The 288,358-nt window shown below is 40.3% G+C and overlaps 1 protein-coding gene and 2 long non-coding RNA genes across 11 annotated transcripts; 1 reads left to right on the plus strand and 2 right to left on the minus strand.

Annotated features, from left to right (window-relative positions):
- Positions 1–22,769: 22,769 nt before the first annotated feature.
- LOC306651642 lies at positions 22,770–152,269 on the minus strand. Of its 5 annotated transcripts, none has more exons than XR_013761163.1 (7): positions 152,213–152,269; positions 119,588–120,183; positions 77,539–77,708; positions 76,223–76,409; positions 74,574–74,726; positions 74,223–74,445; positions 22,770–24,028 (listed from the first exon to the last, which is right to left on the minus strand). It is a non-coding gene; the product is annotated as an uncharacterized lncRNA (long non-coding RNA). The 5 variants fall into 5 exon arrangements; XR_013761164.1 differs by lacking the exon at positions 22,770–24,028 and adding an exon at positions 63,835–64,909; XR_013761166.1 differs by lacking the exon at positions 22,770–24,028 and having other exon boundaries at positions 72,322–74,445.
- Positions 152,270–154,321: 2,052 nt separating this feature from the next.
- LOC306653229 lies at positions 154,322–173,262 on the minus strand. The gene is made up of 4 exons (XR_013761671.1): positions 173,053–173,262; positions 157,006–157,247; positions 155,455–155,581; positions 154,322–154,441 (listed from the first exon to the last, which is right to left on the minus strand). It is a non-coding gene; the product is annotated as an uncharacterized lncRNA (long non-coding RNA).
- A 719-nt stretch (positions 173,263–173,981) lies between these two features.
- On the plus strand, positions 173,982–185,748 carry NKX2-2 (NK2 homeobox 2). 5 transcript variants are annotated; one of them, XM_079126171.1, is made up of 5 exons: positions 174,020–174,075; positions 174,906–174,951; positions 177,907–178,059; positions 182,654–183,350; positions 184,291–185,748. In XM_079126171.1, the coding sequence occupies exons 4-5, from the start codon at positions 183,092–183,094 to the stop codon at positions 184,851–184,853; spliced, it is 822 nt and encodes a 273-aa protein (XP_078982297.1). In that variant the 5' UTR covers positions 174,020–174,075; positions 174,906–174,951; positions 177,907–178,059; positions 182,654–183,091; the 3' UTR covers positions 184,854–185,748. The 5 variants fall into 5 exon arrangements, with proteins under 5 accessions (XP_078982298.1, XP_078982300.1, XP_078982297.1 ...); XM_079126174.1 differs by lacking the exon at positions 174,906–174,951 and having other exon boundaries at positions 174,012–174,075; positions 183,022–183,350; XM_079126173.1 differs by lacking the exon at positions 174,020–174,075 and having other exon boundaries at positions 174,803–174,951; positions 183,022–183,350.
- The last annotated feature ends 102,610 nt before the right edge of the window (positions 185,749–288,358 follow it).

The raw sequence follows: 288,358 nt of genomic DNA on the forward strand, positions 1-288,358 counted from the left end.
CCCAAAGTGTTAGTTTGAAGGGTCTGAGCCAAAAATCCTGGATTCTCAGGAGATGGTGCGCGAGTCCCAGCGGGGCTGAAACTGAGGCAAGATTTACCCCATGAGAGGGAAGAGGAGATTCCAGAAAATTGACTCCTGAGTTCCAGCACCCTCTGGGAACTCCAGGAAGTTCTCCAGGACAGGGGAGAGGTTTGGGAGTCAGTGCATTAGGAGAAGGATGCAAGATTGGGAGCAGGAAAACTCATTTGGAAGTTAAGACCTGTCAGAACATGGCAGCGCTGGGGTAAGGATCAAAGAAATGGTTTGGATTATGGTGGGCAGATCGGAGACAGGAGTTCTGGGAAGGCACCAAGCAGAGGACACGGACTACACAGGATGCCTTCTGGGTGCTCTGGGACTTTGGGGAGTGGGGCTGACATACCCCTGTTCAGTTCCCTCTAGGTATTTTGGAACCTGTTAAACTCTGAACTGAAAGCTTATTGCCCAGATTTCAAATCAGGCAAGGGATACCAAGAAAGGTGGATTCCTACACGTGAGGTCTTTGAGATGTGAGAAACAGCATCCACACCCCAATCCAGTGCACTCTGGTGACTCGAAAAAGCAGCTAAGGTCGTTTCTTTCCCCCACAGGCACGCTCAAAAAGCAAATAAAGCAATTCGTACTACCTTTTCAGAGGAACATCCAACCTGCCTCTGCCTAGCAGAGCGCGGGGCGCAGGCAACAAATTCCAGACATCACCCCTCTTCCTCCAGGGAAGGCCGCCCCTAGCTGAGAAAGTGCTGGAGAAAGATTTGGGGGGATACACCTGGGGGACTCTCTGGGATAGCACAACTAGCAGGGCCCTCACCTCACCTCACCCCTCCACTCCCTCCCAGCAGCCAGTTTCGCTTAGCCGGGACCACTCAGCAGCGCTCTACAGCCCTCTGCCCAGCCAGCCACCAGGAAAATCTTACAGTTTGTCGCCCCCTGTCGGCCCCAGACTGGGCTCCGCGGGTTCCGGTGCCGCCGGCTAGACCAGGGGAGAGGTGACCCAGAGGTGGGATTGCGAAAGGAAAATAAACACCTCTTCCACTTATGCGGATGCAGCTTGACCCTTTCCAGGGCCTGGGGGCAGCTACTGGTCAGCACTGAAAGCAAAGAGGTAAAGAGCTCGTGGGTTCCGCGTTTTTGCGTAGTTGGGTTTGGCACAGTAGTTTTGCGAGCTGTGGATGGTACTTGCAACAAAGTGAAGTGTGGCTTCCAGCGGCGCGGAAACTACCCAGCAGAGGGTGCATGCAGGAATTAACGACTTGACTCTTTTGCCTGGGGCTGGACGCCTACGGGGGCAGAAGTGATGTGAGGGTCCTTGAGCGACCTCGGGACCTGAGCGAGGTATCCTAAGGCAGAGAAAGGAGAGGCAAGCTGTGTGAAAATTGTGCGAGCCAAAAAGCAAGCGCGAAGTGGGTGTCTGGGGGTAGTGGGTGCTGGCAGAGGAGAGGTTTGTGGGCGAGTACTCTCAGCTGTTTACCACCTGAACCGTGAACTCAGCACCCAAAAGTTGAAGCTGCGGGTTAGCTAGGGGCTCAGTTAACAAGGCCGTCCTTGAAGCTACAGTAGCCCCCAATTCACGCCTCCTGCGTCGCTTTGATTTTGATGAAACTGTTTGGGGGAATTGTTTGGTTGCAAAACGAAAAGTGGAACAGTCTGGAATGTTCCCCGGGGCCCACGCATTTCAGGCTTCCCAAGAGAAAATAAAACCAGCAAATGAAGTCTCATTCGGGTCCCACAGGTGCGCGTTTCGGATCTCCGTGGACTCAACGAGAGCAGAAAACACAGGCGGCATTCCCAGAGAACCCTGGGGAAAGTCCGAATAATCACGCACTCTGGTCCCTCCAGCCGCCCGCGAGGACCCGAGTCTGGGATTCTGGGTCTTCCTTCTTAAAACAGAGTCTCCGGATCGCGGAGTCGGCTTTTGCTCACGCTAGTCCCGGCCTGGCTCTATTTCTGCACATTTTCTGTTTTTAAGAGCACTCGGTGGTGAGGGGTATGGTTCAAAATTGAGGTCAAATAAACCGAGTCTTTTAATTTTCTTTTTAAATTTACCTTTTTTTTAAAAAGCCGGGCGTGGTGGCGCACGCCTGTAATCCCAGTGGCTTGGGAAGCTGAGCCAGGAGAATGAAAAGTTCGAGACCAGCCTCAGCAATTTAGTGAAGCCCTAAGCAACTTAGTGAGACCCTGTATCAAAATTAAAAATTTAAAAAAGGGGGCCTAGGGATGTGATGCATTGGCTAAGCACCCCTGGGTTCAATCCCGGGTACAAAAAAAAAAAAAAAAAAAAAAAATCGGGTTACAGCAGGACAAGCTTTATGTGCAGGGTTATACTGAAACCCCACCCCAGTCCACAGACATATTTGTTGTAGGAGATCCCGCGCACCACACACAAATAACAAAAAAAACAAAAAAAAAAAAAATTGACTAAAAGAGAACTGAGAAGTGATTAGCTGCATGGAAACGTCTGGGGAAAGGAACTGAGCCAGAAAGGGGAACTGCAAAACCTGAGGGAGACTATAAACAGCGAACTAGCAAGCGGGAAACCGAAACGTTCATTAACAAACCCCCCCAGAACAGTGACTGCGACGTGAAGGGAAGGGGTTAGGGGAGGAGGGAATCGGCCTCTGTGAGCGCTGCTCAAGGCGCGGGGCCAGTACGTCCTCCTCACAAGGAGGGATGGGGGATGCGTTGCGCACAGCACCTGCTTTCCAAACCCGAACACACAGACTTCCACAGATCCCAAATGCAAGGTACTGAAGATGGTGCAAATTAACATTCAAACACAGCACCCAAAGGCAAGAAATACCGTCCTGCCTTCGCATGGACCCATTCCCTAGGCCTGCTTTCATATGGCCTCCTTGTGGCCACGGGGGTCACAGTTGGTTCTTTGCCTAGGTCCGCTTTTTGTTTGCTGGGCGGGAAATGTTCATTATTGAAAGCAAGTCCGGTCAGCTGCGGTGAGTTGGATCGCCATTTGCACCTACCCTGACGACTGACGGTGGGTTGTGTCCTTGGAAATGCACGGGGGAAACAAAGGAAAAAAAATATATATATATTTCATTTTCTCAAATGAAATGAATAAATGAGAATAGATGAATGTTTTTCGTGTAATACAACACTGATGGCCAGAGTTCCTTGTTTTCGTTCAGAGGCATAGGGGAAAAAATATATCAGAAAATAGATTTGCTCTGAAACTCCCACTAGAAATAAACTGGGAAAATTAAGTTTCTTTAACAAAAGATCTAAGATACTTTTTACCTTGAGATGTGGGGTCCTGAGTACTACATTTATAACATTGTTTTTAGAGTAGAATCATTTTGAACGTTGCATTTAAGTGCTAAGAACAAACTACAGAAGGCTACTGCCCTTTGTAGTAAGAAATAATTTCTCTGAGTCTTTGAAGGGCTCATGTCCTTAATTGTTCTTTTGTGTATATCCTCACCTGAATAAAACCCAGAGTTCCATTTACTGTATCTCTCCCTCATTTGCCCTGAAAAGGGCATGTCGCATAAATTTCAATTTCCCCTTGTACAAAATCACCCATCCAATAAAATAAGATCTATTTTATTTCATTTCATTAACCGAAAAACCTGCAGAAGGCTCCAGGGCACTGGTCAAAATTCCACTTTTGCAGTGAACTCTCAAAAATGTTTATATGACAGTGCTGAGTCTAAATAGCAACATTAAAATAGAAATGTTTGGGAAGTTACAAATTTCCATGGGGCTTATCTCCTGAATACTTCGAAAAGGGGAGTCCTAAGAGTAGTCATGGGGTCGGGCAGTGTACAAAGGAAAGAAGTAGCATTTACAGAAGGGAACAGAGACAGTGGTGATGTGACTGTTTTGGAAATGATTTGCAAAGGCAGGGGAAGGCAACGGTCTCCTAAAGGATGCCCCTGCTGATCAGATTTGCTTGCCTGCAAATATTGACACGTGTGAGACATCCATACTAGCCTAGCCTAATTGGAACCAGCTTAAAGTGTACTGCACTCAAATGCAAGGGCAATGCTTTAGAAATTTCTGCTTCTACATAGTCATAGAACTTGGAGGGCAGTCATGGTAACCAAAGGACACTTATGGAGTCATTTGTCTTGATTAAAGATAATGTCCTGCCAGTCCTTGTTTACTTGGATTTGTCTGACTTATTAAAGATCAGTCTTCTTCATCCTTCAGCACAAAAAACATAATTTAGCACCTGGAAATAAAGTAGATTTGCAGAACTATTGTTGTAATAATAGTTCTGTCACTGAAGAACACTAAAACCTGCAGGTGGACAGAGCCCAGATTCCCCTCCTGCAAAGGTACAGTGAAGCAAAAGTACTGGCCCCACTTTCAGTTATCCATTTCTTCCATGATTAAAATTATGACACATCATTAGATAGCAATGACTTTGTTTTCATATGCAGCATGTTATTTAGAATTACTAATTTGGAATAAAAAGAGTTTCTGAGTTATGGATTGTTTTGTTTCATGTAAACTCAGAAGCCCTAAGTTCTCTATAATTGCATATTATTATCAAAGTAGGCTCTCCTTCATGTTAATTCAATTATTCATATGCGTATTTCTGTTATTTCTCCCCACAATAACATTTATATCCCTTTCCCTTTTCAGAAATCAAGTGTCTTTTATGATGAGCTTTCTTTAAGGTACAAATGGATTTTTTTTATTTGCAAGCAACTTTTCATTGTTTTCCTACCCCTTTTTTAACTAATTATTGTTGGATATCCTTTTCTCTCAAAATATATGTATGTATCACATATATGTACATATAAAATATGTCCACAGTTCAGTGATGGTTTTAATTTTCTTTTCCCTCCCCCTTGTGTATGGGCTATGGAGTTTTATTGAAGACCCGTAATGCCTCCGGTTTTGATTTAGTGTTTTGGAGTTTGTGATCTCATTGCCCGGTATGGAAAATATTAGACAGGGTCTGCAGATTGTATGCAGAAAGACCCGCATCATCACCGCAGGGAAAAGTACTCGTCCCCAGCACTGCAATAAGGCCAGTGCAGAGACATCTAGAATCAATGTTCAATTCTTATGCCATCAACTAAAGACCAATTCAACCAGTCCTGCTTTTGCCAAAGGGTTTTTTTTTAAAGTACTGATGCTCCACGGTGGCTAGAGGAACCATAGAACATCCTGATGCCTGGGGATCAGTCCTGGAGATTCTGGTTGAATTTGTCTGGGCTGCAGTCTGGACATCAGGACTTTTAAGAACTGTCCAGGTGATTCTTGTGTGCATTAAAATGTGAGAACTTCTCCTTTAGGAGACTCTCTGAAGGGAAGAGATAGGGTAATGTGGTATTTTTGCTTTGCAACTGTTTTTCCACGATGTGAGAGGAAAAGCTTGGGACTGACTGGCCTCACCTCTGTGGACACCCTATGATGATACAGGAAAACATGTTTCAGTCCATGTCTTTCACACTGTACTACTTTGGCCCCTGTTGGAAACAACTGAGAAAGGAGCAGACTACCTTCAAAGTCTCCACTCACTGCAGAGGTTGGCTGTCTTTAAAGATTCCTCTGTCTTCCTGCTCTTGCACAGGTGATCCCAGTCTCCTGGTTAAGTGTAAGGATCTGCACAGTGAACTGGAGGCAGCCTTGGAGTCAGAGTTGACTTAGCCATGCGTGCATTGTGCACTGACAGATTCAACTTCAGAAGTGGCAACGAACAAGTCACAAACACTACCCAATTTGGGGCAATAGGTTGTCAGGATAATCGAATCATCCAAGGAGTTGGGAGCTGAACTTGCCTTTAAACGAGGTTAAAACAAGTAGAGTAGGGGAAAGGGACCTGCTGGAGGGAGGTGGGGAAGAAAAAAGGAAATACTGGGGGAATGTTATTGGTCAAATTATATTGCTATATTATGTGCATATACAAATATGTAACAACAAGTCCCACCATTATGTGCATTTTATGCACCAATAAAAATTACAGGGGAGAAAAAAATGTTAAATAACACAGGTCTCTAGACGTGGAATGGACTTGGGCAAACACAATCCTCACACTTCTGATGGCATCTGAGAAATAATGGAATTGTCCTGAGGGCTCAACATACTTTTGTATTTTTATGATTATTGCTATAGTTAACATTATTTAATTGCCATGAACCTTAGCAGAGGGAAACCTTTTTCACACTGGCTATGGCAATACTACATTGTACAGCTGAACTTTGTTTTTCCCCCATATGGGTACCTGTGATAGGGGTACAATTATCGGTTTAAAAAAGGGAGGGAGGAGGTAAGGGAAAGAAAGAAAAACACCTCACTTATCCTTTGCAGAGCCTCCAAAATTAAAGAAAATTGTGTATTTTCATTAACCTCATTTGGTAATAAATGTTAAGACCCAAATTACTTCATCTGATTTGATTTTTATTGTTTTTTAAGCTTATGTTCCAAAATGCAAACCTTATTTCACTTTTTAACAAGTTGCAAGAAAATCTGGGAGTAACTTTGTAACAGGACCTTAATGTACACAACTTTAAAATATAGGATAGCTTGTAATATTTTTAAAAATCCCTTTTTTGCTATAACATGTTATGCATTTACCTACCACTAAGACTAAAAGAACAGATACAAAAATTCTTATGGGGCTTATAGGTCTTGATTATTTTTAAAACCCTTACACAGACATCTTTTAAGGAGATCTTGAATTGTGTAATTTATAAATCTTATCAGTTTTTTGAAGTATTTTATTAAAAAAATTATGTTCATTTACTTTAATAAATTATAGTTTTTATATGATAGTATCAGAATAATTTAAAAGTACATGCAAATTAATATTTATAACAACAACAAAAAACTAAACACCCTTAAAACTGCTCAGTATTTCTCAGCAGCAGTCAAAAGCTTAAAGGTTATAGGGTGGTTTGAAATGCAGTGACAGATGCTGAACAGGGCTACAAGGCTGTAAACTGTATAAGTGGATACACTGAGAAAATGAGTTTTGACAAGACATCTAGGCATTTAGACATCAGCAGAGTGGATAACAGAATTAATATCTGTCAGACTGGGAAATATTCAGCATTTGGAATATTGCCTCTTGACAGGCCAACAGGGGAAAAGTTTGCTCCCCTCTAACGGGTAGCATCTGAGGGTGCTGTCCATTCCATTTTGCGTAATGACACCTTTAGTTGAACCAAAACCCTGCCTTGGTTTAATCTCTCTTCTGCAATTACGTTACACAAAATATATCCCAGGTCATTTTTCGAGGGGCTGGTGGTTGCATATGTGTGACATGTGTTCATGTTTGCAACGTCAGCCAACTGATTTGGGCAGAACGAATCTGGCACTTTCATCTTAGTTTCTCTTTAAACTGGGGCATAGGTAACTCTGGAAGAGGGGCTATGGAATTGGCTGGGGCTTGGCATATAGCAGAGCCTCAATTTAGACAAACAGACTTAGTGACATTTTAAGAACTCTGGGCTTGAGGTCTTTGGGTTGTTTTAGGCTGTATTCATACTAATATACGTTACAGTGGAATAAGAGGACTTAACTACATGGCCTTCATTGCACCTTTACAGCTTCTCTTTCACTTCCAGCATTTAACTGCTAGAAAGGTTGGAGAAATTTGTGATTAGATGTGACTAGAGCTATTACTCCTAGCAAGAACTTTTGTGCACACATGACTGCGTGTGTGCTTGTGTTTGTTTGTGTGTACATGTGTTTGCATTTCATCATGGAGTTAGCACACAGGGGGTTTACATAATCTCTTTAAAGATAAATATCTATAGGTCCAAAATTGCATACAAACCTTAAACTCAGAATATTGACAAGTCTAAGCCTTTTAATTCACTCAAAAGCCTCAGTTGGGAATGCAGTTTCTGCCACTCACTGAGATGTCACTTCAGTGAGTTTTGATGACCTCATCTATAAGATAGGGTCATTGTAAGGATTAAATTACTTAACTATGAAAAATGAGAGGTGGTGAATCATTGGCTATTATTCTCATTAGATTGTGTGTGTGTGTGTGTGTGTGTGTGTGTGTGTGTGTGTGTGTATACATATTTTTTTTCTTTTTTCTTTTTTGGCACTGCTGGTATCAAACCCAGAGCTTCGCATATGCTAGGCAAGTGCTCTACCACTGAGCCACATCCTTAACTCCAATTTCTTTATATTTTTAAGAAATGAATGCATTTACATTTTTGTCTGATTTATAGAACATCTGCGAGACAGGCAGAGGATGAATTGCTAATAGCAATTTTTATAAATTAAGATATATCTCATTGTATCTTAAGGAGAAAGCAGCTTTGAAGTGTTTTCCTGTATTTTCATTTGCTTGCCACATTTTTTTATGGTTGCCAGGCACTTCATGACAGGTGGCTCAAGACCCTGAAGTGACACTTACTGGGAGGCAGGATCAGCAGCATCTCCTGCCAGGAGAAGGTGAGTGACTAAGGTATCCAGTGACAGCTATCCACTCTCCAGTTTGAGAAAACTGAGGAAGAAGGAAATCCATAGTGGACCCAGAGTCTTCCATTAACACTGGAGAATTGCAGCTCTTACTGAAGCAGTGTCATCTGGAGACACTGGGCCCAGCACTAAATGGGAATTACCATCTGCTCTAACTCTGCCAACTGTAACACTGGGCTCTTCCTTTGTCGGAGAAAAGAAGATCTTATGCTTCTCTATTTACTTTCTTACTTTTTAGTCCTAAGTGGAGTTTTTCCACTTCCTTGTTTGCCTTTTGAACATGTTCTTTCACAGCGAGCCCCCTGAGGTAATGGGCCCAGTCCCGGTGAACCAAACTTGGGCTTGGGGCTCCAGGACCGTGTCTCTAAACAGGCCCCTGCTTGCAACAGGGTGCTCCTAAGAATGAGGTTTCTCTTCCATCCATCAAGAATTATCATTTCCGAAAATATTTACTTCTGTCATTGCCCCACATTTTTAACTTTTCCCATATCCCTGAAGTGCCTCAAATCCAAGATTTTAGTTAAGTGACATCTTCTTTTTTTTTAATTCATTTTTATTGTAAACAAATGGGATACATCTTGTTTCTCTGTTTGTACATGAAGTAGAGGCATACCATTTGTGTAATCATACGTTTACTTACAGTAATAATTTTTGATTCATACTGTTATTTTTTCTTCCCCCCACCCCTCCCACCCCTCTTTTCCCTCTATACAGTCTCTCCTTCCTCCATTCTTGCCCCCACTCCCACCTCTCTTTGTGTCATCATCCACTTATCAGCAAAATCATTCGTCCTTTGTTTTTTTGAGATTGGCTTATCTCACTTAGCATGATATTCTCCAATTTCATCCAATTGCCAGCAAATGCCATAATTTTATTATTTTTTATGGCTGAGTAATATTCCATTGTATATATATACACCACAGTTTCTTTATCCATTCATCAATTGAAGGACATCTAGGTTGGTTCCACAGTCTGGCTGTTGTGAATTGAGCAGATGAACATTTAATTTGTGGCTGCATCACTGTAGTATGCTGATTTTAAGCCCTTTGGGTATAGGCCAAGGAATGGGATAGCTGGGTCAAATGGTGGTTCCATTCCAAGTTTTCTAAGGAATCTCCACACTGCTTTCCAGAGTGGCTGCACTAATTTGCAGCCCCACCAGCAATGTATGAGTGTACCTTTCTCCCCACATTCTCGCCAACACCTATTGTTGCTAAGTGACATCTTCTATTACTCTGGGGACAACTGGACTCCTAGTTACTTCTGCCTTATTAACTGGGTAGAGTGCCATAATAATGGGTATCTTCCATTGATTGTGGAGCCAGGCACTTACGTTCTGTAGTGGACACTGTTAGGTGCTGCCAGGATCTCATTACGCAGGACTAAGATACACAGCACTATATCTTGGAGTTTCAGTATTGATGTAACATCCTTCCCAGGCTGAAAGGAACCATCACACCCAAGGAAATGCTTCCCTTGCTAGCGGCAGCTCACAATCCAGTGACTCCACACCATGGGAGTATTAAAGCCACAGTGGAGGACAGCTCAGAAGGGCCATCCCAATGCCAGGGCTGAGTAGGATCAGCTGCCTTTGCGGTGCCTGTGTCATAGTCCAACTTGACATGCTCAGTCCTGCCCCTAGTCCCTTACAGGTATTGAATCCCAAGAACACAGCCTGCCACAAATCCTCCATTCAGGTATCTTCCCAGGGCTGAGTCCCCAGCCTGTGAACAGTCTCTCCTCTGCCAACCATGTGGGCTGGTTATGGCAGTTTGCTTGCTACAAAGATGCAGGCATAGACATAAATCATTGCCACTGAATCACACAGGAATGGAAGCCCGGGTGGCTCCCAGCCGCCTGCCATCCTCCTGCCCTAGCTGAGGGACTTGTTCTAAGCAGGTGGGAGTTCTCGCTGGAAGGAAATGATTTAGCCTGTGGCGCCCTGAGGGCGAGGAGGAGCCTGGCAGAATTGCAGCGGCCACATCAGATTAGCATTGGGGGTTCTTAGAATCTGAGAAGCAACAGAAATTCAACAAGTAGGGAGGTAGGAGGGCTCCAGGACAGATGCAGTGATTTTAAAATGTGGTCTGGCTCTGTTTCCAACACATGTAAATTTCTGAAATGGAAATACAACAGAACCTCGGAGGGACTCCACAAATTAGAACTTGGGAATGTGAACTGTGTTGGTGGGCTTGTACCAGCTCTACAAAATAGCTTCAATGAGCAAATTAATCAAGTAGTTTCGATTACAAGGGAAACATATCTACTGAGAAATAAATGATTTTCAGACCCTTTTGGAGCCTGTGTTAACATGCAATTTATTTAAGCAAACATGAAGAAAGTTCTTTGTATAATCAACCCATGGTTTATAAGGCAGGGATCAGCACAGTTTTTGCCCTTGAGGACTTCATGTTCTGGTCACCTTCTTCTTAAACTTGCATTTGCAAATCCTCTGAGCACTTGGAGGTCAAGGGAGCAATTCCAATCTCACCTCATGATTATGGAAAATAACACTGTTTTGATATTGAAGCATATATGGGTTCTTCATGGCATAGGATAAAAACTTTTTGTCTATTTGAAGGACAGAATAGAGAGTGCCATGCTGGTTACCTGGAGCCAGTGTTTAATGGCAGGGTGTTTGCCTCTGGGGTGTCAAGAGGAGTGCCATGGAGGAAAACTTTGAGCACTGACATCTCTAAGTAGAGCACATTGAAGGTAAGAACATGGTTCTGAGGTGGAGGAGGTCAAGAATGGTCAGGACCACAGGGCGTTGGAAGGCGGGAGTTTACTTCTAAGATGGTCCTTAAAGAGTGGGTGGATGTTGACAGGTGGAGGCCCAGAGGGCTAAGGAGGGGCATGAAGTGACTTTCAGGAGAGAAAAGGTGGTGATCCAGAAAAGGATCACAGAAAAGCAGGGCTGAAGTGCCAACAACGATTTGGCTTGGCAGGGGAACAGGGCATGATGCCGGAAGCGTCAGCTGAGAAAGCAGGAAACAGGGTGGAGGCCATACTGTGGGAGGCTGGAAAAGCAGGTTAGAGAGAGGAGAGCTGCAAGCTCATGGTCAGGACCTGGGAGCCAGAGCTCTGACCTCAGAACACAGAGGGTGCAGACTGAAGATGACTCCTGACTCAACCCCTCTTGTCCTGGCAGGTCATCCATCTCTGAATGTCAGTTTTTCCATCTGGAAAATGGGATCACAGTAGAACCCCATTACATGAGACATCCAAAGACTAAATGAAGGGATGCTAAGTTGCTTAGAACATGCCCTCTACACAGCACGTGCTGGATAAATGGTTATTGTTCTAATAATAGCTGATTCTAATAGTAATTTAAAGTGTGTTAAAATATATCATTGTATGGTTCTCAAAACTAGTGAAGCAGTGAAAAATCAAGAAGAAGCCAGATGAGCTGGGAGCTGGGAATGCCAAGAAGGGAAAGACGTTCAGACAGGCATTTTGCTTGGCTAATTGTAAATCGATCTCAGTTATTCACTGAGGCAGAATTTCTGCAAGCCGCAGCCTGCTGGCCTCTTGTGTATTTATCCCTGGAGAACAGCAGGACCTCATTTTAATAAATCTCTTCTGAGTTGAGTTGTACTTTCACAATGTTTTTCTCCCTCCCCCTGCCCCCACCCCAAGACACTCAGTCTTGGGAACAGCCACAGGAAAGAAAAATACTGCTTGAGGGACAGGCTTCAGGGGCTGCTGAGGGAAGCAAAACAGGAAGATGTCCCATCCAGGACCCCCCTGTGTATCTACGAACAAGGACTGTGAGCGAAATCACCTCTGCTTGCTTTCTTCAGCTTTGACTTTCTTGGGAGACCGTCTTCTTCCCCCATGGCCAGTCTTCTGGGTCTCTTCCCAGATGCCAGTAACTGGAGGATCCCCAAAGGCAAGATCCAGATTCAGGTCTTTGGCTGCCTATTGACTGTGGGGTCAACCCTGCAGTATGGTCAGCCCCATCTTCAGAACTGCCAGAAGACCTTGACCCTGCTTCCTACAGACCCCTGTTCTGTCCTCTCTCTTCTCAGTTTTCTCTCCCATTTCTGAGGTTCCAGGGGAGGACAGTGCTCTGATTTCCTCCCCTCACCCTCTCCTCCATCCTCCTCTCTTTTTGAGGCCCTCAGGGCCATTGGCTGTATAAGAGTATGCTCAAGGTTTCCCCCTAGCCTTGGTCATCATCCCCCGCTGCGAGCACAGCCATTTCTTCCATCTCTTCTTCCTCTCTTGACCTCAGGTTGAGATTTATTGGTTCTCTTGAGTTTTGAAATCAACTTTCTGCTTCTTCACTCAATCTTCCTTTTGCCCCCTGCACCCTAAAATTCCTAATCTTTCCCTATTTTTCAGATTTTTCTCCTTCCATGATCTCTTCTGTACTTACTGCTTCAAACCATTTTCACTATAATCCCAACTTCACATGCAGCTGCATTTCTGGAGCCCTGATTATGTGTTTCCAATGGTCTGGCCCCACCCACAAAGCTGCATGCTCTCTCAGACTTAGGATGCCTGACCTGTGAATCCCACTTGGATCTAGTACTTTCTTTTCCTCATCTCTCCACCAGCATCATCTTATTAATTTTTACCTTTTTTTTTTTTTTTTTTTTTTTTTTTCTTGATGCCAGGGATTGAACCCAGAGGTGCTTTACCACTGGACTACATCCCTGGGCTTTTTTTTTTTTTTTTTTTTTTTTTTTGTCACAGGGTTTTGCTAAGTTGCTGAGACTGGTCTTGAACTTGTAATCCTTCTGCCTCTGCCTCCCGAGTCACTGGGATTACAGGTGTGTGCCACTGTGCTTGGTCTGTCTGTTCTTTTTGTTTGTTTGTTTGTTTAAATGTGTTCCTTTAACTTGTGCTTTTAAAAAATTTGTTCTAATTAGTTATACATGACAGTAGAATGCATTTTCACACATCAAACATAGAGTATAACTTCTCATTCTTCTGCATGATGCAGTGTCTGTTCTGTTTTGATGGATACTTTTCCTACTGCAGGAACCACTTTTCCAGATGCCTTGATTCACCCGTGCTGACTGGAGTTCCACTCCAGCAACTGCTCCCCTTCCAAATCTTTACAACACTAACTACCCACTTGATGAGCATTTTCTCTTCTTATTTAAGCATTTCAACCTTCCTGGAGATGCTCCATGTCTCTGTCTCAACCTAAAATGGATAAATTCACTCATTTTATTCAAACTTATTTCCTTTTGCCTGGTTCAGACTGATAACAGTGCCCTCAGCACATTGCCCCCCACATTTGTTAATGATCCTTCTCCAGAGAGCAATGCTAGCTGCCAGGTGGGTACTGAGCCCTGGTTTTTTCAGTACCCCTGCAGCTGGCTCAGTGCCCTTGTCATGGGTACACAGAAAATGTTGAATAGAATAACAGAACTGCAGTTCTGATGGGCTTCATTGTGGACTCAGATTCTTAATTGCATCCCACTGCTTCCATTCAGGCAGCTGGGGCCTTCTGAAAGCTGACATCAAATGACCATCTTTGTCCTCAGCTGCCTTCTACTCCCAGATAGAGGAAGTTTTAGCCACTATCCAAATTCATCCAAGACATCACAACTCTGAGCTTTCCTTCCTGCTGTCCTCTGCCTGCCAGCTCCACTTCTGTCAACACTTGTTGAAACCATGCCCCCTCAAAGGCACCACATCCCATGACACAGTTCTTATAAATCCACTCAAAATTGTGGAACCCTTCTACCAAAAGTGCTCTTTGCATAGAGTAGCTTTTCATGCCTCTGATACCTTGGCTTCCAGTTACACCTACTGGTACACAGGCCTTCTCACTGAAGAAATTGTACACTGTGAAGACTATGGACCATTCATGTTTAAAAATTTTATTTTTTGTGTTCTTCTGTGTAGGTCACACATTTATATAATTCAAATGTCCAAAAGCTATAAGAAAGTCTACTTTGTGAAGCCTTGTTCTGATCTAAATCCCTGCCCTGTTTCTTCCCTGAAACATATTCACCAGAGGAGAACCACTTTTATCAGTTTCTTTTGAATCTTTTTATGCAAATATATGCAAATAAGAGCTCATGACCTTTCTCCCCCTCCCTTTCTTACCCCAAAGGCAGCATGCTAAGCACGCTGTTCTGCACTTGGCTGTTTCATTTACTCTAGAGATCTTTCCATATCAGCCCATGAAGAGCCTCATGGTTTTGTTTTGCTTTGTTTAAATAGCTGCATAGTGTTCTACTGACTAAGGTACCAGGGGCTTTTCAGCCTCTGAACTGTGTCCAATTTTTGGCTATTCTGTGGGGACACAGGTATGCATCTATGGCATAGAACTGCCAAAAGGCATTTGCATTTTTAATTTCAATAAATTCCCAAATAGTCCTCTTCAAGGAGTGTTCCATTTTGTATTCTAGCAGTGACTTTTTTTTTTTTTTTTTTTTTTTTTTTTTTAGCCAATCTGGGTAGATGATATATTGTAGCTAGATTTTGCATTTTTTTTCCTTATAAATGAGACCAAGCATCTTCTCACATGTTTGTGGTCTTTTGAAGTTCTTCTTCAGTGGCATATATCTGCTCATTTTTATATTGGATTGTTGGCCCTTTTCTTAAGTTCTAGGATCTCTTCATATATTAAGAGATATTCACACTTTGTGATACCAGATGCAAATATTTTTCTCACTCTTTCATTTGTCTTTGACTTTGCTTATAACAATTTTTTCTCATGTAGAAGGTCTGGACTCTTAGAAGTTAGATTAGTCTTTTTTTTTTTTTTAATTTGGTGGATTCTGGATTTTGTGTCATACCTAGGAAAGCTTTCCTTCCACTATAATAGAAAAAAGTCTTCTTTGTATCCATCTGGTATTTTCATGGCTTCATTTTCAATCAGCAATACATTAGAATTAACTCAAGTATGTGGTGTGAGGTCTAGATCTTTCTTTCTCCAAAGGCCACCTAATAGAGAAACTATTCATACAATTGTCTCTCTGAGTTTGAACAAATACTCCTCAAAATGAGGAGTGTTTAGAAGCCAAATTCTTCCCAACCTGCTCTAGTAGCCTTAAACCCTGCTATTCCATGTTGTTCTTCCCATGTATAAGTGATCACCCCACGTTTCAATCCAATGTCTCTTTCCCATGCTATTCTCCAGCCTGAAACTTTCAGTGTTCCTCCATCCCTACTCTGTAGCACCTATGGCCAAACCCTATAACAAACAGTCCAGGATCAGTACTATAAAAGATGGAGAAAAATTTCCATTTATCAGTTCTAACCAACTGGATCATTCTGCTTCAAAATGAATCCTGCCTTTCACTGGATTACCAGATTCCTTTAGGAGGCAGCAGAATAAACTAACAATAGCAATAATATCATTTGCTCTTTCATTCTGCCATGCACCAGAAACTTAACTAAGTATTTTACATACATACAGGCAAAGCATTTAGTTCAGGGCCTATTGTATGTGTTCATTATTATCTGCTTTTTTAGCTTCATTTTGCCTTGCTTTCCTATATGAAGTCTCTATTTTCTTTATTAGTCTATTAGCTATAACTAGAACATTAACATGTTCAAAATAGTCTTCAAGCCTCCCTAATGGAATCCTGTCCATCATTAAGACTGACAACATCTGAATCCAATGGTCAATCTTAACAAAAAAAAATTTTAAAAAAGAAAGAGGGAAACAACCAGACCTTATGTGCCTCTTCATGATTCAGAAAGAAGCCCCAGACCCAGAGAATAAATTGGAATCTAATCAAAACTCTAATCTAATCACCAGCTTACAGAAAGTATAAAATAAAGTTGGTTATTCAATGACTTCATGGGATGCAGTTAGCTAAATCTAAAATATGGGATAGTCTACAAAACAATGACCCAATTTATTCAATAAATAAATGGAAGTGGAAAAAAAGGAAAGTATGTAATACATAAAACTAAAATGAAATCAAAGAGAACTAAGAGACAGATTAACCAATGAAAAGGATTGACCTTGTTTAAATCCTAATTCAAGCAAATCAACCACAAAACCTCTTTTATTGAACGTTATGGTTTGCATATGATTCATCCTCCAAGGGTTCATGTGTTGGAAGCTTGGTTCCTAGTGAGGTGATGGGTCTAGTGGGAGGCCCTTAGGTCATCATGGGCACTGCCCTTGGAAGGGATTAATTTTGGTCTCAGAGGGTGAGTTGTTCTCACCAGAGAGCTGTTGTAAAATAACAAGACTGGCCCCTTACTAGGCTCTTCACTTCCTGTCTCACCAGGAGATTCCCCTTATACTACTCCACCCATGGTGATGCTATCTGCCACAAGGTCCTGAGTCACACTGATGCTGCTACCATGCCCTTGAACTTCTGAAACTTCTTATCTTTATAAATTAGCCCCAGGTACTCTATAGCAATAATGGAAAGCAGACTACCACATTGAGCAGTCTCAGAAACATGGACACTTGAAATATTAGAAAACACTAAGAAACTATTATTAATTGTTTTAAGTATACTATGCTGTTGTGTTTTGTCTTTAAAAACTCCTTCTCTCATAGTGATACATACTGAAATATCTTCAATGATATGGCCTTCTGAGATTGGCTTTAACATAATTCAGAAAATGTACTCCAGTATGTTTTTTTACCCATACCCACCCACTACATCAGAAGCTATTCAATGTCATGAATCAGGTCCTATATTCTTCCCTGGGACTTAAACATAGATTTTGAAGGAGGTATTTGTTGAATTTCCTGAGCAGAGAGTCACATTAACACAGGAGCATAATTTGGCTTCCAAATACTCCTCATTTTGAGGGCTGCTTCTAGGTTATCACATGAGTATGAAAAGACAATAGTAGTCTGATGAGACAATATTTTCCATTTTAAATATTGTTCAACCTATCTTCCTATCTTTCAGTGACTAGTCTCTTTCTCTCAACAGGAGACTAGAAAATGGTAGTAGGAAGAGCTTTATTATTGTGACATCCAACCCCCTTGTGTGGGCACAGGAAAATAAAACACTATGTAGCCATCTTAAACTTGTTTCTGAGACATTTATTGTTTCATTCCCAAACATGATTGAACTTAAATGGCTCCCCAAGGACCAGACAGTCAATTGTTCTGTTTCTCCTCGAAGATGTGAACTTCCTACTTACATGCAATTTATAGGCCTACAATTCCTCCTCACTTACAACACATTGTTTCAAAGTTTGATGTTAAGTCTATACATATAATATGAAGCACAGTTTTTGAGCCTTGATTTTATCATTAAATCAGCATGGGGGACACTAAAAATACTTGTGCAGCAGTATTCTCTGCATATTATCCCTGGGGAAAATTATTTTTAGACTCCATTCCCAAATTGTCTTTAAAAAAAAAAGATATAATTAAGTCCTTTATTAAATTCACAGCATTACTAATGCATTATATTCTATAAGGATTTAATCACCTCTGATATAAAATATGACAATAATATTCATACCTTGCCCATCTTCAGTATTCAACTGTGATAATTACATTGAATGTAATTACTAGAGTATCCACATCATCCTTTTGTGACATTGTAATTTTACTTTTATTTATATAGAAATTTTATTCCCTTATTATTTTATTTATATAGAAACTTATTGATTAGCCAATAGAAAATAAAACAAATGTTTGGGATCATTAAGGAAGCTTAACATGTGAAGTACCTACCTGATGCTACTGGGTACGATAGTGACAAATGCCTGGTTTAGAGGGTAAAGATGGGTGCTGGCCTGGCATTTGGAGGGAAATCTCACTATTGATAATGGTGTTGCATAAAACACCCTACTGTGACTACATTTTTTTTCAACATTTATTCTCCTTACCTTAGGCTCACAAATTCTTTGTGTACCACTTTGGACAGCAAAGAAATCATTGTTTCATTCCTGATACCTGCAAGCAGATTCTAGTCATTACTGCACAGTAAAAGCAGAAACCACAGAGAGGCGGGGAGTTCAGATGCACCAATGCATGACCATGTCCTTCAATGTTATCAGCTCTGGACTCCTTCTTGATTTTTTTATTCCAATTGCACATTATCTCTGCAGAGGCTTTGGAGATGTCCCTCTTCTGAGCCACATCAACAGCTGGTTCTTGGTAGCTCAAGGATGTCTTAAGTGCCCCATCACCAGTTAATTGTCTTAAGTCCTTTCCATTCCCAAACCTGAGCTTCCCTAAACAAGTGTACCCATAGAGAAATGGCTTCCCATGCCAGCATCTCAACTGTGCGCAGTTAGTAAAGAATAGCCCTCTAATATCCCCTGGAGCATTAAAAAACGTATTTTACTATTTCTAGTTAAGAATAACCTGAAATGCATTATACAGAAAACTCAGATCATAATAGCAGTATAGATGTCATGAATTCAGAAACATCGAAAAGGTCTCCTGCATTAAAAAAAACAAAAACAAAAAAACAAGAGCCAGGCATGATTGTACACACCTGTCATCCCACATACCCAGGTGACTAAGACAGGAGGATTGCAAGTTCAAGGCCAGCCTCAGCAACTTAACAAGACCTTGTCTCAAAATAAAAGAGATAAAAAGGGCCAGAAATGTAGCTCAGCAATAGAGAATTCCTGGGTTCAATTCCCAGTGCAGGAGGAGGGGAAAAAGTGAAGATATGGTGCTTTTAAATTAAAAAAGAAAAAATAGGGAGAACATTCCTTCTACATAGAAATAGAAGCTATTTCTGGTGCTGAAGTTCCAAGATTGGAACAGTTTTATAAACCAAATGTTAAATCCCTGAGTGAGAGGAGAGACAGTTGAAATAGATCACAGCAGCCTCAGGCACAGCAAATAAACAGCCAGAGGAGGTTAAGAAAGAGACAACACAGTCACTTCCGAAGAAAACAGGTCCTTTATTTATTAGACATTCTTTACCTGACCAGTGGTTTGGGGACACATACAAACTGAAACAAGAAAAATTGCCAACTTGGATGTTTAGTCCTTACACAGACTAAACACAGCTGACGAAGGTGCCTCAAGGTCAGGCTAATTGCTGATTACTGATTACTGAAGAAGTTAAGCAGCACTCATCGGCAACAATATTGCCCGAAACGGACATGCTCCTTCTAGGCGTTGACAGTAAAGGATGAAGCTTGCTGAGGACCCTCACTGTGCCAGACATTCATGGTGTTAAGAATTTGCACATATCTTGCTTTAGTGTTCACAACAGCTTTTGGAGGGTAAATTAACATTGAATTTAATGTTAATTCAGTGCACAGATGAGGAAATGGAGGCACATAGACCATAACTTCTCTCTGACCACACAAACCACAATGTTGCTGAGCCAGGAATTTGAACCAGAATCTGGTTCCAGAGCATACATTCAGTTTTAGTGCTAACCAGGGATGAAAATATTGGGGCATAGACACTCTGTCCTCAATTCAGAAACCTTTAATCCTCTCTTAAGATCTAATATGCACACTTAGGATTTTCCAGAACTGATTTCTGGACACTAGGCTATCCAGACTCTGAATGACTAACATCACCTTCTAGCATACCACCTGGGATGGCTTTGAGTGCTCACTAGCGCCCCTACCAGGAGACGGCTATTAGGAAAAGAGGAAATGAACTCTTCAAAAAAACTTGGTAGAGGGGCTGGGAATGTATCTCAGTGATAGAGCGCTTGCCTCCCATGTGTAGAGGTACCAGGTTTGACTCTCAGCTCTGCATATAAATAAATAAATAAAATAAAAATTCATTGACAACTCAAAAATATTTTTAAAATACTTGGTAGAGGGAACTCTTGGAGATAATTTATAAGGGGAGAATCTGATATAATTTAAAGATTTCAATTATCCAACCATTACATTTTTTTTCCAGTGCTGGGGATAGAACCCAGCTCTTTGTGCAAGCTAAATTCTACCACTGAGCAACACCCCCAGCTCCCTGTCCATTACATTTTAACTGCAGGTTTGGGGTCCCATGGATGGGTTATGGGCCCACAAATCCTCTAAAATTAATTGCAAATTTCTGTCTCATATTTTCTAGGGAAAATATCCTTTGTTTTCATCCTTTTTTCAAAGGATCTAACTAAAAAGTTCTAAAATCCTCACTGTCTTTGTTATTCAACCGTGTGCATAAATAAAAGTTGATTGTGAAATAAGCTAATTAGTGGCAAATACAAATCACTTGTACCACGATAAGTTTTACTCGGTTTTCTACCAGGAGTCAATTTAGCATTTTGAAAACCACTTTGAACTTGGAATCAGAAGACCTTGGCTTTTGGGCTGGGGATAGAGCTCAGTTGGTAGAGTGCTTGCCTCATAAGCACAAGGCCATGGGTTCAATCCCCAGCACCACCACAAAAAAAAAAAAAAAAATCCCAGCTGTCAGAAGACCTTGGCTTTTGTACCAGCTGGGCCATTGACCAGCTAACTGTGTGTCCCAAGGAAAGTCCTGCATATCTTCAAAGTCCCAGCAGGCTTAGCTTGTAGAAGAAGTATAATAAGATTTGCCCTGCCTGCTAAATCAATGGTTCAGTTGTGGATTTAAAAAACACAAAATTGTCCTGTGAAAGTTTTTTAAACCTGGGAAGTGTCATTGATATTTATACAATATTTTCCTAACCTTTGGAGAGTAACGTGAAGGACCAATGATCTTCTGGCCTGGCCAAATGCCTAAAGTATCTTTCACTTCTATAAAAGGTAGACTTTAGACTTCATAGAAAGTTGTGTACTTTTCCTTTCTTATGTTGAAAGTAAGGAAATATTGCTACTCTCTCAGGTTGCAAGGACTCTGGATTCCTGAGCAGCTCTAGACACCATGATGAATAGCAGCAGTGAGAAAAGATTTTCATAGTTAATTCAGAGCATCATAGTGAGTGTTGATGGTTTCCATCTCCATTATCCTTTTATAGTTAATTTACTTGGACACAGGTCTATCATGGGTAATGGTTCATATCAACTTTGGAGTAGTAGGGTGGCATCACAATATCTGGACCTAACCTTGTCTAGAAATTGTAAACTAAATATGGCTACTGCCAGAAAATTTAGGCTCCCCTGCTGACAAGACTTGACCCCTTAGATTAACTGCCTGTGTTCATTAACTCTGATGATCCTAAATACCAGTGACTTGTCCAAACCCATGTTGAAGAACAAACCCCCTCTCAAACCCCATACTGCTCTTCAGGGGATTCTATTTGAAATAATTTATATTCTTTGGTCTGGTGGCTTTGTATCACTGAGCCTAATGACTGTTTCTATTTAATTTTCAGATGCTTAATTATAGTGGAACACTTCAACACCATTAAATTAAACCAAGCTACTAGATTCTTCTTGATTGTGGCCTGGCACACTTCCAAATGACGTTTATAGCACTATTATCAGATACATAATTCATACCACACATCTTTCTAACTTTGGGACAAAAATGGGCAAACACTTTGCACAAAATCTGCTTGTGAGCTAAGAACATTTCCACAAGGGAGTTTGGGGAGCATGTCTCATCTGCTAATGAGTTTTTAGTGTTTTGTGGAGACCAGAGTCCCTCATCTTGGGGTATAATGACTTTCCAATTTGGTTTTCATAAGGACTGCTTATATTACATTTTGTGAAAACTAATGAAATTACATATTTCTTGTAATCATGGTCTTGTTTACACTGCCATGTGACCAAGCCTATTATTTGAACTTGGCAAGTGAGCAGACATGCCATTAATCCCTGACTTTTTGGTGCAGAAAGCAAGCTTTTTAGGTGTTATGAAGCCCTGGTACATATGCTTGAAGGGAGTTAAAGGTAACATAAGGCCTCTGTAAGATAATATTCTTTAGGAATGGATGTTAGGAGTTAGTTTGTGTCTTTACAACATCAGTCATATGGGTATTGTTTGCATCTGACAGTTTTTCTTTTAAGATTAATGTGCTTATGAAAACCTTGTGCGTTACTCTACGAGGCAAGCTTGAAATCCATCAGCATTACCATCGGAATGACACAATACTGGGAGAGCAAACCAAATGACAAACAGAATCTGGTTTTCAGAGGCCAGTGTGTGTTGAAGAGAAATGATCTGAAGCCAAATTTGGCCTCCTTCCAGAAATTCCTCCTGCTGCACGGTTGGCACAGCCCACAAAAGGGCGGGGGATGGAGGGATGGGGGAGGGCAGATGAACATGGAAGGGGAGACAGTACCATGGGGAGAAGGGAATTGGAAAGGAAACATGATTGATTGAAAAACTTGGTCTTTATAGTGAACAATAGTCATATGTAAAACCAAGTCATGGAAATTTTAAAAAAATACTTTGTGAAAAATGGGACTTTTTCTGGATCATTTAGAGAAAGTCATTTCTAACATCACCATTTGACATGCAGTTGGTGATGTCCAGTTGAAACTCATGTTGAGAAAGTTCAACATCTGGCTGGATTTCGGAAGTAACAACAGAAGGGGAGGTGGCTTAAAGGAAGAATTGCAAGGAACCTCAACAGTGCAAAGAGGCTTTCTTTAGGGTTTGCAGAGGGATGCTTGAGCTTGTGAGAAGAAGGAAAGAACGTGGCTTGGTCTCTGGGCCCAACTGATATCCAGTTTGAGAAATCAGACTGATGGCTGTGGAAACAGCAGTTATGAAGGTACTTGTAGGGCTCAGAGAGAATAATCATATAAAGATAAGAACTGGATGCCAGGCCTGGCAGACTGGAGGGCAGGAGGGAATGGAGGAGCCCCATCCAGGAGTCTGAGTTCACAGCCAACTAAACTGAGAAGGAAAAGACAATTCTCATCCACCCACCCCCATCACATTGGCTACCATCTTGCTTGATATCAGACAGTTTCACTTCATCTCAACTTGGCCAGATCCCACCTTCTCGGATCAGAAGTTGGGTGGCCAGAAATAGACAATAACAATGCTTGAGAGTTTCCTCCATCAGCAGCCTTTTTGAATCCCAAATCACTTCCAAATGTGGCAGCCCAGCAGAGTGCCAAGAGACCTCATTCCCTGCAGCAACTGCACATTCAAGCCGTGATGAATTGTGGGACCCCAAGGCAACATTTGCCAGTGGAGTGGGCCAAGAGGCTGTCACTGCCTCTGGGAGTTAGGAAATCATGGGGAGACACTGGGTTTTCACACCACCTCAACCCAGGCAGACAATCTGCGGTAGAAGGGTGTTGCCTCCTGTCTGGCTTGGGAGAGACTGCGGAAGACCATGTGTCTGAAATTGACAGTGGATCCAACAGTGAGGAAGATGGAAGTGGCATGTGGAATAACCAGAGAGCAAATTCCACCAGCTGCTTGACATCAGTTCCTAGACATCTGCATCGGGGAGCCCCGTCTCAGCTCCAGGCCTTAGAAAAGTGTGAGTGGAATTCAGACTGACTGGCCCAAAATGGGATTTCTCAATAGGCTGTACACATGCACATCTCTGCAGGATTCAAGGAAGGGAGAGAAATCTGGTGGCTGAGGCTGCTGGGAGTCCACGTGGACTTTGGGCTTCCCTTTCCACCTCCCAGATGCCTCATTTGCAGGATGGATGACAGTCATCCTGTGTGCCTTTGGTGGGTGGGCAACTTTACCTGTCCTGGGGGATATAAATGTAGAAATCCATATAATGAACCTTGGTTTCTCTAGAATCCAGGGCAAATTCCTTCAAGAATGATTTTCCTCTGGAAGTGGTCCTCTTCAAAAACGGTTCTACAGGGAGAAGCACAGTCCAGAATTGAAACCTGTCAGACTCCTTCTGTTTTGATTTACATTTTACTCAGGAGAGAAGCAGCAGGAAGGGGAGTACAGTGCTCCAGTCTCACTCCTTACACCCACTTCCAAGCTGTTCCTGAGCAGGCCGTTAACAACCTGGCACTTTCATTCCCTCATCAGCAAAATGGGAGTAATATAGTGGCCACCCATGCAAAAGATGCTGACAGTGAGGAATTTATGGTTTCCTGGGTTTTAAAATCATTACCCTACACCTAGTCTATTGACAGAACATGGGACTTTTTCCAAGAGTGAAGCTCAAAGACTTGAAAAGTAAATAAATGGAGTGTGTTTAAAAGACTAGAGTATCTGTCTTGTGATAGTGATATGGACATGTGTCGTTTTAATTTGGGGGCCTAAAACTCTTGAGAATGCAATGTTTCTTTCATTTTCAATAAATAAAACTTGTTTCCTCTCCCCCATAAGCCTGCACCATAAATCAACCCATTCGTCTTTTGTGCCATAAGAAGGTCCAGAGAACACAGGTCCTAAAAGTACATCCTGTTTCTTGTCTACTTCCCTGCTAAATGGTTCATTTTGGAAACATTTGGAATCCATATGAATGGATCACCTATCCCATCTTCAAGGCATCTGAGTCTCCACGAACAACTTGAGCATGCTCTGCACATCCAGGATAAGGCACAAAGTCAGCTGTAATCAAGGACAAATTGGGGCACTCTAGGATTTTTCTGGTGGGAAGGTAGATGAAGACAGCCTTTGAGGGAGCAACTAGACAAAATTTTCTTACAAGGACTTTACACTGGCAACACACCACCACCAAATATGTATAGGGGACCACTTGGGTACCCACAAGGAAGTCCATATACTGCTCATAGCAGTGAAAAATGGAGACAGCTTAACTGTCTAAATATAGAAAATTATTTGAACTATAATATGTCCATACAGTGGAATAATAGGCAACCAAAATCATAACAATATCAGAAAACCAATATGTAATGAATATATCAGAGCAGTTCTTGTTTAGTTTTAGAAAAGGAATTGACCAGGAATAAACATGAGAGAAACTTTTGGTTGATGGTAATGCCTATACATTGACAGCAGTTTGCATTAGAAAGGTATCTTCATTTGTCAGAACTCTGAATGGGTCACTCAAGATCTGTACATTTCATTGTGTGGAAATTTTCCTTAAGCAAAAGACCAGCAACAAATATTGAACACTAGTTAATTATATGAATGCTGAAGGATTTCAGTGTGATGTATGTTTGTGTCTACAACTTATATGGTACAATGGTCTGAATGTTTGTGACCCCTAGAATTTATGCATTAAAATCTAATCCCTAATGTAATGGTATTAGAGAGTGGGGGGGGGGGCACACCAGAGGCAATTAGGTCACAGAGACTCTGCTATAATGAATGGGATTGGTGCCCTTGTAGAGGAGACCCTAGTGAGATAGCTAGAACACCCACCATGAGAGGATACAGCAAGAAGTCATCATCTCCAGACCAGTAAGTGGGCCCTCACCAGACATAGAATCTACTGGCACTTTGTCCTTGGACTTCCCAGCCTCTAGAACTGTAAGAATAAATGTCTGTTGTTTATTTGTTATCCAGTCTATGGTATTTTGTTATAGCAGTTCAAATAGACTAAGACCCTTGGAATCTGTTATAAAAGATAAGTCAAGTGATGTATAGAGTGATGGAAAAATGAATAGAGAGCTAATAAAGCAAATGTAGAAAAAAACTAATTACAAAATAGAGGTTGCATATATGCAGGTGTTGTAATTTGTAAGCTGTAAGTTGTCAATTCTTTCAACTTATGTTTAAAATTTTTATTGAAAATATAGGAAATAAAATATTTAATGATGCTCACAATGTTATTAAAATATGTTTGATGCCATTTGTTACTAAAATGTTAAAAAGTTATTTCTGAGTATTGGAATTAGCAATACCTTGCTTATATTCTTTGTGGGACAATGTATGTTTGCAATTATAAGTTTCTTTTTTAAATCTCTCCTCTGCTCAAAGTGAAAACTGAGACCAGTGTAATCCACAAGCAGAGTAGACCAGTTCTATATCACCTGTCATAGGAGGGCCACTCAAAACCTTCATTGACAGAAATCATGCAGATGGATTTTGTGATCATAGTCATAAATAAATCCATATTTTTCATGCATTCCTAAGACCTCTGAGGTGTGTTGCTTAGGTGACACTGTTCCTTTATTTGAGACCAATCTGCAGATGGCTTAAAGATAATTATACCTTCCATATTTGGATTCCAAACAGCTACATGAAGTTCCAAATCACATTCCAGGTTTATTTTTTCTTGCTGCTTCCTATGGGAATGCTAAGGCTTGCTTAACATCAAGGGAGGGGAAGGAGCAGAGCCAGTGTACTGAATGTGTAAGTGAGATTCAGATTTCACAAAGCAGAAAAATAATTTGCACACATCATTTTTTATGAGCTATGGAATATGAACATTTGTATTATTTTCTGGTTTGACACTTTTAAGTAGGCTCTGACAATTTCTCCTATTGAATTATAGGCACAAATACTTGTATCCTCTCATTTTAATTTTTAAAATTTTCTGGTTTATATACAGAGAAATTCAATTTTCTTGGCATAAAGTTCTGTAAGTTTTTTTTTGTTGTTGTTACTGGGACTTGAACCCAGGGATGCTTTACCACTGAGCTACACCCCTAGTCCTTTTTTTTTTTTTTTTTTTTTGAGACAAGGTCTCACTAAGTTGCCGAGGGTCTCATGAAGTTGCTGAGGCCAGCATTTAACTTGTGATCCTCCTGCCTCTGCCTCCTGAATTACTGGAATTACAGATATATGTAGCCACACCCCACCAGCTCTATAAGCTTTGACAAATGCTTAGTCATGTAACCACACTGTAATTAAGATGCATTCTTTTTCCCCAAGAAGTACAAATATAAATATTCAAGTCTGGCTGCATCAAGTTTTTGAAATGTTCTCTTTCTGCTGAGACTGGAGAACTAGGGGCTATATAACTTGAAAATTTCCTGAAAAACAGCATTTGGAGTATTATCTTGGGAATATTTATATTCTTGAAACAAATCAGATTGCAGAAAAAGCAATTGATTAAAGTGGAGGTGGTGGGGATGGGGGTAGAGGAGAGTCTGCATGAGCATGTAAGATGAAATTTTTGCAATATGAGTTCAAAAGCAAAACGTTGAGCACAACTGCATGGCTCAGGGAATCCTAGTGTATCAACAAAGGTGTTTAATTAGAGTATGAATACTGAGGCCAAACTTTCTTTGCCTGAATTTTGCTTGGCCACTTTCTAGCTGTATGACCTTGGGGGGAAAATGCTTCATCTCTGTGCTTTAGTTTTCTCATTTGTAAAATTGGTTATAATAACACCTACTTTCATAAGGGCATTGTAAGGATTAAATAAGAATTTAGGTACATGGTAGGCAATCAATAAACCATTATTATCTTCATTATCACTATATATCATTAAATCCTTTTTTTGTGCATATATGATGTTTCAATTGCATATGCTGATTCAGTCACATGAAAGCAACACTGGAAAGGTCAGGAGATGAAAGTTTGCATCTGGCATCAAGGCAATGTTTCAGTGGAAAATTCTACCAAGAGAAAAGTCTAGTGGGGAAAACCCCCAAAGCTTTGGCTCCAGGGCAAAAAGGAAACTAGTTGGCACACATTCTCTTTAAGACACTTGACAAGCCACACATGCCCACTATGCCTGATGTGGAGCTGGGGTGGACAGAGCAAGTGTTCAAGAATGTCCTACCTAGGAATGCCATTGCCCCACTGCATCAGGTTGGCCTGGTGTTATGATTTGGATATGAGCTGTCCCCCAAAATCTCATATGTGAGACAATGCAAGAAGGCTCAGAGGAGAAATAATTGGGTTATCAGAGTCTTAACCCAATTAGCAAACTAATCCCCTGATTGGGATTAATTGTACAGTAACTGAAGTGCAAGGGTGTGGCTGTAGGGGTGGAAATTGGGATGTAGCTTCAGAGTAGAGACTCTCTCTCTCCCTCTCTGCTTTCTGATCATCATGTGAGATGCTTCCCTCTGCCACATTCTTCCACCATGATTGTCATCTTTACCTTGAGCCCCAAGGAATGGGCCCTTCTGTCTATGGACTGAGACCTCTGAAACTATGAGCCCTCAAACAAACTTCTACTCCTTTAAAATTGTTCTGGTCAGATCTTTGAGTCACAGCAGTGGGAAAAACTGTCTAAAACACCTGGGAAGATGGAGGAGGGGACCTGTTAGGCAGGGATGCTCTGTGCAGCTTAGAAATACTGGCCTTGAACAAGACTGGTTTCTCAGAAGGAAAGAAAGACAGGTCTTCTGTAAACAGACACATTACACCCCAACTCAGGACTGCGGACTTGCTTATCAAAAGACTCAGTGTAGGATTTGAGGGAGAAGCTGTGCTCATTGCTTATCATATTTCTCTAGACGCTAAAATCTCAAATCTCACTGTGACTTCAAAAACAATTCTAGGAAATTGACCTTAGGGAAGAGAAGGCTTCACCACCTGTGTTTGTGGACTTGATGATTGGGCTGGCTTGGGCTTATCAGCACCCCCAACCCTTTCTGTCACTCTCTGAAGCCCAGATCCTATCTACTCCCAGCGACTAGCCTTGCTCCCCACAGTTCCCCACCCTGGAGCCTCCAGACTAGGCACCCCTCCTGTTCCACTCACCTTGCCACCATGCTCCTCTGGCATAGAGGCCCCAGACTCCCATTCTTTCTGAACTTTGTTTCTTCCTGTAAACCACCTGCCTTCTCTTCCTCCCTAGCACTTCCTACTTCTTGTTCCCATCTACAATCCAGTTGTATGCTTGAATTGACAACCTGTCACTCCAGACCCTGTGCCACTGCATCCCTCTACATACTGAAGCACAATGTGGGGAAATGCAGAGTGAGGATTCCAGCCAAGGGCCTGGCACTGAAGGACACCCAAAACAGGGATAGGGGCTGGACTTGGACATAGCAAGGCAAAGAGGCTGTAACAGACAGGCTTCTAATACTGTGTCCCTTCCACCTTGGTTTCTGGCATGTGAAGAGTTTCTCATTGTGGAACGTTGGGCCTCTGTCTTACCTAACTCTAGTTACACTAGGCAAAAATGCTAGATTAGAATTTATGACCTTGGATATATATGGATGCTTGTGTGTTCATGTGTGTGTGTGTCTCTCTCTCTTTGTGTTTATATTTATGTGTGGCCTATTTGGTTTTCTGTGTTTTGGGGGGTATTTGGGTTTCTGTATGGGTAACCATATTTATTTTTAATATAAAGGGAAATTGACCTCCCAGTAAGGCCATCAGAAATTCTTCACAAGGTAGAATTGTGGCTTTTTTTCTTTTTTGTAGCAGGGATTGAACCCAGGAGAGCTTAATCACTGAGCCACATCCCCAGCCATTTTTATTTTTTATTTTGAGACAGAATCTCGCTAAGTTATTTTGGGCCTCACTAAATTGCTGAGGTTAGCTTTGAACTTGCAATCCTCCTGCCTCAGCAGCCCACTAGGATTACTGGTGTGTACCACTTTGCCTAGCTCATTTTTATTTGAATTTGACAAATGCATTCAAATTAGGGGCATCAGACAAAGCAAAAATGAGCCTAGTTAGATAAACATCACTGTTTTTTATGTGTTATGAAAGCAGATAGTCCTAAATTTCCAGCTACACATTGGGCATTTTATGCAATTGAGAATACAGTGGTAAGAAAACTCTATTCTTGCTCTTCTGTTATCTTTTGCTATATAACAAAACACCCCATAACTCAGTGGTGTAACCACTCATTTGAATGTAAATAACCATTTGATTCTGCCCAAGGAATTTGTGTGGGGCAAATGGAAGGTAGCTTGTCTCTGTTCTTCCATGACTAAGGCCTCAACTTGGGACACTTGACTAGGACTGATTCCAGTTACAGGAGGTTGGGGTCATGTGGAGGCATCGTCACTCACACTGAAAGAATGACAGAAGGGTGAGACTTCTGACCAGAACACCTACACAAGGCCTCTCTATGTGGTTTGTGCTTCCTCACAGCATGGTGACCTCAGCATCTCTGCACATTCCACATGTCTCAAGACTCCAATGTCCCAGTGTGCAAATTGAAATTGCATGTCCTATCATGACCCAATCTTGGAAGCTCCATGACAACACAACCCTTTTTTATGTGATGGCAGGTGAAATTAAACAGAATTATTATTAGAAAACAAGAATAAGGTGAAGATGGACACCACTAACAAACATCCTCAAGAAAATCTTTATGATTTAATTCTACATCAATGCAGATATGTTATCCAAGTAATCATGGATGTGCTTTTAAAACCCAAAGTTAGAACAAAGGAAAATTAATCCCCAGGTCTGTGGAGTTTCTCCTTGAACTATAGAAGGCTAGCTACTCAAAAGACATGGCTTCTGGAAGGTCATGTGACCATAAGCATGCCAGTCACAGAAGTACCCTCAGCCCATCTGGATTTGCGCCACACTAACTACACAGCAGCCAAGCCCAGGTCGTACCAGGACCCATGTTCTCAAAGGAAGGTGTATATGTGTGTGTATTTGTGTGTGTGTGTGTGTGTGCTTTTTACAACAGAGCTGAGAATGTAATATCAGTCTTCTGAAAGATGGAGAAAAGGTGATTTTCCAGTTTAAAATCCAGCCTGAGAGTTATAAAGAATACAAGTCACAATAAATGTTGGTGAGGACATGGGGGGGAGGTACTCTTGTACATTACTGGTGGAACTGCAAACTGGTGCAACCACTATGGAAAACAATATGGAGATTCCTTAGAAAACTTGGAATGAAGCCACAATTTGACCCAGTTATCCCACTCCTTGGTCTATACACAAAGGACTTAAAAACGCATACTATAGTGACACAGCCACATCAATGTTTATAGCAGCTCAACTCACAATTGCCATAATGTGGAAACAACATAGGTGTCCCTCAACAGGATGAATGAATAAAGAAAATGTATGTATATACATACACACACACACACACACAACAGAATATTACTCAGCCATAAAAAAGAGTGAAATTATGGCATTTGCCAGTAAATAAATGGAACTGGAAAATATCATTCTAAGTGAAATAAGCCAATCCTCCACCCCAAAAAAAACAAAGGCCAAGTGTTCTCTCTAATTTGTGGATGCTAACCCAAAACAAGGGAGGTCGGGGAGGGAAATAGAGAAATCAATTGGACTAGACAAAGGGAAATGTAGGGAAGGGAGGGAAGAGCGGAATAGGAAAGACAGTAGAATTAATTGGACAAAACTTTTCTAGCCTTGTATTTGTATACATGACCATGGTAACTCCACATCATGTACAACCACAAAAATAGGATCCTAAATAGACTAAGTTATACTTTATGTATATATATTTTTTTCAGCCAAAATACAGTCTACTGTCATGAGTAACTAAAAATAAAAAATAATGATTTTTTTTTAAATCATAAAACCCAGCATGAGTAACTGTTTACTTTTCTGGGGGGTACACTGTATTGTTCATTTGTGTTTTTATTAGTGCATTATAGCTCTGGGTAATTTGGGGGCTTATCCTGGCATGATCATACATTCATGGAGTATAAATTGTTCCATTTTAGTCCCCAGTATTTTCCATTTCCCTCTCTTCCTCCCTGCCTCTGATCTCTTTTCTCTACTCTACTGGTGTTCTTCTATTTATTTGTAGTTTTTTTTTTTTAACTGTATGTGTATAGATACACATAAAGGTAAAATTCACTATGGTATATTCATATAACTTCCACATGTGAAAGAAAACATTCAACCCTTGACTTTCTGGATCTGACTTATTTCATTTAGCATGATGTTCCCCAGTTCCATCCATTTACCAACAAATATAATTTCAGTCTTCTGTATGGCTGAGTGAAACTCCATTGTGTATATATACCACATTTTCTTTATCCATTTGTCTGTTGACTGGTGGTACTTTTGACAGTAGGGTGCTAGTTTGGAGAACCTAGAATATGAACCTGTTGAATGACAGAGGATTCAGGCTGAAGTATTCACCAGGCACTCAGAAATCTGAAACTAGATCTGAAAAAAGTTGGCAGAGCCAGATACAGTAACTCACACTTGGCTCTGAGTTAGCCATCTTGAAATTATTAATATTATTTTTGGATTTGTGTTTTATAAGTGAAATCCCATATAACAAGGGGGGCATGTGCCAGGGACTTGGAGCATCATTTCACACATGGTCCCATGCCCAAAATCTGGACCACTAGTCTCCCTTTGTTGCCTCTGACCCATGACCACTGCCACTCTCCACTTGGGGCAATATCCAAGTCATATCATTATGAGACTCTGAGATCCACCATGGCCTTCTGCTCACAGGGGGCACTTGTATGAGGTAAGGAGAGGCAGAATCAAGTGTATACCCCACACCATCTCAGAGCAGGGTGAAGTACCAACACATTTGGCCTCCTGCTCACTGCTGATTCAGGTACCCTGAGTGTTCAGGTATGGAGATTGTAATCACTTGGAATTTACCCCTCTGCTGTGGGTTAGGGCAGCTGTATTCATGAGATGTGGACATTAACTTCCCTACCCCCACATTTTTTATCTTACCCTACGTGCACAAATTCAGTTGCTGGCCCAGCATGCACTATTGGGTCAGCTTAGAAGTTCATCACAAGTCATCAATTGTTAAAATACTGAGAAACCTGTAATTTTCATGAATCAGAGCAGATCTGAGCTTTCTCAACCTGCTCACTTGCTTTCCATAAGGAGAGGAAGGGGAAAAGTCACAGTCTGTTGTTGACCTTGAAGAAAATCTTGAGGAAGAAGGTCTGGAAGATGCATTCCTGCAGGAGGTAAGAAGTGCAAAGGTTCAAGGGATGGTCTCTCAGCTGCAGCTGATGTCAGAGCTGGCTGGGGGGAGATGGGTCAGGCACTTGGAGGAATATTTTCAGTAGAGTGGAAGGAGAAACCAGATGGGAAGGCTGATGCCAAAGTGGAGTTCCACTTAGAAGCAGAAGGAAGGAAAGAGAACAAGGTGTCAAAGATTTCATGGAGTTGGGGAGAACCTGGACAAAGAAGACCTGGAGGAGAAGGAGGATCTGAGATAGACAAGGGATGCAGGGGACGTTGTGTGGTGACACTCAGCTCCTCCTTCCAGACTCGATAACCTATGGGAGACAGGATGTTATCAGGGAATTTCCACTGTCACTCTTCAGAATCTGGGTAAGAGAACCATCTAGACTACACTCAAATCCCTTCTCAGGCTTTCTCAAGTCCATCAAGTGGTTGCTGAAGAAGTGCAAAGCATGACCATTTGACCAGTACAGGAAATTTGCAAGGGCCATTCTTATCTTTTTTTTTTTTAAATTTAATCCAACATATTTATTTTTCTTATTTTTTTATTATTTTTTTATTTTTTTTAATTGTAAACAAATGGGATACATGTTGTTTCTCTGTTTGTACATGGCGTAAAGGCATACCATTTTTGTAATCATAAATTTACATAGAACAATGTTGTTTGATTCATTCTGTTATTTTTCCATTCCCCCCACCCCTCCCACCCCTCTTTTCCCTCTATACAGTACTTCCTTCCTCCATACTTGCCCCCCTCCCTAACCCTAACACTAACCCTTCCCTCCCCCCATTATGTGTCATCCTCCACTTATTAGCGATATCATACGTCCTTTGGCTTTTTGAGATTGGCTTATCTCACTTAGCATGATATTCTCCAATTTCATCCATTTGCCTGCAAATGCCATAATTTTATCATTCTTTATGGCTGAGTAATATTCCATTGTATATATATACACCACAGTTTCTTTATCCACTCATCAATTGAAGGGCATCTAGGTTGGTTCCACAGTCTGGCTATTGTGAATTGAGCAGCTATGAACATTGATGTGGCTGTATCTCTGTAGTATGCTGATTTTAAGGCCTTTGGGTATAGGCCAAGGAGTGGGATAGCTGGGTTAAATGGAGGGTCCATTCCAAGTTTTCTAAGGAATCTCCACACTGCTTTCCAGAGTGGCTGCACTAATTTGCAGCCCCACCAGCAATGTATGAGTGTACCTTTCTCCCCACATCCTCGCCAACACCTGTTGTTGCTCGTATTCTTGATAATCGCCATTCTAATTGGGGTGAGATGGAATCTTAGGGTGGTTTTGATTTGCATTTCTCTTATTACTAGAGATGTTGAACATTTTTTCATATGTTTGTTGATTGCTTGTAGATCTTCTTCTGTGAAGTGTCTATTCATTTCCTTAGCCCATTTGTCGACTGGATTATTTGAATTCTTGGAGTAGAGTTTTTGAGTTCTTTATAGATTCTGGAGATTAGTGCTCTATCTGAAGTATGATTGGCAAAGATATTCTCCCACTCTGTAGGCTCTTTCTTCGCATTGCTGATAGTTTCCTTTGCTGAGAGAAAGCTTTTTAGTTTGAATCTATCCCAGTGGTTGATTCTAGCTTTTATTTCTTGTGCTATGGGAGTCCTGTTAAGGAAGTCTGGTCCTAGACCAACAAGGTGAAGATTTGGACCTACTTTTTCTTCTATAATCTGCAGGGTCTCTGGTCTGATTCCGAGGTCCTTAATCCATTTTGAGTTTAGTTTTGTGCATGGTGAGAGATATGGGTTTAGTTTCATTCTGTTGCATATGGATTTCCAATTCTCCCAGCACCATTTGTTGAAGAGGCTATCTTTTCTCCATTGCATATTTTGGGCACCTTTGTCTAGTATGAGAAAATTGTATTTATTTGGGTTTCTGTCCGTGTCCTCTATTCTATACCATTGATCTACCTTTCTATTTTGGTACCAATACCATGCCATTTTTGTTACTATTGCTTTGTAGTAGAGTTGAAGATCTGGTATTGCAATACCCCCTGTTTCACTCTTCCTGCTAAGGATTGCTTTAGCTATTCTGGGTTTCTTATTCTTCCAGATGAATTTCATAATTGCTTGCTCTATTTCTGTAAGGTACGTCATTGGGATTTTAATTGGAATTGCATTGAATTTGTATAGCACTTTAGGTAGTATGGCCATTTTGACAATATTAATTCTTCCTATCCAAGAACATGGAAGATCTTTCCATCTTCTAAGGTGTTCTTTAATTTCTTTCTTTAGTGTTGCAAGTTCTCATTGTAGAATCTCACCTCTTTTGTGAGATTGATTCCCAAGTATTTTATTTTTTTCGAGGCTATTGTGAATGGGGTAGTTTTCCTAATTTCTCTTTCTGAAGATTCATCACTTATGTATAAAAATGCGTTGGATTTATGGGCATTGATCTTGTAACCTGCTACTTTACTGAATTCACTTATGAGTTCTAAGAGTTTTCTGGTGGAATTTCCAGGTTCCTCTAAATATATAATCATGTCATCAGCGAACAGGGATAGTTTCAGTTCTTCTTTTCCAATTCGTATCCCTTTAATTTCTTTGGTTTGTCTAATTGCTCTGGCTAGAGTCTCAAGAACAATGTTGAATAGAAGTGGTGAAAGAGGGCATCCCTGCCTTGTTCCAGTTTTTAGGGGGAATGCTTTCAGTTTTTCACCATTTAGAATGATATTAGCCATGGGCTTAGCATAAATGGCCTTCACAATGTTAAGGAATGTTCCCACTATCCCTATTTTTTCTAGAGTTTTGAGCATGAAGGGGTGCTGTATTTTATCAAATGCTTTTTCTGCATCTATTGAAATAATCATGTGATTCTTGACTTTAAGTCTATTGATATGATGAATTACGTTTATTGATTTCCTGATGTTGAACCAACCTTGCATCCCTGGGATGAAACCCACTTGATCATGGTGCACTATCTTTTTAATATGTTTTTGTATGCGATTTGCTAAAATTTTGTTGAGAATTTTTGCGTCGATGTTCATTAAGGATATTGGTCTGAAATTTTCTTTCCTTGATGAGTCTCTGTCTGGTTTAGGTATCAGTGTGATATTGGCTTCATAGAATGAGTTTGGGAGGGTTCCCTCCTCTTCTATTTTATGGAATACTTTGAGGAGTATTGGAATGAGCTCTTCTTTAAAGGTTTTGTAGAACTCGGCTGAGAACCCATCTGGTCCCGGACTTTTCTTTGTTGGTAGGCTTTTGATGACTTCTTCTATTTCAGTACTTGAAATTGGTCTATTTAAATTGTTTATGTCCTCCTCGTTCAGTTTAGGCAATTCATATGTCTCTAGAAACCTGTTGATGTCTTCGAAATTTTCTATTTTGTTGGAGTATAGATTTTCAAAATAGCTTCTAATTATGTTTTGTATTTCAATCCTGTCTGTTGTGATATTTCCTTGTTCATTCCGAATTTTAGTGATTTGGGTTTTCTCTCGTCTTCTCTTTGTTAGTGTGGCTAAAGGTTTATCAATTTTGTTTATTTTTTCAAAGAACCAACTATTTATTTTGTCAATTTTTTGTATTGTTTCTTTTCTTTCAATTTCATTGATTTCAGCTCTGAGTTTCACTATTTCCTGTCTTCTACTACTTTTGGTGCTTGTCTGTTCTTCTTTTTCTAGGGCTTTGAGCTGTAGTGCTAGGTTGTTTATTTGTTGAGTTTTACTTCTTTTATTAAGTGCACTCCATGAAATAATTTTTCTCTAAGTACTGCTTTCATAGTGTCCCAGAGATTTTGATATGATGTTTCTTTGTTCTCATTTACCTCTAAGAATTTTTTAATTTCCTTCCTAATATCTTCTGTTATCCATTCATCATATAATAGCATATTGTTTAATCTCCAGATGTTGGAATAGTTTCTGTGTTTTACTCTTTCATTTATTTCTAACTTCAATCTATTATGATCTGATAGAATACATGCTAGTGTCTCTATCTTCTTGTATTTGCTAACATTAGCTTTGTGGCATAATATATGGTCTATTTTAGAGAAGGATCCATGTGCTGCTGAGAAGAAAGTGTATTCGCTCTTGGTTGGATGGTATATTCTATAAATGTCCGTTAAGTCTAAATTATTGATTGTGTTATTGAGATCTATGGTTTCTTTGTTCAATTTTTGTCTGGAAGATCTGTCCAGTGGTGAGAGAGGCGTGTTAAAATCACCTAGTATTATAGTGTTATCGTCTATTTGGTTTCTGAAATTGAGAAGGATTTGTTTGACATACATGGATGAGCCACTGTTTGGGGCATAGATGTTTATGATTGTTATATCTTGCTGATTTATGCTTCCCTTAAGCAGTATGAAATGACCTTCTTTATCCCTTCTGACTAACTTTGGCTTGAAGTCCACATTATTGAAAATGAGGATGGATACTCCAGCTTTTTTGCTGAGTCCATGTGCATGGTATGTTTTTCCCCATCCTTTCACCTTTAGTCTATGGGTATCTTTTTCTATGAGGTGAGTCTCTTGCAGGCAACATATTGTTGGATCTTTCTTTTTAATCCAGTCTGCCAGTCTATGTCTTTTGATTGATGAATTCAGGCCATTAACATTCAGGATTATTATAGAGATATGATTTGGTTTCCCGGTCATTTGGTTCATTTTTTAAATTTTATTTATTTATTTGTTTGACACAACTTGTTTCCTCCTTTATTTGACAATTCCTTTAGGATAATTCCTCCCTTTGCTGATTTGCTTCTTTGTTTTTCATCTCTTCCTCATGGAATATTTTGTTGAGAATGTTCTGTAATGCTGGCTTTCTTTTTGTAAATTCTTTTAGCTTTTGTTTATCATGGAAGAATTTTATTTCATCGTCAAATTTGAAGGTAAGTTTTGCTGGGTATAAGATTCTTGGTTGGCATCCATTTTCTTTCAGGGCTTGAAAAGTGTTGTTCCAGGCCCTTCTGGCTTTTAGGGTCTGGATTGAAAAATCTGCTGATATCCGTATTGGTTTCCCCCTGAATGTAATTTGGTTCTTTTCCCTCACAGCCTTTAAAATTCTGTCTTTATTTTGTATGATAGGTATTTTCATTATAATGTGCCTTGGTGTGGGTCTGTTGTAATTTTGTGTATTTGGAGTCCCATAAGCCTCTTGAACTTGATTTTCCATTTCATTCTTCAGATCTGGGAAATTTTCTGATATTATTTCATTGAATAAATTGTTCATTCCTTTTGCTTGTTTCTCTAGGCCTTCCTCAATCCCAATAATTCTTAAATTTGGCCTTTTCATGATAACCCATAGTTCTTGTAGATTCTGTTCATGATTTCTTACCATCTTCTCTGTTTGTTCAACTTTGTTTTCAAGGTTAAATATTTTGTCTTCAATGTCTGAGGTTCTGTCTTCCAGGTGTTCTATCCTATTGGATATGCTTTCTATGGAGTTCTTAATTTGGTTTATTGTTTCCTTCATGTCAAGGATTTCTGTTTGTTTTTTTTTTTCAATATCTCTAACTCTTCATTGAAATGATCTTTTGCTTACTGTATTTGCTCTTTTAACTGTCGATTGGTGCGATCATTCAATGCTTGCATTTGCTCTTTCATCTCATCATTCAGTGCATGCATTTGCTCTTTCATCTCCTCGTTTGCTTCTCTGATAATTTTAATTATGTACATTCTGAACTCCTTTTCTGTCATTTCTTCTGCCATGCTGTCATTGGGTTTTATTGATGTAACATCTAGATTTGTTTGCAGCATTTTCTTTCCTTGTTTTCTCATATTGTTCAGGTATCAGTGGACCGCTGAGATATTGCAGATTTCCTCTATTGACTTACAATGTCCTTGAAGATTTCTATATATATCCCCCCTTAGCCTTCAATTGGCTGAAGTCTTGGAGGAAGTTGATAATGCGGTGCTCCACAAGGAAGCTGCCTCTCTAGGAGTGGTGGCCTTCAGGTGGGGTATATTCCCTGCTAGTGGGCAGAGGTGCCTCCACTTGTTGACCAATGGTCATCCAAAGGGGAACTAGGCTGCGGGCTGAGGCAAGGCCTGTTTGGGCCTGAGTCTCTGGTTTTACCTTCCTTGTGGGGAAACCTCACCCGCCAGGGAAGACTCACCCAGTGGGGAGGTCTCGCTGGTCAGTTCCCTCCTAGAGGTTCACCTCAATTTACAGCTACCGCCTGGGCTGGGCTGCCTTCCTCTGCAAAGTTCCCAGGGGCCCGGCCCCACCTCCTGGGCCTGGGAGCCTCACCCTTCGCAGATGAATCTCCTTAGGCTGCCCCTCCTCAGAGAATCTGCCCGCAGTCCTGGAACCTTTGCTCCGCCCCAAAGCCTGTCTCTGTGCGGCTCTTCCACCCAGAAGCCTCCTAGATCCTGGGACCCTGCTCTGCACCTAATCACCTGGCTATGTGGCCCCCTCCTCTGAGCAGCCATCTGGGGCCCCGTACAATCGCTGTGAGTCCCAGAGACCCACCACATGCCTCTTCCTCCAGACAGCCGCCCAGTATTCTAGTGCGGTCACTAGGAGTCCAAGCAACTCACTGCGTGCCTCCTCCTCCCACCAACCACCCGTAGCCCCGGGCAATCAATCACTCCGAGTCGAAGTGACCCTCCCTGTTCCTCCTCCTTCTCCAGATAACCCCCCGGGTGTTCAGGAGCAGTCGCTCTGAATGGCTCTGAATCCACGTGACCCGCTGCTCGCGTCCTCTGGGCAACCGCCCGGAGCTCTGGTGCAGCCACTCGAGACCAAGCGACCCACCGCGCTTCTCCTCCAGGCAGCCCCCCTGTGTTCAGGAGCTGTCACTTTAAGTCCAAACAACTCACCAATCGCCGCCTCCTCTGAGCGGCTGCCTGGAGCTCTAATGCAGTCACTGTGAGTCCAAACGCCCCGCCGTGCTCTTCCTCCTACTCCTCCGGGCAGGCCCCAGTGTTCAGAAGTGGTCTGAGTCCAAACAGCTCGCCACGCAGCCCCTCCTCTGGCAACCACCTGTAGCTCTGGTGTAGTCACTCCGAATCCAAGCGGCCACGCTCCTCCTCCTCTTCGTCCTCAGGGCAGGCCCCAGTGTTCAGAAGCGTTGCTCTAAGTCCAAATAGCTCGCCGCGCAGCTTCTCCTCTGTCAACCGCCTGCAGCTCCGGTACAGTCACTCCGAATCCAAGGGGCCACGCTCCTCCTCCTCCTCCTCAGGGCAGGCCCCGGTGTTCTGAGTCTACACAGCTCTCCTCACCACTCCTCCCCTGGGCAGCAGCCGGAGCCCCAATGGTTGCTCCCAGTCCCAGCGCTGTGCTGAGCGGCCTCCTCTCCGATGCTCCCAGTTGTCCGAGTTCACTGCTCCAGCGGGGGGAGGGGCGTCTCGCCAGCAGCTCTACTTCACAAAGTTCCCTGCATTCCGGGACTACCGTCCCATCCGGGATGCCTCCCCAACGGGAGAGAGTCACCCGGCTGCTTTGAGTTGGTCCCAAGTGTCTCAATATCTCCTCTTTTGAATCCTGAGTCCTGGAGCAACATGAAATGCAGCCACCCTCTAGGCCGCCATCTTGAAACCCTCCAAGGGCCATTCTTTATAGAGTTGCCTGAGGCTCTCCTTGGACTGTGGCTCCACTTCACCTGTAACTACTTTTTGCTTCCTGCCTCACCCTTCTACAGGTGCAGGTTACAAAGGTGCTCCTTAATTAAAAGGTTTGCACATACTACTCCACCTCAGAGTCAGATTCCTGAAGAGGAGCCCTCCTATGACAAATTAGTTCAAGGGCTCTTGTGTGCACAAGATGAACAATGTGGATCTGCGGGATCTCCAGGGCTGGATGGAGGTGCCAGTCTTGTAAGAGAAGCCAGAGTTTCCAGCAGCAGGCCATCGGTCTCAGCCCACTGGCTCTGAACAGCAATATACCTAAAGATCTGCATTCCCAGATTCCCACAGCCCACAGCAGCCACTGGGCCTGCCTGTGCTATCAGTCTCCCCAGTGCTGGCTCCCCAGTGGACTTCAGCACCTAAAAATGAAAGCTGCAAGTAAGCAGTTGTGAGATCTTGAGCTGTTCAAGTTTAATTCTGCTGAAATTACATCTCAGACCTATGGAATTGTCAATGGTGGTGACAAAATCATAACAAAGGGAAATAAACACAAGCAAGTGCAAGATGACACCACATTTGAATCACCCCCAAAAGTCACCCACCAGGCCTGGACCCTCTTGCTCAGTCATGGTTATCAAGAAAAGATGTCATAGGCCTGCCAAAGCTGAATTTCTGATCATGTGGCCCTCTAGGGAGTAAGCGTGGTGCTTTCTCCAACATTTCTTTTTATTTGTTTGTTTGTTTTTGCTTATTATCAATACTGAGGAAGAACAAAAAGCAAGATGCTGTGCAAAAACACAGAATAAATTGACTTTTTATCCAATTTACTTCCTAAATTTATTAATTTTTAAAATAAAAATCATAGGAAGAGCTTTAAAATCTATAATAAAAAAAGCCAAACATCTCAGAAAGAGCTGAGGACATAAGCAAGAAACATACCTGAGGAATACAGGGAATAGGCAATACAAAGTTCTAGCCAAAAAATTAAAACAACATTGTGCCAGAATTTTCTATCATGTTAGCAACAAGTTAAAAAATGGAGGCGACCCAGTGTCATGGGTGAAGAGTACAGGATGCTACTGTATAATTCCATGGGTGTGAGCTGCCTTGGCATTGAGCTAAGAAAGGCAGGCTTTTGAAAGTGTGCTAGGGATAGCATCACCCATGACCTGGAAAGATCTGGCCACAAGGACACTCATCATAACACAGCTTGCAGTAGTGAAAACTGGAACCAAATGTACTTTACAGTACTGGTGAAATCAATCAAAGTACCTCTACAGTACAGATACAAAAAGGATGCAGTGTACTAGCAGAGTAAAGTAGAATTAAGTAAAGGCTCCAAAATTATACTTCCTGGCTTCAAATTCTACTTCTTCCATACACAGGCTGAGTGACCTTGGGAATTGGTTAATTTTTCTTGGTCCCAGTTTGCTCAGGCATTGGATGAAGACAATCATAGTTTTGTGTCAAGGAGTCAAGGAGATAATACTAAAAAATGCTTACCAGAGGATTTACTCAATAACTGTCAAATAGCAATAGTGTTATCACCAATATGTAAAGATACTATAGTTCAGTGTTTGAAAAGATATAAAGTTTACCAACTAGGTTCAACAAATGAGACCTTGTTAAACAGAGGAAAAGAAAAAAGAAAAAGAAAAATATACTTGAGTCTTGCAGGACTATCAAATTATATGGAAAATGTTAGATGTCAAGAGGAACATTTGGGTATAAATAAAATATTTCACCTGAATACCTTCAACTTGGGTTTTATCACTATTTTTCTTGGAAAAAAAAATCATTTTCCTATTCTTTGCCCATGTTGGTGTTTCCTTGTGGTCAGAAGTGCTTAGAGATTCTTAGAAGAACATGATGGTGACTCAGGTGAAATTTTCCAGAAGAGGTGTTATCTTGAACTTTTGATAAGCAAACATCTTTGAAAAAGTTGTGACTCCTGGATGATTAACCTACAAGCAGGTCAGAATATGATCCATGTAAGCAATTTCATCCTCCGTTGGTATCACCAACCATTTGTAGGAGACAGTTTGGGCAAGAAAAAGAAAACAGAGCTTTGGTCTAAAGAGTGTGGAAACACAAGTTCTGCAAGGTTGCCAGTCTGGTTCATGGAGTGAGCATCCAGATCTGAATCAATGAGAACAAATAAGAGCAGTAAGCAAATAGAAGACAGGGTCAGTAAGGAGCATCTCATTTAAAAATGAGTTCCACTAAACTGGAAACCCACATGTAGCAGAATGAAATTGAACCCCTACTTCTCACCCTGCACAAAACTCAATCAAAGTAGATCAAAGACCTAGGCATTAGACCAAAAACCCTGAACCTACTACAAGAAAATGTAAGCCCAACACTCTGACTTGTCAGCTCAGGACTCGACTTCCTCAACAAGACTTCTAAAGCACAAGAAGTAAAATCAAGAATGAATAAATGGGATGGTATCAAACTAAAAAGCTTCTTCACAGCAACAGAAACAAGAGAGAGCCTACAGAACAGGAGAAAATCTTTGCCACCTGCACCTCAGATAGGGCATTAATCTTCAGGATAGACAAAGAAATCAAAAAAATTGACACACACACACAACAAACAACCCAATCAATAAATGGGCAAAGGAACTGAACAGGCACTTCATAGAAGAAGAAATATGAATGTCAACAAATATATGAAAAAATGTTCAGCATCTCTAGATGTATTTCTCTATAAGAGAAATACAAATTAAAACCAGGTGAGATTCCATCTCATTCCAGTCAGAATGGCAATTATCAAGAATACAAGTGACGTTAAATGTTGGTGAAAATGTGGGGGAAAAGTTACACTCATACATTGTAGTGGGACTGCAAATTGGTGAAACCACTCTGGAAAGCAATATGGAGATTCCTCAGAAAACTTGGAATGGAATCACCATTTGACATCATATAGTGATTTGGCCACTTCAAAGTTTATAGCAACTCAATTCATAATATTTAAGCAAAATATTGGAGCCAAATTAGGTGCCCTTCAACAGATGAATGGATAAAGAAAATGTGGTATTCCATTGTGTATATTACTTAGCCATAAAGAAGAACGAAATTTTGGAATTTGCCAGTAAATGAATGGAATAGAAGACCATTATACTAAGTGAAATAACCCAAAACACTAAAGGCTGAATATTCTCTCTGATATGTAGATGCTAACACACAATATCAGCAGTGGGACAAAGATAGAAGTTAATTGGATTAGACAAAGGGGAATGAAGAGAAGGGAATGGGGATGAATGTACAGTACAATGAATCAGACATAACTTTCCTATGTTCACATATGAATATTTGACCAGTAACCCTCTAGTATGTTCAACCATAAGAATGGAATCCTAATTAAAATAAGTTATACTCCATGTATGTATAATATGTTAAAATACAGTTTACTCTCTCATGTGTATCGAAAAAGAACAACAAAAAAATAAATTACCAAAAAAAAAAAAAAAATGAGTTCCACTGTTTGTGGAGGTCGCACAAGAAACACTGTGTTGTATAAAGGGTAGAAACAGATGCTAATCCTACTTATAATTCATAGAAACAATGCACCAATGACAGTTAATTTTGCTCCATAGAGGTAAATAACCAGCAATTTCTTGGGAACCAAGATTGAAAATTTTTTGGTACTTAAAGTTGGCTGCACCTGCATTTTCAATCATACCATTAAGAAGATTATTGTTACACTTATAGAAACTCAAGATGGATTAGATCCCTCTGGGGCACCATATTGGGTGAACACAACTTCAAAGAGACCAGGTCAACAGGAGCATGTCCCGTAGTCACCTATTTGAACCTCATATAGCCACAGATCAAATGCAGAAGCAATTATGAGAATACAGCTATTTTTTGTTATGCTTAACAAAAATAATTTGAAAAAATATAAAAACAATTGCACTCCTTTCACTAATTTTATTTTTGTTTTGGATAGTGGTTATTTGTTATAAATTGACTTATGTGAGCATGAAATGGAATTATTATTCTTATTTTCAGAACATAAGTACATTAAAATTTTTAATTTAAATTTCTAAAACAGTATGTTTATGTAGAGAACACACACACACATAAACACAAATTCTTTAAGACCTTTTATTTTAAGGGTACAATGAGATTCTAAGAACTGCCTATCATGGTCAGTCATTCTGACTCTCCAAGATGATGGTTTTGTTTCTCATTTCCCTGAAAACATAAAATCAATAAAAAGAGAGGAAAACTGCCTCATATTCCTACAACCAAACTTCCTGGCCAGCAACATCCATCCCACATGCCATCCTTCATTCCAGTTTCATGCATAAATTTATCCATCTCCTACCCAAATTTAGTCCCTCTTCTTGTGTCCAGTCTCACTGCAGGTCCCAAGTGGGTAAGGGAAAGGGTTCCTGTTGGAGGGATGGACTGGCTGCGAACTAAACATTGTGAAACTTATTTATTGGAATAACAACAGAAGACAGAATTATCTTAAGAGCAGGGGCATGACCAATTGAGTTGTCCAGAGGGGTCTGACTCTAACAGAGGAAGGAACCCTTGGAGCAATTGGTTTATTTATAGAGGTACAGATCAAAAGGGACCTGAAGGAGCTTCTTCAAGAAAAATAGGATAAGAGGTGCAGGTAAGCAAGCCATTTGGCTCTAGCAGGTCACTCCCACATCCAAGGCTTGTATTTGAATTTCAGTGGTGAGCTAACACAGGATAACCACTTGACTCAGGTGGTCTCCACTAGTTATAATAACTGAGAGTTTCTAAGACCAGATCCTCCTGTTTAATGGCCCATCTACCCTTGGTTCTCATACAAGTCATGGATGACTTCCTGCAGTCCAGATCTGTTTCTTCCAAGCATTTTCCCTCCCTCTCCTCTCTCCCTCCTCTCCCCACTACATCCTGGGTTTCTCTTTCAACTCTCCTCATCAGAATACAAAGGTGTTCCAGCATCTCCCTCTTCAGGAGCTTCTGGGACTCCAAGTTCTTCTCTACCTACTCTCCTAATTCCCCACTCACCTTCAGAGCAAACCTCCTTGACAGCATATATTTGATATCTCCATTTCTTTATCTCTCCTTTGTTCTTTAATCCTCACCACTGTTCACCCTTTTTGATGTTGTAATGGATCTTCATTTTGCCAAATACAGTGGACAATATCATACTCAAACTTCAAGAGGTGTTTGCCATGAGCAGAAACCCCCTACCCCATTGAAACACTTGGTTCACATGCTTCTAACATGCCACACTCTCCTGGTTTCCCCTGCCCTCTGACCCTTCTCATCCTCTTCTACTGGGGTGCAGTACCCTGGCTCTTCCCCTCTCTCTCTACACTGCTTCTCTAGTGATCACTGCCCCTTGATTCTGAACACCATCCCTGATGATGAGCATTCCCACATATGCATCTCTGGCTCTTATGTCATCCCTGAGCTCCATACACAATAGCCACTTGCCTCCTTTAGACAAATGCACTTGTCTAATATGCATTTCAAACTCAATATGTACAAGCAAAACTTTCCATTTACTCCAAATCTCTCCCTCCTATGATCTTGCCCTTCCGGAATATGGCACTGCCATACATCCAACGGCTCAGACAAAAGCCTAGGAGTCATTCTTGATTTCTCTCCTCTTTCCACACCTCATACCTAATCTATGAACAAAGTCTAAATCTGGTCACTTCTTGTCACCTCCACACCTGCCACCTTGGTCCAAACTACCACCGTCTCACACATGGACTACTTACAAGAGCTCCCTACTGGTCTTCCTACATATAGCAATTAGATTTAGATTTTTAAACTATAAATCAGAATGTGTCAATGTACTCAAAACCCGAGAGACTTCCATCTGCACTTAGAATCACAGATCATAGCATAGTCCTAAGGTCTATGTGGTCCATACACCCCTCCCCAGGTCTGACTCTCACTGAGATCATTCTCATTATCTTCACTTTGATGACCTCTCTCTCACCTCTCTCTGCACCAGCCACACTGTCTTTCCTTCTTGCTTTCCTGGAACAGACCAACTTTCTCCTTGTTCCATCTCCCAAGAATATTCTTCCTCATATTTTCACATGGCTCACTTCTTTGCATCATTCAAATGTCACCTGCTCAGAGAGCCTTCCCCAAAGATTCTAATAGAACCTCTTCTATTTGTAAGATTACATTCAGCTGCAATTAACACCTTAATACAGACATTTAATAACTCAACTCATAAGACCCATAAGGGAAATAAAATTTACATCACCTGTGATCACACACTGTAAATATTTTTAGAGAATTTTCTTCCAGTCTTTTTCTTATGCAAATGTAATTTATTTCAAATCCTTTCGGGATTATCCTGGGAATACAATTTTATATCTTGGGTTTTCATTTCATATTAAATTATAAATGCTTTTCTAAGTCTTATGCAATGAAGATCTTTGAGCTGTAGGAAATCTTAGAAATTATTTCATTCTGGCCCGTGATGCAAATTTTACTACATAAGGCACCTGAGGGCTGAATTGCTTGAGTTTCTCCAAAATGTTTTAATACCTCAGTGATTTTTCACTCTGATTAAGCTGGTGAAGAGCTAGAAGGGCTGGGCCCATTGGTTGCTTTGTATACACATCAATTAAAGGCGTGTGTCTCTTTGTCCCACAGAAACTGGGCTGCCAGCAGAGCTCTGCTTACTGCTTTGTGACTTTGCTGACAAATATGTCATCCCTCCCCACCTTTCTGTCAACAGCCCTCCCTCTGAAGAGGTGCAAGAGTTAGATAGGATCTGGGCACCAAAGGAAACCTGTCAGACCAGCATGCATGGGAGAAAAGCTGCCTATGCTGCACTGCTCCTGGGGACCTGGGTGTTTTATTGAACTGGCATGTATGTACTTTGGAGGCAGGAGGTACATACAGCACAAGACAGAGAGCATGTCCAGGAAGAGAGCACAGCCAAGACCAAGACAGAATTCATAAGCAAGTTCTGCCACACAGTAATATATCTATAATCCCAAATGGAACATCCTCACTATTTTGAAAGCAGGGCATGGCATCCTTGACAGAATGTGGGATGGGTTAAGGACCTGTTCTGTGGCTATGGGACTAGAGCAAGTTTCTGCTAGGTCTTTAGTTACCTTCTTGGTAAAGGGGGAATGATGGTCCCTGCCTTTTGGAGTCCTAACAGCCATAGCACTCACATTGTTAATCAACAGTAACTGTTCTTACTAAACTTTCCTTTTTCCCTCTGTGAACAATACAAAATGCATGGTAAGGTCTCAATAAATATTGACAGTCAGTCCTCTTCATCCCTAGGTTTTGCATTCACAGATTCAATCAACCATGAATGGAGAAATATATGGGGAAAGGACTTATGCCTATACTGAACAAATGCATGATTCTAGAAAAGTTAGAAGTCAGATCTCTTGAAATAGAAATGTTCACATTCTCTTATTCTATCCCAATTTCTTTTCTTCCCAAATCCTTTTTTTTTAATTAGAAGATTTCATTGATTTTATTTTCCATCCAGATAAATAATATCCTTTCAGATACCATCAGCCATTGTTCTAGGTCATTTTCTTATTAAACAATACTCTTGGTTAAATTATTTTCCTCATTACAGAAGTACAGCTCATTACAAACACTTTGGGAAGAAATAAAATAGAAAAAATAAAAAATAGCCAAAGTGTCAACACCAAACACCAACAGTTATGAACATACTGGTGTATTTCTGTGTAGTCCATTGTGGTCCTATGCAGTATCCAATTTTATTTTAACATTTTCCCCTAATACAATGAAATATACTTTTCCAAAATATTTCCCTCTTGTTCCTCCTGTTGCCAATTTTCCACAATTTTAAAGAATGCTGAAATGAACATAATTGTTCGTAAAACATTCTCTGCTGTTAGGAAAACATGTCTTAGGCTAAGTTCCTAGAAGTGAAATTACTCTTTTAAAGAACAAGAAGATTCTTTTGGTGCACACCATTCAAAAGGCATTCAAAAATCTGTGGAGAAATTTGCAATCTTTCACCAGTTCTGAATATTTTCATGGTAATTGGTAGGTCATGTTATTTTAAATTTTAATTTATTTTGTTTACCAATGAGAATAAATAGTATTAGTTTATTAAATACCTGTGGTTACTCTTTGGTGAATTATCTATTTTTTTCCTTTCCCTATAAATTTTGGAGGATTTAGTGTGATTTTATTATTAAATTATATGACACTATAGTTTAAGGATTAAACTTTTGTCAAATATGTTATAGATTTTTCAGTGTCTTTCTGTCAGCATTTTCATTTTGTTTATACACCCTTTGGGGGATTAGAGATGTTTTAATTTCTATTTTGATAATCTTATATCCTTTTTATTTATGAGCCTCATTAGATTCATCCTCTGAATAACCTTTTTCCATGTAAAGATCAGACAAATGTTCTCTACCCTTTTATTCCAGATTTTCAATCTTTTCTTGATGGGGCGGAAACTTGTTTTTACAAATAATGTAAAAATGTGGTAAAAATGTACAGAAGTTAACATTTGCCATTTTAACCATTTTTAAGTATACAGTTCAGTGGCACTAACTATACTCACAATATCACAACCAACACCAGTATTTCCAAAACATTTCATCCACCAGAAATTCTGTACACAGTAAAGAATTACTCTTAATTTTCCCTGCTCCAGTCACTGATAACCTCCAGTGCACTCTGCACCTCTATGAATTGCCTATACTATTTATTTCATGTAAGTGGAATCATACAATATTTGTACTTCTGTGTGTTATTTCACTTGGTACAATGAGTTCAAGCTTCATCTATGTTGAAGCATGTGTCATAATTTCTTTCTTTTTACAGGTGAATAATATTCCACCATACATATGTACCATATTTGTTTATTCACTCATCTGTTGATGGTGCTTGGTTTGTTTCTATCTTTTAACTATTGTGAACAGTGTTTCTATGAACATTGTCATAAAAATACCTGTTCAAGACCCTGTTTTTAATTCTTTTTTGAGTATACCCAGAAGTAGAATTGCAGAATCAGATAGTAACTATGTTTATATTTTCTTTAGTAAATGCCATACCGTTTTCCATGGTGGCTCTACCATTTCACACTTATGTCTCATATCACATTACATTTTACATTGCATTTACATTTTCACCATTGTAACTATTTCTTAAAATCTGTTGAGATTTTTTTATAAACTGGCATATGGTATATCCTGGAGAATGTCCCATCTGTGCTTAAGAAAAATGTGTATTCTGTTGTAGCTATATGGAATGATCTGTGTATTGACATCTCCAAGCTGTTATTATATAACTGTCTATTTTTCCCTTCAGTTTTGTCATTTTTTACTTCATATATTTCATGGTCTGTTATTAGTTATTATTATAATTAGTGTATATTATTATAATTAGTATCTTTCTCCTGTGTTCAACTTTTTACTAATGTATAATGTCTTTGTTTCTTATAAACTTTTTTCACTTGAAGTTAATTTTTTTCTGATATTAGTTAGATAGCCATGCTTTCATTTGATTACTATTTGCATAGAATTTCTTTTCCTACCCTTTCACTTTTAAATTTTCTGTGATTTTGGATTTAATGTGAACCTCTTGCAAATAATGTAAGGTTGGATATTGCTTTAAATCCATTCTCTCAGTCTCTGTGTTTTGAATGGAGAATTTAATCTATTTACACTTAAAGTAATTACTGAAAATAAAAGACCAACTTCTGCAATGTTGCTATTTCCCTCCAATATTCCTGGTAGCTTTTTTTCTCATTTCCTACCTCACTGGTTTCTCTTCAGTTTACTTGATTTTGCATTGTCAAATGTTTTCTTTCTCATTTCTCCTTTGTATATTCAATAACTACCTTCTATATCTATATTACGTGGGGGAGTACTGGGGATTAAACCCAGGAAAGCTTTACCACTGAACAATATCCCCAACTCTTTTTATGTTTTAGTTTGAGACAGTGCTTCACTAAGTTGCTGAGCCTGACCAGGAACTTGTGATCCTCCTGTCTCAGCCTCCCAAATCACTAGGATTACTACATTATTGGGAATTCTTTGCGTGTGAGTAATCACCCTTCTTTTACTGTTTTCAAGGTTTTTTTATGACATTGAGCATCTTAACATCATAACACTCTAACTTTATACCAGATTATCTTCAGTATCATAAAAAAAACCCTGCTGACAGCCCTTTTTCTGATCTTTTGCAATTATTGATGCTACAAAATTACATGTTTATCCTTTATGCATTTTGTGTCCAAAAATATATATACTGATAATTTTTATGTATTAGTTTATTAAAACATAAAAAAACCAATATGGAGTTACAAAATGAAGTTACAATAAAACAAGTTTTTGTCATTTCCCATGAGTTTATCTTTAGCAGATATCTTTATTTCTTCATATGCCTTCACATTACTCCTAGTGCCCTTCATTTCAACCTGAGAAGACTCCCTTTGGTGTCTACTGCAAGGAAGCAGTAGTCATAATGAACTCCCTTGTATTTTGAGTACCTGGAAATGCCCTTCCCTCCCTCTCATTTTGGAAGGACAGTTTTAACAGATAGAAGATTCAGTGTTTTTTTTTTTTACTTTCAGCATTTTGAATATATTAATACGCTCTTTTCTTCCCTCTATGGTTTTTAATGAGATACCTCCTAGTAAATATTATTGAGGATCCTTTGTATGTTACTGCGTACTCTCTCAAGATTCCCTTTGTCTTTCAACAGTTTGATTATGATGTGTCTCACTGTTGAACTTTTCAGTTTATCTTACTTAAAATCCATGGGACTCAATTTTATGTTTCATATTTTTGCTCAAATTCAAGAAATGTCACCCATTATTTATTATGTAAAGTTAGTCATTATTTAAATAATATCCCCCCATGTTGGTTCATTAGATAGTGTTCCTTAGGTTCTGTTCTTTTCCCTAGTGGTTTTTTTTTTTTTTTTAACTGTTCCTCAGGCTCAGAATTTTGAATATCGAAGTTCAATTGATTCTTCGACCTATTCAAATCTACTTTGAATCCCCTCTACTGAACTTTTCACTTCAGTTACTATATTTCTTTGATACCAGATTTTCTTTTTTGTTCCTTTTTCTGTTTTTATCTCTTTGTTGATATTCCCATTTTATTGCTGCATCAGTTTTACTTTATCCATATCTTCCTTATCTCTTTGAACATCCTTTTGATGAAAACCAATTTTTATATTTTTTTCTTTCATTGTCTATCCTTAAGACAGCTCTTTTAAAGTCTTTGTCCAGTACGTCTACTGTTTATATGTCCCAGAGATGTTTTCTAAACAGACTTGCCTGTTTCTTTTATGACTCACATTTTTTTACTTAAAAATTAACATTGGAATATTATAATGGGGAAACTTTGAAAATCAGATTCCCCTTCTTCCCCATGTTGTTTCAGTCAGTTTTTTTTTTTTTTTTTTTTTTTTTTGTTTTGTTTTGTTTTTTGCTGCTGTGACTAAAAGGACCCAACCAGAACAACTGTAGAGAAGGAAAGGTTTATTTAAGGGTCACGGTTTCAGAGGTCTTAGTCCGTAGAAAGCAGGCTCCATTCCTTGGGGCTCGAGGTGAAGCTGAACATCATGGTGGAAGAGTGGCAGATGGAAACAGCTCACACAGTGATCAGGTGAAGCTGAACATCATGGTGGAAGAGTGGCAGATGGAAACAGCTCACACAGTGATCAGGTGAAGCTGAACATCATGGTGGAAGAGTTGCAGATGGAAACAGCTCACGCAGTGATCAGGAGGCAGACAGAGAGTTCTCCACTTGCCAGGTACAAATATATACCCAGAGTTACTCCCCCAGTTTCCACCTCCTCCAGTCACCCCCTACCACTTTAGTTACCACTCAGTTAATCCCTATCAGGGGATTAATTCACAGATTGGGTTAAGACTCTCACAACCCTATCTTTCTTCTGAACCTTCTTGCAATGTCTCAAATGTGAGCTTTTGGGGGACACCTTACATCCAAACCATAACAACATGGTTTGCAATTTTGCTTTGTTTTTTTATTGTTTTCAGTTATTCTTGTGCCAGGAATTAGATTTATGTATAAACTGAATGTCCCTTCAGATCCTTTCTGGGCATACATGATTGCCATCTAAATTTCTACATCTACACAGTTGTTTTTAATGTTCTAGACCTTAAATGTCTAACTCTCAAAATAAGGGAAAAGGGACTTTTAAAAATGGACACTGGCCCTTCAAATCCCACGGAAAATGCTTTATCCAGAGCAAGTGGCCAAAACAGTGGTGGTGTTGCAAAAATGACTGCCACCTCCACTTATTAAAAGAAAACCCCTATTGCTACCCTGGTTCTTGTAAGCCACATGCAAGCATTGCCAGGAGCAACTGAATGGTTGCCATGGGCTGAGGCAGGAAGGGCGTATGCTGAAATGAAACTGATCAAAATTAGCTATGCTTTACCTTCCAGTTCTTCCCCTGGAAGTCGCAAGTCATTGAATAGACTTCAGAATTCAAATGCAGTTACATCAGGCAGATTCTGCCAGTGTTTTTGTTTTCTAGGTAGGGAGATGGATTCTTGTAACTTTCTTCTTTTTTCCTGATGTCACTTGATAGTATCTGTCAATGCACAGAAATTTTTAATTTGGTCGAAAACCATTTTTTCTATTTTATCTTTCATTACTTGTGCTTTGGATGCCCTCTTTTAGAAACCATGGCCACACCCAAGGGCATAAAAATGCCCCCCTGTTTTCTTCTAAGAGTTGTACAGATTTAGCTCTTTTTGTTAGGTCTTTGAATTTTTTTTTTTTTTTTTTTTTTTTTAGTTTAGTTTTGTACTTGGTGTTAGGTAAGGGTCCAACTTCACTCTCCTCTCATATGTTCACAGTTTAAGAATGCTATTTGTTGAAGACAGATTGAATGTTCTTAGCATTCTTTTCAATGTAAGAGTTTATTTCTGGGCTCTCAATTCTATTTCATTGGTCCATATGTCTATTCTTAGGTCAGTGCCACACTATTTTGATTACGATAGCTTTATATTAAGATTTGAAGTCATGACATGTGATTTCTCCCACTTTGTTTTTCTTTTTCAAGATTGTTTTCACTATTCTCGGTACCTTGAAATTCTCTATGAATTTTAGGATTTTTTAATTTCTGCAATATCACTGAATTTATAAATCACTTTGGGTGATATTGTCATCTTAACAATGCTATCTTCTGCTCCATGAACATAAAATGTCTTTCCATTTATTTAGATCTTCTTGAATTTCTTTCAGTAACATCTTTTTTTGTTGTTGTTTTCATCACCCCGAGAGAGAATGAGGTAGGGAAGAACAAACGGAAGGCAGAGATTTGTTTTCTGAAAGTAGAGCTCCAAAAAGGTAATATAACTAGTTCACTCATTCATTCATTCAATAAATATTTATGAAATACCTACTCTGTGCCAGGCAATACCAGAGATACAATAGAGAACAAAACAGATGATATTCTTCAATGAAGCATTCATGGAGGGCTGCTTATATGGGGGGCCCCATGCTAAGCCCTGAGGAAAGAGAAACACCTCAGGGTATACCCCCGCCCAAGAAGCGCAGTCAGTTAGGAGGCCAATCATAAAACCAGTGATAATGCTATCGTGACACATAAGTGCCTACCCTAGAGGCACAGAGGCCCAAGCTGTACTGTGTACATGTTGAGCTTGGGATGGGCAGGGTTCAGAGAAGGATTAACAGAAGTGCTATTTGTGCTGAGTGTGTATAAGTAGGATCTTGTCACAAAACAATGGGGAATGGTCATGGATGGGGAGCAGGTACATTCTCAAGAGAGGAGATAATACCTACATAGGAAATGAAGCACGAACTCACGGAGAGCAGGTGTGTATGTTGTCACAAGGGAAGTGTGGCTGGAATAAGTAGGCAAGACTGGTCAGACATTAAAGGGCCTCTTGCCACTCCGAGGCTTTAGAATACTACCCTGAAGGCAGTGGATGCCCACTAAGGGAAGATGAGCTTGTGACAGGTCCAGAGTTTTATTTTAGAAAGAGGATAAATTAGAAAAGCAATGTAGGAAATAGTTATGGGGGTCATAATCCAGGCAAGAGCAATGTAGGCCTGGTCTAGGCATGAGAAAGGGTGAAGGGCCCAGTCAGCAAGACAATAAGTGAGTGTTCATCTTTAGCAGATATTTCGAAGAGGAAAGAGAAGATGATGTCTCCCACCACCTAGAAATCTAAACACCATCACAGTGAACCTCAGAAAAGCAACCCAAGTGGTATTAAGTGGGGCATCACACAAGATTATTCTTGTATTTTCAGGTAACCCAAGTAGAGACCCACAGCATGTATGGGATATGAATACATGTGCACCACATATGCACATGTGGGATATGCATATGCAGTTGTTCTCAGCATCCATGGGGGATTGGTTCCAGGATCCCTCTTAAATTCCAACATCAAGTCCCTTATGTAAAATGGCACAGTATTTGCATATAATGTATGCACATCTTCCTGTATACTTTAAATCATCTCTAGATGACTTGTAATACCTAATAACAATGTGTTATGTAAATATTATTGTATCATTTTGTGAATGACAAGAAAAAAATTGTGCATGTGTTCAGTACAGATGTTATTTTTAAAAAATATTTTCAATCAATCCTGTTGATTGAATCCACAGATACAGACTCTGTGGCTACAGAAGGTTGGGTGTACTGAGTTTTTGCTGATCTCAGGAGTCTTGGAAAGCAACACCAGATTCTCGGTGCTCTGTTAGGTCAAAGGAGTCTCATGTATGGCTTCCCTTGTGATATCTTGCCCCTTCACTCGACCTCCTGTTGTGCCTTTAGGAGACCAGGACTGTTTTCTTCCCAGATTCCTGGGCTGTGCGGGGCTGACTGACAGGGAAACTTCAACAGTCATACACATGAAGCTGAAATTTAAGTTCCTTTTCAGCGCTTACCCAAGCTCCTCCAAAAGACTTGCCCTTGCACGCTCACTGTAGACAAGAGGCTGTTTGGTTTGGCTAACACACACATCAAAAAACAAAAATGCTGATGGAATAAAACATGCAACACCATTTGACAGGTTTAATACCAGAAGTTTTAAGGTCAGTATAAAACTGAGCTGGAGAGGATGAGAAGAAAGAAGGGAAAAAAATGGCATTCTTACAATTTTATGTAGGGGAGGGACCATATCTGGGTATTTCTATATGTATGATGCTCATATGACACAATAGGAGAGTTATTAGAAGAGAAAATGCCACATACAGAGAAATAAAATGCATCAGTATGTTTAATGGTGTGCTTGACATAAACATCTCAAAGCAACTTTTTTTCATGCAATCTGGGTAAAATTATGTTGATTTTTGAAATGTACTGTTTTTTCTTGGTTAGTCTATTTCTGCGTAATTCAAGAAAGTAATAACTTTTAGTAATCTGGAATATAAATGACATTGCTGCTTTGCCAAATTTTTTCTTCAGTGTTGGGGATCAAATTCAGGGCCTCATGCTTGGGAGCTGTATAGCCTCAGCCCACTGGCTAATATTTTTAAAGTGCACATGTTGCACTTCCCTATTTAATTGATACTGAGTTCAATTAAATAACTAATTAAATCAAATAACTATGAGTTATTAACAAGCAGAATTTTAAAAAGTAGGGAGGCGGAGCTGGTCTGAGGCTGTAGCTCAATAGTGGAGCTCTTGCATAGCATGTGCAAGACCCTGGGTTCAATTCCCAGCACTGAAACAAACAAAAAAAAACTTGTGAGAGATCCAGAAAACCAGCCCACTTTTGGAAAGGCCTATCAGAATTTATAAAAAATTTAGATTTATATGTTCTTTCTTTATTATTTTGATTCATTGTACACAAATAGGGTACAACTATCATTTCTCTGGTTGTACACAAAGTAGAGTCATACCATTTGCATATGACTCTAGGGTACATAAGATAGTGATGTTTGTCTCATTTATTATCTTTCCTTTCCCCCTCCCCTCATTTCCCTCTATACAATCCAGTCTTCCTCCATTCTCCCCTTACTTTTTCCCTCGTCCTGTTATGTATAATCACCCAATTATCAGAGAAATCATTCAGCCTTTGATTTTTTTGGGATTGGCTTATTTCACTTTGCATGATATCCTCCAACTCCAACCATTTACCTGCAAATGCCATAATTTTATTCTTCTTTATGGCTGAATAATATTCCATTGTGTGTGTGTGTATATTATATATATATATATATATTCTTTAGAGAAAGAGAATGGATTTATTGCCACTTCCAGTCAAAATATTATGAGAGAGCCTGGAGGAACCCTCTCAGGTGCTAGCAGGTGATTGTTACCTGGTCCCAGGACTGAGCTGAATGCATCTAAAAGCTACTTTATCTGGTGTTCTCAGTAGCTTGCTTATTAGGAGTTCATGGTATTTATACCACATGCCCACTTTTCACTGAGCTGCCTGCTTCTTGAAATTAAGATTTCTGAAATGTAATTAGTGGATGGGGAAAGCCCTCCCCAATATAGCCAGCAAAGGTAATAACTGCCAAATAATTTTTTTTAAAAAGCAAAGAAAAAAAAATCACATTAACTCTACATGAGTAAATAAAGTGCTTTTAAGTTCTCTGATGTTGATTTTGTCACAGGTCCTGTTTGTTCTTTCAATCTGCCTAGATTTTTCTTATAAAGGTTGCAACAATAAATAAACTTCTGTCCCACTTTTTTTCAAATCATAACCAAAAGCAAATTATGGGGTCTCTGAAGCAGTGAGAGCTTCTATTTTTGGAAGATAATCCAGAGGTATCTTTCTGGGAGAGAATACAAACTAAAAAAGAGAATTTCTTGCATCAGCCGATCAATTTAGTATGCCACTTCCAGCATTGTTTTAAATAGAATATGACAAAGTTCATAATTTTTATTTCAGTTATAAATTATGCATTATAATATAATGCATTATAAACTGGGTTACATATAAAATGTATTTTTGTGCATGACCCGTGATCAAAAATCCTTGAAAGATATTATTTAAAAAATATTACTTCTCCCCAGACTGGGATGTCTTTGGTCCTGTCAGTCCAGTGGGGTTTTTCACAGTGTGTTTCTGTGTAAATCACACCCAATAAAAGATTTATAGAGCACACCAAATATTTGCAGAATCACATCAAATAAAGGATTTACAGGGATTGGAGAAGGAGCTACAGAAGACTCCCTAGGGACAATGATATAGCTTTTGTGGTGCCACCTTTGCTAATAAAGATTTTAATCTAGAAAGCTCCAGAAAGCTGAAAGGAACAGGAATGTTGGATAGAACATGTCACACAAGTGAAACCCTGTTAGAACCTCTGAATCTGGCATACCACTGACATTCAGATTATCCATGCTGGCATGGCCAGTACCAAATGCACAGGAGACACTCCACTGGAAGTTTCTCATCTTAAGCTCCTGGTCACCATATCCTATCAGCTAGCTGCACTGGCCCCAAATTTCTCATCTTCTACCTGATCAAAGTGATCAAAGTCCCATCACTCTTAGACCTTGCAATGCTTCCTCCTGCTTCATGATATCTTTTCCCACCACCTCTCCTGTCTTCTTCCAAATTCCCCCCAGATTTCACACCTTCGTCATATCTTTCCTGAGTAGCCCAGCCTCACATCCATCCCTCCTTATCCAATTTCCCAATCATATATCTCATCTTTTCTACCTCCACATTCCCTAACAGTCACCATGTATGGGATTGTTTGTGTCCATACCCTTTTGGCTGTCTGCATGTTTGTGCCTCCTTCTGGGCTTGAACCATATATTAAAGAAACTTCCAGCCCCTACCAGAGCAAAGACCACATCTAGCATATTCTTGGTAAACCCTGAAGATTGCACAATACAGTGAATGCTCAGATGCAGCCTAACTACTCCAACTGTATAGCCCAGATAATAGGTTGATTGAAATCCTAGCTAAAGGGAATGAGCAAGCCATGAAAAATGGCATCCTCACTAAGCCAATTTTGAGCAGTTAGTGTCTACCTCACGGGCCTTTGGACTTACAATTCTTCACTGATGCAGTTTTTGACTCCAATCACAGAGCTGCTCTCATCGCATTGACAAGGAGTCTGAACTCAACTACTAGATGCTTCTTTGCTGGCCCGTTACCACCACCTATTGGATCCTGGAGGAAACAAAAATGAGCAATGTGTTTGAGGGTATGTTCTTCCATCTCATTCTAAGAGGTTTTTGGGGACTAGAAAAATGCTCAAGAAAAGCCATCCGGTAGACAATAGGATGCCTGGGAAATGATTTTGCATTTTGCATCTTGACTCTGTCTTCTCATCCTTCATCAAAGTTGGCTTAGGGACCTCAGACATGGCACCAGCATTTGTGCTAAAAACATAAGAACAGGGTTGACACCCTCCCCTACAAATCAAATGGTCATAGAGAAGTAAGCTACATTCTGAGAAAACCACCACTCTAGGCCCACCTTCCAACGCACCTCATTTCAACAAAATTTTTATCCATGACATAGCTGTTAGATCACCTGTCCTTGTCAGGGTTTAAAATACAACTCCTTGCCAAGCCAAAGTCTCATCTAGACTTTCCTATAATGTCTCCAGCCCACCCTTTCTGTTCACATTGCATCAGCATAAGGACACCACTGCATTAGAACCTCACATGATACACTAAACTATCCCCAGAAAACACAAGTGTTTCTCAAAGTACAAAGCAAACTGTTCCAATCCACCAAAAGCAGAGGACTTGCATGGAAATTTTCCACTCTGAGTTCAAGCCACTACCACTAACCACCTCCCCCCAAAGTCTGGTTAGAACAGTTTGCAGAGACACAAGCGAATACCGGTATTTCTCAGAAGACAAGGATCCTGTCACTGCTCCTAGAAGAACATAACCCAATTGTTTGTTGTTTTGAAAAACTTCAGAGTTGACCATTGGCCACAAGCAGTTAATTTTTAGTGAAAAATGATGGGTAAACTCTAGTCGTTTATCACTGTGCAACTAACTACTCCAAAAATGCTCTGATTTAAAGCAATTGGTTATTGAGTTAAAACACACTATTGAATGTAGACAACAATTTATTATGTCTCACCATTCTGAGGGTTGATCGGGGGATTTTCTACTCCACATTATGTCAGCTATAGTCACTCAGGTATTTAGCTGGGTAGGCCTGGAAGGCAGCCTCACTCTTTATGTGGTGTCTCATCCTCTAAGAACTTGTCTCATGGCTCCTGTCTCTCAGTATCACCTGAACTTCCTTACAACCTGGTAGCCCAGTTCCAGGAAGGCAAAAGCAGAAATTCCCAGATCTCCTAAAAGTTCTGCTTGGCATTGACACAGTGTCATTGCTAACTCATTCCACTGGTCAAAGCAAGTCACAGGCCAGTCGAGATTTAAGGGGGAGAGAGACAGACTCCACCAAGACAGACTCCATTAATGGAATATGAGCCTACATGGCAGGGAGGAATTATAGGTGCCATCTTTAAAGACTACCTGTCACACAGACCATCACAGAGAAGCTTCATTCCTCTTCCTTCTGTGCAAAGGACTGGGAGCAAGTTGCAAACCTCTTTGAGTTCAATGTCCTTATTTGTAGAATGGTGTAACATTTACTACTTGAGGGGGTAAGATTAAATAAGATAAATATAGCTTCAGTAGTCCTGCCTTATCTGTGGAGTGTGCAACCCAAGATTGTAGTGAATGCCTGAAACTGCAGATAGTACAGAACCCTGCATATAATGTATTTTCCCTATACGTCCTGCAGCTTTGCCACACAGCATCACATTTTTATGCCCTGGTGCCTCCTGTGCATCACTACTTTGCCCTTTAAAAGGATTACTGGAACACAGGCACTGTAATACCACAACAGTAGATCTGATAACTGAGATGGTCCAGTGACTGATGAATGGATACAGGGTGAATGCACTAAACAATGGAACAAGTCATGTCCCAGGTGAGTTGGAGCAGCACAGCTGAGATTTCATCATGCTAATTGGAATGGCACACAATTTAAAAGTTATAAATTGCTCATTCCTGGAATTTTCCTTGAAACGTTTTTGGACTGAGATTGACTGAAATCTTGGAAAGCAAACTGTAAATGAGGGCCACTGTAGTACAAGGTACATGATACATGCTTAAAACTCAACCAACATAGTAAATTCACATGAGATGTTGGATCCACAAAATTCACCTATAAGGATGAAATTTGAGAGAAAGTACCATTTTTGGAGACATGGATGGCTCAAGATTGGTTCCAAACAATACCCTGAAGTGAGTTGCTGGGAGATTTTTATGGAAAGTAAAGATGTAATTTTGTTTCTTATCCGAGTCTGCCAGTCCCTTGAATTGTACCTGCAGATTTCTTGAGGGCTCTGAGTAGATCTCAGGATATTAACTTCTGTTATTCTAAGTGTATGTATGATTGTCTGAAGCCATTCTCTTGGGAGTTCTGTGAATATTATCTCAATTTTTCTGCTAAGAAGACCAAAGCTGGAAAAGGTTAAGCCATGGGGCACAGCAGTGAGTGGACCCAGTTCTGGAACTTTTGTCCTTCTGGTCGACCCACATTAGCAAAAAGTTCTTGTGTCTAAGTGGACTCGTCCAGAGGAGCCAATGTCTCAAGCATGGTCTCCAGGAAGTGGAGGATGGAAAGGGGAGCTCATCGTTTTGATGCCAAGGATGCAATAAGGAATTCTGCAGGTCTCTCTCCTCCTTCCCACTTCCCCAACATTCCTTCTGAGATAGATAAAAACAGAGATATAGGCAAGCCCTTTAGTGGGGAAAACGTGGAGAATTCTGCTTGACAAGACCTACAGCTAAATTGTGCCACCTAGTGTGAGACCCTGAGACTTATGAGTTGGGGCCTGGTTCCTATGCCAGAGCTGCCCCCAGGAGAACTGCAGGGCCCGGGACACTTATGGATTAGAAGTAGTACCTCTTGCCTGGGCAGGGCACAAAGGTTTCTGGCTGCTGGGCCTTTGGAAATGAAGCATTAGGCTCAAGTCCTTCCTTCAAACTCCCCACAGCCTTTGAATACAGGAGGTGTAAAACTGCAGTCTCCTGGCCAAGCCTCGGTGCAGGAAATTGCTTTTTGCCTATTGGGATTCCACATGCCTTTTCACTTTGCTGGCCTCTGTCCCAGCAGCTGATGTGGTGAGCATCTGCCAGTCATGGGGCCCAACTTGCTGGCTCCCAGGCCTCATTTTGGTGATTCCTCATGGACGATGCCCTCAGTGAGTCTGCTGGTTTGGGAAGGCACACTGCAGAGATGAATGGGAATAAAGAGTTAACTCAAGCTGTAACAGAGATCTCTGAGTGCCCTGGCAGCTCAATTGAAGTGTCAAACAGACAATTCAGCTACCAGCCTTACTCAGCTTAGCTTAGCTCAAATCTGTTCCAGAGGTGGATTTTCCCATACCAGCTCAATTCCCCTATGCAATAAAGTCCCTGGTGTCAAAGCAAATTGAGAGCAGATTTCATTCAGTGTGAAGCCTTTAAAGGGGCTTTTAAAAGGTGATTTCTTTATTATTCTGAACCTACTCATGAGGAAACCATCAGACAAATCCAAATTGAGGGACATTCTGAAAACAGGCCTGGACTTTTCAAAATTGTCAGTGCATGGGGAAACAAGGCTGAAGAACTGTTCTAGAGTAGTGGAGGCTAAAGAGACAGGAAAAAAGATGGAATATGCAACCCTGACTTGAATCCTGAAACAAGGAAACAGAGAAACAACTACAAAGGACTGCTCTGGGACAACAGGAGGATTTGAATACAGACTATATATTAGATAATAGTGTCACACCATACTGAATTTTCTGATTTTGATGTAGGCGAATGTCCTTCATCTTAAGAGATGTATAGAACACTTACAAATGAAAGGTCATACGTGTGTGACTACAATCTTAAATGGGTTTCAACAAAAACAGATTGATGATGATGTGACATGATATGATATAATATGTTTTGGCAAAGAGAGACAAGTAGTGCTATGGTCTGACTGCCCCCCCCCCCAAATTTGGGGGTGTGGAAACTTAATCCATAATGCAACAGTGTTGAAAAGTGGGGACTTTAGCAGGTGACTATGCCATGAGGACTTTGCCTTCATGAATGGGTTAGTGTCATTATTGTGGAGCACATTTGTTATCACAAAAGTGGGTTTGTTATAAAAGTGAGTTCAGCACCACCCCCTCAGTCTCTGTCTCTCATTCCTGGTCTCCTTCCTTGCCTTCCACCATGGGATGATGTGGCAAGAAGCCCCTAGCCATGTGCAGCTCCTACATCATGAACTTCCCAACCTCCAGAACAATAAGCCAAATGAACATTTTGCTTATGAATTAGACAGTCTGTGGTATGATTTTATAGCATCACAAAATGGACTAAGAAAGATAGACACATAGATACATAGGGTGGATAGATAGGTTAGGATAGATGTGACAGATAGATAAATAGGATAGATGTGATAGATAAATGATAGATACAATTGATGCGATAGATGCGATAGATGTCATAGGATAGATGCGATAGATAAAGGATGGATGGATAGATAGATAAAAAGATAACAAAAAATGGAACAAAATGTTAACAACTGGCAAATCAAGGAAGGGTAAGTGGGTATTTATTGTACTATTTTGCAACTTTTCTAGTAAGTTTAAAATTTTTCAAACCAAAAAATATGGAGGGAAACTCTTTAAAAGGAGAAGGAGCAATTTTAGACTTCTATAAAATTGAGATAGTGGTTCTCTCTCAGGGAAGGTAAGTAAAGGGAAACAGAAGTAGGCACATCCTTAATTTTAACCATTCTGGCAAAATATGACTTCTAAAGTTTTCTATGCTTAATTTTAACATAATGCTTCATAAATTATGTAATGGTTAATTTGAATTATCACCTTGATTGGATTAAGAGATGCCGATGATTAAGAAGCTCCTGGGTGTGTCCATGAGGGTGTGTCTGGGAATGACTGGAATGTGGGATAGTGAACTGAAGTAGAAGAGCCCTCACTCCTAAGCGTGGGCAGCACTGCCCAATGGTATGGTGGCTTGGATGAAATAAAAGTTGGAAGAACAAGGAAGCAGATGTAGATGCAAGTTCAACTCTTCTTGAATGGGCTCTCGATTGCTGCTTCGATTGTCTGAGGATATCAGACTCTTGCTTCTTCACTCTTTCAAAACGGACTCTGCCAGTGATTCTACAGGTAGTTTTCAGAAGCCTTGGTCTTGGAGTAGGGTAGTATTGTTGATCCCTCTTGTTCTGGGGCTTCCGCCTCTTAGACTGTGTGCATCTACTGGTTCTTCCATCTCTCTAGCCTGAAGGTGGCCATTGTGGACTTTCCAGCTTCTGACTGTGTAAGCCAATCTAATAAATCCCCCCTGTTTTGGTTTTTTTTTTTTTTTTTTTTTTGAGATGCTGAGGATCGAACCCAGGGCCTTGTGCTTGTAAGGCAAGCACTCTACCAACTAAGCTGTCTCCCTAGTCCCATAAATCCCCTTTTAATAATCATACTTCCTGCTGATTCTGTTCCTCTAGAGAACCCTGACTAATACAAATTAAGAATAAAATCTATTACACATAGTCATCAGTTATTACATAGGAATACTTTACAAAAATACTGTGCAAAAATGTTTCTTTAGTTTTTAAATTATTTTAGTTATTAAATTCTTTATGTATTTGTTCTCAATAGAAAATGATGAAAGTCTTAGAAGGGGAGGTTCTGAAATTCTGTGCGTCTGTTATTGGCAGGGAAAGCACACCCTGGCAGGTAGAGGATAGAGGGCCCTGGTTTACAGCATGCAGAACTGTTTGGCTGTGGAATAGACCACAGAGTTGACTCTTGCTCTGAGAGATTTTCAAGAAAGGCTTCCTCGGTGATCAACTGCTGCCTGATTTTGATGATCAGTCCAATTGACCAGGAAGAAGGGATTTTGTTCTTATTTTTTTCCTCATAGCCATCCCTATCTTTAAAGCCACCCCAATGCTGAAAGTTGGTGAGAGGAAACAAGATAGTGTATGATATACACAAACAAGATAGTGTGTGATCTGAGAGAACCAGGTTCACATTTTGTCCCACCAGCTCACTGGTTTCCTTCAATGGTTACAAAGCATGACGATGTCTGACAAATGCAAAATTACATAATAATAGCCATATCAGGAGTGGAAGATGGAGTAATTCCTCTGTCTCAAATTCCCAATGCATCTCAAATTCATTTGTCTCCTTGCCTTAAACTTGAAGTTTTACAAATGGCCTGTACACCTCTGTACCCTCATCTTCTGTGTGTTAACTTTTCATCACTGTGACAAAATACCTGAGAAAAACAACTTTAAAAGGGGAAGAATGGGCTGGGAATCTAGCTTAGTTGGTAGAGTGCTTGCCTTGCAAGCACAAGGCCCTGGGTTCTAATCCCCAGCACCACAAAAAAAAAAAAAAGGGGGGGGGGGAGATTGATTCGGGCTGGCAGTTTGAGAGATTTCAGTCCATAGTCAGTTGACTCTATTGCTTTTAGGTCTGTTTTGAGACAGAAACATCATGGCAGGAGGATGTGGCTGGTATCATCATGGCTGTATAGAAGCAGAAGGAAAGGAAGTGGGTAATGGATAAGATATAGTTCCCAAGGGTGCACTCTCAGGGACTCACTCCCTCCACCCAGGTTCTGCTTCCTACAGTTTCCACTACCTCACAATAATCCATTCTGCTATGAATCCCTTGATGGTTTAATCCACTGATGAGGTCAGAGCCCTCAACATCCAATCACTTCTCCAAATACCTCCCTCTGAGCATTGCCCAAATCATAACATCATAACATTCTACATTTCTCTCTCTCTCTCTCTCTCTCTCTCTCTCTCTCTCTCTCTCTCTCTCTCTCTCTCTCTCTCTCTCACACACACACACACACACACACACACACACACACACACACACACACACACACACACACTTTTGCTCAAAATGTTACATTTGTCCTAGTTTTTCTGCTCTGATATACACAAACCTCATGATCCCAGTGGAGATTTTGTACTTGCTCTTCCCATCTCCTGGATGCTTTTCCCTGCAATCTTCACATGATTGGATGCTTCTTGTTTAGATCTCAGTGCAAATGCTTTCTTCAAAAAGTCCTTTTTTGATCCCTCAATTTGAAATGACCCCACCTTTAGGTTCTCTCTGTTTCATCACCCGTTATTTCTTTTTTCATAGCTATTTTACTATAATTATCTGATTTATTCATTAATGTCTTTTTGATTCATTTTGCACCCATGGAATGTAACTCCTTGTTTGTTGAGAAATCCCTATTACCTAAACAGTGACTGTGCCATTGAAACATCTTTATATATTTCTACTCTTGAGTGATTTAGGCAATTGGTCTACCTTCGACCTTCAGCTTCTTTTTCCTTAGAAGAGGCCATAAGTTCTAAACCCCCACATCAATGTGAAGAGGAAAGTATGCTGAAGGCAATTATCACTGTAGCAACTGTGTGCCTGATATTTGGGAGGTGCTCTTTAAATGTTAATTTTTTTCCTTTCCCTTAGTACCTTACCAAGCAGATTTACTACTTTGTCATTTGTCCTGCCAAAATCCTTTGCAGTACCTAGGAAGTGATTAATATCCTCATTCTACAGATGATGAAATAAAGAACAAGAGAGATGAAGTAACTTGCTCAGAATCACACAGACAGGAGGTGCCATGGGTTATTCTTGAATCCAGTATATTCTTTTTCAAATTTTTAAAGCCATGTTGCTTACACTCTCTGAAGATATAATAATGTGGTTAAAGAGACACAAAGATACATATGAGGGGTAATGATGGAGGATTTTATTTTATTTTTTAACCCAGGGCCTAGTACAAGCTAGACAAGCACTCTTGTCACTGAACTACATCCCAACCCTTTTTATTTTTGTTTCAAGACAGAGTCTCATTAAATTTTCCAGGCTAGCCTAGAGTGTGCAATCCACCTGCCTCTGCCTCCCTAGTTGCTTGGGATCACAGGTGTGCACCACCACACTTGCAGATAGATGATGGTAGATATTTACCATGTTTCTCAGGATGGTAGAAGGAAGGAAGAGCAGTGCAGCCCACCTTGAATGTCTGTGGGGTTGGCTCTGTGTAAGTGCCAGGCCTTCGTGTTCCAATTCTTACACCCCCACATTCCGATTAGGCAATGACAAACCTGTCAAGCCATGGCTCATCAAAATCAGAGATACAATCCTCGACACGTCTTCAGAAAACCACATTTCTAAAAGAGCATCCAGAGCCATCTATGCCACTCCAGGCCTCAGTATCAGGAATGGGCTGAGGCAGGTCAATTTTTCCTGCCCTCAGGAGATGCATTGATGGCTAACTGTTTTCAAAATGAAATAACGACCTCCTGGTTCTCAGTGTTCATCCGCAAAGCTGTGTTGAATACTTGGCATCATCACCTCCACACAAGTATTCTGTGATCTTTCTCCAACAGCCAAGCATATGCCTCATCTCCAGGACCAGAAAACTCCTTCCTTTTCCTCAGCCACAGTGCATGGACAGGATTCCGTCAGCCATTACTATAGTTTGAATCCTAAATGTCCTCAAAGGTCTGTAGTGTTTCACTACTGAGAGATGGTAGAAACTTTAATAGGTGTGGCCTAGTGGGACATCTTCAGATCACTGGGGCCATGACCTTGAAGAAGACAATTAGACCCTAGCCCCTTCCTCTTTCTTTCATTTCACCATGCTCTCCCATCATGGCATGCTGCTGCCCTCCTGGCCAGAGCCCTAAAAGCAATGTGTCCATCTGTTCATGACCTGGAATCTCCCAAACTGTGAGCCAAAACAAACTTTTTCTTATTTTAAATCGATTGACTCTGGTATTTGTTATAGTGAAAGATGCTAACTAACAGGGCCATCAAGGATGCCTGGCTGTTAACTTCTGCTCATGTGAGCAATATCAGGGCTACCAAACCTAGAAATAAGAGGGGAGCAAACAGCAACCCCATATCTACACTGGCCTGATCCCATTTGGGCTTGTTATGTGCTGTGCTAGTTTAGGGCTACCATAACAAATTACCCAGGCCTGGGTGGCTGAGAACAATGGAAATTTATTATCTCACAGTTCTGGAGGTAAGAAGTCCAAAATTAAGGTGTTGGCAGAGTTGGTCCCTTCTGGAAATTCTGCCTCTCTCCTGCTTCTTGACTTGTGGACACATCACTTCATTCTCTGTCTCTACTTCCGTGGTTGTTTTTCCTGTGGATTTGTATCTCGGTCTCCCTGTACATACTAGGACGCTGGTTATGAGACTTAGGGCCCTGTGTATTAGGATCCAGTATGACTTCATCCTGCCTTGTTACATCTGCTATCTACTCTATTCCTAAAGAAGCTCACATTCTGAAGTTCTAAGCAGATGTGAATTTTGGGGGAACACTATTCAAGCTGGCGTACTCACATAATTTCATTTAATGCTCAAATAAGAAATATAAGGTTCAGCCAAGCCTGAAATATGCCAAGATCACATCTAGGACCCAGCAGAGTTTTGAATACTTGTGAGTCTGATTCTCAACCCCAGTACTTTTCAGAACTTGTGCTGTGTCCAGTGCTTGGACAATAGTCTATATGCGGGAGGGATAGGTTCTAGAGGAACATCTACACAAATATTTGGTCTCTGACTCCTCTGTGCACAGGAGACTTTCATATTAGTCTAAATCTAAAACTTCAGTCTTAGCAACAGAAACCCAACATCTATGTGCAGGGTGCTAAATGGTGTATGCGAAGGACCCGCTGCTCTGATTCAAACAACAATTCTGTGCACAGTGAGCTTTAAACATCCATCAGCAGAAAGGTCTAGAATACCATGGCAATAAACATTGGGCTCACAGTAATACCAATGATATACGTAACAGTAGCTTTTCCTCTATAACTCTTCACTCTTTAACTCATGTCTCTATCGACATCACACACACACACACACACACACACCTACACAATTTAGGTTTACAGATTAAATGGCTTGCCCAGAGTCAAGAGAATTTTAAAACTTTTAGCAGTTTGTATTTTGAGCAATGTTACAAATGCATACAGTTTAAGGAATCTAACAGGTCAACTGTTTCCTTTCATATTCAGAAGGAAAATAGAGCAAAATAAGGGTGGGGAAAGGCTGAGGGAATCCCTGAAAATAGAAGGGAGATCAGTGAAGTAGAGGAAGAGGATTGAAGGGGAGGGAGAAGAAATGGGAAAAAGGAAGGAACTGCCAAATGAAATTGACCACCTTATGTTATGCATAGATATGAATACACCACAGGGAATATAAAGCACCACTTTTTAAAAACAATAAATAGAAGGAACACCAGTAGAGTAGAAGAAGGGAAACAGGAGGAGGGAAGAGGGGACTGAAATGGAGAAAATTATATTCCATGTATGTATGACTACACGTCAAAATGAACCACACTGCTAGGTATAACTATAATGCACTAGCATAGAAACAAAATGATGCACCCCTTTTGTGAACAATGAATCAAAATGCAGCCTGTAAAAATAAAAAAAAATTTTTAAATAGTCTAACACTTCAAGACTAGTTATAAAATATAATGGCCCCAACTTCTCCACCCCTTCCCAGATACTCACTAATAATTTGGGCATTTACTGCCTTCCCTTAGATAATAATTTTGTATTCTTACTTCTTGATTTTTCACCTCACATCTCTACAGACAGGCACACCACTTTCCCACAACCCCGACCCCACAATGTAAGTATTTCAAAATTTACAGTAGGTTGATGATTACTGCTTAAGTTATTGTGACTTCATAAATACTCCTCAGAACTGAGATATTATGGTTTGAGTTTCATAGTTGTTAGCATCCTAAAGTTAGTATTTCCTTTTGATTTCCTTAGATTTCTGTGTACTTATCATTAATTCACTCACAAATTCTATCAACTGGCTACATCTCTTCCCTTGATTTCAGTTTCCTAAGGACAGCTCTTAGAGAACCATCAGAGGGGCTCTGAATTGGTTTGATTTCCTTCTATGTCTGTGCCACTTACAGAGAAAATAATGATAATGGCACTTCCTGAGCAGCGTACATCCTGCATAGCCAGACGTGACAGCCCTTTTCCCAGGGCTGCTATCACTCGGCGACCTCCTACATGATCTCCTAATTCCCACCTCCTATCCTCCTTTTTCTTGGTTCACTCCCTGATTTTAATGGAACACAAAAGCAGCTTTGGGGACTTTGTTTACATGCTGATGTCTTTCATCTGCTATCACACCTGATTGGCAGTGGTATAGCTCACAGTCGGATTCTAGCTGGAGATCATTTTCCTTCTCTGGTTTGTACACAGGCTCCATTGCCTTCTGGTTGACATTTCAAAGTTCAAGTCCTTTCTAAATCTGGGTTTATATTCTCTATTATCTGTCTACCTACCCATCTATCCACCATCTATCCATTTACTTTTTTTGACCCCAGTGATGATGTGACTCCTCATAGGCCCATTTCTACCCATCATGTTGTAACCTGATGTGTGATAGACTGAATAATGCCCCCCCCCAGAGATATCCGTTCCTTAATCTCCAGAACTGTATGTAACAAAAGGAACTTTTCAGATTAAGTTAAGGATCTTGAGATGAGATTAGCCTGGATTATCCAGGAAAAGGCTTAAATGTAATCATCAGTGTCTTATAAGAGGGAGACAAGAAGGTCAAAAGAGAAAGAAGACACCAGAAACAGAAATTGGAGTGAGGAACTTTGACAAAAAGAGGAAGGGGTTACAAACCCAGAAATACATGCACCTCTAGAAGCCAAAAAAGGCAAAGAAACTTATTCCTTAGACCCTCCAGAAGGAACAAGCCCTTCCAATTCCTTGAATCTGGCTCAATGAAATTGATTTCAGACTCCTATCTTCAGAGGTACAAGGTCTATTATGTCTGGTTGTGCAAGATGTGCACTGCTCAACTCCTGGGCCATTGGAGTTGTCTGTCCCACTATTTTCTCTGTGAGTGGCACACCCATGGGGAGAAATCAGACAAATTTACAGCCCCTGTAAAGACTCCCTGAGAGCATTGTTTTTTCTGATGGAGTTTCAGAAGAAACTAGTTCTGTCAGCAAACTTTTCCTAGAAACTTCCAAAAGCTTTTAAATCACTTACCTGTCTTGTGTCTCATTTGTATCTTAATACTACTTACATGAGATGGGTGATGACCATATTCTCTCACTCCCATTTTAGGAGAACTGAGACTGAAATAATTCATATGCTTTACCCAAAGATATAGTCTGAGCTTCTGAATCTTGGTCTGGGATGCAATGTGTTAAGGAGTACCATTAAACATGTAATGTCACTGTCCCTGAAACTTGCAATACCCCCAAAAGGGCATGGGGAAGTTCAGAAAGAAGTAGAGATTGAGGTGGTAGAAACAGTTGACAATGCCAGGTTGTCCCAGAGGTTCGAGAGAGAGAAAGTGAGAGGAAGGGAGGGAGGAAACAGAGAGGGGAAGAGAAAGAAAGAGGGAGGGAAGGTAGGTGGGTCTGGCATCAATAAGAATTACCCAATGAAAGAGCAAATAGAGACTGGTAATAAATTCTGAAAGAAGGTAAAAGCTTGTTCTTCTATTGAATGCAAAGTTATGCAGTCATTCAAATATATCCAAAGAACAATGCAGTTATTAAGCTCTTGTAGGTTCTAAACCCATTGTTCTATTCTCAGTTTGTGACGCTAGCGTTGAGATTCTGCCTTTAGTTTCTGGTTCAGTCAAGATGCTTTCCACTGGAATCGGCCAACAGGGGTTAAGAGAGGGAAACCAAGGCTGAAGGAGAGAAAAGTTCTCTGTCCCTTCCTGCTCCTGGTATTTCCTCTTTCTGAGCACTTCCTGTACCTGAATACCTCCTATTTCTGAGTACTTCCTGTTCCTGTCTACATCATTTCACAATGACTCTTTGCCCAGGCAGTGGCAGCTCCTTCCTGAAGCAGCAACCTGAGAGGGATGAATCTCAAAGACATCCCGAATGAAGGAAGCCAGATTCAAAAGATGCATGTTGTGTGATTTCATACTTCATAAAATTCTAGGAAAGGTAAAATTATAAAGATAGAAACAAGAGCAGCAGTTGTCAGGAAGAGGGAAGACAGGCACATGGAACAATTTCTGAGCATAACAGGACTGTTGGGTATCTTTTTTTTTTTCTTCCAATTTTATGGAGAAATGCTTAATAATTACAACTTGTATATCTTTGAGGTCTACAATTTGATGATTTGGAGTTGTTCTATATCTCTATTGCAGTGGTAGTTTCATAAATCTACATGTGCTAAAATTCCTGGAAGTATATACCAAAAATGTCAATTGTATTCCAGAACTTGAAAACTAGTAACAGTAAGAGAGATTAAATAAACATATAAACGAAGACAGGTGGGCTCTTGGAGAAATGACTGATTCCAGGCCCGGGTTTTTCCATCTTGAAAGTGCAAGATGAACCTGGAGCATCTCACTATGCCAGTAAGCAAGAAAGTGCTCTGAGGACACAGGTTCAACTCAAAGGTGCTACCACCGGCCAAATTTGGGATTATCTACCTATCAAAGTGAAAAATTAGAGGATAGATGAATCGCCAAGACTTTCTAAATGAAAGGAATCAGATTTCGCTCTACATGAAGCAAAATCACTCCCCTAACATCTAGGAAGCAACAGAGAAAAAGAGGAAGAGACCAAGGTCCCGTAATCCTTTCCAGATGACATACCCAATGACCTAAAGGCCTTCCACTACTCCCCATCTCTTAAAGGTTCCATCACCTCCCACACACCACACAGAGATCACATCTTCAACAGGGACACTTAGGATCCAATCTATAGTACTCTTCAAGCTACCAAGGTCATGAAAGACCACAGAGACTGGAGAATGGATCTGGATTAAAGGAGATAAAGAGACATGACTACAAACCTTGATATGAACCTGAATTCTATTCTGGATTAAAACAGAGCACTATTAAAGATTCTGTAATTTTTTTTTTTTTTTTTTTTTTTTTTTTTTAGTATTGGGAATGGAACCCAGAGGTGCTTTACCACTGAGCTACATCCTCAGTCTTTCTTATTTTTGCTTATGAGACAAGGTTTCACTAAATTGCTGAGAATCTTGCTAAATTGGCCTTGAATTTGCAATCCCCCTAGCCTCAGCCTCTTGAGCAACTAGGACTACAAGCATGCGCCACTGCACCCAGAAAATATTTTGTAATTTGATGTGGATTTTGTGTGGGAAAACTGTAGTTTATCAATGTAATATCTCCCAAGTATAATGGTTATATTATGCTGATACATAAGCATGTCTTTTTTCTTAAGAGGAGTGTGGTGAAATATTTAGGCATTGAATGTAATGATGTCTCTAACTCTGAAGCTTAATAAAAATTAATACAGAATGAGAGAGAAAGCAAATATAGCAAATGGTTAGCAATTGATCATATATAATAAGTAAAGTGTTTAAAGGGGCATGTTGTACTTATTATTTCTACTTTTTCAAAGGCTATTTTTTTTAAAAGGCAGAGAAAAAAAGAAAAAATGATGAAAAAGCTTAGTATTGGCAGGACATGAGGTGCTGGAATTCCTCATATACAGCTGGTGGGGAATATGAGTTGGTAAACCTGTCTGAAGGGATGCTGGACTCGTCAAAGTATAAATGGAGCAAATACTGTGACTCAGACACTGCACTTTTAGATTCACTTAAAGAGGAACATTCACTAGTGTACAAAGATGTATATGCTCTACCATTTCATTGCAGTCTTATGTTTTATGCCCCAAAAATGGAAACAATTTAATGTCCATCAGGAAAACTGGTATGTAAATGATGGAGTATCTCTAGCCAAGTGGTTAAGAACATGGACTCTAAAGTTAGACACCATGGTGGTGCTGATTAATTTCCTCGTGTCTCAGTCTCCTCATCTGTGTAAAGGGCATAATAAAAATCTCTACTTGTAGAGTTACTGTGAGATTATGTAAGATCACTCATGTATTTAATACAGTGCCTAGCACATAGCAGGAATCAAATCAATATTACTTATCATTGGCTATTATGCAATTGTTAAAAAACAATGATGCCAACCTGTATTTACTGACCTGGAAAGATGCCTTTGGCATAGTGTTGAATGAAGAAGCAGGTTACTGAATAGAGTGCAAGGTTTGATTGCACTCATATAAATGTGTATTTTAAGCCAGGCATGGTGGTGTGTGCCTATAATCCCAGCAACTCGGGAGGCTGAGGCAGGAGGATGGTGAGTTCAAAGCCAGCCGCAGCAAAAGCGAGGCACTAAGCAACTCAGTGAGACCTTGTCTCTAAATAAAATACAAAACAGGGCTGGGGATGTGGCTCAGTGGCCAAGTACTCCTGAGTTCAATCCTTTGCCACTCCCCCAAATTAAAAAGTGTCTTTTAATTTCTACTTGTATGCATTCATGGTGAGCTGTCTGAAAGTTTGGCTGACTAAGGGCTAGCAATGGGTGCCTAGGATGTCAAGGCTTCCAATCTTTTATTTTCTTCTTTGTAAATTATATGTTGTTTGATTCCTTTTTTAACATAACATTAATGTTTTTATAATCAGATTTTAATTTTGGAAAAATAAATAAATCACAGATCCCTGGATCTTGCCTGCTCAGGCCTGGCTTTGTCTGAGGGGCTGACTGGACGCCCTGTTAGACAAAAGACCACGGGTCACTTCTGGCCACTTCTGCCCATATAAACTGGCATTCAATGACCCTTGACACAAGTTACCTTCTCCTTTCCTCAGCCTGGGCATTATTCCCCCAACTCTCTGCCATGAACACAGGAAATATTTGGTAATTACATGTTCCTCACCATGGAATTGTATTTTCCCCACAATTCCACCTCATTTTAGTTCAGCCCACAGAACGACAAGGTACAGAATGTTCACTGGAACCTACCTTGGATTGAGGGTACTCATCTATTTCCTGGGTGATTTTTAAAGGTATCCAAACTGTGCAGTAGAAGCATCCAGCATCATTTTCAACCCATGTTCTGGCTTTCTGCAGCCTAGCTGTTGGTTGGGGTGTAGAAAACCAAAATGACCACGAGATGGCAGTCTATCCTCACATGAGCCTTGCTAAAGCCTGCATTCCGGGGCCTGGGCGCTACTGAATCCCGCTTCTGTGTTGCCTGGAGCAATTTCAGGAAAGAGATTCTTTACTAAAGAGACCTTCACTAAAAAAGAGAACAGTAAGATTAAATATTCGGAAACAGAAGAACTCGAAGAAGAAAATACAATTTCCCAACACCACGTGCTCACCCAGCCTTCTCTTCTTCAACAGTCACAACAGTTTTGTGTCCATTTGCAGCCTGGGGTGGAATTAGAATTGCCAAGCATCCCAGCAAGCTCTGAATCCACATTCCTTTATCCCTTTGTGCCACTCAAAGCCAGATATTGATGTCTGAAAACAAGATACATAAGCTTCATTATTTAAGTGACTTTTCCTTAAACAAGACTGCTTTAATACTTAACAAGGTAGGGAAACTACATAATTTAAAATCTATGCGAACAGAAATAAGAAATTATTTGTAGCAGGCTCTACTTTAACACCCACCAACAAAGAAAGACATTCACAATTTTTTGCCTTCCCAGGGCCCCAAAATACAACACAGGCCTGTTCTCCTGCTCCCGGCAGAAGCTGCAGCTGAAGCCGTTCTTTATCAGCTTTTCTTTCTCAATATTTACCAACCAATAAATCTTTTTTCCCCTAAGACAACTGACATTCGAATCCCATTCATGTGGAGGCTTGTTATCCAAATAATATTAAATAAACGGCTTCATGATCTACTGAGAAAGCACTAAGATGGATTTTTTTTTTTTTCCTTGCGGGTCAATATTGAAGATGAGAGGGGGTTATTTCCCCCCCAGTGGGGGGCAGTTGCCTGCCTAGAAAGAGCACATCTCAATCTCCTGTTCTCCTGCGGAGCTGCCTCCCCTCTGTCCTAGGGGCATATATGCCCATCTTTCAGCTCCCCACAGTCTGCCCTGGGGCATTGTCTGTGCCATTATCATGGCAATAACTGATGACTCCAAAGAATGGAAAACGTTGCCCGAGCTGAAAGAATACAGTCATGTGTCACTTAATGACAGGTATGCCATCTGAGAAATTCATAATTAGGCCATTTTGTCATTGTACAAGCATCAAAATGTACTTTCACAACCTAGATGATATAGCCTATTACAAACCTAGGCTTTATGACACTACTGTCTTACCTTGTCTGTCACTGACCAGTGATTTTTTACGCATTTTTCAAAGTAGAATAAGCCAGTCTTTTGATGAAAATTCGAATTCTGTTGTTCCCCTAGCCATTGCCACCTTCCTTGCTTCTGTCAGAGCCATGTGTGATGCCCATGGAGAGGGTGCCCACCAGAGGCATTGGGAGGTGGGAGACTGGCAGCCGTCTCTGCTGCCAACTTCCTAGTGGGAGTAACCACCAGGAAGACTCTCTTCTCTGTGCATAATTTCCTCCAATTGCACAATAAAATGTTCCACTCAGTCCCAATCCTTCCAATGACGCTGCTCATTCCCTTCCATCTAGAAGGGAATCTAGAGCATTGAAAACTTCCAGCCATTGGTGACCACAAATGAGGGCTTGACCTTAGTGGAGGTTAAACATCTCAGTCCCAGGGAATCTTCTGAGAAGGGGGATAAGGTTTCAAATATTAATAGTAATAGATAAAATTTACGTGGAGATTTTTCTGTACCAGGAGCCATTTTAAAGGTTTTGTTGTATGAATCAATTTTATCTTTACCAACCCCCCCATGATATGCTCATTTTACACTCAGGGACACTAAAGCACTGAGAAGTTGAATAATCTCCCCCCAGGGTCACAGAGCTTGTAAGGTGCTGAAGGATCTGAAGCCAGGTGGTTTGGCTCCAGAACCCCTTCTCTTACCTCTTAACTCCTGGTAGGCCACCAGTCCAAGTGACCCCAGAGGCCCATCGCCTCCTGGGCTGGTTGAAGAGCAGAGCTGCAACTAGTTGCTCTGGCTCTTGGAGCATCATGGCCCCTATCTTTGAGCACCACTTTGCAAATGGTCTTGCCACCTTCCCTCCCTTCGTCTTTATTTTGACTCCAAAATCTGAAATGCTCCAAAAGCCAAAATCTTTTGAGAACCCATATGTCACCACAAGTGAAAAAACCCACATCTGAACTCATGCAATGAGTTCCAGTCAAAACACAGGCGCACTAAAAATAGTATATAAAATTACCTATAGGCTGTATATCCAAGGTGTATATGAAGCATAAATTAATTTCATGTTTAGACTTGGTCCCAATCCCAAGATATCTCCTTAGGTACTGCAACTATTCCGAAATCTTTTAAAAATCCAAATTCCAAAGCATTTCTAGTCCCAAACATTTCAGATGAAAGTTATTCAGCATGTACATAAATAAGATATGAGTAACATTTCCCCATTAAAAAAAAAAAAAAAAAAAAAAAACGCAAGCACTGTAGATAAGATTGAAAGTTACTGTTGACCACCTCTACTTCCAATTTTCTCTCCTCCTATCCAGAAGAACTACTGTATTCATTTTGCATGTAGAATTACAAAGTATTTTCTATGAAAAATGTACCATTAGAAAACATGTAGTGGTGCTTTTTACTTTGTGGGGATTTTTGTTTCTTTCAGAAATATTATCATGCTGGATATATCATGCTGGATATATCATGTGGAAATCACCTTGCTCATTTGGCAATGCATCTTGAGATCTTTCTATGTTCCTACTCAGATCTGCCTCACTCCTTTTAACCATTACATGGCATTCTATTGTGTGGGTAAATCCTAGCTTATTTTTCCATTCCACTTTTGATGGATATTTAGGTTGCTTCTAAATGTGTAGTACTACAGACATGATGTAATTTATTTCCTTTCACTTGCTTCCTTGTACATATATGAAAACATTTCTTTAATATAAATAATAAAAGGTATGCATATTTTTTAAACAAATACAAATATCATGCAAGATTCTCACAATGCTCCCCTAAAATATTCAGGGAATCAAAGCTCTACAATAATCCTAAACTGTTATTAGTAGTAGCAAAATATCAGTAAGAGGTGCAGGCACTGAGTTGCAATAATGATAAGAGAGTATAAGGCCAATGCATAGGAATGATAAGACTATGCTTTTTGCTTTCATATAAGAAAGCATATCAGGATGCAAGAGGAGTGAAAAAGAATTCATAATCGAAAAAGTTTAAAGTAGCTTACAAGCAAATATCTTGAGGTCCACTCTGATTAATGTGTAGGTTCTATCTTCCTCACAGCCCAGGCTGTCAAGCAGTGGTTATTCTGTCCCCCAATAAATTCAATGAGGCAGCAACCAGTTAGACACATAAAGGTTCCCTGGGATTCCTGACATGTGTCAGAACAGACACTACCTAAGAAGGAAAGGATATCTGTTGATCACATTACAAGTTAGTTGGCAGACCCTGGGCTGGCACTCGCCACCACACACGCATGCACACATGTGCCCACATACAGACCCTGAAGCATCCTTAGAATTCCTCAACTCCAAGATTCAGATATGGGTCTCTGCATCCACATGATGGAAGGAGGACTGTGTGCTTGGTCACATACCTGGAGGGCATTCCAGTCTCTTTGGAACCTATTTGGCATCTATGGCTTTTAGTTGAGGGAAACGTAATAACAGCCCCTGCCAAGATGTCAAGTGTTGTTGTAAATCATGCTCCTTCTACCCTTTTCCAAGTGGAGTCTCTTGTCTGATCTTAAGACCAACCTCAGGCTAAAATCGAAAAGTGAACAACTGTCATTGCTTGCAGAACCTCAACTTCCCTCTCTTAGAGCTTCCCCTGCTGAAGACTGCCCACTTCTCTTTGCTTTTCACTCCTGGATCTCACAAAGCTTATGTCTTGTTTCTTCACACCTTTGCCTTTCCAAATCTGCCTCCATAAAAATGGCTCCTGTCTGCTCTCCAGACCTGTGTGATTCAGAGTGTGGCCCTGGCACCTATGCTGGGCTGCAAGGACATAAGTGAGATAAGGAAGGCAAACATTTAGAGACTTTGATACAATTTGACAAACATCACTTGAGATCTGTTAAATCTAATAATAAATTTGAGTTTGACTGTTAACACCTATTTTTGTTTCATTTTCCTAGTAATTCATTTTTATTGCATTTTACAAAAATGCCCACTCACTATGGATTGGAGATGGTTTTAAATGTGTATTTTTAAGTCAGCATGTTCTTTGTCTCTCAGCTTTCCCCAGGAACTATAAAGCAGCTCTGTTCATATACAAGACATTTAGTGCATCATGGAGCAGGTAGGACAGGAATTGTTGGCCTAGTTATTTGGTGCATGTTGCCCCCACAACTTCTAGGTATCCCCAGTTGTAAGGGACAATCCACTTTGTTGATGGGAGAAGTCAGCTAGCCTCACAGAATAACCCATGTAGACTCAAAGACTAATCCCAAACATGCCAAGACTGGTCACTTCTCATTTCACTGGACTCTCTGGGTTCAGGAAGCACACTGATTTATGTCTGATGGCTATCCCACACACACCTGGAAGGAAACAAGCCAAGTTTGTAAGGAGGCAAGACAGCAGGTGGCTTGTATGATCATGTGTTTATATAAAGCCACATGCATGTGAACAGGCATTCTGGATCCTTGACATTTTTCTTCTCTTGTGTTTTCAGTAGGAGTACAAATTTTCAAAAGTTCACATATGTTGCCTATCTGAATAACATCTTCAAGACTAGCCAAGATTTTTCAAGGTTTGTCTCAGTCCTTAAGGACAAATGTGACTGAAGATTTCCTTGAACTGATGCCCCAGTTGTTTATTGCTGAACAATAAACCTCTGCAAATCTTCATGACTTAAGCCAACACCAACATTTGTTTTTATTGTTGTTGTTTTGGGTTTTGAATTTGTCATTTTTGGCTCATGAACATGCCCATTTGGATAGATCTCAGTGGGAAGAGCATTTCTTTGCATCTCTGCTCCTCTTAGCATCAGCTGTGCAGCCCAAAGTCTAGGATAGAGTCATCAGCAGACTCTTTCACTCATAGCTGGCACCTGGGCTAGAAAGATGCAAACAGCTGGACTGGGGTAGTAAGGCTTCCCCCAGCCTCCCTCTCTTTCCTTGCTTGGTCTCTCCACATGGTCTCTCCAACATAGCAGCTTTAGGACCACTGGATTTCTTACATGTAAGCACCAGGATCCCAAGACACTTGTCTCAAAAAGAGAGAACCATGAGGAAACCGTACCCTTTCACGAGCACCTCAAAGTCATGCATTCTATCCACAGAGGCAGTCACAAAGCCATTCTCAGTTTCAGGAAAGGATAAGAGACTCTGCATCTTGATAGGGGTGAAGCAAGGAGAATATATGGAACCAGAAATATAATTGCAATACTTTTCAGAAACTACAATCTGTATTGGACTATTTTTCATTGCTATGCTTTACCTGAGGCAGGCTAGCTTTAAAAAGAAAAGAGGTTCATTTAACTTCAATTTTGGAGCCCAAAAGTCCAAAGAGCATGGTTCAGGCTCTTTTCAGGATTCTGCAGCAGGTGGTGGGAGCATGTGTGGAAGGAAACAATCACATCTTCAAACCAAAAAGAGACCAACTGGGACCAGGTCCAGGACTTTGTAACTCTCATGAGAACTCCCTCGCAGGACACCTGTAATCCCTTCTGAAAGCATGCCTCTAGGGACCTAAGGACCTCCCACTAGGCCCTGTATCTTAAAGATTCCATCGCTTCCCACATAGCACACTAAGGACCAAGGCTCTGACACATGAAACTTTGGGGAGACACACTTAAACCACATCTAAGCCACATCACAGTTTATACCCCAGATACATGGGTACAGAAGAAAAATGTGAAGATATTAACTGAGTGCTTTCAGCTCATCTAGGTACAAGATTCTTGGATGCTGTGCTTGGACCCAGGAATGGCTGAGAACCTGCCAGCCCACTGTGACCACAGCAGATGCATGAGATCACGTCAGAGAAGAAAGAATTGGTGGGCCTTCTCCTTGCCACATGTCCCACAAGCCTTTCTAGAGTCAGGCTGCGGCTCTGTGGCTCTGTGGCTATGAACCAAGCTCAGCTAAGTGACTGCACAGTGCTTACTGATACCATGCTGTTCCCAGTGGGACTAACCGGATAAAGAGTGCTCTCCTCCAGGCAGCCTTCCTTGATCTTTCTCCCCAGGAGGGAGACACCATTCCATCTTTTGTGCCTTGAATGAACCCTTCCATAAGCTCTCTACTGCTCTGAGCCATTGACTTGTCTGCGTTCCAGGAACAGCCCCTAAGTCCTTCCAGGTCTGGGACCACATTTGCCACCATGTGCCTGGGAAGTGAGGAGCACATAGGGACCATTGGTTGCTGATTGCTGAATGAGAGAAAAGACTGGGCAAAATTCCAGAGATGTTCTTTTAGGAAGAGAAGTTGAAATTTTGTTTTGTTTATGTTTGTTTCATTGGAAGTCCCATTCGTATGCACAAACTTATGTGTATCCTGTGTGGGGAACATGCTTTTGTGCATGAATGTGTACATCTCTGTTTATGTGCGTTATGTACATATTTTTTGTGTGAGAATAAGTCATGAATGGATAAGCCCATGTATGGAAAAGTGTATATGTTCATATGTGTGTGTTCGTGTGGGTGTGAGGATATTTATGTGTTTCAGAAGGCACATGTTGGCCTGCATTTGCATTTAGACATTTGCATCAATGAATTTGTGAATGCTTGTGTGTGATCATGTCTATGTCCATGTGCACATGAATATTTATGATCATGTCTGAGTACATGTGTGTTTGTGTGTGCCTGCATGTCTGTACGTGTGCACATGTATTTTTTGTAAACACAAGTGAGTGTTTTTGTGTGTAAGAGAATGTGCAAAAAACCATCCCTACGGAAAGCTGGCCACAGGTCTGTGGCTGGGCCTTGAGGCGTCCTCCCTCATTAGGAATTCTGCAGCATCCTCAGGAGGCCATCCTGACTTCCTCTCAGGGATGAGGAGCTAAGCAGAGGTCAAGTGACTTGCTCCAGACCCCACAGCAAGTCGGTGGCAGCTCTGCGAGGGTCTGATTGCCAGGCTCACACTCCCTCTGCGCGGCCGAGCTGCCTCTCTGTGGCATGTTGGCACCTGGCCCAGGCCTTGCTGCCCGGCTCTGAGAGCTCCCATTGTGGGCGAGAAGTGGCTGAGAGCCATCGCCTGGATCCGCAGGTGATGGCTCTGTTCTGAAATGCTGAGGGAGGAGTGACTCCCGAGGGGACAGGAAAAGGGGCACCCCTCATTTTGTGTGGTTAAAGGGCTGGAAATCACAGGCATGTAAAAGGGGGAAAGAGGAGAGAGGAAACCAAAGCCTATGAGGAATAATGAAGATGTCAAGAAGGACAAACACAGAGAATGGTGGGAGCAAGCGATCAAAAGCAGAAAACACACACACACAAATAGCAACAGGAAGCAGAGGGAGCTGGAGGCCACATGGGCTCGGGAAACTTTTTGTTTCCTACTTTAATTGGTGACCCTGCTCGGAGTTGCTGGAACTGGGCACAGCTCAAGAGAGTTGAGTGTGGGTATGAAAACAATGGGCAGCTGAATGACCCAGAAAGGCAGCCAAGAACGGCTTCTAGTCCCAGCACGGGTGGATTTCAGAGCTACTCTTCTGGGCACAGAAGAAAGTTTCCAACACCCTCCCAAATCATGTCTGCAGCTGAGTTCCCCAGGGAAACCCACCTGGCCAGAAGTGCCCGGATGAGAAAGCTGGGGTGCAGGGTGTGCCAGCTGGGCACTGTACTTGAGAGATACTCAGATATCACTGGAAATGGAGTCGCAGGAAGAAAATCGTATCCACAGGAGCTTGTCTTACCAAGTGTGACCCAAAGGGGTGATTTTTAGTGAGTTGCTTGGGGTGGGAATCAGTGTCAGACTTAGTAAAGACAGGCAAACAATGAATTCCTACCTAGAGCAATGTTGCTGTTGAGGAGACGGCTTTTGTGCTGTAGGCTGGAACAGTTATGTGAGGGAGAGGGCCGCAGACACCTGGCACAATGGGAGGCCAAGACCTCCACATCAGTAATCTCCTACCACCTTCCCCACCTCTTCTCCAACGAACAAGTATTTAAAGAGCATCCATTTAAAGGAACACCAAATTATTGTCCATACCTGTTCCTGACTAAGACTGGGAATTGCTCTAAAACCAGGAAAATTAATCCAAACTCATTTCAAAAAATGAGCAAACTGTAAATAGGGTCAGAATATCAGTATTTGTCTTCTCTTTTGCCCCTTTAGAGTGACAGTGAAGAAGTAGAGGAATAGAACTCTCTTCAGAGCAAAAGATAACGGTGGGAAACCAACAAAGGATAAGAGATTTCCTAAGAGGAAAAAAATATGCTGAGGACTGAGCCGATGGAAGCTGTTGACATAGCTGTATCCAGAAAACAGGCTCAAAATGTACAAGAGGGAAAGAGCCAACCTGCCTACAAATTTCAAAGAGACTTCTAGCTCAGGGGTCAGCAGACCCAGGAGTGGGCAAGAAGGGGGCTGCCAAAGCACAGGAGTTGATGATTTATTCCCCAAATCACTGAGCCATACTTTCCTTACACCCCTGTCCTGGTTCTGCCTTGTTCCAATTCTGAGTCCAAAGAGGAAAGGGTACACAGTATGTACCTCTGGTTTCTGTGCAAGGACGAGAGGACAAAACAGCAACATACTGTCTGCTCTAACGCCCTAGGGTTAGAAGTCACCCAGACCCGAGCCCTCTCCATTCTGACAGTTGAGGGCCTAATTTCTCTTGCCCTGCCTCTTCTCTGTCAGTCAATTCTTCTATTCTTCCCCAAGACCCTACCACCAATCTACACAAGTAAAGGCAACTGAACTGTGTAGGTTATTTACCAATAATTTTATACTCAAATTAATGTATATAAGACTTTTATATGCAACCAAGCTATTAATAAATGAGATAAAATAAATACTTTTGTAATCATGCAAGGACTCAGAAAGTAAACCTTTTAGCATCCTTTCTATAGAAATCACCTACAGCTGAAACATTCCAAGAGAAGAATGAAAACAAATTGATACAATAGGGTAGCATGAAAAGAAACCATAGAACTAGCCCTGAAATGCAATGAAAAGGCACACCAGCTACCTAGAGAAATTGATCCATTTCCTTTTTCTTAAAAATTAACAACAGATCATAAGGCATATAGGGAATGCTACCTATATGCAATAGTAGGTACCGAGCAAAACTAACAGGAATAAATGACCCCAGAGAAAATACACATAATTTGCGGAATCAAAAAGACTTTCTGGGGGGAAAAAAAACACAACTTCTAAATACTATCCTTAGAGGGATTTTAGAATATATCATATATATAAAACAAAAATAGAATGCTCTAAAAATAGAACAAAGGAAAAGAATGGACTCTTAGAACTAAAAGTTGTGCTTTATGACTTTAAAAATTAAATAGAAGAGTTGAAAGAGAATGCCAAGATAATTCCTTGGAATATAGAGCAAATATGCAATGACCAAAAACAGAACAAAAAAGGTATGATGAGCAGAGGCAAGCCAGGACAAGGATAAGAGTAATATGAGTTTCAGAGAAAATGAGGGAGGATAGGAATTGTCAAAAGCATTCAGTAAGAGAAGAAAGATTGCCAGATTAAATGTGAATCTTCACATTTAAATGGTCCTCTGGGTGCTAGCAAATGGATGGGGATGATTCAAAACTGCATAGACACAGCCAAAATGCTCAAGATATTAAGAATATAAAGAAAATATAAAATGCTTGTAAACAGGAAAAAAAATAGTAGGTCATACACAAAAGATTTAGATTTATATTAATACCAACAATACTGAGTGTTATTTGTCCATGCTGAAAAGTATTCAAGAGTCCCATTGGGAAATTAGTTTACCAGTAGTTTATACTCAAATAAATGTATATAAGATTTTTTTTTGCAACCAAATATTAATAAGTCTGAGATAAAATAAATTCATTTTTATGAATTTATTCAAGACTTGGAAAGCAAACTTTCCAGCATACTTCCTATGGAAATCATGTAAGGTCACCTTTCTATAGAAATCACCTAAAGCTGCATCATGCCAAAAGAAGAATGAAAACAAATAGAAACTAAAGGATAGTATAAAAAGAAACAGAAGAATCAACCCTGAAGTGCAATGAAAAGAAATGCAAAGATAAGACTTGTAAAATAGGTCTACAGAGCAGTGAGTTCACATTAGAAAATAACTAGGCTCCAAAAGGAACATACTTGAGAAAGAAAGGCTGGAATAGAGAAAGAAGTCAGAAAATATTTGTGTCATGGTGACATATCTCTACAAGAAAAGAAGAAGATAAATCATTAGAAACAACACATACAGGAAAATCTACTTCTTACTATGGAGTAAACTAAGATAGGGCATGATTTTAAGAAGCGAATAAAGTGTAATCAGAAGTTTCCATTTGCCTTTACTGCTAGAAACTACCTTTGGATAAGAGTACGCATTCAGTATATATTTGCTGGTTGGCTGGCTGGCTGGCTGGATGGATGGATGGATGGATGGATGGATGGATGGATGGATGGACAGATGGATGAGCGAGAGTGCTATCGGAGTGGATATAGTCAGATGCTTCAACCTCAAAGCACCCTCTGTGTATTGAAACCAGTTTTCTCTCATGGGGCATATTGTGGAGATTCTTGACTGTGAACTCCTGATGAAGATAAGGCAGCTGCTACTTGGCTCTGTAATTAAAAACAGCTATAGCTGGGCAAGGTGGTGCAACCCTGCAATCCCAGCAAATCAGGAGGCTAAGGCAGAAGGATTGCAAGCTTAAGGCCAGCCTCAGCAACTATCTCAAAATAAAAATTTTAATATGAGCTGAGAATATAGTTCAGTGTTAAAGTGCCCCTGGGTTCAATTCCTGGTACCAAAAATATAATAAAGACAGCTGTAAAGACATAATAATGGATACTTGGTTTATTGGTTTTAAATATGTAGTATTGGCCCTTTGGGGAAAAAATCAGGATTCACATATGGCTATAGAATGCTAAGTTTAATAACATAATCATTGTAAAAATAAAGATATAGCTAAAATATACTTACGGAAAAGTAGAAGAAAAGGCCAAAGATAGGGGAGGGAAAAGTCATATTTCATCTTAGATTGTGAAATATAAAGATCTAGTGCCTAGATTTGATGCAACAAGAAACAGAATTCCATACATCTTGCTTTTAAAACTAACCCTAGACATAAAACTCATTCTTGTTTTGAGTTCACCCAGAGCTGGATCCTAAAATAAGCAACCATCTAGGATTGGTTTATTTGGAAGAAGACAACATTGGAGGAGGAATAGGGAGGTGAGATATGGTGACTATATTGTGGAATAGATGATGTCAGAGCAGAAAATGAAACTTAATGGTTATATAAGGGTATACAGGGAGACAAGCTGAACTGTTCTTGAGGAGCCCAGTTAAGGCTAAGGAATTAGAGGGTTTGGTGATAAATAAGGGGTAGGGAACAAGGTGTGAAAGTCCAATGAAGAAGGTTGAAAATAGAATTGACTGATTTCTGTTCAAGTGGAGAAGGGAATGGATTCAAGTGCTAAGTGCTTGGTGCTTCCTGTTTTCCCAGCAGTGACTCCAAACTCTTATAACTACTTCTGATGCTGAAACCTTTACCTTTGGTTAAGAGTGAGCACTCAGTATATATTTGCTGAATGGATGGATGGATGGATGAATGAAAATGTTCTCAGATTAGAGATAGCCAGATGTTTCAATTGTAAAACACCCTCTATGAACTGAAACTAGTTGCCTCTTGTGGGGCATCTTGTGGAGACATCTTGCTTTACCATAGCCATTCCGATGTTAGTAATAACCACAAATACGTAACAAATGCCTTCATCTTAGATCTGAAACAAGGATTGTGTGTAAGTAGTTACTTGGGAGATTATCTCAAGCACAGATAGGAGATTTGGAAAATAGGATAGGGCAGGGTGTTAATAAGCAGGTTTTATGCAACGGGGACTCAGTCCTGCTAGGGAGTTTTAGAAAATGATTTAGAACCTACCTCAGAGCTGTCTCACAAGAAGGGTGAGGAAAGTGGAATTTTGACCCCTAAGCTCCCATCCATCATTCATTGAGGTTTTGCTCCCAATGATCAACCCTTTCCACTTCCCACCCCACCTCCCCCAATCCTCAACTCCAGGTTTGTTGCACACAGGTAGAGCTTGCCTCACAAACCAGAAACAACCAAGGTAGATGCCTGTTTATATGCATGAGGAGAAGCCATTGCTGGCGAATACAAAGTAGATATGAATGGAGCACAGATGGCATTTGCTACAGATCACTGTACGCCAGGCATATTGAATAATAAGGGGGATGAAATCTACCGCATTTTGTTTTTATCCTATGTCCAGGTCCACGATGAATCCTGTATATAGGTGTGTGTGTGTGTGTGTGTGTGTGTGTGTGTGTATATACACAAATATACATATATCACACTAATTAAAGTAGTAATAGAGGGGAGAGCAATAGAGTAGGACAAGCAGATCAGGGGACAGAGAAGGGGAGGAAAAAGGAAGGCACTGTGGAATGGGACTGATCAAAGTATGTAGATGTGCAAATATGGTATGAAGAATTCCACTAGTATGTATAAAACATGTACATATGTATATTATATATAATGTATATAATATATGTATATGTATAATGGACCAATAAAAAAAGAAATGAGGTATGTTGTCTAAAGAAACTGAGCAAAAAGCAATATAACTAGATATATATATATATATATATATATAAAAATAATGAGCACAAGGGGGAATAATAAAATTTAAAAATCGGCCTGAAAATAGTAGGCAGGAAGAATATCATGAAAGACCTTATACCTGAAAGGTATTAGTTGAGGTGGGCTCCACTGTGATGCAGCAACAACTGGGAGGATTAAAGTTAAACAGTACAGATATCAGGGGGTAAGGAAAAAACTATGGCTCATAGTGGACCCCAAGCTCAATATAAGACAGAAATGTAGCATGTGAGAAAGATGCTTCTGAGAGTGCTTGTTGGGGTCAAGGATCACTCATTTTGTTTGAAGCAGCCTTGGTTGGTCTAACTGGTATTGTGTCTAGATTTAGTCTTCTCAGAGTGTATGAGAGGGAAAAAAGTAGAGGAGAATCAGCAATATCAATGAAGAAAGTTGACATTGCACTGAAGCCCACAAAAAGAAAGACAATAGAGCTGTCTTCAAGTTTTTCAAAGGTTATTGTGAAAGGAACCCTGGCCAGATACTGAGTTTTCAAAGGAGGGGAGGGTGAAAGAACCCTTGGGTATGGTTATCTCCAACCTCCAAATTCCCATGATATCATCCATGCCACGGTATACATCATCTTGAATGTATGTTTCCTTTTGGTCCAGGGAAACTTATTTGACTGACAATTCATTCAAACCTTCTTCAACTCTCTCCATGCATGGAGAACAGCTTTGTAGAGATTTCCCTGTCTCTAGATGAATATGTTACAGCCTCTCTTCTCAAAAAACTCAGATAGTAGGAAGAAGTATCATGATTGGGTGGTTTGAGCATTGATCAATTGAAAGTCCAGGAATGGATAAAACAGGGAGAAGAACCCCTTTCTGGTTATACAATCCTTTGGTCACTAAACTATTGTGATATGCCCAAATCCTACGTTTTTCCATTAAGGGTTTGTGAAAAAGTCTCTAGACAGGTTTGTCTTCTGATCCCTTCTGGCCCGTTTCCAAATATCTGTAGTTGTGGTCAGGAGAAAAAACATGGAGTTTAAACCAAAAGAATAATATTCATAATAATAGTCAATATTAACTTGCATCAAGTTAAGTGTCAGATACCATGCTGTACATCTGTTCCAGTTATCTGCTGCTGCATAAATAAACCACTGCAAAATTTAGTAGCTTTTACAATACATCATTTATTTTGTCCATGAATCTGAAAATTCATCCTGGCTCAGGGTGGAATGTCATCTTTGCTTCATCTGGTATCAGCTACAGCAGCTCAGATGGAGCCTAAGGATTCATTTCCAGGATTGTTGAGGTCCGTGGATGGTGAATGGGTGCTGCTAAGAGTTCAGGAGTAGAAACCAGGACTCTAGTTCCTTCCATGTGGGCCTCTCCATGAGCTGCTAGGACTTTCTCCAATCATGGACAGCTGGCTCCAGAAAAAAGCATGACCAGATGACTAGGTAGGAACTGTACCACCTCTTATGACCTAGCTTAAAAGGCGACATAATGTCATTTCCACATGAGCCCAGGATAGAGCATAGCACTCATCTTTTAATAGGAAGGATATCAAAAACCACATTGTATGATAACCATGGAGATTGGAGATATTGTTGTGGCCATCTTTGGGCAACACCATCTTCCACATAGGCCCTGCCCCCATTTAGATCTCATGGCATCCTTATAAGGCAGATCGTTCACCTACCCTTTCCCAACAAAGAGACCAAGAATTCTTGTGATTTGCCTGTAATAAAAGTACAATCACATGGCAGACTTAAACTCAAGTCTCTGTGGCCCTAACTCCTTCTCTTTGTTTTCTTTTCTTGGTACTAGCGATTGAACCCAGGGTTACTTTACCATTGAGTTACATTCCCAGCCCTTTTTATTTATTTTTTGTCATTGCTGTTTTGAGAAAGGATCTCATTAGATTGCTCAAGCCAACCTCCTACTTGTGATCCTCCTGCCTCAGCCTCCCAAATCATTGGAATTGCAGGCAGGCACCACCAGGCCCAGCTTTAAGTCCTTCATTTTTAAGTGCATACGAGTCCATATACCACAAAATAGCCGTAACTTCTGACTCAGCATGTTGGAATTAGAACTGACTCTGTCATTTATCTTGCTGATTTTGAGTTTAATCCTCTACAACTCTTTGGTTCTTAGTAGTCTTTTATGTAAAATGGGGAACTAAGAATATCCTTGTATTATATCAAACTGCTTCATTGTTAAATGAAATAACATATATTAAAAGTTCTCTGGTGCATAGGCAAGTAGGAAATATTTTAAATATTTGAGCATACTAAATCTCATATAGTCTGTCTTTATTTAATATTCTGTAGTTAACATTCAGTAGTAGTAACATTGGAATGACCTCCATTCTGTTACCCATATATAGCATTTAGGTTTACATTAGGCTGTTGGTCAGAGAACCAAAATAATAATGGGTCAAAGAGAAGCAGTTTGTTTCCTCTGATATTAAAAGTTTGATGATATTCCAAAGCTAGTTTGATGACTTCCATATATCATTAGTTCCTGTCTCTTGCTTATTTTTGTTCTTATCCTGTTGAATAAGCCCTTTGAAGATCTTTTCCAGAAGTTCCACCCATTAACTTTGGCTTTTGTCTCATTGACCAATTTTCTTTACAAGGAAGATGGGAAAATGTTATTTTCTAGACAGGTATGTTATTGTAGAAATTCTATTAATAAAAAAGAGAACATGAGAGTGGATATTGTAGGTGACTTTTGTGCTCTAGCCTATTGCTACTCTATTCTGCTTGAGTGCTGTCCTCTATTCTTTCTACCCTCTATTGTTGCATTAAAAACCACTCCAAAACTTCCTGGCTTAAAACAACAACAACCATTTATTTTGCTCACAAATTTGCATTTGGAGCAGGGTTTGATAGGGATGACTCATCTCTGCTGCACACAGCATCCTCTGGGACACTTGATGGAGCGCTGGAGGATCAACTTCCGGGTGAGCTCACTAACATGACTGCCAGATGGTTGAAAGGCTGAGGTTCTTGTCTCCTCTCCACAGGGAGCTGCTCCATGAGGCCTGGACTTCTTTACAACACCATGCCCGGGTTTCAAGGGCAAGCATCCGAAGAGAGGGAGTCAGACACAAGTTCTATAGCTTTTATGACCAAGCCTTGGAAGTCACGTAGCATCCCCTTCATTATATTCAGTTCCTTGAGGCCATCACAAAAGCAAACCCCAGTGGACAAATATCTCTTCATGGGGTTTGGTATGATTCTTGGAAGAGCATGTGAGATGAAAAATATTATTGGGGCCATTTTTAGAAAATAAAAATTTTCTGTGATAAAATTTATACCAAAATTACAAATATCATTTTCTCTTATTATAGGCCATACTATCTTAAGATTTCAATGAATGAAAACCCATGTCGCTATATAAGACCATCTTGAGATTCATTAAGAGTTGAAGACCACGATTCCATTAGCCTATATGTTTGTCCTTATATAATCTCTAGGTTGAGACTAGCTGTGGTTTGGCTTAGTTTTCAATCAAAATCATGAGACAAGTGTCCTGAGACTGAATTCTCAACAACCACAGACATGTAGTAGTCTTCCAGGTTGGTAAAGTATAGATTTAGAACAGGATAGGAAAGTGAAAGGTTCAGATGGGTGAAGGAAGCTACCTAAGTCCCAAAACACATTTACTTTCTCACTTAACCTACAGAGATTTCCCCAGAGGTCCCTCCCATTAAAGCATACTCTATAACCACTGAATTCAATTTGATTCAATCAATTGTTCAGAAATACAAATATCAAAGATACTCTAACTAGGTTCAGTAAAAGCATGAGTTTCAAACTTTTTGGACATACCTTGTTATAAAAGTTTTATCTATATCACAATCCAATATGCATGTACTTTCAATATGCATATAAAATAATTTTTGGGGCTGGGGAGATAGCTCAGCTGGTAGAGTGCTTGTCTTGCAAGCACAAGGCCCTGAGTTCGATCCCCAGTACCGCAAAAAAACAAAACAAAAAAATAAATAAAAATAATTTTTCATAAGATAATTCTTATAGCCATGTGCAACACATCCTGATGTTCTCTATCCTACTTTATTACGTTCTACTCTATTTAATTTCATTCTTTTATAAAATCAAAACTGACCATAATCCACTAAAATAATTTCATAACCTACTAATAAATTGAGGACTCACTTCAAAAATACTGAACTAGAGGTGCTTCCTAGTCTGCTTTGTTTCTCATTACATGAAACTAAAAATGACTCCCCATTTGGTTTCTTACCAATTCTTCATGAATGGTATGCTGATACAATGAAGACAAGTCAACTAAGTAATGGAATTTTAAAATGCTATAGTTTTCTCTGCCAAAATGGAAAAAAATATATATTGTTTTCTGACCACAAACCACAGGAGATTTAAAGTTAAGCCTAGAAGATTGAACACAAGAGTTTATCACTGCTGCCTCCTCAAACCTTTCTAGAATTTTTTTTAATGTTGTGGGGGGAGTCTTAAAAAAGAGACAAGAAGAATGGGAGAGTAGATAGCCGCAGCAACATAATTCAGGGGAATGGAGAGTCCATGAAGAAATAGGAGTTAACAACAGATCTAGTGACTTATGCCTACCTGAGAAAGATCTATCTAGTTTGACCTTGGAGATGGGGAAGCTAAAAGCAAAAACAGAACCTGTAAAGTCTAAAACTTCAGAGAGTGGGAATCCAATTGGAAAATTGAATAAATGACTATCAAAGAAGAAAATGTGCTCCAAGAGAGCTGCATGGTTCTCACCTTGGCAGAAGACTAGGATTTACTCTCTGGGAGATTCAAGTAGGAGGCCTGTGACCTGTGGAATAGCAGACATAAAGGAAAGCAGGGACCCATACTACAAACAGGTGAAGTTACCATACTGAACATTGGAATCCTCCACCCTATTTACCCCTAGACTCACTAGTCATCACATACACCCTCCAAAATGATTTGAGAAAATTCTTCTCAGGGAAATTTGACCAAAATTTAAAAAGACCTAAAGATTCTGATATTTGGGAATCTCCTAAAATGGCCTAAGAAGATTGCCCGACAGTGGAATGCATAATTTATTTTATTTATTTACTTATTTATTTTACAGGACTGGAGATGGAACCCAGGGCCTCACACAGGCTAAGCAAGTGCTATCTACCATTGAGTTACTTGCCCAGTTCCATCTATATACTAAGCCCCATCTATACATAATCCACAATCAGCTTTCTGGTGCTCAGCTTTTAAATTGGAACAGAAAGCCAAGGATCATGGCCATACGAGAAAACCTCTGACATGAAATAGATCAAAACAAACAAACAAAAGAAGTAAATCAGAGGAAACAGAGTTCAAGGGGGAAAATGAAAATCACCCCAAAAATTATCAGAATATTTTCAGAGAACTCAAGAAAAATTATTACATCAATGAATAAGAACAGTATTCTCAACAAAGGAAATGACAAGAAAGAAAAAACTGAGCTCTTGTGAATTAAAAATGTGATATCAGAAAAGAAAAACGCAGTAGAAGCTTGGAAAGTAATATAGCTAAATGTCTTTTTCTAAAGTAAGAAAAATAAAATTTAATTTAAAAATACCTTTAAAATGAGATCAGCACTAGAAACCCAAAAAATCAACAATGAGAGTTCAAGAATAAAAAAAAAAAAAAAAAAAAAAAAAAGAGGACACTGTTATATTTAAAATTCATAAATAGTAAGCTTACCATAACCAAAAGATACAAGTCTCCAATTAAAAGCACCCATCATCATATGCCCATCAAAATAGGTAAGAATCACTTTTATGCCGTAGGCCTTGATGGTTGCTGTTGAAATGGGCAATTTCATAAAGCCACGGAAGTGGTACTGGTTCCAGCCAGATGCTTCTCCAGACACAAAGCCATCATAGTGAAGGATGTCAATGATGAACCTCAGGGCACCACCCCAACCATGCTCAGGTGGCTGGAATTATCCACTATCCCCTCAATTGACAGCTGCCATGTATAAAAATATCATCAAGAGTTCAAAGATCAAATCTTCAGGAGAGTCCACAACTACAATCACCTCTGTGGATACCCCTTGGACAAAACTACTGTCAGTAAGGATGTCTTCAAAGCCCCTGCTCTTTAATGCAAGGCCCTCCAGAAGGTCAAAGTCAAACTTGAACTTGAGAGGATGAAGAACTCCAGAAAGGATGTTGTGTTAGTCAGCTTTCTGTCACTGTGACCAAAATACCTGACAAGAACAAGTTGGAGGAGGAAATGTTCATTTTGGCTCACTGTTTCAGAGGGTCATTCCATGTTGGACTGAATCCATTTCTCTGGCCCAAGGTGAAGCAGGACATCAGGATAGATGAGAATTGTGGAGAAGTTCTGCTCTGTTCATAGCAACCAAGAAGCAGAAAAAGAGGAAGGGAATGCATAGAAGGTGCTCTCTTCCGGGGCACAACCTCAGTGACCCACGTCCTCCAGCCATGCCCCACCTGCATATGGTTACCTCTCAGTCAGCCCATTCAAACTAGGGTGGACTGATTAAGTTACAGTTCTCACAATCCCATCATTTCACCTGAACACTTCTGAATTGATGCAGGAGCTTTGGGTGGGGGCGGGGACATATAATATCTAAACCACAATAGATGTCATCAAGAAAAGAATTCCTATAATGTTTGAATGTTTTAAGAAGAAACAGGCTTTTGGCAGAAAGTTTGAAAATGAATGAGTAATTAGTAATTTTAAAAGATAGCATTTCTAAAAAGAGACTATTACCAACTCTGGAAGAAAAGTCGTACACAAGAAAAGTTATATACATCACATTTATAGCTTGACTGGAAGGGGCATTGACCTAATGTCATAATAATATCCACATTTCCCTTTGACTAATGATATGACCAATGGGATGAGGGGATGGAAGGTATGAGTGGAAGTATTCTAAATCTTCACCTTCTATAGTAGTAAGTCAATAAACAATATCTACAACTCAGCAATAAAAATATCTGTAAATTCATTTAACTTGAAATAAAGTAAAAAATTACAAATAGCTAAAAAAAAAAAAAAGCTTAAAGAGTTCAAACTAGTTGCCTCCTGCTAATGGTGAGGTGAGAGAGATGACAGTAGAATACTACCATCTTTTTAGCAGCCTTATGGAGCTATGTAACTTTTAAACAATATACCATGTCACTTTATATTAATGTATTTAAATAAATATTAAGATGTATGAAATTAGAATTAAATTTAAAAAATGAAGAAATTCAAATATATGTAAAATAGAGTGAAGATTTTCTGAAACAGCCCCAGAGTCATTATTTAGTGTCTGTTTAATATATGTTCCTTTGTCCTCTTTTCTGGATGCAATTGAACTAAAACAGGACCACATTGAACCACATTGTAAACATCTATTCTTCTCAGAGAACAATGTCTTTTGAATGTCTTTCCTTGTTGATACATGTGAACAATCTCAAAAGCATTGTTGTGAGAACCATATTAATGTCGGCCTAACAGAACTGCTTGGAGGATTAAATGCTTATGAGACACTGAATGTGGAATCACTATGTAAATTATAAAGCAAGATAAGTAGCATTGGTTATAGCTATAATTACAGTTAAAAATACAGAAAATTTGATCCAAAGCCAAAGTGCTTGATTAAGTGGTTGTACGCCATGATCAACAGATATTCTCATTCATCATACCCAGAGATCACAGAAATCACTGTGGGAGCTGCTGGGTTTCCAGGATTACACCTGAAGTACAGCATGCCATGCATTATTAAAGCCAGGAGAAACAGCCTACCAGATGTTCTAGATAATGGCTGTTTGTCACAGATATTATCTCCTTTGTCTGAGAACATGTACTCATGTTTATAGAAGCCCCTCTTGGGTTCCATGTACTGCATAATAATGGAAATTATTCTTTAAAATTCAGCTCCTGGAACACATTGTTTCAACTGAAAAATCTCATGTGAACAAAATACATTTTTGCCAACTTGTCATACTGATAGGTGCAAGGAGCTGGGTGCAACCTGACTTTGCTCCTCCTCAGCTATTACTACATGTCTATGAGCCCCAGTTTTCTGATCCCCGAAATGGTACTAGAAGACTTTCCTTCCAAATTTGTTATGCAAATAAGAAGTAATATACATAATGTGCCCAGTCTATTGAAGGTATCTACTAAATTGAATCTGTTATTACTTTGAATATATTTATGTGGAAGAGACAATAGAAAACAACTTTGTTTGCTTTTATTTCTCATGATTCCATTAATGCATCCTCTTTAGATAAAGCAGTGAAAAGAATGTAGCCCTAAGCCCTTCAAAATGAACTTGAATTTGTCTGATGTTTATTTCACATATGTATACACCTGATGGCAACAAAAATATGTAGTAAGTAGGGCATATACTTTGGTGTCCAATCTAGGTCTAATTCTGGGCTCTGCCAACTTAAAATTGAGAGACACTGAAAAGTTATTTAATATCCTGAAGTTTAATTTCCTTACCTGTAAAATAATATACAATTCAGAGCATTGTTATAAAGATGTAATGAGAGCATACTTGTAAAGTATCTAACACAGTGTCTGCTTCATTTTAAGTGATGGATTGAACACAGCTAATTTTATTATAGGACCCACCCACATCCTCTCAGTGTCTCTCACTAACAAGATACTACTTCATGGATTTTCAAAGTGGAAACATACTCACCAACTAGCAGATAGTAGTTTTATATAGCTGACCTGCTTTTGTAAAGAAAGGATAACAGAGGTTTCATGCCAGCATCAGTACACTGAGGCATTATATTCTGCTGGTACAAAAGATTTTATTTAACTTCCTTTTAAGGCTGTAATAAGTTTAAAATCCAAAGAGTTCCAACAGTGAAGTGTTTTTATGTTAACCAAATTAAGCAAAACAAAAGAAGCAAGAAGGAATGAAGGAAAGAGAAGTTTGTAAACATTAGAATCTAGCCTTGGCTCTGCTGTAATTCATTGAGCGACCTTGGGAAGCCCAAGTCTTTGTTCCCTTGCTTGTAAAATGAAAGTCTTTCTCTCTCTCTGCTGTCATTCAGCATTTTCCTGGAGGTCCTAGCCAATGCAATGAAATGAGGAAAAGAAGTTAAACATGTAAGAATATTGAATGAAAGGTCAACATTGTGGTTATGTGCAGACAATATGATTATCTACATAGAAAATTCTAGAAGAGGTACAGACAATTAGATTTAATCAAAGAGTTCAACAAGATTTTTCAGGTGCAAGATAAACACAAAAAAAATTAATGATGTTCCTCTACACTAACAATGATCCATTAGAGACTGTAATCAAAAAAAGAAGAGGTCATTTTTCTTTTTTTTTTTTATCACAGCAAAAACACTACAAGATGCCCAGGAATAAAATTAACAAAATGCACCCAACCTTCATGGGGAAAATTTTTAAATGTTTTTAAAAGATATGAAATAAAATGTAGAAAATGTAAAGAAATGAAACACCTGTGTGTGTTAGTTGGTTTTCTACCACTGTGACAACATACCTGAGATAAACCACTAAAGGAGAAAAGATTTATTTTGACTCATGGTTTCAGAGGTTCTAGTCCATGGTCAGTTGGCCTGTTACTTTTGGGCCGAGGGTAAGGCACATCATGGCAGGAGAGGAGGCTGTTCATCTCATGATGGCCAGGAAGTGAAAGGAGAAAAGAAAAGGCCAGGGGCCCAATATCCCCTCAAGGCATGCCCGCAACATCCTAACTTTCTCTCACTAGGCGCAGCCTCAAAGGTCCCACCACCTCCCAACAGCACCAAGCTTAGCATTAAGCCTTTAATACACATACCTGTGAGGAGTTTCACAGATTCAAACTACAATACCACATTTGAGAAGATTCAATGTTATAATAATAATGATTCTTCCCAAAACTAATCTATAAATTTGACAGAATTTTACATATATGAACATACCACAGTGAATCTCCACCTCATGAACAACCACAAGACCAGGATCCTAATTATATTAAGAGGTATTCCGTGTTTGTATAAATACATCAAAATATATTCTCCTGTCCTACCTAACTGAAAAGACTAAATAAAATTTTTTTAAATTTTTGACAGGATTTCAATCAACATCAAAACCAAACTTTTTTGGAACTTTATGCAATGAAACTACAATTCATATAGAATCATAGTTTATAACCAGGGATGAATTTTGTCTCCATGTGGACATTTGACCATGACTGGAGTTCTAGCCAGTAGAGACCAGAAGTACTGCTCACTATGCAAAATGCACAGGACACTCCTTACCACAAAGAATAACCTAACACTAAATGTCCATACTGGAGAGACTTCAATATAAAAGAGCAAAGATTCTGGAATAGATATGGCCAGAAAGGTTGCCTTGCCATATATCAAAGATTAACATAAAATTTCAGTAATTAAAGCCATTTGGAAGTGGAACAGGGATAGAAACAGTTATGAATTTGGCAAATAAGAGCCAAACCCACACATAAATGGGATAGGAGAGAGGGGAAAGCCTGGCAGTCACTATCTTTGTGATCTTTGGCAAGTTACTTAACCTCTCTGCACTTCTTTCCCTCAACTGCAAAACGAATACCAACAGTACTTCCCTCATACACTGATGGAAGGATTAGATGAACTAATCCAGGTATGTAAGAACAGAGCCCAGCATGTGGTCAGAACTCTGGGAAGGCTGACTATTATTACGTTCATCTTAAGGAGCATGTTTTGTCCCACTTACCTAAAGAATTACCCAGAATAAAAAGGGGGAAAAAAAGTCAGTTCTCAATTGCCCATACTAATGGAAACAAGCAGTAATGCAAACTGTAAATACCACAAACTATGAACAATCTAAAACTGTACTATCTGATACCAAACCCACTAACCAAGTGAATTTATTTAAGTTTACATTTTAAATAATTAAAGTTAAATAAAATTTAAAATTCAGTTTCTTGATGGCACTGGCCACATTTTGCATGAGCGGAGCCACATGGGGGATAGCAGCTATCATATTGGATAGAGTGACATCAAATATATCTGCCCTTGCAGTGAGTTCAATTGCCCAATAAGACTCTAAAAGCCATGTCGGGGGGGCAGGGTTTGTGCTCAGTGGTAGAGTGTGCTGAGCATGCATGAGGCTCTGGGTTCAATCCCTAGCACCAAAATAAAATAAAAACCATGCGGAAAATGTACCTTCTGACTTCCAATTTTAAAAAAAAGAAACTGCATTCTCTGAAGACAGACAAGCAGGATGATGATGGGAGAGAGGTGATCGTTCTTTGATTACCATTTCACATACTAAACCATATATTTCTGCATAATCCACACTGATTTTTGTTCATTTAAAAATATTTTATTTAGCTAAACATTGTGCTGTATGCCTCTAATCCCAATGACTTGTGAGACTGAGGCAAGAGAATTGCAAGTTTGAGGCCAGCCTGTGCAACTTAGGGAGACCACGTCTCAAAATAAAAAACATAAAAGGGCTAGGGGATTGAACCCAGAGGTGCTCCATGGTAAAGCACCCCTGGGTTCAATCCCCAGTACTGGAAAATAAAAACATTTTATTTACATTGTTAGAACTCACTTCTGTGAATAAAAATGAAATCTTGTTTAGGACATTTTGATAACTCAGCATTACCAATTAAGATGCCATCGTAGGTGGCAACTGTGACCCATTAGAGGGCCCCAGTGCTTGGTCATTTGCACATGAATGTCCGAGTCTGAAGTCATTACACATCCAGTATGTTTGTAGCTCAGTAAGATGTCCTTACTTAGTTTTTCTATTACTGCTATCTTGGTGGATCAAAACAGACAGATGCATTTACTGGTTTCCCTCTAACAATAATAAAAAGAAACAGTTTATAAAATCAGATTATATGAAAAATTGCCTAATGATAATAATTTATAAGCTCATTGTGGAATAATGATGTATTCAAGAGTTGTCGTCGTATGATGAAAGAAAGGTAATATGAAAGATTTTCTCTGTGAAGAATGACTACAGATGAATTGCGCCCAGATACAATTCTCTGATAAGGGACAATAAGAACCTCTAGAACTCTTAATAATAGACTACTCAGGGTGAATTGAGGATTGCAATAAAAGCCCATAAATTAAAAAGTTTCCATATGATTTCTGATAACAGACATGCCAAGGTGAAATAAAGAATCATTGGAATCAACTGTTATCCTGCTATAGCCCAGCAGGTCGTGAAAGGAAAATTCCTAGGAAACTATACAAAAAAATATAGTTTATTAAGCTTGGAATTTTTTAAGTCTAGTTTTCAACTACATCTATTTAGAATTCTATGGCTGGGTAAAAGAACATTTAGAAAAGAAGGAATAAGGTTATGTCTTAACTTTTTTTATCATTACAGCCCAAAGACATAACAAGAGCAACTTTAAAGGTGGGAAAGTCTATTTTGTCTTATGATTTCAGAGGTTCAGTCCATGTCAGCTGACTCCATACCTCTGGGCTTGAGGTGAGGCAGAACATCATGGCAGAAGGGCAGGGCAGAGGAGAGCAGCTCAGGACATAAAAACTAGGAAATAGAGAGAGTGTCACTCATCAGGGACAAAATATAAACCTCAAAGGCACGTTCCTAGTAACCTTTGCCCTCCAGCCACACCTTATCTGCCCACAGTTACCATCCAGTTACCCTAAAGCTCTAATCATTTCACCCCTGAAAATTCTTGCATTGTCTCACACATGAGCTTTTGTGGGGACACTTCATGTCTTAACCATAGTAGGTTGCAAGGGGATTACAACTGCTTTCCCTCTTAGGTCAAGCTCCAGGGAAAACATGGTATCTGGTGGCTACTGTGCAAGCACTTCTTATTAACTTTTTGGAAGAGAATGACTTTAATAATCTCGTGTTTTTTACAGATTGTTTTTTACAGAAAGAACCATGGAGTAAATGAGAAAATCAGGGCATAGGGAAGATAGGCAACACATTCAAGGCTGTAAATGTACTAAGTAAAGCCCAATTTAGACCCAAGCCAGCTTACTAAAGGCTGAAGGTTTGTAGTCTCTATCTACAGTTGCCTAAAAGTGCATGACACATTGGTAACATGTGGACTACACAATATTCAATAGGATGAGGTGAAGCCAGACATTTCCATGTGAAAACTTCCTCAAGACATCAAATGAAAGGAAAATAAAAGGGTAAAGAAAGGAAGTGGCAGAATTGTACATATGATCAAACACAAGAATCAAATAAACCCTAAAGCAAGATATCTCTATATGCTTATTTGTGCATATAAATGCAAAAAAAAATCATAAAGAAACCAAATTTCTAAAATATACACTGAAATGTAACAGCAGGTACCTCTGAAAAGGGCAGGGGAATTTCAAGAAGGGAGAGAAAGAGAATCCAGTGCAATAGTCACTTTTTTTGTCTGCATAGTTATTTATTGTCTGATATCTTCTCTGATGATGATAGTTCTTGAATTCCTTATAAATTAAATAAATAGCTTACATGTGTGCATACATACACAAATAGCTATTTATGTATCTGTACAAAATGACTACCTTAAAGTCACAAAATCTTTCAAAGAAATAGTTTAGATAACTTTTTGGTTTTTGGTTTTATCTTTGCAGTGCTGAAAATCAAATCCAGCATCTCACCTACACTAGGCAACCACTCTACCACCACCAAACTATACCTCCATTCCCTCAATTGGATAAAAAAAAAAAAAATGATAAATGCTGTTGCATTACCTGCCAAATGTAAAAGTCATCCAGTGAAGTTATTAGCCATTTTCCCCAAGTGGAGGTCCTACAAGGGGAGGATGAGGCAATAGTGTGGACCTGGCTTTCTATCAGTCCACTGGTCTCTATATCCTTCTCTGCACAACAGGTAGCAGTAAGGACACCATGGCCTGGGAAGGCATGTGATATCCAGTCCTTAGACTCTGGAGAAGGCACCAGCAGGTGCTTCCTGAAACACACTGAATTGTGTCTTGGCACCTCACCCCAAAAATGTAATGGACCATTCAAGCTCTCTGCTCTCCTGGACATCCTACACACTACCTAAGGTATTTTGAGAAATCCATATATGAGAGTTTATCAACCTCAGTCCTGTAGACGTTTTGGGCTAGAAAATGTATTTGCTATAGGGGACTGTCCCATGGATATAGACTGTTAAATAGCATCTCTGGCCTATATCTACTAGATGCTAATATCACCCTTCCTACTTGTGATGACCAAAAATGTTTACTATACTAGCAAAAGCTGATAAGGGTCCATCTTTGTGAAACCTCCTCATAGAAGATACCAGTTCTGTGTAATCCCACAAATAAATATAAAACTGCTCTGGAAGCAGTTAGACATATGTCATAAGATTTCATATATCTGCCAAAGTTCAGTTCCAGGAAATATAAATGATTACATCTTATAATTGGGGAGGTGTCTGTACTTCAGTTGTGACTAGCTTTTGACATCAAGTTCTGGTGCTGTCCACAGAGTTCTAAGAATATTATCTCAACACAGCTGACTAGAGTGCTGGCTTTCTGGGACTCTAGAGAGATGGTTCTTCATTTTCTCAGGTTTACACTTGAACAAAACATTTCCTCATTTAGCAGAGAATTGCATGGTCTCAGGTCAGTCATGGAACTTTTGGAAGAATTTTGAGAGTACAGATCTTTAACCCAAAACCTACCAGTTCATGCATCCAATTAGCCTTCTCTAACTTGGACATTTCCAAGGTATTTGTTGAAAATATGTACACGTATATTTCCTTTTTTAAGTGTATAAATAATTCCCTGATTCAGAAGTGTCATCAGCAAACTTTGGTGGCTCAGTTTAGATAACTGAAATAATGGTTCTGAGGAACAGCATGACCACTTTTACAGGGCTGCTCACAGTACAAATTCCAATCCTTCTACAACAGAAAGAAAATGAACACTCTTTCAAGTCTATAAAGCAAAGACCAACTTATCTACAAAACTTTAATATGTAACATTGTAAAGGAAACCCCCAAAATTTCTACCCCAAAACAGTCTTCTAATAAGACTTTTACCTCTATAATAATCATAAAGCAAGAGTTGGTTCACATACATGAAATTCTAGAAAAGGCAAAACAATAGTCACAAGAAGCAGATCAATGGTTACCCAGGCTGAAGATGCAGAGGATAGAAGATTGACTACCAAGCAGCACGGGAAATTATGGAGTGATGGACATGTCCCATATCTTGATTATGCCATGACCATGTACATTTCCCAGCTAATCCAGTCATATATAAAAATTCCACAAATTTAACTGCTTATAAATTGTACATTCAATACATATAGCTAATTAAAAGCACATTTTATAATTTATGAGAAACCACTCAGTAATTTTCTGTGATGTATTCCTTTGTGTTGATGTAGAAATATATGTTACTGACAAAATCAATTATCTATGTTAAAGTTAATTGTTTAGCCTACAGCTGCCTCTGTATGCATTGTAAGTTTCCAGCTTACAATTTGGGTTCTGCTCTTAATAGAAAAGAAGAAAACAACTTTCAGTGAGAGGGGAGTGCATCTAGCCATCTCTACCACGGGTACACTTCCTTGAATAGACTTTGGTCTTTGAGCATAACCCCACAAAGAGCAAAGTTCTGATTCTTTCTTTTTTCAAATACCATTCCACACACACGAAGTTCCATTGACTCATGAGGATTGGAAAATGATCACCTTGGGTTCATACAGGAGCCTGTGTGATAGCAGCTTTCTCCCAAGCCACCAGACTGGGACCTGCATACCATGTTAGCAAACAGCAGCAGTGCTGCAGGCCCAGAGGTCACTAATTTGGACAATCTTCCCCTTTATCCTATTTTGTTTCTCTCCTCATCAAGACATGACAAAGCCGTTCTGTGCTGGGCTCAGACACAACCATCAGTATGGTCTCCTTTGGCCCAAACTAAGTCCTTTGGAAATACAACAAGCACCTGCACCACATCCATTTGTGAAAGCAGGAAATGAGACAAAAGAGAGGGAAAGATCCTTTCAACATGAAATAACAGCATGTTATGTATTCTAAATCATCTCTTCACCTAATAGCTTTAATATCAGAATAGCATTTGGGGTGATCCCAGTTCCTTGCCATTTTGTGGGGTTCCTTTGGAAAGATGGAAGGCAGGACAGGGAGGGATAACACAGCGGCAAATCATTAAATATGAGGTGCTAGCAATAGCTAAGTTTGCTCACGGCTAACCAGTCAGGGAAGGAAGATGATTTATTATAAGCTGTTGCAGAATATATTATGCATGGTAGAGGCATGGAAAGGTCTTTGATATGTATCTGAAAGAGCTTCAAACCCATAAAAGAGATAAATTTTGTATGAAGAGTGTCACTGAGAGGCCGGGAAGAATCTCCAACACATCTTCATATCACAGGGAATAATGAAGGACTGCTCTAGGCACAAAATCCGGGCATTAATTTCACTTAAAGAGGCCGTCATTAGCATATCGATGCACGGAATTCCCATTGTAAACTCTCTTTGCTATTGGGAAATGCAACTAAAGACTCCACAGTCAAGTCCTCGATCCGTATTCAAGGCTCAGAGTATGTTTTCTCCGAATGTTCAGCTTGAAAATGCTGATCTGATCTCCAATTCCATCCTTCTAATCATCCAAAATCAAAATTCAGTGTAGTAAATGTTCTTTGCTCATCCTTAAATTCCTAGCTTATCTGTAATTCCCAGATTCTACTCAAGCGTCCTGGAATACAAGCTGTCCTGGCCCATGGATGTGGGTACATATCATTTAGCTTTGACCTCATCTCCCTGTGTGTTCAGAGGGTCCCACCAGCATGGCCCTGGATCCCCAAGGTCTGTCGCCTTCAATTCAGTCTTCCTTCTCTGCTCAGGCTTTAGGTAGAGCAGGAAAAAGCCTTCCTGGAACAACACACAGCTCTCTGGCACATGACCAGTTACTGGGCTGACAACATAATATTTGTCGAGAATGCCTCTTGTTCTTGAATTATGGTTTCTAGCTCCAGGCGGCTGCTACCTTTTGAATTGGACTGCACCTAATTATGGTTTTATTTGCTTTAATAAAGAGATATCCAAGTGTACAGAGAGTTGCACACAAAACAATAAAAACAATGATAATAGTAAAGTGTCTCTCTAAACATCTGCAATTAAAGCATCCCTTGCTAATTGCATTAATTAACCTCCCCCATGAGGCAGCTGGTGAGGTTTCCACAAGAAGAGAAAGAATTCCCAGTAGTGCCTCGGTTAGCAGCTTGCTAGAGAGCCCATCCCTATATTACCAGCTCCCTGTACTTTCAAATACAGGAATATTTCTGCTGAGTTTCTGGCTACCCAGAGACCAGGGACCAAACCCACCTTTCAGGACAAGTGCAGACTCATGACCAAAGCTCAGAAGCCTAGCAGAATGACTAACATTTATTGCGAGCCAGTCCTATGAAGAGGCTAATCATAATAACAATAATAAGAGCAACACTGATTCAGCTCAGGGTTCAAGTCTCCAGAACAAGCAGCATCCAACAGAGTGGCCCCTTCTCACTGTGCTTCAAGGGGTGGTGCCTTGCTCCCTGCAAGACAGAACAGGAGACTTTGTTCTGATTCTAAACATGATTGTCCTTTCCCAGTGGGTCAACGTGATTTTCACATTTTGCAGAGATGCATAAATATTATTGCATCATCACAAGTCCTGGTGACTCCAGGGGTACATGATTGTCCTACTCTGAAATTGAGAACAGCATGACAAGGAGGCATTTGCCTTTTCTAAGAGGTATTTCCCAAGCTGGTTCCAGGCTCCAGGTCTCCTGCCCATACTCTCTAAGCCACTGAGTACATGCCACTGCATCCAAAAAGAAAGATGAGGGAGCCCTGAGTGATTCTTTGTTTTCTGTCCCAGGAACTAGATACCCTACTTTTATTTCAAAATTCCTTTAACCTGAACTAGCAGTTATTATACTAACTCTTCAATTTTGGAAACTTAGCTAGCATTAAGTGCATTTAAAAAAAAAAAAAAAGATGAATGAAATTTCATGTGTTCAGTCCAAAAATATTTGTTGTGTATCTAGTATGTCAGACTTTGCACTAGGTTCCGGAAATCAAAGAAAGCCAAAAAAAAAAAAAAAAAAAAAAAAAAAAGACATAATCAAGATAACATTAATCTAATCAGAGATGCTCCCTAAGAAGTGTAAAAGTGTGGCACAGGATGGCTACATGACTGTGCTAAGTACTGCCTTTTACCCTTTAATCCAGGGTTTCACTTTCTATAGTTTCCATTACCTGAGGTTAACCATAGTCTGAAAATATTAAATAGAAAATTCCATAAATAAAACAATTGTTAAGTTTTAAACCACATGCTGTGCTGGGTAGCATGATAAAATCTTGAACTATACTGTTTCCTCCCACCTGGGATGTGAATCCTCCCTTTGTCCAGGGTATCCACACTATATATGCTACCTGCCCATTAGTCACTTAGTCATCATCTTGGTTATCAGATCTGCTTGGGGTACTTCAGTGCTGTGTTCAAGTAATACTTATGTACGAGCCTCATAGTATGTCACAAGACCTACATCATTCACCTCACTTCATCTCATCATGTAGGCATTGTATTATCTTATGTCATCACAAGAAGAGTTGATACAGCACAATAAAATATTTTGAGGGAAAGAGAGAGAGGGAGAAGACAGACAGCATTCACATAATTTTTACAGCAAATTACTATATTCGTTCATTTCATTATGAGTTGTTAATTTCTTACTGTGTCTAATTTTTAAATTAAACTTAATCATACATATGAATGTATAGGAAAAAACATAGTTTGGGGTATTATCCTCAGTTTTAGATATTTGCTGGCGGTCTTGGAACATATGCCTCGAGCATTAGGGGGACTATTGTATGTGAAGAGAAGTATATGGAATCATGAGGCACATGACTACCGAGAGATATTTACATACAAGTCATATATATGGGAAGGGGCTGAGCAGGAAGAGAGCAGCAAAGTTTATAGCAGAGAGAAAAGCAAAGTCAGTGCTGGGAAGGACCAAGGTGAACCTGCCAGCAAGGTGGGAGAGGAGAGCAGTGATGGAGAGAGGGTAAGAGGTAGGCTGGAGTGGAGGCAAAGCCTGATCCTGCAACCCCCATGCTGGGAACCCATGGGAAGCCATTGAGGGGTGGAGGCAGGGGAGCACCAGGATTCTTAAACACTAACCTTGTCCTTTACTGACTGTAGTGTGCTCAGAGAACAACGAAAGGGCATCCAGAGAGGGTAGGAGCTGAGTTAGGTATGAATCCTGCCCGTGGAAGTGAGGACAGCATATAGTGGCATTTAATGATGAGGTAGAAGACAAAATCAACAGAATTTGGTAGAAAATGAGATCCAATAAAGAGAGGCTGGAGCTGGACCCTGGATGAATGCATTCCTTGTGTTGGGGGTCCTGAAGGAGGACCAGGATACCAAGGAAAGACTGAGTTTGGCTTTGGACGTGACACTTACAGGTGCTTCTGAGTAATCAAGAGGAAATAGTGGGCTGGGTATACAGAGCCAGAGCTCCAGGAGAGATGCTGACCATGACCTGGATTTGAGAGTCACATGTGTTTGTAGAAATTGAAACCATAAATATGGATGAGATCATGTCAGAAGCAAGCAAAGTTAAAGGAAAGGAAGACTCAGGGCAAAGCATTACACAACTCCTACAATTAATTCTAGTGAAGATGGTGGAGGAGACTTCAAATGAAAGAAAGAACAGGTGTCCCAGGCTAGGGGGAAAGTCGAGGTGCATGACCCCCACAAGTCCGCAAGTGAGGGTGTCCAGAAAGAAGGAGACTGAGAGACCATGGAGGATTTTGATGGCTAGAAAACGTCCTTTGGATGTGATTTCACTGGCTACCTCACTTCAGATGAAGGTGGTGGCTAAGGATGTAGCTCAGTGATGGAGCACTTGTCTAGCATGTGGAAGAACCTGGGTTCCATCCCCAGCACCACCAAAAAAACAAAGGTGGGTAGGGGAGGAGCCAGGTAGGTTCAGGGAGAGTGTGGAGGGAAGAAATGGGGACAGTACTGGCAAGAAACCTGGTTGGAAATGAGGAAAGACTGAGCAACAGCTGAAGGGGAGATTGTGAGATGGTTTAATTTTTTAATGGATTTAAGGATGGATAAAAACTATTGTAGAAAACTTGCCCAATGCTATATGTAAGCTGTAAGCATGGTGCATTTTGCTGTAAGTAATTTTTTTTTTTTTTTTGGACAGAAAACTTTCGACCAATATCCCTGATAAGCATAGTTGCAAAAATCCTTAACAAAATTCTGGCAAATCGCATACAAAAATACATTTAAAAGATAGTGCATCATGATCAAGTAATTTTATTTCTTAACAAAAAAATATTGAAATCTGGACAATGATATGCATGCCTAAGTGAAGACAGAGACACACTTGTACTTTTATTATTTTTATTATTTATCTCTTTATTTGAGGGGGGACACTGGAGATTGAATTCAGGGTTGCTCTATCACTGAGCTACATTCCTAGTCCTTTTTTAAAATGCTTTCTTTTGAGACAGGGTCTTGTTAAGTTGCTAAGAGTCTCACTAAGTTTCTGAGACTGGCCTCCAACTTGTGATCCTCCTGCCTCAGTCTCCTGAATTGCTGGGATTATAGGTAAGCCTCACCACACTTGGTTCTGAAATGAATTTTTGTTTTTGTAAACAGGAGATCAAACAAATGCAGGAAGTTCTCTTGTATCTTCCAGGTGGTGAGCATAATGATGGTCTCTGTATAATTTTTTCCATTTTTACAACACTGGTTTAAAAAGGAATAGGATGCGTCTAGTTGTCCAAAAAAGTAAAAAGAAAATGGAGCTTTATAGAAATAAGACAAAAAGAGAAAGGAGAGCAATCACCCTACTCCAGTACTACTAGCCAAGTAGTGCATCTGTAATAACATCACATAGCTTCGGTGATGACCAGCTTTTTTCTTACCACTGATAATGAATTTGCAACCATCTCCACTATTTAAGGCAACTCTGTGTGGTAGTTAGAGTATGTTATTAAACAGGTGAAAGCCCTTTGGTTTTGAGTGGGCAGTTTTTGATTGTTTTGCAGTGCTGGGGATTGAACACCAGAGCTTCACACTTGCCAGGCAAAGGCTCTAGCTCTGAGCTTACACACCCAACTCAAGGGGTTAAAGCCCTTTCCAACCAAGGCTCCATCATCCTGTCTCCTCCTAAGACATAAGAACAGGTCAATGAAATGAGTTTGTGTCATATCCAAGCCACTCTGTCCCCACTGTCAGCTCAATTGTCTCTTGAGCCTCAAGGAGCATAAGCTTTGGGATCAAAAGACTTGGGCTCAAGACCCAGCTGAGCCCTTCACTAACTCAATGATCTCAGTCTCCTCCCCTGTAAAATGGGGGCAAAAGTGGCTCAGAACCCCCACGCCAAGATCAATGAAAGTGTTAAATGTGTAAGGTCTTACAAATATAAAACATCCAGGCCTATACCTGGTCCATAGTAAGTGCAAAACACAGGTTGTTATTTTCCAAAACTGCGAGGTTTAACAAGCATACGCTGGTGTCATTTGGAAGACACTTAATAATGTTTGAGAGAGCCATGGTGCTGATCTTTTGAAATCTCTTTTGCTCTCTACTCACATCTCAAGTTGCATAAATAGTGTCCTTTCTGGTGTCCCTGATGCCTTAGGTCATGTTGCTTGTCCACATAAAAGCCCATTCGAGAATCATTATAAACCCAAGCAGCTATCAAATCGCGGCTCGTGCCTTCTGAAGGGTCCCAAGGCGGTCACGGAGAAGTGCCCGGAAGCCTTATTTTCTTCCTTAGGTCAAAGATTCACCTCACGGTAATTAATAAGATCCATCCTAGACCCGACTGAGCTGGTGTAGCCACAAGACCAAAGGATGCTCTTAGACATGCCACATGAAAAAAAAGTCTCTGATATTTTTCACTCCCTGGTCTGAAAAGCCAACTTTTGTGAGCTCCGAGGAAAACTCCAATTCATTAACTGGTTTCTACAGAAAAAGATGCTCTCAAAAGGCTTGTTGACAACCACTGTCACTGTGGAATAACTGTATCCTCACCCTTCATTACCCAGCTTTTATTAGAAAAAGAAAAAAATGGTGTTTGTTCTCATGGACATAACCTCACAGAAAGCTTTCAGACCCCAGATGCACAATATATGGTACAATCTGTGGTGTTCTTATTGGAAAAGCACTGGACACACTTGAAAGCACTGGTGAAATCTCTACTCTTGTGTTGAAATCATATTGTCCTCATTATTGGCATAAACCAGTCTTCAGTAGCTGTGGGCTAGATTTATGTAGTCCCAGGTATAAAAATGTATATAATGCCACTGACAGGGGCAGAAGTTTTTAACCTACCACAGCTCCAGCCTGCCTTGAGGCAGACAAGATTCATATTGGGCCTTTCTTAAAGTGGAAAAACGTGGCAGATGATGTTAATGGATGCCATCCACAATGAACTGAATGGGCAGGTAATAGGCAGGTAAGTTACCTGAGCCTGCCGCCAGCCTCTCACCTATGTCCAAGGTGACAGTGGCACCTAGGAACATAACAGACTTGTGTCCAGATGGCTCCTATTTAATCAGCTTGCACAATGTTCAGGGTCTTTCATTTTAACTTAACTGACTATAACTTAAAATCCTGGTGTTTCAGTTGAAAAATCTGGATTTTTAGCTTTCTCATCAAAAGTCAGGAACTCTGATGAAATAGAGCCCAAGGATGACATAAAGAGCCCTGGAGCTCTTAATCACCATCGACAGCCCAAACCTGCCCACAAATAAACCTAAGATCTCAGTCTGTAGCCTCATCTTCCCTGGCCACAGTAATACCAATGCTACACTGGGGTCTCTTCTCAAGCAAAAATGTGGGGTCCTACTCCCACAAGGTTTGCAGTCCCAGAACAAGAATCAACCAGAGGGAGAGAGTTGCAGCCTCCCACCGAGCCAATACCAGACCCTTCCATGCCCTGCCTGGTCCCTGGCAACAGTCACTTTTAAGTCCTAAGAACACAGGGACTGGACCAACTGGAAAAGGGAAATGTTTTTTAAACTTTTTTTTTAGCTCAAAATACAGTCAGTCCTCCTTATTTGTAGATTCCATAACTGGGAGTTCAGCTACTCACTAAAATGTGTTTTAACCCCCAAATTGATATACTCAAACTTTCCTAGTGTTCAACTGTGAGGACACATGCAGAGCAGAGGAAGTTTTCAGTGGCCTGATGCACCTGTTCCCAGCTGAGGATGAACATGGTAATCTCTGCCTTCTCCACATCTCAAGCTGCAAATAAGCAGTGCTTTCATGATCTAAATAGTGCCAATCATTTTTTCATTTTCTGTGTGGGGGGTGGTCATTAAAATGGTTCCAAGCATAGCTCTGAAGTGCCACTTCATGCCCCTAAGTACAAGAAAGTTAAAATATGCTTTACAGAGAAAATCTCACATCATATCTATGTTTCTATTGAGAGATGCCTCATGTAACATATGTTATTAATTCATTAACAGGGAACTCATGGTCAACAGTGCTATAACTCATGCCTGAACAGATATGATATATGGTGATATATTGATAGTTTGATAAAATTATGGCCAGAAGCCGACAGGAACCTAACTGCATTTCCCCTAGTGGCACTGGTTCAGTATTTGCTAATTCAGTGTTTTCCAGACTTCAAAGAGCATAGAACCACGAATGTTGAGACTCTGAGCCAGTGCCACCACAGTGAGGCAGCCAGGAGAAAGTTTAGAACGGTCAAGCTTTCTCCCTGGTGTTAAGGGTTCCAAACTGCAGGGATAGTTCAAGGAAAGGATTAGCAGAGGATGAATTGTCTGCCTTTTCCTTCCTTGGGTGCAGAAAAGAGCAGGAGCATCCCCCTGGTTCTAGCCTCAGTGTCAATTTTAAGACTGCCCTGCCCTGCCAGTTGGGCCCTCTTTCCCTCACCTGAGTGTGCCAGGTTCCATTTTCCTTTGTCTGGAGCTCCATATAGAACCTTCTTCCCCTCTACCTTGTGTTTCCTCCTTCTCCCAGATAGTGTCTGAAGAACCAGGTCTTTCCCAGACTAGGACTGTCTGGGAAGTACTCAGACTATCAAGAAGTGGGAGGCACAGTGGTGAATAAATTGTTTTTCTTTCTTAAAGCTTTTCTAGCTTTCTCTCTTTAAAAGATATCAACCTGTTAATAAAGTACAGTATCTTCAGACATCTTGTATCAAATACTCTTCCATGAATGAATTAACCTATCCAGGACTCAAGCATATAATTGCCCAGCCTGGACACTGCACAGTTCCAGGTAGGGGAGAAGCCATTCACTCAGAATCCGTGTGCAACACAGAGCCCTGTCAGAGTGGAACACACTAAGAACCTACAACTTCCTACTGCATAGTGTACTCGATTGGTAACCTAGAGCTGAGCATCCTCTTTCTTCACAGATAATGAGAAGGAAGTGTTTTCCTTTTCCTCCAGAAAGACTTAGCATTGCCAAGTCACTGCTTACTCCAGGGCTTCAAAAACATGGTATTGCTTTTGTTGGTTTCCAAGCAGCAGCTGGAGACATCTCTGGACATCTCAATAGCTGAATGCAAATCTAACCCTGGCAGCTCTCCCCAATGCACACTGCATCTGCCTCCAAAACTAGAGACATGCAGGATCCCTTTGGTTTCCCTGTACCAATCTATCCATCCAAATTTCTGAGCTGCAGGGAAGGAAGGAAGGAAGACAGAGCAAGTAGGAGATGGAGGAAGCAAGGCAGGCAGGTAACACTAAAAGAAAATTCACAATGGGATTTCATTAGATGGCTACTCCTTGAAGTCTTCCTGGAATTCAAACCTCAAATAATTCAAAGCGAAGTAGTGAGAGTGTTTCTGATTTTAGTCAAAGTGTAACCACCTTAAACCTGGGCATGACAGTGTCTACTCCACAATTTATGCAATTTACATTTCTTCCCCCCACAGACTTTATTGTAGGCTGGAGCATAAATACAGCTGCATAAGAAACCACTCCAAGCACAGAGAATAAGACAATAATTCTGTCAAAATGGAGTCGAAGGATCCAGACTTCAGAATAGGTAGAAAAGGGATAGTTTGGCTCTGACAAATGATGGTCAGGGCCCCAGATGGAGAGATGTGAAGGGTTGGGGTCCCAGAACAGCTGGGCACTTGATCCTGGGAAGTCTCCTCCACTCCACATCTGGCATCTGGGTGGAATGATTCTGGAGCCAGGGCTCAGTGATGCTGCTGTCCAGAGCACTGACACTGATCTCTCCAGAAGTCTTGGGCTTCCGCAGCACCGAAGCCGGACTTGAGAGGAGGTCTCCTCAAGGGATGAGAAGGAAGAGGTCCAAGAAATTCAGGAGAAATCTATATTTTACAGTGTTCTCCAGAGACAGAACAGAACAATAGGCTACGGATGATCTGTGAGAGGGAATTTATTTAGGGAAATTGGCTCATGTGATTATGGTGGCTGAGAAGTCTCACCACAGGCCATTTGGAAGCTGGAGGACTTGGGATGTTACCACCATGGTTCAGTTCAAGTCCAAGTTCCGAGAACCCAAAAGCTCCTAATGTTAATTCCTGGAATCCAAAGCCAGAGACCCTGGAGTTCTGGTGACCAAGAAAAAAAGTGTGTGTCCCAGTTCCAGGAGAGAGACCAGACTCCTTACCTCTGTTTTTGTGGTCTCTTGGCCCCCAGTCTCCTGGATGGCACTTGTCCACGCTATAGATGGATCTTTCTCCCTCAACCCACTCAGACTCACATACCAAACATCTCTGGAAACACCCTCAAAAACGCACCCAAAATAATGCTTTAGCCGGTCTGTAGGCACTCCTGAATCCACCATCAAGAAGAATCAGGGCTCCTTCTATCCTGACACCAGAAGTCATGGAGTATCACTTTTACTTTTCATTGGGGACAAACCTGTCACTACAGCTAGACCAGATGGGTTGTCAGCTTTCTATCACTGTGACAAAATACCTGAGAAAAATAAACCTAAAGGAGTAATTTGTGTTTGCTTTGCCCTATGGCTTTGGGCCTGTGGTGAAGCAGAACATTATGTAGGGAGTATGTGATAGAGGAAGACTGCTTACCTCATGGAGGAAAAGAAGTAGAGAGAAAGACAGGAAGGAGATGGAGTCTCAACTTCCTCTCAAGGGCACAGCCCTAGTGAACTAATTGCCTCCCACTAGACCCCACCTCCTAAAGATTTCATCACCTCCCAATAGTACCACAGACTGGTAACCAAGTCTTCAGTATATTGACCTCTATGGGATATTTCAGATATAAACCATAACACCACATTCAAGGGAGGGGAGTGAGACACCACCTCTTGATGGGGATTGGCAAGCTCACATTGAAAAAGAGCAAGAACATGGGAGACACTAAAGCACCATCAATGGAAAATGCAATTTTCCCTAAAATCCTTCTTGGCAATGCAATTCAAAAATGTGATGAAAACTGTCAGAGCTGGTGCTATGTGACAGAGAATTAGTAAGCCAACTATTGGCAAAGCAGATGGTGCCAGGTCAGAATGGGAACCCCAAACCCTACAGCCCAAGGTTAAATTCCAGGCCTCCCAGGGACTTTCACTATCTCATCATTAAAAGAGTGATCATGCCCACTTCAGAGAGACGTTGTAGACATTCAATGATATTTTCCAAACTGTCTCAAGGCGGGTCACTAAGCAAAGTTTTCAATCTGTAACAATTGTGCTCTCAGCACCCTCAAGAGCTTTATCAATTAGATATTTGTCTATGTGCAAAGAGAAATCCTGAATATATACCATTCCAGTAACAGAAAGTCTGTGAAAAACTAACCATCCTCTGTCACTCTCTGCTCACTCCACCTCTTCTTACAAGGAAAGAAGCTCTGAGCTAACTGAATTTTTAACCATCAACCACAGGCTGAACTCAAATGGATGTTCAATTTTATTTTTTTTTCATTTTCCTTCAAATTTTGATGGGTTTTTGACACCAGGATCAATAGAGGAAGTTGGAATTGGGAGATGATGGTGGGATAGGTTGAATATCTCTTATCCAATGCTTGAGACCAGAAGCATTTCAGATTCCAGATTTTTTTTCAGATTTTGGAATACTTGCATAGACACAATGAAATATCTTAGAGATGGAATCCAAGTCTAAACATGAAGTCCATTTATGTTTCATACACATCTACACATTGTTTGAAGGTATTTTATACCATATTTTTAGTGGTACCTATATTTTGACAGTGGCCATCATTGAGGTCAGAAGTGATCTCACCTGAGATTACATGCTAAGCTATTTGTGCTTCATGCCAGCACTCAAAAACTGTTCAGATTTGGAACATTTCGAATTGCGGATAGTCAGATGAGTGATGTTCTATCTATACAAGATGAAGATTCTGGAGAAATAATGTTTAATATGAGCATATAACAGGACTGTGTTTTCCTGATGATCATTATCACCATTTAAGATGTGCTGAGATTTAATGACACAATTTTCAGAGAAATGAGAAACTGGGATGTGTTTCCTGGTGTGGCCAATGGTTATAAAGACCTGCATTTATTGTACAAGAGATGCTGCTATGTTGGGTCCCGACATTACAAAGATTACTTAGACAGAGATTCTACCCTCTCCACAGTTATGGGAGGTGAAGAGAGAAAAAAGCCAGGTTACACAGTAGCAGGTGACAGGTGCCACATGAAAGGTAGAGCATGTGCAGGGGGAGTCCACAGGACTGAGAACTGACCTGCTGGAGAAGGCAGCCACTCATGCATGGCTGGACCTGGGGAGGGCATTACAACAGGAGCAGACAGCATAGGCAAGGACATAAAGCCAGGCAAGTGTGAAGCATGTATAGAGCACGCAGTTCGTGTTGGCCATTTGAGAGTTGCTCATACTACTGAATGAATAGGCCATGCCCATGGGACACAAGAGGATCGTGTGTGGGGCCATACACTGGAAGACAGAGCACCGGAACACCAGGGCCCTTGGAAGGAGAAGCACATCAGCCAGGCTCCCTACAACATTTATTCTAGCCTGGTAAATCCCTCATGTGATTGACTGGTGACAAGAAGTGGGAAGACATGACAGAGGATTGAAACAAGAGGGAAGAGGGAGAATTGGAAGATGGTGATCCTTGGAGGTCACACCCAAAATGAGGCAAACAGACCAAGCAGGTGAAAGAAAAAAGATCTTAAAAGTTTCTTTTTAGAATTCATATAAACAGTCTAAGGCTCACTGCATTAAGTCCCTCAAAGAAGTTGCAGATGGTAAGACCAGCCCACAGAATTCCTCTGAAGACACAGATAAGAACTCCAGGGCCTCATCAGTGTTGGAAAAGATGTCTTACTAGACATGTCACTTTTACTAGAACACATCTCCTAGTAACACACTGAGCATTTTGTACTTATTCAACTGGCAAATCCACAATGCTCAGTGACTCCAGGGTGGGTGAAGTTGAAACACATCATGTAAAGGTACAAACTAGCAAGGCATCCACAGAGGGCAGCTTGCAATTCTTTTTAAAATGCACCTATATCATACTAAGCGAATAAACCAAACCCAGAAAATCAAAGCCCAAGTGTTTTCTCTGCTATGCGGAAGCTAATTCACCATAAGAGTTGGGGGGATAGGGAAGAATAGAGTTACTTTATATTAGGTAGAGGGGAGTGAAGGGAGGGGAAGGGGTATGGGGGAAGGAATGATAGTAGAGTAAAAATGACATTATTACCTCATGTACATATATGACTGCATGACCAATGTGATCTGACAATATATACAATCAGAAAAATGAGAGATTACACTTCATTTATGTATGATTTATCAAAATGTATAAATGCATTCTACAGTCATATAATTAGAACAAATAAAAAATTAAAAAGTTAAAAAAATTAAATGTACCTATTCTTTGAACCAGTAGCTCCACTACTTGGGAATGTATCTTCTATGAACCCTCACTTGCGTGAACAGTGACAATTGTACAAGGCTATTCATTGTAGCAGGATAGAGAATAACTAAGATTGGAATTAATCAAAGTGCCCATCAAGAGCAGATTGGTTAAATATGACAGGTTCACATAATGAATAACACAAAAAAGGGAACAAAAAAATCTGTTTCATTGTAACGGCATAAACTCCCATTATTTGATAGAAAAAAACATAAAGACTGTGTATGATATACAATCATTAATAGGTTTTGTGTTATATGAAGGAAAGCCATATAGATATGCACAGAGAGCGAGAGAGAGAGAGAGATTACTTTTTCTCTCTTTTTTTTTTTTTTTTTTTTTTTGGCTTATGCAAAAAATCTCTGGAAGTATTAGAAAAGACTAATGACCTTGGTTAGCTCTGTGAAGAAAAAGAGCTATGTGGCTGGAAAATAAAAGATAAAAGGAAGAAGACTGTCACACCATTTTGTTGTTTTTAATTTTGAACCAGACAGAAGTATTATCTATTTTTCAAATTAAAAAATTCCATAATCAGAATAAAACTATGGGGGAAAAAAAAAAACCGAATCCACCACTTTCCATGCTTCACCCATATGTAGCCTTTTCCTCTCATTCCAAATTTATAAAACTTCCTGATTTCTAACACTTCTCATTTTTTATTTATTTATTTATTTATTTATTTTCTTTTTTATTGTAAACAAATGTGATACATGTTTTGGACATTTTGAATTCAAGTTTCTGGCTTGAATGACAAGTTGGAAAATTTCTGCAAAACTATTTGCAAAATTATGCTATAGAAAAACACATATGCGCACAAAGTCGCATGTACAAGAGGTTCTCATCATGGGGAATAAACAAAAACAATCAAAATGTCCAGCAGTAGCAAGTAAATCAAATAAGGTTACATACACACTGGACAACATCAGCAGCAGTAAAACAATCGGATTCCTTCTATATTTTGAAGACATGTATTTTAAGACTTTATAGTATATATAAATACATGACAATATTTTGTGTATAGAAATGTGACAATATGTTATTACATGTCAACATTTCCATGTGCGTCTATAGAAATGAATATATATAAAATACGTACATATATATCATCTGTAAATCATAGAAAAAGTATGGGAGAACCCCTGGAGTGTAGTAATATGTGCAAGACAGAAGTAAATGCAAGATAGCTTGAAATTTTAACTGTATAGATCTTTTTATAAACAGAACTTTTATTTGTGTGGGTTTTAAACAATAAAAATTTAAAAACTCTTGGTGTCCGGCATGACAAGAATTCACCACTAGAGGGCACTATAGATTGCTAAATATTTCCCAGACTTCTCTTTCGGGGAGGGGTGCGAAGGTAACCGTGCAAAGGAAGCTCTTCCACCTCTGGTTTTAAGAGACTCTTCACGTGCTCCAGGGCTGGGAACGAACTTACTGGGGTTGGACGTGGGCAAAGCCTACCGCCCTTCTCGCCCCACCACCTTGAACCCACCTCTACGGCTATACTGGGCATGAGAATCAAGCCCCCAGCACTTTTTTGCCCACCAGAGGTGGTCTGCAGGATACTGTTCCCACCTTACATTGTCTTACGAGTAAATTTCCAAGAGTCCATCTTCATTCCTCCATTCCGAGTTCGTGTTCAAAGGAGAACCCTGAGGAATCTGTGGGGGACGCTTGTGGTTACTCAGTACAAAAGGAAGCTAGCGTTTCTGAAAGGTCCTCAAAGTAAGTCTGAAATGCGTGGAGATGAACAATCTGTTGATAGTTCCCTGCGCTAGATCCTGTCGCTATCTACCATGTAATCAGAGTACTATTGCCTGGATTAGTATAAGCTAAATTGTGTAGGAATGTGGGGTAAGTTAAGGCGCTGTGTGTGTCTGGAAATTTACCGACTGTTTTTCCCCAGTTTTGAAAAACAGGGCACTGTGACCACAAAGCTGGTGGCGTCTGAGTCATGGGTACCATCATGCTCCACGCTTGGTCTGGATTTGGGGACTCTTGTCACATTCTCACAGGACACATACCTGGGTACTTTCTTGAATATTCTAGAACATCTGCCCAAACCTTTACCTATGGTGTGTGTGTGTGTGTGTGTGTGTGTGTGTGTGTAATTAACAGAAAGTTACTCTTTTAACTTCCTTTAATTTTTCCTTTATATTACAGACAGAACTTTTTTATGACGTGCATAAGCAATTTATACTATTTATCGATTTCATTTCAAGATTGGAAAGGAATTATTACAAAATACTTGCCATCTAAGAAGTGATTCAGAGCTGATGCCATGGCACCAGCCTGTAGTTCCTGCTACTTTGAAGGCTGAGGCAGGAGGATGGCTCCAGACCCTGGCAGCCTGGGCAATAAGATTCCATTAAAATAATAAATAAATAGAAGAGATTCTGGTGGCCCACTTCAGTTCAATTACCCGAAATGCTTTCCTTCTAGAGCAATGGTTCCTCACTTGGGATACAGTGAACCATGGGAAGCTTTAAAAAATAGTGATGCCTGGAACCCAGGGCCAGAGATTCTGCTGGAATTTATCTGAGGTACAGATATTGAACTGGGATGTTTTTAAAGCTCCCCTGTTGACTCTAATGCAGTCAAACCTGAGAACCATTCTCTACAAAACTGAAAATTAACACCCGCTTCCTCAGTGCTACTCAAAATACTGTTGTACAGATCAGTCACATCAGCATCACCTGGAAGCTTGCTGGAATTTCAGAACATGAATTTCAGAATCCACCTGAACCCAAATCTCTGAGGCCCCGGTATCTCTGTCCTATCCCCAGTGTTTGATGTTTAATTTAGTTTAAACTAAACTTTTGAAATTGTATCAACCAGAAGGCAAACGTGTAGAAGAAATGACTTTTCCAACACTTCTCCTGTAATCTTAATAAGCTTTAGATTCCTTATTTAGAATAACACAGGCCCTCCACTGTTTTCAAGGTTATTTGAGTTGCAAAAATTCTCTTCCCACCCCCATGGTTTTATAATTCCTATATGCCACCACCCCCCCATTCAATGTTGGTGGCCACAATAGGACAGACAGAAATCCTGAGGACACCTTTCTTTTTTAATTTTAGTTGTAGATGGACACAATACATTTATTTACTTATGTGGTGCTGAGGATTGAACACAGTGCCCTACACATGCAAGGCAAGCGCTCTACCACTGAGCCACAACCCCAGCCCCTGAGGACACTTTTTCATGCATCTGTAGCAGAAATCTTAGCAGCAGACAATAACGGATCCAGGTCTGTCAAACAGATGCAGGTGTTTATATTTTTATTGATACATAAGAAGTGTACATATTTATGAGGTACAACATGATACTTTGATTCATGTATACACTACATAATAATCAAATCAAGGTAATTAACATGTTCATCACCTTAAACTTTTATCATTCTTTGTGGTGAACACATTCAAAATCCTCTCTTCTATTTTGAGATATGCTATGCATCATTGTTAACTATATTCACCCTCTTGTGCCACAGAATATCAGAAATTATTCTGCCCATCTAATTATAAAATGATACCCTGGTATCTATCTGTATTTTTAAGGGGCCTGCAAGTATGACTTTTGCAGGTTGAAGTTTTTGCACACCCTAATCCTTTCATGAACACAAATTCATCTGAATCACAGCCTGGACTTATTTTTAACTTACCAGAGAAGTCTTGCCATTTGAAGAGATTTGTTCTTCAGTCACTGTTTTTCATTCTCATACCAAACAAGTGCATTTTTAAGAATCAGACCTAAAAACTTGCAAGACTTTTGCAACTCTTCAGTGGAGAAGCTCATCTCCAAATAAATCCACTTTCAGGAGCACCTCATGCTGCTTTTATATCATTAAAGTTCTGTAAAAGAAAGCTCCTGGGTCTCTCGCCATCAGCTAAATCTTTCTGAACAAGAGCACCAGCCCTGAACTTGGCCGGGACTCTCACAAGATGAAGAAGTTCACCCCTCCTCCAGCCAGTTTCTCCTTGTCCATCCTCCCAGGGAGGCTCGGCCCTTTGGCACAAAAGCAGTGGTGGCCATTCATCCTTCAGTGAAGCCAACTTCCTCTTCATTGATTCCACCCATTGGCATCTGACATCCCCACAATGGCAAACACTGCAGGGGAGAAAAGATGACTGGAACAGGAGGCAGGATGCCAGCTCTTCTCCAGGCGGATCCAAAGATGGTCAACTCCCACTGTCCTGAGGTTTAGATCAACAGCAGGGTCCCTTACTAGCAGGTAACTTGTGAATGGACAACTCCACCCTACCACAAAAAAAATTCTATTGATCTATCAAGGCTCATTTTAGAAAATGGTTTTCCAAACTTCTCTTGCAAAGTCAAATTCTAGATTCCTCTTTTAGATTTTGCAAACAGGACTAACAACTGATTCACCCATAGGAATATAAATACAGTGAATTGCACATAGCAGACACTCAACTGTTTGTCAAAATAGTGAATTAATGTATATATGTGAACATACTCCATGTATGTATACATGTGTGTATAGCTATCTATCCAGAGCTATAGCTCCAACTCTATGTTCATAGATCTATACAAGTGCATATCTATCAATGGACAGACTGGCCCACCCAAACCAACAACTAGTCAAGTAAATAAGCCCATAGTCTATGCTTCCTGCTCTATATCACCACGTTCCTCTCCTGTTTCTTTGAATTCTTACACCAAAGCCCAGAGGCAAGTATTATCCCTGAGTCCTCACTAGATCATCTAAGAAATGGGTACTGAAGAATCAAAGCCATGTATGGGAGGAAATAAATGAGGCATTGGCCCAAAGATTTCTGGGAGGACTGAAGGAGTCACAGACCATTTGAGAATTATTTGTTGCATAAACTCAGATGCATGAGAGACAGAGATAACCTGGTATAGGGACAGATTAGATGTCAGGTCATTAGATTCAATTTCTAGTTTGTCAACCTTTTGTGCACCTATTAACTAGTAAACTCTGTTTGAAGGAAACTTTGTAGAAGGCATAGGTAATAGAAAGTCCTATTTGTATGACCCTTTTTTTTTTATTGTAAACAAATGGGATACATGTTGTTTCTCTGTTTGTACATGGAGTAAAGGCATACCATTTGTGTAATCATAAATTTACATGGGGTAATGTTGTTTGATTCATTCTGTTATTTTTTTCCTTTCCCCCACCCCTCCCACCCCTCTTTTCCCTCTATATAGTCCTTCCTTCCTCCATTCTTGCCACCCTCCTTAACCCTACCCTTTTGACCGTTGTCAAGAAATGCAACCAGAGCTGGGCATAGTGGTGCACACCTGTAATCTAGCAACTTAGAAGGCAGAGGCAGGAGGATCACAAGTTTGAAGCCAGCAGTTTCATAAGACCCTGCCTCAAAATAAAAAAAAAGTAAAAAGGGCTAAAGATGCAGCTCTGTTGAGTGCCTTGCAAGCACTTACCTAACATGCACAATCATCAGTGGAAGGAAGGAAGGAAAGGAGGGACGGAGGGAGGAAGAGAAGAGAAGGACAGGGAAGGGAATGGAAGGGAAGGAAGGGGAAAAAGGAAAGTAAAAGAGAGAGAACTTAGATGGAAAAGCAAGACATTTTCATTCATTCATTTCTTAAAGAAAATGGCCCTTTTATGTAACTATTGATTTCCAAAGAGCTCAATATTAGGCTTTGATTGCCCCATAGCAGAAATAGTTATGTTTATTTACTCCTGACAGCCCAGTACAAAAAAAGTGTGCAAAGGTAGCACCATAAACATCAGCTTCAATTTCATTTCAATGGGTGCAGGCCATCAATCTGTGGGAGCAGCCTCTGAATCCTTGTTCCAGGTGCATTAAAGGACACATTTGATTTTGCTTCCTGTTGTACCCCCACTGCCCAACACATTGCCTGGTCCAAAATAGGTGCTCAACAAATACTGGAAGCCAAGCCACATGGCACATACATGTAATCCCAGCAGCTCAGGAGGCTAGGGCAGGAGGATCACAAGTTCAAAGCCAGCCTCAACAACTTAGTAAGACCCCAAGCAACTTAGTGAGACCCTATATAACAATTAAAAATTAAAAGAGCTGGGATGTTGCTCAATTGTTAAGTGCCCCTAGGTTCAATCCCTGGAAAGAAAGCAAGAGGGGGATGGGGGCTGGGGAGATAGCTCAGTTGATAGAGTGCTTGCCTTGCAAGCACAAGGCCCTGGGTTCAATTCCCCAGCACCCCCAAAAAAGGGGGGGGAGAAAGGGAGAGGAAAAGTGGGGAGGGGAGGGGAGGAGAGGGGAGGAGAGAGGAGGAGAGGGGAGGGGAGGGAGGGAAACAGACTGGAGTGATTAATTAAACTGTTAATATATGATCCTAAAAATCATTACCATGTATGGAACACCTATTACATACCCAGCTCAAGGCTAATTAGTTTCATTAGAGTTGTTGCATTTACTGCTCCTCCTCCTGGCATCTCCAGGAGGTAGAGAAGTCATTAAACAAATTCACATGACTGATAAGGACATGGAGAGCTTATAGAAGTAAAGAGATTGTCAAAGGATTGCATAGCCCATCAGCAGAGTAATGATTCATAGTGGAGAAAGTCTGACTCCAAAGCCTGTCTTGACAGGGAAGATTTTGTCATGTAACTGCCATTCATTATGTAATTTTTGTAAAATTATAATCTATGTGATTTTTAACTATTTGCAATTATAAATATTATAATTATGCAATTGTAATTTAACATTATTAAAACTTTGTAAAATTGAAAACTTATGTAATTATGTAAATTTTAGTGTATTTTGGGAATGGACTTTTTAATGCAGTGAGGTTGTACGTGTGCAAACTTCACAAAATGAATGAATAAATAATGTCAATATTTTAGGATCTCTTTCAGAAAAATGGAAAAGGGTATATTCTTCCACTCACATTATGAGGCTACATAGATTTGATATCAAAACTCATTAGAAAGGAGGAAGATTACAGGTAAAGATCATGCAAGCAAAATACATATCATGAATTCCCAGATGAGTATCATGAATGCAGATGCAAAAATTCTAAGCAAAAGATAATAATAAGCAACCTGAATCCAGTGATATAAAATGGAATGATATCTCCTTATTATATTTAGTTTATCTCAAGAATGCAAAGTTGGTTTAACATTAGAAAAATCAATTAATGTAATTCATCACCATACAAGTATAAAGCTCATGGACAGGCAAAATTAATATTGTCAAAATGGCCATATTACCAAAAGAAATATACAGATTCAATGCAATCCACATCAAAATACCAATGGTATTCTTCACAGAACTAGAAAAAGCAATTCTTAAATTAAGAATTAAGAATAGGACACTAAAAATAGCCAAAGCAATACTAAGCAAGAAAATTGAAGCAGGAGACAGCCCATACCTGACCTGAACTTATACTATAGAGCTATAGTAACAAAAGCAGGAGACAACCCATACCTGACCTGAAATTATACTACAGAGCTATAGTAACAAAAACAGCATGGTATTGACATCAAAACTGGCATGAAGACCAATGGAACTGGATAGAAGACACATATAAATCCACATACCTACAGCCATCTGATATTTGACAAAGGTGCCAAAAATGTACTTTGGACAAAAGACAGCCTTTTTAACAAATAATGCTGGAAAAACTGGATAGCTATATGTAGAAAAATGAAATTAGATCCCTATCTTTCACACTGCACAAAACTCTAATCAAAATGGATCAAAGACTTAGGAATTAGACCAGAAACTTTACAATTGCTAGGAGAAAACGTAGGGTCAACATTTCATCATATAGGTGCTGGCACTGACTTTCTTAACAAGACCTCCAAAGCACAAGAAATAAAACCAAGAATCAGTAAGTGGGATGTCATCAAACTAAAAAGCTTCTGCACAGCAAAGGAAACAATTAAAAGCATGAAGAGAGAGCCTATATAACAGGAGAAAATTTTGGCCAGTTCCTCCTCCAACAAGGGATTAATATCCAGAATATACAAAGAACTTGACACTAAAAAAACACCAAATAACCCAATCAATAAATGGGCAAAAGAACCAAACAGAAACTTAAGAAGAAATACGAATGGTCAACAAAGATATGAAAAAAAATGTTCAACATCTGTAGTAATCAGGGAAATGCAAATCAAAACTACACTATGATTTCATCTCACTCTAATCAGAATGGCAGCTATGAAGAATACAAACAATAACAAATTCTGGTGAGGTTGTGGAGGAAAAGGTACACTTGTACATTGTTGGTGGGACTGCAGATCAGTACCACCACTCTGGAAAACAGTATGCAGATTGCTCAAAACACTAGGGATGGAACCAGCATATGACCTAGCTATCCCACTCCTGATATTTTTCCAAAAGATCTAAAATTGGCATACTGCAGTGACACAGCCATCTCAATGTTTATAGCAGCACAATTCACAATAGCCAAATTATAAAATAAATCCAGATACCCATCAGTAGATGAATGGATTAAGAAATTGTGATATAGAAAGATAGATAGATAGGTAGATAGATAGATAGATAGATAGATAGATAGATAGATAGATAGATAGATAGATACACACACAATGGAGTTTTATTCAACCATAAAAAAGAGAGTGACTTTTTTTGAAGTAGGAAACCAGCATGCTCAAAGAAAAAAAAAAAAAGAGTTAAATTATGGAATTTGCTGGTAAATTGATGGAAATGGATACTATTATGCTAAGTGAAAGAAGCCAAACCCAGAGGTCGAATGTCTTCTCTCATACATGGAAGACAAAGTAAAATAAAGGAAAGAGGGCAAAAAGGGTAGGATAACATAAATGGAAGATCAGTAATATAGAAGAATGAGCTCAAGAGGCAGACTGAAGGGATAGGTAAGGAGAGGCAATGCAGAATGAATTCTTAAAAAATCATGTCATATTTAAATATGACAGAGAACTTCACCTTTATGCATAAGTAGAAAAAAGCCAATCAAATATAAATTAATAGACAAGCTAAAGGAAGTGTAGTAGAGGAAGGAGAACGGGAAAGGGAAGGAAGGAAGACAGGGAAAATGGGGAGGGAAAAGAGGGGGATTATGAATTGAAATCAAATCCCATGCATATATGAGTTTGTTGGGATAAACCCAACTACTATGCGTAACTACAAAGCTCTAATTTTTTTTAATAAGAATATAAAGTTCACAAGTAGAGTATTTACGTACCATGCATAAGACTCTGGCTTTCATCCCTAGAACCAAGGTGAAAGAAAGAGAGAAAGCAAAACTAAAAGTGATTATTTTATAAATGCAAAAAAAAAAAACTAATTGATAAAATGTAACATTCATTTATGATTAAAAATAAACACAATCAACAAGTTAGAAAAAAGGAACTTATTAATATGATAAAGGGTACCTATAATAAACCTTCAGCAAACATCAAAATTAAAATAGTGAAATATTAAATGCTTTGCTTTGGAAATCAAGATGGTGACAAAGATACCCATAATAATCTCTTCCTTTCAACATTTATCATAGAGATTTTAACAAATACATTAAGGAGAGAAAAATAAACAGTCATGTGACCTTTAATTAAAAGAATATGTTCTGAGAAAGGCCTTGTTAGGTAATGTTGCATGAGCATGAAAGAGTGAATTAACACAAACTAAGATGGCTATGATGTCATTAGCTAATTGTTAGGGACCCAATGTCATACATGCAGTCTCTCATTGGCCTGGCAATCATGTGCCAATATCATTTTGTGACACAACTGTATTTAAAACCATAAGAACTTAAAAAGGAAGAAGCAAAACTGTTTTTATTTAGTAGATTTTTTATGTGATTGTGTACATAGAAAACTAAAAGAATTTCTAAAATATTAGAAGTTATAAATTTCACAAGGTTACTCATTACAAAACCAACATGCAAAAATAAATTGCCTATTTTAGTAACAAACATCTCAAACATAAAATTAAAAGAAAAAGATACGTGTTGTATTTGCATCAAGAAGAATACCAAAAGTGATATACAGATTCAATGAGACCCCCATCAAAATACCAATGACATTCTTCACAGAAGTAGAAAAAGAAATCCTAAAATTCATATGGAGGAATAAAAGACCCAGATAGCCAAAGCAATACTGAGCAGTAGAAATGAGTCTGGAAGTGTCACAACACTTCATCTCAAATTATACTACAGAATGAAGTTACAAACAGCATGGTATTGGCATAAAAAAGAGGCATGAAGACCAATGGTACAGAAGACACAAAGCAAACCCACACATCTCCAGTCATCTGATCATTAACAAAGGTGCCAAAAACACGCACTGAAAAAAAGACAGCCTTTTTAACAAATGGTGCTGGAAAAACAAGATGTTCATATGTAGAAAAATGAAACTAGATTCTTATCTCTCACACTACACAAAAATCAGCCCAAAGTGGCTCATGTGCATGTATGAACTTATCACAATGAATTACAATTTTATGTATGACTATATTGCATCAATATTTAAAAAAAAGAATATCAAGTACCTAATAATAAATCTAACAAAATATTTCAAGACTTGTGCAAAACACAAATATAATTTTTAGAGGAAATCTTAAATGAGGAGCAACCCAATATTCATGAACTGAAATGTTCAATGTCATAAAAATGCTAATTCTGCACTAAATTGATATATAGACTAATTGAAATCCCAATTAAGATCTAACAACCAGATCCTAAAGTTTATGTGGAAATGGAAAGGACCAGAAAAGAGTAAATATACTCCCAAAGAAGAAAGAAGAGAGTGAATTTGCTCTATCCACTGACAAGACTTAAAATAATACAACTTTAATTAAAGTGATGTAGTGTTAGTTCAAGGACAGATAACTAGATTAATGGAACAGGATACAGTGTTCTTAAAGAGACTCTGGTACATATGGACACTTGGTTTATGACAAAGATAAAAGTGGAAAACAAAGGGAAAAGAATCATCTTTATGATGTACGTGGCTGGGACAATATAAGTATCCACATGGAAAATGTGAATGGGGCCCCAACCTCACACCATATGCAGAATCAATTCCAAAAGGTTATACGCCAAAATCAAACCAAAAGACAAAAAATAATTATTTTAGAAGGTATGATAAGAGACTCTGTTCTTAATGCTAGAAAACAGAAAATTTTCTTAAGTAAGAAGCATTTAAGAATGCTAAGCATAAGGGAAATAACTGATAAACTTGACTATATTAAAAATAAGCCGGGTGTGGTGACTCATGCCTATAATTCCAGCTACTTGGGAGGCTGGGGCAGGAGGATTACCAACTGGAGGCCAGCCTGGACAACTTAAAGAGAATCTGCCTCAAAAAAGTGCTGGAGGCATAGATCAGTGTTAGAGCAGATGCTTAGCATGCATGAGGCCCTGGATTCAATTCCCAGCAGGAGGAAGAGGAAAAGAGAAGAGGGAGGAGAAAGAGGAGAAAAGGAAGGAGAGGAGGAGGAAGAAGAAAGGTATTATTGTGTTCATTAAAGGACATTAAGAGTGAAAAGGCAAGTGATTCGGTGGGAGAAAATATTGGGGGCACATAAAACTGAAAGTTCTAACTACATAAAAAATGCCTCTAAATCACTAAGAAGGGCCAAAATTTCATAGAAAAATGGACTTCCCCCACCACCAAAACCCTGAATATGCACAAGGGAATCCACACAAGGGAATCCAAATAGTCAACATGTATGTGAAAGATGCCCAATCTATTAGTGATCAAGGAAATGCAACTTAATATAATGTCCATGTCAGCCAAAAACCAGAACAGTCCCCATGTCCATGAATTATAGAGTGGATAAATAAATTCAAGTGAAGTCACACAAGACAATACAAACAGTAAAAATAAATGGACTGTAACCAAAAGACAATAATATGAATGGATCTCAAAATCATAATGTTGATAGAAGAAGAAGAAGAAGAAGAAGAAGAAGAAAGGAGGAGGAGGAGGAGGAGGAGGAGAAACTGATGCAAAATAGTATTTACCATATGGTTTTGAACTTACAGAAAGTTCAAAGTTAGGCAAGTGAAAATTACATGTTTAGTGATTCATACTTAGTTAATAAACCCATGAAAATCAAAGCAAAACAATATTACAATGAGTCGGGACAGTCATTACCTGGTTGGTAGGGGCCAGGTGTTGGGAGAGTTATGGGATTAGTAGATGGAAGGAGGTGTCTTCCAGGGCTGGTGATGATCAATCTTTACCTGTGATAATTACACAGCAGTTACACTTTTTTGTAAATGTGTTATAATTCATAATAAAAACATTTTAAATTATAGAATGATGCAGCTATCATATTCTTGGGCCTGTCTGATGACACAATGTGCAAGAACATATTTGGGGCACATCCTGGGAATGGACTTGCTGGGCCATAGGATATGCAGCTCATTTTTCCAAGAAAGCAGGCAATTATTTTCCAAAGTGGTTGTACCAATTTGTACTCCCAATAGCAGTATTCAATCATTCTCAGCAAATTATATCTTCACCAACACTTTATATCATCATCTTTCATTTTTGTCACTCCAGTGAGTATGAATGGGTGTCTTATGGTCAACTAAATTGCATTTCACTGATTATGACAGTCTTTTTTTTTTTATCTACCCACCTTTTATTTATTGAATTTTTTCTCATATGCCTAGCACTATTTTTGTGCTATGTAACAAAACCTTCCATACCTGAAGTTAGATGTCCTACCATTCTTTGTAAAAGTAAAAGTAAATAATTTTACTGTGGTCATTTTTTCTAATTTTTCTATAATTAGATTGTGAAATAGAGATCTAACTTTTTTTCCAGCATGGATACACAGTCAATCCAGCACTATTTATTGGTAATCCATACTTTTTCTAGGGATCTGTTTCAAATGCTAGTGGTCTTTTTGTGGCCGCTCTGTTCTGTTTTGTTGGTCTGTGTGCCTCTCTTTGTGCTGATGTCATACTTACTGACTGTAGGTTAGTGTTAATTCCCACAAACTACTCTTTTGTAGGAGGATCTTGACTATTTCCATGTTAATATAAGAATTGTTGTGATTTGTGGACAGCCTTGTCAACATACCTGTGGATTCTTATAGAAGTGACCCTGTGTCTTCTAGAAAAGTGACTGGCAGCTCACTTCAAGCCTCTGCTCTGTGCTTTGCTTGATTAGTCCATTTAATGTTCACAATAGCCCAGTGATTGAGTGATATACCAAGGGCAGGGTCTACTCCTATTAGTAATACCAATACTGATGAAGAATCATCTGCTTTTTATTATCATCATGGCCTACAATTCTAAAAAAGATCAGATATAAGATACTCTTCTCTGGAAAAAAAATCTTTCATTGATCAAAGTCTTAAATCATTGTGAATAATTATAAGTTTTAATTTTACATAATTAAGCTTCAAGCTAGCTTATTTTATTATTTTGGGGTACTGGGGATTGAACCCAGGGGCACTTTACTACTGAGCCCCATCCCCAGCACTTTTGAGACGGGATCTCACTAAGTTGCTAAGGGCCTCACTACTTTGCTGAGGGTAACCACGAACTTGTGATCCTCCTGTCTCAGCCTCCCAAGTCACTGGGATTACAGGCATGCATCACCTTTCCTGGTTATCAATCTAGCATATCTTATTAGATATTCTTTAATAAACATTGTGTTCTATATAGCAATTAATTAAGAGAATCCTCAGTTGTACAGTCAGTTCTTGACCACGTGGATCTAAGCTGTTTTGAAAGTGAGTCTCTCATAGGAGTAAGAATACGTGGCATTTCTTTCTCTGCCTGGTTTATTTCTTTACATATTGTCCCCCAAGCCCATGCAAATGATAGGAATTCATCTTTTTATGGCTTAGTAGTATTTTCTCTATCCATTCTTCTCTTGATGGCATTTAGATTGACTCCAGTCATTCATTCTTGGTCACTGTAAACAATGGAATCTAAAAGAAGTTTATCTCAGAAAAAATAAGAGTGGAAGAGTGATTATTTGGAACTGGGAAAGGAAGAGCAAGGGATAAAGGGGAAGTTGGTCAACGGTCACACAGGTAATTAGATAAGAAGAATAAGTTCCAGTGATCTATTACACTGCAGTAATACAATGAATAATAATGCATCACAAATTTTAAAATTGCTTACAAAAAGGATTTTAAATGTCCTCACCACAAAGAAATGAAAACCATATGACATAATAGGCAAATTACTTGGATTTGATCATTACACAATGTACACAGAAATCAAAATTTCACATTGTACCCCATATATGTACAATTATTATGTCCATCAAAGATAAAAATTAAAGCATGATCAAATTATATCATGCACATATACAAGTATGGCATAATAAATCCCACTATCATACATAATTATAACACCAATAAAAATAATAAAAGCAAATTAATAAATTCAAAAATGAGTTTCTGCAGCTGTTTTGTTTTACTTTGCTTCAGGCAAAACCACAAAGTCTCCAGCCCGGGGGGCACCACATATTCACACATTAACAGTAGATTCCCAATAAGCAATGATGCCACAGTGCTTACAGAAGCAGAGAAGCAAAACTTACATTATTTCAGTTCTTTCATTCTATGTGACCGCTTGGGGTTTTTGTTTGTGTTTAAAATTCAAAACCATGAAACAGAAGGCAAACTGTGAGGTGAATTCTTTTAGTTCCGGAAGCGCAAAATTGAGTGTGAATCTGAAATATTGGACTAAGTTTGAATAATGTCTTTAAAATCGAAATGGAGTCTAAAGTTTTAAATGTTTGTTTTAGAACTAGAGAAAAAAATAAAAAGTCTGACTACTTAGGATGATCACCTGGTGATGGCCTGTAATTGTGTCCTAGAGAGGAAGGTGTATCACACGATACAGCAGGTACATTTACCTCCATCAGGGTAAATTCCCTCCTGTTTCACAAGTAAGGACTGCAGTCGAGAGAGGTTAAGACTTCAGACCATGCAGTGCAAGCCAGACCCACATCCTTACCCAGGGACCACATTGCCCCCTTACCCGCTCTTAGCACTTCAGGTTCTGCAGGAGCTTCTGCCTGGGGCAGAGAGTCCCTACACGGCATTCCTGGATGTCCTTGTCCCCTGCAGGTGCCATCCTAGATCCCACTGGGCAAGGTCAGTGTTTGCGTACAGGGCAATGTTTTGCTCCGATGAACTCAAGGGGAAATAACTTATATAAACACTGACCTCGGCTAAAATGCCTCAGTGTGACAACAAGAGGTCAGAGTCCAACAGGACACACAGTGAAGTGCAGTCAGCTGGAAACCCAGTGCAGAGCCTGGAGCTCTGTCTATTTCTGATTCTCAGTCCCTGGAAAGACTCCATTAGATTAAAACCCCTGGAGGACAAAGACCCCATCTTTCTGACACATTGTTGTCCAGTGTCTGCTCAAGTCATGGAGCCATCCTGCCCATGTATCCTCTACCCTGTGTCATGATAGCTGCAGGGAATGCCAGAAGGGCCAGAAAGCTAACACCCCAGAAACAGTCCTCAACCATGATGATGGGATTTGTTCATTGAACAGTCCAGCTTCCTGCCCCTAGTGAGGAATCACACTAACTTCCACTGACCCCCAGATCTTTCCAGAAAAAACGACCTCTGATTACTCACAGCAGTGGCCTGTCCATAAAACAACCTCTGTGACTGTCCCCTCCCCGGCTCAACTCTTCACACCCCTGCTCATGCTGCCTAGCAGCACCTGCAAACTAAACCACTTGGACTTGAATCCTTATCTCACAATCATCTTCCACGTGTCCCCAAACTGAGGCAATGTTTTACAAGTCATTGTACACTCAGAAACTAGTACCCATACATAGTAGTTACTCAATAAACTATTGTGATAAACCTCTCCTTGTAGCCATCACCCATCTATTTGGGATTTAAAGGTGAAAAGTCTGAGCCCTTTCCTATCATACAAATAAGGAAACAGGCTTAGATTCTATGGCTTCTCCAAGGTAACACAGAACTGGGTTTTCTTTTTTCTTTTTTTTTTTTTATTGTAAACAAATGGGATACATCCTGTTTCTCTGTTTGTACGTGAAGTACAGGCATACCATTTGTGTAAGCATACATTTACCTAAGGTAATAGTTTTTGATTCATTCTGTCTTTTTTCCTAGGTTTTCAATCCTAAGTGTTCTGGATCCAAATCCAGTGTTCTTGACACTACAGTAGGGGTATTCAGTGGCATACACAATCATTTTAGCTGGTATCCAAAAACAGTTCTATCTTTTTTTTAGGTGGGGAAGTAACAGAGATTGAACTCAGGGGTAGTCATCCACTGAGCCACATCCCCAGCCCTATTTTGTATTTATTTAGAGACAGGGTCTCACTAAGTTGCTTAGCACCTCACTTTTGCTGAGGCTGACTTTGAATATGTGATCCTCCTTGTCTTAGCTTCCCAAGCCACTAGGAGTACAAGCATGTGCCACCATGCCTGGCTCTATCCTTATTTTAATGTGTATTGGAAAAGCTATAAAGTCACCATGTCCTCAAGTTGCCACCTACCAACTCCTTTCTTCAACAAATGACCAGCAGAGATAGTGTCCACATCCTTGTTTGTGCTACTTCATAAATTTGAAGTCACAGAGGACAAGTTTTATCTCACTGGCTTTCTTAATTCAGAATACCATCCGTAAGAGTCACTTGGGGGTACATTTTAACATTGACAGTGACACCTCATCTCCTCCTTTAACATGACAAAATCAGTTGGGAATGGGGTCCAGGGGGCTTACAAGCTCCCCAGTTAATAAAATTGGCCAAGTTTTGTTATATACCACAATGATTCCCGCTATTATGTATAATTATAATACACCGATAAAAATTAGGTGACGCTAATTGAAGTCAAGGTTGCACTCCACTCTTTTACATCAGTCCTAACCCTTTGCAGTAAGTAGTAAATATTTTGCCTTGTAGTATTTACTTTGCAGTGTACCTGAATCACCTGCAAGAATGGGCTGTCAATATGCATCTCTAACAAGCTGCTTTGTGATGCTGATACTGTCAAGATCCTCCTGGAGAACACACTTAGGTTATGGATGAACCTGAAAGGACTTCTATGGGTTTTTTCCTTCCCAGCATCTATTTCCCTTCAGGTAACAGCTCCTAATGCCTTTGGGGAAGCCCTCACCTCAGCTCTTAGGCCATTAGGTATAAGTAAATCTCACCCTACCAGGAATAGGAAAAAGGCCCAAGTCTGCCCTATCAACAGGATCTAAACCCTAGCTCCTCTCTTGATCAGTTCAACAAATGCGCACACCACTTGATACAGTCCAGGGGTAGTTAGGGCTGGGACTTTCGTTGGAGCCCTTGGGAATAGGTGATAAGCTGGCAAGACTTAAACCTGGAACTGCTGTTGACTGCCTTACCTTTGCGTGGAAAGAACCTGCAAGAGGATGAGCCAGGCAAAGGAAGCAGGAGGCCAGAGGCCAAGTGTAATAACACCCTTCTATTTCAGATCCAGCCATGCCTAAATCTAAACCTAAATTTTTCAGTTACATGAGCCAATAAATTCTCTTTTTAACTTAAACCAGTTTGAAGAGGGCTTCGTTGTGTGCAGCTCAGAGAACACTGATCGAGAGGAATGCGGGAGAGCCTCTCCACCCAGAGAGAACAACCCAGCGTCCCTCCTGCATGTGGCTTCCATCAGGCACCATCTTCAAAAAGACACCAGAATTGTGCAGCAGAACTCTCAGGTCATTTAGTCCCCTCTCTTCTGGTTTATATGGGGAGATGAGGGCATGGGGTAACCCAAGTGGGGCAGAGACTTTCCCTGAGTCACGTGCACCGCAAAGCCAACTGGGATCTCAGTGAGTAATTACATGCACACTGGAGGGTGATGACAGCCAGTGGGCAAGGCCAAAATGCTGACCAAGTCTCTACACCTGCTGCAGGGAGAGGGACTCACTTCTGCTTGAAAAAGGCGATTTCTGTTTTTCTAACTGCAATAAAAAGAAAAAGCACACACTTTTTTAAAAGTCATATCAAAGCCATGATTTCTAGGATACTATTGTTCAGAACAGTAGTTATCAAAATGTGACACCCCCCCCCCCCATAGCAGCATTGACATCACCTAAGAAATTGAAAGAGATGCAAATTCTCAGCCCCTATCCAGACCTACTGACCTCAAGGATGGAACCCAGCAATCTGTCTTTTAGCAAGACCTCTAGGTGATTCTGATACCCCCACAAATTTAAGAACCACTGGCTGAGATTAAGTAAATTAAAAATGGGCTTAAAGTCAATTAAGTAGCAATGCCAAGCAAATATGAGTGATTTGTAAAGTCAGCAAAAATTTAGAGAATGGTACAAGAGTGAGTGAATTTGAGGAAGTGCCATTCTATAGCACCAAACCTTCTAGGAGTTCAATGGTAGGAATATCTATCCCACTCCAGGAAAATTAATCCCACCCCCAAACATTTCAAGAGTCCCCCAGTACTGGCAGGGAAATTTATCATTTTTGTTTTGCTTAGAGACAGAGTTTGCCTACTCTGACCACTTAGCCCTAACGATTTGGAAAACAATGAAATGGAAGGGTCTTCTCTTTCAGAATGATCTACCCAGATGACTTTGGAACTTTGTCCTTATAACTCATAAAGAAATAGCTATTTCCCCTGAGGATTTGAACATTTCTCAGTGAAGGACAATCGCTGCCTATACACAAACCCAGTTCATCTTGAGCACGAGACCCGTGGCTTCCTCACTGTCACATGACAAGGGTGGGCCTGAAAGGGCCTTCACAATCACAGAGCATCCATAATGACCTTGAACGCAGATTCTTAAAGAGGACCAGGGACACACGTGGCTTCCTTAATAAAGAGACAGCGGATTTCAGGCGGGGGGGCCCCTCAGAGTGCTTGAACCCCACCCCACCACGGGTCACTGACCCTGGTGAATCTGATGCATCTGCTCACAATGACCTTGGCCTACATTCGTGAAAATCATTGTCACCACCACTGGACCCACCTTCCCATTGAATAGGTGAATGGAGTGCTTTGTTGAGACTCCCTTCCTTAAGGGTTCAAATATTTTTCTATGTCTAGTTGGGATTCTCTGATACCAGACAGCAGACTTGCATTTAATAAACAATTATATTCTGGCACATATCATGCATATCCCTGGTTCCAAATGCAAAATGTTGCATGGGCATAAAATCTCTAAAGTAACTTTAGTCACTGGGAGGACAGAATAAAATTCAAAGTGCTGTCTCCAGCCAGGGTTCATATGCCCACAGTAGTGATGATATACTGATGCTCTTGCATCAAAAAGCAGTTCATATATTGCATAAAAGATGTGAAAACAATGAACACGCAGTGTTCTCTTGCTTTGTAGTCTGTGTCTCTTTGTTGTTGATGTCATTTTGAATTTTTCATAAACATAGTAAATTATATGTGGGACTTAGCCATGCTGAAGTGTTAGGTCCATGGCACTAAGAACACTCACATTGTGTAGCCACCTCCACCATTCAACTCCAGCACTCCTGAGTACAGTTGAAACTTTGCTTCCATTAAACAACTCTCCAGTTCCCTCTCCCCAGCCCCTGACAACCACCATCCTATTTTTTGTGTCCATGGATTCAACCATAGTCTGTATCTGAGTGTGTCATGACATGACTGGATGACTCTAACAATGGTAAAAATGTCGCTTCCATTCGGTGAGAGATTTTTGGATTCAGTTCTGTCTGGGATACTAAGGATGACAATAAAGCAAAGTTTACAAAATGTGGTCACAGATGGGGACCTTTTTGTTCCATATTGTGTTCCATGTTTATTTGGGTGTCCCTGGTAGAGTGGTGAGCATATTGGATGTGGATTCAGAAGATTTAGGTTGAAAATCCAGTAATGTTGTCCTGGAGGAATCATATAATCTCTCTAGATCTCTTAAACTGGTTCCTATTTCAAAAATTCAGAAAAATTCCATGTAGAAATTTAAATTACTGGATTCCCTTGAAAAATTCAAAAATCAATACAAACACTGATTTTTTAAAAAATGGGGAGCAGCTTTGAAAAGCTTCACCAAAGCAGATTACTATGGTTTGGATAAGTGTTCCCCAAAGGTTCATATATTGAAGTCTTTGGGAGATGGTAGAACTTTTAAGAGATAGGTCCTAATGTAAGAAAGTTAGGTCACTATGGGATGTGCCCTTGAAGGGAATTTGGAGACTTTAGCCCCTTCTCTGTTCCACTTCCTGGCCACCATGAGGTGAACATCTTTCTCTACCACATGGCCCTACCTTAATGCACTGCCTTACCACAGGCCCAAAAACTATGGGCAACTTGACCATAGAATAATGATAATGATAATAATAATGATGATTTAAAAAAAAAACTAAGAAGTCCTAACAAAGATGCTCAACATCACTAGGAAAGGATATGCAAATTAAAACCATGACCAGATACCAGTTGAATACCTAGTGGAATGACTAGATCAAAGTTAAAAATAGTAAGTGCTGGCAAGGATGCAGATGAGTTAGAACTCTCAGAGATATGCAAAATGGCAGCTATTTATAAAGCTAAACATGACCGTCCTGTAGGTTCTCCTTTCCTTGATTTGTTCCTTAGAGAAATAAAAATTATGTTCACACAAAAACATAGAACACACAAACATTAATGGCAACTTTATTCATAACCACCTGGAAACAATGCAAATGTTCTTTAACACATCAATGGAGAAGCCCACAGGTCCATCCATACCATGAAAGACTACCGTATTCAGCATTCTCCAAAAAGATGGAACCAATAGCATAGAGACACCTGAGAGGAAATGCATTAAGGGAATTGGTTCACATAATGATGAAGTCTGAAGTCCCACAATAGACCATCTGCAAAACAGAGATGGTGGCACATCCACAACATGGGGTCAGGGCAAACGTGAAGGCCTGTGAACTCAGGGAAGCCAAATACAATAAGTCTCAGTCTAAGGCCAAAGACTTTAGGACCCCAAAGGACCCTGATGTAAGCCTTGGAGTCCAAAAGCTGGGAAGCCTGGATTTCATTGTTTCAGCTCAGGAGTGTATCCCAGTTCAGAGAGGGACACACCAGCCATTGCTCTAATTGTTCTCTCTGGCCCTGGGTTGATCAGATGGTGCCTGGCCTCATTGAGGATGGATCTTCCCCACATAGTCCACTCAGATCCACAGGCTAATCCTTCTTGGAAACACCCTCACACACAGAAATCATGCACACCCAGAAATAATGCTTGACTACTTTTCAAGGTTTTTCTTAATCCAGTCAAGCTGACAATTTAAATGAACTATCGCAATTACTGAGTAGTAAAAAGGACCACTGACCAGAACAACATGTGCAGATCTCAGATGCCTCAAACTAAGAAAAAGAAGTGTCTGTGATATACTGAAAAAGTCTAAACTGCAGATCAGCAGTCGCCAGGGGCTGGGGTGGGGAAGGGTTTACTTGAAATGAATATGAGGCAATTTGGGAGGTAGGGGCAGTGACAGAACTGCTCTCTGTATTTTGATTTTGGCGGTGGTTACCTGACCACTGTGTTTGCCAAAAATTCATAGAACTGCATGCTAAAAAAGATGAATTATACTCTACACAAAAATGCCTCAATAAATTCGACCTTCTCTCCCTGCTCCCAGCTCCCACCAAAAAAAATAACCCTGGTGCTCTTGGGACACTTGTCTACACAACCACTAATTTAGCTGAGTAGAATAAATCTGAGTCTGGAAGCAAAAGGAACTCACCTTGCTTAACTGATGTTCCCCCAAAGCAGCTTCTGAAACAAGAACTTGGGTGCAGATAGTTTATCTGTTAGAATCCCAGGAACAGGAGTAGGGAATGAGGAAAGCCAGTAAAGGGTACATTAATAATTCAGTTCATCTAGACCTGGAACTCAGTCCCCTTGGGCATGCCCTGAGGAACACTGTAGGACCAGTTTCCTGGTGGTCCATTCATAGAACAGGTTGCTACTCTTATCTGCTCATGTCTCTCATTGGTTTAGAATTGCTCTCCACGCCTGGAAGAGCCCCACACCTATAACCCGCCTCCAAAAGGGAGGCACTGCCACAGTCCAGCAAGGACTGAATGAAGCAAGACATGTGTGGCTGAAATCAGAAGTGGTCGCTGGGGGATGACAGTGGCCAACACTAAGCATGTACTCTACCCCTTGTCCTGTAAGGAATCCTACCCCTCACCCCCTGTGTCCAGGCATCTAAGTTTTTCACTCTCACTAAATATGATGTGCCAAGCATTCGAAAGATTACTTATCAACAACCATCAGGGGGCAGAGGGGAAATTAAGGTTACAAATTAGGAAACCTACTTTCTATTTTTGGTTCTTCCAACCACCAGCTCTGAGACCATGAACAAATCATGACAGCAAAATGGGTCTCAGTTTTCTCATTGGTAAGATGAAGAGAGGGAGAGGTAGGCAAACTCTCAGCTCCTCCCACTGCAAAGAAGGTGCATTCCATCACCTCTCTAAAGAGCGTCTCTCTGTAAATAGGCATTTTGGTGGCTTAGGACACATACTTTTGAGTATCTCCAGTGGTGAGGAGCTCCTGAATTTGGAGGATTAAGGACTGAGGGCTCCTTGCATCAGCATCATCTGGGCACTGTCACAAACCAAATGTGCAGACTGACCCAAATTGAGGGCCAATCTACCAACAATTACCCAGTACTCATCAAAACTGTCAAGGTTGTGAAAGACAAGAAAAGGCTGAGGGAACTACAGAAATAGGATCATCAGCAGAATGCAGGGTCCTGAATTCTGTTCCAGAACAGAAAAATGACTATAGTCAAAAAGTTGTGAAATTCAAATAAAGCCTGGAGTTCAGCAAATAGCACTGTATCCACATCAAGTGCCTAGTTTTGACCCTCATACTGTGACTATATAAAATGTTAACATTGGGATAAACTGGGTCCAGGTAACCAGCACTATTCTTGTGACCCCTCTGTAAATCTACAAATTACTCCAAAATAAAAAGCTTTTGTTTTCAAAAATTGCTGTAATTATTGCTAGAATTACTGCTAAAAGCTAATGTTCATTGACACCTTACAATCTGTTGGGGAAAAGAGATGTCAGGGGACCCCACACCCCAATTCTGTTGAACCAAACTGCCCAGACATTTGCTTAGTAACTCCCTTTTCACAATGATCCACATGATTCTAACACAGACTGAAGTTTGAAAGTCAAGCAGTAAAATAAAAATGGTGTGTGTGTGTGTGTACATGCATGCATGCATGAGCACTCGTGTGTGTGTGAGAAAGAAAGACAGACAGACAGATAGACAGATAAGCAGATACTCTGAACTTACTCTGGAAACAATTTAAAAAATTCAATTTCCAAAATATTTTGAGCTGCTATAGTGTCCCTCCAGGACATGCACAGCCTCCTCTGATGGCTACATGAATAATCAGAAGTCATGAGATAAACCCTTGCATAGCAGGTCTGTTTGCATGGTTAACATTTCCTCTCTCTCTCTCTCTCTCCTCTACCTCTGTTTTTTTCTCCCCTACTTCTTACAACTATTCTTTTCCAATCACCTGAACCAATCTGTGACCACTGTCTCAGCATTTTAGGGCCAGCAAAGGAAGTAAGATTTTCCAGGTTTTTGAGTTTCAAAAGTTTGGCCCTCCAAGGTCTAGCAATGACAATCGATTGTGGAATGATCCTCAAAGACATACTATACTACGGATTCCCTGGATGGAGAAAGGAGAAGCAGCAGAGACTGAGAAGAGTTTAGGCTCCAAGGTGGACCCCCATAAAGGGACCCTGAGCCCTACCCTGTCAGATGGAAACAACAGACCCTCAGAGAACTTTGGGGATACTGTAGCAGAAGGAGGATATGCCCCACTTCCAGGGAGGTCCTCAGGAAGCAGGAATACCTCACTGATAAGTAAGGCCAATGGATGAACTTGAAACAGCCCGCCAGTAAGTGAGCTGTCCATGTCTGTAAGCCATGAGCAGCTGGAAGCAGTGTGGGGTCTGGGATGGCTGCACACAGTGGCCATGACCATGTGCTGAGAGAAGTTGGCAGAATGAGCCTAGGTGCCACGGAGAGCCTAGAGGGACAGTGGTAAAGCATTACTGTCCTGGATCAGTACAGGAAACAATGACCCTGCAGGATCCCAGGCAGGCAGAAAGCAATGCCAACACCAACGTAACTCCTCACACCAGCTCAGTATCCAGGAAGTCCTGATCTTAGCAGCAAACTTTGGGAAAGCAGGAATTCCTCAAGGCTATAAAATGAAGCTACTACCAATGAAATGAGAAAATACAAAGAAAGTATGAAAAAAATATCTATTTCTTTACACACCAAGTTTGCAGAATGAGTTCATAACTGCTGTAAGTCTTGTGTGTTTGCAAAAAGAACATTAGGCTGTGGATTCCCACTGCATTCCTGCATCAAAGCAGTCTGGTGCTTACGATGAGCATATGATACAGAAGCAGGATGTGATGCTGTCACTTGAGTGTAATCTGGTGACTCAGCTCAACACCTTCAAATGACATGTACATGACCTTCTGGTCTAAGAGGCACTGAGCACACACATGAAGGTGAAGTCAAAATGTTTGTGCCATTCTGTTCCTAAGGAGAACTTATATACACTGTTGGTGAGCATGCAAATTAGTACATCCATTGTGGAAAACAGTATGAAGGCGCCTCAAAAAACTAAAAATAGAACTACCATGAGATCCACCTTCCCCACTATTGAGTATTTATCTAATGGAAAGGAAATTAGCGTGTTGAAGAGACATCTGCACTTCCATGTTTATGACAGTACTACTCAAAATAGCCAAGATATGGAGTCAGCCATATGAGTGGTCCATCCGCAAATGAGTGGATAAAGAAAAAGTGGTGCATATACACACTGCAAACCTATTCAGCCTTTACAAAGAAAAGTCTGTCATCTGCAACATGGATGAGCCTGGAGTACAGTATGTTAAGTTAAATATGGTAGGCACAGAAAGACAGATGCCATCTGTTCTTATTCACATTTGGAAGTTAAACAAATTGATCTCATAGATGTAGGGAGTACAATAGGGTGTAGTCTGCAAAGGGTATGAAGGGGGATTCAGAAGGATTGGTTATCAAGATCAAAAATAGAAGAAATAAACTCTAATGTTCTATAACATTGTAGGATGTCTTTAGTTAATTAATTTATATTTCAAAATATCTGTAAGAGAGGATTTTGAATGCTCTCACCAGAAAGAAATGAAAAATGCTTGATAGATATGATAATTACCCTGATTTGGTCACTATTCTTTTTATATATATATATAAAATATATATTTATATTATATATCATATATTTTATATATATAATATATATTTATATTATAATATATATTTATCTTATATATTATGGTTTAGATCTGGAATGTCCCCAAAAAGCTCATGTGTCAGGCCCTGCAGCAATATTCAGAGGTGAAACTATTGGTTTATGAGAGCTGTTAACCTAATCAGTGCATTAATGCATTTGATGGATTAATAATTTGAATGGAGGTAACTAATGGATTAGTAATTTGAATGGGTGGTAACTATAGGCAGGTGGGCTTGGCTGGAAGAAGTAGGTTGGCCACTGGGAGTATGGCCCTGGGGATTTTGTCTTGTCCCTGGTTCCTCCCTCTCTCTGCGTCTCCTGGCTGCCATGACAAGTATGCAGCTTTCCTTCACTATACCCTTCCATGATAATGTTCCACATCATCTCAGATCCAGAGCAATGGAGCGGGCCAAACATGGACTGAGGCCTCTGAAACTATGAGCCCACAATAATCTTTTCCTGATATAAGTTGTTCTTGTGTGTTATTTCGGTCCCAATGACAAAAAGCTGACTAACACAACATGTATCAAATTATCATACCATGTCCCATAAATCTGTACAATCAGTATGTATCAATTTAAATTTTTTAAATGATAATGACAACTTTAAGTATGTTTGTGCATCCTATAGGGAACATAGAAAGATACAAGGCAGTTCCCAGGAGAGAGACAGACAGACAGACAGACAGGGCAGGGGAGAAGGTACAGGGAGGAAGATAGGCAGAAAATCCTAATATCTGACTGGGGAAAGGGAGACATGACATTTTCTTGGGGACAAGAAGAGGTGCCAGGAAGAAGGTGGTGACTCCAAAGGATGTAGAAGATGTCTCAGGTCAAGGTAGCAGGTACCAGGACAAGCCAAGTTCTAGAAGACAGGAAGAACTGAGAGGGATTCAAGTGGAGGACCTGGGAGGATGGTAGAAGAGAAACCTAGGAAAGAAGGCAGAGGCCAGGTCTTGTTGGATTGAGGAACTTGCCTATGTTCTGTTTCTTGCTGACATTGGGAGAACCAGGAAGGGCTCTGTGAGGGGAGGAGCAGAAACAAGCCGAGCTTTAGAAAAGCATTTTTCCATTTTTTCTGAGCACCCCCTCATGGCCCTGCTTTGGCCCTCTTTCCCTCATCTCCTGCCCCAAATCCAACCTAGTTTTCAAGCCTCTGGGCTTCTATCCTTGCTGTGTTAGTCAGCTTTCCATCACTGTCACAAAGTACTTGAGACAACTAACTTATAAAGAGAAAAGGTTTATTTAGCTCAAGTTTTAACGGTTCAAAATCCAAAATCGGGCAGGCCTGTTTCTTTTGCCTCTGGTGAGCACAGTGGATGGCAGTGGCAAGGCATACACTTCAGAGTGAGTGGTCATATCTCAAGCCAGGAAGCAGAAAGAGAAAGAAGGGGTAGCCTATGGCCCTCCCACGAGGTCTCACCTCCTGAAGGTCCACAGCACCTCCTAATAATGCTACTATAGGGACCGAGCCCTTAACATATGGACCTTTGGGAGATACCACCCACATTCCCCTTGCAATCCCCTTACTCCCTTCCTGCACACCCAGGTGTCTAGAATAGTTTCAGAACTGCATCAGCCTCCAGAAATTTCCAGCCTTCAGCTCATCTTGCACACTAAGTGGGATGCCTGAGAAAAGCTGTAGGGAGTCATCTTCACAGGAGGAAAGGGAAGAGGACTAAGGGCAATTTTGGATGTTGCCCTATTTCATGAATCAAGAGTCAGAAGAATAAGTAAGAAAAGGAAAGGAATACAGCTAAGAAAACAAGAATAGGGAAGTCCAACAAAACTTCATATTGAACTGAGAGAAACCAACTTCCTTTTTTGGGTTGAAAACAAGGTATTTTGTAGACATCTATGTAAGGGAGTCCCCAAAGGGTCTAATTCTTGGAATCTGATAAATGGCCTTGTGTAGCTTTATGTCCTATGCCTATTGCCAAAAGCCAACTTAATCTGTACCAACTTTGGGCTCCAAGGACCCAGGGTGAGTGATCCAGAGGGAATGTATACCTACAATATATTTGATTCTGAATTTTCAGTCATTTCCTAAGAGGGCAAGATAGGAACATGGCGAAGTCTCACAAAAACTCAACTGTTGTCTGCTCTTCTCTGTCTTCTAAGCCCACTCCTGTAATCCTGGGGAGAGCGAAACATTCCACGTTGCCATCCTTTCAGTAAGCTCATTCACTCCAAAACCGTTAGCTCAAGGTCAAAATCACTTTAAAGTCTTGAAGTCCTCATTCCCAAAAGGCCCTTCCTATAAGAGCAAGAGACCTGGAGGAGACAGAAAAGAACTCCCAGCCTCCCCTTGGAGTACACAGTCTGCCTCCTGGACTACCTTCCTTGGTGGCCCAGCATGTCCCCAGGCTCAGGAGAGAGCCTGGACATATGCCTGCTCAAGTTGGACCAAAGCCGGAGCAACAGAACAAGTCCTCCTTTGAAGAAAAAAAAAGATGCCTAACAGTACATTGAGCACACACACCACTAGGATTCCTGCATCCGCTTCCTGTGCAAATTATTAGGATATTTGCATCAAAATCACAACAGCTTTTAACCTGAGAGCCAAGGAGGCAGGAAAAACAAATGCAGTGATTCTGATGTTATTTTATTCTGTATTTCTTGTATTTCGGAAACGGAGTAAGTAGCAAGAGAAAAAAGCAGGTCTTCTACATGCAACTTAAACTTTAAAGATCATATTATTCAAGGAACAGCCTTATTGGGAGGGAAGAAAATCAGGGTAAAACCATGCTAGATGAACTTAATGCGAATGAGACGCTTTTAGAGAATCACCGACATTCTCATTGTTCAGCTTGAATTGCCCATATTTTTGTATTCATTGCAGACAATGAGTTCTTGTGACATCCTGGCATACATTATACTGGGGGAAAAAAATTCAACCTGCTTTATTTGTTCCATTTTCTGCTTTTAGACATAATGGAAATGTTAACAAGCTTAACATCCACGGCCTCTCATACAGCCTCGCTTCACTTTTCGTAGTTATCACGAGTCTTGGTGAGGGTAGACTGTGCTTCCAGACAAGAGGCTGTGCAAGCTCTGAGTTGGCCTGTTATGTATCCTTCACCACGCCAACTCTCTCGCTCATTCTTTTCAAGACTTCCACGGCATATAGTCTCCATTATGATTACAATTATCTCAACCGTCCTTCAGAAAAGAATGTGAGGCTTTTACTACGTGAACCAGTTCAAGGAAAAGCTCCCAGGGTCCGGGACATGAATGTCACCTTGTTAACCCCTTTTATATGAATTCAATTACACCTGGTTTTAGAGCCTGCTCACTCCCCTTGCTGGATGGGTTTCCTGTACATTAACTGATAACATGATAAGTGTTTAATTTAGAGTTCTCACCTAAGGTGAGAGCTGTATAAATAAACTATTTCAGCCTCATAGGAGAAAGAGGAGGAGGCAAAATACTTTTATTTCTTTAAACACTGTGCAGGACTAGAATTTGCAACAGAATGGCCATTCTGTTTCCTACTTTTATAAAGAGGTATATATGATTATTTTTAAGTGCCCAAACTGTTTTTTTTTCCTTTTTTCTATGCTGAGGATGGAACCCAGGGCCTCACACATGCTAGGCAGGTGCTCTACCACTGAGCTATACCCCCAGTTATAAATTTTTTCCAAATGGAAAACTTTCACCTGATAATAGATATTTTTCTGTTTGATTACACTTTCCACCTACTTTTGCTATGTCTATGTCATTATAAACCCCACTAACATTCCCCCCAAAAAAGGAAGAACGCATTTTATATAGAAGCCAACTTTGGGCTCCAAGGGCCCCAGGTGAGCAGATACAGGTTTAGCTTCTAATGAAGTTTGGAGGAAGCACGACAACACTTCTCAGCCTACCAAGTCCTTCACAGGTCTCCCTGTCTCCCTTGGATTCATGGGAGGCACAGTTGTACAGGACAGGATGGCCCACAGAGCCCCATGCTGCTGTAGGAAATGGGACAGTTCAATTTCTGGAGTTAGGTTGGTTCCCAACACAATACAGGCACCTTTATGAACTTAGAAGCCTTATAAAGACCCAAAGCAGCCTTTAAAAGTGAAAGGGAAGCTGGAGACAGTGGCACATGCCTGTAATCCCAGCAACTGGGGAGGTCTGAAGCAGGAGGATCAGAATTTAGTGATACCTTGTCTCAAAAAAATTAATTAATTAATTAAAAGGGGGAAGCTTTTCAACACTGCCACTGGGTTCAGCCCATCACTTCCTTTCTCTACTACAGCAAACATGATCACCATGTTAACCTAGAGAATCAGCCTGAGGGGACTGGGAGAAAAAATTGACATAGTGAGTAAGGAACAAATTCTAGCCAGAAACCCATGCTCTGAGGGTCCATCTTTCTTCATCTTTCCATCAGTGGCTTTGGATTGACCCTTCCATCTCCCATGGGGGCAGAATTCTATGAGCACGATTCACTGATCTTTCCCTCAGTTTTACATACTAATAGTAGATAACATTAATCTTGAATCTCTCAGCATTTCTTCCATTAAACTGGAATTGCTTTCTCATAAAAAAGGGGGGGTGGTGATATAGCTCAGTGGTAAGACACCCCTGAGTTCAATGCCAGAAAGAAAAAAGTAAAGGGAAGGAAGGAAGGAAGGGGAGAAGAGAAGGGAAGGAGAGACAGAGAACTAATGCGCCCCATAAACGTTGGTGGAGTAAGTCTTTCTGGAGGACAATTTGATAATATGCATTTAAAGGCCTTAAAAATTTTGCTAGTTGCCATGATTCATACCTATAGTCTCAGCTACTCAGGGGGTTGAGGCAGGAAAATGGCAAGTGCAAGGCCAGCCTCAGCAATTTGACAGGATCTGTCCCAAATGAAAAATAAAGAGCTGGGAATTTGGTTCCATGGTAGAGCATCCCTGGATTCAGTTCCCAGTAGTACACACACACACACACACACACACACACATCTGTATAAAATGTGAGACTTTCAACAGGTAAGTTAGAAGTTTAAAATAGATTGCAAAGGAACCACATCTACTACATTGACTATTGTAGCAGATGTTGTTGATCCAAAGGAAAGCAGATGCATAATTCATCACAGTTTCCAAAGCCAATTCATGTACATCCCCTCCTGTGCCTCTCACAGTAACAAGGTGGATATTACCAGCCCATTTTATAGATGGACAAAGTCAGGCCTCAGAAATATTAACTGGTGAAAGAAATTTTAAATTATGTGTTCATTTAGTCCAAGCCCTGTGTGTTAGTCAGTTTTCCAACAAAATACCTAAGATAATCAATTTGTAAAGAAAAGGTTTATTTCAGCCCCTGGTCAGTTGGCCCCATTGTTGTGGGGGCTGTGGCAAAGGAGCATATTATGGCACAAGAGTGTGGTGGAGGGGGCCCAGTTATCTTATTAGTGGGTGCAAAAGAAAAAGGACCAGGTCAGGGTCCACAGTCCCCTTCAAGGTCACCTCCCCAATAACCTAAGACCTCCCACTAGGCCCCACCTCTTAAAGGTTCCAACACCTCCTAACAGCACAAATCTGGAGATCAAGCCTTTACCACATGGACCTCTGGGGGACATTCAAGATCCAAAACTATTGTACCTCCCCCCAACTTCCCAACAGACTGGGCTGTGGGTTTCCACACCCCTTCCTAAGTCAGTGCCAGCTCTCTAAATTACTGTGATGGATACCCACATTCCAGCAGGGTTTCTTCTGATAGTCACCTGCTTTTAGTGGATGTGAGGTCGGGGTTTGGCTCCCTTGAGCACTATAGCAGTAATGTGCTTCTGTTCCTCTGAATTCCCTTACTCTCTGCATCATGAGTTACTTGGCCTTACTATTCCCCATACTTAATTTGAGAATATTTGTTCAATTTGAGTATGTTTTTGACCTGCCAGGTATCTGTGAAACAAAATAACTCCTACTGATAGCTTCTTATCAACAGTAATTTAAAACATCCATCATCTACTGCTGAATGTCAAAATAAAGGTTGAGAGAAATTCCTTGTTTCCCTAAATATGTTTTCTTTTTCACTCTTGTCAGCATCATTGTCAATCCTGAAATTATAGTGTGCCATGGAAGACCTCAGAAATTGAGGCTTCAGAAATTGTTACAATGAGAACATACAAATCAGCCTGTGGTTCCCAGAGGCAAAAAATCACCCCAGCAAAGCAGACTGGGTTCCGCCCATGCCGGCAGCTCAAGGCTTTAAAGTGTCATTAGGATCCAAGAGCAAGATGAGCATCCTGGAGAGGCAATCGTCCCTCCTTACAATCCTGGTTAGACGTTTAGCACCAAATTAGTCACTCTAGAGCTATGTGGATATGCTGTCTACTCTCCCAAATATATGTTAATAACACACAACTACATGTTAATGACACCTGCTATTTAAACAATCTTGTGATTTTCATCATAGGGAAGTTGAAAGTTGTGGGGTTTGGGGGGTTGGGTTTTTGTTGTTTTTTTTTTTTTTTTTTTTTTTTAGCTCTTTTCATCACTATGTCAACTTCCACATGTCTCTGGGTGCACCTGCCAAAAGATGGCCAGCAAGAAGTGGAAGCTAAAGGGAGAGACATGAGCATAAAATATCCAGCCCAAAAGGGAATTTGTGTGAATGTGATGGCATGCAGTTCTCCATCTGGAAGAAAAGTCAATCATCCCTATGTCCAGCCCAAGAGGAGTCTGGAATTATCTTAAGACCAGAGAGAAATCTGTATTAGTCCACTTTCTCTTACTATAACAAAATGACAAGTGCTGGGTAACTTATAAAGAAAAGAGGTTTATCTAACTCTCAGTTTTGGAGGTTGAAAGTTTAACTACCACTGTGCTGATTCTGGTGAGAACCATCTCAGCTGTGTCATATCATGGCGATGGCATCGCAATGGTGGGAATGCATGCAGATGGAGAGATCACATGTGTTTTAGTCAGCTTTTCTGCTGCTTTGACCAAAATACCTGATAAGAACAATTTTAGAGGAGGAAAAGTTTATCTGGGCTTGTGGTCTCAGTCCATCCACAATTGGCTCCATTCCTCTGGGCCCAAGATGAGGCAGAACATCATGGTGGAAAAGTATAGAAGAAGAAAGCAGCTCAGGACATGGCCACCAGCAAACAGAGAGAGAGCTCCTTTCACCAAGAACAAAATATATGCCCCAGCCAGGCATGGTGGCACATGCCTATAATCTCAGTGGCTTTGGGGGCTGAGGTAGAAGGATCACAAGTTCAAAGCCAGCCTCAGTGACTTAGTGAGGCCCTACACAACTTAGCAAGATGCTATCTCAAAATTAAAAATTAAAGAGAAGGACCTGGGATGTGACTCAGTGGTTAAGTGCCCATGGGTTCACTCCTCAATACACATATATACTCTACCTGCAGTTACCACCCAGTTAATCCCTATCAGGGATTAGTACTCTGGTTCTGTGAAAATTCTCACAACCCAGTCATTTCACCTCTAAACCTTCTTTCACAGACTCACACCTGAGCTTTTGGGTATACCTCATATCTAAAGCATAACAACATGGCAGACAGGAAACCAGAGGACAAGGAAAGGCCCATCTTACTCTTTTATAGTAACTCTCACAAGAGCATACCAGAGTCTCACAAGAACTCTCAATTTCATGAGAGGGCAGCACTCCCAATGACATAATCACTTGCACTAGCCCTTTCCCACCGAAGGTTCCGCTACCTCCACACTGTCCCACTGGGACCAAGTTTCCAATACATGAAACTATGAGGAACACTTTGAACCCATCCAACCATAGCAAAATCCAATTGTTTCTGGACAATCAACTAATATACATTAAGTACAAATGAATTGCAAGGTATGCTGTGCCTGCAGTTAGACAAAGATATGCAAAATATCCTCTGTTCTTAAGTGCCTTATTATTGTAAAGAGGATCGATGGAAACAGGACCTAAGAAGTGAATGGTAGGACATGGAATGGCACTTCAGAGCAGTACCCACAAGTGTTCCCTGTCATGAGGGTAGAAATGGAGCCCCACCCTCCCCACTGTCTCTGGAAGACAGTGGTGTGTGGAGGGTGTGCTGGCTGTGCACTCCTGTAAGCAGCAGGTTTGTCAACTGGCTAAGCCAGTCTATTCCTATTATCCTCCTCTCCTCACAGTCACTTTGCAGCTAGCAGTGGTCATATGACAGGGATCTGCTTTTGGTCAATAAAATATCTGCTAGATAAAGCTTTCAGAAAAGCTTTATATTCCTGATAAATACATAGTCTCAGAGGGTATATTTCTTTGCCATTTGTTCTGTCCCACTTTTTCCCTACCTGGAAAACAAATGTGAGGCCTGCCTGGGAGGCAGCAGCCATTTAGCAACCATGAGGAAATATGGATGAGCTCATATTCCAAAACCCTAGGCATGGTGGAATTGAAACATAGAAAGGTCCTCAATCCAACTTCCACTATTTACAAGGGACTTCTTGTCATACAAAAGGAAAAAAAAAAAAAAGGTCCCCATGAATATGAATTCATTCCTAAATAGATATACCTAGCACCCTTAAGTTATGCAAACAATAAACATAAAAGGAGGTTGTTGAAAGTCATTTTCATTGTCTTAATTTTGAAATGAACTTGAAAAGAATATCACCTATCTCTCCAGCAACAGAAATTTCTGCAAAAAGGAAGAGGATTTGCAAATTCCTGGGGTTAGGGAAAGAGATAACAGGACCAGCAATGGTGAGACTCTGATTTCATGAGTTGAAGGTGGAATGTAGGGCTGTGAACTCAGTTGGTGTCCATGTCACAACATATAGAGTAAGTCCTCAGCCAACATAAGTGGCTCACTAACTGAATCGCTCTAACCAGTGTAGACAAACTGCATTTGGGCTTTCCTAAGATGCTCAAATATCTTCTCAGGATATCATTCTCTCCTCTTTCAAATGATCTCTGGATTCATTCTTAGTAAGGAGCAAGTTTCCCCATGTTAAAGGCACAGAAATAACCCATGGGCATGAACTGGCTCTGCAATAAGCACTCTGAATAAGAACACTACATTTCTTTTCTTAAATTCTTTTGTTTATTTAATTGTGGCTTTAAAACACCCACAACATAAAATTTAAATTCTTAACAATTTTCAGTGTACAATTCACAGTGTTAAGAATAACTACATTGTTTTGAAACAGATCTCCAGATTTCTTGAAGAGCTGTGTACCCATTGAAAAACAACTCCCCAATGGGACCTAGTGGTACATGCCTATAATCTCAGTGACTCAGGAGGCTGAGGCAGGAGGATCACAAGTTTGAGGCTAGCCTCAGCAACTTAGAGAGGCCCTGTCTCAAAATAAAAATTAAAAGGATTAAGGATGTAGCTCACTGGTAAAGCACCCCTGGGTTCAATCCCCAGTGTAAAAAAGGAAGGAAGGAAGGAAGGAAGGAAGGAAGGAAGGAAGGAAGGAAGGAAGGAAGGAAGGAAGGAAGGAAGGAAGGAAGGAAGGAAGGAAAGGGAAAGGAAGGGAGGGAGGGAGGGAGGAAGGAAGGAAGGAAGGAAGGAAGGGAAAGAAAGAAAAAAAGAAGAAAGAAAGAAAGAAAGAAAGAAAGAAAGAAAGAAAGAAAGAAAGAAAGAAAGAAAGAAAGAAAGAAAGAAAGAAAGAAAGAAAGAAAGAAAGAAAGAAAAGAAAGCTAGCTCATGGCAAGTACCATGCTACCTTCTGGTTTTATGAACTTGGCTCCTCTAAGAACCTCATTTAAGTGTGATCACATATCTTTTCTCTTGTTGTGACTGGCTTATTTCACTTAGCATAATTTCCTCAAGCTTCATCCATGTTATAGCATGTGACAGAATAATAATCCATTGTACATACACACCCATTTCTGTATCCATCATCCAGCAATGAACATTTGTGTTGCTTCTTTAACCAAGTTTTTATTTCTTTTCTATTTCAACCATCAACCCCTCCTGAAAATATCATTCAGTGTTCCTTCACTTGGATAAAAACTACTGGCTTCCACCAATTATTTCCACTTGAGCATACGCATTCAAAAGTAAAGTGCCTGCACATTTGAGTGTGTTCGGTGTGATATCTTAATAGCTATCACAGGTTAAAAACATGATATGTATGCAACAGTAAGAACACTATGACTGGAAGCTGTGAACATTCAAAATAAATCATCCCCAGACCCCAAGGAAATTAATCCAACACTTCAAGATACTATTTGAGATCATTAATCCCTAGATTATTCTCTGTCCCTATTCTGTAGTTAAATGCATGTTTGCGATAGATAGTAGGTTCAAAAGCATGGCTGTAATATCTATAGCTTAGGGCTCAAGAAAACATATAGCCTCCACCCTCGCCCACTGTTGGAACTACTTATGCAAAGAAATGGAAGACACCTCCTAGAGGGTGAACCACAAGGAGGAGGACACCCTAGCCAAGAGGCAGCACCAAATGCAGCCATATCAATGAGGTCATTTGGACCTTCCAACCTAGCCAAGCTGAGTACAGCTTCATGGGAGCCCAGCAGAAATCACAACAGGAATCTCCCAACTAATCCACCATCATGAGCTTTGATACATCATTATGGTTTTAAGTCACTCTGTTTTGGGGGTGGTTCATTACACAGGAAGAGTTGATCGCTACTCAATGTGGGCACTAAGCTATCTCAGTGCCTGTAGTATATTTTGAAGTAAAGCTTATTTTGTTCAGTAAATAATATTTATTTTAAAAGGGACAAAAAGAGTAAACCTAATTTTACCAAGAACAGTGAACCAATGTGAACATTTTGTCATTAATATGTCCTTCTTCTCTACATGATTTATTTTTAGTTTGGTGGCAATATAGAAGCCACAAGGAAAATTGTTTCTCAGAAACTAACGTTAACATTTTGTCATTAATATTCCTTTCTTCTGTATGTAATCTATTTTTACTTTGGCTGAAATACACAAGCTACACAAGAAAATTGTTTGTTTTTCAGAAACTATCACGTTTGCTTGGTTCAATTTGTTCAATCAACTAGCATTTATTGGGCATCTGCTAGTTTCAAGTGTGAAGTATAAAGACAAAGGGTGTAGCTTAGTGTACAGCACTTGCCTAGCTTGCATGACACCCTGGGGTCAATCCCCAGTAGCAGAAAAAATAAAATGTGCCACTTACCAGCTTTTGAAACAGATAAGCCTGGATCCATCCATCCATTGCCATTTACTAGAACTTAACTTGACCATGTAAGTCTCCTCATTCTGTAAAAAGGGGACACTATTACCTGATTTTCAGAATACTTAACATGATAAATCTGATTGTGTAGGAAAAGCATGAAGCTGAGTACCTGGAACAGAATAGGCACTGAATAAAGAGCACCTTCCACAACAAGAAGAATCAGGGGAAAAAGTCAAAGCAATTTCTCAAGAGAATCTCAACCAAATGACTCACCAGTCCAAAGCTTAATTTCTCCAGGAACCAGGGACTTCGCATCTACAAGAAGTCTTTGGGCAGCTATTTCTGTTTAGTTTTTTCCTAATACAATCTATCCTGATCAAAATTTCCACACTTTATCTTCATGGTTTCAACCCTCAAATCTAAATGAAACAAGATATGTCCACATGATCGCCATTCCAGCACATTCCAACAGACGTTCCTGTGCTGATAGAAATGTTCCTGTGGCACCCGAAGTAACAGCCACAAGGCACGTGCATTCAATATGTGCTAATGAAATTAGGAAATGGAATACTCCATATTATTGCATTTTAATTCATTTTAATTTAAATAGCCCCATGTAGCTAGTGGATTTCATATTGATCAGCACAGTTTTGACATTATGTAGCAACAGGAAGTAGCCCCACTGTCTTCTTCACCAGGTCCAACATCCTCTGTTCCTTTAAACATCATCCATATGTGATCATCGAAGTCCTTCACATCCCAGTTCTATCCTCTGGGATTCCCTATAATTTCCCAAATATCCATAAAAGCATAGCATGGGAACAGAGCCCCTCTGCAGTTATCAAAGCAGAAATACCACATTCTGAGTAATAGAGAAATTGTAGCATCCCTAGAGCTGGCGGGATGTCATCATTTTCTATTCCTGCTGTCCAACCCAGGAAATATTGCATTAATAACTGATGAATGAATGAATACATTTTCTCAGCATGGCAGAATACAGTGGAAATCTCACTTCCTCTGTTCTACATATGAATTTCCATGAAGAGAATTTAAGAACATATTCACTTTTTAGGGGGGAAGGGGGTCCCTTAACTTCTATCCACCTTCCTGTCAACCAAAGCCCCTCTTTTCTGCATATCATCTCTATCCTGTGATGTGCTATTGAGTTGTGACTATCCAGACATAAGGATTTACATTGAAATCTGAGTAACTTCTTTGCTGTCCCAATTGTGAAAACCTTTGGGGATTCTGATTCATACCAGCACCATGAGTCTCTATGGCCTCTCAACCAGTTGGAGTTGGATCCTTCTCTGACTGGGCAATGCATGACTTCTCAGTGGACAAAGATCTGGGAGGGTGATCTGGAAAAAAACACACACTGTGGGAGAAAGTTGCCCAATAGGGCTGCCAAGTGAATCCCACATCTGTGAAACAAAACAGCCCTACTCTGAATGGATGCTGAGGTCCCAGAGAGCTTGTCTTGGTAATGATATCAGAAAGCAGATCCCAACTCCCTATCTAGCATCTTGTTATTTCAGGTCATCTGATAGTGCACCCAGTATGACAAACATAGCTTCTATGACAGCATTTTGCAAACTATCCCAAGGGGATATAGTCTTTCAATCAGTCTCAGATCAATACTGCTATTCATAATATATAACATAATAATACTTCTGTATATAATATAAATATAATAAATGATCAGAAAAATAAAATGAAAGAAATACAAATTTTTATTTTTAGATTAATTAGACAGAAAATAACCCTTCAATGCATAAAATCCAAACAAGCATAGTAGGAAAAATAAAATAATTATAAAAAATGAACATATCTTTTTGAAAGTATTTATAGTGATTATACAAAATTGCTGTTATTCTCATAATGTGTTTGCAGTCAACACTACAGCACAGTTACTTTGGGTCACACTCTGTTTGGCACCCCAATCCCTTGTAATTGGACAAGCTCTGTGACCATGTTGAACAATGCAGTGTAATCAGCTTCCAGGTTTAAATCTCAAGAGACTAGAATATTCTACTTCTTGTATCTACAAATATTTACCCTTGGAATCCTAAACCCCATGTACACAGTCCAGTTACCTTTTTGAAGTGACCATGAAGAAAGACCCTGAGTCCATCTAGGGTAGAGCACCATTTTCCAGTCATCCCTCCAAGATCACAGGCATGTGAGTGAAAATTTCTTGGATCAGAGCAGCCTCCAGATGAATAGAACCTAGTGATCCATTAATGCAGACAAAGCATAAGAATTGCTCAGGTGAGCCATGCCTGAATTTCTAACACAAAATAACATGAAATATGGTAAAATTGTTGTTTTATTGAAGATATTATTTTAGGGGTAGTTTGTTATACAATAATCAATAACCAAAATAAACACTAAACAAAATATTTACAGTTTTTAATACAACAAAGGAGCCTTCACCTTACTTATTTATATGTGCCCTAAGCAGGGCATGGTGGCACATACCTATAATCCCAGTGGCTTGGGAGGCTGAGGCAGGAGGATGGCAAGTTCAAAACCAGCCTCAGCAAAAGTGAGGTGCTAAGCAACTCAGTGAGACCCTGTCTCTAATAAAATATAAAACAGGGCTGGGAATGTGGCTCAGTGGTTAAGTGCCCCTGAGTTCAATCCCCAGTATTTTAAGAAAAAAAGAAAAAAATAATGTGACCCAGATTAGATGGACAATTTTATTCACAGGGCATGATATATAGTTTGACTGTTTCTAGTCTGACTGAAATGACACAGTAGAACAACCACTCACTCCTCAAAAGCACACTTTGGGGAATGGAAAAAATAATCTTCAAACAGTTTAATACATTCATAATATTTATTTCAATCTTGAATTCTATTCCAAATGAAGCAAGTAAGGCTTCATTTTCAAAATTCACTTTGACCACTCTACAGAAGTTAGTTATAAAACTTTAACCTAAGAAGTTACATGTTATAGCAAAGATAAGGGGACGTCATCTTTGCCAACAAATCCTTAACTCGCTAGATTTAATGAAGCAATTTGCCGTGCTGGAAAGACCCACGTGGTAAGAAGTGGAAACAGAAAACTACTTAGAGATTCCCAAGGCCATGGAGGCGCCCATCACTCTCTCCTGTCGTCCCCAATGGCTCAGGCAAATTCTTCTCTATGCTAAGTGTCCCCTTGAATCTACTCCCTCAGCTCCTAGATGTGTGCTAATCAGCTTTTTGTCACTGTGGTCAAAATACCTATCAAGAACAATGTAGAGGAGGAAGGATTTATTTTGGCTCACAGTTTCAGAGGTTCAGTCCATGATTGGCAGGCTCCAAAGCAAAAATATCTTGGCAGAAGGGCATGGTGGAGGAAAGTTGCTTATCACATGGCAGCTGGGGAACAAAGAGAGGTAAGAGGAAGGGAATTGGGAGAAGATAAACCCTTCATGGGTACACTCCAAATACTAGATTTGATCTCCCAGTAGTTCATCCCACTGTCAGTGGATTAACCCACTGATGAGGCCAGAGCTCTCCTGATGCATAATCACTTTCCAAAAGCCCCACCTCTGAGCACATGAAGCTTTAAGGGACATTCCAGATCTAAACCATAACAGATGGATTTTGTATGCAGTTGATGAAGATTAAACCTTGAGGCCCCTTACTTACACAGAACATTAACATTTATTAAGTGCCTTTAGACAACTCAAGATTCTGTTGAAATTTTTCTTCATTGCTTTATTAACAGTGTAAACTCCATGGGTAGAATTTTGTATCACTCTCCATAAAAATGGATTTTCCTGTAACTTTGAATTTTTTAATTAAATGAATGAAAATTTATCTATATCACCATACATTCTAATAAACCAGTGTCTTCATTTATTTTTTAATATGACTGTTTTCCTGTTTGCTCATTCACTTATTTCTGGTTTTTTTATCTTCTCTAACCCTACCCTTATGCTTTATGTAGGTAAACCTTTGTTGACCTGATTTTTTAAAACTTCTTGAATAAAATTCTAAATTTATTTTTTCATTCTTTCTTGTTTAATGATGAAAATGTTTGCTTTCTATGTCTTAGAATCCATTCACAGAGGTTTTCTTTGTGCCTTAAAATGTGGTGGATTTTTTGTGGTGTCTGAATAAAAGCACAAAGATTTTAAGATAGAAGTATATGTGATCTATCATATTCAGAATAGATCTCTTACTATCAATAGTTTTATATTTTTAAAAAATCAAAACTGCAGGAAAATCATGAGAATGGTGTCAATTAATTCCCATATGCTCTTTACCAGCTACTCAAACTTTACCATTTTGCTTGTGTATGTCTGTGTATATGGCTCGTGTATATTGTGTGTGTGTTATGTGCACTTGTGTGGACATGTGTGGATGTGTGTATGTATGTGTGCCTGTGTGAACCATTTGAGAGCAAACCACATATACAATGACCCTTTGCCCCCTGATTCTTCATCATAAGCCTCATAAGAACAAGAACCACAGGGCAAATGTTTAATTCAGGAAATTGCATATTGATATAATACTGTTATATAATATTAAATATATCCAATATTATTGCTCTTCACATTCCATCAGTTTTCCCAGTACTCTTCTTTAAATCAATATTTTTCCAATGCAGAATCCAGTCCAGGATACTTATTTTTGTTTTCCCCTCATCTGTAGAATTGAGAGCCACTTGGAAGAGCCCTTCTTTATGGATCTGTTTTGGGCATTTCCCTTTACCTTGTGTGCATGCCTTGCTTTCTATACTTGGATGCTATATCAACATGCATGCACTGGAGCACTGTTTTGTAATCAGAACTCACCATCAGAGGCATGTCCCTCTGCCATAAGAATCCTCTTACAGTTGAGGCCAGTTCTACAGTTGACTTCTCTTTTTCTAGAGTTGGCACTGTGGGTTCAAGGAGTCTGTCCTGGAGCAGCTGGGGGTAGGGGGATCATCATACTGCTCTAGGGGACTCCATTTGTTATAAAGCAAATCCCAGGATGTGGAAGTCAGTTTCTGTATCAAGAAGGACTTCTTTTTAAACTCTTATTAAGACATTTTCTGCTCAATAAGGACCAAAAGATCATTTAAAAAGGTCTTAAAAGTAAACTAAAACAGGATCAAATCAAACAGAAACAAATTAACTTAATTATATTTCAAATGAATAAACATAACCACATTGAAGAGAAAACTTTTAAATTAAAATATTTAAAAAAAAAAAAAAAAAAAAAACACTAACCCTAAAGAGACTAAGGCAGGAGGATATCAAGTTCAAGGCCAGTCTCAATGCCCTAAGCAACTTAGTGAAACCCTGTCTCAAAATAAAAAATAAAAAGGGTTAGGATGTAGCCCAGGGTTAGTAAAGGGTCCCTGGCTTCAGTACCCACTTAAGAAAAAAAAAAAACTAACCCAAGTAACTGAATGTTAGTATTCTACCCTTAGTCTAAAACCAAAAAGGGTATGGGGGTTTGCTCAGTATAGAGCATGTGCTTAGCATGTTTGATATCCCTAGCACTGATTTTAAATAAATAAATGAATAAACTCAAAAAGAACTAGAAAAATATTAAACTCTAATATTTGCAATTTGCAAGCTCTGGGTTTGCAATATTGAAGATTTTCTGCATTATTGAGGTTTGAGGAAATGTGCAAATAAAGGGAGGCAGGTTTCCCACTGCCAGAGAAGGGAGTTAAAAATTATAAACTCCATGGTGTCAGAATATTCTAGGAGGTTTCAGGATGAACTCCTGGGTTTTGACATAGGTAGCTGGATATACAAACAAACTGAAAGGAAGGTGGAAAGAGAGAGAAAGAGATGGAGGGAAAGAGGGAAGATGTTTTACAGTTTGAAAAGGCCTCAAACCCATGAGCACCTCTAGTGCCCAGGCTTTGGTTTCTAAATACCATCCCCAACTGAAAAAAAAAAAATTAAACAGGATTTCATATGAAAATAGTTATTTCTAGGGACAGTACAAGATGAGTCTGAATACCTTGTTGACCAGAAAACATAAAAGAAGTGCTCAAAATATAATGGGGAGGGGAGGCATAAGGACTCTGGAGCCAGGTGGAAGAGGCATCCCTGGAAAAATTCAGGACGATCTGAGCATCAAAGTGATAATAAAGCAGTATGCACTGGGGCACAACTCTAATCCCAACAACTCAGGAAGATGAGGCAGGAGGTTTGGAGTCAGCCTGGACAATTGAGCAAGATCCTGTCTCAAAATAAAATGCAAAGATAAAAGGGCTGGGGATGTAGCTCAGTGGTAGAGCACCCTTGGGTTCAATCCCAGGTACCATAAAAAATTTTTAAAAAGTGAAAATAATAGTAGAAGTTTATAATTCTACAAGTAAATTAAGAATTCATGATCTCATATGGACACTAATTAACTACTTATATCTTGGGTAAGTGAAGTCAGTTAAAGAATTTAAAATTCCGAGGGCAACAAAAAAGTCTCTAAGAAAAGCCCTTTAGGTAGCAGATCCAAGTTCTAAGAACTGACAAGCAATGCTGAATTTTTCTCCTCCAAGAAAAATTTTCCTAAAGGACAGGAATATAGAGCAATGTGCCCAGTTTATTGTCTCCAGGAAGAAGGCCAGGGACACAGGGGCTCAGGCTGGCCTGTCACATCTCTGCATGGGATAGGAAGGGTTCATTCCTTGTGATACAAAAGTTAAAAGCAAAATCCAGAGGATTCTAGGCATCTGCCCCTGTTCATGTGATACTAGTTTTCTACTGCTGGGTAACTGATTACCACTAAGTTAGAAACTTAAGACAATCTGGATGCAGGTCAGTGGGGTCCTGTTATGCTGAAATCAAAGTGTCAGTCAGTTGGGGTTGTTATCTCCCCTGAGGATCAGAGTCCTCTTCTAGGCTCACTAGTAGCGGTAGAATTCATTTCTTTGTGGTCATAGGACCAAGATATCCAGCCTTGGACTCCTCTGGACTCTGAGAATATGCTTTCTGTTCCTGGCCATGTGGCCTCTAGGCTGTTCCCCACATGGCTGTATGCTTTTTCCTGAGCAATACCAGAGCATCTCTTAGAAGATTCACCCTCTGTGATTTCATTGATTAGATAAGACCCACCCAGACAATGCCCCTGAATGAACTCAGAGTTGGCCCTATCACAACTCAAAGCAACCCAGTCATGGGAGTAACAATCCATCATGTGCACAGTTCTATCCACACACACACAGGAAGGATCATATGGACATGTGCATTGGAGGCTGGAACCTTCAGGGCCACCCTAGAAGCTGGTGACAGGAGAAATTCAGTCTCATTGTGGAAAATCTACCATGTAAATCATCAGAGTGGCTTATATTATAAAACCCAGGTCTTTTGGTTAAAATGTATGGAGATAAAAATTCCAGTGGAAGCATTTGTGGTCATTTATCCCTAAGAATATAACTGAAAAATATACGCTAACATATATATAAAATAATCCCTACAATATCAATTACATAGGTGGAAAATTCAAAATGAACTAAATGTTTGTCAGTAGAAAAGTAGCGACATAAATTATGGAGCATCTTTTTTAATGCCAGATCTATATCTACTGACATGGAAAGGTGTCCTAAAGATCTACCCAAATGGAAAAACAGCTTATGGCACAACGGATACAGAATAACCATGATTATTTTGTTTATATATATTTACTTATATCTAGACATCTTTAAAATGGAGGAACATATGTGTCAAACTGTTAATAGCTAAAATTTCTATGGGATAAGATTATAGACATCCCTTTATACTTTACATTTCACCACTATTTAAATTACTTTCAACAAGCATTTAATTTTCTCCTAATTAGAGGAAAATGCATTAAGCTACTTCCACTTTCCATCTGGAGATGTAGCTCAATGTTAGAGCATTTACCTCTAGGTTCAATCCCCAGCACTGAAGGGGGAAAAAAAAAAAAAGGAGTAGGGAATCCTAGGAGTGGATACTATTTTCTCTTTCAGTTGCTAAAATTATAATCCAATCCTTTTTCTCTCCACCTTCAATTTTTCACACCACCTTGAAAGGAAAAAAAAATTAAAGAAGAAAATTTTTCACACTACCTTGGAAAACAATACTGAATTGTCTTTTGGGAAAAGAAAATTTGATTTTCTTGCTGATGACTGACAAGTCCTAAAACATATAAAAAGCATACAACTGCAGGATACATGGAATAATAATTTGAACACAGAGTTAAAGGCCATAATATGTATTTCTAGAACAATATGGTGATAATCACAAGCTAAAGTAAAATCATTTATATACTACAAATGTCTTACTTGCTTATCAGTTTCTGATTCATTTACTTTTAAAATTTGCTTATTCCTTCTGTTAAAACATTGCTAAAACCATCAGCCAGTTCATCTTTAAGAAAATGCACACTGGCTCTCGTGTCATATTGATTTCTCAATGTGTCATCACGGTTAAGTTATTCTACACCAAACAATGGTAATACTCTGAAATAATAATAGATTTCAGCCTTGCTAGAGTATTAGCTTCTAACATGTGGCTCTCTTTGCATGTTAAGAATTAATACAACCTGCCAGGAGCCCCTCGTTAACTTGCCTCCCAAGTTCTCACACATAGGCTTATGTGCTTGTCAATCAGATATATTTCATCCAAATAATTTTACAGTGTAGTTGTATTTTGGAAATGTCAAATAAAAAAATATGTGGTCTTCATATGTGCAGACAGCAGCTCTCACTTTGTAAGTAATAGAAAACCAAAATCCAGATGAGCAGTAGCTATCTTCCGGAAACCTCCTAACAGGAAGCCCAAACAGCTTCAGATGATGCCCTGGAAATCATTCATTAAGGGTTATTGTATAAATTGCTTTTTCTGGAAAATCTCTGCTGTCCTCACTTCCCCTGAGAAGAGGAACTACACTTAGCTTCATCAAGTGGATCAAGATGGTGAAGTCCTTGGTTTTGTTGTTGTTGTTTGGTTTTTGGTTTAGGGGTTTTATTTTGGTTTTGTGTTTTGTTTTGTTTTGTTTCAGGGAGGATGCAATCCCCCACTTAACTGCAATGTTCTACACACTGTCCTTGACGGTTCCATCTGCCATTCAGCCAGACTGTAAAATAACAATAGCACTAGGCACCATCTGTGCTGCCCAGGTGTGTGTGTTCTGTGAATTAGATGGGGGTGGGGAGATTAGTGTCTCAGCTTCTATTTGGTTTCTATCTAAAGTGCCTCATGAGTGGCTAGAGAATATGGTTTTGTGCTCTTGAATCATCATGATCCGTTTTGGAATAAGGCAAGTCACCTACATGTTTGTATCTGGAACAAACATAGCATTTTCACTTGAAACAACTTAGTCCAGGTGAGTTCAGACCTGGCAAGTATTGCATGTGCTTCTGGAGAAAGGGCCTCCAAGGCTCAAGAAGTCAAAAATTCATCATGGCACATCTGTCCTTCAGGTTTGTTCTTCACAGAGAGCCACATCTTAGCAGGAATGAGAGTGAATACCTAGCCAACTTTGAGCTGGGTGCAGTGGCATGTGCCTAAAATCTCAGTGACTTTGGAGGCTGAGGCAGGAGAATCCCAAGTTCCACGTCAGCCCCAGCAACTTAATGAGAACTTCTCTCAAAATAAATATTTTTTAAAAGAATTGAGGATATAGCTCAATGGTAGAGTGCCTTTGGGTTCAATACCCAGTACCTCAAAAAGGAAAGAAAGGGAAGGGAAGAGGGGAAAAAGAAAGAAAGAAGCTATTTGAAAGACAGCACATCTCCAGCTTCTCAGTCTGCCTGGTCTCCTGGTTTTCTTTCAATGAAACCTGTCTGGGTCAGCAGATGAATTGCAGTGGGAGTATATAAATTCCATGTAACACACACACACACACACACACACACACACACACACAGATCCTCATCTCATAATAGCAAAGATGAGCCTTTTAGTAATTATGTAGCTGCTAAAGAAAAGGAGTCTTTGTGCCCCACCTAATGTTCCTGATGAAAGAGATGGTGAAAATTGGAATTTAAAGCACATATGACAATAAAAATTTTGGGTTATTTAGCTAGTACAAAGTAACATTTTTATAATAGCTACTGTGTGGCAGGATTTTGATTTTCTGTTGCTTACAGCAGACAAAGTTGCTATCTACACATATGAAGACCACATTGTCTTTATTTGACATAAAAGTATAGTCTGAGGCAGCCAGCAGTGGGTTGGAACTTTCCTTGACCACTCATGTTCTATCATAAAAATCCACATGAAATTTTACCCTCTCCTCCACATTTATCTGCATTGTCCATATCAAAAAAAAAAAAAAAATAGTATTACCAGTATTTTAGCATGAGGGGAAAGAGGGGCATCCCTTATCTGTTTTGTAGCATAACTGGTAAAACACATCTTTGGATTTTGGAAAACTGGCCCTTCATAAGAAGAGTAACCACTGTATACCAGAGCAACAGGCAATTTTTCTTCTGTGTTCTGGTACCACCATGTTTTGAGAATCCAAACTGACTCACAAATCTTGCATTAAAATAACCCTCCAGGCCATGGCATGGTGTGCCATAATCCCAGTGGCTTCAGAGGTTGAGGCAAAAGGATCACAACTTCAAAACCAGCCTCAGCAACTTAGTAAGGCCCTAAGCAACTTAGCAAAATAAATAAATTAAATAAATAAAAAATAAATAAATAAGTGGTTAAGTGCCCCTGAGTTCAATCCCTGATACCAAAAAATAAATAACCCTCCAGGAAAACGCACAAGTAGACAGATTCACACACACACACACACACACACACACACACACACACACACTCATGCTGTATTGCATACCTCAAAGGAGATACTGAAAAGCCTAGCAATAAATGACACCAGAGAGCAGCGTTTGAATTAAGAATAAGGGAACTCAAAGCAAACAGACTGTATTGATTTTAGATCACACCTAATTATGGAAATGCCATCATCCTGTCCTTTGATATTGTCAACTCCTTTGCCTCTTAGCATTGTCTTCTGGTGCCTCCTATCAGCTTGCTTATTTCTTCAATATCACTTTCCAGACTCCCTTCTTTCAAATGAACACACTCTTCATTTGAGTCTGTTACTGTTTCCTGAATCACATATGAAGCCAGGTGCTTTCTTTTCAGGTCTTCTCATGCATAGGCTCCAACCCCACTCTTGGTCCATTCCCCAGTGCCACTTCCATATCCCATGGTCAGAGGATCCCTACCACTGGAACTTTCTTTCCTGAACTGAACTTGAGCCTGGAGGGATATCTGCCCACCACTAACACCCCACGCAAGATCCTCTACTTTTGGGGAGAACACAAAAGAAATGACTTTGTAAGACCAATGAAAGCTTAGTGTAAAAATATGACAGGATTATCTATAAACCAGCCAATGCCAAGAGGTACAGAGAGTGGAAGCAACTGCTTTCCTTTTCCTGCATATATATCCTGTCTACTTGACTATGATTGATAAATGCTGGATCAGGGCTGAAATGGTAATGTGAAAGAGGGAGGGGAGTTCTTTTCAAATGCTGTGAAGAGATGTCTGGAACACTGCAAATTTTAATTATTCATCCCATTGAAAATCTGCTTTCTTCAAGAACTACCTTATGGACCAACAGGTGGATGCATAGGCAAATGCCCTAGATTAGCAGCATGTATAAAAATGCTAGAGAAAGTCTTTTAACCCAGAAATAATTCTTCTAGGAAACTATTCTAAGTGAATACTCTCCTGTGGGTTCTAATATTGAAATATATAAGAATTTTAATTGATGGCAGTGGTGGTAGTGGTACAGTATTTATCAGGGTAAAAATTTGGAAACAACTTAATGTCCGTATTAGGAGGTAAAGAAATTGTGATATGTTGATATTCTGAATATCATGTAGTCATTAAGAAGAACAAGGATGTGCAAAGATTTCCAAGACAAAGACGTGCAAAGACATACAAAGATATTGGCAAATGAAAAAAGATGCTGGGGATTTAAGTCAGTGTTAGAATATTTGTTCAGCATGCAGGAAGCTCTGGGTTTGATCCCCAGCGCACACGCACGTGCGTGCACACACACACACACACACACACACACACACACAAAGACAGACAAAGCAATGCATGCTGCATGCTTCTATTATTTACATGTAATACAACTCATATGTTATATATATATAACGTGTATGAACATCTGTATATTATATATGTATAAATGTATACTCAGTGGAACCCACATGGGTAGAATTTTAAGACAAACTTGAAAAGGCATCCTATATCAAATTGCTTTAGTTTCATTTTTGGGGAAAAAAATGTCACAAATGAACAAACCTTTTTTAAAAATCTAAACAAAAAATGGATTTTCCTCCTACCACCATTTGGGAAGGGATATTCTAAGTAACAGACTTGGCTCCAACAGAACTCTAATTGACTGGCAGAGAACTGATCAGAAACCCCTTTGACATTCCACCTGTTGGAGGTGATAAAGAGCCTTCAAGAGACTCCCATCAAGGACAGAAACTCTGCCTCTCCTGCCCTGTGGGGGAAAACTGCAGGTTCCACCCTAGCACTGGAATTGCCATGCTCCTACCTCCAAAACTGTGAAACAATTCCAGAAATTGCAAGATCCCAGACTGCCTCTTTAAAATACTGTTATCTCTATGTACTATAATCACTTGGTAAGAATGTGGGCAGATATATTCTAGAACTATTTTCAGCAACACAATGAAACAAAATAATTACATTAGTCCTAAATTAAATTTTAAGCATTATCGCCTTAAAAATACTCCTTCCTCAAGCATTTATTAAAATCTGTTTTTGCCTTTTAAAATAGTGTCAACTAGAATGAACATTTGATCCCAAATCCCACTAATTACTTGTAGCATCAATTAAAAAAATAATAATTTTAAGTGCTGACTGTTTCAAACTGTTGTTGATGTTGATGAACTTCACACAGGCTTCCCTCAGAAAGAACAATAAGTAGGTTTTAAAGATTCATCATTCACACGCCATCAGGCAGGGTGCTGTTTCTGCCCCTCATTGTCCTACATTTAGAACAGCTGTGAAGCTTCAGACATTTTCCAAGTCAGCATTACCCACACTAGAAGACAAGTTTGTGGGGATGCTTTTGAATATTTATCACCCTTCCCATTGGAACACCTTGCTGCTTCCATGTCTTTCAAGCTGCCCCCAAATGAGTTTCCTCTCCTATTAATCTCAGAAGCTGAGATCAAGAGCCCCATTCCCTTACTGCTGATGCTCTTTTATATAGTGCTTGAAAACTGTTAGTAAGTTTTCCTTCCTTCCCCTAGGAAAGAAACTACCTACTAGAGAAAAGGGAAGGTGAATACATTTTAAGTTTTCTGGACATCTTCCAAAGTGCAAGATGGAAAGAGTAATCTGCCACCACCCTTCAAAACACAAGTAAAAACAACTGTCATATCTGGCTTCAATGAATAGTACTGGATGTTTACCTGGACAAATGGTCCCTGCAAAATCCCAAGAGACAGTCTGCATATGCATCCTTCTGAGTCTATCAATATGGATGCTGTGTTTATGAAATGAGTCACCTTCCACCAAAGTCCTTCTTTTCCCTTCCAGTCTGCCATATGTAAACACTTCAGTGATTCTAAATGTGAGGTTTCCAGAAAGCAATACTGTGTACCTAATTGTCTCCTCAAACTTAGAAATCATCTGCAAAGGCCTGTGGGAAGTTAAAGACAGTCATGGTGCTTTTTCCATGTGAAAAGATTGGCCCTGCACCTAAACGACCTTCCAGTTCTGCAGACTTGAGCCAAGAGAAAAGGTGTGTTCAACATCTGGCTACAAACAACTCTGTGGCTCTAACAATGAAGTGGTATTTCCCCCAGGATGGAAACACGTGCTCAGGAGAATAAACAAACCTCTGAATGCTATCTGTTACAGCTCCATCTGCTGGTTCCCAGATAATGTTACAGATCTGACAGGTGGCCATCGATCATATTGATCCAATAATAAACAGTGCATTATAATGGAAGTTTTGTCATTTTTCTTCTCAATTCATCCTGAACTGCTCCTACCTCAGACATCAGCCAGCATACACAAACATCTACTGGGGATGCTAAAATAAAGAATAAGGATTGCTTTGGGAGACAATCTAGATAAATAGAGAACTCCCCAGAATAAAGGATATGAGACAGTGTGGACCTTTCTGTTCCTCTTTGTGGCATTAGACAATAAACCTTCCTATTCTTTTCTTTAGGTTTTCCTTCCCCAAGATGAAAATAGTGATACTTTTAACTCAAGCCCAAGTGATGTTAAGAGGATTATAGTAATGAAGACATGCTTGGTATGCTATGATCTCCCAAAAGTCATGAGTTCTATAAAGACAGAAGCTTTATAATTACATCTTAATATTCACTGGAAGTTATTAGTAAGCCTTAAAATCTCCCATTAATGCAGTGAGAATTAGATGTCTATCAGAGACATACAGTTAGATGTTAGTATATCAAAAAAAAGTGGGTTTGATGGCAGAGCTTAAATAGCAAAGTTTATAGTTGCTTCAACAGTAGGAAAACCAGTTCTAGGTAACTTTCTTGTCTTTCCCAATTTATTCAATACACTTATTCTCATTTTCCTGATGGGATCGTGATAGTCAGCTTTCTGTCTCTATAACAAATAACAGAGATAATCAACTTATAAAGAAAAAAGTTTATTTTGGCTCATCATTTTAGAAGTCTTAGTCCATGATGAAGCTTTTAGTCCCTGGTGAGGATGAAGGATAGCAACAGCAGGGAGTACATGAAGGAAACCCTCATGGCTGAGAAGTGAAAGAGAAAGAAACACCTCCAATGAACTGAAGGCCTCCTTCTAGGATGCACCTAAGCTTCCACCACTGTTCAATAGCACCCCTTCTTTAACCCATGGAAATTTGTGGGTCACTTAAGATCTAAACTATAGCCAGATTACTATTCCAAATTATTTTCATCCACTTAAAAATGTTATATACCCTTAATTGCATATGGTCATCAAATAGCACATCCAAACCCAGACCTTAAGTGTGGTGGGCTGAACTGTGTTCTCTAGAAAGAGATTTGTTGGTTAGAGGCCTAACCCCCAGTACCTCAAAATGTGATTTTATTTGGAGATAAGGTTTTTACAGAGCTATTAAAATTAAAAGGTCATTAGGATGGTGCTTAATCTAGTATGACTAGAACGGAAAGGGTTGAAGATATAGCTCAGTGATAGAGCATTTACCTAGCGTGAGTGAAGCCGTGGGTTCAATCCCCAGCACCACAAAAACAAACAAAAAAAGTTCATATACAAGCAATTTTAAGTCTTAAACCACACAAGATTTACAAATTCTCTGATGATCTCTAAATTGACAAGAGGGGTGGGGGTAAGGAAACCTTTTCTTCATTGCCAAGTCCTTTATCAAATTCAACTTCCATGATGCTTCCCATTGAAATTGAAAACTGTCAAAGAATCGCTGAGATTTATGATGAGGTTTCTTTCCCCAACAGCAACATCAGCGCCAGTTAAAATTTGACAACCATAATCTAGATGACAATTTTGTGATTGGGTCCAAATGTAATTTTTTTCTTCCTGTGCTACTGTAATTGCCAGACCTTATCATTTACTTTATTGTGATATCAGCCATGATACCTTTTCCCCAAAAGATCCCTCAGAGAGCTAAACCCACCAATGTCAGATAAACATTAACTTCTTGAAGAAAACCCTAGAGGACTCAAATGTTAACTTGCAATCCAGCCAATGGATTATCCACCACCTGTGGAAAATGCTCAGAATAGGGAAAGTATAATCAAATCTAATTTCCTACCTTCACTCTCCTATTCCTAACTTGTCAAGAGAATCAGTGACTATGAATCCATAATAATTAAGAAAATGGCAATCTACTTAACTCTCCATAACTTTATCTAAGTGTTTCACTTCCAATATGGCAAGTGTGGCCAGATGCTAAGAAACCTATGCTAGTTGTTTCTTTTCTGTTTTGCAAATACCAAAGCAATATGCCTTCCTTAGTGGGGAACTCATAACCCACAAGAGGAAAACTGGACAAAAGAGTGAGTGGGGCACTGACTATGATCCATGCAGCCACAGAGACAAGGAGTGACCTACAGCAAATCCATTGTAATAAAAGATAACCATCCCACCCTCTAGACTACCTTGAGCCTGGGCCCAATCTAACTGCAGAATTTTGCCTTGTGGCTTCTTGTCTATAACAGAAATATGTCATGGAGACAAACTCTCCAACCAGAAACAAAGAATCCAACTGACTTAAAATGCAATAATTCTGGGTCTGTGGATACAGCTCAGTGATAGAGCATGTGCTTAGCATTCATGTGGCTCTGGGTCCAATCCCCAGCACCATAAAAGAAAAAAAAAGTATTCCTCTGAGCCAATGGTACTAAAAAGTGTCATGATTTTCCATTTCAAACTCTCAGAGTCTTCTACACATTTTTACTGGAAAGCAATAAAATGACCCATGAATCAGTCATTTAGTTCCAAATGCCAGCAGCTAAGACAGTGTCCCTCATTATCATCAATAGAATCAACCAAAAAGAAAAAAAGAAACACTATATGAGGAAACAAAATTAAAAGAAGCAGGAATGAAGGCGGGAAAACAAACACAAGTAGAAGGAAAAACAGAATTTAGGCAATGGGGGATATCTACACAGCCATAAAGAAAACTGAAATAATGCCCAGCAGTTGCTCAACCCTCATTTTACTTACCACTCATTCACCAATTCACATAAGTGGCTGGGGCTATAGCTCAGTTGGTAGAGTATTTGCCTCGTAAGCAGAAGGCCCCGGGTTCAAACCCCAGCACCACCAAAAAAAAAAAAGAAAGAAAGAAAGAAAAGAAAAAAGAATATGCACTAATTCACATGGGATGATTTGGTGGTCACTATCTCAACCCAAGTGATCAAAAAAACTTAACCTCACTGATGGAGGGGCATGATTGACCTCCTAATGAAAGGCAATAGGGCACACCACACAAGACCTTCTTAACACAAATGTGTAGCATGATTCCAGATCTGGCATTCAGTTTATGGCTGTGCAGGGGCTTGAGGAGCAAGGCAAATAACAACAGGAAAAAAGTCTGAAAAATTCGGAATGTGGAATATGCTCCAATGCCCTGGGTTCTCCAATGTCAATTCCAGAATGGAAGGAAGGAAGGAGGAAAGAAAAGGAAGAGAGGGAAGATGAGGGAAAAGGAATGAGGGAGGGATAAAAGGAAAGATGGAGGAAGAAAGGAAGAGGGAGGGAGAGAGAAAGGGAAAGAAGAGTGTTATAAAATAAGAGAAATAGGGACATAAAAATCTTTTTAAAAATCAAATATGGTATATGAACTTTGAATAAGTCCTATATCTGTAAACAACAAACTGGCTATAAAAATAAATTTTATTTTTGGTAAAATGTGAGAAATGTGAATAAGGAATTAATATCCAATAATAAGGAATTACTGTTAATTTTCTAAAGTGTGGTGATGGTATTGTGATCATGGTAAAGAATACCTATTCTTGAGGAACACATGCTGAAATATTCCATGGAGAAATACCAAAACACTTGCAACTTTCAATGCAAAAATGTTCAGCAAAAATAAAATGCATTTAGAGTAATAAAGTATATGTGATAATATATAACAAATATTGAAGCCCAAGTGGAAGGTATACAAGAGTTCTACTGTTTTTTTAACTTTTCTAAGTGTTTAAAAATTCTCAGAATAAGGACTGGAAAGATGGAAAACTACTTTCAGTATAATTTGGTTTTCCTCCTCTCCTTCATCCCCTCTTATCTTCTAGTCTACTGCTTTGTAGCCAGATAAAGAAGGGAGACATTGGTCTTGTTTGTTTGTTCATTTTTTTGTTTGTTTTTGATACTGGGGATTTAATCCAGGGGTGCTTAACCACTGAGCAACATCCCCAGGCTTTTTTTGTATTTCATTTAGAGTCAGGGTCTCACTGAGTTGTTTAGCACCTCACTTTCATTGAGGTTGGTTTTGAACTCAATGATCCTCCTGCCTCAGCCACTGGGATTACAGGCAGGCACCACCATGCCTGGCTCTTTTTACTTTTTTGCGACAGGGTCTCACTAAGTTGCTGAGGCTGACCTTAATTTACCATCCTCCTGCCTCAGCCTCTCAAGTCACTGAGATTACAGGTATGTGTCATAGTGCTCAGCTAGCCTTTTAAACATTTTTATTGATGTATAATTCATAAAACATACAATTTGCCCATTTAATATGTACAATACAGTGGGCTTTAATATGATTACAGAGTTATGCAACCATCCATCACCAAAATAAATTTTAGGGATTATTTTTTGAACTGGGCTTGAACCCAGGGGTGCTCTACTATTGAGCTACATCCTCAGACCTTTCTTTCTTTATTTGTTTATTTATTTATTTATTTGTTATTTATTTATTTAGACACAGTTTCTCACTAGGTTCTTGCTAAATTGCTTAGGTTGACCTTGAAATTATGATCCTCCTGCCTCAGCCTCCCTAGTTGGGATTACAAGTGAGCACTGTCATGCCTGCTAATTTTAGGACATTTTCACTACCCCAGAAAAAAACGCCATACCCCTTGGACTTCACTCCTCAGCCTCCCATGCCCCCTATTCTAGGCCACCATTAATCTAGTTTCTGTCTCTACATGTATTTGACTTTTACTTCTTGAAGATTTGACACATATTGCCAAGTTTTCAGCAGCTGTCAACCCTTGAACTAAACAACGTATGTCCTGCTGTGTTTTCTCACTCTGATTCTCTGCAGGAGATAAGGAGTTGATGTCAATCTTGGCTTCTGGAGCCCAAGAGCTTCACAAGACAATGGCTGTGGCCTTCTGCTTTTTAGCTGTGCTAAGGAATACACTGAAGGAAAGAAGCAAGTGTACTTTCAAATAAAGTGGATCAGGAGTCTATGTCATATGAGTACAACGACCCTTTCACTTAAGGATGAAGAAAGGGGCATCATCATCTTCAGCATCCCTTTGTGTATATTTACAGAGCTCCTTGATAAATTCCTCCTCCTGCTCCTCCTCCTCATCATCATCATCAGGGGTGGAAAGTGCCAACTTTTCTCAGAATTCATCTCAGCTCTCACCACAATGGGAGCCTCTCTGGACCTCACATATGATGCCCAGGTAGGCATAAGCAAAACACCTTGCTTCCTCACTTGGATGGCCTATGCTGCAGCCCAAAAGCTATAAGAAGCAAACACTATTCTATGACAGAACCACTGAATATTTGTTTTCAAGACAATTCAATTATATTCTAGCTCAGTTCAAGACATCCTAGAGTACGCATTTGAATTGATGGTTTACTCGTAAGTTCAGAAAACTGCTCATTCTCACAGAGGAACAACATAAGCACTTGTAGCTGATACTTATGGGGAACTTAGTGGAAGGTTTCTTCCAGTGTGAAAAGTCATAAAGTTTGTGTCCATGAGTAGAATAGGAATATTTCTGAAATAATAATAGTATAAAAGACTGTGGGATTGAACCCCGGGCTCACACTTGCTATACAAGCATTCTGCCACTGAACTACATCCCCAGCCCCTCCACATACTGACTTTCTAAACTCCTTATATGTATCTCAGTCCATTGCCTACCAGGTAGTAGTGATTCAGGCAGGGAAGGAATACAAGCTTATTTTCACAGTGCACTTGTTAGACAAAGATACCCATTCCCACAAGGACAACAAAGCTCTGCCTTCAAATTTCCCTTTCTACCTTTGGTTATGCAGCACTATTTTCACCCAAAGAAGCAATTCATCAGTGATCCCAGAGTTTACACTAGGAGATGACGTAAACCCAAAAAGACTATATTTGTTTTATTTTGATTTTTTTTTTTTTTTTTTGCCATAAATAATGACTTTGAAGCCCACGAAAATGGTTAGTGTAGGTAGAGCTCAGTGGTAGAGCACTTGCCAGGTAGTACAAGATCCTGGATTCAAGCCCTAGCACTGCAGGGAGAGAAAGAGAGAGAGGAGAGAGAAATGCGAAGAGAGAGAGAGCAAGAGGGAAATGCAGTAATAATTTTCTAAGATCAACAAATCCTGCAGGCCTGAAGGTAGCCCCAGATTTTCCTACTTTAATAAGAAGTCTGGGAACTCACCTTGGAACTCCAAGGAGTGCAAACTCAGAGAGGTACTATTTGTGCTCAGGACTTAAAGGTTAAGAGGTTGGCTTTATAGCTCTTTTTTACACTTGTTGAATGTTTCTCCTCCCTATCCCCAGCCCACACTCATTCTCCCCTTCTCTCCCACCCTCTTTCAGTAGCATCATTTTCCCATCCTTAACAGCCACCTAAGGACAGTTATCCAGTGAACACAGACCTGGGGTAACTTGTAATAGTAAAGTCAAATGCTTATGTTTTTCCCTGCAGTAGGGTAACATTTTTTCATCTCTTATTTTCCTTGGCCAGAAGGAAGATGCCATTCAGGGAACCCCAGGTGTTTTGAAGATGAAAAGGAAGGTAGGGGGCCTGGCTCAGTGCTTATTAACTACAGAGAGAATTGGGTTCACTTCAAGAAAGAGTGAAATAATAGCAAGGAGAGACAATGACTTAATGAATTCACGTGAGGAAAGTGTGAGGTGATCAGTTTGGGGATATGCAGTCCTCCAGACCGCCTTCTGAAGGGGAAAAACAAAACAATTGTTTTCTATTAAGACATAATATTTACTTGCCTTTCCTGAAGCACATAGGGCTGGCTGGATGTCATATCCAATGCCAGCATTGCCTCTCTCTGAGCACCTTGGATGCCATTTAACTTAAACAAGGCACATGACATGTGTCCATCGGTCAGGTTTGAGGCAGGAATACTCTCAAGGGCTCCCTCAGCCAGGTGAGCTACTCCACTTCTTACCCTGCCCCCCAAAAAACTCTTCCTTTGGGGATCAAGAATTCCCGGCCCTTGAATTCTACCCACCTGGCAGGGTCCAGCAAGTCCAGCGTTTAATTACAATCTTTCCTGTTGTCAGATCTGAGCCCCATGGAACGCCTAGAAAATAAAAGTCTTCCAGACGGGGTGGGGGGTGAGGAGAAGAGCAAGGAAACAAGAAAGCTGGCGGGGAGGAGAGGAGAGAGGTTGCCTCTAATCCTGGACAGGTGGCACCTTGGCACAAGTGCACTGAACCCACTTCCTTCCTAGGCTGCAGAGAGCCGAATCCCTTTCCCAGGAAGACTGACACCCCTCAATCTGGACCTGGGACTTCACTGGAGGGAGGAGTCTCTAGGCGAGGGCCAGAGGTCTGCGACCTCCCGCGAAGTCCTGCTATCTGCTTTGGATCCGCGTATCTAGTGTAAACGCGGTTTCACACATAAATAACGTGCCACATCTGGCCCTTTGGTTTTATGGCGTCTTAGCGACCAAGCAATTTATAGATGGCGACCTTGTTAACCAGCAGCCTGGGCTTGTCAGCAGCTACAGAGTCTGAGGCACTGATGGGGACTGAGGAGGGACGAGGGAGAGAAGAAATTCAGAGTCCCAGATTTTCAGCTCAGAGGGGCGCTAAGGGACATACTTACCCGGCGTTTGGGGGGAAAGGGCCAAGGCGGGGTAGGACCCCCTCCCTCCCAAGCTGGCCATGTGGCAGCTGAAAGAGCCATCGAAGCCCAAGTGTGTTTGCGCTCATACCCAATTTATTGCCGCTGAACATATGGCCAATATTTTGACTCACGTCAGTCGGGCAAGGAAAACAAACAGAGCGCGCGCGGCGCAGGGAGCTGCCCCCTCCGCTGGGGCTGCGCTGCAACCGCGGGGCCCGAGGCGGGAGGGTGGGGCCGCCGGGCCGGGAGCCGGGAGCCGGGAGCCAGGAGGGGAGGGCTCTCCGCCAGCGCAGCCACAGCCGAGCGTCCGCCGTTCGGCAGCCGCCGGCGGCTGGAGATAAAGAGCGGCCGGGAACCTGCGCGCTGACCGAGGCGGGGCTCCCGCGGCGCAGCCGCGCTCCAGGTGAGCCCCCGGCTTGCGCGCGTTTCCGTTGTGTGTGTTCCCCGAGCGCCTGGAACCTCAGTGGAACCGTGTGGAGAAGATGGGGGAACCCGGGCGCCACCTCTCGCTGTCAGGCACCTACTGCCCCTGCCCCAGCCCGGGCACGGGTATCGGCAGCCGCCGGGGACAGGAATGCGCTCAGCGCACCGTCCACGAGGCGGACCATCAGAGAGGAATCTCGGGGCACCGCCGTCCCCGCCGGATTTGTCAGGTTTCGGGGTCCCCTCTGCGACCCTCTGGCCTGACCGTTTCTCTGGCGGCTCCTGACTCGGCTTGGTCCCCAAGCTACGGAGTCAGGAAGCAGCAGGTGGGCAAATGCTAGGCGTCTGAAGTCCTCCCCTGACTTCGCTGGTCCCTGGGGGGAGGGGCCACTCCTAGAGAGAAATTCGCCCCCCACCCCAGTCACACCTACAGTCGGAAAAGTTTTGCTTGTCAGCGAGGCCAGGCTCTCCTGCCGAGAACCTTGCGACCCGGCTGGGGAAAGCCGGACTGCCCCGGGGGGTTGGGCAGGTGCGGAGGACATAGAGGAAGAGGAGGAGGGAAGCGCGCGGCGCCCAGAGCCACCCCCGCCCTCCCGGAGCCCAGCGGACCCTCAAGCCCCGCCCGAGAGGGCACGCAGTGAGGGGAAGGGCGCAGTAGGAGGGGGGTCCGGGTAGGTGGAGGACTAGATAAAGACGCGCCTTGAAATGCGGCGGGGCTGTTGCTGAATCGCCGGGGAGTGGGAGGCAGAGAGGGCGCAACGCGCGCCTTGGCAGCCTCCTCCCCACTACCCGGTGCCGGATGCTCCTCAGTTGCCAGGACCGCTGTAAGGAAGGGCCAGCCTTACACTTCTACCTGGTAAGTTACCCTGTGCGCCGTGGAGGGTTTGGGATTGGGGGTTAAAGCAGAGGCAAAAGTCCTAGGATAATTTGTAGATGGCGCCTAGCGGAGGAAGGGGATTTTCTTCAGGAGGAACAGGAACCGGAGCGGGGTGGGGGGCGTTGAGGAGCTGGAAGACTGGAAGACAAGTGGTAGAGGAGTCTCAGGTCAGAAGGACCAGTGAGGGTTGAGGGTTGGAGCTGTAGGAAGCAGTTACTGGAAAGGAGACCTAAATCTGAGGTTTGCGGAGTGAGTGCCGCCCGGGCCGCGCCCGGTCCTGGACAGTTCTCGTTTGCGACAGTAGAGATCGCCAGAGGATCAAAAATGAACCTATGTGGGGTCTGCTGAAGTCTGGTCTCGGAGGGGCGCCCCCTTGGTTCCAGACCCCACTTCCCGGACACACACACACACACACACACACACACACACACACGCACAAATGTTACAAGAAGGCCCTTCCACGCGCCTCTCGCTCCTTCCCCTCTTTGGTGGCACTTAGGGTGTGTTTAGAGAACAGGTATAGACCTTTGGTACCCAGATTAAAGAAATAAGAGACAGATTCCCCAGGCACCCCCTTTTCTTGTCCTAGGGGAGCCCCAGCGTTCCTTGTCCTTGCGAGCCCCAGCCCTTAGCCCAGGCAGAGAGCGTGGCTTCCTTAGGCCTCGCTTGAATACATAGCATATGAGCCCGTTTGGCCCAGCTTTAAGTGCGGAATGCTAACCGGTTAGGAGAGGCTGCTTGTTTTCCAAAGTCTTGCGGTAATGATTTTGTCACGTGTTAAGAAGTAAATTCAGATAAGAAAGTGCTTTGAGCACTCTGTTTCCCAGAGAAACCCAAATCTCCTGCATTGAAAACGCCTTTATCAGGGGAAGGTCGGGCTTGGCTGGAAGAACGTTCCTGAAGGCAACACTGACGATGCGTAATCTCATTGTAACATATTTAATCATTAGAGCAGCGCGAACGAATAAAGCACAGGGGTTCGCCCCGGGGGACATAGCTTTTGGTTCCCCCAATAAACTAGTGATAATGGATTGCCTGGAACAGGCTCCTTTGGCCCGAGGGGGGCTTAAAGCTACGTTTTAAAAGACAATATTGGAGGGAGGCTGGTTCCATTTTGTAGAACCCCTAGAGCCACATTTCTTGTTCAATTTAACATCCATGAAAGTTAAACGGCTTTTCTTGCCTCTTATTTTATTGGATGAATTTTCAAAGATCTCATTACAGTGCATTTATCAAAGTCCTAACATATGCCCACAGGGTCTTGTGCCCACACAATGAGGCTGATTAATAGAAAGAGAAATCCTAATTTCTATTACAATTTCCGTCCTCAGGAGATATTTTCCTTTGGAGGTGGGGTGCTTCCTTTGGAAGCAGATAATTGGGAAAGTGTTGTATATTTCACTTTGAAAAAGAATATGGAAGAGGCACCTATTTAGATGCCTTCCTCCTGAACCCACAAGTAAATTGCTGCAGGACTCCAGGCTCACAGATCCCAAGATCATTTCTTCTCTCCATGGCTTCACAGGATTCCTGCCACTGTGGAAAAAGTGGAGGGATGAGCTTTTCCTGAGACACATAATCAGAACTCAGTCTCTGGACTTGGAAAACTTATTTAACCAACACCTTCTTGGTGACTTGGGATTATCTGTGTAAGAGGCATTCATTCTTCCCCTCCTGGTATTTAAAAGTTAATACCACAATGTGGACCAAAGGTAGGGCAGGGACTTATCTGGGGCTTTGACCCCAGAATAAATTGAGGTTTTCTTTCCGTTCAGACTAACTTTCTGATTCATCTGACCTGTGGCTAATGAAGAAATGGGGTACTTTCCTGCCAAAGATCTGCCCAGTCATGGCCTGGCCTTTCCAAAGTTGCCATCCACACAGATTTAGCCCCCACCCCCCACCCAGTTATCCCACAGGAGGCAGGATTTCCAGTGACCTCAGTATCCTTCTACCACAGACAGAAGGGAAGACCAAAATTGAAGCTGGCTGGCCAGGGACAAAACTGACTTACAGTTTTCTAAGTCAGGAAAGATCTCTGTGTGGGGTGTTACTCTTAGGTCACATGCTTTGATTTCTTTTACTAGAGCTGACACAGCTCCAGCTGCCCCACATGAAACCAAAGCCACCTTATGCCATTTTGGAGATTGGCATCTTTTAGGTGATCATCTTTATCATGATACTCATGGATCAGAATGGGCAACGTTTTCCTTCCCTGTTGATATCAAGTGCATATCACATTCCCAGTGACAAACCCGAGGTAAAATAAACCTTCCCCCTCCAACAAAACCTTTGTGTCCTCACAGTTAATCCTCACTGAAGCAGGAAGGTGCAACATGCTTTGTTTCCCGGGTGAATGAAGACTCCACCTTGGCACTAACCAGACAATATACTACTCCACTTGAGATGGGATGTGCAGGGAGCCTGAGAGCTCAGCCACATACTATACCAGGAAAGGAGTTTCTTTTCAGTCCTTTTCATTCCAAAAGAAAAAGAACTGAAATGAAGTCAAACACATTAGTTCTTCTGAATAAAAAAAAAAAAAGACCTAGTGTTTTTAATGATTGAAAGTGTTTTGTGTGTGAGGAGGGTGGGGGTGCCACCTAGGGCTGCTAAAGCATTGAACCACTCAAGGTCAACCCCTCCTTCAAACTGGGTCCCCAAGATTCCCCCGCTAGGACTTTTTCTGCTCTTAAATCCCCTGGAGGATGTACCTACCCAGCAAGTTTTCATCAGCCTAAAAGAAGAAGATGTGAGCCCAGTGTCCCAAGAGGCCCTTAAAACCAAGAACAGAGATTGGGGGGAGAGGGTTAGACACCATCCAGAGGATGCCCACTTCAACCATAGGCACACTAAGAGCAGCACCAATTCATGGGCAGAGGCCTCTTCCCAGTTTCCTAAAGTGTCTCTGTTGCCTTGTTTGCTCCTGTTTAGGGTTCAACTCCCCACCTCCACCCCACCCAACAGGGGGCCTAAAGCCTTGGGTGTGGGGAAGTGAAAAGCCCACAAGGCAGGACACATCAGTGCCGTCCCAAGCTCTGATCCCCGAGAAGGCCGTCTGTTTGAGCTACCTGGGAAAGTAAACAGGTAAACACTGGGCTGAGCTAGAGGGCCACTTGTCATGAAGTGGGGCCACTTACCCTGTGTACATTCACCTCCCCTCCCGGGCCCCCTGCAATTGTTCATCTCTTCCTTGCCGGCTCCAGCCTCCAGAGCTGGAGCTTTAGTCTGCCCCAAACCCAGAACAGCAGAAGTGGACCAAGAGCTCCAAGGAGCCTCCAAAGAAGATTCTCCTCTAGCCTCCAGGGAGAATTTCTCTTCCTTCACTCACCAGCCTATGACTCATATTGCACCCATCATAAACTTAGCAAGACTGAACAGAGTTAGTGATATGTACTGAACCTGGGGCCCCAATGCAGAAAATTAAGGCCAGCGATGGGGAGGGCTACAGCAATTGGGGTGACCCCATCAAAAGAGCATGTCGTTCTGGACACAGATGCTGGGAGAATCTCTCTGTAGCTTAGGGCATGCTGGGTTCAGAACATTTGGCACCCACCTCAATTTCCCCAAGTTTGTGGCACAGAAGGCCCACTGCAGAGCTCATGAGTTTCTCCGGAAGATTACAGCTAAGCCCTAACCCAAACCGGATTGAACCCAGGAAATTGTCTTCTCCTGGCCTCCAGATAGAACCTGGAAAGAGTTTACTAAAGAATTCTGAAATGGGGGACAACCACGTAGAATTGAAACTGGTACGAGCGGACGCTGATGTATTTAGGTGAGGCGTTAATAAATAATTTTCTCCCGGCGGGGAAGGGGCGCAGGACTAGGGCCTCTCAAACTGGTTGGTGTGCGGGAGATCCCAGGTTCCAAAAGGCCCGGATGTGGTGCTGGGTGGCGGGGATGGGGCGTGGGAGACGCCTCTTGGTGAGTCTTCAGGGTGCAATCCCCTGTTTAATTTGGGCCGAAGAGATGCGTTTAGCGCCCGGACCTCTGCTCTTCTAGCCGCAATCTCGGCCCACCAAATCCAGGAGACCTTGGAGTAAACTCCGGGCTTGGGACTTGCCCCCGGCCGCCAGCTGGGCCCGCGCTGACGTCCACAGGCTGTTCCAGGGGGACTTGAATTTTATGATCTTCCTCTAACAAGCCCAGTTTCTCCCCTTCAATTATGGGCCTCCCAGTGGTCTCCCTGGGCCTTTTCAATTGCAAATGTTAAAGCTTTGGAAGAGGACGCGGGAACCGCACCGGCGGGATGGGGAAAATGGACTCGCCATGTCCCTGGAGAGACTCGGAGCTGTATGGATTCAGTAGGGCAGGGAGCTGCGACTGCAGGCAAGGCCAGAGCCCTCTCCTGCTCGCTCGCGCTCTCTCTCTCTCTCTCTCTCTCTCTCTCTCTCTCTCTCTCTCTCTCTCTCTCTCTCTCTCTCTCTCTCTCTCTCTCTCTCTCTCGCCTCCCCGTTGCCCCAAGATCCGGAGAAGGGAAAAACGGGTGTACCACCTGGGGCGAGGGTGGAGGGGAAGGAGATACCAACTGACTGCCTGCGCGCGCAGGGAAAAGTGTAGGCCTGCAGGTGCTCGGGAATGGGGACTTTGGGAGCTAAGATGCCTAGGGTTTTGGTTAGCTGAGGCCAAAGGGCAGGCCCTGTTGCAAACCAGACCTTTGTGAACTGACATGGGGACTTCCGTCTCAGGGCACCTATGTCAGCATTCCCTCCCGTGATTAATTCCCAGAAGGCTGGATTCCCGTAGGAAAACAGTTGTCTCTCAGGTGCTCTGCGCACCTTGCAAGCTCCCAGGGGAGAGGGGAGGAGACCTAGTCAACAGCTGCACTGACTGTATCGAAAAGAAAGCCCCGCTATGCTGGGAGAAGGAAGGAAGAAGTTGGAAACTACAGGGAACTAAGTAGTTCCAAGCCCAGGAAATGAGCAGGCCCTGGAAGACAGGGGCAACACCACCACCACCACCACCACCACCACCAAGATGGTTCTGGGCTCTGGAGATTGTGTGTGTGTGTGTGTGTGTGTGTGTGTGTGTGTGTGTGTGTGTGTGTGATATTTTTATAAGGGACACTTCCTGTCAAAGGACCCCTTTCCCACTCAACCCAAGAATTAGCCTGGCCCTACCAGGCTTCATTCTGGCCCCAGACCCCAATCCTGGAGGCAATCCTAGTGCCCAAGAAAGCTTCTCTCCCTTAGGACAGAGGGATAAGAGGAGGGACAAAAGGAGGGTCTTTTCTGCAATGCTTGGGTTGAGGAACTTTTTCTTGCCAGTTATTTATTTAGGAGCCAAGTAACAATGGCCCCAGGCAGGCCCACCCCCTCCCCTGTGTCCAAACTCGGTGGTGCTTCCCCGACTCCAGGAAAACCGATTTCCCTCCTCCAACCGGACAGAGCAGTGAGCTCCCACGTGAAAGGGGGAAGGGAGAGGCAACAGGCAGGGAGGCTGAGAAAGACAGAGACTGGAAAGGGAGGGGGAACACGAAAAGTAAAAGGTTTGAGGAACACGATTCAAACCAGTTTTTAATTCTTGCGGGAGGAAAAAGGGGGCGAAAGGAGAAAAGAAAAAGTAGGAGGAGAAAAAGGAATCGGGGAGCGTCGACATGAAGGGGTTTCCTTAATATTGTGGACGGATTCAGAAATGAATGAAGAGATAGTCCATTGAAAAGGGTTGAATACCATGACAACTAGGAACAACCTTAGATTTATTCCAAACAGTTAGGACACATTGAAAGAGAGCGTCAATCATGTATTATTTCGCCACTGAAATAAATGCAAAAACCGAGCCGGGACAAAGGCTTCCAACGGGAGCGGGACATTTGTCTACATTTCGCTCATTGTCCGCAGCTTAGCAATCGGTTTGTATTTGTGTTTGCCCGGGTCCGACCACCCAGGACGCGCCGACGAGGGGCTCGCTCCAACCTGGGCCATTGTCACCCACGTCACATACTGGGGGCGAGGCAGCGAGGGCTGCAGAAAGCCGAGGAACCGCTCCGAGAGAGGCGCCCTCACCCGGCGCTGGCAACCCGGGGGTGGCGGGGGGCGCCGCGGCGGCCGAAGCAGCTGCGCGGAAGAAGGACCTGGCGTCCGCGCACTCTGCTTCGCCCGTGTTAGCTAAGGCTGCCCAGGCTGCCGGCAGTGGGGGAAGAGAGACCCGGACCCTTGAAAGCAATCGTCACCCCTTCTCGCCCCTAGGTACAGTTCCTTCCAGACGTTCCTGTGGGGAGAACAAGCATATTGTAGCAAACCTCCTCCTCTCCCCCCTCCCCAAATTTAAACTGGAACCAGGGTCACTAAGAGAGGAATGACCTTTTCCACCCTGGCGCGGAGGAGTAGGCTTGTCCTGGGAAAGTTCAGTTCTTAGGTCGGAAAGTTAACACTAACCTAATGCAAACTGGGAACCCAGAGCGCGTCCTCGGAATGCACCCCGCTCCCCGGGACATCCAGAAGAAATTAAAGGACTTTTGTGGGGAATAGAAAACTCCGAAGATAACTCAGCATCATCCGCCCATCCTGGGACCCCTCCCCTGTGGCTTTCTGAGTCTTCACCCAGGTTGAAGCACAAGCTTCCCCCGCCCCCGCCACAATCCCGCCTGCTTCTCTCCTGCAGCTCCACCTTTAGTTGAAGACTGGAGAGGGAGGGGTTCGAAGAGACCAGGATAATAGAGAGCAGGAAAGGAGCGGGTCGTCTGCCCTTTCCCTCTACTCAGAATAAGCAGCCTGCGGAGGCCAAAGGCGGCAGGGCCTGGGTCCGAATCCGGCCAGAGTCAAAGCTCCTAACTCCCACCCCGCCCTTCCCTCGACCGCCCGCAAAGCAGAAAGTGAACTACGTGTCCTCTGCTGCCGCAAAGAAATGAGGAGTGGGGGGAGTGAAGGAAATAAATGAGCCTTTAGCAAATAAAGGGCGGCTGGGGTGGGGGTGGTCCTTGGTGGTGGCTTTGGCCGGCCCTGAGCCTAGCCCTCTGCTGGGTTTTGAGCTCTTTCGCGTTTAACTAGAATCAATTACTTGCCTTGTCATTTCTAGTACTCATCCTTAAGCCTCAACCAAAATATTGACCTAGGAGGCTTACAGAAGTTGGGTTCTTGCCATTTGAACCGGATCTTGTTTAGGGAACCACCAGCAAGGAAAAGGAGAGATTTCCGCGACTCTGCCTTCGCCCCCTCCCCCTTTTCCAAAGACTCCACAAATCTCCAATTTTCCGGCTGGGGGTGTTGCGGGCGGCGGGGAGGTAGGAACTGGGGAATGTTAAAGAGAATATTTTCCCTCCTCTTCCCGGTTTCTGTTTTGGTCCTCCCCCACCCCCCTTCTTTTTTAAGATGCAATTTGTTAAAACGGCCCTTTCAAGTGTGTGGACTCGCGAGCGACGCGGTGGTCCTTTGTATGTAAATACTGAAGGGAAAAAAAAAAAAGGCTCTCCCGGTCTTTGCAATTAATTGACACGTTACACCTCTCATCTTGCTCTAGAGGGCCGTTGGCTGGGAGCGCGGAGCTCCCCAAAACCCACAATTTCACATCTGCAAATACTGTCTTCATCCACTTGACTCCCAAGACCCGCCCACACGTGGCCAACCTTTGCGTTTTTAATGTCTCTTCCCCTTTTTCCACCCTTCTCTCACTCCCTCTCTTACTCCCCCTCCCTCCCTCTGTTTCCCTCCCTCCCTCTTTCTCCCCCTCCCCCCCTCCCCAGGTTCGTGAGTGGAGCCCAGCCTTATATGGACTGATCGCTCGGGCAATGGCCCATTTTTTCCTCGCCACCAGCCGCCACCGCGCGCGGAGCGGCCGCTGGAGCCCAAGCTGACGCCGCCTTGGCACCTCTCCTGGAGTTACAAACTAAGGCCGGGCCGGCGCTCGGCGCGCAGGCAGCCCAGCTCCCTGCGTTCATTTCCGCGTGCTTCCAGAGAAGACAGAGGCTCTGAGTTGGGCTTTCTTTTCCCCCTCCCTTTACCCACTGATTCTTTCTCTTTTTTAAAAAAAATAATAATTACCTCAATAATTAAAGCCCATCCCCCTCCCCTCCCCCAATCCCTCCCCCCAACCCCCTCCCTCGCCCGCCAGGGCTGGGGAGCGCCACGAATTGACCAAGTGAAGCTACAACTTTGCGGCATAAATTGCGGGGTCCTGAACCATGTCGCTGACCAACACAAAGACGGGGTTTTCGGTCAAGGACATCTTGGACCTGCCGGATACCAACGATGAGGAGGGCTCGGTGGCCGAGGGACCGGAAGAGGAGAGCGAGGGGCCCGAGCCCGCCAAGAGGGCTGGGCCCCTGGGGCAGGGCGCCCTGGACGCGGTGCAGAGCCTGCCCCTGAAGAGCCCTTTCTACGACAGCAGCGACAACCCGTATACACGCTGGCTGGCCAGCACTGAGGGCCTCCAGTACTCCCGTAAGTAGTGAAACTTGGCTGCTTCGGCTGTGACAGCCTCCATTCCTGTGGCTGTAGCCCGGGCTGGACGCTGGGAGTAAAGGGGGAAAGAAGCCAAATCTCCGATCCTTCCCCCTGGGTTCCTAGATAGATTTTTTTAACATTTGTTTGGGTTGCCCTCTTTCCTCCTGGTCAAGCCCCCTTAGTCTCTGCAAAAGACTTGCTCTCAATATTTTTTTTTCAACATGAGAAATTAAGGAGGCAGAGGAGAAAGGAAATGCCTCCCAAGGGCTGGTTGCAGATGTCAACCGAGACAGATAGCTTGGGTCCTAGACCCCAGACTCCAACCGCCGGGAGGGACTGGCCTGACATACTGGAACTAGCCAGTGAGCCTGGTCCGGCTGCGGGTAGAGGGTGGGGGAGGCTTGGGGTGGCCTGGGTATAAGTAGCTCACCCTGCCCCCTGTGTGATCATAGAGGACGCTTTGTGCAGTGCAGGGGGTGTCGAGAAAGACCGAAAGCAAAAAAGAGAGAGAGAGAGAGAGAAAGAGAGAAAGAAAGCCCCCAAAACCTGCCTTAAATGGCCGAGACGATCAATGCTGGGATTGTGGGGGGTTTCTCTTAAAAATCTGCCCACGTCTCTACAGAGAGGAAACAGCTCAAGGGGGCCGGAGCCCTTAACCCGCAATGATCTCCCACGCACCCCCCGCGATTCGCACCCACACAGTGCGAATCCCTACAACCGCAAATTCCAAGCCCCTACTCCTACAGATTTTCCCCTTTACCCTGGAAGACCCCGACGGCGTTCTCAGGCGTGGCGCAGGGTGGGGATCACCGCAGAGGCAGCAGCGCTGGGCCGCAGAGAGCCGAGGGCCAAAGGCCCACGGAGGAACAAGGTGCTCTAGCTCTGGCCCAGGCGACGCGCAGCCTCCAGGCGCCTGACTCGCTTCTCTCCCCTCCAGTGCACGGGTTGGCGGCGGGAGCGCCCCCACAAGACTCAAGCTCCAAGTCCCCGGAGCCCTCGGCTGACGAGTCACCGGACAATGACAAGGAGACCCCGGGCGGCGGGGGGGACGCAGGCAAGAAGCGGAAGCGGCGGGTGCTCTTCTCCAAGGCGCAAACCTACGAGTTGGAGCGGCGCTTCCGGCAGCAGCGGTACCTGTCGGCTCCGGAGCGCGAGCACCTGGCCAGTCTCATCCGCCTCACGCCCACGCAGGTAAAGATCTGGTTCCAGAACCACCGCTACAAGATGAAGCGCGCCCGGGCGGAGAAAGGTATGGAGGTGACACCCCTGCCCTCGCCTCGCCGGGTGGCCGTGCCCGTCTTAGTCAGAGACGGCAAGCCGTGCCACGCGCTCAAAGCCCAGGACCTGGCAGCTGCCACCTTCCAGGCAGGCATCCCCTTTTCGGCCTACAGCGCGCAGTCACTGCAGCACATGCAGTACAACGCCCAGTACAGCTCGGCCAGCACCCCCCAGTACCCGACAGCACACCCCCTTGTCCAGGCCCAGCAGTGGACTTGGTGAGCACCGCCCCTCGGAGACTCGCGGCCCTAGGCCCAGGCCCCACCCCGGCGACTGCGGCGGCGGCGGCGAGGAGGACTTGGTCCGTATGGTGGTTATTATTATTATTATAATTATTATTATAGAGTCGAGTTGACTCTCGGCTCCGTTGGGGAGGCGCCGGGAGGTTGCCTGCGACTCCTTGAAGTGGCAGATTCCATCCACCCGACTCTGCCCCCATCTTTCTCTCCTTTGAACCTTGGAGAGGGTTGAACTTTAAGCCGTGTTTACAGAATGTTTGCGCAGCTTCGCTTCTTTGCCTCTCCCTGGGGGGAACCAAACCATCCCAGCGTTAAAGTCATCACTTGAAAATGAGAAAAAGAGCGAACCCCCACCCCGCTTTCGTGAATTTTGTAAAATATGTTTGTGTGAGTAGCGATATTGTCAGCAGTCTTCTAAAGCAAGTGGAGAACACTTTAAAAATATAGAGAATTTTTTATAAGAAAATGCTACATATTTATGGCCATGTAAACGTTCTGACAACTGGTGGCAGATTTCGCTTTTCGTTGTAAATATCGGTGGTGATTGTTGCCAAAATGACTTTCAGGATGGGCTTGCAGGCCCAACTCCTTTCTTGGTGGTTTATTTTGGTTTGGTTATGTTTGGATTACTCCTGTTTTCTTTTTTGCTTTTTAAAAACATTTTGTTCAGTGCAAACATTTTTCAAATATGAAAAAGAAAAAAAATGTGTAGGCGACAAGCCTTCTGCCCCATTTTCCGGGTCCTGAGCCCCGGAAGTTGGAGCTCAGCAGTTCCGCGCGGTTCCCCAAGAGCGCCGGGCGCTGAAAGCTTTCGATTTTTTAAGTAATTTTAATAAAAATCCTGTGTTAAAAAACAAACAAACAAACAAGCCCAGATTTCCCGTTTGTCTGACTTTGTCGCCCTGCACCGGGCCAGAGGCCTTGGACAAGTAACCAGGTCTGGCCGCCCGCAGCGCTTGCTTGCACCGCTTCTGCTTCTCCAGGCTAGGAGGCCAGGGGTGCCAGAGCGCTGATGCTCCCAGGACAGGCCTCATCCGGACTGACCTGCCGGACCAGGCGCCTAGAACTCGGGGCCGAAGTGGGAGCGCTCAGCCTCCAGCCTGCAAAAGGCTGGCCCAAAGTCTGGGGTGGCCCTGCCTCTCTTGGGTCTCTTTCCCGGCTTCTTGCTTGTGTGAACTCCTGCGTCCCGGCCTCGGGAGGAAAAGTGACTTTGAGAAACGCAAAGGCAAGGAGACCAAGCCCCCCTCGCTCGCCCAAATCTACGAGTGGCTCCTTCAGCCTGAGAAGCTGTTGAAGCCACTACACTCGATGACTTTCACTTTGTTGCGTTTGATTTACTTCGCGCTAAGAAGGGAGGGGGGGCTCTGAGGTTGAGACTGGTCGGCTTTCTTTCTACTCCCCACCCCCTTTTCAAAATCTGTGGACGAGTGGAGGCGTAGGAGCCGGCTCTAAGACCTGGACGCAGAAGGAGTTTTGTGGGGGGTTTTGTTTGTTTTTGTTTTTGTTTTGGCAGCGGGGGCGGGGGTGGCTGCAAGCGCTCAAGGCTTTGACTATAAGTAGGGACACGCTGGGTTCCGGGAGCAGGAGAGGGAGGGGTTGCTGCATCCTTCTCAAAGCTTTATGGCCCCCAGGAGCCTGGGAGCGCGAGTCATTGGCAATCCCAGCAACAGCCTTCTTCCTTCTTTCGGCCTCCGTCCTTTCAGGATTCCCAGTCTCTTTCCCTGGGACTGAATCCCTGCCTGGTCCCCTCCCAGCGATGGGCAGCCGTACAGTCTCCCCAGGCTAGTTCTTAGTCATGGAGCTGGGTGAAAGTAAAGACTGGAGGTGGGATGGGGCACTCTGGCTTCCAGGACTAGAGTAGGGACCCAGGAAAGTAGGCAAACAGCCCCTGGCTGGTCCCCGGAAGTTTGCAATCCGTTCTTCCCCAGCAGAGAACTGATTCCATCCCACCCTTGTTACTGGAAGCCTATTTCCTAGGCGGATGCTGGCACACACTTGGCCACGCGGGGGAGCGTCTCAGGGGGCTAGGCGGACGGGAGGGGGGCGGGGGCAATGCACCTTTCTCTTCTATCTCGCGGATTTCTGAAAATACCCGTGGCTCTGTGGCTCAGAGCCCAGCGGGCGCTCTGAGATGCCTGGAGATTGAAAGTCAGCCCATTTGGAAATAGTATCTCTGGTTTTCTCCGGAGCTCCCACCATCAAGACTGTGGAAGGGGAAGGTGAGAAGGCCAGGCAAAGGAAGCGGTCCCAGCTGACTTTCTCGCTCCCTCCAGTTGATGATCAGATTTAATTCAATATCTAAAGCAAACATGATTATCCGTGTGACCAAATCTGCGCGTCAATAGCACTCAGCGCAACACGCCCAGGGACGTGATTACACTTTATTCTCGTGTTGCGCACTGGTCCCAGGATAATTGAGGGCGCCGAGTCTTTCTAATATCCCCGGAAAGGGCCTTTCACTTATCCAGGTTCATCCGTGGGAAAGGGGCAGATTCCCTAAATGCAGAGAAGTCTCCCTTTGTTCTCCTCACAAGCTTGGAAATGTTTGGGGTTTTGTCTTGCTGTTCCTAAAGGCCAGAAATTTTCCCCAAAATCGTTTGTTGTACAATGTCCAACCTGCTCGGTAGCAACCACTGAAAAATCTTCTTGCAACTTCTCTAACCGGGATCCTGGGGCGAGGGAAGTGGGGGCTCAGAGTCTCCTGAAGAAGGGTTGTCAAAAGGCCTGAGGCGCAGCTTGGAAGATTCGAGTTGCTTTTGGTTGTTTCAGGTCCTAGACCTACCGAGGGCCAAGAATAATCACAAGAACCTTCCAGACCCTGCAGGGAAGAAGGGAGAGGCACATAACGCCCAAACTTTGCAGATTTTCACCGAGTATGGGTTGAGGACACATTGGGGTTAGTGACCAGGCCCCCAGACCTGCAATCCGGGTGTACTGCTTACACTGCAAGAGCCTGGAGGTGGGCCTGGCGCCCGCCTCTCTGTCCTCGGGTCCCCATGGAGTCAATAAAAGCTCCCGCGGAGCGCTGTGTGGCCCTAACCCCAGCGCCCTGGGAGCGCACCCGGCGCGGGGTCCGCTTCGGCAGTCTATCTTCGCCCAATCTACAGCGGGCCGCACAAAACCGCACAATGGGAAAGCTGGGAGCCGGAGATGTTAGAGGCGTGCATATTAAAAAGGGACAGAGAAAGGATCTCAGGGGACAGAGAGAGGGGAAGAGGGAGAAGGGGCTCGCCCTCCCCCCGCCCCACCCCGCACCATTCAGCGCGCTTATCGCGGGCAGTGAATCCCGGAGTCAGGCAGAAGTCTCCTTGGGGTTTTGTTGGGCCTGTCACTGGGTCCCTTTGTCATCCTCGGACTCCATGCTGGATTCCATATGGCCAGCTGGGCCGAGGGAGCGCGAGGAGGGACCCGCACAAAACCCAAATTGTGTCCGGCTTTCAAACCCTGTATTGTTGTCTGTGAAAGGAAGACGCATTAAAAATTCGTGCTATATCTATTGGGGAGGAGGTTGGAGGAGGGGAAAAAAGCCACCCTGTCTTTGATGGCTTCAGAGGGCGCTTGCCCCGCCTAGGCCCCGTGACACACTAAGAAGAAAATACCTCTCTCTCTCTCTCTCTCTCTCTCTCTCTCTCTCTCTCTCTCTCTCTCTCTCTCTCTCTCTCTCTCTCCTCCCACTCCTACTACTTCCCTCTCTCCTCCTTCCTCTCTCACTCTCTTCGCCCTCTCTCCGCCTCACTACCAAATTTAGGATCTAAAACTCTGGTCGTGGTCTGTGAGCCATGCGCCTTCAGGGTTTGGACTCGGGTTTTGCGCGCCTTTGCCAAGCTCCTATGTGTTGGAGCTAACAGCCAGTCTTCCCCTGCTTGGGTGCCCGTCGTCGAAGCCATCCGACGGTTCCGGGTCTCCGGAGGCAACCATCAAGGTCTGGTTGTTCCGGTCCCGTGCGGGTTTCGCGGTTGCAGAGCAGATGAAAATTGAGTTTTCTTCCGACACCCAACGCTTCCGACACCCAACGCAGTTCATTCATTGCCCCCTGAGGACCGAGACGCCGTTTGAGTTCCAGCAAGGAAGGTTCTGAGAGGCTGAGGGCCCGACCGCGTGCCCAGCCCGGCTCAGTTTTGGCCACACAGGTCCCAAGGGTACTCGATCTTGGCGGAGCTTGCCAAACCAGCTAAGGGCGCACCTTCATTTGAATTTCGCATGATAATCCTCCTTGCATCTTAGTGCCACCAGGAAACCAGTTCAGAAACTTCCAACAGCCTTCCCTTCCTCCACTTTGGAGGTGGGAGAGCCTTCCGCTTTAATTCTGTCACCTGCCTCTTTTTGTTTGCAAAATTCAGTAATGGGGAGACACAGCAGGGTTCTCGAGGAATTTGCCCATTTTTGCCTTCCCCTAAGCCATCCTAACGCCGGGTAGTGGGAAATAATTTGGGCCATGCTATCTCTCCCATAAAAGTCAGGTCAAAACTCCTGGCTCCCCAGATAAACAATATATGCTAAACAAAAGAGTTCAACGCTGAGCGCTGTGTAAATAAAAATAGAACCCAAATGTGCACCCCTTGGACCTTAATGAGCACTACTGAGTTGGTGGAAATTTCAGCCAATCCAAAACTTGGGTATCCCCCTTTACCCCTTTTAATGCCATTGTAGAATTGGATAACTTGATATGAGTGGGGAACCCCCTTCTCAACACTCCCCACCCCAGCCAAGGAAATAACTTATTTTCCTTACCTATTGACTGTTGGGCTTAGTGGAGACCTGGTGTGGATTTCTCGAGCCTTTTCAAGAGCCCGGTCATTGAAAAGCTAATCCAATATTTACCAAGCATAAGGACAGTTCTCAGACGTATTTATTAAGACCCATCGCTAAGTGATTACTTGGGCAGAAGACAAAGGCCAGGGAGGGAGCATGGAGACACACCAACCCCTGCTCTTCCACCCAGAAGTTGGAAGCCAGGCGCAAACTGGTGAGGTGCTTAAGTGGCGTGTGGATTAGATATTGTGTTGGGTGGTATTTCAGGAAATATGTACTTGTGGCTTCCTGAGAGGCCAGGCGCAGTGACACTCTAAACTGTGTCGATATATCATCTTTTATCCAGGATCTGCAAATAAACCCCTGATCCCCTCGGCGCATTATAGCCACCGCTATCTCGCCAAGGAAGCGATCTGAGTTTTATTGCTTTCGCCAACGCCCCAACACACACACACACACACACACACACACACACACACACACACACTCCCCTCTCCCACCCAATCTGGTTTTTAAAGGCTCCATTTTTTTTCCCTCCTGGGGCACCGTTATTAATAAAGCGAATAGGCCTCAGCGCCGCCATCCGAGCAAGTGGGGAAATGCGGGCCTCCAGCGCGCGGAACCCGAGTCCCCCCTCCACGCGTTTGCCTCCAGCGAGAAACCAGCGCGTTCTGTGCGGCGGCGCCACCAGGAGGCGCCGGAGCGCTGCTCTCCGCTGCGCGCGGGGCCTGGTCCCGGGAGAGCGTCCGGAAAGCATTTCTCCAGGTTCCTGCCTTTTGGTCCACCTCCGGTCGGAGGCTGGTGGGAGAGCGGACAAAGAGTCGGTGGCTCCAAACCAGAATTAGATCAGAGAGTCAGACCGCCGAAGGAGCACCCACCCGTTGCACCCTCAGCTTGCTGGTGAACGTGCGGACCTTCCTTTTCCACTACTGTAACCCGGTCCCCATCTTTCCACCCACAATACACCTGCGGTCCCCACCCCAACTTCCATCACATTTCGGCCTAAACCTCAGCAAACTTCCTATGGGCCACTCGGTGTGGGATGGGGTGTTCCTTGGAGTACCAGGGAGCGCTCTCCGTGATCCTAAACAGTCCCGGCGCGCATAAGACGCCGCATCGGCCCTTGTAGGTGAACGCGAGGTGGGCAGTTCTATGTGATGTGTCCAAGCTGTTAACCAGCGGGGATTCAAGGAGAGAAGGCAGCGATGCCAAAGAGGGATTCTGACGTTAGTCCAGATCTTCTGCGGGGGTGGGTACTAGGGAGGAGACACCCTTGCGGCTACCGCTACTCCTGTTCAGTTAGGCGAAAGTACGACTAACAACCTTTAGAGAAGCCCTCCTGCACCTCACCCCTTCCCCCGGCCAGGGAGAGCGGGGCAGTGGCGCCGCCTAGCCACCAGGGGGAGACGCCGCCCCGACGCCGGACTTTGGGGTCCAGGCGAGGGAAGCAATCAGGCCCCTCACCCCATCTGAGATCACCCTAGGTAACCCCGATTCTGTATTGAAGCCTCTACTGGGGTGCAAGGGATCCAGGAATTAAAAGAGTGCGGATGCCTTCTACCTCCTCCACCCACGCCTTTGGCTTTGTGTTGGGTGTGTGGACTAGTGCCCGAGAGGGTTACATTCCTCAACGTCTGCTCTCCTTCCCCCCCAAAACAGGGCCTGAAACCACAGCTTGTTTCACTGATTGTTCGTTGATTGCCTCGCATCAAAGGCGTTGGTGGTTTCAAACGCTGATCTCTACTTTCTTAAGCCCCCGCCCGCTTCAAAACCAGTCGACGGGTGTCAGGTTGGTGATTATGCAGTGCCAACTCTGTCCGCGGGGTGGCGCGATTGGATAAGAAAAGACAGATCCAGATCGGGCATTCCAGCCCCCCACCCCCACCCCACCCCAACCCCCGGGGCCTCCGAATGCGATTCCCACGCCTGCAGGTTTAAGAGATGTCTCGGTGAGGTCCCTTTACACCAGGGCCGCAGTTCCCAAAGAATTAAAATTCTTGACCTTTGTACTTGGTGCCTGGAGTGTGATGAAGAGGTTAAAATTATCCAACCCACGCCAACCGCTTTCTTCCCTCCCTCCTCAGGCTGCTGCTGTGGGACACCTCGCATTACTGCCACCAGTCAGGACAAAAAACATTTTCATCACCCCAGCATGTCCTCTTCTGTCAGGATAACATGTTTTATTCTAATAAACTAATAGCCTAATATCAATTGGAAAACGTAGATAACTCTCATCTCTTTCCTCGTTACTTGTTTTCACTTGTGGTGTTTTTGCATTTCCTCATAAAGTGGAACAAAGCAAGAGACAGGTCTCTAATGCCAGCCCAGACACCTGAAGACTATGACATCCACCGTCATTTATTATATTCTAAGGCACTTGCTGGACACTTCTCCCACATCCATCTTGTCGAATTATCACACCCCAGTCTGAGCTACAAATAAGAGTAAGTTTCAGAGAAGTTAATTTCTCTGCTCAGGTGAACAAGGCAGAGTCCTTACAAAGGAAAAAGTCTAGGGGAGTCCAGTTGGAGGATGCACCTACCAGGATGTCCTGTCCTATTTCAGGTGAATGTAAGCAGGAATGGAAGAGGACCAATACTCCCTTCTACTCTGGAGAAGGCAGCTGGGTGGTGTCTTCCAGTTCAGGGTTAGCCCACACTCAGGTCCCAGCCCAAAAGTCAGGGATGTGCTAGTGTCTAGACATCACCTAAGAACCTGTATACCAACCCTAATGTGGCCACCCTGGGCTGGCAAGTGATGATGGAAGCCGGGGTGGGATAGGGGAGCACTTTCCTAGTATGTGGGAGCCCTGAGTTCAAGCCTCAACATCAAAAAATAAAGAAAGAAAAAGAAGAGAGAGAAAGAAAACAAAGGAGGAGGAGCTGAGAGGTCCACCTGAGCCCACACCCTGGCCCCCTGTCCTTCCTTGCTTTTGAGGACATAGCAACTCGCCCACTGCACCCCAGGATGATAAAGAATACAAGAAAAAACATTTTGCAGTGATTGATAGATCCTCTCTTTTTAATTGATTGTCTTTTGTCTAATGGGGGGAAAGGGAAATAAGTTAACAAGTTCTTTTGGGTATAGGGCTATGCTCTCTAACCTGAGAGATTTACAAGAATATTAAAAAGAACTTTACTTCAGTATTTCTTTCCAGACCTCTCTTTCTCTAACTCTGCTCACTATGAAGTAAAAGAATTGCCTCATTTATGTCTATAGGAGAAATTGAACATAGAATGAATATAAAAAGGATAGAGGTTAGATTTATAATGTAGATTTTTGTGTCTGTGGTGGAGAAAGATCAAACACCTTCCAACCTAAGGCACCTTTCAGAAATTGCCAACCCTTCTCAACCAGTGAATGCATCACCTCTTCTACGCATGATGAGAGATGACCTAAATTCCTGTTGCTGTGGCCTTCTGTATAGGAGCAAGTGCTTATCACCAGCTGCAGCCCTCTGCCCACATCCTCTTCCACCTGTGCCAACGGCTTCCTGCTTCCAACACCTGCAGGTCTCTGCCTGAAGGAGGAGCAGAGGGTGATAAATCCTGGGACAGAGGGGGCAAGTACCTGGAAGTTCATGATCTTCAGTCAATTCCAGGTGGAGGGTGCTGAATAATAGCCCAGTTTCCTTACCCCAGGTGAACAACTATAGAACATGTTCTACTCCATCTCTCAGAAGTCCTCAGTGGGACTGAGCCCTCAGTGCATCTGCTCAGACCCTATGTGTACTGGCTTTTCCCCCTTCCCTTTCTCACTTCCCCACTTCCTTGGTCCTTTCTGGGATCTTCTCTTTAATGACTTACTTACATGTGACTCCTTGTCTCAGGGTCTGTAACTGGGAGAGCCCAAATGGAGACCCAGATGCTTGAGGTCTCACTTTTGCCTTCATTCTGGATCTGGCACTAGTCTCTCAGCGGTCTCCTGTGATGTGACTGGCCCATCTCTATAAATGCTGCTTGGGAATATCCACCATTGATTTATCTTTTTGTACTGATTAGTTTGAGATGGCGAGGAAACCATGAGCCCAGGAAAGTATAGCTAGGGACATGGAGAGTAATGAGTTGCTGGTTAGTCTCTCTGGATCCTCATGCTCATGCCTGGGACATCCAGTTGCCCTTACAGATCTGGGAACATGGCCCCTCTTCACTCAGGGCCAGTGACTTGTCTTTTCCCACCATAAAGCAGCTCTCAACTTCTCTGAGAGCAACTCACCTTCCTTCCTCCCAAGGAGGAGTGGATTGGGTCAGGGAAGCACCCTCTAGTTTGCAGGGCCTCCATTGTTCAGGATCTAGGTCCAAAACACTTGGTACCAGGTGGCTTCTCTAAAGTCCAGCCTACGTAGTTACTTTTGACTTATACATGTAGGACACAAGAACACATGGCACAGGGTGACAACCATATACAGAAAGAGCTACTCTCATTCCTCAAAAGAGATTATGGAGATGAAGTGTCATGAGCTGCTTTCTATGTTCCAAAGCTTTAATCCTTAGTATCTTAGAATTTGACTACACTTGGAGATAGGGTCTTTTAAGAGGTGATTAGTTAAAATGAGGCCATTAGGCTGGACCTTATCCGACACCAATGTCCTTATATGAAAAGACATTAGAACACAAACGTGTGGAGGAAAGACCATGCAAGAACACTGGGAGAAGACAGCCATCTCCAGAGAGGTCCCTGAAGAAACTAACCCTCCCAACACCACCATCTTGGACTTCCAGCCTCCAGAACCATGAGAAATAAATTTCTGTTATTAAAACAATCCAGTCTATGGTACTTTATCCTGGAAACCCTAGCTGACTAATATGTGGAGACACTTAAAGACCTACCTTGAAGTTTTCTCTGCCTACGGTTTTCTCTCTCTCTCTCTCTCTCTCTCTCTCTCTCTCTCTCTCTCTCTCTCTCTCTCTCTCTCTCACTTAATCTATGGCATTTATTGAAAAGAGTAGGGAAGATAGAACACAGACCCTAGTGACTACACGGGCCAAGACAAGCAGGGAAAACCTGCCTCCTGCACACCATATTCTCTTGTGCCCTGGGGCCATCTTGCCTCTGATGGGCTTCTTGAAAAGCAATCAGGCTGCAGGCAGACAGCTCTTTGCTCCAAAGCACCAACTCAGCACATGAACCCTACAGATCTGGGAACTCATCCAGGTTCATGAGCTGACATACAATTCTGATCTTAGACATCACAGGTGAGAAGTTCTACAAGGTGAGATTTTTTCCTTTGAAGATCATGAGAACTTCCCCAGGAGTAAGGAGGATCATCTCAGTTGCCCAAACAGCTGTACCAAGCCTCAGTTTTTCCTGGTCAATTATCAGGAGGAAATTCATTATTCTGTTCTCCATGATGTCCACTGGAATATGATCTTCTTCAGTCTCACCACAATGAATAAGTGTGCTGGTGAGCAAAATGGCACTGAATGGCATTCTTCTGGGTGATTTTGTTCTGTCTGTTCATGAGGTAAGGCAGATTGGGAAAATTCAGTTCCAGGTTGAAGCTCATATCCCTCCACTTTGGTCAGGTGCTTTCCCATATATTCCATTCCCCTCATAGACTCAGTGAACTTCAGGAGCAGGCAGCCAGCATGCATCAGCCCATAACCAGCCTAGTTACTGAGAGCCATAATTCACCCAGAAAACATGTGACACTACTGTGTCCAAACAGTTATTTCCCAGATTCTAATATGAAGTCCTGTTCTTTCTTCCCTCATGGTAAGAGACAGTATGTTCCTGAAGGCCTCCTATGGTCTCGGGGAGTGTTTAGCTGGCTCTCCCTTGGACCATTCAGGGACTCAGGGCCATGTTGCTCCAAGTGTATCCCACAGAACTAGTATTCTAATCCCTCCTTTAAAAAATATTGCAGGATCACAGGATGTGCATGAAAAGGCTGTTCTGGGTCAAAGAGCGTCTGTCTGAGTATTGGTGAGTTGGAAAAGTTTGTAAGAGCAGATGATGAGTCCCTAAATCAGTGGACTCCAGAGCTAAATGTGCTCTCCACAAATTCTCTCACATTTCTGAGACAGATAAAAGAGAGAATAGGAGTCTGCCCATGGAAGGAGGCTCAGATTCTAACTGGAAATTCCTGGAGATAGAGACAGTATCCTAGAGGGGCTGGGAGGGTTTGGGGTAATAGACAACTTACCTGTATCTCCTTCATTACCTTTGGCCACATATACACAGGTAAGTTGCTTTTCTTCTTGTTTCCTCAGTGCCTAGATCACAGTTTCCCTAATGTTGAGGTGCAGTAGAATCACCTGGGGTCTTATTAAATGCAGATTCTGTTTCAGCAGCCCTGAAGTTTTGCATTTCTTACAAGTATCTTGTGGATGCAGATGTTGCTGCTGGGGTGAGACCAGACTTTGTAGCAAGACCTAGGTGCAACTCCAAGTGCCATATTAGAAGTAACCTTCTGTTAAATTATCAGTAGAATGTTTGCTGGAATGGTTATCACCCCAAAACAAGGGTGGGCAACCTTTAAAGTGATCATTTGGGAAATAAATCAAAAGCTGTATGGGTAAAAAGTAATCCAGAAAAATCTAAGCATCATTTTGTAATGACTCCCTCACCCAATTTTCCAGATGAGAAAACTGAGTCTTGAAAGAGAAACAGTCTGTCTCAGGTCACACAGACAAGGGGCCTGTGGCAGAGGAGGGACACTAGCAACTAGGTCTCCCAGCTCTCACCTCAATGTACTTCTCATACTGACACCCTGTTAGTGAGACACAGTAAATGTTGGACTTATTTTTAAATTTAAGAGCAGAGGAGGAGACCATCCCAAATAGTTATAAAGAACAAACCATAAGAATCCCATAAGAGAAATCAAGATAGGATTGGGGTTGTGGCTCGGTGGTAGAGCGCTTACCTAGCGTGTGTGAGGCACTGGGTTCTATCCAAAGCACTGCATCTAAATAAATAAATAAATAAACAAGTAAGTAAATAAAAAAAATAAAGGTCCATCCACAATTTTAAAAAAAAAAAAAAAAGAAAAGAAATCAGAAAATGACTGGTGTCCATGTGCAATCTTGGACAAGTTAGTTACTTACAGTTTCTATACTTTCTGGGTCTGTTACCCCACTAGTTAAAACTACAACAACAACAAAAAAAAAAAAAAAAAAAAAAAAAAAAAAACCAGAAGAAGCTACAACTGTCCTTCCTAATAAAAGGGCATCACAAGGAGATAATGAGTTGAACTGTTTGAAAATGGTGGCATTGAACCCAGTGAAAATACCATCACACACACCTTTTCACAGCAGGGACATGGGTGAGATACAGGTGGTGGAGAGTCACACAACCAGACATGAATGAGGGTGAGAAAGAAAGGAGATAGGGGAGAAAAGAAGGAAGCTAGAGGGACATGCTCAGAGAGAATTCTGAAGAGAATGGTAAACAAGGTAACCAACACATCTGTGGATATTTCCATGCTGATGGAAATGTTTTCTACCTGCACTTTCCAATATGATAGCCAGTAGCCACACATTGCTCTCGGGCACTGGAAATGTGGTTAGTGTGGTTGAGGAACTGATCTTTAAATTTTATTTATTATTCATTTAAATTTAAATAACCACATGTAGTCAGTGGCTCCCATATCAGATATCAAAGGTCTAGATAATACCTGACATTTGGAGCTATAAAAGAATAAATATGTCACCCCTTCTTACCTCCCTAATGAATAAAATGTTAATTAATGCAACTTGGGAGGCTCACAAGTTTGAAATTAGTCTCAGCACTTTATCAAGACCCTGTCTCAAAATTTGTTTAAATATAAAGGGCTGGAGATGCAGCTAACAGGTAGAGCACCCCTGGGTTCAATCCCTGGTACAACCATTAATAAATTAATTAATTAACATCACAGCAATTAACCACCATTATCAACTTTTCTGAAACCTTCAGCTCACTCTGAATTGAACAGCCACAGTGGCAAGGGTTGAAGAATGGGATGGAAATGGCCATGTTTATTTATTCCTTCATACACTGCTGATGCCTTCAATCACAAATGCCTCAGGCTGGACAAAAGTCCATAAGTAATAAAGAAGTTTAAAAAACATACTATGGGGATTGGTTGATTGCTTACTGTATATCTAGCTGGGGTTGGGCTGGGAAGGGGGGTGATCAGAAATGCGGATTACAACTCAGCTGGTGGGAGGACAGGAGCCACCTCCCAGAGACTCTTAATTGTCTGTATGCCAGGGACAAATGTATGCCCTTTGTCAGGCAAAAAATCCGTGGAAACATTCTCACAATAATGAATTTAGGATGCAAAGGAAATTAGGTGGAAATATGAGGGTCTGCTGATTAAGAACCCCCTATTCTACAGTGACAGGTCCCGTTTCTGAGGCTTTCTTGCCTCTCCCCCACCAGCTGCCCCCCTTTGTCAACTCAGGAAGAATCTGGGGAAGCTCCAGGACTTGCCCTCTCCCCCAGAAGGTGTGCTAATGGAGTAGGTAGAGTATGTGAAGGCACCATGGACTGTGTCATGGTGGAACAGTGGGACAGTATTGCCCCCAAACAGAATCGTGACCTTAATGGACATACAGGCCAAGCTGGGGGTAAGAGATGGGCTTCAGCATTTGCTCTTAAGTTAACCCTTCCCCATTCCCATTTCACTCCCTTCTGTGGGCCTGATGACATTTTATAAAATTAGGCATGATATCGGCAACAGGAGAAAATAATTTAACAAGGCAAATTGAAATACAGCTCTTGATGCAAACACGCTTTTAAAGTTTACCACCCTAATCCTATGCAATTAGACAAAGCAATTAGAAACACCATCATCAGGCGTCCTCCCCAGCCCCTCTGGTGCAATGAAAGGCTCTAATGGAGACTTGGTCCCTCAGGCTGGAGAGGCTGCATGAGCCGGGGGAAGCTGCAACAATTATCACAGCTGGGTTAATTAATCAAATGAGGAAACAGGATAAAAATCCATCTTGCCCAGAGAGTTTAAATGCAGAGGGTGCAACATAAACAAGCCAATCCATACTTGCCTGAATTCTTACTTTCAATGACTAGAAAGTTGGAGGACCATGCCCTAATTTGAGTTCAACTATGTGATTGAAAATGAGAGAAGATAGTGCTAACGAATGCTTTAATTATGATCCCAGAAAAATAAACTGGTAACATTACACCCAGTGGGAGTTTATCTATTTTCAAAGTTTTTCCCCCATTTTGTTCCAACATTTATTATACATACATTTATGCCACAATATAATTTTTGTGGATTTTGATAAAGCTGGTCTTAAAGCAAATTTATTTCCTTAAATATTCTAATACCACATGAATTTAAAAGATTTTAGATTTTATAGGGCATGAAAATTATTTCAATAGAATTGACATGAATAATTTAGTGTATTGTACTAATGGAATGAAGATGTTCATAGTTGTGTCATGTACTAAAAACATACTTTTACATTGAATTTTGATATTTTAGAGTCTGCTGAAAATGTCAAGTCTGTTTCTAAAGGTATGAAGGGCCATTTGTTCCGACTAGAAGTAACACTACACCATGCCATTTTGTACACAATTCAAGCTTTAAATAAACATTAAAAGTATATGTCCTTCCTGAGGTAAATAATTTATATGGAGTGTGAATAACCAGCAGAATTACAAGCAAGCATGATCAAATACTGTATCTCTGGGAAGTGGAACTAGGCAATTTTAACTGTACCCCTCGTGGTTTCTATACTAAATGTATATTTCCACATGTGTAATGACTTCATCAATGACAACTAACAAGAATATCTAAAGGTCTTTTTTTCCCAAATATGTAATTAAGCAAAAATAAATAAAGAAATAAAAGATAGTAATTTGGGACATAAAATTCTCAAACCATTCTGGATGATTTTAATATGTGAAGGAAAATTCCCTTTTTTGTATCAGACTTCAGAAAATTAAGAACATTGCTATCTGAACCCTGCTGCTCTTTTAAAAATTGGATTATTTATTCTTAATAATTCAACCTCAGTAAAGGCCATCCTATTAATTGATTACACCCTTGAAAAAATTACAGCTAATACCATTTAGATAAAATTAAAGGGATTCATCTGTTTTTCTTCTTCTAATAAGCATCATTTTTTTTCTCCACTCCTGTGTTAGCTTTTTGTCACTGTGACCAAAACACCTGACAAGAACAACTTAAAAAGTTCTGTTGGGGCTCACAGTTTAAGAGGTTCAGTTCACAGTTGGACAATTACATTGCTCTGGGCCTGAGTGAAGCACAGCATCATGGAAGAAGAGTGTGGCAGAGGAAAGCTGCTTAGCTCATGGAAGCAGAAAGCAAGGAAGGGTCCAGGGACAAGATTTAGTGCCCAAGATCATATCCTCAGTGACCTACTTCCTCCAACCATGCACCATTTGCTTACCATTACCACCGGATGGCTATCAATGGAGCTGAGTCCTAATCATTGCCTAAGAGTCCCACCTCTGAACCTTGCTGCATTAGGGAGCATGCTTTCAACACATGAGTTTTGAGGACATTCCAGATCCAAACCATAACAATCCTCAAGGCCATGAAGTGGTCCCCAGCTTATTTAAAGCAAATCAATGTCCCTCCTCCCTCTCAACCATCTGCACCCTTGGTCTTCCCTGACCATTAGCAACATAGCCTTTTCTTCAGCCTCACCAGCCGCTCCTTTCTTCCCAAGGACTTTCACATTCAGAGTTCTGACTCCCTTCTTTCCATCCCATTCTTACCACAAGTCCTGGAACTTACCATCACAATCTGCATTCTTGTAGATAAGAAGTCCTACCTGACAACCCCACTCCCAGAACCAAATATAGACAAAGTACATAAACTAGTATATGTGTCTACCTCTACATTATTCCTATTAATACTATTAAAATTATTTGAATTTGGAGTACTGGATAAAAGTCCCAGCTCTCCGATTAACTAACCCAAGTTTAGGTCAAATTTACCCTGTGATGATTATTGCAAATCTCTATATCTCCTTGCCTTGATCTGTAACATGGGGATAGTAGTAACCTAGTGCCTAGAAATACCAGGTGGTTTGAATATGATTATCATGAAAAGTCTTTAGCACAGGCTTTAGATAGCTATGCTCTCAATGAAGTTCAGTTCATTTTATTAGCAACAGATACTAGTAGGTCTTTCTGGTTTCAGTTTTTTCCTATCCTGACTGCTTCTGCATATTCTTTCAAGTAAAACTTCATAAATTCAATTTTGTAGTCTGGCTTTAAAAACTTTGAACAACTCCCCCAGCTGAATTCCCAGCTACCTCCTACCCATTTCATTCCACGCTGTCCTCAGCCTTAACCCAAAGTCTTTTTATCTGCTCTAAAATTCAACACCTCTTTCCCACCAATTTCTAGGTTTCCATTTGGTTGCTGCTGGTGTTTAGTCCTTTGCATTCATCCCACTCCTCCGCCAGCCTGGCAGGGCAGGATCTCAAGGTCTCGCTCCTGGGAGGCACTTAATCAATTCCCTGATGCTGCTGAAATAAAACAGGAAAATGCCATCAAATCCACAAAGCACAATGTAAATTGAAGGTGAAAATTAAAATGTCACTTTTCATAGATTATTAATGATCAACATGATGAAAGAACTCTGAAGTGCACAGCAATGAGTCCAGGATCCTTCCAGGTGATCCATCTTTCTTCTTGGCATTTGTCACCTAATGAATCTCAAATGTTCAGCCCTTAAGAGCTCTAGTTCAATGTGGGTCCAAGGAATAGTCTATGCTCAGGTTACCAGAAGGAATTACTAGATGAGGGGAAAGTGCTCTTATTAAAAGATTCTGCTCCAACTTTGTAAAAGAAAAGGAATTTTTCAAATAATAAAAATGCACATATTTTGTAGTCCCCTCATTGTCAAATCTTAAAACCTCTTCAGCAGGTCATGTGAGCTCAAGTTTATTTTTCTTTTGGAATTTAAAACAGCTTGAACCAAACCACTTGGTTTCTTACTCTACTATGAAAAGTCAGAATTTGGGGCATTCTGTCAGTTACACAAATATAGAGTTTTGTTTTTCTACACAATTACAATTACATTTTGTAATACACCAGTCAATGACACATTTTGTCATCAGGGTGTTTTCCTTTTCTTGGGTATTTCAATGGTTCCTTAAGTGGGAAGAATCTACTTCAAATATTCAAATAGTTTTTTACTACAATTATTTATTATTATTATTTTACTATAATTTTATTATTATTATTATTATTATTATTATTATTATTATACTGGGGATTACACCTGGAGCACTTAACCACTGAACCGAATTCCCAACCCTTTTTGTATTTTATTTTGACACAGGGTCTCATTAAGTTGCTTAGGTCCTTGCTAAGTTGCTGAGGCTATATTTGAACTCACCAGCCTCTGGCCTCAGCCTCCCAAGCTGCTGGAATTACAGGCATGCACCACAATGCCCTGTTCAATTATTTATTTTTTAAAGCAATTTTATGCCTTTACATTGCTAAGCCAGTGAAACCTGCCAAAGCGACACTGCATTTATTTGCACTTTCTATTTAAAAGGATACTTTAAATTCTTTTGGTATTTAACTTTGTATTTTGAAATTATTTTAGACTTAACAAAAGTTACAAAAAGTAGTTCAGAGAGTTTCCAGCTATCCCTTTACACAGAGCCCCTGATATGGTTTGGATCTAAAATGCCCCCAGGTCATGTGCTGGATACTTGATCCCCAAGTGATGGTGCTATTAGATGGTGATGGAAACTTTAAGAGGAGAGGTCTATTGGAGGAAGTATGTCACTAGGGGCATATCCATGAAGGTATATCTTTTCCCTGGATTCCTCTCTCTTTGTCCCCTCTGCCCTCCCTTTCCTGGCTGCCATGAACTGAGAAGCTTTGTTCAGTCACACCCTTCCACCAGGATGCTCTGCCTCACCTCAGACCTGAAAAAAATGAGCCAAGCAACCATGGACTGAAACCTCTGAAACACTGAGCCAAAATAAGTCTTTTCTCATGTAAGTTGATTTTCTCAGGGATTTTGTTATAGCAATGAAAAGCTGACTAACACAGTCCCCTAATATTAATATATTATATAACCATAATGTGATAATCAAAACCAGGAAATTAGCACTGGCTATAATACTGCTGTATAGAATTCATATTTTGCCAGTATCTCTATTCATGTCCTTTTTCTGATCCAGAAATTGCTCTGGGATCCTACTTTCCATTTAGTCTTTCTTTTTCTATCTGGGACACTTTCCCAGTCTTTTCTGACCACAAAACTTTTGAAGAGTACTAATCAGTTACCTTGTAAATGTATTTCAGTTTTGGTTTGTTCAGTGTTTTCTCATGACCAAAAGTGGATTGTGCATGTTTGGCAAGAATACCACAGAACTGACATTGGGTTCTCTGTATATGATATCAGGGTTACCTGATGTTGTTCTGTGGTATCATTGGTGATGCTAACCTTCATCTCCTGTATAAATAAGGTGGTGTCTGCCTGGTTTCTCTGCTTTTTCTTCTTCATGATTAACAAACATCTTGATAGTGGGTGCTTAGACTTTGTAGATTTCCTGTTTCTCTTCAAACTTTTATTCTCCATTGATGGAACTTTTGAATTGATCTGCTGCTATTTCAAAACAGTGTTCATGCTCTCAAAGAGTTCTTTAACAGTAACTCCCAAAGATCTTAATAACTATCTCCAGTGTAACCTCTGAAGATCTACTTCCCTTTTTTACCGTGCCCCCCCCCACAAATTTCTCACAGTTGAAGTCTGTTCTCATCAAATAAGTATCATGAACACGATGTACAGATAGATAATGGCAGAATATTCCATCTCCGAGAGACACCAGCTCTGTACAAGGACCCAGCCCCAGGTTGGAGCTCATTCCCATGGCTGTTAGTGCATTTTGGGTGAATCTCCTTTCCTTCATTTATTGCATTAACTCACATTTCATCACACTGTCTCTCATGCACATAAGGGTACCAGTAAATTGTGAGTGTGGAGTTGAAAGGGTGGTGGTAGGGCAGCACAATGGCATTTTTATTATAGGTGACCAATTCTAATTCAGTTGTTCTGGTCATACACAGCTGTATAAACAAATCACCCCAGAACTTAATAGCATAAAATACCATTTGATCTGTGGACAAGAACTCTGCTCAGGGCATAAGAGGGGCAGCTCATCTTTGCTCCTCAATGTCTATGGCCTTATGTGGCCTAAGTTGGAGTCTGAAGTCGCTAGTGCTAAAGGCGGGATCCACTTCCAAGAGGGTTTCTTCACTTTCATGTGTGGTGATGGGTTGGTATGAGGTGACTCTGAAAAACAGGCTCAACTCTCACCAGCATGGTGGGGTCAGAGCTAGTATTCCCCTCACCAAACACCAAACCTGCCAACACCTTCATCTTCTTCACAGTTTCCAGAACTGTGAAAAACAAAGTTCTGTTCATTATAAATTACCCATGCTTATAATTTTCTTATAGCAGCACAAACAGACTAAGACACATCTTTTACGGAAAGAGAAGTAAAGAATTTGTGTTCATATTTTAAAGCTGCTGTGATAGAGTGCTTGTTGAAACCAAAGACTGCTTCTGTCTTATATTTATTACATATGGAACTTTTCTAGATAGCCATGTGGACTATTGGCTCTGAGCACATTCAAGCACTTCTTAAATGGTAAGGTGTCTAAGAATCACTGGGGAACTTGTAAGATGTATGTAGGCTCTTCCCCTGAATTTCTCTCTCACAGGTCAACCCAAATTAAATATAAAACAGAATAAAAATTGTGTTTATTATTAGTTTATTTTTCTTTTTGTACTATTCCTCTTGTTTAACTGATTTAGAAGTACAACTTATTTCCATTCTTTTAGTGGAAACCTTGAAATTTTATATTGTACATGTACTTTTATGAAGTCTAAAGCTAATATCTTAACATTTTTCCCAAATAATACATTATAGCATTTAACTCTGATCACTCATGTCTTGACTGAAATCCTACTATTGTTTAATATTTCAGCGCTGTACAGTTTGGTTCCAGTCCTGCCTGACACTGACACTGTTGAGTGCCTTACTCTATCTCCCCAGTCAGCCAGAGTCACCGGCAGCTTGTGTGAGCAGATCTTCCACATGTTGATGGCTTCCTGTCTCAGGCACTACACTTTTCTTCTGGTTGCAGCAACATTCTCTACCTGCAACAGACCAGAAGAGTCCACACTGAAGAGCAGTCCTCAGCCGATGAGAAAGGGAATGTCCCCCATTCATCACCTCTTGTGAGAAAATTCTGCTATGTGCTAAGCATAAGTTCCAGAGAGTCCTAGTAAGAGCGAGCCCCTGTCATCAACAGCAGTTATCTGTTTATTCATGCACCTTCCCTTGGTTTCCTTTTGTGAACTGAATTGTTTCTCCAAGATTCATATGTTGAATTCCTAATTTCCAATGTGATGGTGTTAGGAAGTGGGGCCTCTGGAGGTGGTCAAGTGAATAGTAGTGTTTTATTAAAAAAAATACACACACACACAACAGCAACCTTCTTTCCTCTTTCTCCTCTCTGCCATATGAGAATACAAGCAGAAGTGGACCCTCACTGAAATCCAGCCATGCTGGTACTCTCATCTCAGACTTCTAGCCTCCAGAACCATGAGAAACAAATTCTGTTTATAAACCACCCAATCTAAGGTACTTTGTTATAACAGCCCAAATACTAGGATACTTCCCTTCTCTGTCTCACATCTTCACTCACCTAGGAATACTTTCTGTCATCACCTCCTAAATAAATGGCTTGTACTCAAATATTCATCTGAGGGTCTGCTTAGGGAGGAAACTGAACTTAAGAAAGACTCCCCCAATTAGGAATTTTTATTAATTTTTTGCAGAACAAACTTCTGATATATCATGCTCATAATATTTCTTCTTCTATCTCTGAGCTTTCTTCTGAGACCATTTTCTTTTTTTAAGTGTTTATTTGTTCTTTCTAGTTATACATGACAGTAGAATGTATTATGACACATTAAACATACATGGAGTACAACTTCCAATTCTTGTGGTTGTACATTGATGTGGAATTACACTGGTTGTGTATTCACATTTGAAGCATAGAAAGTTATGTCTGATTCATTCTGCTGTTTTTCCTATTCCCTTCCCCCTCCCTTCCCTTCATTCTCCTTTGTATAATATAGGGAATTTCTATTCTGTCCACCCCTGCTTAAGGTGCATGTAGCACCATAGATCAGAGAAAATGTTCAGCCTTTGGTTTTTTGGGATTGGCTTATTTCACTTAGCATGATATTCTCCAGTTCCAGCTATTTACTGGTAAATGGCCATAATTTATTCTTCTTTATGACTGAGTAATAGTTCATTGTGTATATGTACCACATTTTCTTTATCCATTCATCTGTTGAAGGGCATCTAGGTTGGTCCCATAGTTTATCTATTGTGAATTGAGTTACTATAAACATTAATGTGGCCTCATCACTTTAGTATGTTGATTTTAAGTTCTTTGGGTATAAACTGAGGAGTGGGATAACTGGGTCAAATGGTGGTTCCATTCCAAGTTTTCTGAGGAATCTCCATACTACTTTCCATAGTGGTTGCACCAATTTGCATTCCCACCAGCAATGTGAGTGTACTTTTTCCCCACATCCTTGACAACATTTATTATTACTTGGATTCTGATTGGAATAAGATGAAATCTCAGTGTAGTTTTAACTTGCATTTCTCTAATTGCTATAGATGTTGAACATTTTTTTCATGTATTTGTTGACCAATTTATTTCTTCTTCTGTGAAGTGTCTGTTCAGTTCCTTTGCCCATTTATTGATTGGGTTATTTGTTTTCTTGGTGTTAAGTTTTTTGAGTTCTTTATATATTCTGGAGATTAATACTCTATGTGAGGTGGGTGTGGGAAAGACTTTCTTCCATTCTCCAGGCTCTCCATGTTCTTGATTGTTTCCTTTGATGTGAAGAAGCTTTCTTGTTTGATACCATCCCATTTCTTGCTTCTTGATTTTACTTCTTTGCTTTAGGAATCTAGTTGAGAAATGTGGTTCCTAAGCTGACATAATGAAGAGTTGGGCCAATAATTTCTTCTAGTAGGTAGAGGTCTAATGCCTAGGTGCTTGATCCACTTTGAGTTTTGTGCAGTGTGAGAGATATAGATTTAATTTCATTTTGCTACATATGGATTTCTAGTTTTCCCAGCACCTTTTGTTGAGTAGACTATCTTTTCTCCAATGTATGTTGATGGCACCTTTGCCTAGTAGGAGATAATTGTGTTCATGTGGGTTTGTCTCTGTGTCTTCTATTCTGTACCACTGGCTGAGAACATTTTCATTCTTAAAGAATATGCATTAGAAGTTCCTTGGTGGCAATTTGTCTGGCTTTGTTTGAGTGGATATGTCTATTTTGTTTCCATTCTTAAAGGATATTTGTGCTGAGTATAAAATTCTAGTTTGGCCTTTCTTTTTTATGGCTTCTAGAGTTGATGCCAAATTTTCAATGACTATATGTAGCAACTCTACCTTACATTACTTTATAGGTGATATAACTTGATTTCCTCTTAGACTTTGGAATTCTGCATTCTACTATAATGTGATTAAGTGTTTTTTCTTTCATTTATCTTGTAGATATAAGTTTAATTTTCCGTATTTGTGGCTTAATATCTTTCATCAGTTCTAGAAAATTCTCAGCCACTATCTCTTCAAATATATACCATTTCAGGGGATAAATTGTGTGGATCATCAGAGCCCCAAGAGGGAATCCTATGTGGAAGGATCATAGCCCAATGTAGTGAGGAATAGTAGTATCTAGTATCCTCATTGTATATTTCTTTTTTCTCCTTCAAAAAGATTCACACAACATTTTGTGTTGGTTGTGTTGTTTTGGGGAAGAAATGCATTGCTTTGGGTCTACTTCTGGAACAAAGCATTTCTGGAAGAATTGCTGCAATGGAGAAACATTGATGAGATAGTGGGCCAGGGGTGGGATAGATTTTTTTTATTGTAAAACAAATGGGATACATGTTGTTTCTCTGTTTGTACATGGCATAAAGGCATACCATTTGTGTAATCATAAATTTACATAGGGTGATATTTGATTCATTCTGTTATTTTTCCCTTCCCCCCACACCTCCCACCCCTCTTTTCCCTCTATACAGTCCTTCCTTCCTCCATACTTGCCCCCTCCCTAACCCTAACTCTAACCCTAACACTAACTCTCCACCCCCCATTATGTGTTTATCCACTTATTAGTGATATCATTCATCCTTTGGTTTTGAGATTGGCTTATCTCACTTAGCATGATATTCTCCAATTTCATCCATTTGCTGCAAATGCCATAATTTTATCATTCTTTATGGCTGAGTAATATTCCATTGTATATATATACCACAGTTTCTTTATCCATTCATCAATTGAAGGACATCTAGGTTGGCTCCACAATCTAGCTATTGGGAATTGAGCAGCTATGAACATTGATGTGGCTGTATTTCTGTAGTATGCAGATTTTAAAGTCCTTTGGGGTAGAGGCCAAGGAGTGGGATAGCTGGGTCAAATGGTGGTTCCATTCCAAGTTTTCTAAGGAATCTCCACACTGCTTTCCAGAGTGGCTGCACTAATTTGCAGCCCCACCAGCAATGTATGAGTGTAACTTTCCTGCCCCACATCCTCGCCAACACCTGTTGTTGCTTGTATTCTTGATAATCACCATTCTAATTGGGGTAAGATGGAATCTTAGGGTGGTTTTGATTTGCGTTTCTCTTATTACTAGAGATGTTGAACATTTTTCCATATGTTTGTTGATTCCTTGTAGATCTTCTTCTGTGAAGTGTCTATTCATTTCCTTAGCCCAATTTGTCGATTGGATATTTGCATTCTTGTGTAGAGTTTTTTGAGTTCTTTATACATTCTGGAGATTAGTGCTGTACTAAGTAGTATTGACGAATGATTGGCAAGATTTTTTCCCACTTCTGTAGGCTCTTTCTTCACATTGCTGAGAGTTTCCTTTGCTGAGAGAAAGCTTTTAGTTTGAATCTATCCCATTATTGATTCCTTGCTTTTATTTCTTGTGCTATGGCAGTCCGTTTGAGGAAGTCTGATCCTAAGCCGACATGTTGAAGATTGGGACCTACTTTTTCTTCTATAATCTGCAGGGTCTCTGGTCTGATTCCGAGGTCCTTAATCCATTTTGAGTTTAGTTTTGTGCATGGTGAGAGATATGGGTTTAATTTCATTCTGTTGCATATGGATTTCCAATTCTCCCAGCCCCATTTGTTTGTTGAAGAGGCTATCTTTTCTCCATTGCTATTTTGGCCCCTTTGTCTAGTATGAGAAAATTGTATTATTTGGGTTTGTGTCTGTGTCCTCTGTTCTGTACCATTGATCTACCTTTCTATTTTGGTACCAACAGCATGCCATTTTTGGTTACTATTGCTTTGTAGTAGAGTTGAAGATCTGGTATTGTGATACCCCCTGCTTCGCTCTTTCTGCTAAGGATTGTTTTAGCTATTCTTGGTTTCTTATTCTTCCAGATGAATTTCATAATTGCTTGCTCTATTTCTGTACACTACATCATTGGGATTTTAATTGGAATTGCATTGAATTTGTATAGCACTTTGGTAGTATGGCCATTTTGACAATATTATTCTGCCTATCCAAGAACATGGGAGATCTTTCCATCTTCTAAGGTTTTCTTTAATTTCTTTCTTTAGTGTTCTGTAGTTCTCATTGTAGAGGTCTTTCACCTCTTTTGTGAGATTGATTCCCAAGTATTTTATTTTTTTCGAGGCTATTGTGAATGGGGTAGTTTTCCTAATTATTCTTTCCAAAGATTCATCACTCATGTATAAAAATGCATTAGATTTATGTGCATTGATCTTATATCCCGCTACTTTACTGAATTCACTTATGAGTTGTAAAAGTTTTCTGGTGGAATTTCCTGGTTCCTCTAAGTATATAATCATATCATCAGAAAATAGGGATAGTCTGATTTCTTCTTTTCCTATTCATATCCCTTTAATTTCTTTGTCTGTCTTATTCCTCTGGCTAGAGTTTCAAGGACGATATTGAATAGAAGTGGTGAAAGAGGGCATCCCTGCTTTGTTCCAGTTTTTAGGGGGAATGCTTTCAGTTTTTCACCATTTAGAATGATATTAGCCATGGGCTTAGCATAGATGGCCTTTACAATGTTAAGGAATGTTCCCACTATCCCTATTTTTTCTAGTGTTTTGAGCATGAAGGGGTGCTGTATTTTATCAAATGCTTTTTCTGCATCTATTGAAATAATCATGTGATTCTTAACTTTAAGTCTGTTGATATGGTGAATCACATTTATTGATTTCCAGATGTTGAACCAACCTTGCATCCCTGGGATGAAACCCACTTGATCATGGTACACTATCTTTTTAATATGTTTTTGTATGCGATTTGCTAAAATTTTGTTGAGAATTTTTGCATCAATGTTCATGAAGGATATTGGTCTGAAATTTTCTTTCCTCGATGTGTCTCTGTCTGGTTTAGGTATCACGGTAATATTGGCTTTCTAGAATGAGTTTGGGAGGGTTCCCTCCTCTTCTATTTTATGGAATACATTGAGGAGTATTGGAATGAGCTCTTCTTTAGGTTTTGTAGAACTTGGCTGAGAACCCATCTGATCCCGGACTTTTCTTTGTTGGTAGGCTTTTAATGACTTCTTCTATTTCATTACTTGAAACTGGTCTATTTAAATTGTGTATTTCCTCCTCGTTCAGTTTAGGCAATTCATATGTCTCTAGAAACCTGTTGATGTCTTCGAAATTTTCTATTTTGTTGTGGAGTATAGATTTTCAAAATAGCTTCTAATTATGTTTTGTATTTCAATCGTGTCTGTTGTGACATTTCCTTGCTCATTCCGAATTTTAGTGATTTGGGTTTCTCTCGTCACTTTGTTAGTGTGGCTAAAGGTTTATCAATTTTGTTTATTTTTTCAAAGAACCAACTATTTATTTTGTCAATTTTTTGTATTGTTTCTTTTGTTTCAATTTCATTGATTGCAGCTCTGAGTTTAACTATTTCCTGTCTTCTCCTACTTTTGGTGTTGGTCTGTTCTTCTTTTTCTAGGGCTTTGAGCTGTAGTGTTCGGTCGTTTATTTGTTGAGTTTTACTTCTTTTATTAAATGAGCTCCATGAAATAAAATTTCCTCTAAGTACTGCTTTCATAGTGTCCCAGAGATTTTGATATGATGTTTCTTTGTTCTCATTTACCTCTAAGAATTTTTTTTTCTTTTTTTTTTATTGTAAACAAATGGGATACATGTTGTTTCTCTGCTTGTACATGGCACAAAGGCATACCAGTTGTGTAATCATAAATTTACATAGAGTAATGTTGTTTGATTCATTCTGTTATTTTTTCCCTTCCCCCCACCCCTCCCACCCCTCTTTACCCTCTATACAGTACTTCCTTCCTCCATACTTGCCCCCCTCCCTAACCCTAACTCTAACCCTAACACTAACCCTTCCCTCCCCCCCATTATGTGTCATCCTCCACTTATTAGCGATATCATTCGTCCTTTGGCTTATTTGAGATTGGCTTATCTCACTTAGCATGATATTCTCCAATTTCATCCATTTGCCTGCAAATGCCATAATTTTATCATTCTTTATGGCTGAGTAATATTCCATTGTATATATATACCACAGTTTCTTTATCCACTCATCAATTGAAGCGCATCTAGGTTGGTTCCACAGTCGGGCTATTGTGAATTGAGCAGCTATGAACATTGATGTGGCTGTATCTCTGTTTTTAATTTCCTTCCTAATATCTTCTGTTATCCATTCATCACATAATAGCATATTGTTTAATCTCCAGGTGTTGGAGTAGTTTCTCTGTTTTACTCTTTCATTTATTTATAACTTCAATCCATTATGATCTGATAGAATAGAAGATAGTGTCTCTATCTTCTTGTATTTGCTAACATTAGCTTTATGGCATAATATATGGTCTATTTTTAGAGAAGGATCCATGTGCTGCTGAGAAGAAAGTGTATTCGCTCTTGGTTGGAATGGTATATTCTATAAATGTCTGTTAAGTTTAAATTATTGATTGTGTTTATTGAGATCTATGGTTTCTTTGTTCAATTTTTGTTTGGAAGATCTGTCCAGTGGTGAGAGAGGTGTGTTAAAATACCTAGTATTATTGTGTTATGGTCTATTTGGTTTCTGAAATTGAGAAGGATTTGTTTGACATACATGGATGAGCCACTGTTTGGGGCATAGATGTTTATGATTGTTTTATCTTGCTGATTTATGCTTCCCTTAAGCAGTATGAAATGTCCTTCTTTATCCCTTTTGACTAACTTTGGCTTGAAGGTCCACATTATCTGAAATGAGGATGGATACCCCAGCTTTTTTGCTGAGTCCATGTGCATGGTATGTTTTCCCCATTCTTTTACCTTTAGTCTATGGGTATCTTTTTCTATGAGGTGATCTCTTGCAGGCAACATATTGTTGGATCTTTCTTTTTGATCCAATCTGCCAGGTCTATGTCTTTTGATTGATGAATTCAGGCCCTTAACATTCAGGGTTATTATTGAGATATGATTTGTATTCCCAGTCATTGGTTCATTTTTTAAATTTTATTTATTTATTTATTTATTTGACACGATTTGGTTCCTCCTTTATTTGACAATTCCTTTAGGATATTCCTCCCTTTGCTGATTTGCTTCTTTGTTTTTCGTCTCTTCCTCATGGAATATTTTGCTGAGAATGTTCTGTAATGCTGGCTTTTCTTTTTGTAAATTCTTTTAGCTCTTGTTATTATGAGGATTTTATTTCATCGTCAAATTTGAAGGTAAGTTTTGCTGGGTATAAGATTCTTGGTTGGCATCCATTTCTTTCAGGGCTTGAACATGTTGTTCCAGGCCCTTCTAGCTTCTAGGGTCTGGATTGAAAAATCTGCTGATATTCTTATTGGTTTCCCCCTGAATGTAATTTGGTTCTTTTCTCTCACAGCCTTTAAAATTCTGTCTTTATTTTGTATGTTAGGTATTTTCATTATAATGTGCCTTGGTGTGGGTCTGTTGTAATTTTGTGTATTTGGAGTCCTATAAGCCTCTTGAACTTGATTTTCCATTTCATTCTTCAGATTTGGGAAATTTTCTGATATTATTTCATTGAATAGATTGTTTATTCCTTTGGTTTATTTCTCTAAGCCTTCCTCAATCCCAAAATTCTTAAATTTGGCCTTTTCATGATATCCCATAGTTCCTATAGATTTTGGTCATGATTTCTTACCATCTACTCTGTTCAACTTGTTTTCAAGGTTAAATATGTTGTCTTCAATGTCTGAGGATCTGTCTTCCAGGTGTTCTATCCTATTCCATATGCTTTCTATGGAGTTCTTAATTTGGTTTATTGTTTCCTTCATTTCAAGGATTTCTGTTTGTTTTTTTTCAATATCTCTGACTCCTTATTGAAATGGTCTTTTGCTTCCTGTATTTGCTCTTTTAACTGTCGATTGGTGAGATCATTCAATGCCTGCATTTGCTCTTTCATCTCATCATTCAGTGCCTGCATTTGCTCTTTCATCTCATCATTCAGTGCCTGCATTTGCTCTTTCATCTCATCATTTGCTTCCCTGATCATTTTAATTATGTACATTCTGAACTCCTTTTCTGTCATTTCTTCTGCCATGCTGTCATTGGGTTTTATTGATGTAACATCTAGATTTGTTTGGGGCATTTTCTTCCCTTGTTTTCTCATATTGTTCAGGTATCAGTGGACCGCTAAGATATTGCAGATTTCCTCTATTGACTTATAATGTCATTGAAGATTTCTAGTATATCCCCTCTTAACCTTCAGTACGCTGAAGTCTTGGAGGAAGTTGATAGTGCGGTGCTCCACAAGGAAGCTGCCTCTCTCGGAGTGGTGGCCTTCAGGTGGGGTATATTCCCTGCTAGTTGGCAGAGGTGCCTCCACTTGTTGACCAGTGGTCATACAAAGGGGAACTAGGCTGCGGGCTGAGGCAAGGCCTCTTTGGGCCTGTGTCTCTGGTTTTACCGTCCTTGAGGGAAAACCTCACCCGGCAGGGAAGACTCACCCGGTGGGGAGGTCTCGCTGGTCAGTTCCCCTCCTAGAGGTTCCCCTCAATCTACAACTACTGCCTGGGCTGTGCTGCCTTCCTCTGCAACATTCCCAGGGGCCCGGACCTACCTCCTGGGCCTTGGAGCCTCACCCTTCGCAGACGAGTCTCCTTAGGCTGCACCTCCTCAGAGAATCTGCCTGCAGTCCTGGAACCTTCACTCCGCCCCTAAGCGTGTCTCTGTGTGGCTCTTCCACCAAGAAGCCTCCTGGGTCCTGGGACCCTGCTCTGCACCTAATCACCTCCTATCCAGCCCCTCCTCTGAGCAGCCACCTGGAGTCCTGTACACTTGCTCCGAGTCCCAGTGACCTGCCGCACGCCTCTTCCTCCAGACAGCCGCCCGGTGTTCCGGTGTGGTCACTAGGAGTCCAAGCAACTCACTGCGTGCCTCCTCCTCCTGCCAACCGCCCGTAGCCCTGGGCAGTCACTCCGAGTCCAAGTGATCCGCCCTGTTCCTCCTCCTCCTCCGGGTAGCCCCCAGGTGTTCAGAAGCGGTCTCTCTGAGTCCGAACAGCTCTCCGCGCAGCTCCTCCTCTGGCAACCGCCTGTAGCTCTGGGACAGTCGCTCCGAGTCCAAGCAACCCACCGTGCTCTTCCTCTTCCTACTCTGGGCAGGCCCCGGTGTTCAGGAGTGGTCGTTCTGAGTCCAAACAGCTCTCCACACAGCTCCTCCTCTGGTCAGCCGCCCAGAGCCCCAGTGGTTGCTCCGAGTCCAAGCGCTGTGCTGAGTGGCCTCGTCTACGATGCTCCCAGTTGTCCGAGTTCACTGCTGCAGCAGGGGGAGGGGTGTCTCATTGAGCAACTCTATTTCACAAAGTTCCCTGCATTCTGGGACTACCCCCGCATCCAGGGCGCCTCCCCAACGGAAGAGACTCACCCGGCTGCTTTGAGTTGGTCCCAAGTCTCTCAATATCTCCTCTTTTGAATCCTGAGTCCTGGAGCAACATGAAATGCAGCTACCCTCTAGTCCGCCATCTTGAAAACCCCGGGATAGATATTGAAGCTCTAGGCAAACAGCAAATGATCACCAAGATGCATTTGTAGAAATTGATTGTATTCTTGGGAATTCTTAGGAATATGAAGTAAAAAGTTTAAGACAGGGGATCCAGAGATGGAACTTGGACAAAATTGTCAGTTTAAAAGGTGAGGGTGGCTCTTAAAGGATAAAGACAGAAAGAAAAACAAATTTTTGCTTATTTGTTTCTTAACTTTTTTTTTAAAAAAGTTTAATTTTCATACCAAAAGGACATACATAATAAGTATATGGTTTGATGAATTTTTGCAAAGTGAGCACACTCATGAAACCAGCACATGGATAAACAAAGAAATATTCTCAGCACCTCCAGAAGCCCTCCTCTCTTATTCACCAGATCAGTCACTATCCACCCAAAGTTAACCGTTATCCTGACTTCTGTCAGCATAGCTTAGTCTTGTTGGGTTTTGTACTTTATATAAATAGAGCTATATGATGTGTATTTTCTTGTGTCTACCTTCTTTTTTGCAAAACTACAGCTGTAAGATTCACCTGTATCACTCTTATTGTTGTCCCCATAATATGAATATGGCACAATTTGCTTATCCATTGTACTATATAGATGAACATTTAGATAGACTCCAGTTTGGAACTTCCAACTTTTTTTTTCTCACACTTATGACTCTAAATATGTATACTCTTTCTATACTGCCAACTAACTCTTCAGCACCAACTGGGTGTCCTACAATTCAATTCTGATAGTAACTGCCCACAGTTACTAGTGTCAGACCACACAGGTTTACCGGTTCAGTCCTGAAAGGCTGTCATTACTTTAGATGCCAATCACAAGTACTTGTGTGCTCAGGATATCCACACTCTTGTTTCACTAGGCTACAAAGTTGGGGATTCCCACAATTTTCATGCCCTTTAGGTTCAATAATTTACTAGAACAACTTGCAGGATTGAGGAAACAAATTTACTTATTGCAGTTTATTATAAAGGATACAACAAAGGACAATCAAATGGAAGAGGTACACAGTGCGAGGTATAGGAGAAGAGAGTGCATGAGGATTTTATGACCTTTCTGGACACACTACCCTCCCAGCACTTCCGTGTTTCCCCAACCTGAAAGCTCCCAAACCCATTGTCTAGGGGTTTATATGGAGGGTTCATTGAATGATTGAGTAAGTCATTGACCCTTGGTGACTGAACTCAATCTCCAACCCCACTCCCCTCCCCAGAAGTCTGGAGATGGGGCCTAAAGTTTTAATCTTCTGATCACATAATTGGTTCCTGTGCCACTAGGCCCCATCCTGATGCTCTCTAGGGACCCACTAGAAGTCACTTTGCTAACATAAACTCAGGTGTGGTTGAAAAAGGTTTATTGTGAATAATAAAGGATGTTCCTAGCACCCTTATCACTTAGGAAATTTCAAAGTTTTTAAAAGTGCTATGTTGAACCAGGAACAAACACCCAATTTATATTTCTTATTGTATCACAGGTCTATTATCAACAGTATTTTTAATGAATGTTTTAGTTTTTGTATATTTTATTTTTCAATTTGCTCTAATTAGTTAGTTTTTATATTTTGTCAAACAGATGTATACTTTCCAGTTGGATTTATATCCAGAAGTAGAATTGCTGAAATTTTAAAAATCTTTTTATACCTATTCCCAAAGGAATTTGTGACTGAATAAGTCATACATACAATAAAATTTTAAATATTTGAAAAATGAAAGGTCTTAAGATAAAGAACCATATATATTTCTAGACATGCCAACAAATATTTAACTGTTATCCTCAGATATGGTTCACCTTTTTAACAAAGAACTAAAATTCTATCTCTACATGATAGATTGAAATTTATTTCTGTAGAAAACACAGAGACAAACCCACATAAATACAGTTATCTCATATTAGACAAAGGTGCCAAAAACAAAATGGAGAAAAGATAACCTGTTCAACAAATGGTGCCAGGAAAACTGGAAATCCATATGCCATAAAATGAAATTAAACCTCTATCTCTCACCCTGCACAAAATTTAACTCAAAATGGATCAAGGACTTAGGAATTAGACTAGAGACCCTGCACTAAATAGAAGACAAAGTAGGCCCGAATCTTCATCATGTTGGCTTAGGATCAGACTTCTTAATGAGACTTCCAAAGCACAAGAAATCAAAACAAGAATCAATAAATGGAACGGATTCAAACTAAAAAGCTTTTTCTCAGCAAAGGATACAATCAGTAATGTGAAAAGAGAGTCTACAGAGTGGGAGAAAATCTTTGCCACATGCACTTCAGATAGAGCAATAATCCCCAAAATTTATAAAGAATTTACAAAACTTTACACCAAAAATACAAAGAACCCAATCAATAAATGGGCCAAGGAACTGGACAGACACTTTACAGAAGAAGACATACAAACAATAAATAAATATATGAAAAAGCATTCAACATCTCTAGTAATTAGAGAAATGCAAATTAAAACAACTCTAAGATTTCATCTTATTCCAATTAGAATGGCTATTTTCAAGAACATTAACAATAATAGATGGTGGCATGGATAGGGGAAAAAGGCACACTTGTGTGTTGCTGGTGGAGTTGCAAATTGGTGCAGCCACTCTGGAAAGCAGTATGGAGATTCCTCAGAAAATTTGGAATGGACCCACCTTCTGACCCAGTTATCCCACTCCTCAGTTTATACCCAAAGGACTTAAAATTAACATACTACAGTAATGCAGTCACATCAATGTTTATAGCAGCTTAATTCACAATAGCTAAACTGTGGAACCAACCTAGATGCCCTTCTACAGATGAATGGATAATGAAATCATGGTATATATACATACTGGAATATTATTCAGTCATAAAGAAGAAGAATATTATGGCATTTTCAGATAAATGAATGGAATTGGAGAATATCATGCTAAGTGAAATAAACCAGTCCCAGAAAACCAAAGGCTGAATGTTTTCCCTGATAAGTGGTTGATGATATATAATAGGGGTTGGGGATAGGGATGAAAGAAGAATGAAGGAACTTTAGATTATGTAGAGGGAAATGAGAGGGAGGGGTGTATGAAAAATGGTGGAATGAGACAGACATCATTACCCTATATGTACACATATGATTACATGGATGGTATGAATCTACATCACGCACAACCATAGAAACAAAATGATGTACCCCATTTGTGTAGAATGAGTCAAAATGCAGTCTGTAAAACTAAAAAGCTAAAAAATAAAAAATAAATTTGTTTCTTAATTGCCAGCCTACTTTATGTGCACTTTTTATTTCTAATTATTTCAGGAGCCTGGGAGAAGGCTAGTAGAGGGTTTGTTTTATGGCCCAAAATAGGATCTATCTTGAAGAATGTTCCTTGTGAGTTTGAGAGGAATGTGAGTTTGAGTGGAATGGGCACCTGTAGATGTCCATTGTGTCCAATTGATTTGATGGTGTTTTGAGTTCAGCTAGGTCCTTATTGATTTTCTGCTTGATGGATTGTCCACTTCTAATAGATAAGTGTTGAAATCTCTATCAGTGAATTCTTCTGCTTATCCTTGAAGTTCTAACAGTTTTTGTTTCATGTATTTTGATACTTGTTATGGTTTGGATCTGAAATGTACCCCAGAAGTTCACATGCTGAAGCCTTGGTCCCCAACACAGTTCTGTTCAGAGGCTCAGACTTCGAAGCTGATTGGGGTGCTAGCCTCATCAGTGGATGCATCCATTTGTGAATTCACAATTTAATGGGCTATTTATTGGAAGGTGGTAGAATCTTAAGAGGTGGGACTGACCAGAAGAAGTAAGTCCTTGTAGGTATGTTCCTGAAGGTCATATCTTGTCCCCAGCTCCTCTCTCTCTCTCTCTCTCTCTCTCTCTCTCTCTCTCTCTCTCCTTCCCCAGTGCCATGAGGTGAGCAGCTTTGCTGTGCTACATGCTCTTCACCACAGGCAGGAAACAGTGGAAACACCTCTGAAAATATGAGCCAAAATAGATCTTTCTTCCTTTAAGTTGATTTCTCTCAGGTATTTTGCACGCTGACACCAATCTGACTAACACAACACTCTGCAGTTAGGCACATCTGTAAGTATTGTCTTCTTGGGGAATTGACTCCTTTATTCCATGATGGTCCTCTTTATATCTGATAAAATTTTTTGCTCTCAAGTCTTGCAGTCTAAAATTAGTATAGATACTATCACTTTGTTTTGATTAGTGTTGTCATGGTTATCTTTCTTCCTTCAATTGCCTTTAATCTATATGTCTTTATATTTAAGGTAGCTTCTCGTAGGTAACACATAGTTAGGTTTTTTTTTTTTTAACCCATTCTGACAATCTTTGTCTTTGAATTGGTGCATTTGAACCATTGACATTCAGAGTTTATTGATATAATTGGGTTAATATCTACTGTATTTGTTACTGTTTCTGTGTGTCATCTGTGTAAACTTTACTAGGTTAAGGGATAGTCAGATAGCTGGTAAGGCATTATTTCTACATGTGTCTGTTAAGGTATTTCCAGAAAAGATTGACACTTCAATCAGTAGACTAAGCAGAGTCTACCCTCACTAATGTGAGTAGGCACCTTCCAATCTGCTGAGGGCTCAGACCAAACAAAACACGAAGAAAGGTTCATTTGCTCTCTTCTGGAGCCAGAACACCCATCTTCTTATGCCCCAGGACATCAAAATCCTGAGTCCTCTGGCCTTCAGACTCTAGGACTGCATTGGCAGCCTCTATGCTTTCAAGCTTTTGGTGATCTCAAGTCTTGAGACTCAAACTAAATTACACAACCAGCTCCCCTGGTTCTCCAGTTTGCAGATGGCATATCATGGACTTTCTCAGCCTCTATAATCATGAAGCCAATTACCATAATAAATCTTGTCTTTCTGTTCATCTACCTAATACATTATTTTTATACTTTGTTCCTATTTTTGTCTTCCCACCTTTTTCTACCTTTTTTGTTTTTTTTTAACTGAGCATTTTATATAATTTGATTTCCCATTTTAGCATATCAGTTGCATTTTATTCTTTACTTTTGTTAGTGTTTGGTCTAGAGTTTTTTTTTTTTTATTGCAAACAAACGGGATACATGTTGTTTGTCTGTTTGTACATGGGTTAAAGGCATACCATTTGTATAATCATAAATTTACATATGGTAATGTTGTTTGATTCATTCTATTATTTTTTCCCTTCCCCCCCACCCCTCCCACCCTTCTTTTCCCTCTAAACAGTCCTTTCTTCCTCCATTCTTGTCCCCCTCCCTAACTCTAACCCTAACCCTAACCCTAACACTAACTCCCCCCACCCTCCCCCTTATGTGTCATCATCCACTTATCAGCGAGATCATTCGTCCTTAATTTTTTGAGATTGGCTTATCTCACTTAGCATGATGGTCTCCAATTTCATCCATTTGACTGTAAATGCCATAATTTTATCGTTCTTTATTGCAGAGTACTATTCCATTGTATATATATACCACGGTTTCTTTATCCACTCATCAATTGAAGGACATCTAGGTTGGTTCCACAATCTGGCTATTGTGAATTGAGCAGCTATGAACATTGATGTGGCTGTATCTCTGTAGTATGCTGATTTTAAGTCCTTTGGGTATAGGCCAAGGAGTGGGATAGCTGGGTCAAATGGTGGTTCCATTCCAAGTTTTCTAAGGAATCTCCACACTGCTTTCCAGAGTGGCTGCACTAATTTGCAGCCCCACCAGAAATGTATGAGTGTACCTTTCTCCCCACATCCTCGCCAACACTTGTTGCTTGTATTTTTGATAATCGCCATTCTAATTGGGGTGAGATGGAATCTTAAGGTGGTTTTGATTTGCATTTCTCTTATTACTAGAGATGTTGAACATTTTTTCATATGTTTGTTGATTGCTTGTACATCTTCTTCTGTGAAGTGTCTGTTCATTTCCTTAGCCCATTTGTCGACTGGATTATTTGTATTCTTGGTGTAGAGTTTTTTGAGTTCTTTATAGATTCTGGAGATTAGTGCTCTATCTGAAGTTTGATTGGCAAAGAAATTCTCCCACTCTGTAGGCTCTTTCTTCACATTAATGATAGTTTCCTTTGCTGAGAGAAAGCTTTTTAGTTTGAATCTATCCCAGTTATTGATTCTTGCTTTTATTTCTTGTGCTATGGGAGTCCTGTTGAGGAAGTCTGGTCCTAGGCCAACATGTTGAAGATCGGGACCTACTTTTTCTTCTACAATCTGCAGAGTCTCTGGTCTGATTCCAAGGTCCTTAATCCATTTTGAGTTGAGTTTTGTGCAGGGTGAGAGATATGGGTTTAATTTCATTCTGTTGCATATGGATTTCCAATTCTCCCAGCACCATTTGTTGAAGAGGCTATATTTTCTCCATTGTATATTTTTGGCGCCTTTGTCTAGTATTAGAAAGTTGTATTTATTTGGGTTTGTGTCTGTGTCCTCTATTCTGTACCATTGATCTACCTGTCTATTTTGGTACCAATACCATGCCGTCTTTGTTACTATTACTTTGTAATAAAGTTGAGTTCGGGTATTGCGATACCCCCTGCTTCATTTTTCCTGCGAAGGATTGCTTTAGCTATTCTGGGTTTCTTATTCTTCCAGATGAATTTCATAATTGCTTGCTCTATTTCTGTAAGGTACACCATTGGGATTTTAATTGGAATTGCATTGAATTTGTATAGCACTTTTGGTAGTATGGCCATTTTGACAATATTAATTCTGCCTATCCAAGAACATGGGAGATCTTTCCATCTTCTAAGGTTTTCTTTAATTTCTTTCTTTAGTGTTCTGTAGTTCTCATTGTAGAGGTCTTTCACCTCTTTAGTGAGATTGATTCCCAAGTATTTTATATTTTTCGATGCTATCGTGAATGGGGTAGTTTTCATAATTTCTCTTTCTGAGGATTCATCACTTATGTATAAAAATGCATTGGATTTATGAGCATTGATCTTGTAACCTGCTACTTTACTGAAATCACTTATGAGTTCTAAGAGTTTTCTGGTGGAATTTCCAGGTTCCTCTAAGTATATAATCATATCATCCCCAAATAGGGATAGTTTGAGTTCTTCTTTTCCTATTCGTATTCCTTTAATTTCCTTGGTCTGTCTAATTGTTCTGGCTAGAGTCTCAAGAACGATATTGAATAGGAGTGGTGAAAGAGGGCATCCCTGCCTTGTTCCAGTTTTTAGGGGGAATGCTTTCAGTATTTCACCATTTAGAATGATACTAGCCATGGGTTTAGCATAGATGGCCTTTACAATGTTAAGGAATGTTCCCACTATCCCTATTTTTTCTAGTGTTTTGAGCATGAAGGGGTGCTGTATTTTATCAAATGCTTTTTCTGCATCTATTGAAATAATCATGTGATTCTTGACTTTAAGTCTATTGATATGGTGAATGACATTTATTGATTTCCGGATGTTGAACCAACCTTGCATCCCTGGGATGAAACCCACTTGATCATGGTACACTATCTTTTTAATATGTTTTTGTATGCGATTTGCTAAAATTTTGTTGAGAATTTTTGCGTCAATGTTCATGAAGGATATTGGTCTGAAATTTTCTTTCCTCGATTTGTCTCTGTCTGGTTTGGGTATCAGGGTAATATTGGCTTCATAGAATGAGTTTGGGAGGGTTCCCTCCTCTTCTATTTTATGGAATACTTTGAGAAGTATTGGAATGAGCTCTTCTTTAAAGGTTTTGTAGAACTCGGCTGAGAACCCATCTGGTCCTGGACTTTTCTTTGTTGGTAGGCTTTTGATGACCTCTTCTACTTCATTACTTGAAATTGTTCTATTTAAATTGTGTATGTCCTCCTCGTTCAATTTAGGCAATTCATATGTCTCTAGAAATCTGTTGATGTCTTCGAAATTTTCTATTTTGTTGGAATATAGATTTTCAAAATAGCTTCTAATTATGTTTTATATTTCAATCGTGTCTGTTGTGATATTTCCTTGTTCAATCCGAATTTTAGTGATTTGGGTTTTCTCTTGTCTTCTCTTTGTTAGAGTGGCTAAGGGTTTATCAATTTTGTTTATTTTTTCAAAGAACCAACTATTTATTTTGTCAATTTTTTGTATTGTTTCTTTTGTTTCAATTTCGTTGATTTCAGCTCTGAGTTTAACTATTTCCTGTCTTCTACTACTTTTGGTGTTGGTCTGTTCTTTTTTTTCTAGGGCTTTGAGCTGTAGTGTTAGGTTGTTTATTTGTTGATTTTTACTTCTTTTATTGAATGCGCTCCATGAAATAAATTTTCCTCTAAGTACTGCTTTCATAGTGTCCCAAAGATTTTGATATGATGTTTCTTTGTTCTCATTTACCTCTAAGAATTTTTTAATTTCCTTCCTAATATCTTCTGTTATCCATTCATCATGTAATAGCATATTGTTTAATCTCCAGGTGTTGGAGTAGCTTCTGTTTTTTATTCTCATTTATTTCTAATTTCAATCCATTATGATCTGATAGAATACAAGGTAGTGTCTCTGTCTTCTTGTATTTGCTTACATTACCTTTGTGGCATAATATATGGTCTATTTTAGAGAAAGATCCATGTGCTGCTGAGAAGAAAGTGTATTCACTCTTGGTTGGATGGTATATTCTATAAATGTCTGTTAAGTCTAAATTATTGATTGTGTTATTGAGATCAATGGTTTCTTTGTTCAGTTTTTGTTTGGAAGATCTGTCCAGTGGTGAGAGAGGTGTGTTAAAATCACCTAGTATTATTGTGTTATGGTCTATTTGGTTTCTGAAATTGAGAAGGATTTGTTTGACATACATGGATGAGCCACTGTTTGGGGCATAGATGTTTATGATTGTTATGTCTTGCTGATTTATGGTTCCCTTAAGCAATATGTAATGTCCTTCTTTGTCCCTTCTGACTAACTTTGACTTGAAGTCCACATTATCTGAAATGAGGATGGATACCCCAGCTTTTTTGCTGAGTCCATGTGCATGGTATGTTTTTCCCCATCCTTTCACCTTTAGTCTATGGGTACCTCTTTCTATGAGGTGAGTCTCTTGCAGGCAACATATTGTTGGATCTTTCTTTTTGATCCAATCTGCCTGTCTATGTCTTTTGATTGATGAGTTCAGGCCATTAATATTCAGGGTTATTATTGAGATATGATTAGTATTCCCGGTCATTTGATTCATTTTATTTATTCATTTATTTATTTTGACACGACTTGGTTCTTCCTTTATTTGACAATTCCTTTAGGATAGTTCCTCCCATTGCTGATTTGCTTCTTTGTTTTTCATCTCTTCCTTGTGGAATATTTTGCTGAGAATGTTCTGTAATGCTGGCTTTCTTTTTGTAAATTCTTTTAGCTTCTGTTTATCATGGAAGGATTTTATTTCATCATCAAATTTGAAGGTACGTTTTGCTCGGTATAAGATTCTTGGTTGGCATCCATTTTCTTTCAGGGCTTGAAAAATGTTGTTCCAGGCCCTTCTAGCTTTTAGGGTCTGGATTGAAAAATCTGCTGATATCCGTATTGGTTTCCCCCTGAATGTAATTTGATTCCTCTCTCTTGTGGCCTTTAAAATTCTGTCTTTATTTTGTATGTTAGGTATTTTCATTATAATGTGCCTTGGTGTGGGTCTGTTGTAATTTTGTATATTTGGAGTCCTATAAGCCTCTTGTACTTGATCTTCCATTTCATTCTTCAGATTTGGGAAATTTCCTGATAGTATTTCATTGAATAGATTGTTCATTCCTTTGGTCTGTTTCTCTAAGCCTTCCTCAATCCCAATAATTCTTAAATTTGGCCTTTTCATGATATCCCATAGTTCTTGGAGATTCTGTTCATGATTTCTTACCATTTTCTCTGTTTGTTCAACTTTGTTTTCAAGGTTAAATATTTTATCTTCAATGTCTGAGGTTCTGTCTTCCAGGTGTTCTATCCTATTGGTTATGCTTTCTATGGAGTTCTTAATTTGGTTTATTGTTTCCTTCATTTCAAGGATTTCTGTTTGGTTTTTTTTCAATATCTCTAACTCTTTATTGAAATGATCTTTTGCTTCCTGTATTTGCTCTTTTAACTGTCGATTGGTGCGATCATTCAGTGCCTGCATTTGCTCTTGCATCTCATCATTTGCTTCCCTGATCATTTTAATTATGTACATTCTGAACTCCCTTTCTGTCATTTCTTCTGCCATGCTGTCGTTGGCTTTCATTGATGTAACATCTAGATTTGTTTGCAGCATTTTCTTTCCTTGTTTTCTCATATTGTTCAGGTATCAGTTGACCCCTGTGATATTGCAGATTTCCTGTATTGACTTATAATGTCATTGAAGATTTCTAGTATATCCCCTCTTAGCCTTCAGTAGCCTGAAGTCTTGGAGGAAGTTGATAATGCGGTGCTCCACAAGGAAGCTGACTCCCTAGGGTGGTGGCCTTCTGGTGGGGTATATTCCCTGCTAGTGGGCAGAGGTACCTTCACTTGCTGATGAATGGTCATCCAAAGGGGAAGTAGGATGTGGGCTGATGCAAAGCCAGTTTGGGCCTGTGTCTCTGGTTTTACAGTCCTTTTGGGAGAACCTCACCCGACAGGGAGGACTCACCCGGTGGGGAGGTCTCGCTGGTCGGTTCCCCTCCCAGAGGTTCGTTCAATTCACAACTACCGCCTGGGCTGGGCAGCCTTCTTCTGCAATGTTCCCAGGGACCCGGACCTCCTGGGCCTGGAAGCCTCGCCCTTCACAGACGAATCTCCTTAGGCTGCCTCTCCTCAGAGAAGCTGCCTGCAGTCCTGGAGCCTTCGCTCCACCCCTCAGTTTGTCTGTGCAGCTCTTCCACCAAGAAGACGCCTAGGCCCTGGGACCCTGCTCTGCACTTTTTGCCTGGCTATGCAGCCCCTCCTCTGAGCAGCCACCTGGAGCCCCTTACAGTCGCTCCGAGTCCCAGTGACCCGCCACACGCCTTTTCCTCTGGCAGCCACCTGGTGTTCCGTGCAGTCGCTCTAAGTCCAAGTGACCCACCACGCACCTCCTTCTCCACCAGGCAGTCACCCAGAGATCTGGTGCGTTCGTCACGAGTCCCAGGAACTCACTATGCACCTCCTTGTCCCGACTGCCACCCGTAGCCCCGGTGCAGTCACTTCGAGCCCAAGCACCCCGCCGCGCTCCTCCTCCTTCTCCAGACAACCCCCCTGTGTTTAGGAGTGGATGCTCTGGGTCCAAACTACTCACCACGCTGCTCCACCGGATAGCTGCCCGGAGCCCTGGTGCAGCTGCTCCAAGTCCAAGCGACGTGCTGAGCCCGTATTTCTCCTTCTCCTCTGGGCAGCCCCCTGTGTTCAGGGGTGGTCGCTTTCAGTCCAAACAGCTCACCAAGCACCCTCTCCTTTGGGCAGCCTCCCAGAGCCCGGGTGGGTTGCACCGAGTCCAAGCGCTGTGGTGAGCAGCCTCTTCTCCAATGCTCCCAGTTATCCGCGTTCACTGCTCCAGCGGGGGGAGGGATGTCTCACCGGCAGCTCTACTTCACAACGTTCCCTGCGTTCGGGGCTACTGCCCCATCTAGGACGCCTCCCCAATGGGAGACACTCACCCAGCTGCTTTGAGTTGGTCCCAAGCCTCTCTATATCTCCTCTTCTTGAGTCCTGAGTCCTGGAGCAACACGAAACGCAGCCACCCTCTAGTCCGCCATCTTGAATCTCTTGGTCTAGAGTTTGTAACAGACATTTACAACTAATTCAAGTCCACTTTCAAATAACATTCAACTGCTTCACAGATAATGTGAATATCTTATAAAAACAAAATGATACTAATTCTTCCATCCCTTTTATCACTGCTGTCATTCATTTCAGGTATATATATATATCATTTTCCTTCTCTCTAAAGAATTTTTTTAAACATTTCTTGCAAGGCAGGTGTAACTGGCAACAAATACTCTCAATATTTGCTGTCTGATCTTTATTTCTCTTTTACTTTTGAAGAATAATTTCACAGTGTACAGAATTGCAATTTGGTGGGATTTTTTTTTTCCTTCAACACTTTAGATATGTCACTCTATTCTTTTCTTGCTTGTATGGTTTCTAAGGAGAGGGCCAATGTAATCTTATCTTTGTTCCTCTGCCAGGATTTTTATTTTTTATTTTCTGCAATTTGAAAATGAAATACCTAGTTTTTCCAGGATTTATTGGACTTGGTGTTCTATGAACTCCCTGAAACTGTGATTTGGTGTCTGACATTAATTTGGGAGAAATTCTCAGTCTCTCGTTATTTAAAACATTTCTTCTCTCTCTTCCTTCTGGTGTCTTCATTATGTGTATGTTTTACCTTTTTTAGTCCCACCATTCTTAGATATTCAGTCTGGTTTATTCCAATCATTTTTTCCTCTTTGTTTTTTAGTGTTGCAGGTTTCTATTTAGATATTCTTGGACTCAGATATTCTTTCCTCAACAATGTTTAGTTTACTAATTGACTCATAAAAATCATTCTTTTTTATTTTTATTAAAATTTTTTTTTTCAGTGCTAAGGGATTGAACCCAGGAGTGCTCTACCACTGAGCTACATGCCAAACCCTTTTTATTTTTTGAGACAGGGTCTTGCTTATTTCCCCACGTTAGCCTCAAACTTGTGATCCCCTTGCCTCAGCCTCCCAAGATGCAGGGATTACATGCTTGTACCACCAAGCTTGGCCTCTCAAAGGCATTCTTGAATTCTGCTATAGTGGAGGATTTTTGTTTCTTTTTAAAATCTACAGCGTTTCTTTTGGTTCTTTCTTTGAATTTCCATGTGTAGTGGTGGGAGTGGGTTTAGACATGGTTTCTCTATGTTGCCTAGGCTGTACTTGAACTCATGATATTCCAGCTTTGTTCTCCCAAGCAGTTGAGATTAGAGCTGTTTGCCACTACACCAGATCTGCTCTTGCATACTTTATCCGTTAGAGCCCTCTGCATATTAATCCTAGTTGTTTTAAACTCCTACTCTGATAATTCCAAAATCCCTACCATATCTGAGTCTGGTTTTGGTGTTTCCTCTGTCTCTCCAGACTGTGTTTTACCTTTTAGTCTGCCTTGAATTTTTTTTCCTAACAGCCGGACATGTACTAGATGAAAGGAACTGCTGTAAGCAAGCCTTTAGTAATGTGGTGGTAAGGTGAGGAAGTAAGCAATCTGCAGTCCTATGGGTAGGTCTCGGTCTTTGAGTTTTTCCTCTGGACTGTGAACTTCACCTGTGCTTCCTCAGGTTTCTTTTCCTCTCCCTCCCTCTACACACTTAGGAAGAATAGAATGGCTAGAGAAGGGGTGGAGTTGGGTATTTTCCTTCCCCAATATCAGTTAAGCTCTGATAAAAACCCAGCAGGTTAGGCTGTAGCTAAGTTTCTCCTGAGGGCAGACCTTGTTAAGAACAGTGTTCTGGGCTGGTTGTGACTCAGTGGTAGAGCACTTGCCTAGCATGTGTGAGGCACTAGGTTCGATTCTTAGCATCACATAAAAATAAATGACCAAAATAAAGGTCTATCAATATCTAAAAATATATATATATATATAACAGTGTTCTGGCAAATTCCAAAATGTCTTTTTTCCTTCCTCTGCTGGAAGCACACGGGGGCTTTTCTTTGATATTTACTTAGAATCTGATAGAGTTCCAAGAGGTAGAACTCACAAAAGTGTACCTCCCACACCCCCTGACTGGGTGCTCCTGGAGTTTTTGACTCACATGTGTTCACGCTGAGGATTCAACAACTCGTCAGTTATAGCTCAGGTGTTCCCCATCCTGGCACTGATTCCCATGGAGAAGACTCATGAGTTTCTGCCATGGCATGTTGTAACTCTTGATATTTACCTGTCAGCCCCTCCAATTTGGAGGGCAGCAGTGTGCCTTATGACCCAAATCTAAGAAGAGTTAATTTTTCATTGGTCCAGCCTCTTGTTTGTTCTTGAAATAGAGTGGGAACTGTCAAGCTTTTTACATATAGGCCCCAAAACAGAAGTCTAGGAGTGGTCCCTTATATTCCGTAGTGACTATAAGGTGGTATTTGTGCCAAATAAACAACCACACAGTAAACACAGATCAACTTCAATCATACTTTATTATAAAATAATATGGTAACAGTATTACTTAATTACAATCCTTTAATGGTATCATCCCAAGGACAATTTCTTGGTTTTGACCATGTGCTGAGATGATGTAAGATGTTATTATTAGGGAAAGCTTGGTAAAGGCTACTCTCTGTATTATTTTTGCAACTTCTTTTGAGCCTTATTTAAAAATTATCAGTAATAAATTAAAAAGTAACTATAAATTTTAAATTTACTCTTAACCCTTTACCCTAAAAAGTACTTCTTTCTGCATTTGTATATTTCTTTTTGCCTTTGTCCCAATGAGGGAAGTGAGATTTTATAATTCACTCTTTCCATCATCTAAGTGCTTGAAAATATTTCCCCACGGGTTCACATCAGTCTTTTCTAATGGCCACATCAACATGACCACTGAATGTTTAAGTTGCCTCCAATTTTCAGATCAAGGTCAGCTAGAGTAATACTTCACTGACTCAGGCATCACTAAGGGGAAGATGTGAGACAAAATGAGTCTGAGGTCTCCTATGCATCTCTGCAAGATTTACTTTATCTACATTAGATTCACTCAGAGAAGGAGAGGGCGCATTGGCTGAAATATCTGTCCTTCAAAACAGCCATCAGGTTCTTGCCAGTCAAGTCCATTACACATCTTAATGCAACTTTTTTTTTTTTAATTTGTGTTTCAAAAACTATTCTGTGTGCAATAAGTTCCCTAGTCCACTAAAGACAGAGAACCTAGTATTGTACATAGATAATGCCTATTAAATCACCAAAGTCCGTGTCCTCTGACCCAGTAGGTCCCTCAATTTTAGACATTCATCTGGCAAATATTGTCACACTCTTTCTTCTCCTCCTCTTCTGAGATGGGGTCCTGCTATTTTGCCCAGACTGGTCTTGAACTCCAGGACTCAAGTGTATCTTCCTCCTGCAGCCTACCTAGTAGCTGGGACTATAGGTATGTGCCACCATACCTGGCTTGATCGATCTTCTTCAAAATGTGACACATGTGTGAAGTTATTCTGAGCAACAGTGTTAGTAAGAGCAGCCCGAGTCCCCATAAAGGCACTAATTAGATGAATGATAACAAGTTTCTTAAAATGGAATATTATACTGCTTTTGAAAATAATTAGAGAAAAATGTGCAAGTTGTCAATAATTAAAAATATTGAAATTGGGAAGAATATTTTTGAATACTTTCAGATTTATTGCAAAGTTGTGAAAATGGTAGACAATTATGTACACTCCACCGCAATGTCTCCTACTGGCAACATCCAACATTGTTATGGTATGCTTCTCATTACTAATAAAGCAATATTCATATGTTATTAACTAAATACAATTCTTTAGTGGTATTCCTCTATGTTCTCCTAATAGCCTTTCTTCTTAGTTCTGGGATCCCATGAAATGTACCATGTCTCTTTGGTTTTCTGTATACTGACAATTTCCCAGACTACCCTGTGTTTGATGACCTGATCGTTTTGAGAAATACTAAGTAAGTCTTTTGTAGACTGCCTTTCCATCTGAGTTTGTGTGATGTTTGTTTCATGGTTCTACAGAATTTATGGATTAGTGGGAAGGAAGATCATAAAGGAAAAGCGTCATTCTCCTCACATAATATCAAAAGTACATGATATCAGCAAGTTTCTATACAGCACTTCTTGGAAAGAACTCATTTGTGAAGCCCTCACTTAGTGGGTGTAGATTTATATTCTACTTTTTAAAAAAACTGCAGAAATTATTTTGAACTCTTCTTCTCCAAAAAAAAAAAAAAATTAAAGAACATGGAGATTCCCTTTGAACCAATGTGGAAAAATCTATAAGATATATGATGAAGTATTAAAATGCAAGCTGAATCCTCCAGTGACACCATATAAAGAGTGTACAGTTTTATTTGTTTGCATTTACATAAACGTCCACACAAAACACTGATTACACGTGAAGTGAGAATATGGAAGCTGGGCAAAAGGGGTAGAAGGGGAAAATGTTCACTGGATATCTCCTTTGGTAAATTATTTCCTTTCATTTATGGCATAGGTGATATTTTCTGTTAAAAAAATGAAGTTTCAAATTTTTCGATAAGGTTACACTTCACACCAATAACTACTCTACTTGTACAGTCCCTATGCAATTCCTACCTGTGTGTTTGCCATATTCACAACATGAAGTAGTGAGAGAGAAAAGGAGTGGCATTGTCACCCCATCACCAAAGCACGTTAGAAGAGAAAATTACAAACATTTTTGCAAGAGCACATGCACACACGTGAAATTTAAAGTGTCATTAATTACTAGGACCCTTCACCCTGGATTGATGGAAATGGTGGCATCCTGGTCACAACATATTCTCCAGTGCATCCATAAAACCATTGACAAATCAAAAAATTCTTGGACCAAATGTATTTGTCAGCAAACAGTTGAAAAAGCATGAGGAAAAAGAGGATTAACTATGAACGCATCTATAGTGCAGACTTGGATCCACAGAAATCTGGGATGCTGGTGGTTTAGATGGACATAGTGATGAAATGAATGGTATATTCTCTGCTGATATAACAGAACAACTGAGACTGAGACTGAGTACCATAATTTAGAAACAAGAGAAATTTATTTTCTCACAGCTCTGGAAGCAGAAAAGTCCAAGAGTAGGTCTGGTGAGCTCCTTTTTGGTGAATACTTACATGGCAGGATGCAGGAGGGTAGGAGAGCAAGATACTGAATGCAGTAAGCTACATTTATAACACACTTAATTCCATTAATAAGGAAAGAAACTTTAAGATCTAATGACCTCTGAAAGGTCCCACCTCTTAATACTATCACATTGGAAACACCTGAATTTTGGAGGAGACAAATTCGAACCATAGCAGTATAGCTCCTTAAGGACAGGAAGAAGAAAAGGGAAGCTAGTGGGAAAAGTCATTTTGAGGTGATAGGAGAGACAGGTGACTCATCCACACTTCTCAATCCCATGCAGGCACAAACTGGAGGCCTACTGGTCCAGGGCCAACACCAATAAGCAATAATGACAACAATGCAGCTGTAGACTCAGAGTAAGAATGAAATACTTTCCTTCCTCAAGGAGCAATCCATTGTGATGGTTGAGCTGGCCAGGATTCAGCCCTGTGCCTCTGGATAAGAGCATTCAGAGAAAGCCTAAACATAACTCTTCATAACTGTGCAGATGCAAGGGTTGTTTTAGGCCTGACATGAAAACAGGAATCCCCCAATAGAATGTCTGGTTGTCAACTTCTCTTTGTAATTCTGTCAGTTTTTGCTTTCTCTATTTCAAAGCCATGTTACTAGGAAATAGGATTTCTGATTTGTTTTAGTGTAAACAAATGGGATACAACTTGTTTCTCTGTTTGTACATGAAGTAGAGGCATACCATTTGTGTAATCATACATTTACATAGGGTAATGGTGTTTGATTCATTCTGTTATTTCCCCCCCTACCCCTCCCACCCCTCTTTTCCCTCTATACAGTTCCTCCTTCCTCCATTCTTGCCTCCCTCCCACCCTCCATTATGTATCATCATCCGCTTATCAGCGAGATCATTCGTCCTTTGGTTTTTTGAGATTGGCTTATCTCACTTAACATGATATTCTCCAGTTTCATCCATTTGCCTGCAAATGCCATAATTTTATTATTCTTTATGGCTGAGTAATATTCCATTATATATACACCACAGTTTCTTTATCCATTGATTTCTGATTTTTATATTTTTATGTAGATTGTACTTTTATCATCATTACCATTTTTTCACTTAAAATTATTTTTTTTACATTATTGCTATACCAGCTTTCTTTTGATCAATGTTTCATGATGTCTTTTTCCTTTTTCTTTCAATTTATATACTATGATTACTAAAATACTTGGACTAATATCTCCCACTTTATGTTTTTTGGCTACATCCTCTTTCTTTGCTTCCTTTGTTCTTTTCTGTCTTGTGTTTTAATCGATAACATTTTATACCTCTTTGACCCTCTGCTCATTTGGAAACCTTATTCTTTTAATGTCAGCATTTCAAATATAACCATGAACAATTATCTGTACACTTTGTATCAGTAAGTTTTTCAATATGTCTCACTTCCTATAAATCACAACTACCTTCGCATATTTTATAGTATTCAACATTTTTCTTACACCGAAAATAAAATTTTTATGATTAAACATATTTTGATTCTGTCTTCATTCTTGAAAGGTAGGTAAATAGTTGCTTTCCCCTCAGCGCCTTGGAGGCACTGTTTTCTTGTCTTTGACATTACAGTAGCTATGAGGACTCTGCTGTCAGTCTAGCTGCAGTTCTGAATGGTAAGCAGAGAATTCCTTCAACCCTGACCTCAGTATCTTTTTAAAGCAAGATAAAGTACATAGTGAAATACAAAGATCTTAAATATACAATTGATTTAAATTTTGATGACTGTTTATATCTGTGTAATCCCTCCCTAATGAAGATCTAAGATATCTCTATCACCCTGGTATCCAGAACCCCAGCATATTTTTTACATGGTAGAGTCATCCTACCTCCTTCCTCAAGGAAGAGACTTACTTCCTCACAGTGAGATTTCTTTTCCCATTCTCACTATGATAGGTCTAGATGTTGATTTATTTTTATTTTTCCTCTTTGAACCCAGAAGTTCCCTTTTGACTTGCGGGCATGTGACTTTTCTCAGTACTAGAACATTTTAAGCTATTGTCCCCCCAAATGCTGTTTCTCTGCCCTGACCTATTCTCCTGTTTCCTATTAGATGACTGCTGGAGTCATTCAATCCATCACCTATATCTTTTTTTTTTTTTTCTATCAGGGAATGAACCCAGGGGCACTCAACCCTGAGCCACATCTCCAGTACTTGTATATTTTCTTTAGAGACAGGGTCTTGCTAAGTTTCTTTGCCTCACTAATTGATGAGGTTAGCTTTGAACTTGTGATCCTCCTGCCTCAGTCTCCCTAGCCGCTGGGATTATAAGCGTTGGACCACCAGACCCAGAGATCATCTACATCTTAAATAATTTTTCATATATGTGTATCTCTCATGTATGGAATCATTTTAAAGTCTTTCTATCTGTTTCACATCTATGTGAATTTCTTATTTTTAGCTTTCACTTAGCCAATTTTTCTTTCCTTTTTTGAATTTTTATTAGGACTATATTTTTTTCAAGATTTCCAATTAATTCTGTATCATATTCACCAACTCTTGTTTTATGTATGCTGCTTCATTATTGCTTATTTTTTAAGAATGAGACTCTTTATTTCATCTTTTATTATGATAATTCTTACACTCATAGAAAGTTGAGAGAATAATAGGATGAGTACTCCTGATCTCCCGCTTAGAATCAACAACTGTTAACTTTTAGCCCTGATTTTTTTCTCTTTTTCACTTCTTATATTTGTCTTGCTGAAACATTTGGATCTGGCTGTGTTGTCTTGTGTTTGTTGGGCAGGGTGAGGGAGCAAGGTGCTGGAGATGGAATCTGGCATATGCTGGACACATACTCTACCACTGAGCTATTCACCTAGCCACTAGTTATGTCCTTCTGTGGTTTCCAGTTATTTGGAGCAAGGAGCAATCAGAGGATAAATGAACTTCACTTATCATCTATGGCTCTCCAACCTGTTCTCACAGATAGGGAGGACTCTAGACTAAAATGGTGAACGTTAGTTGAATCTGCGAAGAAAAGAATCTGGTGTTAAACTATTGGAAGTGCCTCAGCTATCAAAAATACTTATTTTTTACTATCAAAAATACTTATGTAAGACAGAAATTTGTTTATTCTCTCTTACAAAGTAAATCTGGAGGTGGAGAGTCCAGGACTGTCAGGGAAACTCTGCAAAGAATCCAGGTACCTGGCTCTCTGAAGTTCTCTGTCCAGCCCTAGAACAACACTTGTCCTCATGATCCAAGAAGGTGGTTTTAGGCGAAGTCATCACATCCACATTCAAGACCAACTGGAGAAGTAAGGAACAGAGAAAGATGTGCCTCTGCTCTGAATGAAATATTGTATCATATTTCTACTTTCAATTAATTAGCCAAAAACTACTCACACATTCACATCTGGTTAGGAAGTTGCAAAATGTACATTTCTAGTGGATCATATTTTTGACCTAAGTAAAATCTATTTAGGAAGGAGGTTTCTTTAATAAAGGAGGAAAAAAAGAAGTTATTTTGGTATGTAGATAGCAGTCTTCTGCCGAAGTAAATACACTGGAAAAATTTAAAAGTGTTTCCTCCACAGTACATGTTTTTGTCTATTAACAGAGTTGGATGTATTTTGAAAACTCTTTGTGTCTGTCTATATTTGAAAAGGATGCTCATTATTTTTTGCACTTAATCTGAGTCTGTATAATTGAAGCTAGGTAGACAATTGAGGAAATTATCTTGTTAACAAGTATGAGAAAATAATCTCTGAGTCTTTATGCCAGCATCCATGAATCTTAAAGACCAGAGAATTATCCAATTTTTCAATGAATTTTGGAACATTTATATTACAGAAGACAAGACTGCTCACTCACTTCAGGTGAATGGAGGGATTAAGGAAAAAGGACATATGGGAAAGACTTAATTTTCATTATTTTCCTATCATGTGAAAGCAATTTCACCATCTACTTATGTCACCTCTTCAAAAAATATTTTTAAAGAAAAGGAAGTGAGCTGATTAATAAGCAAGGGTACCTTATTTCTGTTCATTTGGGGAAGAAGAAGAATTGAGGAGCTTTAAGGACAGTGAATCTTAAAATCAGCAAAATCATTATATCCCATATCTCTTAAAGGTTTATCCAGGGTAAAGGTAAATTTGAGATGATGATAATGCTGTTTTGACAATGTCTATTATTATTATTATTATCATCATCATTATTTTGTGGCACTGGGAATTGAACATGCCTTTTATTTTAAATAGAAACCACTTGTTCTCCTCATGACTCATATTATAGTTTAATAAAAGTCTGAATCAGGAGACTGCTCTCTTCCCTCTTTCCTCAAGAACACAGTCTTTAGTTAGCAAAGAGTTAGATTTGGTTGTAGTTTGTATCTTAGTAGTGGTTATTTAGGATTCTTCTGTTATGCCTATTCTAAACCCTACTATTGTTTAAGCAAATTTACTTTCAATTCTCCACTGAGTTCACCAAAGACAAGTAATCCTCCTGCAACTGGGAGGGCTGAAGATTAAGCTGTCCTGGGCAATTAAGTGCACCCTAAGGTTCAGCTGGTCTACTGTAGTTTACATTCATTACAACCATTTAGCAAGGTTCCACAGCTTATACCCCTGCTCTGAATAAAGATTTGTGTCCTTCATTAGCATTCCTGTATCCAGCTAGGATGCTGTGGCATATACCATTGCCAGACTGAGTCACAGCATTATGTGATTAGGCCTGCAAATTTCACCCTTCTGCCACTAGTGGAACCCTCCAGGACTTGGGCTCTGGGAGCAGCTGTGCCAGTTTTTGAAGGAGAAAACTAGAGTGGGTACCCATAAGGAAGTGTAAACAATCAGGATTGATTAACATGGTTATAAAATTTGAAATTAGGGATTCAACTCTGAATCCCTACAAATTAACATAACTTTCAGGATCTCAAATCTGGTGTCATTTAAAAAGGGGCAGCAAGTGTGGCAGCAATTAGGCATATCAGTTAACTACTGCTGCATAAACATCCTCAGAAAAAAATCTCAGCAGCATACAACAGTAAGTACTTCTTCAGCTCATGTTATCTTTGAGTAAACTAGGCGGTATGCTGGGCTGATTTCAGAGGACTCACATGTCTGGGCCTCAACCAATCCATCCTGGGTGAGGCTAGGGTGACTCAGCTCTGCTCCACAGCCTCTCAGTCCTCTTCATGGGACTGACTGGTTAGCCTAGGCATGTTCTTTTCATGCTGATGGTAGAAGTCAAAGAGCAAGATTTTGCATGTGCTATCCAAGCTTCTGCTTGTTTCTCATCTGCTTATATCCTGTTGCTCAAAAAAAGGTGGGAGGAAGTACTCCCCACACTGTGAAGTTACACAGCAAAGGACACAGTTACAGAAAGGGATGAAGACAGGACAATCTACCAGATGGGACAAAGAGACTTGAAAATATATCCTTGATTAATGATAAAGAAAGAGATGAGCTAATAACTAATTAAGTTCTTCATTAAAAAAAAAAATTGCTAATAGAAGACTGTCACCTACATTTAGGACTTAGAAGATCTTGGAATATTACAACTGGAACTGAATTTAGGGACATCTATACTAGTGGTTCTCAGTATTCCTAAGGTCTGGATTCTTCTTAAACATATGCATAAATATACATTTATAGGCATTCTATGAACTTCCTGATAGCCATCTATATAAGCACCCTGGAAATCCATAAATACAGGTTAAGATTATATTCCAGGGAGTCAGGGAGCCAGGTGCAGTGGCACACGCCTATAATCCTAGCAGCTAAGGAGGTTGAAGTAGGAGAATCGTAGGTTCGAAGACAGCCTCAGCAACTAGGGAGACCCTAAGCAACTCAGTGAGACCCTGTCTCTAAATAAAATACAAAAAAGGCTGGGGATGTGGATCAGTGATTAAGCACCCTGGGGTTCAATCCCTGGTACAAAAAAAAAAAAAAGATATTGTTTTCCAGGGAAATCTTCTCATTGTTACAGGTGGAAAAACTGAGTTACATTATGATTTCTTTAGGCTCAAAGAAATCTTCTAGCTGTTGTGAAAAAATTATGCCGTTGGGTTAATTCAATATTGGATTGAGGTGAATATAAACCATAACTATAATATAACTATAAATTATAATATAAACCAGATTATAACAGACCATTGCTTAAGAACTTCAACAGCATTCCTTCACAGAAAGCCAAATCCCTACTTCTTCAAGGCCATCCAAGATCTGATCCCCTGGTGACCTGCACAAACTTGCTTTCATCTCACCTCTTACATCAGCATCCAGCCAGGCAGGATTCTGTGTTCTTTTTTGCATTGTCAAGTTTGGAGCCTGTCAAGTTTAGAGCCTGTAAAGTCGCTGTTCCCTCTACCTGGGTTGCTCTTTTCTTGCATATTCACATCAGTATCTCCTTTGCTTCATTTAGGGTTCTGTACAAATTGAGTACTTCCCTGAAAATCACCTTTAAAATACCACCCTTCAATCATTCTTGCTTCATTTATAATTTCAGTCATTTATTTTTTTCTCTCTCCCATGGTGAATAAAACTGACTGAGGGCAGAGCTTTTGCTTACTTTGTTCCTTATTGTATCCCCAGCATCTCGCAACAAGCCTAAAACATTGCAGGCACTGGAGTAGGTATTAAGTGTGTAAATTGATATATTACACTGTAAGATATACATCCAGAGAAAAAAATATATCAGGCCAGGCGTGCACCTGTAATCCCAGCAACTCAGGAGGCTGAGGCTAGAGGATCACAAGTTCAAAGCCAAACTCAGCAACTTAGCTCTTGCTCAAATGAATCTATCTCAAAATGAAAAGGGCTGGAGAACGTGACTCAGTGGTTAATCATGCCTGGGTTCAATCTCTGGTACCGAAACAAACAAACAAAAAGTGTTTATATATATTCCATAACCAAACTATAAGAGAGCGATTTTACACAGCTCAGACCTGCAGAAGAAAATGGAGCCCTTCTATTAGTTTTCTGGATGAATTCCATTTAAGAATTTTAATGTTTAGGGCTGGGTTTGTGGATCAGTGGTAGAGCACTTGCCTAGCGCATCTGAGGCACTGGGTTCAATCCTCACACAACATTAATTAATTAATTAATTAATTAAATAAAGTTAAAAAAAGGATTTCAATGTTTAATATCAAAGTGAATAATGACAGTTAAACTCAAACTATTGGCCATAAACAATTGGTCCTACCAGGGATTTTGTAGGATTTTTGCTATTTAGTAACAAATTTGTTGGTACATTTCAGATAAATGTCTCAAATAGAGTTCTTTTAAAAATATTTTTTAGTTGTAGATAGACACAATACCTTTATTTTATATATTTATTTTTATATGGTGCTGAGGATCGAACCCAGTGCCTCACATGTGCTAGGCAAGTGTTCTACAACTGAGCTACAGTCCCAGTCCTCAAATAAAGCTTTAGAACAAAAACGTGTCATTGATGGATCGATGGGGATGTTGGTCCCTTTATAGATGGGCAACATAATGCTCAGTTTCTCAGTGTGTGGCTTTCTTCTGTATCAGCAATCTAAGATTTGGAGCATCTTATAAAACACTGCATGGAGATGGCAAGTTGACTGTGAGGAGGTTATAAGCTGTCCTTAGCTGTGATTGATGGAGGCTCTGATTTCAGAGGTTAACAAAGATTTGCTTCGGGTTTACATGCCGTTTTCTAAAGTCATTCTGAACTGACAGATAAATGTGCAGCCCTCTCTGCTGGCGCCTTTTATGGGTAGGTACAGCTGGATGAAAATCAGCCACAAAGGAGATCCCGGTGTTATCATTAATGGTGACTTTGTGTAACAGATGTTGTCTATATATTAGGGGAGGCTGCTTAATTTGTCTCCTGCAAACATGAAGCCTCTTAAAACTATTATGTACTAAATATTGTCTAGAAAATTCCTTTCTTTTGTAATACAGTCATCCTTCAGGAAGAGCTTCAGTTCAGAATTAATAGAATAAAAGAGAGATTCAAATGAAGAAATGCTATGTCCATTATGTTTGTGTTCATCATGGTTATGAAGAAGAAAGGGATAAAAAAAAAAGGCATTATAGTATTGCCAAGGGAAGATGCATGTATTAAAACAAAAGTCTAAATGAATGGGTACTGAACAAGTGGTGAGAAATTAAGGTGGAAACGGGGTTTTGCCTCCTGTCATTTGCACACTAGCATCCGCATTGACTTACTGCCTATGAGGAACCAAGTGGACGACAAAGAGTTAGAAATTGTGCATGTAGTGGTAGGAAAGTGATTTTATCCCATTCACCATCTGGTCAGCTCAGCCTCTTTTAGATAAAAGATTAGGTGTTTGTTAGGTACATTAAGCCCCAATTCTCCACACAGTCCAACACACACACACACACACACACACACACACACACACACAGTGATAGTACTCACCAGACTTCTCTACCTTTTCTTCTCTCTAAAAGTGTGTATAATTCCATTTTTACTTTGGAGCATCTCTGGAGAAATTATCAAGCATACCATTAAATTCAGGGCTTCCACACTTTTTTCAGTGAATAAAAGGAGATTTTAATAAGACCATAAAAAGAAGGTTGTCTATAATAGAATTGTACATTGGTATACCTATTTGGGAAGAAAATTTGGCAAATTTAACATTGTGCCTGGGAATCTTCATCCCAGGAAATCTACTCTTAAATCATTCAGAATAATAAAAAAGGAGCTTATAAAAATGCATTTTTACAATGGCAAAAATGGAAGCCAACCCATGTTCTTATATTAGATTATATTTAAATAAATTATTAAAAGTTACCTAACAAAATATTCTTCAGTCATTAAAATTATGGCTAGGAAGACTATGTAATAACATGAAGACATTTATGCTACATAGTCCATGAAAAATGCAAAATTGTATACATGTGATAATCTACATCCTTTCAAAATATGAATATGAAAAAACTCCAGGGACATATGCCATAAAGATTGATAATTTTGTATAAAGAGATATATCATAATGGAAGCCTGGTATATCTGAAGAGTATTTTCCTCAGTCAACACCAGCTAGTATATTTTAGAAGCAGTTTCCTACATATCAAATTACTTCATTTCGTGCTTATCATTCTCGGTAATCTTCCTCCCTCAGCCATATTTTCAGATTACTCATTAGATTATCAGTGTAAATAAAAGAGTCTATGTTGGTGTCAGTACTCATTTCAACACTGAAAAGAACATAATTGTTTCTCCTCTTGATTTAGGGGGCCAAAGTTTAGAAGTCCTCCATCCTATTCCCAGGTAACCTCCAGATGCTCAGAACAGGGCTAGAATGGGGCACGAGGTAGTAGGAATCCTACAATGTTTCATGTAAATTAATTCTGCAACACGATGGTTTCATGGTGTGTTACTGAAGCATATATTTATTAAAGACTTTTCCACATTGGAATTCTGCCTCATTCTAAGTGAAGAAAGTTTGATTGACTTAAGAAATTAATAAAGATCTCTAGGACTTCTCCAGTTTGAGGGTCAGTACAAAAACACCAAGGGCCATGGGTCCCAGGTGTCATCATTGGCTGCCAAGGGGCACCCAGGGAATATCTATCTGTGGATGTAGAGATATTCCACCTCAGAGTTAAATGTAAGTGCCCAAAATGATTTTTAAAAGTTTGTTGTTACTGCCACTGCCATATTGTTCTGTACTGTAAAATACTGTACAATAAATAATATACTATAAATAGCTGAGTGTACATTTATTTTATCATAGCCTCCTCCTTTCTCCACAGAGATAAGAAATTCCTAGTTTAAAACAACAACAACAACAACAAAAATCTGTGTCACCAATTGACTAGGGAGAATGTAAAGCTTGTCAGGCAGCTCTGTGTGTATATCTCCTCACAAAGTACAGTCCTTGGCCAGTGCCCAGGCTGAGGCTGATCTCGGGGAGCTTTGAAAACTTTAGGCTCATTCCCTGCCCTCAAGGTCCTTAGAACCTGGTGGGATGACACAATGGTAACCATTTATACCTGCTTCTCCACTGAGTAGGTCTTAGACAGTAATTGTCTTTTTCTGCATTTTCTGCTCCAACTGGGCTGCATCATATTCCGTTCTAGTCCCTAACATCTTAGGTCCATCACAGAACTTCCTCAGTTGCTGTTGGTTATTAAATCCAGTCCATAGAATTGCACTGAAATCTCATTTCCCTTGTTCACAGGGTGGGCCTCAGTAGGAATCTTGACTTCAGGATTTTGGGGGTATGAGGTGCACAGGGTGGGAGAAGGGCGTTGGGATGAAGAGAGAAGAGAGGATGGTGGCTCTCTCCTCATCTAGAAGCAACTGGGATTCTCTCTCTCCTGTGGTCATTGCTCTTCTGACAGTGCCTGACCCTAAGGCCCTCAACAAGTCAAGTCATATACCAACTCTTCTCCAGGGTACTTGAGTATATTGGGGTTCAGGGGGTTGTCCAGCATCAACAACACCTCCCAAATTTCTCCTATATGGAAGAACAAGCTGCTACCAACCACTTGTCACTACCCCTTCCTGTGGGTCCTATCTTCACCAGAGTCCTATGGAAGCCTCCCTTACCCCTATGCTCAACCCTTTCACTCCCCAAAAAGGAGGAATAACCTGATTAATGAACTTTTCCCTTCCCAAAGGCCATTCTCCCCTCCCAGAGTCTTCCAGAGGCAAAAACGATGAGGAGAAGGATAGTCTGTAGGAATGTTGACTATTTCTGCCACCTCTTGGGTGGGGCATGGTGGGAGTTTCTGGCCAGTTGTTAACTGCTTTCTTTAAAATTAAAACAGTGGTCCCCAACCTTGGTGGCCCATAGAATCATGTTGGGGAGACTTTGAAAACTAACAGTGCCTGAATTAGCCAACCCCACACTGATATCACAATCTCTGTGGTTAGACCTAAAAGTTTTGGGTAATTTTTCAAAGGTGGTCTGAATATGTGGTAGAATCCAGAAGGACCACAGTATGAACATTGAGAATAGAGATTCTCAACCTTGGTTGCACACTGAATTAACTAGAGGGCTTTAAAAAATATAAATGTTGGGTCCCACCACAGAAATTCTGATGTCATTGACTGTGCTCTGGGATTTTCTGAAAGCACCTGAGCTGCTTATGGGAGCTCTTATCCTCTGAGCTGGCATCATAGGATCCCTCAGAGGAAGCTTTGGGGAAGTGGGGGTTTCAGGCCACATGGGTACATAGACCAGATACACCTTAGTCACTCTGTCCAATGTCAAGCTTGATCTCCTCTACTGACACAAACTCCTCCAATAATTGTCCCTTCACCTTTATTCCAACCCACTGCTCACCCTACTGTTTCAAGCATACACTAGCCTGAAAAATAAATCTTGAAACTGCATGGTTAGTTTCACATATGTTGTATCATCCTTGATCTACTTTCTGCATCGTAGGAGCACAGGAAGCCTGTTTCAGAGGGTCAGGTTTCTGGACTGTGGACACTCCAGAAACACTAAGATTTGATATGAACTATCATCTGAGTTTTCCAATATTATCTTCCCTTTTTTCAACTCACTCTAAAATGAACACATTAGATGACATTTCTAGAGGTGTTTGGTTACAAATTGTAAAATTTATTTTCTTTGTAATAGAAAGAAAATAGGGACTGAATGGAAGTCAAGCTTGTGAATGCCTTCCATCTTTCCTTTTCTTCTTTATCTACATTCTGCTCAACTTCCAAGCTTTGCCTTCATCCAAGACCGCATCCTCCTTGAAGTCATTGCTAACATCTCCTGTTTAAAACTCCTGTTGCTAATAGTGTCACAAAAGTGTATGTATAAAATGTTGTTGAGTAGAAACTTTGTTGGTGTGCTAAAATCAGTGGCTGTAGAAAACAGAGTCTACCTCTCAGGCTGGACTGCATCTCAGAATCCCCTGGGTCTCCCACAAGCCATCAGAAGCTCATACAAAAGTTGGAGACCTCAGCAAGGCTTCTGCTGGAACGTCTATAAGTGGGAAGTCTGACGCTGGTGAAGTGATTTTTCTTCTGTTGACTCATCTGGTCTGGACCTAAAGTTGGTACTTCTTAGGCAATGTGAGAAAGTGGCCTGGGAGAGTGGCAACCTCAGGTGGAGGTGGGCAGTCCTCCAAGACAGGCAGTAGGGTAAGGTGTGATTCAATAGGTGTGGACTCTTTGTGGTTAAAAACACTGCCAGAATCTTCCCAGAGAAAAACTCAACAGTGGACCTTTTGACCTATAGAATCATGAAAAACAGAATTTGAAGTCATTGAAACAATAAATGTGTAAGAAAAACAAGTTGCCAGGTGCAGTGGTATATGCCTGTAATTCCAGTGACTCGGGAGGCTGAGGCAGGAGGATCACAAATTCAGAAACAGCCTCAGCAAGTTAGCGAGGCCCTAAGCAACTTAGTGAGATCCTCTCAAAATAAAAAAATAAAAAAAGGTCTGGGGATGTGGCCCAGTGGGTTAAGTGCCTCTGGGTTCAACCCCTGATACCAAAACAAAACAAACAAACAACAACAACAAACCCAAACAGGAGTAACTTAAACTTCCCAGGAAGTGCAGTGTTTATGTCCCAGGAAAACAGAATTCTCATCCAGATTGTACACAAGTGCAGCCTAAGGATGCCAAGGACTTCTCTCCTTCGAGGAAAGAGGGGAGGATGGAGAGGGGGCACAGGCCATGCCCCAGAGAAGGTACTAGGGATTGTCACAAAGGCCATCTCACTTATTCCTCACATCAATCCTTTTAGGATAAATATTGTTATTCCCATTTCTACAGTTGAAAAAGTCGAGGCTCAGAAAAAAAGTAATTTTCTAAGGGTAGATTTGGGATTTGAATAAGGATCAGACTCTGCCCCTACAACCTTTTTCAATTCTCAGTTTCCTTCAGGGGTCTCAAGATGACTCCTTTCTTTTAATCTTAAAGTTCCAGGTAAAGTCCTTATCCATGGGAGTTCCCATTACTGTTCAGATTACCAGGGGAAACCAGTAGCAAATATGCCCTAAATTTCCTAGCAGTGGACATTGGTGGTGGAAGGGGGCACATTGTCTACACTGAGGTCTTGGGGAGGGACAATGGCAGGTCAAAAATAAAGGATACCAGTGAAGGAGAAGATTTGGGAGGTGAACAAATACATCCATTTGAATAAAGCCATTATTTATGTTGCCATGCTGCTGCCATTTAAAAGCAAAGTTTGTTATAAAAATTGCCAAGAATTCAAAAGAAAAATATACAACAACCCCCTAAATTCCCATCACTCAGTTTCCAGTTACCTAGATGTTGCCATGTTTGCTTTACCTGTCCCTTTTTTTGTTTTTGTTCCTTTTAGTTATACATGACAGCATAATGTATTTTTGGCAAATTATACATACATAGAGTACAACTTATTCTATTTAGGATCCCATTCTTGTGATTGTCCATGACCAGTTACCCTGGTGGTGTATTCAAATACAAGGCTAGGAAAGTTATGTTGAATTAATTCTACTGTCCTTCCTGTTCCCCTCCCTGCTCCCTTCCCTTCGTTCCCCTTTGTCTAATACGATGGATTTCTATTCTTCCCCTCCCCATCCTCCCTTGTTTGGGATTAGCATTCACATATCAGTGAGAACATTCAGCCTTTGGGTTATTGGATTGAATTATTGCACGTGGCATGCTATTCTCCAGTTCCATCCATTTACTGGCAAAATGCCATTATTTCATTCTTCTTTATGGCTGAGTAATATTTCATTGTGTAATTATAATCTCTAGCAATTAGAGAAATGCAAGTTAAAACTACACTGAGATTTCATCTCATCCCAGTCAAATGGCAATTATCAAGAATTCAAGTAACAATAAATGTTGGCAGGGATGTGGGGAGAAAGTATCTCATACATTGTTGGTGGAATTGCAAATTGGAGCAACCCACTATGGAAAGCAGTACAGAGATTTCTTAAAACACTTGGAATGGAATCACCATTTGATCCAGTTGTCCCACTCCTCAGTGTATACCCAAAGGACTTAAAAACAGTATACTACAGTGATGCAGCCACATCAATGTTCATAGCAGTTCAACTAACAGTAGACAAGTTATAGAACCAACCTAGGTGTCCCTCAACAAATGAATGGATAAAGAAAATGTGGTATGCATACCTATCACCTTTTATAACCATTGTGTGTGTGTGTGTGTGTGTGTGTGTGTGTGTGTGTGTTGAAGTGTCTTAAAGCAAATCCTGGGCATGTGGTTTCACTCCTCCATGTTGTAATATGGAACATATGGATATTTCGTTACATAGTTATAATGCCATCATCACACCTGCAAAAAAAATCACTGTTTACCTTGACTGAGACTCAAGTGAGGAAATGGAGCCATTGAAAGTATAAAATGGAAGGAAGCATCACTTCCTAGGCCATGCTGGTGCAGGGTCAGCCCCTGAGAGTGAGCACCTCCTAAAGATTTGCCCCTACACACACACTTCAGACAAAGCACTAATCTCCAGAATTTATAAAGAACTTAAAAAACCAAAAATACAAAGAACCCAATCAATAAATGGGCTAAGGAACTGGGGAGACACTTCACAGAAGATATACACATGATCAACAAATATATGAAAAAGTGCTCATCATCTCTAGTAATTAGAGAAATGCAAATTAAAACCACCCTAAGATTTCATCTATCTTCAATTAGAATGGCTGTTATCAAGAACACAAGCAATATTAAGTGGTGTGGATGTGGGGGAAAAGGCACATTCATACATTGCTGGTGGAGTTGCAGATTGGTGCAGCCACTCTGGAAAGCAGTATGGAGATTCCTCAGAAAACTTGGAATGGACTCATCATTTGACCCAGTTACACCACTCCTCATTTATATCCAAAGGACTTAAAATCAGCATACTACAGTGATACAGCCACATCAATGTTCATAGCTACTCAATTCACAATAGCTATAAAGTGAAACCAACCTAGATGCCCTTCAGTCGATGAATGGATAAAGAAAACTGTGATATACATACACAATGGAATATTACCCAGTCATAAAGAAGAATAAAATTTTGGCATTTGCAGTTAAATGGATGGAGTTGGAGAATATCATGCTAAGTGAAATAAGCTAAGCCCCCAAAACCAAAGGCCGAATGTTTTCTCTGATAAGTAGATGATGATATATAATGGGGTGGGGGGCAAGAGAAGAATGGAGGAACTTTGGATGGTGTAGAGGAAAATGGGGTGAAAGTGGGTGGGGGCAGACTGAGATAGACATCATTACCCTACGTACACGTATGATTAAAATGCATGGTGTGAATACACATTGTGTACAACCATAGAAATGAAAAGTTGTACCCCATTTGTGTACAATGAATCAAAATGCAGTCTGTAAAAATAAAGAAAAAAAAAAAAAAAAAGATTTGTCCCTAAAGCACCATGCCCACCTCACTCCAGGACCAGCTCTGTTATTTAATACTCAGTATAGAACCATAGTTCCCCTATTGTTTTCTAATTCTCTTTTTATAATTGGTTTGTTCAAATTGGAATCAGAAAAGCCACATCTTCCTTTGTCTTACCATATAAAAATGACTTTATTTAGGAAACATTTTCACCCTTTCTCTTTCCAGCTCTTGATTTGCTGTAGATACTGGGTCACACTCTGCATTTGTCTATTTTTTTCTCTATAAAGACTGAGGTACATGGCAATAGGAAGACATTCAACTTTCCACCTATTTTACAGAAAACATTTATTTCACCTTTTTAAAAAAACTTTATGGATATAAAATTGCCCACAACATTGTCTTGAAACTCATGCTCTCTGCATCTGTAATTACAACTCCTTTCTCTTCTGTAGCATATTTTCTTTGTTTCTTGACCATGATTTGGTTTTATTAATATTTGGAGAACCAGGATTGAATTTCACTGAAATGAAATTCAATTTCAAACTGAAACTCAATAGAGTTCTTGCTTTTTCTTTTTAATTATTTTCATCATTTCTTTCCTTTTGCTCTGCTGCTCAGGAATCTGCAATGTGTGCAGGGTTGGACCTAACAGGTCATCTCTGCTCCATATGGTATCATCTGGGAGGTACAATTGAGTGCTGAGGGATCTCCTTTTAGACGACTCATTTTACATGATTGGTGGCTTGATATTGGCTATTAGCTAGGAGTGAATTAGAGCTGTGGGTCAGTTCTCCATAGGTTGCTTGGGCTTCCCCACAGATGGTTCCATGAGCAAACTCTGAGAATGTAAGCAGAAGTGTGTGCTATTTTTACGATCTCTATGATATCCCTTAAACTATATCTATTGGTTCAGTCCTTCTGGGTTCAACAGAAGGAAATATATATTTCTTTACTGGATAGGAAGAATGTCAAGATCATTTTGTAGCAAAAGTACACAAGAACAGAGATATTGTGGCCATGTATATGAAATAAAATGTGTTGCTGATTGCTCTGATCTTTTTCTGTTTTCCAGTACTACTGTGACTTTATAGTAATTAAAAGTTTGTTAGGTCTGCGGGGGAGGGAACATGTATTGCTCTTATCAGAATTATTCAAGCAACATATAATCATTATTAAGACCACTTACTGAGTTATTAGGCGATAGTTTGGGAAGCTTGAAGCTCCAAGCTCCTCAGAACTTGCTCCCTTAAAGCACTGAGGATTGGCCTTCTCTATGATTAATGGAGTCTCTTCAGTGGTAGACATACGGGTCTCCTTTCCAATGACTATCACCACCTGGGTTCTTTTTGGAGTTTTATTCTCCTTTCTAGTTTAAGAGAGGGAGATCTGGTGGTTAGAGATTCCCGATAAAAAGATAATTTTCTGCCATGAATAATCAGAAACAGTTTGAGCACATGCAGCTAAGCAGAAAGAAACAGTGATTGTGTTTGTCCATAGGGAATGGGGGGTCATTGTCCTTTGTTCTCCCAACAGTTGTTTTTTGTGCCCCTTCCCCAGGCCAATTTTCTACCCTGCTCTGCTTTGTGCCCTGGGAGTCTAACTCCTCTGGGTCACTTGTTCTGGGCTCCTGTGCCCACTGGCTTCTAATAGGAAGTAAGAGAGCAGTAAAAGGAAGAGGCTGGTGTTCAGTCCTCTCTCATAATGTTCTCCATCTCTAGTTAAAGAGAAAATCCCAGGAAGGAAAAACAGGAAATATAACACTTTTTAGAAATGAATACAATGAAATCCCACATACCCTTAAATTTCATGAAATATTTTTTAAAAATCTGCAGTTTAATAGAATTGGTATCTTTATTAAAGACTTTCTTTGATTAGAATTATTTTTAGCCTGGACTTAGACGTACCTTATACTCCTAACTTTTTAAATTGAATTTTAAAAGTATGAAGTGAGACACATGGAAATTTACTTTTTAATGTTAACTGGCACTAGGTGAAAGGTTGCAAAAACTGAAAACTATTAACAAATATTTCATATTTGGTAAAACACAAAATAATGTATCTCTAGTAAATTATATAATGACATTTGCTGATATGAAACAATAATGGTAATATTGCTGTAAACAACTACTTCTCTGACTGCATTTCTGATTATTTCTTAGTATACACACCTAGAAGAAGAACTGCTGGGTCAAGGGATATGTTTTCTTGCTCTTACTACACACCACCAAATCCTTTTCCAGGTTGTACCAATTCACACTCCCACCAGCCATGATGAAATTTCCATTCTCGACAACAGCCTCTATAGCATTGCAAAATTTCAGTCTTTACTGATTTTATCAGAAAAATGGTATCTTATTGCTATTTTAACTGAGATTTCACTACAGATGAGTCTAAATTTTTACACAAATTTGTCATGTATTTTTATTTTTCTAAATAACCTATTCTTTTTCTTTATGTCTGCAGAGATCCTAGTGTACAAATTCTTTATAATTTAAAGCCATCATATTTGGAGCCAGAAATTTTCACTTCTTTTGTTTTCTTTTTAGTACTTTTAATGTTTTTAAGCACAGAAATTTAAAAAAAATTATAAGCTCAAGAATGCTGATCTAAGCATTTTATGTTTATGAAGTTTTTCTTCTTCTAGAAATCAGTTAAATATTCATCAATATCAATATCAATTTTTTCTAAATATTAATTTTTTTACATTTAATCCTGAATTCACCAGAAAAGTAGAAGAGAGTCTGTGCTTTTTCCTCAACTGGCCAACTTTCTCAAAGCATTTAATAAACTGTTCACTCTGCTATTCTCCAGATTAAACTCGTCTGTAATGGTAATCTTAAACTTATAAAGAGTAAATTTTATTGGGGATTTATTTCTATTATTTAATGTTCTATTATAGGACCTGTTATCAGTAGGGTATATGTAAAATTTGTTACTTTTTACACTGAGATAAAGAATTTTAAATGTAAATGTATTTCTAAACGTTAGAGTCTGATTTGTTTAAAGGTAAATATTGTGAAACATAAAAGCATTTTGTCACTTTGTCACACAAGGAAAGTTAAAAGCTCTCTCAGCCTTTCTTTAACTCATGTTTTAGATATAATGTTAAATTGTGTTAACTGATGTTCATATAGACCCAGGAATCAATATATGTAAACTTCTTAAAATGATATTTAAGAAAGAAGCAAAGATCAACATCAAAATTAGAACACTTAAGATTTGTAAAGAGCCATGCCTTACCTGAGATAAGGCTTTGCCTCCCACCTTACTGTATATTAAAATGGCTCCAAAATAAGTCAGACTTCAGCTTATTTAAAGTTATATTCAAAAGATTGTTTTTTGTTGTAAAATTACTACAATCTCAAATAGGGGATATAATGTGGTTCTCAGTCAAAATTCAAGATAGTTATTATACAAGCTGAATATATTTTTACTCTTGCTAATTTCATTTTGTAAAACTGTTACCTGTTAATGTTTTGCAGAAGTAGCTGCTTCAAGAACATACAACCTAGGTAACTTGTGATAATAAGCCATCACCTATAGAACAGATAGTGGTAACTTCCAGTACTAATACAGACTCCAGTTAGATAAAAAGGTAAATAACTGTGAAGTTATAGACATTGAAGTTAAAGCCCAGTACTCTTACTTTATGGCTGGTGAGACTGGCTTGCTGGATGATTAAGATCAAACTTAGAGATTGGAATTAACTACAGAGGGCAAAATAGACCAGTATTTGAATCTTTTACCCTCAATCAGCCTGAACCCAGGGAACAAGAGAACTTCTCTAAGGAGCGTTGCAACTCTGCGTCACACAACCTCCTGATCAAGGAGATTGTTGAGACTAGAGGATGAAAAATCACTCAGTGCATCTGCTGAAGAGGAGAGTCATGGAAAAAGGGAGATGTCCCTTGACGCTTCCAAAGGAAGCCCCCTCATCAAGGAGACCCTGCCTAACCAATGGCACTGGTGGAGCTAAGAAGCTGTCTTAAGTTCTCTACGAGTGACCCCTGTGGGAACTCAGCTGATTCTTTAATAAGACAGGAACAGGTGAGTTTGACCAGCTTGATCTTAGACACCCAGCAAAACAGTTAAAACCAAAATATAGCCATTCTTGGGCATTTAAAAGAAATAATAGTTAAATATGACTTAAGATGTACACTTGTGTTAGTCCACTAGAATAAAGACTAAAAGCCACAAAAGAGAGATTTTTAGGCAAATGTGCCTGACAACTATCAAGAGAAACTGCCAGAGTCCGAAGTTTTTAGTCAGTTTAAGGCCTGCAGACCTTCCTAAGCTACACAGGCAGACTTAATCTATGTTTGTATAATTATCTATCCCTAAGTAACAGAAGTATAGAGATCTCTACTAAACACAGGTTATACCAATAAAGGGAAATTTTACAAAAATCAGATGACATTAAGTAGCTTAACTGTATTTTCTGGGGACATCTATGACATTAAGAATTAAATGTTGTGTTTACATTCCTGATAACCTGGACAATGTTAAAGTCCCCAAATAAAGGCCTTGTCCTCTCCAGCCTTTGTTAGGCCTTGTTATGGGAACAATTTCTCAGTTCTTCTACCTCCTGGTGAGAGATTGATTTCTGTCATTTTCATGATACTCAGTGGCATGTTCCAGATGCTGCAACATTTACTTTGTACTAATCTCTTTTCAGTACTCATGTCTCTTTGTTCTTCTATCATAGAAGCACCCACCCCCAGATGACTTTACAACCTGCTCTTCCCCAACCAGACTTCTACCTTGGACCCCTCGATTGACCCAATTTTTAAAAAAGGAACTCCAAACTGCTTGCCCCTCGCTGCCCCCTTTCAGCTTTGAAGCAGCCAGAACAATCGGCACCCCCTTTCTTTTCCTTACAGCAGTTAGGAGTTCCTAAAGCTAAAGGGGTGAATGAAGTCAGAATTAAGGACAGGTAGTTAGTGTAGAAATAGGGGATCGGGTCAATTCGAGGAAATGAAGCCATGAAGCCATCTGCCTCTGGAAGTTGGAGACTGCCCCTGGAAAAATGGAATGTCAAGGATCGCTGGAGCCCCTTAATTACCAAATTTACCTGCCTTTATCAAGGACTGCAAGCAAGGAGCTGCTAATTAATGCCCCCTGGGCCCTTACCTGCCTGAATCACCTTGGCCCTCCCCCTGCCCATGGCTTCTCACTTAATGCAAAACCAGGCTTAGTTGTAGGCAGGAAGGAGAGATAAGGGGGGAGAGAACTGGAGAACAAAAGAGAATTTAACCTATAAAAGATGGAGGGTGTGCTCACTTCTTGGGACTTTAGAACATCAGCCATGGCCCCCTTCTTCCTGCCAGGAGAAGTCTGTTTTATTACCTTTAAATAAAACCTGCTTAATATGCTAAAAAAAATTAAAAATAAACTGTTCACCTTTTACCTACTGTTCATCTTTTACCTATTGATTCATGATACTTCTCTTTTCCAATGTAGCTTTCATGTATAATTACAGACTGTTTGGATGCTCAATAATCTGTCACATTTAACCGGTTATTTTTTTGCTTTATCCACTGCAGTTTTTTTGTTTTGCTTTTGCTTTTGTTTTTTGGGTACTGGGGATTGAACTCAGGGATGCTTTGCTACTAAGCTACATCCTCAGTCCTTTATGGTTTTTGTTTTTGTTTTTGTTCTTTTTTTTTTTTAATTTTGAGGCAGGGTCTCACTAAGTTGCTCAGGTTGAGCTCGAAATTGCAATCCTCTTGCCTCAGCCTCCTGAATCACTGGGATTGCAAGCATGTGCCACTGTATTTTAAATACTGTCATTAGAGGCATGCTTTTACATTTTATTTTATAGGGAATCTTTTATCATTAACTTGACAATAACTGCAAGCCTTTTCATCTTTTTCAGGTGAATTTCAGAATTTTTTTTCTCAAAGTCCTCAAAAACAAACTGTAATATAAAGCCGATACTCTGGCCTCCCAACCACCTGTCAATCTGCGCTCTGCCTGTCTCTTAAGTTACAGGAATTTCTGGCTTACTCTGCTGCCATTTTCCTGCTTCCCACGTTAAGTCCTAACATGCTAAATAGCTATTGGTTCATCAGTCAGCTTGCAAGTATTCTCCTCCGCTACTGGTTCCTTCCAGCCTGGGAGATTCCAATATCTGGGAGAAACACACACGCCATCTTTCTCTTTTTTCCTTTCTTTTCACCCTGAGTGGACGTGTTAGTCGTCCGCATAATAAAGTCTCTTGCGTGAGACCTCGTGTCTGCGGTGCATTTTGGCGAGCCGCAACTGAGACAAGCAAGTAGGCGGCAGTTCAGCGGGATCGGGCACCGGCGGCTAGAATCACCACGGATCCCAAGCTGCCTTACACAAATCTTAAACCCTCATACACAAATTTATCTAATTTGAGGGGAATTAGATCCCATTATCCAATTTTGCCATCCTTGCCAGAAACACAAGTTTTCAGTTATTCAAGATTTGTTTTTTATTAATAGTACTTATTATTAAGATTATATTTATTTTTAAATCTAAGTGTGCTAACCCTGTTGCCTGCAATATTTTCAATTTAGATGTGATATGAATAGTCTTCAAGCTCTCACAAGGACCAGATGATTTATTTTCCTGAATGGCATACATGTCTCCATATTAATTTCAACTATACCACCTCTAATTGCCTTTTTAAGTTTTTATCTATATAGGAAAGACATAAGGAAGAAATAAATTCAAGACCAGAAGAAAAATTAGCAGAGGAACATGGATATTTCCAATGAAAGAGAAAGAAGGGAGAGTGCTGCTTGTTTGAACTGCATTACTTGATACTAGACTTAACTTTCCCTAAGTAGATGTAGCTATTTATAACAAACTACATGGCGGGGAAGGGGAAATACTGGAGAATGGTATTGGACAAAATACATTACTATATTGAGTGCATGTACAAATATGTAACAACAAATCCCACCATTATGTATAATTATAATGTATCAATAAAATGAAAAAATTACAAGAAAATAAACTACTTAACTTCATAATGGTTATTCTAATTCAATGTGGATATATCTTTACAGAATATAAAAAGTTAAATGTTCAGAGTGTTTACTGAACATAGCTTTTCTCCTGATGTCTTTGGCTCCTGGTAATAATTTTTATGTCAAATAGTTTCTAATGCATTTGAGTTTTGCCTTATTTGTACTAACTGAGAAAAATTTATCTGTCTCACTGATACTAAAGTCACTGAATATATTTCCTCCATGAGGAAAGGATCCACATGAAAATATAACATTGTATGTATATGGCTGCTATTATTATATTACATTAGTAATCCCAAAACTGAATTAGTTTCAGGATAACTAGTTTTTTCTCAGATTTGAACTTCATATTAGTGATTTCTTCATCTCATTCTTGGAAAACTGCAGGCACATGACTTGTTAATACTGAACATATAAATGTCATCATTGCTTTATTTGTAGAATAGGTGCATGAAAACACATTCTAAAATTTGAAAAATGAGTTTTCTCAAACCTCTTTTAACTCTGGAAAATATGATAATTGTTCTTTATATCAGAAAGCTTTCATTATCTTTATCTAAGAAAAAATGTTTTACAAATAAAGAACATTTTCTAAAGACAAGTGAAAATTTTAAAGTACAGTAAATGTGGCACATAAGAGAAAGTGTTTTATAGCTAATATTAGTTTTTAATTCCAAATATTTATAAGTTTGCGTAATTTGATAAATATTGGGCTTCCTGGATATAAAACTGCTTCAATTTTTCACCTGGAGTCTCAGAAAATTGCAACTTTGTCCCAATTAAGTATTTGATTATAGCCAGTGGTTTTTGAAGTTTTTCAACAGTTTAAGTTCCACTTCAAACACATTGTGATCATCAACCTCTGAATCAACTCTCCCATATACCTGCAGCAAATATTTTCTGAAGGATGCTCACAGGACCTTGATCACGAAGTCTGCTTCAGTGAGCACTGAGCATCAAGCCATCTGACCTAAGCTCTGGAGAACTGGACATTACATTGCTATATAGGTAGAAGTTCAGTGATGTATTTCTCATCCAGTAGACTAAATAATTCTTTTGTAGAATCTTAAGAGGCTAAGCCACATGGGGCTTCTTGTGAAAGCTTGCCAGGCAAGCTCTCCAACCAGATTGAAATTCCAAATCAGCTTTCAGCATTTGTCGTATTGATCAATACCATTTTGAATACGTGTGATTAGTGTTTTGAATTACCCTTGACAAAATTCTACCCATGAGCAGTACTTTTTCTTTTACTGCACCTTCACCTACAGCCCTGGAGTAACCTTTTTTTAGAGTAACCTTTTTTTCTTTTCAGTTGATAGCAATTTTTTGATGATTGGTTGCTTTCATAGATTAAGGGAAAAAGTATACATTCTATCTTTTAAAAAAGTATACAGTCTATCTTAAGGTCAAGAGACAGATCATCTTTCTATTATCATACCTTCAAGAATATTGGTAGATTTGTTTTACTTTGCATAAATTTTTTAGAAGAAACCAGAGAGAGTAAATCTCCAAAGAGGTAAAAATGATAAAGTTTCCTTAATTGTAGGAACCTTGAGAATAGAAAGGAATACAGGACTATAGTCCTCTTCAAGGACTATAACTACCCTGACCTTATAACTACAAGTTAACAAAAAAACACTATACTTCTCCTTAGAATTTGGCCCACTCAGTCCAATGTCATTGCCAAAATGCATAAACATTTTAGCTGTTTCCATGTGTCAGGCATATATGTAATATGCTATTATTATGTAATATAATAGTACATAATACATGTAATTTAATATGCTATTGTTATGTCCATCTGTAGATGAGAAGAAGGTTAAACTATTAACTATAAGAAGGGGTGACTGGAATATGAACCCAAGATGGATCCCTGAATCTTCCATCTTCATTACTGACTGTACTATCTTCCTTTCTGTCATTGAATTTCAGACAAGAATTAGTCTGAATCTCCTTTTTCTCTACCCGTCTCCTTAATTACTCATCAAGTCCATTTATTTCTAACCTGGTTCTCAAAATTGCACAGGTTTTACTCTTAAATCTCCATCCTCCCCATGACTGAGCTCATACCAGCTCACATCATCTGTCTCCTGCATAACACCATCTGCTTCCCTGCCTCAGTATCCCCCCATTCTATTTAACCCTCAGCACTGGCTCCAAGCAAGAATATTATCAGTTCAAACTCCACTTTCCAAAACAGCTATATAGCCTTGCTGTTCCCAACTATTGGCAATGTAAAGTTTCAAATCTAGAGAATGCTATCAAAGTTCTTGGTGTTTAGATTTCATCTCAACTTTCCAACTCAGTCTCCTTCCTGCCATTCCTTCCAACAAGCCTTATGGCTCAGTAATCTGGAATTACCAATAATTACTCATATGAGCTAAGGACTTTTCTGCCTCTATGTCCTTGCTCAAATTTTCCCTCAATTTGAATGTCCTTCCCTTCTACTCTACCTCTGATCCCCATTTTCTGCTAAAACCAACACTTTATTCAAGAATTTTCTCAAGCGCCATCTCCTCTGCAATGTTTTTTGGATACCTGGATTTGAAAGTATTTGCTCTCATAGGACTATCTACCTCTTTTATTCATGGTTCAGAAGTATAAACCACTCTGAAGCCAAAACATTTTTGTAACTGTAATGCAATTTTTTTTTTGGTGACCTAATCTAATTTGAACTCACAGGAGACTATTTGTAGTTGGTGTGGATATTCATGCTTCACTACATAAATCAAAATTGGGTTTGATTACCACACACAGCCCTAGATCTCACTGAGGAGTTATGTCAAATGGTGTATGTTGCGAATTGCTTCAATTCTGAATTCCATGGCATATTTGGCCTCAAGACATCCAGATGAGGGATGGTGGTCCTATCCTAGCACTCAACATAGTTTTTAGTATTAAAGTTAGTTGTCATTGTCCATCTCACCAACCAACCAAAGGCAGGAATTATGGCATTTTCATCTCCATAAGACCAGGTACATATGTGGCTGACATCACCATATTCTTCATACAAAACAATGAGGGACATCAGGTCTGAGTCCTAATGTTCCTGCTGCAATAGCCCACCTGTTCTTCCTTCCTGTTCATTGTTATTTCCACACCTGTTTGGTGCTGTTAAGCACACACCCTCTCTAGACTTGGTAGCTTCAAATGTCCCCTATATTCTCTACTTTCCCTATGGATCCCTTTCATTTCATTCAAAAGAAAACTCAAGACTCCTCACATACTTTTAAATTTTTTTATTTGTTCTTTTTACTTATACATGACAGTAGAATATATTTTGACATATTATACATACATGGAGTATAGCTTCCCATTCTCCTCGTATACTTTAAACTTTCTTTTTTCACATGAAAATAAATACTTAAATAAGTAGAACTCTTCCTGACAGTACTAAATCAACTAATAAAAGGAGAAGGAATGATTTTTTTTTAGAACAAATAACAATTTTGTATCCATTCCAGTAATAATCGATTCAGGCATAAATTAATGGATACTAAAACTAGTGAGTGATTGTTTAATGAGGAGGATACTAACATGATCTTAAAATATGTCCCAGAACTTGTTTATCAATTATACAGGTAAAGGAGCTACTTTATAGTAGCTAAGCACAGAGAAACCTGGCATACACCACCTTATCAAGTGATTTAAATTCATATCCCTAATAAGAGAACAAAACAACAAATACCTCCAACATGATGCTATGAGAAGTCTACATCAATTAGTAACTCTGATTAAATTTTGAGGAAGTATCATCAAATCCATGTGGAGGGAAGTAACAAAAAATAATGAGCTTGTACTCTTCTCCCTTCCCCCCCCAAAATTATTAATGTCCTGAAAGACAAAGGTACAGGAAATGTTGCAGATTCAAGGAGACCAGAGAAACACAACATTTGCATGAAACCCATGACCCTAGCTTAGATCTAGAATGGGAAAAAACATCTATAAAGGATATTTGGGGGATGCTGATTAAAATTTGAATATGAAATATAAATTAGATAATATTATGAAAGTTCTTAATCTGATAACTACCATTAGGAAACGAATGGCCTTGTTCTTAGGAAATAAATACTGAAATATCTTGAGGTGAAGAGGGATTGATATATGCAACTCAAATTGTTTAAAAACTGAAAGTGAGAGAGGATAATAAAGCAAAGAAGTAAATGTTTTAAAATGGAGGGTCTAGAGGTATAGCTCAGTAGTATACACTCTATGCATGCTTCACATGTATGAGACTCTGGATTCAAACCCTAGCATGCACGCACATGCTTGCGCACACATACACATACACACATACACCAGGAAGGAAAGAAATAGAAATGGTGAATATGGTTATACGAAAGCTCTTTGTGTAATTTTTGTAATTTTTCTTTAACCTTCAAATTATATCAGAATTAAAAGTTTCCCAAATATCTTAGACTCTAACTTCATTTAAAGCTAACTACTTGTTTTTACTCTTTAAATCAATCTCATCCTCTTGTACATATTGGTGCCACTTCCTCAATCAAGGTCACTTAAGTTGTAGTTCCAATTACCTCTCTCTTTGCAGGGAGTATGTTAGGGATTAAACCCAGGTTTTTATGCCTGCAAAACACACACTCTACTCGTAAGCTCTACCTTCATTATCTCTTTTAACTTTGTATCCACCTTTAAGCTTTTAAAGAAATTCCTGACTGACTGCTCTGTAAAATCTTAATTTCCTGTGGGTTCCACAATACAACTCTTTTTTTTATAATTTATTTATTTTGATTCATTGTAAACAAATGGGGTACGACTTGTTTCTCTGGTTGTACAGGAAGTAGCAACTCTTATTTTTACCCTACTTTCCTCATCTTTGCTGGTGTGTTCACTGACTTCATCAGGTGGTCATTCCCCAAGATTCATCTTCATTTTTTTTTTCCTTTCCATTCACCATCATCTCCCCAGTATCTCATCCTTTCCCACTTCTTTCTCTGAAGTAGATAAATCCAGCCTTGGCTCACTCCTGAGTTCTAATACTATGTAAGACTGTGTTATCAATAGCCTATCAGCTTCCCATGGATGTTCCCAACTTTACCAAAATTAAGTTATGATCTCTCCCTTCAAACCATCTCTTCCTTCAAACTATCTTCCTCTCAATCACTAAAATTCCAAAAATTTATACTTGCTTGGAATTGCAATTTTAATTTAACTCCTGTCTTTTCCTTCCTCACTCTGCCACTATCCTCTCCTCCAATGTTGGCCTCTAATAGGGCTGGACCTGGCTGGCAAGAGACCTGCTAGAGTGGTTTGTATGAATGACAATCATCCATCCACTTACTGGATTGGAGCCTAAGTATGAGAACCAAAGCCCTTAATGCCCCAGGGGCAGCCCATCTTCTGGTCCCTCACACCCACTTTACCCCATTCTCCCCATGCTCCAGTTACACTTGGCTTCTCACCAGATGCCAAGCATATCATGTTGTCTCATTTTTCCTGTTAACATGCTTGCTGTTCTCTCTACATTTCTGTTTTAGTAGGCTTTTTTGATGCTGTGACTAAATGATCTGACCCACACAATATATTCCTCTATAGGAGGAAAGGTTTATTTGAGGGCTCACAGTTTTAGAGGTCTTAGTCCACAGAATGCTGGTTCCATTCCTTGGAGCTCAAGGTGAGGCAGAACATCATGGTGGAAGAGTGTGGCAGAGGGAAGCAGCTCGCATCATCAGGAAGCAGAGAGACTCCACTCTCCAGATACAAAATATATACCCCATAGCCACATCCCGATTCCCACCACTTCCAGTCACACTCTATCACTTCAATTAACCCCATCAGGGATTAATTCACTGATTGGGTTAAGACTCTTACAACCCAATCATTTCTCCTCTGAACTTTCCTGCATTGTCTCACATGTGAGATTTTGAGGGACACCTCACATCCAAATCATAACATTTTCCCTAGTCTTCCTCCACCTGATGATCCTACTTACCTCTCAAGATCCAATTTAAAATCACTTCCATTTTAAAGTCTTTCCTTACTACTCCTGCCAGATTTAACTAAATCAGATTTAATTCTGTGCCCCCACTTGATTTGAACATCTGTTTTAGTGCTATCTGCAAACTAAAGAATAGCCCAGTTGCCAAAAAAATTAAAGACCTCTCAAAAAAAAAAAAAAAAAAGAAAAAGAAAAAAGAAAAACACAACTATGGTCAACAAATATATGAAAAAGATGTTCAACATCTTTAGTAATCAGGAAAATGCAAATCATAACTACACTAAGATTTCATCTCATTCTAATCAGAATGGCAATGATCAAAAAAACAAATAAATGCTGGCAAGGTTGTGGGGATGAAAGAACACTTGTATATTGTTGGTTGGACAGCACATTAGCACAATCACTCTAGAAAGCTGTCTGGAGATTCCTCAAAAAACTAGGGATGGAACCACCATACGACCCAGGTATCTCACTTCTTGGTATTTTCCCAAAAGAAAGGAAAGAGAAAAGGAAGGATAGGATAACATAAAGATAAAGGAAAGATCAGTAATGTAGAAAAAGGAGATCGAATCAGAGAGTGGAGGGTAGTTAAAGTGAGGCAATGTAGAATGCATTCTTATGAAATTGTTTTGTACATATATAAATATGACAGGAACTTCAATTTTGTGCATAAGTAGAAAGAAATAAATATATATTAATAGAAAAGTGAAAGAAAGTTTGGTAAAGGAAGAATGGAAGGGCGAGAGAAGAAAGGGAAAGGGGGAAGGCAAAGAGGGGGATCATGAACTGAAATCCAATTCCATGCAGTATGAGTTTGTCGGGATGAACCCAACTAGTATGTATAACTATAAAACTCTAATAAAAGAAAATTTAAAATAATTACAATAAAAAGAATAGCCCAGTTCCTGGGCATGATGGTGCATGTCTGTAATCCCCAAAACTTGGAAGACTGGAACAAGAGAATCACATGTTCAAGGCCAGCCTTAGCAACTGAGGCCCTATAACAAAATAAAAAATAAAAAGGACTAGGGATGTAGTTCAGTGGTTCAATCGCCAGTACCCCACCACACACACACACACACACACACACACACACACACACACACACAGAATAGCCCAGCTAGTGGAATACCTGCCCTTTTTAAGTCAGCTTTTATCTTGGTGTGATCAAAATACCTGACAAGAACAACTGAGACAAAGAAAAGTTTAGTTGAGACTCACAATTTCAGAGGTCTCAGTCCATAAGTGACTGATTTCATTGTTTTGGATTTCATTGCTTTGGACCCAAGATGAGGCAGGACATTATAGCAGAAGGGCCACAGGAAGGAGGAAAACTGCTCAGTCCATGATGGGATCAGGAAGCAAAGAGAGGAGTGAGGGAAGAATATGCAGGAAAGATTCACCCTTCTAGGGCACACTCCCAGTAACCCACCTCTTCCAGTCACATTCCACCTGACTACAGTTACCACCCAGTCAATCCATTCAAACTAGAATGGACTGACTGGGTTATAGCCTTCATGGTCCAACCATTTTCCCTCTGAACACTCCCATGTCAATACTGGAGCTTTGGGGGATGCCTCATATCCAAACCATAACAATGCCTGTTTCCTCTTACATATCTTAAACTCCAAGGAGATAAGGATATGTATGATCCATTTTTTTCTTTCCAGCTGTTCCCATGCACATGATGGGCTGACAACATGTTTAAAAGGACCTTATTTCTGCAGTCTGTAATTATGCTGGTTGCTCTGAGATACAAAGTCTGCCAAAATTTTCTTCAGTACTATGAATCAAACCCAGGGCTTTGTACATACTAGGCAAGTCCTCTGCCATTAAGTTACATCTCCAGCTCTTTAAAATTTTTATTTTGACATGGGGTTTCACCAAACTGCCCAGGCCAGCTTCAAAGGTAACAATCTTCCTGCCTCAGCCTCCTGAGTAGCTGGGACTACAAGCATGCTCCACCATGCTGACCTACCAATCTTGTTTTGAGTGCCTTTGCTGGTAGCCCAATTAACAGCTCTTCACTCCTCTCTTTGTACTTTGCTTCTCATCTCTGCCCTTCCCTAAGTCCTGTCAGGCATCTTACACTATCCTTCCTCTTTCCTGCCCTCTTTTCTGGAAGAGATGGAATTGTAGCCTGGCTTGCAAAGATGGCTAGAGGTAATCATTCAAGTTTCTTAAAAAAACTTCTGTCCTGTTCCTCTGTGTCTGTTCTTTAGCCTCTGACAGACAGCTGATTTTGCATTGGGTATAACATTGCAAGCTGCACAACACTGACTTTAAGGCCCTGCTGACACTTAGCAGAGTTCCTAGTAAATACCCTTTAACTTGTGGCCAAGAACACTGACACTCAAGAGCAGTGAGCAGACTTATCCAAGGTCATGTAAGCAGTTGCAGCAGCCTTGTAAGTCCATTGCTTTTCCACTTTTTGCCTCTGTGAAGAGAGCTTTACATGTCTTCTCTCATAATTTTGAAACAATCTCCCCATAAAAGCCCATCCTACAACCCTTGTTCATTTTATCAAGTGCTGGATAGTCATTGTTCCAATTTTTGATTGCTGAATGTGTTATGTTTTTCTATGTTTGCTAAGTAGGTTTTCATGTATTATAAATAATGTAGAAGGACAATGTCTCACATATGGGAACTAAATATCGGTCCTTATTTTGTCAGATAATTGTAAAATAATAACCACCTGGGAAAAATCAGATATAGTTTTCTATGCCATATTGTCTTCAATAACATTGGGTTTGATTAACATAGGGGGAAAAGCTGAAATGAGAAAAAGGAAGAGGGTTATTTACATCCTGGTTTGTTTGTATGTCCTCAAAGCAGCGGTAATGCTGCACAATTTCAATGATTGTCACAAAATTGGTAGTTCTCAGCAGCACCTAAGATTCTCCATTGACCTGATTGTTCCTGGAATTCATTATGAAACAAAGATAAGGATAATTTTCCTGGGATTATTGTCAAGCGTCTGATTGTATAAGCAACTACCATTTTCAGGTGTTTTCTGAACGTAAAAGCACAACATAGGGAAAACTGTGATTAGGAGAAATCCATAAAACATGTCATATTCAAATCTCTTAGTATGTGTCTGTGTTTGTTATTCTTTTAATTCAAAATTCAAAGACAGAAACTCTATTCTTTAAATTCACTTTTATTTAATACTCTTTTCTTGAAGTTCATGTGAATGTTCTTTCTACCTCTTGTATTTGGTATGTATTAAGTGCAGTGAGTGTGTGTGTGTTTGTGTGTGTGTGTGTACTCTTCTAAACATGCATAAGCCATTTCCAAAATAAACAGTGTTACCCAGCATCTAAAAAATATATCCAGTCACAAACAGAAGTTTAATGAGTAATGAGTTTAATTGTATAACCTATTTCTCTCACTCTACATTAAGTGCCATCGACCCATTTTGTCCCATTGTACCAGATGTGGAACACTTATAAAAGCATATACATAGTATATAACATATAATGAAACTATTATGGTAATAATTTAATTGTTATAATTATTAAAATATCAATTAGTATAATAATATACAAATCTCTAGATTATAATTTGCATCCTATTTTAATGCACCTATGTCAATTGCATTGAAATATTTGCAGAATTGAAAACTTGGGACTTAATGGGCAAAGACATTTTGGTTTGGATTCTTCCAGAAGTTGATTCCCCTTTAAAATAGAAATCCCCTTATTTTGTGTTTGTCTATTGTTTCCTTAGGAATAGATTGGAATACTCTAGTAGCTATTAGAATGAGAACATCTGAGAATGCTCAGCTACAATACTGTACAGACGACATCCTGTCTTGATCAGGCAGGGCATTATATTTGAAGGTGCACAACTGGCTTCTCATTGGTATCTGGTTCTCATTGGTGTTGTTAATTGTGATCATGTTGTCAAAGTGCTACCAAGTTTTTCTACTGAATAATTATTGGGGTTTATTTTTCTCCTACTAACTAATAAGCAGTCTGCCACTCACCAAAATTTTCCCCTACAAAGTTTGATCAATGGGTACTAAGTTATATTTATGGTGCTGGGGATTAAACCCAGGGCCTTCTGTTTGTGAGGCAAGCACTCTACCAACTGAGCTGTATCCCCAGCCCCAAGTTACACTTAAATGGAAGAAATAAATTCTGGTATTCCATTCACAGTAGGGTGACTGTAGATAATAATAATTTATTTGTATATTTCAAAAAAAGCTAGAAGAAAGGATTGTCAATGTTTTCATTTCAGAGAAATGATAAATTTGTCAGGAGATGTTTATGTTGATTTAACCAAGACACAATATATACATAAATCAAAACATCACATGATACCCCATAAATATGTACCATCCACATATCCTTCTTTAAAAAGACAAATGGGCCTGTTGTGGTGGTGCACACCTGTAATCCTAGAAACTCAGGCAGCTGAGGCAAGAGGATCACAAGTTCAAAGATAGCCTCAGCAATTTAGTGAGGCCCTAAGCAACTTAGGGAAACCCTGTCTCAAAATAAAAAATCAAAAGGCCTGGGAATATGGCTCAGTGGTAGAGTGCCCCTGGGTTAAAAACAAAAAGATGAATCAAGACATAAATATAAAACCAAATGCATATTAAAATTTTGTATATGATGAAGACAGCATCTTAGCCATCTTAGAAAAAAGGCATTAGATCTTAGGATAAATAGGTAGTCATATGAAAGAAGTTAAAACTGGATCTATTTCTCATTCAATACATCAGAGTAAATTCTAAATGTATTAAATATTTTAGTGAAAAGTAATCATAATAGAAAAAACAAGGTGAATAGCTCTATGACCTGGACTCAGATTTATGGCTTAAAAATTTGGAAAGTATATAAGAAAAATATTAATTACCTAAAAATAAAAAGTTTTGCATGTAAAATATGCCATTTGCAAAACAAAAAGACAAATGACAAAATGAAAATACTTTTGCTATTTACATCAAGCCCAGAGTTGGCATTCCAATAAAAGAAAGAGCTTCCAAATATAGAGATGGAAAGCCAATACCCCTATAGAAAAATGGACAAGGCATTTGAACAGAAAATCCCAGAATCAGAAATTCAAAATCAAGTGGAGGTATAGCTCAGTGATAGAGAACATGCTTAACATGCATGAGATACTGGGTTCAATCCCCAGGTCCCTGCCCCCAACACAAAAAAATAGAAGAGAAGGAGGAGGAGGAGGAAAGAAAGAAATTCAAATGGTTCTTAACCATGTGAAAGGATGTTCAATCTCACTCACAACAAGGGAAATACAAATTAAAACAATATTGAAATACCATTTATCAGATTAGCAAAAATTACAAAAACCACTCTGGGCAAGTCTGTCAACAAACACATACTGTCAGACATTGATGGTGGGAATGCAAAATGAAAAACTCCTCTGGAAAGGAACTTGGCAATACATAGCAAAATTACATGTGTGGTTTATCCTTTGACTCAGCAATCCCATTCTAAGACTCTAACCCAAATACATACTGAAAAAGTAGTATGAAGTGATACATGTAATTCACTGCAGCATCATTTGTAACAATAAAAAACGAAATAACTCAAATTTCTATTTGTAGAAGACTACTTGAATAAATTACAGCATATCCACACAATGGAATACCATGAGCTGTTTAAAAATAATGTGAGGGCTGGGGATATAGCTCAGTTGGTAGCGTGCTTGCCTCGTAAGCACAAAGCCCTGGGTTCAATCCCCAGCACTGCAAAAAATAAATAAATAAATAAATAAATAAATAAATAAATAAATAGATAGATAAATACATAAAATGTGAAATATATCTGTATCTCCACAGAGTGATCTCCAAGATATACTAGTATGTGAAAAAGCAAATTAGGAGATCCAAGATGGTGGACTAGAGGGTGACTGTATCTCCCATTGCTCCAGAACTCAGGATTCAAGAAGGGAAGGTATTGAGAGACTCAGACCAACATAGAGCCACGGGGTGAATCTCTCCCACCGGGTGAAGCTCGGCCCGGGCGTAGGCCCGGACAGGGGGCAGCTTCTCGGAGCAGGGCAGGGCAGCAAGAGTCTTCCCCAAGCAGCCCGGCTCCCTCCAGCAGCAGGCACGATCCACAGCCATATTCTAGGAGCAGGCCCACTCAATGAGAGCTTTTCCGCACAGAGCAACCCCAAGCCCCAGACCCAGTGGCGGGCCCCAGCCCGCAGGCAGCTTCTGGGACCAAGGCAGGACATAGAAAGGCTTTCCCTGAGCAGCCTGGCTCCCTCAGGCAGGGGCAGGCCCTGTCTATAGCCAGCTTCTAGGAGCACAACCACCTAGTGAGAGGATTTCCACGAAGAACCAGCCCACAGCCCTGGACCCAGTAACGGGCTAGGGGCAGCTTTCTTCAGAAGCACTGCATTATCAAGTTCCTCCAAGACTTCAGGCTACTGAAAGCTGGGAGGTGATATACTGGAAATCAACAGGGACACTGTAAGCCAATAGAAGAAATCTGCAATATCTCAGAGTCCCACTGATATCTGACCAATATGAGAAAACAAGGGAAGAAAATGTCCCAAACAAACCTATTTACTATATCAATAAAACCCAATGACAGCACAGCAGAAGAAATGTCAGAAAGGGAATTCAGAATGTACATAATTAAAACAATCAGGGAAGCAAACAAGGAGATGAAAGAGCAAATGCAGGCATTGAAGGAAGAGATGAAAGAGCAAATGCAGGCATTAAATCAATGCCAGTCAACATTAAATCACACCAATCAACAGTTAAAAGAGCAAATACGGGAAGCAAGAGATCATTTCAATAACGAGTTAGAGATACTGAAAAAAAAAACAAACAGAAATCCTTGAAATGAAGGAAACAATAAACCAAGTTAAAACTCCATAGAAAGCATAACCAATAGGATAGAACACCTGGAAGACAGAACCTCAGACATTGAAGAAAAAATATTTAATCTTGAAAACAAAGTACCAAACAGAGAAGATGGTAAGAAATCATGAACAGAATCTCCAAGAACTATGGGATATCATGAAAAGGCCAAATTTAAGAATTATTGGATTGAGGAAGGCTTAGAGAAATAAACCAAAGGAATAAACAATCTATTCAATGAAATAATATCAGAAAACTTCTCAAATCTGAAGAATGAAATGGAAAACCAGGTACAAGAGGCTTATAGGACTCCAAATATACAAAATTACAACAGACCCACACCAAGGCACATTATTATGAAAATACCTAACATACAAAATAAAGACAGAATTTTAAAGGCTGTGGGAGAAAAGAATCAAATTACATTCAGGGGGAAACCAATAAGAATATCAGCAGATTTTTTAATCCAAACCCTAAAAGCTAGAAGGGCCTAGAACAACATTTTTCAAGCCCTGAAAGAAAATGGAAGCCAACCAAGAATCTTATACCCAGCAAAACTTACTTTCAGATTTGACGACAAAATAAAATCCTTCCATGATAAACAAAAGCTAAAAGAATTTACAAAAAGAAAGCCAGCATTATAGAACATTCTCAGCAAAATATTCCGTGAAGAAGAGATGAAAAACAACTATGCAAATCAGCAACAGGAGGAACTAGCCTAAAGGAATAGCCAAATAAAGGAGAAACCAAATCATGTCAAAAAACAAAAATGAGTCAAATGATGGGGAATACAAATCATATCACAATAATAACCCTGAATGTTAATGGCCTGAACTCATCAATTAAAAGACATAGACTGGCAGACTGGATAAAAAGAAAAATCCAACAATATGCTGCCTGCAAGAGAATCATCTCATAGAAAGAGATACCCACAGACTAAAGGTTAAAGGATGGGAAAAAACATACCATGCACACAGACACAGCAAAAAAGCTGGAGTATCCATCCTCATTTCAGATAATGTGGACTTCAAGCCAAAACGAGTCAGAAGGGCTAAAGAAGGACATTACATACTACCTAAGGGAAGCATAAATCAGCAAGACATAACAATCATAAATATTATGCCCCGAACATTGGCTCATTCATGTATGTCAAACAAATCCTTCTCAATTCCAGAAATCAAATACACCACAACGCAATAATACTAGGCGATTTCAACACACCTCTCTCATCACTGGATAGATCTTCCAAACAAAAATTGAACAAAGAAACCATAGATCTCAATAACACAATCAACAATTTAGACTTAACAGACATATATAGAATATACCATCCAACAAAGAATGAATACACTTTCTTCTCAGCAGCACATGGTTCCTTCTCTAAAATAGACCATATTTATGCCACAAAGCTACTGTTAGCAAATACAAGAAGATGGAGATACTACCTTGTATTCTATCAGATCATAATGGATTGAAATTAGAAATAAATGACAGAATAAACAACAGAAACTTTTCCAATATGTGGAGATTAAATAATACACTATTATATGATGAATGGATAACAGAAGACATCAGGAGAGAAATAAAAAAATTCTTCGAAGTAAACAAGAACAAAGACACACATATCAAAATCTTTGGGACACTATGAAAGCAGTACTTAGAGGAAGATTTATTTCATGGAGCGCATTCAACAAAAGAAGTAAAAATCAACAAATAAACGACTTAACATTACAGCTCAAAGCCCTAGAAAAAGAAGAGCAGACCAATACCAAAAGTAGCAGAAGACAGGAAATAGTTAAAATCAGAGCGAAAATCAAAGAAATTGAAACAAAAGAAACAATTGAAAAAATTAACAAAATAAATAGTTCTTTGAGCAAATAAACAAAAGTGATAAACCCTTAGCCACACTAACAAAGAGAAAGAGAGAGAAAACTCAAATTACTAAACTTCGGAATGAAGGAGGAAATGTCACTACAGATACAAATGAAATACAAAACATAATTAGAAGCTATTTTGAAAATCTATACTCCAACAAAACAGAAAACCTTGAAGACATCAACAAGTTTCGAGAGACATATGAATTACCTAAACTGAACGAGGAGGACATACACAACTTAAATAAATCAATTTCAAGCAATGAAATAGAAGAGGTCATCAAAAGCCTACCAACAAAGAAAAGTCCGGGACCAGATGGGTTCTCAGCCAAGTTCTACAAAACCTTTAAAGAAGAGCTCATTCCAATACTCCGCAAAGTATTCCATGAAATAGAAGAGGAGGGAACCCTCCCAAACTCATTCTATGAAGCCAATATCACCCTGATACCTAAACCAGACAGAGACACATCGAGGAAAGAAAATTTCAGACCAATATCCTTAATGAACATAGACGCAAAAATTCTCAACAAAATTTTAGCAAATCGCATACAAAAACATATTTAAAAGATAGTGCACCATGATCAAGTGGGTTTCATACCAGGGATGCAAGGTTGGTTCAACATCAGGAAATCAATAAACGTAATTCACCATATCAACAGACTTAAAGTTAAGAATCACATGATTATTTCGATAGATGCAGAGAAAGCATCCGATAAAATACAGCACCCCTTCATGCTCAAAACACTAGAAAAAATAGGGATAGTGGGAACATTCCTTAACATTGTAAAGGCCATTTATGCTAAGCCCATGGCTAATATCATTCTAAATGGTGAAAAACTGAAAGCATTCCCCCTAAAAACTGGAACAAGGCAGGGATGCCCTCTTTCACCACTTCTATTCAACATCGTTCTTGAGACTCTGGCAAGAGCAATTAGACAAACCAAAGAAATTAAAGGGATACGAATTGGAAAAGAAGAACTCAAACTATCCCTGTTCGCTGATGACATGATTATATATTTAGAGGAACCTGGAAATTCCACCAGAAAACTCTTAGAACTCATAAGTGATTTCAGTAAAGTAGCAGGTTACAAGATCAATGCCCATAAATCCAACGCATTTTTATACATAAGTGATGAATCCTCAGAAAGAGAAATTAGGAAAACTACCCCATTCACAATAGCCTCGAAAAAAATAAAATACTTGGGAATCAATCTCACAAAAGAGGTGAAAGACCTCTACAATGAGAACTATACAACACTAAAGAAAGAAATTAAAGAACACCTTAGAAGATGGAAAGATCTTCCATGTTCTTGGATAGGAAGAATTAATATTGTCAAAATGGCCATACTACCTAAAGTGCTATACAAATTCAATGCAATTCCAATTAAAATCCCAATGACGTACCTTACAGAAATAGAGCAAGCAATTATGAAATTTATCTGGAAGAATAAGAAACCCAGAATAGCTAAAGCAATCCTTAGCAGGAAGAGTGAAACAGGGGGGTATGGCAATACCAGATCTTCAACTCTACTACAAAGCAATAGTAACAAAAACGGCATGGTATTGGTACCAAAATAGAAAGGTAGATCAATGGTACAGAATAGAGGACACGGACACAAACCCAAATAAATACAATTTTCTCATACTAGACAAAGGTGCCAAAAATATGCAATGGAGAAAAGATAGCCTCTTCAACAAATAGTGCTGGGAGAATTGGAAATCCATATGCAACAGAATAAAACTAAACCCATATCTCTCACCATGCACGAAACTAAACTCAAAATGGATTAAGGACCTTGGAATCAGACCAGAGACCCTGCAGATTATAGAAGAAAAAGTAGGTCCAAATCTTCACCTTGTTGGTCTAGGACCAGACTTCCTTAACAGGACTCCCATAGCACAAGAAATAAAAGCTAGAATCAATAACTGGGATAGATTCAAACTAAAAAGCTTTCTCTCAGCAAAGGAAACTATCAGCAATGCGAAGAAAGAGCCTACAGAGTGGGAGAATATCTTTGCCAATCATACTTCAGATAGAGCACTAATCTCCAGAATCTATAAAGAACTCAAAAAACTCTACTCTAAGAATTCAAATAATCCAGTCAACAAATGGGCTAAGGAAATGAATAGACACTTCACAGAAGAAGATCTACAAGCAATCAACAAACATATGGAAAAATGTTCAACATCTCTAGTAATAAGAGAAATGCAAATCAAAACCACCCTAAGATTCCATCTCACCCCAATTAGAATGGCGATTATCAAGAATACGAGCAACAACAGGTATTGGCGAGGATGTGGGGAGAAAGGTACACTCATACACTGCTGGTGGGGCTGCAAATTAGTGCAGCCACTCTGGAAAGCAGTGTGGAGATTCCTTAGAAAACTTGGAATGGACCCTCCATTTGACCCAGCTATCCCACTCCTTGGCCTATACCCAAAGGACTTAAAATCTGCATACTACAGAGATACAGCCACATCAATGTTCATAGCTGCTCAATTCACAATAGCCAGACTGTGGAACCAACCTAGATGCCCTTCAATTGATGAGTGGATAAAGAAACTGTGGTGTATATATATACAATGGAATATTACTCAGCCATAAAGAATGATAAAATTATGGCATTTGCAGGCAAATGGATGAAATTGGAGAATATCATGCTAAGTGAGATAAGCCAATCTCAAAAAGCCAAAGGACGAATGATATCACTAATAAGTGGAGGATGACACATAATGGGGGGGAGGGAAGGGGTAGTGTTAGGGTTAGAGTTAGGGTTAGGGAGGGGGACAAGTATGGAGGAAGGAAGTACTGTATAGAGGGTAAAGAGGGGTGGGAGGGGTGGGGGGAAGGGAAAAAATAACAGAATGAATCAAACAACATTACTCTATGTAAATTTATGATTACACAAATGGTATGCCTTTACGCCATGTACAAACAGAGAAACAACATGTATCCCATTTGTTTACAATAAAAAAAAAAAAAAAAAAAAAAGACAGCATACTGTTGGGTCTTGTTTTAAAAAAAAAAAAAAAAAAAAGTCAAAAAACTCTACACCAAGAATACAAATAATCCAATCAACAAATGGACTAAAGAAATGAACAGACACTTCAGAGAAGAAGATATACAGGCAATCAACAGATATATGAAAAAATGTTCAACATCTCTAGTAATAAGAGAAATGCAAATCAAAACTACCCTAAGATTCCATCTTACCCCAATTAGAATGGCAATTATCAAGAACACAAGCAACAATAGGTGTTGGTGAGGGTGTGGGGAAAAAGTACATTCATACATTGCTGGTGGGGTTGCAAATTAGTGCAGCCACTCTGGAAAGCAGTGTGGAGATTCCTCAGAAAACTTGGAATGGATCCACCATGTTGGCCTATACCCAAAAGACTTAAAATCCGCATACTACAGAGATACAGCCACATCAATGTTCATAGCTGCTCAATTCACAATAGCCAGACTGTGGAACCAACCTAGATATCCTTCAATTGATGAATGGATAAAGAAACTGTGGTATATATATACAATGGAATATTATTCTGCCATAAAGAATGATAAAATTATGGCATTTGGAGGTAAATGGATGAAATTGGAGAATATCATGCTAAGTGAGATAAGCCAATCTCAAAAAACCAAAGGACGAATGATCTCGCTGATAAGCAGATGATGACACATAATGGGGGGTGGGAGGGGTTAGTGTTAGGGTTAGAGTTAGGGTTAGGGTTAGGGTTGGGGGGGCAAGAATGGAGGAAGGAAGGACTGTATAGAGGGAAAAGAGGTGTGGGAGGGGTGGGGGAAGGGAAAAAATAACAGAATGAATCAAACAACATTATCCTATGTAAATTTATGATTACACAAATGGTATGCCTTGACTCCATGTACAAACAGAGAAACAACATGTATCCCATTTGTTTACAATAAAATAAAATATAAAAAAGGACTGGGGATGTGGCTCAGTGGTTAAGTACCCCTGAGTTCAACCCTGGTATTAAATAAATAAGTAAATAAATAAATAACATAAAAAGACAAAAAAAGCAAATTAAAATGTATTTGTATCATATACTTCCATTTATATAGAGAGGATATGTACTCTATTTCCATATACATATACACATATACCTTCATACATGAAAACTGACTATTTTTATAATGTAAATTATTGTTTGCTTCTATATCTAATAAGAATATGAAGGTTTATTTTTAAATATCTTTAAAATGAAGTATTAGAAGATGTATCCCAGCAGACCCAAAAGATAAGCGGGGGGATCAGAATGCTAAAACAGAGAAGTGGATCACTGATGGAAAAATCCTTAAAACTTTTTAAAATTCATCATTTTATAAAAAGGATAACGCATTGTAACTAAGGTTGGCTTGATATTAAAAAGAATGTAAATTGCAACATGAACAGAATAGAGAAAACCATATCTGAGTATGTGCAGAAAAGGTATTTGACAAAAATCAAGATTAAAAACTGCTAGAAACCTAGATATAGAAGCAACAACACAACCAAAAACAAAAAGTTAAATATAATACTTACCAGCAAAAGACCAAATGCTTTCCCCTAAGATTGCAAAAAAAAAAAAATCAGGAATATCTTCTTTCATCACTTTCTTTCAATATTAAGCTAGTGGCCCTTATCTTTGCTATAAGGTGAGAGAACTAAATCAACAGTATGGAAATTGGGGAAGAAACAATAACTCTGCATTTGTACATGAGATCATATATATATAAAAGATTCCAAAGAAATCTATAAAAAATTACTAGAACTAAAAAGTGAATTCTGTAAGAGCATACAGGAGAGAAGTTAAATATATACAAAGCAACTGAATTTTATATACTAACAACAAACAATCCAAAAATTAAGTTAAAAACATATCATTTACAATAGCAACAAAATTATAAATTACTTAAAGACAAATACATGCAATATGTATATGCTGACAATCCTAAAACATTACTGGTAGAAATTAAAGAAGATCTAAATAAGGTTTATAAGTTACAAAATTCAATATGGTCAAGACGATAGTTCTCCATAAATTGATCTACACAATTCAACACAATTCCAACCAAAATCCCAGCAGACTGTTTTATTAAAACTGAATACATTGACTGAATGATTCAAAGGCTCTTTGGTTTTTACACAATCCATTCTAGATCTCTTTGAAACCAGTTTCCTAAAATCAATGATGTTTGCAACAAGAGTGATCATACTCTCAAGGAAAAAATTTATATTTTTAATCTGTCAATCAGGCATCTCAAATCAGAATATTGCATTATTGGATGTACTTTTTTCATATAATTAATCGTATTTTTTGCTCAGAGACCAGAGCTCATGGCTGAATGATGTTTCTTAACCTTACCAGACAGAAGTAGATTCATTCACCTTTTTTTCTAAAGAAAGGAAAAGTAAGAGAAGTGATGGTATGGAGAACTGGTAGTTTGCACTAAAAAAAGAAACAGAAATCAAAATATTTGGTTAAAAAACAAATTAAATATTAAAAGTTATTATGTTATGTACATTTTACCACAATAAAAAGAAATTAACAAAAATGGATGAAAAATTTTCATCCAGTCATATTAAAAACACTAGAAAAATCTAGGGGTAGTAGGAACATACATCAACATTGTAAAAGCTATATACATTAAACCTAAGACCAACCTCATTCCAAATGGAGGAAAACTGGAACAAGATAGGGATGCTGTCTTTCACCACTTCTACTCAAAACAATTCTTGAAACTCTAGCCAGAGCACTTAGGCAAAAGAAAGAAATTAGGGGGATACAAATAGGAAAAGAAGAGCTCAAACTATTCCTATTTGCCAATGACAAAATCCTATATTTAGAAGATCAAAGAAAAACTCCACCAGAAAACTTCTAGAACTCAAATGAATTCAGGATATAAGTAGCAGGATAAAAAAATTAATACCCATAAATCAATTGCATTCCTATATGCCAATTATGAATCAGCTGAAAGAGAAATTAGGAAAACTATCTCATTCACAATAGCCTCAAAAAATATTTGGAAATCAATCTAACCAAAGAAGTGTAATACCTCTACAATGAAAACTTTAGGACACTAAAGAAAACTTGAAGAAGACTTGACAGGTGCAGTGGTGCAAGCCTGTAATCCCAGCAGCTCAGGAGGCTGAGATAGGAGGATAGCAAGTTCAAAGCCAACCTCAGCAAAAGTGAGGTGCTAAGCAACAAAGTGAGACCCTGTCTCTAAATAAAACACAAAATAGGGCTGGGGACGTGTGGCTCAGTGGTCGAGTGACCCTGAGTTCAATCCCTGGTACCCCCTGCACCCAAATGAAGAAGACCTTAGAAGATGGAAAGATCTCCATGCTATTGCATAGGCAGAATTAATATTGTCAAAATGGCCATACTACCAAAAGTGCTATACAGATTTAATGCAATTTCTATTAAAATTCCAAGTGACATTCTTAGAAATAGAAAAAGCAATCATGAAATTCATTTGGAAAAGTAAGAGGCCCAGAATAGCCAAAGCAATCCTTAAAGAGAAAGGTGAAGCAGGAAGCATAATACCAGACCTTAACTTATACTACAGTCCTATAGTAACAAAAAGAATATGGTATTGGTACCAAACCAGACATGAAGACCAATGAACAGAATAGAAGACACAGAGACCAACTATTTTAGTCAGCTGCTGTGACTAAACGACATAACAAGAACAATTATAGAGGAGGAAAGTTTATTTGGGGACTCACAGTTTCAGAGGTCTCAATCCAAAGACAGCTGGCTCCATTCCTTGGGGTTCGAAGTGAGGTACAACATCATGGTGGAAGAGTGTGGTAGAGGGAAGTGTCTCACATGATGATCAGAAAGCAGAGATTACACTCACCAGAAACAAAATATATGCCCCAAAGGCATGCCCCTAATGACCCACCTCCTCCTGTTACACCCCACCTGCCTTCAGTTATTACCCAGTTAATCCCATCAGGGGATTAATTCACTGGTTGGGTTAAGGCTCTCATAACCCAATCATTTCTTCTCTAAACCTTCTTGCATTGTATCACACATGAGCTTTCAGGGGACACCTCACATCCAAACCATAACACAAACCCATATAAATACAGTTATCCATACTACACAAAGGTGGAAAAAACACACAGTGGAGAAAAGATGGCCTCTTCAACAAATGGTGCTGGGAAAACTGGAAATCCATATGTAGTAGAATGAAATTTAACTCCTATCTCTCACCCTGCAAGAAACTCAACTCAAAGTGAATCAAAGATCTAGGCATTAGACCAAAAACCCCGCACCTAATATAAGAAAATGTAGGTCCAACACTCCAACATGTTGGCTCAGGAACCAACTTCCTCAATAAGACTACTAAAATGAAAGAAGAATCAATAAATAGGATAGTATCGAACTAAAAATCTTCACAGCAAAGGTAACAAGAGCATAAAGAGAGCCCACAGAATGGTAGAAAATCTTTGCCACTTCAGATAGAGCATTAACCTCCAGGATATACAAAGAACTCAAAAAATATAACACCAAAAAACCCCCAAATAACCCATGCAATAAATGGACAAAGGAACTAAACAGACAACTTCAAAGAAGAAGAAATATGAATAGTCAACAAATACATGAAAAAATATTCAACATCTCTAACAATTAGAAAAATGCAAATTTAAAATGCACTGAGATTTCACCACACTCCAGTTAGAATGGCAATTATCAAGAATACAAGCAACAATAAATGTTGGTTGGCAAGGATGTGGGGGAAAAGGTACACTCAGACATTGATGTTGGGACTGCAAATTGGTACAGCCACTCTGAAAAGCAGTATGGGGATTCCTCTGAAAACTTGGAATGAAACCACCATTTGACCTGGTTATCCCACTCCTTCGTACATTTCCAAAGGATTTTAAATCAGCATATTACAGTGACACAGTCACATCATTGCTTACAGCAGCTCAATTCAAAATAGTTAAGCAATGGAACCAACCCAGGTGCCCTTCAACAGATGAATGCATAAAGATGTGGTATATATGCACAATGGAGTATTACTCAGTCATAAAAAAGAATGACCTTATGACATTTGCTAGTAAATAAATGAATATGGAGACTATCATGCTAAGTGAAATAATCTATCCCAAAACAACAGAGATCAAATTTTCTCTTTGATATGTTGGTGCTAACACACAACAAGCGGGGAGGGTGAGAATAGAAGTTCAGTGGATTAGACAAAAGGGAATGAAGGGAAGAGAAGATAGGAAAAGGAAAGACAGTGGAATGAATCTAACATGACTTTCCTGTGTACATATATGAATACACCACAGTGAATCTCCATATCATGTACCACCACAAGACTGGGATACGAATTAGAATAAGACAAACTTCATGTTTGTATAAATATGTCAAAATATACTCTATTGTCATGTACAAATAAAAGAACAAATAAAAAATAAAAAATTCTAAACTATAAATGCAAGTAAAATTATACCACCTTCCTTCCAAAAATTATTATAAAATATAATATAAAACATCAGTTATTTGTATCTAATACTCAGTAACATATAAAAACACAAAAACAGTAACAAGGCAAGAGAGAGGAATAAAACTGTACCAAATTTCTTGATCTATAGAAGAGATTTCAATATCTAATTTTCCCTTTGTCTCTGAAGGTTGTGGAAATAGGAGTTAAATATTGTTTCTGGAAAGCTTAAAGATAATCATTAAGTTGGTGTGGTGGCACAATTATAGCCTGTAATTGCAGCCACTCAGGAGGCTGAAGCAGGAGGATCACAAGTTCAAAGCCAGCCTTGGCAACTTAGCAAGATCCTATCTCAAAATAAAAAAGGTCTATTGCTCTGCTAAGGCAGAGCACTCCTGGGTTCAATCCCAGTACCATAAAAATAAAATAAAACAGGATATATGTTTTTTTGGATCACTGAAGATGAATGCAAAACACACATGGTGTGCAGACATAGAACTATTTTTAAAAGGCAAAAAAAAAAGAATAAAAAGGAGGGAAAAAATGATATCGCTAATAAGTGGATGATGACACATAATGGGGAGGAGGGAAGGGTTAGTGTTAGGGTTAGAGTTAGGGTTAGGGAGGGGGGCAAGTATGGAGGAAGGAAGCACTGTATAGAGGGAAAAGAGGGGTGGGAGGGGTGGGGGGAAGGGAAAAAATAACAGAATGAATCAAACAACATTGTTCTATGAAAATTTATGATTACACAAATGGTATGCCTTTACGCCATGTACAAACAGAGAAACGACATGTATCCCATTTGTTTACAATAAAAATAAATTTAAAAAAAGATGACTGGAGCAAGACAAGACATGCCAATTATAATAATCATAATAAAGATTAAAATACATTAAAAGATAAATCCCTTGATTCATTAACAACAATGTCACATCAAGAATGTCAAAAGCGGAACTCGGACAACTGAGAGCGCCGTAAAGGAGGCCGCTCGGCACAGCGCTGGGACTCGGAGCAACCACTGGGGCTCCAGCGGCTACCCAGGGGAGGAGTGGCGAGGAGAGCTGTGTGGACTCAGGACACCGGGGCCTGCCCTGAGGAGGAGGAGGAGGAACGTGGCCGCATGGATTCGGGGTGACTACACCAGAGCTACAGGCGGTTGCCAGAGGAGAAGCCGCGCGGCGAGCTGTTTGGACTCAGAACGACGCTTCTGAACCCCGGGGCCTGCCCTGAGGACGAGGAGGAGGAGGAGCGCGGCCGCTTGGATTCAGGGTGACTACACCAGAGCTACAGGCGGTTACCAGAGGAGGGGCTGCGTGGAGAACTGTTTGGACTCAGACCACTTCTGAACACCGGAACCTGCCCGGAGGAGTAGGAGGAGGAGGAGGAGGAGCGCGGCGGGTCGTTTGGACTCGCAGTAACTGCATTAGCGCTCCAGGCAGCTGCTCAAAGGAGAAGGCGAGTGGTGAGTTGTTTGGACTTAAAGTGACAGCTCCTGAACACAGGGGGGCTGCCTGGAGGAGAAGCGTGGTGGGACGCTTGGTCTTGAGTGGCCGCACCAGAGCTCCGGGCGGTTGCCCAGAGGACCCGTGCAGCGGGTCACGTGGACTCAGAGCCACTCAGAGTGACCGCTCTGGAACACCCGGGGGGTTATCTGGAGAAGGAGGAGGAACGGGGAGGGTCACTTCGACTCGGAGTGATTGATTGCCCAGGGCTACGGGTGGTTGGTGGGAGGAGGAGGCACGAAGTGAGTTTCTTGGACTCCTAGTGACCGCACCAGAATACTGGGCGGCTGTCTGGAGGAAGAGGCGTGTGGCGGGTCTCTGGGACTCAGAGCGATTGTTTGGGGCCCCAGGTGGCTGCTCAGAGGAGGGGCCGCATAACCAGGCGATTAGGTGCAGAGCAGGGTTACAGGATCTAGGAGGCTTCTGGGCGGAAGAGCCGCACAGAGACAGGCTTAGGGCGGAGCGAAGGATCCAGGCCTGCGGGCAGATTCTCTGAGGAGGGGCAGCCTAAGGAGATTCATCTGCGAAGGGTGAGGCTCCCAGGCCCAGGAGGTAGGGCCGGGCCCCTGGGAACTTTGCAGAGGAAGGCAGCCCAGCCCAGGCGGTAGCTGTAAATTGAGGGGAACCTCTAGGAGGGAACTGACCAGCGAGACCTCCCCACCGGGTGAGTCTTCCCTGCTGGGTGAGGTTTCCCCACAAGGACGGTAAAACCAGAGACTCAGGCCCAAACAGGCCTTGCCTCAGCCCGCAGCCTAGGTCCCCTTTGGATGGCAATTGGTCAACAAGTGGAGGCACCTCTGCCCACTAGCAGGGATTATACCCCACCTGAAGAACACCACTCCTAGAGAGGCATCTTCCTTGTGGAGCACCGCACTATCAACTTCCTCCAAGACTTCAGCCTACTGAAGGCTAAGGGGGGATATATATAGAAATCTTCAGGGACATTGTAAGTCAATAGAGGAAATCTGCATTATCTCAGCGGTCCACTGATACCTGAACAATATGAGAAAACAAGGAAAGAAAATGCTGCAAACAAATCTAGATGTTACATCAATAAAACCCAATGACAGCATGGCAGAAGAAATGACAGAAAAGGAGTTCAGAATGTACATAATTAAAATGATCAGAGAAGCAAACGATGAGATGAAAGAGCAAATGCAAGCATTGAATGATCGCACCAATCGACAGTTAAAAGAGCAAATACAGGAAGCAAAAGATCATTTCAATAAAGAGTTAGAGATATTGAAAAAAAACCAAACAGAAATCCTTGACATGAAGGAAACAATAAACCAAATTAAGAACTCCATAGAAAGCATATCCAATAGGATAGAACACCTGGAAGACAGAACCTCAGACATTGAAGACAAAATATTTAACCTTGAAAACAAAGTTGAACAAACAGAGAAGATGGTAAGAAATCATGAACAGAATCTACAAGAACTATGGGATATCATGAAAAGGCCAAATTTAAGAATTATTGGGATTGAGGAAGGCCTAGAGAAATAAGCCAAAGGAATGAACAATTTATTCAATGAAATAATATCAGAAAATGTTCCAAATATGAAGAATGAAATGGAAAATCAAGTTCAAGAGGCTTATAGGACTCCAAATACACAAAATTACAACAGACCCACACCAAGGCACATTATAATGAAAATACCTAACATACAAAATAAACACAGAATTTTAAAGGCTGTGAGAGAAAAGAACCAAATTACATTCAGGGGGAAACCAATACGGATATCAGCAGATTTTTCAATCCAGACCCTAAAAGCTAGAAGGGCCTGGAACAACATTTTCCAAGCCCTGAAAGAAAATGGATGCCAACCAAGAATCTTATACCCAGCAAAACTTACCTTCAAATTTGATGATGAAATAAAATCCTTCCATGATAAACAAAAGCTAAAAGAATTTACAAAAAGAAAGCCAGCACTACAGAACATTCTCAGCAAAATATTCCATGAGGAAGAGATGAAAAACAAAGAAGCAAATCAGCAAAGGGAGGAATTATCCTAAAGGAATTGTCAAATAAAGGAGGAAACAAGTTGTGTCAAACAAATAAATAAACAAAATTTAAAAAATGAACCAAATGACCGGGAAACCAAATCATTTCTCTATAATAACCCTGAATGTTAATGACCTGAATTCATCAATCAAAAGACATAGACTGGCAGACTGGATTGAAAAGAAAGATCGAACAATATGTTGCCTGCAAGAGACTCACCTCATAGAAAAAGATACCCATAGACTAAAGGTGAAAGGATGGGGAAAAACATACCATGCACATGGACTCAGCAAAAAAGCTGGAGTATCCATCCTCATTTCCGATAATGTGGACTTCAAGCCAAAGTTAGTCAGAAGGGATAAAGAAGGACATTTCATACTGCTTAAGGGAAGCATAAATCAGCAAGATATAACAATCATAAACATCTATGCCCCAAACAGTGGCTCATCCATGTATGTCAAACAAATCCTTCTCAATTTCAGAAACCAAATAGACAATAATACAATAATACTAGGTGATTTTAACACGCCTCTCTCACCACTGGACAGATCTTCCAAACAAAAATTGAACAAAGAAACCATAGATCTCAATAACACAATCAATAATTTAGACTTAACGGACATTTATAGAATATACCATCCAACCAAGAGTGAATACACTTTCTTCTCAGCAGCACATGGATCCTTCTCTAAAATAGACCATATATTATGCCACAAAGCTAATGTTAGCAAATACAAGAAGATAGAGACACTACCATGTATTCTATCAGATCATAATGGATTGAAGTTAGAAATAAATGAAAGAGTAAAACACAGAAACTATTCCAACATCTGGAGATTAAACAATATGCTATTATATGATGAATGGATAACAGAAGATATTAGGAAGGAAATTAAAAAATTCTTAGAGGTAAATGAGAACAAAGAAACATCATATCAAAATCTCTGGGACACTATGAAAGCAGTACTTAGAGGGAAATTTATTTCATGGAGCGCATTTAATAAAAGAAGTAAAACTCAACAAATAAATGACTTAACACTACAGCTCAAAGCCCTAGAAAAAGAAGAACAGAACAGCGCACCAAAAGTAGTAGAAGACAGGAAATAGTTAAACTCAGAGCTGAAATCAATGAAATTGAAACAAAAGAAACAATACAAAAAATTGACAAAATAAATAGTTGGTTCTTCGAAAAAATAAACAAAATTGATAAACCTTTAGCCACACTAACAAAGAGAAGACGAGAGAAAACCCAAATCACTAAAATTCGGAATGAACAAGGAAATATCACAACAGACAGGATTGAAATACAAAACATAATTAGAAGCTATTTTGAAAATCTATACTCCAACAAAATAGAAAATTTCGAAGACATCAACAGGTTTCTAGAGACATATGAATTGCCTAAACTGAATGAGGAGGACATAAATAATTTAAATAGACCAATTTCAAGTACTGAAATAGAAGAAGTCATCAAAAACCTACCAACAAAGAAAAGTCCGGGACCAGATGGGTTCTCAGCCGAGTTCTACAAAACCTTTAAAGAAGAGCTCATTCCAATACTCCGCAAAGTATTCCATGAAATAGAAGAGGAGGGAACCCTCCCAAACTCATTCTATGAAGCCAATATCACACTGATACCTAAACCAGACAGAGACTCATCAAGGAAAGAAAATTTCAGACCGATATCCTTAATGAACATCAACGCAAAAATTCTCAACAAAATTTTAGCAAATCGCATACAAAAACATATTAAAAAGATAGTGCACCATGATCATGGGTTTTATCCCAGGGATGCAAGGTTGGTTCAACATCAGGAAATCAATAAACGTAATTCACCATATTAATAGACTGAAAGTCAAGAATCACATGATTATTTCAATAGATGCAGAAAAAGCATTTGATAAAATACAGCACCCCTTCATGCTCAAAACACTAGAAAAAATAGGGATAGTGGGAACATTCCTTAACATTGTAAAGGCCATCTATGCTAAGCCCATGGCTAATATCATTCTAAATGGTGAAAAACTGAAAGCATTCCCCCTAAAATCTGGAACAAGGCAGGGATGCCCTCTTTCACCACTCCTATTCAACATCGTTCTTGAGACTCTGGCCAGAGCAATTAGACAAACCAAAGAAATTAAAGGGATACAAATTGGAAAAGAAGAACTCAAACTATCCCTGTTCGCTGATGACATGATTATATATTTAGAGGAACCTGGAAACTCCACCAGAAAACTTTTAGAACTCATAAGTGAATTCAGTAAAGTAGCAGGTTACAAGATCAATGCCCATAAATCCAACACATTTTTATACATAAGTGATGAATCTTCAGAAAGAGAAATTAGGAAAACTACCCCATTCACAATAGCCTCGAAAAAAATAAAATATTTGGGAATCAATCTCACAAAAGAGGTGAAAGACCTCTACAATGAGAACTATACAACACTAAAGAAAGAAATTAAAGAACACCTTAGAAGATGGAAAGATCTTCCATGTTCTTGGATAGGAAGAATTAATATTGTCAAAATGGCCATACTACCTAAAGTGCTATACAAATTCAATGCAATTCCAATTAAAATCCCAATGACGTACCTTACAGAAATAGAGCAAGCAATTATGAAATTCATCTGGAAGAATAAGAAACCCAGAATAGCTAAAGCAATCCTTAGCAGGAAGAGTGAAACAGGGGGGTATGGCAATACCAGATCTTCAACTCTACTACAAAGCAATAGTAACAAAAACGGCATGGTATTGGTACCAAAATAGAAAGGTAGATCAATGGTACAGAATAGAAGACACGGACACAAACCCAAATAAATACAATTTTCTCATACTAGACAAAGGTGCCAAAAATATGCAATGGAGAAAAGATAGCCTCTTCAACAAATGGTGCTGGGAGAATTGGAAATCCATATGCAACAGAATGAAATTAAACCCATATCTCTCACCATGCACGAAACTAAACTCAAAATGGATTAAGGACCTTGGAATCAGACCAGAGACCCTGCAGATTATAGAAGAAAAAGTAGGTCCAAATCTTCACCTTGTTGGTCTAGGATCAGACTTCCTTAACAGGACTCCCATAGCACAAGAAATAAAAGCTAGAATCAACCACTGGGATAGATTCAAACTAAAAAGCTTTCTCTCAGCAAAGGAAACTATCAGCAATGCGAAGAAAGAGCCTACAGAGTGGGAGAATATCTTTGCCAATCATACTTCAGATAGAGCACTAATCTCCAGAATCTATAAAGAACTCAAAAAACTCTACTCCAAGAATTCAAATAATCCAGTCGACAAATGGGCTAAGGAAATGAATAGACACTTCACAGAAGAAGATCTACAAGCAATCAACAAACTTATGGAAAAATGTTCAACATCTCTAGTAATAAGAGAAATGCAAATCAAAACCACCCTAAGATTCCATCTCACCCCAATTAGAATGGCAATTATCAAGAATACGAGCAACAACAGGTGTTGGCGAGGATGTGGGGAGAAAGGTACACTCATACATTGCTGGTGGGGCTGCAAATTAGTGCAGCCACTCTGGAAAGCAGTGTGGAGATTCCTTAGAAAACTTGGAATGGACCCTCCATTTGACCCAGCTATCCCACTCCTTGGCCTATACCCAAAGGACTTAAAATCAGCATACTACAGAGATACAGCCACATCAATGTTCATAGCTGCTCAATTCACAATAGCCAGACTGTGGAACCAACCTAGATGCCCTTCAATTGATGAGTGGATAAAGAAACTGTGGTATATATATACAATGGAATATTACTCAGCCATAAAGAATGATAAAATTATGGCATTTGCAGGCAAATGGATGAAATTGGAGAATATCATGCTAAGTGAGATAAGCCAATCTCAAAAAGCCAAAGGACGAATGATATCACTAATAAGTGGAGGATGACACATAATGGGGCGGAGGGAAGGGGTAGTGTTAGGGTTAGAGTTAGGGTTAGGGAGGGGGGCAAGTATGGAGGAAGGAAGGACTGTATAGAGGGTAAAGAGGGGTGGGAGGGGTGGGGGGAAGGGAAAAAATAACAGAATGAATCAAACAACATTACTCTATGTAAATTTATGATTACACAAATGGTATGCCTTTACGCCATGTGCAAACAGAGAAACAACATGTATCCCGTTTGTTTACAATAAAAAAAAAAAAAGAATGTCAAAAGCCAGGTGAGTGTCTATCAGCCAGATTCAAAGAATACAAAAGCAAGTTACAAAATTAATATCAAACAGATTAGAATTTAGGACAAACATTAAATGTGCAGAGTATCATAGCAGATAAAAGAGTACAATTCAAAATGAATTAGTTTCATGAACCTGCACTTTCTAAATAGAATTGCACCAAAACATATAAAAGTTTTATATATGTATCTAGCATTTGTAAGAATAAATTAATCAAATTTCCCTATGATCAGAGGCAATAGGAGATAGAATGGGAAGAGGTAAAGAATCTTCTAGTGACATCTTCCTCTATCTCTGACAGATCAGATAAAAGGTAACTATCATGGATCAGGTTTCCTGAAGACATATTCTAAGACAGATGTTGTCTCCAAGAGATTAATTGGGAATACTTTTGGGGATAACATCTGTGAGGGAATGCTGGCAATAGAATTGGTACAAAGAGAACTCACAAGACCTCAGAGAATCCTGCAGGGAGCATAGCCCTTCAAAAAAAGTCTTCACTGAGGCAAGGAGGGTCATTCTTTATATTCTTGTATCTATCAACCATTCAGTCATTGAATGCAGACTACTCCCAGGGAAGCTTAACCTTTCTACTGAAGACAACTTTTGGGGCTATGAAAGTACTATTCTCTTTGAGGCAGGAGGGACCAGAATCAATAAGGACCACTGGATTAGAATGGGAATGTATGGAAGAGTGGTGAACTGGATGCAAATCCCCTAGATTTTTCTGATATGCTTTTTCCAATCCAAGTCAGAAGTGTTGAAATCTATGTAATACAATTTAAAAGTTTGGTTTAAATGGCATCATATTTTCTTGATTACTGTAGCTTTATAATAAGTGTTGAAATCAGTTAGTGTGACTTTCAAATTTGATCTTTTTTTTCCCCAAATCATTTTGCCTATTCTGAATCATTTGCCTCTCCTTATAAATGCTCCGAATCAACTTGTCAATTTATACAGAAAACCCTGCTGGGATTCTGATTGAAATTGTGTTGAATCAAGTTGGAGAGAAATGATGTCTTAGCAATACTGTCTTCCAATGAATATGATACAGCTCTCCACCTATTAAGGTCTTTGGTTTTTTTTCATCAGTGTTTTGTAGTTTTAAGCATACAAATCCTGCATACATTTTATTAGATTTATACTTAAACATTTCATCTCAGGTGCTATTGTAAAAGGTACCTTTTTAAATTTGATTTTCAATCATTCATTGTTAGTATACAGAAATGTAACTGCCTTTGTATATTGACCTGTATCCAATGACCTTGTTAAACTTAATAGTTCTAATAGGTTTTTTAAGGATTCCTTGAGATTTTCTACATATTCAACTATGCTACGTGCAAAGAGACATGATTGTATTTCTTCCTTTCCAAGCCATAAGTCTTAAATTTCTTTTTCTTACCTTATTGCACTGATTAGGCTGCCCAGCACAATAATTAATAGCAGGGGTCAGTGGACTTCTTGCTTCATTCCCAACATTGGGGGAATTTCATGCAGTCTTTTGTTAAGATTGATGTTAGCTGCAGGTTTTTTGTAGATATCCTTTATCAAACTGAGAAAGTTTCATTCTAATCCTAGTTTTCAGGGAGTTTTTATCATAATGGATGTGAAATTTTGTCAAATCTTCTTTCTACATTTTTGGGGGGTGCTGATATGGTTTTTCTTCTTTGATTTATTGATATGGTCAGTTAATTACACTGAAATTTTTGTGCAGTCCTGGGTGTCAAACCCAGGCCTTGCACATGTTAGGCAAGTGCTTTACCACTGAGCTACATGCCTGCCTAACATTGATTGACTTTTGCACTGAACTTGCTTACTTTGTCAGCTGTATTATAAGGACTTACAAGAATTGAAAAGGAAAAATTAAAACTGTCCATTTTCACAGACAATGTAATTGTAGGTATAGATAGTTCAAAAGAGTCTACAAATAAATTATTAATTAATTGAACAAATTTACTGGATTTAAAGTATTTCCATATAGCCATTTTGTATATATTTTGTATATAATGATTAGAAATTAAAAATATACCTTTTTCAATAACATTAAAAAATAATATTCCTAAGAATAAGATTTTTATATAATAAACAAATGAAGAGACATGCCATATTTATGGATTAGAAAACTAAGCATCATAAATAAGTCAATACATTCAAATTGGTCTATGGAGTCAAATTCAGTTCCAAACAAAATCTCCAAAACGATTGTTTTTAGAGGCTGACAAAGTGATTCTAAAATTTATATGGACTCATATAGGGTTAAGAATAGTCAAGACACTCTTGAAGAACTACTAAGTGGGAAGACTTAATCAGGTATCGAAAATATTAGAAAGTGACAAGAAACAAGACAATGTGGTATTGGTGCATGGAAAGATAAATGGATTAATAGAAGGGAACAGAATGCAGAAAGAAACTCAAGCCCATATGATACATTTGATTTGTGACAAAGGAGGCAATGCAAAATAGTAGAGAAAGGAGGATATTTCCATGGTTCATATTTACAAATCTGTATTCTACTATTTGACATGCTATACTATAAACTGGAACATTATTCTCTCTGGGGATAAAAACTGGATTTTATTGAACACCGCCAGTTGCTAACACAAGCCTCACACATACCAGATGCTTGATAAATGTTAACAGCATCTGCAACTGAATGGCTAAAACCCTAAGTGAAGTCACCAGTTTTAAGGGTTCCTATGCTGTTCCACCAATTGGCAATTAGGTGATGACAAATGGGAATGACAGGAGGATACTGCATAGTTTTGACTAGTGCTCTTGAGCCTATTAGACCTGCGATCTACCATAAGTGCCACCCCCAAAGAGACCACAGTTACCTCTTCTCACTTCCACACACAAACTTCAGACCATGTAACCCTTCTGTGACTTCTTTCCTTTTATAGATAAACTGGATTTTACCTTGAAAATTAATGGCTGGAGAGAAAGGGTGAGGAAAGAAGGCATAAAGAGTAAAATGTGCCCTGTATCTCAGCTCTAGTGTAACAGGAACATTTAAGGGACATATGAAACAAGGTGTTCAAAGCAAGGAGAAGGCCCACGATGGAGTCATATCTATCTTTTCATACAGGAAATTAGTACCATAATTCTTTTATGGTTTATCACCACACATACACACCCACACATACACACCCACACACAGACACACAAAACCACCATTCAACTTCAGTGAGAACATACATCCAGTAGGTCCCCAGACACAAACAACTGTTCAGGAAGAAACAGAACTAAAAGTAACCAATTTCTAAAATATCCTGTAGACTAAAATGAAAAGCTGGGTCAATTTTAGATGAAAACCATTGTGAACATAATGCCACCATCAGGGTTGGAGCCTATGTTTTAGAATACTCATTTTTACTTTCTTGTTTTAAAGTTTATTTTTTGTTTGTTTTAGATATACATGACAGTAGAGTATATCTGACATATTATATATACAAGGAGTATGTCTTATTCTAATTAGGATCCCATTCTTATGGAGGTAACTGATGTGGAGATTCACTATGGTATATTCATATATGAACCCAGGAAACATGACTGATTCATTCCACTGCCTTTCCTTTTCCTAACCCTGCTCCCTTCCCTTCATTCCCCTTGTCTAATCCACTGGACTTCCATGGAGTTTCAGAATATTTAGTACAAATTCTACAAGTAGAAAAATCATTCTACTATTGATTCTAGTCTTTTCAAATACCTTAAAGTACCATGCAATCACATGCTGAAATCTGATTCACTGACCAAAAGAAATGTGTACTCAATAATATAGCAGCCACACGAAATGTCACCATGATTTACTGAGCCCTCTTAATGGATATTCTAATGGCAAATGAAGCAATATTTGGTGTTGTCATACTACCTTATGAATTTAGGCATAAATTAAAATATTAAATAGCAACATTGGAACATCATCATA

This window comes from Sciurus vulgaris (assembly GCF_902686455.1).
Source record: "Sciurus vulgaris genome assembly, chromosome: 2".
Classification (NCBI taxonomy): Eukaryota; Metazoa; Chordata; class Mammalia; order Rodentia; family Sciuridae; genus Sciurus; species Sciurus vulgaris.

Bases quoted from the DNA above. Each gene is read 5' to 3' on its own strand.
- NKX2-2 (XM_079126172.1), top strand. From the start codon at position 183,092: ATGTCGCTGACCAACACAAAGACGGGGTTTTCGGTCAAGGACATCTTG. The intron at 183,351-184,290 runs GTAAGTAGTGAA...TCTCCCCTCCAG, and splicing joins TGAGGGCCTCCAGTACTCCC to TGCACGGGTTGGCGGCGGGA.